We start from the raw sequence: 247,500 nt of genomic DNA, 5'->3' as shown, positions 1-247,500 counted from the left end.
AGAATGAATTTGATATGGTTGATATGAGCATGATTATTGGGTGAAAATAAATAACAGTATGCTATAGGAAGCTTATCCCAATTAGATCTTGACACAGACTCATAATGGGTTTTTTTTATTATGATTATTGTGCGATTTTCGTAATAAAAAGTAAACAATAAATAAGCAAGTTTTATTTTATTATTACACAAACTATATATATTTGTTTCTTTGTATATATCCTGTCATCTCGATCAATTTAAATGCAAAATTGTTGGATTTTCCTACGTTCAAATTAAGAATATATATATATATATATATATATATATATATATATATATATATATATATATATATATATATATATATATATATATATATATATATATATATATATATATATATATATAATATATATATATATATATATATATATATATATATAAAACAATAAGGATTACGGGCCTTTTTTTGAGAAGTTAGTGATAATCTACAATTATTATTATTATTATTATTATTATTATTATTATTATTATTATTATTATTATTATTATTATTATTATTATTATTTGTGTTTAAGATTTAATAATCATAAGTTTGACTCGATCATTTTCTCCTCTTGGCAAAACTTTAGAAAATTATTTTGAAAACAATTAAAATCATTTCACGTTTATATTAAAAAAAAAAAAGTAAATAATGGTCTTATTAACTCCCCCAGCCCATTTCAAACTATACCAAGGAAGAGAGGCTGGAATACAATAGACCGATATCATCCTGTTCAACCCATCAATCATACCCGGTGCCCACCTACCAATCCTTTGTCCTCCTTGGGTAGCTCACTTTTTTATGTGAAACAATGGGATACCCCTTTTTAGCTTTCTACACTACCTCCGTTCCATATTCCTTTCTGCCATATTAGTAGTTCAACTCCTGATTTTACCTAGAGTTACACCTTCCCGGTGTTTGTCAGTTTAATTGAATAGGTAGAATTTTTCATAACGTAGGCCTATGTCTACGAATTATAAGCATTATCCAGCAATGTGTAGAACATTATTCATAAATGAAAAAACCATATGAATTAATATCACCCTCAGTGACAAAGTGTAAAGCAGAGGCCATTCTTTTCAACTTATCTCTTAGATGAGACCAGTTTTATTTCCGCTCTTAATATCAAGCCATCTGGACTGCCGTGTTTTCTTCCTTTTCTTCTTACTTTGCATGTCATTCCGTTTGTCAAGAGGCTGTGCTCTCTCTCTCTCTCTCTCTCTCTCTCTCTCTCTCTCTCTCTCTCTCTCTCTCTCTCTCTCTCTCTCTCTCTCTGCGTCGCTTGTACTCACGCCTCATTACGCCATAATAGATTACGATAAGGCAAAAGATTTTGAGCATAGGACTAGACTTCCTGGAAGTTCAACCTGTCCACCTCTGCTGATCTGCGCCACATTTCAGACACGATTCCCTCCTGAGGCAAGATTTATTTTTTTTCGAATTTATCACTTTCTAGTTTGTTTTTATATTTCAATTATAACCGAGGGCCTCTCTCCAACCATATGGTAATTTCAGAAAATAAGTTATTTTCCAAACGGGTTTCGTGCATTATTAAGTCATGTGATGCGCAGTTCTTGTCTTAATAAAGGTTTTATTTGTTATCTGTTCTCGTTTAACATATAATTTCCACGGTTTCTTTTCTGTTCTAGTTTCTACCATACAGGCATTTTCCTTCTGTCCTTATCATTCTAGCTTGATATCCATTGTTAAGTTATTATTTTTGTCGCCTTGGGCCATACGATAGGCCTAAATCTTTTTTTTTTTTTTTTAATTCAATAGACTGTAATCCCTTGACATCCCCTTAGCAGTGCACTACCGTCAAAACACATTATGCGATGCATTGTAGTTTATATTTGAGTCATTGTAGCATTCCTCAAGCCCCTACTGGTAGGCTACCCACTTGCTGTTATTCTTTATGTTACTCCATATTGCAACTGCATGTTTTTTTCCACAACTCTACCCAGGCCAAAGACATAAAATTAATATAATTGTAATTAGAATAAACCGTATATTTTCTGCCAGGACCTTCCAGATTCATATATATATATATATATATATATATATATATATATATATATATATATATATATATATATATATATATATATGTATATATATATATATATATATATATATATATATATATATATATATATATACATATATATATATATATATATATATATATATATATATATATATATATATATATATATATATATATATATATATAATATTTCTCCCCTTACACAAAAGTTACATCAAATTATCCTGGTTTTATATATATATATATATATATATATATATATATATATATATATATATATATATATATATATATATATATATATATATATATATAAAATGTGTATGTGTGGATGTTATGATTACGTGAAAGTAAATCATATTAGCCATGCAGTAGCCTACATACAACGCATGCATACGGATGTCAATATTTATTCCCTAATAGATTCATCAACATTAACAACGAACCCTTCACTCCAGATCACGAATAATTAAACCTCAAGCTTCACTGACCAAATATTTTGATGAAGAAGAACCCTGAAAATACTGCATTCTTCCCCCCGAGCGGAGAAAGGAGAAGATACGAAACGCCTTTTAATCCTCTTCTTCGAGAGATGATCTCTGTGGGAAGGACCGATTTAATACCGAGGTAAATAACTATAAGCTCAAAGGCTCCGACGAATGTCTTAATTTGCCTTTCTCCATTGTTGTCGGTATTGACGGACGCTGACTGGAATGGGAGAGAGAGAGAGAGGGGTTTTGATCCTCTAATGAAGCTGTTCCAGGTAAATGATTGTGGGTATATGATGGAATACTAAATCCCTTCGTCTGTGTGATTACTGTTGGGAAAGTTGTGTAGAAAGTCAGGTCCGATTTTAGACGCCAGATGATGATGATGATAATGATTATTATTATTATTATTATTATTATTATTATTATTATTATTATTATTATTATTATTATTAGCTAAGCTACAATCCTAGTTGGAGAACCAGGATGCTCTAAGCCCAAGGGCTCCAACAAGGAAAAATAGCGAGGACAGGAAAAAAAGAAAGTAATGGGCAATTAAAAATAAAATATTTTAAGAACAGTAACAATATTAAAATAAATATTTCATTGATAAACTTTAAAAACTTCTAAAAAAAAAAGGGAAGAGAAATAAGATAGAATAGTGTGCCCGATTGTACCCTCAGGCAAGAGAACTCTATCTCAGGACAGTGGAAGACCATGGTAGCCTACAGCCTACAGGTTCCTATGGAAAGCCCCTGGTCGCTAAATTTATACGCAAACTTTTAAAAATAGGAAACGTATCTTTCATGATTACGGTAAAATTCAGGTTATTTTTTAAATAAAAAGAGCAAAATATATATATATATATATATATATATATATATATATATATATATATATATATATATATATATATATATATATATATATATATGTATATATATATATATATATATATATATATATATATATATATATATGTATATATATATATATATATATATATATATATATATATATATATATATATATATATATATATATGCTGTGTATATATATATATATATATATATATATATATATATATATATATATATATATATATATACATATATATCATATATATGTATGTATATATATATATATATATATATATATATATATATATATTATATATATATATATATATATATATATATATATATATATATATATATATATATATATATATATATATATATATATATATATATTTATATATTATATATATATATATATATATATATATATATATATATATATATATATATATATATATATATATATATATATAAATGCGAACAGAAACGCTTATCTTAGTGGCATTATGTGACTCCATATGTATTAGTTTATAATTTATTGATGTTACGATGCCAGATAATTACCAATCATGCATTCATTCACTTGGGAATAGCATACTTTTATGGGAAAAACATATCCCTCACAGCTTGTAGTCATTGGTATAAATTACAAAACGAAATAAAGTCTACGGTAATGCATCTCCATGTTTAACTCGACCGAGTTTATTGTATAATGCAAACAAGTGTCATTAACCACACATAGATGTAGTTTATTGAATTTCAGACACAATTACATGTGCAGTGAGAAAGGTATATTCAAGAAAGTTCATGTTTTAAAAGTTCCATTTATGTTAATCTTTATAACCAGACAGTTGAAACGGTGGAACCTCAGAATTACTGATCTTAAGCTATTTCCAATTCTTTATTCATTACTTCTCATACAGTTTACATATATCCTTCTCTCACTGGGCTATTTTTTCCTGGTAGAGCCCTTGGGCTTATACAGTAGCATCCTGCTACTCCAAATAGGGTTGTAGCTTAGCTATTCATAATAAAAATAATAATAATAATAATAATAATAATAATAATAATAATAATAATAATAATAATAATAATAATAATAATTTGAACTTAACGTACGGGTTTGAAGATGTAAAATGAAACAAAACATTACATTGCAATTTAATATAGTAAACATAAGAGAAACTGATTATTTTTATAAGTTTCAGAATTTCTTGAGATCTAGCCTATCTGAAATGATTATTTGTCTTTTCTGATCTTCCATCTAAACCTCAATATTTTCTCAAGTTTCTTGTATACTGCATGCCTGTATTTTCCCATTTCTTGAATTTTGAAATCCTTCTAAATATTTAGCTTCGCTTAAATTTTAGTCGTTTCATTTTAAAAGTTGTCCTCATCATTCTCCTCTTATTGTAAACAATAGATTTTGACAGCTTCCTCTTATACTTATGCATAGCCAAGTAGATAAATCCAGTTTATATAAAACACAGATTCCCAATCTTTATGTTTATTTACTCTAAAGAGAGAATAATAGTGGACAGTTCTTAGAAATACAGAATTTAAGAAGTTTAAATAAAAATACAAATATGTATTGAATTACTTCTTTTAATAGTATTTTGGTATGTGGGTATAAGTGCAGAAATTATCATTATTACTAACCACAACCCTAATTGGAAAAGCAGGATGCGATAAGCCTAATGGCTCCAACATAGTGAATATAGGAATGTGATATCTGGTGTTCCTCAGGGTAGTGTTCTTGGCTCATTACTTTTTATACAATACTGTATACACATTTCATGTGGTTTGGTATAGAAAACAAGCTTGTTGCATATGCAGATGATGTTACTCTCTTTGCATCAATTCCATCTCCTGCGTGTAGATCTGGGGTTGCTGAATCCTTAATAGAGATCTAGCTAAAATGAGTGCATGGTGCAAATTATGGGGTATGAAGTTGAATCCTAACAAAACTCAAACTATGACTGTAAGTAGGTCAAGGACCGCGGCTCCTCAACATCTGGATCTCAGTATTGAGAATGTTTCTTTAACTTTATATGACTTTTAAAATTTTAGGTGTGATTCTCGACAGCAAGTTTACTTTTGAGAAACACGTTAGGTCTGTGTCTTCTTCAATTACACAAAAAAATTGGCTTATTGAAAAAGTATTTCAAGATTTTGGGTGATCAATCTATTCTGAAGAAGTGTTTTAATTCTTTCATTCTGCCTTGTTTCGAGTATTGTTCTCCTGTGTGGTCTTCAGCTGCTGATTCTCATCTTAATTTGTTGGATAAGAACTTACGGTCTATTAAATTTCTTATTCCTGATCTAGATATTAATTTCTGGTACCATTGTTCAATTAGTTCACTAAGCCTGTTGCATAAGATTTTCATAATTCTGACCATCCTTTACATTCAGATCTTCCTGGACAATTCCACCCTAATAGTCAGGCCTTCTCCATCATGAGGCTGAATACTACACAGTACTCTAGAAGTTCTATTCCAGCTGTTACCAAGTTGTGGAATGATCTTCCTAATCGGGTAGTAGAATCAGTAGAACTTCAAAAGTTCAAACTTGCAGCAAATGTTTTTATGTTGAACAGGCTTGCATAAGTCCTTTTATAGCTTAAAAATCAAATATGTTTTAATATTGTTAAGGTTTCTAAAATATTTTATTTTGATTTCCGTTACTTCTTATATCGTTTATCTATTTCCTTATTTCCTTACCCCACTGGGCTATTATTCCCTGTTGGAGCCCTTGAGCTTATAGCATCTTGCTTTTCCACCTAGGGTTGTAGCTTAGCTAGTAGTAGTAATAATAATAATAATAATAATAATAACAGGAAAAAATAACCCAGTGAGCAAAGGAAATAAGGGAACATAGAATAGTGTGCCTGAGTGTACTCTCAGGCAAAAGAACTCTAACTCAAGACTGTGGAAGACCATAGTACAAAGGCTATGGCACTACCTAAGACTAGAGAACAACGGTTTGATTTTAGAGTGTCCTTCTAGAATTGCTGCTTACTATAGCTAGAGTCTTTCCTATCTTTTCCAAGTGGAGAGAAGCCACTGGACAATTACAGTACAGTAATTAACTCCTTAAGGGAAGAATTTTTTGGCTATTTTAGTGTTGTCAGACGTATGAGGAGAGGAGAATGTGTGAAGAATACGCCTGATTATTCAGTGTATGTGTAGGGGAAGTAAAAATGAGCGATAACTAGAGAGGAATCCAATGCAGCACTATCTGGCAGGTCAAAGGACCCAATAACAGTCTAGCGGTAATATGTAGGATAGTTTGCAGAGATTAGCAAGATCAGCTGACTGGAAAACAATGGAGAGTAGCTATACGGGGTGGGTTTTGTAAGCTGATTTTTAAAGTTAATCATGGTGGACATCTAGAAATTCCAATTTGAGAACAACTCACTCTGAAAACACATCTATTCTTATTTAAGAAACTTGCTTGAATTACGTTAGTTTGACTTGTAGAAAGGACTGAAAAAAGAATCATGAGAGCAGAAAGAAAGTCGCTGTAGCTAGACTCCTATTAGTAATAAGAGCAAAGACTTATGATTGATATAAGATTACCAAACAATTCTTCTTCACCCAAGAGGTTTACTACTGCACTATAATTGTTCAGTGGCCACTTTCCTCTTGGTAAGGGTAGAAGAGACTCTTTAGCTATGGTAAGCAGCTCTTCTAGGAGAAGGACACTCCAAAATCAAACCATTGTTCTCTTGTCTTGGGTAGTGCCATAGCCTCTGTACCATGGTCTTCCACTGTCTTGGGTTAGAGTTCTCTTGCTTGAGGGTACACTCGGGCTCACTCTTGTATCTTATTTCTCTTCCTCTTGTTTTGTTAAAGTTTTGATAGTTTCTATAGGAAATATTAATTCAATGTTGCTGTTCTTAGAATATTTTATTTTCCTTCCTTTCCTTTCCTCACTGGGCTATTTTCCCTGTTGGGGCCCCTGGGCTTATAGCATCCTGCTTTTCCAACTAGGGTTGTAGCTTAGCAAGTAATAATAATAATAATAATAATAATAATAAGAGGCATTTACTACCCAATGCTTTTGAAACATAGACCCTGAATGGAAACCTACTGTACGGGAGATTTTGATGTGGGTAGAAACTGGAAAAGTTTCTAGCTAAGAATACAGTGAGAGGTTTAATTAGGAAGTGGTAGAGAGAGGGAATATATACTGGCTGAAAGGATTCAGATTTATGAATTTGAGCCACGAGACCCAGCAATTGACTCTGCGAGGCCATTCAGAACCCATGTAGAAGGGTAATACCCCAAAAGGTGCACTATGTAGTAAAAGTTTAGGAGTCAGACAACGAAATGTAAGAAACTAAGTGGGAAAGGAGGTATGTTGAAGGGATAAAAGTAGTTGCATCTATAGCCTAGGTGCCAAAAGAACATTGCAGAGGCCATCATGTAGTGCTTACAGCTGGTGTAGTGACCTTTCTACGTGTTGTAAGAAGGGTTGGCGAACAGTAGATTTTAAAGTACAGCACCAAAAACGGTAATCATAATTTCAAGTAATTTGAAGTTCTCCAACTTGTACTACCAAGAGACTTGGCTCTAGAAGGTATTACCCTTCGATTTCTAAATATTAAATACTAATGGGATGCGATTACAAGATGATTTTTCATCTTCTCTCAAAGAACAGCCTGCCTAAGTCACCTTGAAGTGACAGCAATAATAATACTTAATTCTTATATTTGAAGTTAACCAATAATTATGTTATTTTCACCTACCTTCCATAGAATATTTTATTTGGGCATCGCATTTAAATGTCTCAAGATATTCGTAGTGTACTTAAGGCTGTGTAATCTCATGAATACTTATTGATAATCATAAATTATAATTCTTTATTCCCTTTTAAATTAAATTTCAAGTGGATGTAGATTTATGGAATTTTGGCCATAACACCCAGAATTGGGACTTGTAGTTGAACAATGAGGTTAAATTGTAGCAAGTCATTCATCCTAAATTTTAAAAAGTATTTTGTCGACTGGAATGGGAGGAATCTAGCTTGTTTTTCTAATTCCCCTTCTTGCTGAACTCCTGCCACTGGGAGGCCGACCACTCCCTACAATCCTCGCAAGAGGAAGGCTGACAGTCATACCCCTTGCAAGCAGGACATAAGAATGGGGGTTAACATTAGGCTTGCTCATGAAAGTCTTGCATCATTGTCTAGGGAATTCCAGGGCAAGACTACTAGCCAACACGTCGTTTTTTATAACAGGTACTACTGTACTTCTATTAACAAGCTTTTATTTCCATTTTTGTACGGGGTAAAACGGTTGCCTTCCTTTGAAGGGCTTGCTTTGGCTTTGGGGTACACCGTAGTCTGACCGGCTGCCCTGCCTGACATCACTTTACACTCCGGAAGTGTACGTTCATGTATTGTACCAGTCGCCAGCGTCCTTCCTCCCAGCAGTGAGGAGTCTTGGTGCAGTTAGGTAGATAGTTTGAGACGTATACACACGATCAAATTGTAAAGAAAGAAAAATTATTAAGAGGCCAAGTTTGTCAACCGAAAGTAAGTCTGTACTTCTCGGCAGCTGAAGTCAAAGTGGCTTCTCAGTGAGGTGGCAGGTGGTCGGAACTTCAGCTTCCACCCCTATTAACTTTTAACAGACAAGTTTCTAGCTGTGCTGATATCATACTCCTATTAAAGGATGAAGGTTTGTATCTGTATAGGGACAACTGTAAAGTAATATTTGAAAAATAATATTTCAAGTATTGAGGAATTTCCCATTATTGTAATGCCAAAATTTATGACTGATTTCTTCCAATTTCCATGTCCTTGGTTTTCTAATGGAATTCTCTCCTTTTCTGTAAGGTTAGCGGCAACTTTTTCCACCACAAAAATGTTATTTTCATCAGTAAAATAAATTTTTGAATATACTTACCCGATAATCATGTAGCTGTCAACTCCGTTGCCCGACAGAATTCTATGGAGGGATACGCCAGCTATCACAATACTAGAAGGGGGTGTATTTACCAGCGCCACCTGTGGCCAGGTACTCAAGTACTTCTTGTTGACACCTCCTCAATTATTCCTCTGTCCCACTGGTTCTCTATGGGGAGGAAGGGAGGGTCAATTAAATCATGATTATCGGGTAAGTATATTCAAAAATTTATTTTACTAATGAAAATAACATTTTTCAATATTAAACTTACCCGATAATCATGTAGCTGATTCACACCCAGGGGGGTGGGTGAAAACCAGTGTACAAGATTAAAGGATAGCCAAGTATCCCAAATTTCATATAACAGTTATCTCAAATAACAATGAAATAATAAGTACCTGGTAAGGAAGTCGAATTGAACCGTTACTCTGCCTCTTTTTTAAGTTCGTCTTCCTTACTGAGCGCAGCGTTCCTCTTGGAGGCTGAATCAACCCAAGGTGCTAAAGTATACAGGGCTGCAACCCATACTAAAGGACCTCATCACAACCTTTAACCTCGGCGCTTCTCAAGAAAGAATTGACCACCCGCCAAATCAACAAGGATGTGGAAGGCTTCTTAGCCGACCGTACAACCCATAAAAAGTATTCAAGAGAAAGGTTAAAAAGTTATGGGATTATGGGAATGTAGTGGCTGAGCCCTCGCCTACTACTGCATTCGTTGCAACGAATGGTCCCAGGGTGTAGCAGTACTTGTAAAGAGACTGGACATCTTTGAGATAGAATGATGCGAACACTGACTTGCTTCTCCAATAGGTTGCATCCATAACACTCTGCAGAGAACGGTTCTGTTTGAAGGCCACTGAAGTAGCCACAGCTCTCACTTCATGTGTCCTTACCTTCAGCAAAGCAAGGTCTTCTTCCTTCAGATGAGAATTTGCTTCTCTAATCAGAAGCCTGATGTAGTAAGAAACTGAGTTCTTAGACATTGGTAGAGAAGGCTTCTTGATAGCACACCATAAGGCTTCTGATTGTCCTCGTAATGGTTTTGACCTTCTTAGATAGTACTTAAGAGCTCTAACTGGGCAAAGTACTCTCTCCAGTTCGTTCCCCACCATGTTGGACAGGCTTGGGATCTCGAACGACTTAGGCCAAGGACGGGAAGGAAGCTCGTTTTTAGCCAAAAAACCGAGCTGCAAGGAACATGTAGCCGTTTCAGATGTGAAACCTATGTTCCTGCTGAAGGCGTGGATCTCACTTACTCTTTTACCTGTTGCTAAGCACACGAGGAAAAGAGTTTTTAATGTGAGGTCCTTAAAAGAGGCTGATTGGAGCGGTTCAAATCCTGATGACATTAGGAACCTTAGGACCACGTCTAGATTCCAGCCTGGAGTGGACAACCGACGTTCCTTTGAGGTCTCAAAAGACCTAAGGAGGTCCTGTAGATCTTTGTTGGAGGAAAGATCCAAGCCTCTGTGGCGGAAAACCGCTGCCAACATACTTCTGTAACCCTTGATCGTAGGAGCTGATAGGGATCTTACGTTCCTTAGATGTAACAGGAAGTCAGCAATCTGGGTTACAGTGGTACTGGTTGAGGAAACTGCATTGGCCTTGCACCAGCTTCGGAAGACTTCCCATTTAGACTGATAGACTCTGAGAGTGGATGTCGTCCTTGCTCTGGCAATCGCTCTGGCTGCCTCCTTCGAAAAGCCTCTAGCTCTTGAGAGTCTTTCGATAGTCTGAAGGCAGTCAGACGAAGAGCGTGGAGGTTGACGCAGAAGGTCCACTCTTAGAGGAAGAGTCCTGGGAACGTCGACCAGCCATTGTAGTACCTCGGTGAAACATTCTCTCGCGGGCCAGAGGGGAGCAACCAACGTCAGCCGTGTCCCTTTGTGAGAGGCGAACTTCTGAAGTACCCTGTTGACAATCTTGAACGGCGGGAATGCATACAGGTCGAGATGGGACCAATCCAGCAGAAAGGCATCCACGCGAACTGCTGCTGGGTCTGGAATCGGAGAACAATACAAGAGGAGCCTCTTGGTCATCGAGGTAGCGAATAGATCTATGGTTGGCTGACCCCACAGGGCCCAAAGTCTGCTGCAAACATTCTTGTGAAGGGTCCACTCTGTGGGGAAGACCTGACCCTTCCGGCCGAGGCGATCTGCCATGACATTCATATCGCCCTGAATGAGCCTCGTTACCAGCGTGAGCTTTCGATCTTTTGACCAAATGAGGAGGTCCCTTGCGATCTCGAACAACTTCCTCGAATGAGTCCCTCCCTGCTTGGAGATGTAAGCCAAGGCTGTGGTGTTGTCGGAGTTCACCTCCACCACCTTGTTTAGCTGGAGGGACTTGAAGTTTATCAAGGCCAGATGAACTGCCAACAACTCCTTGCAATAGATGTGAAGTGTCCTTTGCTCCTGATTCCATGTTCCCGAGCATTCCTGTCCGTCCAGTGTCGCATCCCAGCCCGTGTCCGATGCGTCCGAGAAGAGACGGTGGTCGGGGGTCTGAACAGCCAATGGTAGACCTTCCTTGAGAAGAATGCTGTTCTTCCACCACGTTAGAGTAGACCTCATCTCTTCGGAAACAGGAACTGAGACCGTCTCTAGCGTCATGTCCTTTATCCAGTGAGCAGCTAGATGATACTGAAGGGGGCGGAGGTGGAGTCTCCCTAACTCGATGAACAGGGCCAGCGATGAAAGTGTCCCTGTTAGACTCATCCACTGCCTGACTAAGCATCGGTTCCTTCTCAGCATGCTCTGGATGCATTCTAGGGCTTGGAAGATCCTTGGGGCCGACGGACAAGTCCGAAAAGCTCGACTCTGAAGATCCATACCCAAGGAGACAATGGTCTGGGATGGAACGAGCTGAGACTCCTCAAAATTGACCAGGAGGCCCAGTTCCTTGGTCAGATCCATAGTCCATTTGAAAATCTCCAGACAGCGACGACTTGTGGGAGCTCTTAAAAGCCAGTCGTCTGACGGAGCCGGACACAAGATCATGATACTGCTGCACAGTCTGTAAACTGTCAATCATGGGCAAGAGAGGAAGTACAGTGACAACCCGAATCTGTCTAGACTGTCTGGGTCGTACAGACAACTCCTTAACGGGTTGCTGAGGTTGCCGCACTGCGTCACAACAAGTCACTTCTGTTGGTTGTTGAACGTCTTCCCCGTGACACATTGACTCCGTAAACAAAAAATCCTCTAAAAAGGACTAAGCTTGGACTGCATGTCATGCAACACAGCTCAAGGTCTATGGGAGCAGGTGTGGTAACAGACGGGATTAGCGACTGAAGTGGAACCATCACCTTCCCTGTAAGCATGTTATGCTTAAATAAAAGTCCATAAGAGGTTATGCAGCTAAAGGCTCCCTCCAAATGACAGAGTCCTCAAGGGAATATCAGAAGGAGGGAGAAAAGAACTTTCTCATCTACAGGGACCTTATCCTAGAAAAGCTAAGTTCTCTGAGTGAGGGTTCACTGGTGCAAAAGCAGCAGACTAGAAGGCAACGTTATGAAACTGCTTGACAGTCTAGTGAGTTGGCAACAACCCAAGATGTGTTGAGAAGCATGCGGTAAGGTATGCAGAGCATGATGCATGCAGAGTATGCTGTATGCAGAGCATGCTGTATGTAGAGCATGTTGTATGCAGAGCATGCTGAATGCAGAGCATGCTGTATGCAGAGCATGTTGTATGCAGAGCATGCTGAATGCAGAGCATGCTGTATGCTGAGCATGTAGTAAGCAGAGCCTGCTGTAAGGAAAGCAGAGCGTGTGCATGGCGTTTAACATTTCTCAGAAATTCCATGACCAGTGCTAGAGTGCTTTATGCATGCTTGCATGGGGTTTAAACCATGGTATGAAAATGGAGGTAAGGTATGCTGAACAGCAGAGTCAGAACGAGCTGGAACAACAATAGTTGTGGTTTCCTCTTCAAGACTCCGTTGAGGGAACACCTGAGGCTCAGTCTGCAAAGGCTGAATAAAAGACAAGCAGAAGGAAGGCGCATGGGTGGAGGAGGCTGACTCCTAGCATGAGTGGTTGAACACAAGGGTTGCGCTTGCTGAGCGGTTGGCGGAAGCGGAGTAGCAAGTTCCAGTTCCTGTGGTGTGAGCGGAGCGCGATGAGGAAGAGGCTGCGCAGAACAAGGTAAATGTCTCGCAAGCTGAGGCTCCTGAGGCGCAAGGCTAAGGTGTTGTGGTGCTTGCCTTGTGGAGGGTTGAGCTCGCTGCAGCGAGAGCTGAGGAGACTGACTCATGGACGGGAGAGGTTGTTGTACCTCAACCGAGTGTTGCATCACTGGTGGAGCAGCAAGTGGAGGCGGAGGAAGAGAGGTATAATCCTCCTGATCCCATTGTAAAGGTTGCCTTAAGGAAGGCGGAGGCTGAACACCACAGGGAACAGCAAACTCAGCACGTGGCTCAACATCGTACGCCTGGCAGGTGGTACTGCGATCAGGCGGAGCGAGCGTAGGCGGAGGGAGTGTAGGCGGAGGCGGAGGAGTAACACTCTCAGCCCGACACTCACGCATTAAGTCCGAAAGCTATGCTTGCATGGACTGTAGTAGAGTCCACAACATCGTACGCCTGGCAGGTGGTACTGCGATCAGGCGGAGCGAGTGTAGGTGGAGGGAGTGTAGGCGGAGGCGGAGGAGCAACACTCTCAGCCCGACACTCACGCATCAAGTCCGAAAGCTGTGCTTGCATGGACTGTAGTAGAGTCCACAACATCGTACGCCTGGCAGATGGTACTGCGATCAGGCGGAGCGATCATAGGCGGGGGGGAGTGTAGGCGGAGGCGGAGGCGCAACACTCTCAGCCCGACACTCACGCATCAAGACCAAAAGTTGTGACTGTATCATGTATGGACTGCAGTAGAGTCAACTTGGGGTCGGCAGACACTAAGGTCTGCTGAGGTAAAGCCTTAACAGCAGAGATCTGTTGAGGCAGAACCTTACTCCTCTTAGGCGGAGTGTAATCAACTGATGACTGAGGAGAGTCAGAGCTAACCCAATGACTGCATTCGGGTTGTGAACTTTAACTTCGTACGTCTGGCATAGGTCTGGACTTAACGTTTAAGAGGTCTTGAGACCTGAGACCAGCGATACTCTGCCTTTATTTTCTCCCCTAATCTCTTCTGCAGACGAGCAAAATAAGGGCTCAATCGTCTGCGGGTGGGAGTGACGGTCTCGGTAAGACACGCCCACAACCACCGAGGATACTTCTGTGCGCCGATCAAGGCCTGCTGAACCCTTATGCCCTTCGACATTGCTTCTCCCCTGGGCTTGGGAGCTTGCAAGAGGTCCCGGACTGGGAGAACGACTGGCGCGCACAAAAGTACCCTCACGCACTAATCACTTATCACTTTGATTTCTGTTTGCACTTATTTCACTGAACTCGAAACTTTAAGTGGTTTGTACCTGAAATACGCAATTCTATCCTTTCTCAAAGTTAGTAATTGCGAAAACAGAATTACAATGTAACAGAAAAATCTAATGAAAGATAATTCAGTGGCTGGAAAGAGACTAAACACTAGATCACTCTAGAAACGTTTAGTTTCTTCCCCTAAAGAGACTAGGGAGAAGAGCAAAAACGATAACGACGTTACTCGTACGCCTGGCAGGCTTGAATGAAACGTTTATCCTCTTTCTCCCTCCGTCTCTATCTCTCTCTCTCTCTCTCTCTCTCTCTCTCTCTCTCTTGACTTAGAACCTGAGAGAAGAGCCCAATCATATATATCGTTAAAACATATTATTGTTAAAGGAAAAAACTGAAAAGTTCCCTTATTAGGATCAAAACCATTAAGTTAAGAAAGAATGAACAAAACGCTAGACACGGTTACTCTTACTGCAACGTGAAACCGTGAACATTCTTTCTCTATCGTAACGATAGAGTGCAAGTTGAACGTTCTGAACGTCAACAACTGCAGAGACAAAACAAAACGTTAGTTCAACTTTGAAAACAGTAGAGACTATCAAAGAAATTCTCTCAAAAACATTAAAATAGCATAATATGTTAACAGGTAAAACCGAAATGACGGGCTCAAAGTTTATTAACTTCGGTAAAAGACCGCCTACTACAGTATTAGGAAGGTCGAATATAAACAAATATAAAAAATAATTTTAATGAGTTTATAATAAAAGGAAGTTAATCGAAGAGGCCTATAAGAGGCGGAGAGATATAAAATAAATCTATAACTTTTGTTAAGCAAAATTAAGAAAGAGAGTCTATACTCTCTTAGACACCAACACTTCCGTCTAAGGGAAGGGTCGGCCATTGAAAGGTGAACGAGAGTTCATACTCTCTCGTCACCATAATTAATCAAATTAATTCCAAAAGCTAACTAAGCTAATATAGAAGTTTCCAGTAAAGCGACAGCCGAAATCAAAGAGAAATACTTCACCAAAGTCGTGAAAATACTCCAAGAACATAAGCGTATCCCAGAACGTCTTGCCGGAAGCACGACAGAGGAATAATTGAGGAGGTGTCAACAAGAAGTACTTGAGTACCTGGCCACAGGTGGCGCTGGTAAATACACCCCCTTCTAGTATTGTGATAGCTGGCGTATCCCTCCATAGAATTCTGTCGGGCAACGGAGTTGACAGCTACATGATTATCGGGTAAGTTTAATATTGAAAATTTTATATTATTTCTACAAGGCCAAACCAATAAATGGGTATATACTGTTTAAAAGATTCCTTAAACCATTAGTCATTGCATGAATAGAAAAAATAAAAATTTCTACTTCAATGTGAGAACAATTGATTTAAAAAACAAAGAAAAACAGGGAAATCCGGTAAGTACTCCAAAAGCCACCGTAAACAGGGATATAAATAAGACACACATTGACATCATACTGTATAAAATTCAATTAGTGAACATTATCAAGTGCAATAATTTTCTAGTCTCAAACGTGGCACTATATTCATAGACTGAAGTTCCTGGAACAAAAGTTTGCATGCGTATGGTATTCGGATGGAGGAAACATTCGCTGAGGACCTGCAATAGTGGCACCATCCCGAGTAGCCGAGCAAGCCGCAGGAGTTACACACATCCACGTCAAAAGCGTCGGAGGAAATCATCAGGCGTTCCAGAAGGAGCATGCTATCGGCCACGGGAAAATGAAAAAAAAAAATATGTTAAACCTCAATAATCGAGAATTTTTGCTGTAGTCTTTCTAAACACTCATACTGTTTATGGTAAAATTAATAAACTTATTACAATATCAATTGAATTCAAAACAAAATTACTATTATATTAATTTTGACACGTATAAATGATTTTAATTATAAAAAATTTTTCATGTCTCAAATAGAAAGATACTTTCAAGATTATTTTTCAAAGACTGAAAAGCATTACACAAAATTTCTGCAAATTCTCTTAGCATTTACTCTGAATCTTTTAGTTATAAATCCAAAGCTTAAAACTACATATGTATAGTAACACAGATACACAATTGCTGAAAAATTTCAACTTTATATAAAAGGAAAATATCTGAGGTTTGTCTGACAAGGATCGTCAATAAAACAATAAATTAACTCTAGAAAATTACTTCAGCTTAGAGTGATAAAGAAAAAATGATATTATCTAGCTAAAGAAAATGGATGTATTGAATTTGGGGTGGGAGGGTCGTTCAGAGCCGAGGTACAATTTGAAGGAAACCCTTGCGATTCCAATGATGTATGTGTATGAGATTGGACAGCAAAATGGAAGAACAAAAGCAGTAACAGAGGTAATGCAGAAGGCCAAACTATAGGTACAGCTAAGGGGCAAAAGAACACTTCAAAAACTTTATTAAAGCTCGCATTATTCAGATTTCACAAACTCTTTAGGTATCGATAATATTAATGTAAGGAGTGAACGAAAAGTGTGTAGTTTGTGTAGCCTACAATTTTAAAGATATCACACAAAGAAAGTAGTTGTACCTAGCACCATGTCCTATCAGACAATCTCTTTCCATCTCTCCCAGTCGAAGGCCTCCATCGCGAGCACGTCCCTCTGTGGGCTGTCTGGTCAAGACGGCCCGTGGTCCTCGCGACCGAGCGTGCATTTTATCCATGACCATATGTTTCAGTTTCTGATAATATACAGGACCAAAGAAGATGTAACCCTGGAGAGCTTCACCAGTTGTTCCACTGTAGAGGATGTCTTTCCCCTGAAATTAACAAATAGTAAATTAATCAAGAAATAGCTATCATAAACAAGAATTAATTGTCGAGGCTTCAACTTGAATACAGTACCATACTTTGATATATTTAATGCTGATCATATTTCTTGTATATTTTACACTGCAACTCTAGAAAAATGTACTACAAATGGTATATTGGTGCCAATGTTTGCTGAAAATAATGAAGTACTGTACAGTATTCATTTGGGATGATTGAGGAATCAGCTGCATACTAAAAGGTAATAACCGGGGTAATAAAGCAATGGTAACATAATTCTAGGGCTAAACGAACCACCCAGGAGAGCGGCGACGTGGCGAGAGTGGCAGGTAGGAGGGAGAAGGAGAGAGATGGATGAAAAGGAAGAGCAAAGAGATTATTGGGGGGAGATAAGACTCCCAGCTGCAACCGTGGGGAATTTAGGGCATGTAGGTCCTACCCTCAGCAAAATTGTCACTATAAGAATTTCACTTAAAAGTTGTTACCAAGTACTACAAAAAATGTCTAATTACTAAATCAGGGCAAATCCTAAAGTTGAACAGACTTCACCTTGATCTATCAATACATTATACCCAACTACAATAAGTGATGTAAAATACTATTATATAATTTCATTGATCAGAATAAAATTCATACAATTACAGTAGAAGAAAATAGCTTACCTGATAATTAAAGCCATGTCGCACAAGCTCTTCCATGATATCTTTCACTGGAGTCCCACCAAAGGCTGTTCCATACTTGAGATTTCCTCCAAGAGCAGCAGCTTTACTACCCAACAGTTCCATAAGCTTTCCAACAGTCATCCTAGATGGAAAACCATGGGGGTTCATGATCATATCAGGGTATATCCCTTGGTCTGAGAAAGGTAGGTCCTCTTGCTGCACGATCAGTCCAGTTACACCTTTCTGGCCGTGACGGGAGGAAAATTTGTCGCCGATTTCTGGACGACGGGTCTGTCTAAGAAGAATCTTGATCAAATTGAAAGCATCTGGGTCTGTTGAAAGCATGACTTTCTCTACGTAAACAGTTCCTGGTCCTTTATGCACAACGGGTGTGTCCCTAAATTCTACTTTCCTTGTAGGCTTATCATCTGTATAACTTAGTTGAGTCACCGTTGGCATCTGCTTATTAATGAGGACCTGCCTAGGCAATGCAGGGGTACCAACTGCTGCTATTCCATCACTGTCCAGAGTTTCATGCTTCCAAATTGGTTTCTGTTTCCCAGTATCCAAGACTTGCATAAGAGGCCCCTGAACTCTATCAGATGTTTGATTAGCGTACCGTTTGACAGAACACTTTGCATTCCGATATACTATGCAACGACCGTAGCCTCTATCGAGAGACGCCTTGTTTATAACGATGGCATCTTCAATATCGTAACCTGAATAGCTCATAACAGCAACCATCGCATTGTGTCCTGCAGGTAGATGTTCAAAATTGATGAGTTCAATTGTTCTAGTTTTAACTAATGGCCGATGTGGATAGACTAGATTGTACAGGAGCGTATCAATTCTATTTCTCTGGTTGTATCCTATGGTTCCCATAGCTTGCTTACCCATAGCACACTGATAAGTATTACGAGGACTTTGATTATGGTGGGGGTATGGAATGAGCCCTGCACAAACACCCAAGATTGTAAAGGGCTCTATTTCCATATGAGTTGTCTTGGCCTCAATCTCATGCTCATACATGGCAATGTTAGAATCATTTTCTTCATTTACATCCAAATATTCCACAAGTCCTTCATGAAGGAAGTCATCGAAGGACATCAACCCTCGATTCAACTTCCTGATGTGATCCTCAGTCACCGATGACCTGCGACTCTCGACAATGATGTAAGGACGGCACAAACGACCTCCATCTGAACTTATATAAACACATCGATGTTTATTGTGAGGATAAATTGACACAAAACCACTGATAACTCCATTCCTTCTCATTGCACGAAAAACTCGCACAACTTTGCGATGCTCTCTTGTAACACCGATGATATTACCATTGAGAAATACCAAAAACACATCTCTGTTTGACAGTTCTTCTCCTGACAGGAGATTAATATCCTCAACTCCGCAATTAAAAGCTAATTCAATTATAGGCTCAGGGTCCACTTCTGTTGTTATGTGGGTCATGAGAGCTAGATTCTTGACTAAACCACAAGATTCTCCTTCTGGTGTATCTGATGGACAAACCATGCCCCACTGGGAGGGCTGTAAGGATCTGGGACCACTAACCTTACGTGTCTTTTCGAATTGAGAATTCACTCGGGTCATCATGCCAAGAGCCGATATGTAGGACAGCCTCGAGAGAACTTGAGTGACCCCCTGGCGTTCCATTTTGAAGCGCTTGATGGTCCAGTTGCCTGTTGATATTGCTACTTCTAACCCATTAGTGATGGAGTCCTGTCTAGATTGCATATATGATACTGCATCAAACTGAGACACTTTTCCTTTTTTACACAGCATGCTATCAGATTTTTTCTTAATTTCTGCATTAAATTTCTTGAACAAATCTTCAAAAAGGAGGGAGATAAGTGATCCGGCTAACTCTAGCCTCTTATTACCATAATAATCTCGATCGTCCACAATCCTCGTGTCTCCCTGAGCCTCTATGACTCTTCTAGCCATAAGTGCCAAGTATATTGACTTCATTTTGAAATTGAATTTCTCAACAGGAACGTGAGCAAGAATGGTTGTGGCCAACAAATCGCGAGCCTCATCAACCGGGCTCTTCTTTATACCGCGGTCAAAGAATCTCTTTTGACGAACTTTATTGCCAATAAATTTCAGAGCCTGCGTCTGAGTGTAAACGTTCAATCTGGCGCATTCCTCCAATGATGCGGCAAAGGAGGTCATGATACGATCTTCTGTACCTATCATTTGCACAATCTCCTGATCACTTGTAACTCCCATGGCTTTAAAAACGATACAAATAGGAACATCGTCTGTCAGAGTGTTATGCTTCAAATAATACTTCCCATTTTTTATTATGACATTTGTGCGAGACTTCTTTTCATGTGTTGAAGAAGTTACCTGACAAGTTAAACCACCTTTTTTGTCTTCTTCCACAATCATTCTGTTCTTTGAGAGCTGCTCTTGGATAAGGATGACCTGAAAATACAAAAAAAAAAAAAAAAAAAAAGAATTAAATGTAATTTATATTTTTTCTAGCTATACAAACCTGAGTCCTTTAAAATAGGGAAAAGATGTCTGCACAGAGCTGGAATGACCACTGAATTCATTAACGAGGTAGTTAACGACAGGTGGCGAGAGCAGGCGAGAAATCCTGATCCTTCACCTGTCAGAATCATATCACTATTGGCCTTTGGCTCACAACTGAGAGGTGATTGGGATGGGAAGTTCAACTTTAAAGGACTTGAGTTTGTATGCATAAGAAAAATACAAATTACTTTCAAAATATGTTATTTCTTCCTATGCATAAACAAACTTTTCATCCTTTAAATTGCTTGGTGGGTTTTTTTCCCGGTAGTGTCAATCTGCCTGGTCCTCTAAGAAGCTGAATTCAGCAACCTGTCTATCATAAGGATGAATACTATACTGATAGGGCCTGACCTGTCCAAGAAAATTGGTATGTGGTCAAAAGAAAGATCCCTTTCCCTGAAGGGGATAGCAGTCCGGAATAATATACCTTGCGTATGATGATCAATGGGTTGGTATAAATACCACCATCCTTCCCCTTGTTAGAGAAGATCCTACAAACGAATGGATAACTGTAGCTTATCAAAATCAAGTCAGATTCAGCAAATAATACCTCAACTGCTTCATCCGCAATAGTGAGATATTTATCATCTCATATGGGAACTGGGCTGGCTTCGCTACTTGAGCAGCCACCACAGGAACAGGCACAAAAGGTGTAATAGAACTAGTGGGTATACTCCTTTAGGTAGAAGGCTGTGAAGATGGTTTAGCATTTCCACACCCCAACCTTCAACCCCTACTGACAGATTCCTATTAAAGGATAGGGTGGGACCTATACCCCTGACTTTTGTGAGCTCTGATCCTCGCTGGTGCCTCGACCCTTTCAGCTGTCGAGGTGTAAACTTTACAAATCATCTTAAGAAGCTAGAAAATCATGTTCCTTGACACCTCTTTCCTGGTCCTACCAGTGCTAAGGAAGAGTTACTGACATTTAGCCCTGAGGTGTCGGGTTCTCTTCAGAAAGCATCACAGAGCTCTCACGGGACACAAATTCATCTCCACTTGATCCTCACCCGACGCTTCATGTAGAGTGGGGAAGAATAAGGTCTTGAACCTGGGGTCATGTAATGACAGCTTTTGGGTTTTCGCTATAAATCCAAGCACAAAACTAAAAGATACTTCCTTCCACCCCTCAGCATGGGTGACTAAGTAAGAGATCATTCAACTCACCTACTATCTTCACTGATGCTAAGGCTACCAAAAAGACAGTCTTGAGAGTCAGATTTCTGTCTGGCAATCTTCTCAAAGGCTCAAACAGGGTACATGTCAGAGCCTTGAGAACAAGGGTCACGTCCCACTTTAAGAGCTTGAGGTCCCAGGGTGGGCAAGTCAGCTCGAAGCTACTCATGAGATTAGAAATGTTACACTCTCACCAGCACTCACCCCCTGTCATTAGCTACCTCGTTAACCAATTCAAAGGCTGTTCTAGCTCTGCTGAAGACATGTTCCATATTTTAAAGGATGTAAGGTTAATATACGAGTAGGAGCAAAGACATAAAATAAAGGGAAGCCTTTAAACAAGTATGGAAACAAAATCCCTGCCTTGAAAACGTGATACACTATCGCTATTTAATAGGTAATAAGTGGGAAAGAATAAAAGCTAAACATATTTTGGAATTGACTTATGACTATTTTTTTTCATATATGAGTTACAAGTTCTACGGTAGACAAATATAACTGGGAAATAAATTGGAGTAAATACCTAACTTCTAAGTTAAATATTACAAAAATATAGAAATAATATACACCATGTTCCATATACAACTTATGTAAACACATCATCGGAAATACATGTCTGTTTTGTCCTTGCATCACCTATATGTTTTACTTGGGAAACTTTTTGAAGGTTTTAATAAAAGTTGAGTTAATAAAGATCCTTTGTCAGTGTTCTAAAGATTAAGAGTAGTGTTGGGTATAACCCTTCAATGTATATTTAGGCTCACAATAACTACACTCCAATTGGAAGGGAATATTTAGGAGGAAGGTTTAACTTTTTTAGAGCGTTTATATCATTACAGTACTATTTGGTCATAATTTTAAAGAGGAATTGTTACACTATAACATAGAATGTTTGAAAACATTTAGCAAAATTTAAATACAAAACCCTATTACAATTTAGAGAGACTCTTTACAGTATATTATAACAATTTAACTTACGTCAAGTTGCACCTTATACTGTAATGGGTAGATCTGAACCTAATCGTTTTGGAAGTCAAACAGTCTCAACCTGTATTTACCTACTTAGTACTTACTTTTTCTTGACCTTTAATAATGAAGTATCCACCTGGATCATGAGGACATTCATTGTGCTTAGCGAGTTCAGATGGAGTTCGGCACTGGGAAAGGACACAATTTGAGGAACGAAGCATGATTGGCATTCGACCTAAGAAAGGAGATAATAAAAATCTTAAATTTAATCATCATCATCAAAATCATTTTAAGTTACATGTTATCAAAATCTCTTCCATGTTTATTGACTGTAGCACTATTTATGGTGCATAGAATAGTAAAGACCTTGCAAACATCCATTATATTAGTTTGCTTTCTACTGATAAGGCATCTTTATTTACCAATAGTACGGCAATGTCTTTCTTTTTTGTCCACATTTCAGCAATTCTCTTTCTTAACCTTCTCCGGACTCCTGCCTCACAATTAATTGTACCTACAAGGTAAAAGACCAAAATGTTCTCCCTCTTTTACGACCTGCCCATCTACTGCAGAGAGGTTCTCAAATCCTTTATCGTCTCCATTTGAATTAGCTTAGGTTTATAAATCTGGCCCTTGTGACCCAATGCTAGGGATTTGGAGGCCATGCAGTACCCATGTGTAATTGGTGAACCCAAATGTTGCACTAAGGGGTAAAAATTGAGAGATTGGACAGCCAGATGAAAGAAAGGAAGCTTTGGACAGCTAGATGGAAGAAATCACAAGTTTTAAGTAATTTGTATTTTTCCTAACAGTACTTACCTCGAACTACTTTCTTAGGAGTATCTGGGATCTCCTCCCTAACTGACCAAGAATTTTGCGCAGTTCCCACTATCTCTGTTTTCCCTTGTCGGGTCCCTCCGTGGCGGATGGATACGTGCCCTGAGGCAACCCGGGTTCAGCGCGTGGGTGCGCTACTAGGTCTTTGTCGCCAGTAAGCATCTGGTCGTGGCGTAGATAACATCTCGCCGCTCTCTCTCACATCCCGTCTGACCCACCATTGTGTTTCACGTGTTCCCTTTGTGTTTTCCAGTTCATATCCCTTCCTTGTGTTACTTGTGTTGCTTGTGAATTCCCTTATGGAATCCCAACGTCGTTGTTACGGGCCCAAGGCCGGTAAGTCATGCGGGGCATGGCTCTCTAAGTTGAATATTGATCTGCACACGTTGTGCTCCACGTGTCGGGGCAGAGTGTGCTCGCCTACTTCCACGTGTCCGGAGTGTGCGTCCTGGCCGGTACTTCAGTGGACATTATTCGGTACAAAGAAGAAGAAGGCATCGAAGCGGTAGCTGAGGAAGACTAGTCTCGGTTCGCCGTTAACGTCTCCTTCAGCTCCTTTGGAGAGCGGTTCCCCTTCCCCTTCCCCAAACCAGAGTAAGGGACTAGGTAAGTCCGTTGCGGGGAAACAGCCCATTGCTGTTCCCCATGAGTCTAATTTTAATAAATCTATTTGCATTGTGCCTACGCAGACGAGTGTGGAGTCTGCTGTTGTGACGGAAGTGCTTTCTGTAGACAAGGTTCTGGTGCCCGCAGGACCCGTCTCGAGTGAGGACCCGGTGTGGGGGAGGTCAGGAACACCAGCTCCTCTCCCCCCCCCCCATCGTGGCAGTGCTTTTCAGGTACAGCGGTTTCAGGGGGCGATCAAGACAAAGAAAGACGAGTCACGTGCTCTTCAGACCCCGACTCCATTGTGTGGACGGTGCCAAGGACGCCCTTCAGATCACCCATGCAGCAAGAAGAACAGTTTTCTGGCTGGTTTGCCTCACGTGGGTCACTACTCGCGCCTTCCGTTGTGCTACTGCATGATTTCATGCAACCCGTCACCCCGGTAGCACAATTGCAAGCCCCCATGTTGGTGGCAGAGGATTCAGAGGACTCGGATACCTCCTCCTCTTCTTCGTCTTCCTCGGACGTTACCTCGTCCTCCAGCTCTTCATCGTCGGAAGACTCCAGTGACCGGGAGATGAGGAAAAAGAAAAAGAAGTCGAAGAGGAAGAAGTCGAGCTCGAACTCAGGCCCTTCTAGGAAGAAGGCCAAAGTTGCAAAGAGGAAGAGCAAGGTAAGGTAGTTTTTCCCCCTTGCGGGTCGAACAGGGCTCTTGCCGCTCCATTGCCTGCCTCGGCGGCTGCTGGAGCCGCTTACGTGCCTTTGCCCAGTGTCTCTTCGGCTCCATCCACGCTTCGGATGCCGCTGTTGGCATACGCTAACTTTCCCTTGCCCTTGCCCAGCAAGTCACTGGCTCCATCAGTTCAGCGGAGGCAGCTGCTGGCTCAGCCCGGCAGCATTGTTCCCACACCCAAAATCACACCGGCTCCATCCAAGCATCGGATGCAGTCGCTGGCACAGCAGGGCAGTCACTCTCCCCGGATTCCTCCGGGAGGGGGTAGACCCATGATGGCTACCTCCTCCTCGAGGGCTCCATCCGTGATGGAGGCAGCTGCTCCATTGAGCCGGCTGGGATGTCAGGGATATGGATGCTCCCGTGGATCCATCCGTGATCGAGGATACAGCCGACATGGAGGATCAAGTGGTAGCGGACTTCATAGATGCGGGAGAATGTTCACCTGATGAAGTATCCTCTTATAGAAAGGTATTGGCACTGATTCGGCACCACCACAGGCTAGATGAGCCCAAACCGTCCTCAGAGCAGGCCTGGCTTTCGGGTTTGGGTAGGATGGTGGACAACCCGGTACAGCAGAAACCATCCTTGACCCTACCGGTGGCTCCTGACGTGTCCCTGGGCATGGATCACGTCGACTGGTTTGTCTCGGGGCACAAGTGGTCTTCTCTCAGGCGGAGGCCACGTCTCAGGACATCATCAATGTGGCCTCCTGGTTGGACTGGTGGGTGTGCACCTTGGCAGGTTTTCAACTCTCCTACGATCTCTCGGTGCCGGAGAACCAAGCTCTATTGCATGAGCTCATACGTTCAAGGAGGGGCAAAGCCATGAAATATGTTATTTTCATTAGTAAAATAAATTTTTGAATATACTTACCCGATAATCATGTAGCTGTCAACTCCGTTGCCCGACAGAATTCTACGGGAGGGATACGCAAGCTATCACTATACTAGAAGGGGGTGTACTCACAAGCGCCACCTGTGGCCAGGTACTACAGTACTTGTTGTTGACGCCACCTCACTTTTTCCTCGGTCCACTGGTTCTCTATGGGGAGGAAGGGTGGGTCAATTAAATCATGATTATCGGGTAAGTATATTCAAAAATTTATTTTACTAATGAAAATAACATTTTTCAATATTAAACTTACCCGATAATCATGTAGCTGATTCACACCCAGGGGGGTGGGTGAAAAACCAGTGTACAAGACTAAAGGATAGCTAAGTATCCCGTATTTCATATAATCAGTTATCCACAATAACAATGAAATAATAAGTACCTGGTAAGGAAGTCGACTTGAACCGTTACTCTGCCTTTAATAAGATCGTCTTCCTTACTGAGCGCAGCGTTCCTCTTGGAAGGCTGAATCAACTCAAAGGTGCTAAAGTATACAGGGCTGCAACCCATACTAAAGGACCTCATCACAACCTTTAACCTCGGCGCTTCTCAAGAAAGAATTGACCACCCGCCAAATCAACAAGGATGTGGAAGGCTTCTTAGCCGACCGTACAACCCATAAAAAGTATTCAAGAGAAAGGTTAAAAGGTTATGGGATTATGGGAATGTAGTGGCTGAGCCCTCGCCTACTACTGCATTCGTTGCTACGAATGGTCCCAGGGTGTAGCAGTACTCGTAAAGAGACTGGACATCTTTGAGATAGAATGATGCGAACACTGACTTGCTTCTCCAATAGGTTGCATCCATAACACTCTGCAGAGAATGGCTCTGTTTGAAGGCCACTGAAGTAGCCACAGCTCCCACTTCATGTGTCCTTACCTTCAGCAAAGCAAGGTCTTCTTCCTTCAGATGAGAATGTGTTTCTCTAATCAGAAGCCTGAATAGTAAGAAACTGAGTTCTTAGAACTTGGAAAAGAAGGTTTCTTGATAGCACACTATAAGGCTTCTGATTGTCCTTGTAAAGGTTAAGACCTTTTTAGATAGTACCTAAGAGCTCTAACTGGGCAAAGTACTCTCTTCAGTTCATTCCCCACCAAGTTGGACAGGCTTGGGATCTCGAACGACTTAGGCCAAGGACGTGAAGGAAGCTCGTTTAGCAAAAACCGAGCTGCAAGGAACATGTAGCCGTTTCAGATGTGAAAACAATGATCCTGCTGAAGGCGTGGATCTCACTTACTCTTTTAGCTGTTGTCAAGCACACGAGGAAAAGAGTTTTTAATGTGAGGTCCTAAAAAGAGGCTGATTGGAGAGGTTCAAATCTTGATGACATAAGGAACCTTAGGACCACGTCTAGATTCCAGCCTGGAGTGGACAACCGACGTTCCTTTGAGGTCTCAAAAGACCTAGGGAGGTCCTGTAGATCTTTGTTGGTGGAAAGATCCAAGCCTCTGTGGCGGAAAACCGCTGCCAACATACTTCTGTAACCCTTGATCGTAGGAGCTGAAAGGGATCTTACTTTCCTTAGATATAACAGGAAGTCAGCAATCTGGGTTACAGTGGTACTGGTTGAGGAAACTGCATTGGTCTTGTACCAGCTACGGAAGACTTCCCCTTGAGACTGATAGATTCTGAGAGTGGATGTTCTCCTTGCTTGGCAATCGCTCTAGCTGCCTCCTTCGAAAAACCCCTAGCTCTTGAGAGTCTTTCGAAAGTCTGAAGGCAGTCAGACGAAGAGCGTGGAGGATTGGGTGTACCTTCTTTACGTGAGGTAGACTTAGAAGGTTCACTCCTAGAGGAAGAGTCCTGGGAATGTCGACCAGCCATTGCAGTACCTCTAAGAACCATTCTCTCGCGGGCCAGAGCGGAGCCAACCAACGTCAGCCGTGTCCCTTTGTGAGAGGAGAACTTCTGAAGTACCCTGTTGACAATCTTGAACGGCGGGAATGCATACAGGTCGAGATGGAACCAATCCAGCAGAAAAGCATCCACGTGAACTGCTGCTGGGTCTGGAATCGGAGAACAATACAACAGGAGTCTCTAGGTTATCGAGGTAGCGAACAGATCTATGGTTGGCTGACCCCACAGGGCCCAAAGTCTGCTGCAAACATTCTTGAGAAGGGTCCACTCTGTGGGGATGACCTGACCCTTCCGGCTGAGGTGATCTGCCATGACATTCATACCGCCCTGAATGAACCTCGTTACCAGTTAGCTTTCGATCTTTAGACCAGATGAGTAGGTCCCTTGCGATCTAGAACAACTTCCACGAAAGAGTCCCTCCCTGCTTGAAGATGTAAGCCAGGGCTGTGGTGTTGTCAGAGTCCACCTCCACCACTTTGTTAAGCTGGAGGGACTTGAAGTTTATCAAGGCCAGAATAACCGCCAACAACTCCTTGCAATTGATGTGAAGTGTCCTTTGCTCCTGATTCCATGTTCCCGAGCATTCTTGTCCGTCCAAAGTCGCACCCCAGCCCGTGTCTGATGCGTCCGAGAGGAGACGGCGGTCGTGTTTCTGAACAGCCAAAGGTAGACTTCCTTGAGAAGAAAGCTGTTCTTACACCACGCGAGAGAAGACCTCCTCTCTTCGGAAACAGGAACTGAGACCGTCTCTAGCGTCATGTCCTTTATCCAGTGAGCAGCTAGATGATACTGAAGGGGGGGGAGGTGGAGTCTCCCTAACACGATGAACAGGGCCAGCGATGAAAGTGTCCCTGTTAGACTCATCCACTACCTGACTGAGCATCGGTTCCTTCTCAGCATGCTCTGGATGCATTCTAGGGCTTGGAAGATCCTTGGGGCCGACGGAAAAGCCCGAAAAGCTCGACTCTGAAGATCCATACCCAAGGAGACAATGGTCTGGGATGGGACGAGCTGAGACTCCTCAAAATTGACCAGGAGGCCCAGTTCCTTGGTCAGATCCATAGTCCATTTGAAAATCTCCAGACAGCGACGACTTGTGGGAGCTCTTAAAAGCCAGTCGTCTGACGGAGCCGGACACAAGATCATGGTACTGCTGCACAGTCTGTGAACTGTCAACCATGGGCAAGCGAGGAAGTACAGTGACAACCCGAATCTGTCTAGACTGTCTGGGTCGTACAGACAACTCCTTATCGGGTTGCTGAGGTTGCCGCACTGCGTCACAACAAGTCACTTCTGCTGGTTGTTGAACGTCTTCCCCGTGACACATTGACTCCGTACACAAAAAATCCTCTAACAAGGACTAAGCTTGGACTGCATGTCTTGCAACACAGCTCAAGGTCTATGGGAGCAGGTGTGGTAACAGCCGGGATTAGCGACTGAAGTGGAACCATTACCTTCCCTGGAAGCATGTTATGCTTAAATAAAAGTCCATAGGAGGCTACGCAGCTAAAGGCTCCCTCCAAATGACAGAGTCCTCAAGGGAATATCAGAAGGAGGGAGAAAAGAACTTTCTCATCTACAGGGACCATATCCTAGAAAAGCTAAGTTCTCTCAGTGAGGGTTTCACTGGTGCAAAAGCAGCAGACTAGAAGGCAACGTTATGAAACTGCTTGACAGTCTAGTGAGTTGGCAACAACCAAAGATGTGTGACTGAGAAGCATGCGGTAAGGTATGCAGAGCATGTTGTATGCAGAGTATGCTGTATGCAGAGCATGCTGTATGTAGAGCATGTTGTATGCAGAGCATGCTGAATGCAGAGCATGCTGTATGCAGAGCATGTTGTATGCAGAGCATGCTGAATGCAGAGCATGCTGTATGCAGAGCATGTTGTATGCAGAGCATGCTGTATGCAGAGCATGCTGTATGTAGAGCATGTTGTATGCAGAGCATGCTGAATGCAGAGCATGCTGTATGCAGAGCATGTTGTATGCAGAGCATGCTGTAAGCAGAGCATGCTGTATGTAGAGCATGCTGTAAGGTAAGCAGAGCGTGTGCATGGCGTTTAACATTTCTCAGAAATTCCATGACCAGTGCTAGAGTGCTTTATGCATGCTTGCATGGGGTTTTAATATCAACATAATATTTACCTTACATTCATAACTCATGATTCATATTTTTGCCATATTTTGCGATATTGTTAAAAATATATTGCAAGGAATACAAATATATTTTTATAAGTAATACAAATAACCTCCATTATCATAATGTTTGAAAATGGAGGTAAGGTATGCTGAACAGCAGAGTCAGAACGAGCTGGAACAACAATAGTTGTGGTTTCCTCTTCAAGACTCTGTTGAGGGAACACCTGAGGCTCAGTCTGCAAAGGCTGATCAAAGGAAGTAGCAGAAGGTAGGCGCATGGGTGGAGGAGGCTGATTCCTGGCATGAGTGGCTGAACTCAAGGGTTGCGCTTGCTGAGTGGTTGGCGGATGCGCAGTAGCAAGTTCCTGAGGAACGAGTTGAGGTTCCTGCGGTGTGAGCTGAGAGCGAAAAGGTAGTGGCTGCGCAGAACGCAGTAAAAGTCTCGCAAGTTGAGGCTCCTGAGGCGCAAGGCTAAGGTGTTGAGGTGCTTGCCTTGAGGAGGGTTGAGCTCGCTGCAGCGAGAGCTGAGGAGACTGACTCATGGATGGGAGAGGTTGTTGTACCTCAAGCGAGTGTTGCCTCACTGGTGGAACAGCAAGTGGAAGCGGAGGAAGAGAGGTATAAGCCTCCTGTTCCCATTGCTGAGGTTGCCTTAAGGAAGGCGGAGGGAGCTGCACACCACTGGGATCAGTAAACTCATAACGTGGCTCAACATCGTACGCCTGGCAGGCGGTACTGCGGTCAGGCGGAGCGAGCGCAGGCGGAGGGAGCGCAGGCGGAGCGAGCGCAGGCGGAGCGAGCGCAGGCGGAGCGAGCGCAGGCGGAGGCGCAACCTTCTCAGCCCGACACTCACGCATCAAGACCGAAAGTTGTGACTGCATGGACTGCAGTAGAGTCAACTTGGGGTCGGCAGACACTAAGGTCTGCTGAGGTAAAGCCTTAACAGCAGAGATCTGTTGCGGCAGAACCTTACTCCTCTTAGGCGGAGTGCATTCAACTGATGACTGAGGAGAGTCAGAGCTAACCCAATGACTGCATCCGGGTTGTTGAACTCTAACTTCGTACGTCTGGCATAGGTCTGGACTTTACGTTTAAGAGGTCTTGAGACCTGAGACCAGCGTTTTCTCCCCTAAATTTCTTCTGCAGACGAGCAAAATAAGGGCTCAATCGTCTGCGGGTGGGAGTGACGGTCTCGGTAAGACACGCCCGCAACCACCGAGGATACTTCTGTGCGCCGATCAAGGCCTGCTGAACCCTTTTGCCCTTCGACATTGCTTCTCCCCTGGGCTTGGGAGCTTGCAAGAGGTCCCGGACTGGGAGGACGACTGGCGCGCACAGAAGTACCCTCACGCACAACACTGACACACTTTGCGCTAATCACTTATCACTTTGATTTTCTGTTTGCACTTATTTCACTGAACTCGAAACTTTAAGTGGTTTGTACCTGAAACACGCAAATCTATCCTTTCTCAAAAGTTAGTAATTGCGAAAACAGAATTACAATGTAACAGAAAAATCTAATGAAAGATAAATAATTCAGTGGCTGGAAAGAGACTAAACACTAGATCACTCTAGAAACGTTTACCTTCTTCCCCTAAAGAGACTAGGGAGAAGAGCAAAAACGATAACAACGTTACTCGCTTGAATGAAACGTTTATCCTCCTCTTCCTCCCTCCGTCTCTATCTCTCTCTCTCTCTCTTGACTTAGAACCTGAGAGAAGAGCCCAATCATATATATCGTTAAAACATATTATTGTTAAAGGAAAAAACTGAAATATTTCCCAAAATGAAAAGTTCCTTTATTAGGATTAAAACCATTAAGTTAAGAAAGAATGAACAAAACGCTAGACACGGTTACTCTTACTGCAACGTGAAACCGTGAAAATTCTTTCTCTATCGTAACGATAGAGCGCAAGTTGAACGTTCTGAACGTCAACAACTGCAGAGACAAAACAAAACGTTAGTTCAACTTTGAAAACAGTACGAGACTATCAAAGAAATTCTTTCAAAGACATTAAAATAGCATAATATGTTAACAGGTAAAACCGAAATGACGGGCTCAATGTTAATTAACTTCGGTACCAAGAAAAGACCGCCTACTATTAGGAAGGTCGAATATAAACAAATACAGTACCTGTATAAAAATTAATTTTAATAAGTTTATAATAAAAGGAAGTTAATCGAAGAGGCCTATAAGAGGCGGAGAGATATAAAATAAATCTATAACTTTTGTTAAGCAAAATTAAGAAAGAGAGTCTATACTCTCTTAGACACCAACACTTCCGTCTAAGGGAAGGGTCGGCCATTTAAAGGTGAAAGAGAGTTCATACTCTCTTCGTCACCATAATTAATCAAATTAATTCCAAAAGCTAACTAAGCTAATATAGAAGTTTCCAGTATAGCGAATAGCTGCAAATTTTAGAGAAATACTTCACCAAACCGTGAACAATACTCCAAAATCATAAGCGTATCCAAGAACGTCTTGCCGGAAGCACGACAGAGGAAAAAGTGAGGTGGCGTCAACAACAAGTACTGTAGTACCTGGCCACAGGTGGCGCTTGTGAATACACCCCCTTCTAGTATAGTGATAGCTGGCGTATCCCTCCCGTAGAATTCTGTCGGGCAACGGAGTTGACAGCTACATGATTATCGGGTAAGTTTAATATTGAAAATCTTAACGTTCCAGTCATTGACTCAGACAGCAAACTGGATCTAAAGAAGGAGAGATACGGTGCTTAACAGGCTCCCTCGTAGACTCCCCGAACGTGAGGCCAAATTCCTGAAGAATACTCCTATTTGGGGCGAGACCCTGTTCCCCCTACAGACGGTAGCAGAAACCATGGAAAGAGGTGGGAAAACTCAAAGACTCGGCTGAGCCTAGGCAGCCAGCAGCAAGACGCCCCCCACATAGAAGACTGTCTGTGGACGGGGCATACCCGCCTATGCCACCAGCTAGACAGGAGGCCCCCTCCCCTTCCTGGCATCAGTCCTCGCGGCCCTCCCGCAGAGGTGGTGCCCCAGCCCAGGTCTCCTTTAGACAAAAATACTCGGGCTCAAGACGAGGCCGCTCAAACCATCTCCCAAGAAGGAGATAGGAAGAGAGACTTGGACAGCTAGATGGAAGAAAGGAAGCTTTAGACAGCTAGATGGAAGAAAGGAAGCTTTGGACAGCCAGATGGAAGAAAGGAAACTTTGGACAGCCAGATGGAAGAAAGGAAGCTTTGGACAGCCAGATGGAAGAAAGGAAACTTTGGACAGCCAGATGGAAGAAAGGAAACTTTGGACAGCCAGATGGAAGAAAGGAAGCTTTGGACAGCCAGATGTAAGAAAGGAAGCTTTGGACAGCCAGATGGAAGAAAGGAAGCTTTAGACAGCCAGATGGAAGAAAGGAAGCTTTGGACGGCCAGATGGAAGAAAGGAAGCTTTGGACAGCCAGATGGAAGAAAGGAAACTTTGGACAGCCAGATGGAAGAAAGGAAGCTTTGGACAGCCAGATGGAAGAAAGGAAGCTTTGGACAGCCAGATGGAAGAAAGGAAGCTTTGGACAGCCAGATGAAAGAAAAGAAGCTTTGGACAGCCAGATGGAAGAAAGGAAGCTTTGGACAGCCAGATGGAAGAAAGGAAGCTTTGGACAGCCAGATGGAAGAAAGGAAGCTTTGGACAGCCAGATGGAAGAAAGGAAGCTTTGGACAGCCAGATGGAAGAAAGGAAGCTTTGGACAGCCAGATGGAAGAAAGGAAGCTTTGGACAGCCAGATGGAAGAAAGGAAGCAGGAATGGAGGAATAGTATTGGGCAAAAATTAAGTGCAGCTAAAGATCATAGAGACACTGGAAAGACTCTTACGTAATGCCTACAGTGCAGGATATGGGGTGCACTAACGACACTACCTACCTATGGGATATCCCCAATTGCTCATGTTACATATATCAAGCATTTTAAATGTCTTTCTTCAGGTGTAGATTCTGCAATTCAGAGCACATCTGGTGATGCCATCTGATACATTTAGTTCAAAGTCCAGAATTTACCCTGTAAGAACTGTTACCCGGCATCTCGCAGTGATATTCTGGTCACTAAAACATGATGTCCCATTGATTGCATAAAAATGTTATTTTCATTAGTAAAATAAATTTTTGAATATACTTACCCGATAATCATGTAGCTGTCAACTCTGTTGCCGACAGAAATCCACGGTCGGGATACGCCAGCGATCGCTATACAGGTGGGGGTGAACACCACAGCGCCATCTGTGGTCAGGTACTCCAGTACTTCTTGTCAACACCACCTCAATTTTTTCCTCGGTCCACTGGTTCTCTATGGGGAGGAAGGGTGGGTCAATTAAATCATGATTATCGGGTAAGTATATTCAAAAATTTATTTTACTAATGAAAATAACATTTTTCAATATTAATCTTACCCGATAATCATGTAGCTGATTCACACCCAGGGTGGTGGGTGGAGACCAGCATACATGTTAACAAAGAAGCTAAGTATCCCGTATTTTATTTTATTAGTTATTCAAAAATAACATAAAATAAATAAGTACCTGGTAAGGAAGACGACTTGAACCATTACTCTGCCTTTATTAAATACGTCTTTCTTACTGAGCGCAGCGGTCCTCTTAGGATGCTGAACGACTCTTAGGTGCTGAAGTATAAAGGGCTGCAACCCATACTAAAGGACCTCATCACAACCTTTAACCTCGGCGCTTCTCAAGAAAGAATTGACCACCCGCCAAATCAACAAGGAAGTGGAAGGCTTCTTAGCCGACCGTACAACCCATAAAAAGTATTCAAGAGAAAGGTTAAAAAGGTTATGGGATTATGGGAATGTAGTGGCTGAGCCCCCGCCTACTACTGCATTCGTTGCTACGAATGGTCCCAGGGTGTAGCAGTTCTCGTAAAGAGACTGGACATCTTTGAGATAGAATGATGCGAACACTGACTTGCTTCTCCAATAGGTTGCATCCATAACACTCTGCAGAGAACGGTTCTGTTTGAGGGCCACTGAAGTAGCCACAGCTCTCACTTCATGTGTCCTTACCTTCAGCAAAGCAAGGTCTTCTTCCTTCAGATGAGAATGTGCTTCCCTAATCAGGAGCCTGAATAGGTAAGAAACTGAGTTCTTAGACCTTGGAAGAGAAGGCTTCTTGATAGCACACCATAAGGCTTCTGATTGTCCTCGTAAAGGTTATGACCTTTTTAGATAGTACCTAAGAGCTCTAACTGGGCAAAGTACTCTCTCCAGTTTGTCCCCCACCAAGTTGGACAGGCTTGGGATCTCGAACGACTTAGGCCAAGGACGTGAAGGAAGCTCGTTTTAGCAAAAAACCGAGCTGCAAGGAACATGTAGCCGTTTCAGATGTGAAAACTATGTTCCTGCTGAAGGCGTGGATCTCACTTACTCTTTTAGCTGTTGTCAAGCACACGAGGAAAAGAGTTTTTAATGTGAGGTCCTTAAAAGAGGCTGATTGGAGAGGTTCAAATCTTGATGACATAAGGAACCTTAGGACCACGTCTAGATTCCAGCCTGGAGTGGACAACCGACGTTCCTTTGAGGTCTTAAAAGACCTAAGGAGGTCCTGTAGATCTTTGTTGGTGGAAAGATCCAAGCCTCTGTGGCGGAAAACCGCTGCCAACATACTTCTGTAACCCTTAATCGTAGGAGCTGAAAGGGATCTTACGTTCCTTAGATGTAACAGGAAGTCAGCAATCTGGGTTACAGTGGTACTGGATGAGGAAACTGCATTGGCCTTGTACCAGCTTCGGAAGACTTCCCCTTTAGACTGATAGACTCTGAGAGTGGATGTCCTCCTTGCTCTGGCAATCGCTCTGGCTGCCTCCTTCGAAAAGCCCCTAGCTCTTGAGAGTCTTTCGAAAGTCTGAAGGAAGTCAGACGAAGAGCGTGGAGGTTTGGATGTACCTTCTTTACGTGAGGTAGACGTAGAAGGTCTACTCCTAGAGGAAGAGTCCTGGGAATGTCGACCAGCCATTGCAGTACCTCTATGAACCATTCTCTCGCGGGCCAGAGCGGAGCCAACCAACGTCAGCCGTGTCCCTTTGCGAGAGGCGAACTTCTGAAGTACCCTGTTGACAATCTTGAACGGCGGGAATGCATACAGGTCGAGATGGGACCAATCCAGCAGAAAAGCATCCACGTGAACTGCTGCTGGGTCTGGAATCGGAGAACAATACAACGGGAGCCTCTAGGTTATCGAGGTAGCGAACAGATCTATGGTTGGCTGACCCCACAGGGCCCAAAGTCTGCTGCAAACATTCTTGTGAAGGGTCCACTCTGTGGGGATGACCTGACCCTTCCGGCTAAGGCGATCTGCCATGACATTCATATCGCCCTGAATGAACCTCGTTACCAGCGTGAGCTTTCGATCTTTTAACCAGATGAGGAGGTCCCTTGCGATCTAGAACAACTTCCACGAATGAGTCCCTCCCTGCTTGGAGATGTAAGCCAAGGCTGTGGTGTTGTCAGAGTCCACCTCCACCACCTTGTTAAGCTGGAGGGACTTGAAGTTTATCAAGGCCAGATGAACCGCCAACAGCTCCTTGCAATAGATGTGAAGTGTCCTTAGCTCCTGATTCCATGTTCCCGAGCATTCCTGTCCGTCCAAAGTCGCACCCCAGCCCGTGTCTGATGCGTCAGAGAAGAGACGGCGGTCGGGTTTCAGAACAGCCAAAGGTAGACTTCCTTGAGAAGAAAGCTGTTCTTTCACCACGTGAGAGTAGACCTCTTCTCTTCGGAAACAGGAACTGTGATCGTCTCTAGCGTCATGTCCTTTATCCAGTGAGCCGCTAGATGATACTGAAGGGGGGGAGGTGGGGTCTCCCTAACTCGATGAACAGGGCCAGCGATGAAAGTGTCCCTGTTAGACTCATCCACTACCTGACTGAGCATCGGTTCCTTCTCAGCATGCTCTGGATGCAATCTAGGGCTTAGTATATCTTTGGGGCCGACGGAAAAGCCCGAAAAGCTCGACTCTGAAGATCCATACCCAGGTAGACAATGGTCTGGGATGGGACGAGCTGGGACTCCTCAAAATTGACCAGGAGGCCCAGTTCCTTGGTCAGATCCATAGTCCATCTGAGAATCTCCAGACAGCGACGACTTGTGGGAGCTCTTAAAAGCTAGTCGTCTGACGGAGCCGGACACAAGATCATGGTACTGCTGCACAGTCTGTGAACTGTCAACCATGGGGAAGCGAGGAAGTACAGTGACAACCCGAAGCTGTCTAGACTGTCTGGGTCGTACAGACAACTCCTTATCGGGTTGCTGAGGTTGCCGCACTGCGTCACAACAAGTCACTTCTGCTGGTTGTTGAACGTCTTCCCAGTGACACACTGACTCCGTAAACAAAAAATCCTCTAACAAGGACTAAGCTTGGACTGCATGTCTTGCAACACAGCTCAAGGTCTATGGGAGCAGGTGTGGTAACAGACGGGGTTAGCGACTGAAGTGGAACCATTACCCTCCCTGGAAGCATGCTATGCTTAAATAAAAGTCCATAGGAGGCTAAGCAGCTAAAGGCTCCTCTCCAAATGACAGAGTCCTCAAGGGAAAATCAGAAGGAGGGAGAATAGCACTTTCTCATCTACAGGAACCATATCCGAGAAAAGCTAAGTTCTCTCAGTGAGGGTTTCACTGGTGCAAAAGCAGCAGACTAGAAGGCAACGTTATGAAACTGCTTGACAGTCTAGTGAGTTGGCAACAACCAAAGATGTGTGACTGAGAAGCATGCGGTAAGGTATGCAGAGCATGCTGTATGTAGAGCATGCTGTAAGGTAAGCAGAGCATGTTGCATGGCGTGCGGCTTATGCTGCATGGGATGAGGCTCATGCTGCATGGGATGAGGCTCATGCTGCATGGTATGAGACTCATGCTGCATGGGATGAGGCTCAAGCTGCAAGGGATGAGGCTTATGCCGCATGCGTTGAGGAGGATGCCGCATAGTATGAGGCTCCTGCCTCATGGGTTGAGGCGGTTGCCGCATAGCATGAGGCTCCTGCCTCATGGTTTGAGGAGGATGCCGCATAGCATGAGGCTCCTCATAGCATGAGACTCCTGCCTCATGGGTTGAGGAGGATGCCGCATAGCATGAGGCTCCTGCCTCAAGCATGAGGCTCCTGCCTCAAGCATGAGGCTCCTGCCTCAAGCATGAGGCTCCTGCCTCATGGGTTGAGGAGGATGCCGCATAGCATGAGGCTCCTGCCTCATGGTTTGAGGAGGATGCCGCATAGCATGAGGCTCCTGAGAGGTTCCTGCCTCAAGAGTTGCGTCTGCCTCAAGGGTTGAGGAGGTAGCTGCGCAGAGAGAGGCTCATGCTGTGAAGAATGCGGTTGCTGCATGCGTTGAGGCGGCTGCCTCATAGCATGAGGTTCCTCAAGAGTTGAGGCTCTTGCCTCAAGAGTTGAGGTTCTTGCCTCAAGAGTGGAGGTGGCTGCCGCAAGAGTTGAGGTTGCTGCCTCAAGGATGGTGGAGGTTGCCGCAGCGCAAGAGGTTGCTGCCTCGAGGATGGAGGAGGTTGTCGCAACACATGAAGCTCCTGCCTCAAGGGTAGAGGAGGTTGCTGCAAAGCATAAGGCTCCTGCCTCAAGTGTTGAGGAGGTTGCCGCATAGCAAGAGGCTCCTGCCTCAAGGAAAGTGGAGGTTGCTGCACAGCGCTGGTATCTGGCAACTCCCAATGCGGCAGCTCACGCGTGGAGGTAGGTTGAGGAACCTCAACATCATACGTCTGGCAGGGTGGACTGCGCAGAGGTGGAGTTGAGGCGGCTGCCTCATGAGCGCTAGCAGGAGGAGGTGTGCTAACCTTCTCTGCCTGAAACCCCTGCATCAACACCGCAAGCTGAGACTGCATTGTCAGCAGCATAGACCACTAGAGTTTAAGAAAGACAACAACAAACGGAGCTACTGTCCGTTGAAACTGAGGGTCTAAAACAGCTGGTGCGGCAACAGACGGAGTTACTGTCTGTTGCGATACCACCTTGCCTCTCTGGGAGGTGTGCAGTTGTCGTACTGCAGCAAGTCCGAACTGACCCAGTGCTAATGGCACCACCTAGGAGTTGGACTTGCGCGGAAGGGACCGACTTGCACTTAAAAGCTGCAAGATTTGGTCCATGGTTTCTGCGAGAAACCTCTTCCGCAGACGAGGAATAAAAGGGCTCTCTCGTCTTTGTGTGGGTGGGGTGATCACGTCGGCTACGTGAGTTGGTAACACCCGAAACCACGGAGGGAAACGTCTGTTCGTCGATCAAGGCCTGCTGAACCCATAAGTCCTTCGACATTACTTCTCCCCTGGGCTTGGGAGCTTGTAAGAGGTCCCAGACTAGGCGAACAACTGGCACGAACAGACGAACCCTCGAACGCAACACTGTAACACTTTGCGCTTATCACTTTATCACTTTTGATTTTCTGTTTGCACTTATTTCACTGAACTCGAAACTTTAAGTGGTTTGTACCTGAAACACGCAATTCTATCCTTCATTAAAAGTTAGTAATTGCGAAAACAGTATTACAATGTAACAGAAAAACATAATGAAAGATAAATAATTCAGTGGCTGGAAAAGAGACTAAACACTAGATCAAATAAACTACGTTTAAAATCTCTCACCGCATAAAGCCTGAGAACAAGAATAAAACTCTAGAAACGTTTACCTTCTTCCCCTAAAGAGACTAGGGAGAAGAGCAAAAACGATAACAACGTTACCCGCTTGAACGAAACGTTTATCCTCCTCTCTCTCCCTCCGTCTCTATCTCTCTCTCTCTCTCTCTCTCTCTTGACTTAGCACCTGAGAGAAGAGCCCAATTATATATATCGTTAAAACATATTATTGTTAAAGGAAAAAAACTGAAAGATTTCCCAAATAAAAAGTTCCTTTATTAGAATTAAAACCATTTAAGCTAAGAAAGAATGAACAAAACGCTAGAATCGGTTTACTCTTACTGCAACGTGACACCGTGATAGACTCTCTCTCTATCGTAACGATAGAGCGCAAGTTGAACGTTCTGAACGTCAACAACTGCAGAGACAAAACAAAACGTTAGTTCAACTTTGAAAACAGTACAAGACTATCAAAGAAATTCGTTCAAAAACATTAAAATAGCATAATATGTTAACAGGTAAAAACGAAATGACGGGCTCAATGTTAATTAACTTCGGTTCCAAGAAAAGACCGCCTACTATTAGGAAAGGTCGAATATAAACAAATATTAAAATTAATTTTAATAAGTTTATAATAAAAGGAAGTTAATCAAAGAGGCCTATAAAAGGCGGAGAGATATAAAATAAATCTATAACTTTGTTAAGCAAAATTAAGATAGTCTATACTCTCTTCGACACCAACACTTCCGTCTAAGGGAAGGGTCGGCCATTTAAAAGTGAAAGAGAGTTCATACTCTCTTCGTACCAAAATTAAATCAAATTAATTCCAAAAACTTGCTAAGCTAATGATATAGCTTCCTGAATAGCGAAGGCTAAACTCTAGAGCAAATACATCACCAAATCGTGAGCAATAACTCCAGAATCAACAGCGTATCCATGTAGGTCTAGCCGGAGGCACGACAGAGGAAAAATTGAGGTGGTGTTGACAAGAAGTACTGGAGTACCTGACCACAGATGGCGCTGTGGTGTTCACCCCCACCTGTATAGCGATCGCTGGCGTATCCCGACCGTGGATTTCTGTCGGCAACAGAGTTGACAGCTACATGATTATCGGGTAAGATTAATATTGAAAAATGGAATTATAACAAATACAAGTTGATATCAAAGATAACTTTGTTTACTGTATTCCAGGAGTGACAGCACTTTTTCTTTAAAACAAAAACTAATATTTGATAAAGAATATTGTAAGCCTATAATTGTGATGATTCAAATGATTTAGTTCCTGAAAATAAAATATATTCCAAGAGTTTACCAGGTGTGAGAAACATATACAGTAGATTGTAATTAAGTACCTTTTTAGTTTTAAATATTCCCCTTTACATCTCTGCTCTCAAACAGAGGCTTTATGTCAGATTTCTGTATAAATAAACTACTTAATCCCAGCCAGTGTTTCACCAGTTTCTATCAAACCATGACCAGGAAAACCCACGACACCTATTAACTTCACCTTGCTTTCAATGATTTTCTGTCTACTTCCATCCATTCTATTCTTCTTGAAATTAAACATGAAAATGTAAAAGCAAATCATACGAACAATTCTTATTCCAACTAATGAAAATTTGTGCTGTAGATAATCTGCCTCAAAATCAGTATGGCGATAACTTAGTCACTCAAAGAAAAAAAGAAAAAAAAGTCATACCTATTGGGATATCCTTTCTAAATATTCGATGATCACCTCTCATGTATTCTACATCAACCATAATGGGGGCTGAGTATGTTATGTCCCGAAGCCGGCATTCATGAGGGGATGTTTTGTCCGATATGTTAATCCCCTCTTCAATATTGGGGTTTTCAACTCTAACATTTTTATACCTGTAGCAAAGAAAAATTAGTTACTTCAACATAATCCATTATCTTGATCAAAACAGTATCTCATTAAGAAGTACTATACAGTATAATACAGTATTCTACGCAAAATATCTAAACATTTAACCAATAGTAAACTCTCATGTTCTACTTACTTAACATAGAAAAGTGGCTCCACATCACTAGTTATTTTACTGTTAGCTTTCACAATGTTTTTGATGTCCACATTTACAAAGTAGTTGAAGGAGTCAATATGTTGTTTCACTAAGCCCTTAACACGTAGAAAAGCAGGAACCAACTTCCATTTGTCCTGAAATATAAAACAGGTTTTAAATAGGAAATAAGAATTTACATTACAAAAAATAACTTAGTTTTTATTTTTCTACTTTCCCCTGTTGAAGCCCTTGGGCTTATAGAATTTTGCTTTTCCAACTAGGATTGTATCTTAGCTACGACTAATAATAATAGATCCCAACCTATCAACAAGGAAAAGATATGTAAAAGTTGAAAGAGGATGAACAGAAAAAAGAAAGAAATTGGGAATAGGGGTAAAGTAGAAAGTTTAAAATATGAGGGTTCATCTATGGTGCAAAAAGAGGCCCGAACAAGACACTCTACAATCTCTTATCCAATTGATTCAATGCGAAGCTTATCTTGAATTGACGTGTGCTGACACATTTTGGGTCAAAACACTACTGCTCACCTAAACTGACCTAAAACATCCTGGACTTACTCAATGTGCTTTGAAGTATCTGAATGGTGCATAGGTAAAGTGGTAAATTATTGGTGTTATGAACTTTTTTAATAATTATTGCAAGCAGAAATCCATGGTATTAAAGTTAAAGTTATGGTTGGTCAACTAGCATAACTGAAAACCTACGGTCATCAATTATGTTCGTAACCCTTAAAAAATATACAGTGTATCAGTCTAATTGCATGGTATTTAAATTGATTCTTTTAAACTTTGTTGTTTCTGCCAGTCATCATCATAAAAAAACAGTCATCTTAATAAAAAAAAAAAACGTTGCTACATTAGTAGGCGGTCTACCTGCGTGTTTCTACTTTAGTAGGCAATCTACCTTTAATATTCTATTCTATATGACAATTTCCAGAGTGGATGGTAATGAGAGTTGACAATACCAAATGTTATTGGGCCTCGTTCTCAGCTACGGTTCTTGTTTTTGCTACGCTACGGCTCGCTGCACTTGCAAAATTAAAATTACATCACTGCTCCTATGTTCTGGCAAGCGGTACAAGTTGAGCTGCATTTGTAAACTGCGTTGGTCATCATTTCGGGGTTATTTTTTCACTTTCACATGAGCAACTGCCTACTAAAATAAACAAGGCGGTCGATCTCACATATTTTGGTAGATCAAGTATTGCACGGTAGACCTACTATAGTAGCACCAGAAAGTCACCGTAATTAAAACCCAGTAATAGTAATGAAACACAGTCAAAACACTAGAGCTTTTGTTTGCCAGGACTTCCGGGTGCATAGAAAACGTGACTTTCCATCCCTTTTTCTATGGAGTTGTTTGTAACAGTGTTTATTGCATTACAAATACCTCCTTACCTAATTGAGCTCATGATTCATTAGTTTTTACTCTGCTGTATGCTCACAATTAGTTATTATCTTATTGCAGAACATGTTTCGCTATGTGCGTTAGCCGCATGGGCTAGTATTTTGGTGGTAATTATCAATAATACAAACTTAGTATTTGATTACCTTGGTTATTATTACCCAGCGATTCATGGTTATGGGTTTAAAGAATGTACCAGTGATGATTTATTGAAATATGCTGATTAGAATAATTTTGGTAAAATTGTGTAAATGTAAAATAAAACCAGCAAAGAATGACCAACAAAATGTTTATGACAAAATAGTAAAGTCTACAGTAAGAAAAAGTTCTAAGGCATAAGGCTGCGTTGACATATCATAAGTAATACTGCAGTATTCTATCTTATGCAAGCCTACTAGTAGATCATAAAAGCAACACTAAACTACTGGTTCTTTACCAATAGTCTACCCTATATCTAAATACTCGGTTTTATTATCGTTACGGGCGGGACAAACTTTCCTACTAATAAACAAAAAAACAGGTGTTCCTTGGAAAAAAAAAAAAAAAAAAACGGACGTTTTATTTTCAGTTTGAAATGTCCTGTTCGTGAGTATAACCTTACCATAAACTCAAAAAACTATTCACTAAGCTATTTACAATACAAGGACAAAAGTTTGGAAGATTACATTCATCCTCATGAAAAAGTATTGCATTTCTCATCATGCTAGCTTAGTATAATACTAGTTAGGATTTAATTAGATCTTATCTAAAGAATACCTCACCTCGATAGCTCTCACAGGTTCGCCTATGACACTCGGATCTACATTACCCCATTCGGGGATAACATTTCCAGGAACTGTCTCCCCCATTATTCAATTATTTATCAATTCTTTTGTAGTGAAGTCGTCATTTACGATAAACTAGAGTAATTCGGTGATACAATTCTTGTTTCATCAGCCAACACATTGACAAATTTTCGGCTTCACTTAATGTACAGTAGCAGTAGTAAGAGTTCGTAATCTTTGTAACGGCTCTCTGTCTACGTTTCTTGTTCTTTGGTCAACCTATTTTAGACACAGCCTTAATAATTAGGATATCTAATGGTTATTTTGCCGTATCTTATTGATCTTTACCAATTTTATCAAAGAATATTTTATTGGAAATATCTGAAATATGTGTGTGTTTGTTTGTTGGCCAGTGCACATAAAAATATACATTGATCACAAAAAAGAATAAAATCGTTTAAGGATACACCTATCAGTAGAGGAAGAGAATAAGTTCAACCATTACTATACAAGTCTAATAACAAATCAAATTTTATTGAACATTCGATTTTATCACAAATCTGTGTCTATATTTTGTTGGATGAGTAAGGAAAGTTGTTTTGTAGCCCAAATTAATTTAAACTCAAAACATACTAAAAACGCCGATATAATTTTTTCACGATAACTGCTATTGTTAGGGTAAAGAATATACCCAAATAATCTATCTGGTTTCCTTATTAGAATTCATATAACGCCGAATAAAGCACAAAATGAAAGAATTATGACCATTGATTTTTTTTCGCATTTTCATTTCATCACATAAACATGGCATCGTTCCATGAGTTCTATGGGTAGCGTCCCAAAAAATCTATATCGATGTGTATCTGAAAATAATGCAAGACTTTTTACTTAGAGCAAATGCTATATTTAATATATAAATTGTATAAAATAAAAAATTATCCAAACGAAACTGGTGCATAATCAATCGTATGTGATATCCTGAATAGTTAGTTTATAATATAACCAATGGTTTGTTGTTAAAAGTAACGCCCCCAATAGCTGTGCAAGCGTGTTTGAATGTCAACCTAATCGGCAAAGCTGAATTTTGACGTTTTCCAGCTGTATATACGAAGTCTTGTTGCAAATGGATCTGGTATGTTTATAAATGTCGTTTTCTTATATCAGAAGACAGAAAATGGGGTTTTATGTTATAGTAGTTTAGCTTACATATATTGTAGATCAACGAGGAAGAGTAATTTACGAAGGTACCCGGTACTTGCGATAAGGTACCCTACTGTTGGGAATGACCTCTGATTGACAGATTTATGTTAGCGTTGTCAAATTGTTAAGTAGACCAGGAGTTTCTTGAAAATGGACAATATTTCACATTCAATCCATAGTAACACAAACTAACTTAACTGACCTAACCTAAGCTTCGACCTAACCCAGGATGCCACGTTCGATACGTTTGTAGATCGTCGGGTTACTAGGCCTGTTGCTAGCATAGAAAACCGGAATCCCTCCTATAGGTTTCACCAATACTTTATCGTGACTATGAGTATGTTGGTCAATGAAATGTTATTGTTCCTCGGGTCTGGCAAGCGGTACATGTTGCGTTACTTCCGATAGCTGAGTTGGCAAGTATTTTGGTGGATGAAAAAATCAATGACCCAACCACCTACACACTAACCCCATTGTTCTTATGGGGGGTCCCGCATTCCTTTCTCACGCCCAACTTTCTTGAAAGAACCATGTACACCCTGTTTTCTTACTCAGAACACCGCACAGGTAAAGTTATACCTGTATAGCTACCCAGAAAGCAACTTGTACAGCCCTATAAGAAGAGTCGGAATGTTTTACTGGAGGTAAATAATATATTTCGGTGAATAACATCTCGCCAATGGTAAATTTTCTTGAGGTTTGGATGTGATTTTTGTTGTTAGGTCATAAAATCTTGGTAACAAAAGAGAAAAATCTATTTACCCTGTTAGACAGATTATTTTTTCATCCTCATATGCTATAGGCATTATTTTATCCTTATTGTTGGTACACCTCTCTTACATGTATTTTCTAACCTCTCTATGCTATTTATAACTATTAATGAAGGGTACTGCATTGAAAATTTTTTGCATTTCACCAGACATCTGAAATTTATGGTAGCCTCTGTCCTTAGCCAAAGGTCAAAAGTGCTGCACTTTCAACTGGTGGAGAAGCAGGGCTTCTCGCCCTCACTCACTACTTATCATTAACAATCTCGTTAACAATTTCAATGACTGTTCTATCTTGCGCTGAGAACATATACATGTTTATATCGGTAGGAAAAATACAAATTACTTTTGAAATTTTTTATTTTGGAATGTTTCTTTTGGTACAATGGATTAGTAAAACATAATACAGTAACTGTAAAATGTTGCTTGGGTTTTGTTTTAGGCTTAAATCTGTACTTTTTTAATATAATTTACTTTGTTCTTATCTGTACTTACTATACTGAATATGATTAATGAAAGGTTTCTTTGATTCTTCCACAGAATTTATCATTAAATATGAATTACTGTATAGAGGAATATCTTGATGTCTCATGGAATAATTAATCTAAAGTGAGAGGAAAGTAAAGTCATCATAAATGACTATTGAAGGAACACCATTGTGATTTTCATTTCTTTTTACCAGAGCACCAGATGTTAATGGCATACGCTTGCACAGTATTGGCTGCAGATTTTATGGGACCAACATAATGCTCTGGATTTGGAACGAGGACCAAAGAGAAAAGACTAGTACAATCCTTTTTACCATCATTTCTTTTCCCTGAATTCTACTGTATTACAACAGGTAGGCAAGATTAAACTGCAGCAGATTTGTTAAAATTTTAGGTGCAACAATTTTTCAATCGCCATACTAACTTTATCTGGTGTAGGTTTTCATCAATAAGTATAGTAGTACCTTGGTTTATTGGTTCAATTTGTTCTGGGAGTGAGCACAGTTACATAAAGTGATCACAATTCAATAAAAAACACACGGGCACATCTCTACAAAAAGTTATTCAGGGAGTGGATAAGTTAAGATCTGAGCGAGGGGGGTATGTGAGCTTAAGCGAAGCAAACTGTCAGGCAGGCTGTCAAATGAAATTATTTTATGATCACACTGTGTCTCAAAGACATACTATTAGATCCCAATCCATCTTCATCGAGGAAGTAACATAAAATTCATCCTTTATGGAACAAGCACTGCATGGGTGGTATATAGGCTCCTTGAGACTGCTTTTTGCACATCACCTGCTAGTTTTGTTAGTACTTGAACACAAAAAATTCCTATACGGAGTGAAATTTTTGCTCGCAGACTGATACAGATTTGAATTTGATGCTCAAATCCCAATTTGCCATATTTAAAGTTATGCATAAGCCAAAACTACTGTACAGTACAATAATTCAGTAAAACTCAAGACATATGAAGTGTAAAAGATGTTTTTCAATATTAATCTTACCCGATAATCATGTAGCTGTCAACTCTGTTGCCGACAGAAATCTACGGTCGGGATACGCCAGCGATCGCTATACAGGTGGGGGTGTACACAACAGCGCCATCTGTGGTCAGGTACTCCAGTACTTCTTGTCAACACCACCTCAATTTTTCCTCTGTCGTGCCTCCGGCTAGACCTACATGGATACGCTGTTGATTCTGGAGTTATTGTTCACGATTTGGTGATGTATTTGCTCTAGAGTTTAGCCTTCGCTATTCAGGAAGCTTTATCATTAGCTTAGCAAGTTTTTTGGAATTAATTTGATTTAATTTTGGTGACGAAGAGAGTATGAACTCTCTTTCACTTTTAAATGGCCGACCCTTCCCTTAGACGGAAGTGTTGGTGTCGAAGAGAGTATAGACTCTCTTTCTTAATTTTGCTTAACAAAGTTATAGATTTATTTTATATCTCTCCGCCTTTTTTTAGGCCTCTTCGATGAACTTCCTTTTATTATAAACTTATTAAAATTAATTTTTATGTTTGTTTATATGCGACCTTTCCTTATAGTAGGCGGTCTTTTCTTGGAACCGAAGTTAATTAACATTGAGCCCGTCATTTCGTTTTTACCTGTTAACATTTTATGCTATTTTAATGTTTTTGAAAGAATTTCTTTGATAGTCTCGTACTGTTTTCAAAGTTGAACTAACGTTTTGTTTTGTCTCTGCAGTTGTTGACGTTCAGAACGTTCAACTTGCGCTCTATCGTTACGATAGAGAGAGAGTATTCACGGTTTCACGTTGCAGTAAGAGTAAACCGATTCTAGCGTTTTGTTCATTCTTTCTTAGCTTAAATGGTTTTAATTCTAATAAAGGAACTTTTTATTTGGGAAATCTTTCAGTTTTTTTCCTTTAACAATAATATGTTTTAACGATATATATAATTGGGCTCATCTCTCAGGTTCTAAGTCAAAGAGAGAGAGAGAGATAGAGACGGAGGGAGAGAGAGGAGGGTAAACGTTTCGTTCAAGCGGGTAACGTTGTTATCGTTTTTGCTCTTCTCCCTAGTCTCTTTAGGGGAAGAAGGTAAACGTTTCTAGAGTTTTATTCTTGTTCCCAGGCTTTATGCGGTGAGAGATTTTAAACGTAGTTTATTTGATCCAGTGTTTAGTCTCTTTTCCAGCCACTGAATTATTTATCTTTCATTATGTTTTTCTGTTACATTGTAATACTGTTTTCGCAATTACTAACTTTTAATGAAGGATAGAATTGCGTGTTTCAGGTACAACCACTTAAAGTTTCGAGTTCAGTGAAATAAGTGCAAACAGAAAATCAAAAGTGATAAAGTGATAAGCGCAAAGTGTTACAGTGTTGCGTTCAAGGGTTCGTCTGTTCGTGCCAGTTGTTCGCCTAGTCTGGGACCTCTTACAAGCTCCCAAGCCCTGGGGAGAAGTAACGTCGAAGGACTTATGGGTTCATCAGGCCTTGATCGACGAACAGACGTTTCCCTCCGTGGTTTCGGGTGTAACCAACTCACGTAGCCGACGTGATCACCCCACCCACACAAAGACGAGAGAGCCCATTTATTCCTCGTCTGCGGAAGAGGTTTCTCGCAGAAACCATGGACCAAATCTTGCAGCTTTTAAGTGCAAGTCGGTCCCTTCCGCGCAAGTCCAACTCCTAGGTGTAGCCATTAGCACTGGGTCAGTTCGGACTTGCTGCAGTACGACAACTGCACACCTCCCAGAGAGGCAAGGTGGTACCGCAACAGGCAGTAACTCCGTCTGTTGCCGCACCAGCTGTTTTAGACCCCCAGTCTCAACGGACAGTAGCTCCGTTTGTTGTTGTCTTTCATAGACCCTAGTGGTCTATGCTGCAGACAATGCAGTCTCAGCTTGCGGTTTTGATGCAGGAGTTTCAGGCAGAGAAGGTTAGCACACCTCCTCCTGCGAGCGCTCCTCCACCTCTGCGCAGTCCACCCTGCCAGACGTATGATGTTGAGGCTCCTCCTGCCTCCATGCGTGAGCTGCCGCATTGGGAGTTGCCAGGTACCAGCGCTATGCAGCAACCTCCTCTTACCTTGAGGCAGGAGCCTCTTGCTATGCGGCAACCTCCTCAACCCTTGAGGCAGGAGCATCATGCGTTGCGGCAACCTCCTCCACCCATGAGGAAGGAGCCTCATGCGTTGCGGCAACCTCCTCCACCCATGAGGCAGCAGCCTCATGCTATGCGGCAACCTCCTCTACCCATGAGGCAGGAGCCTCATACTATGAGGAGCCTCATGCTATGCGGCATCCTCCTCAACCCATGAGGCAGGAGCCTCATGCTATGCGGCAACCTCCTCTACCCATGAGGCAGGAGCCTCATGCTATGCGGCATCCTCCTCAAACCATGAGGCAGGAGCCTCATGCTATGCGGCATCCTCCTCAACCCATGAGGCAGGAGCCTCATGCTATGAGGAGCCTCATGCTATGCGGCATCCTCCTCAACCCATGAGGCAGGGACCTCATGCTATGCGGCATCCTCCTCAACCCATGAGGCAGGAGCCTCATGCTATGCGGCAACCTCCTCTACCCATGAGGCAGGAGCCTCATGCTATGCGGCATCCTCCTCAACCCATGAGGCAGGAGCCTCATGCTATGCGGCATCCTCCTCAACCCATGAGGCAGGAGCCTCATGCTATGAGGAGCCTCATGCTATGCGGCATCCTCCTCAAACCATGAGGCAGGAGCCTCATGCTATGCGGCAACCGCCTCAACCCATGAGGCAGGAGCCTCATACTATGCGGCATCCTCCTCAACGCAGGCGGCATGAGCCTCATCCCTTGCAGCATGAGCCTCATCCCATGCAGCATGAGCCTCATACCATGCAGCATGAGCCTCATCCCATGCAGCATGAGCCTCATCCCATGCAGCATAAGCCGCACGCCATGCAACATGCTCTGCTTACCTTACAGCATGCTCTACATACAGCATGCTCTGCATACAGCATGCTCTGCATACCTTACCGCATGCTCCTCAGTCACACATCATTGGTTGTTGCCAACTCATAAGACTGTCAAGCAGTTTCATAACGTTGCCTTCTGGTCTGCTGCTTTTGCACCAGTGAAACCCTCACTGAGAGAATTTAGCTTTTCTCGGATATGGTTCCTGTAGATGAGAAAGTGCTATTCTCCCTCCTTCTGATATTCCCTTGAGGACTCTGTCATTTGGAGAGGAGCCTTTAGCTGCTTAGCCTCCTATGGACTTTTATTTAAGCATAACATGCTTCCAGGGAGGGTAATGGTTCCACTTCAGTCGCTAACCCCTTCTGTTACCACACCTGCTCCCATAGACCTTGAGCTTTGTTGCAAGACATGCAGTCCAAGCTTAGTCCTTGTTAGAGGATTTTTTTGTTTACGGAGTCAGTGTGTCACTGGGAAGACGTTCAACAACCAGCAGAAGTGACTTGTTGTGACGCGTGCGGCAACCTCAGCAACCCGATAAGGAGTTGTCTGTACGACCAGACAGTCTAGACAGTTTCGGGTTGTCGCTGTACTTCCTCGCTTGCCCATGGTTGACAGTTCACAGACTGTGCAGCAGTACCATGATCTTGTGTCCGGCTCCGTCAGACGACTGGCTTTTAAGAGCTCCCACAAGTCGTCGCTGTCTGGAGATTCTCAGATGGACTATGGATCTGACCAAGGAACTGGGCCTCCTGGTCAATTTTGAGGAGTCCCAGCTCGTCCCATCCCAGACCATTGTCTACCTGGGTATGGATCTTCAGAGTCGAGCTTTTCGGGCTTTTCCGTCGGCCCCAAGGATCTACCAAGCCCTAGAATGCATCCAGAGCATGCTGAGAAGGAACCGATGCTCAGTCAGGTAGTGGATGAGTCTAACAGGGACACTTTCATCGCTGGCCCTGTTCATCGAGTTAGGGAGATGCCACCTCCGCCCCCTTCAGTATCATCTAGCTGCTCACTGGATAAAGGACATGACGCTAGAGACGATCTCAGTTCCTGTTTCCGAAGAGAGGAGGTCTACTCTCACGTGGTGAAAGAACAGCTTTCTTCTCAAGGAAGTCTACCTTTGGCTGTTCAGAAACCCGACCGCCGTCTCTTCTCTGACGCATCAGACACGGGCTGGGGTGCGACTTTGGACGGACAGGAATGCTCGGGAACATGGAATCAGGAGCAAAGGACACTTCACATCAATTGCAAGGAGCTGTTGGCGGTTCATCTGGCCTTGATAAACTTCAAGTCCCTCCAGCTTAACAAGGTGGTGGAGGTGGACTCTGACAACACCACAGCCTTGGCTTACATCTCCAAGCAGGGAGGGACGCATTCGTGGAAGTTGTTCTAGATCGCAAGGGACCTCCTCATCTGGTCAAAAGATCGAAAGCTCACGCTGGTAACGAGGTTCATTCAGGGCGATATGGATGTCATGGCAGATCGCCTCAGCCGGAAGGGTCAGGTCATCCCCACAGAGTGGACCCTTCACAAGAATGTTTGCAGCAGACTTTGGGCCCTGTGGGGTCAGCCAACCATAGATCTGTTCGCTACCTCGATAACCTAGAGGCTCCCGTTGTATTGTTCTCCGATTCCAGACCCAGCAGCAGTTCACGTGGATGCTTTTCTGCTGGATTGGTCCCATCTCGACCTGTATGCATTCCCGCCGTTCAAGATTGTCAACAGGGTACTTCAGAAGTTCGCCTCTCGCAAAGGGACACGGCTGACGTTGGTTGGCTCCGCTCTGGCCCGCGAGAGAATGGTTCATAGAGGTACTGCAATGGCTGGTCGACATTCCCAGGACTCTTCCTCTAGGAGTGGACCTTCTACGTCTACCTCACGTAAAGAAGGTACACCCAAACCTCCACGCTCTTCGTCTGACTGCCTTCAGACTTTCGAAAGACTCTCAAGAGCTAGGGGCTTTTCGAAGGAGGCAGCCAGAGCGATTGCCAGAGCAAGGAGGACATCCACTCTCAGAGTCTATCAGTCTAAAGGGGAAGTCTTCCGAAGCTGGTACAAGGCCAATGCAGTTTCCTCAACCAGTACCACTGTAACCCAGATTGCTGACTTCCTGTTACATCTAAGGAACGTAAGATCCCTTTCAGCTCCTACGATCAAGGGTTACAGAAGTATGTTGGCAGCGGTTTTCCGCCACAGAGGCTTGGATCTTTCCACCAACAAAGATCTACAGGACCTCCTTAGGTCTTTTGAGACCTCAAAGGAACGTCGGTTGTCCACTCCAGGCTGGAATCTAGACGTGGTCCTAAGGTTCCTTATGTCATCAAGATTTGAACCTCTCCAATCAGCCTCTTTTAAGGACCTCACATTAAAAACTCTTTTCCTCGTGTGCTTGACAACAGCTAAAAGAGTAAGTGAGATCCACGCCTTCAGCAGGAACATAGTTTTCACATCTGAAACGGCTACATGTTCCTTGCAGCTCGGTTTTTTGCTAAAACGAGCTTCCTTCACGTCCTTGGCCTAAGTCGTTCGAGATCCCAACCTGTCCAACTTGGTGGGGAACGAACTGAAGAGAGTACTTTGCCCAGTTAGAGCTCTTAGGTACTATCTAAAAAGGTCATAACCTTTACGAGGACAATCAGAAGCCTTATGGTGTGCTATCAAGAAGCCTTCTCTTCCAAGGTCTAAGAACTCAGTTTCTTACTAATTCAGGCTCCTGATTAGGGAAGCACATTCTCATCTGAAGGAAGAAGACCTTGCTTTGCTGAAGGTAAGGACACATGAAGTGAGAGCTGTGGCTACTTCAGTGGCCTTCAAACAGAACCGTTCTCTGCAGAGTGTTATGGATGCAACCTATTGGAGAAGCAAGTCAGTGTTCGCATCATTCTATCTCAAAGATGTCCAGTCTCTTTACGAGAACTGCTACACCCTGGGACCATTCGTAGCAACGAATGCAGTAGTAGGCGGGGGCTCAGCCACTACATTCCCATAATCCCATAACCTTTTTAACCTTTCTCTTGAATACTTTTTATGGGTTGTACGGTCGGCTAAGAAGCCTTCCACATCCTTGTTGATTTGGCGGGTGGTCAATTCTTTCTTGAGAAGCGCCGAGGTTTAAGGTTGTGATGAGGTCCTTTAGTATGGGTTGCAGCTCTTTATACTTCAGCACCTAAGAGTCGTTCAGCATCCTAAGAGGACCGCTACGCTCAGTAAGGAAGACGTACTTAATAAAGGCAGAGTAATGGTTCAAGTCGTCTTCCTTACCAGGTACTTATTTATTTTATGTTATTTTTGAATAACTAATAAAATAAAATACGGGATACTTAGCTTCTTTGTTAACATGTATGCTGGTCTCCACCCACCACCCTGGGTGTGAATCAGCTACATGATTATCGGGTAAGATTAATATTGAAAAATGTTATTTTCATTAGTAAAATAAATTTTTGAATATACTTACCCGATAATCATGATTTAATTAACCCACCCTTCCTCCCCATAGAGAACCAGTGGACCGAGGAAAAAATTGAGGTGGTGTTGACAAGAAGTACTGGAGTACCTGACCACAGATGGCGCTGTTGTGTACACCCCCACCTGTATAGCGATCGCTGGCGTATCCCGACCGTAGATTTCTGTCGGCAACAGAGTTGACAGCTACATGATTATCGGGTAAGTATATTCAAAAATTTATTTTACTAATGAAAATAACATTTTTCAATATTAATCTTACCCGGTGATCATGTAGCTGCAACTCTGTTGCCCGACAGAAAAAACCTACGGTCGGGATACGCCAGCGATCGCTATACAGGTGGGGGTGTACAACAACAGCGCCATCTGTCGAGTAGGTACTCAGGTACTTCTTGTCAATAAGAATAAATTTTTCCTCTGTCGTGCCACCGGCAAGACCTACTTGATACGCTGTTCTTTCTGGAGTTGATTTCACGCTTTTTGGTGATGTATTCTCTCTAGATATTAGCTTTCGCTGTTCAGGAGTTATTATCATTACCTTATCAAGCTTTATTGATTAGATTTTGGATTATTTGCTGATGACTTGGATAGATTTTGGATTCTCCCCTTTGACTAATTCAAGATGTCTGACCCTACTCAAGTCCCCAAGTACAGGCAGTGTAGCGCTAGGGACTGTTCTAGGCGTCTTCCGAAGGCCTCTATAGATCCTCACACCGTTTGTTCCAATTGTAGGGGTAAATCCTGTCAATTGGAAGATCGATGTGAGGAATGCGCTGGGCTTTCGGAATTCGATTTTAATGAATTCCTTAAGAATGCACGTAGGCTAGAGAAGGATAGGATCAGGAGGAGTTCGTCTCGCTCTTTTGATTTTTCCTCTCCCCATGCCCCACAACCTATTCCTTCCCCTGTAGTGGTGACACCCGACCCTTCTACTAGCTCTCATCAACCCTCGATGGCGGACATGATGCGTGCCATTCAGGCTCTTGGTGACCGAGTCGAGTCATTAGCGAATGACCGCAATCAACTCTTGGCCGACGTCAAAGAGTTGAAGGAGAAAAGTGCAGTGGGAAGTGTAGTGAGTGCAATTGCGGTGAAAAGTGTCAGTGTCAGTGTTACGCATGAGGGTGCATCTGTTCGTGCCAGTCGTCCTCCCAGTCCGGGACCTCTTGCAAGCTCCCAAGCCCAGGGGAGAAGCAATGTCGAAGGACCAAAGGGTTCGACAGGCCTTGATCAGCGTTCAGATGTACCCTCAGTGGTTGCGGACGTATCTTGCAGAGATCGTCCCACCCACAAACAGACGAGTGAGCCCATTCATTCCTCGTCCGTGGAAGAAGTTTCTCGCCAGAAACGCTGGACTAAGGTCTCACGACCTCTCAAGCGCAAGGTCCCTTCCGAGCGAGTCCAACGGCCCAGGTGTAGCCACTGGGTCAGTTCGGACTCGCCGCAGTCTTCCGAAGACAGCACACCTCCCAAGAGAGGTAGAGTGGTTCCGCAGCAGGCAATCACTCCGTCTGTTGCCGCACCAACCACTGTAGACCCTAAGTGGTCTATGCTGCAGTCTATGCAGACTCAGCTAGCTTCCTTCATGCAGGAGTATCGTGCTGAGAAGGTTGACGCTGCACCCGTTAACCTACAACCTGCCACGGTTGTGCGCTCAGCAGACACTGCGGCTGCCTGCTCCCACACTCCGGCTGTGAGAGCTCCACCACCGATGCGCAGTCGACCCTGCCAGACGCATGTTGACGTTAGCCGACATGCGGCACCCTCCGTTGACATGCGTGAGCTACCGCATCAGCAGTGGGAAGGTGCTGTCAAGCTGCCGTGTTTTGACGCAATGCGGCAGTCTCCGCAACCCACGGCAGTCCCCACCACGCACCTCCACTCCACTTTTGTTGTTGCCAGCTCTCAAACTGACCAGCAGCGGCATGATGTTGGATCCAGTGCAGCTACGCATGCACCCGTGCTGCCGGATTCAGCCGTTCAGCCTTCTTCTACTCCTTTGCCGCTTCCTCCTCAGCTTTCGGATGAAGGAATATCTGATGACGACGAAGCTGCTCATTTGGACGATCAACACTCCGACATAGACGAACCCAAGACTACGCCTCCCTTCTTAGACTTTAGGAAAGTCCTTGCTCTGTTTAGGGAGTTGTATCCGGACCAGTTTGTGTCTGCAGCCCCACGCTCACCTCCCTCTGAGTTCGCTTTAGGCATGCAGTCAGCAGCTCCTGCCTTTACGAAGCTAGTACTCGCGCGCTCTTCCAAGAGAGCTTTAAGGGTACTGGGAGAGTGGTTGCAGGCCAAGAAGCAACTTGGGAAGACGTCCTTCATCTTTCCCCCCACCAAGCTTGCTTCCAAATCTAGCGTCTGGTATGCCACGGGAGAAGATCTCGGCTTGGGAGTTCCTGCCTCTGCCCAGGGCGACTTCTCAAGCCTGGTAGACTCTCCCCGCAGACTGGCTATGAGACGCTCCAAGATTTGCTGGACCTTTTCGGACATGGACCATCTTTTGAAGGGAGTTTTTCGTGCGTTTGAGATCTTCAACTTCCTGGACTGGTGTTTGGGAGCGTTAAGCAGAAAGACCTCCCCTTCGGACAAGGACTCTGCCATGCTCATCATGTCATGCATGGACAAAGCCATTCGGGATGGGTCTGGCGAGCTTGCGGCTTCTTTCGTGTCGGGAGTTCTTAAGAAGCGAGATCACCTTTGCTCCTTCTTGTTGGCGGGGATCACACCATGTCAGAAGTCAGAGTTGATGTTTGCTCCGCTTTCCAAGTGTCTCTTTCCTGAAGAGCTGATCAAGGGGATTGCCGCCTCGTTGATCCAGAAGGATACCCATGACCTGGTGGCGTCATCCGCACGTAAAGTCACAGCTTTACCTTCCGTGCCTAGACCTAGGATGGACACACCAGCGTCTAGGTTCATTCCGCCCTTTCGTGGCAGAACCTCCAGCAGAGGAGGTACCCGTGCCGATAGTCAACGTGGCAAAAAGAAGAAGGGTTCCAAGTCCTCAAAAGGCAGAGTCTGACTGCCAACCTCTCCGGACAGCAGTGGGAGCCAGGCTCAAGAACTACTGGTAGGCCTGGGAGAACAGGGGTGCAGACGCACAGTCTGTGAAGTTGCTCAGAGAGGGGTACAGGATTCCGTTCTTGCGCAAGCCCCCTCTAGCAACTACTCCCATCGACCTCTCTCCCAGGTACAGAGAGGAGGACAAGAGGCTAGCTTTACAGCAAGAGGTGTCTCTCTTGCTACAAAAGGGAGCGGTAGTCATAGTCCGGGACCATCAATCCCCGGGCTTCTACAACCGTCTCTTCTTAGTAGCGAAGAAGACAGGAGGGTGGAGACCGGTGCTGGACGTCAGTGCTCTCAATGTCTTTGTCACCAAGCAGACGTTCACCATGGAGACGACGAAGTCGGTGCTAGCATCGGTCAGGAAGGAAGACTGGATGGTCTCGTTAGACCTAAAGGACGCGTACTTTCACGTCCCCGTCCATCCAGACTCCCAACCTTTCCTAAGGTTCGTCTTTGGGAAGGTCGTTTACCAGTTCCAAGCCCTGTGCTTTGGCCTAAGCACGGCACCTCTAGTGTTTACCAAACTGATGAGGAATATTGCCAAATTCCTACATTTGGCAGACATCAGAGCCTCCCTCTATTTGGACGACTGGCTTTTAAGAGCTCCGTCAAGTCGTCGCTGTCTGGAGAATCTCAAATGGACTATGGATCTGACCAAGGAATTGGGTCTCCTGGTCAATATAGAAAAGTCCCAACTCGTCCCATCCCAAACTATAGTCTATCTAGGTATGGAGATTCAGAGTCGAGCTTTTCGGGCTTTTCCGTCGGCCCCCAGAATCAGTCAAGCCCAAGAATGCATCCAGAGCATGCTGAAAAGGAACCGATGTTCAGTCAGACAGTGGATGAGTCTAATAGGGACGCTTTCATCGCTGGACCAGTTCATCGCGTTAGGGAGACTCCACCTCCGACCCCTTCAGTATCACCTAGCTGCTCACTGGAGAAAGGACATGACGCTAGAAGCGGTCTCAGTTCCTATATCCGAGGAGATGAAGTCTGCACTGACTTGGTGGAAGAACAGCATTCTTCTCAAGGAAGGTCTACCACTGGCTGTTCAGACCCCCGACCACCTTCTCTTCTCGGACGCATCAGACACGGGCTGGGGTGCGACACTGGACGGTCGGGAATGCTCGGGCACGTGGAATCCGGATCAAAGAGCACTTCACATCAACTGCAAGGAGCTACTGGCAGTTCATCAGGCCTTGAGAAGCTTCAAGTCCCTCCTTCTAGGCAAGGTAGTGGAGGTGAACTCCGACAACACTACAGCCTTGGCGTACATCTCCAAGCAAGGAGGGACTCATTCGAGGAAGTTGTTCGAGATCGCAAGGGACCTCCTCACCTGGTCAAGAGATCGAAAGATATCGCTTGTAACGAGGTTCATTCAAGGCGACATGAACGTCATGGCGGACCGCCTCAGCCGGAAGGGTCAGATCATCCCTACAGAATGGACCCTTCACAAGAATGTTTGCAACAGACTATGGGCCCTGTGGGGTCAGCCTACCATAGATCTGTTCGCTACCTCGATGACCAAGAGGCTCCCAATTTATTGCTCACCGATTCCGGACCCAGCAGCAGTTCACGTAGATGCCTTTCTTCTGGATTGGTCCCATCTAGACCTTTATGCGTTCCCCCCGTTCAAGATTGTCAACAAGGTACTGCAGAAGTTCGCCTCTCACGAAGGGACAAGGTTGACGTTGGTTGCTCCCCTCTGGCCCGCGAGAGAATGGTTCACCGAGGTACTGCAATGGCTAGTAGACGTTCCCAGGACTCTTCCTCTAAGAGTGGACCTTCTACGTCAGCCGCACGTAAAGAAGTTACACCCAAGCCTCCACGCTCTTCGTCTGACTGCCTTCAGACTATCGAAAGACTCTCAAGAGCTAGAGGCTTTTCGAAGGAGGCAGCCAGAGCGATTGCCAGAGCAAGGAGGACATCCACTCTCAAGGTCTACCAGTCAAAATGGGAAGTCTTCCGAAGCTGGTGCAAGGCAAATTCAGTATCCTCAACCAGTACCTCTGTAACGCAGATAGCTGACTTCCTTTTACACCTAAGGAATGTAAGATCCCTATCAGCTCCTACGATCAAAGGTTACAGAAGCATGTTGGCAGCAGTCTTCCGCCACAGAGGCTTAGATCTTTCCACCAACAAAGATCTACAGGACCTCCTTAAGTCTTTTGAGACCTCAAAGGAGCGTCGGTTAGCCACACCTGGTTGGAACTTAGACGTGGTTTTAAGGTTCCTGATGTCAGCAAGGTTCGAACCGCTTCAATCAGCCTCTTTTAAAGATCTCACTTTGAAGACTCTTTTCCTCGTTTGCTTAGCAACAGCTAAAAGAGTCAGTGAGATACACGCCTTCAGCAGGAACATAGGATTTACATCTGAAACGGCTACATGTTCCTTACAGCTTGGTTTTTTGGCTAAAAACGAGCTCCCTTCTCGTCCTTGGCCCAAATCGTTCGAGATTCCAAGTCTGTCCAGCTTGGTTGGAAACGAACAAGAGAGAGTACTTTGCCCAGTAAGAGCTCTTAAGTACTATTTAAGACGTACAAAGCCTTTACGAGGACAATCAGAAGCTTTATGGTGTTCTATTAAGAAACCTGCTTTATCGATGTCGAAGAACGCAGTCTCTTATTACATCAGACTTTTGATTAGAGAAGCCCATTCTCATCTGAATGAGGAAGACCACGCTTTGCTGAAGGTAAGGACACATGAAGTTAGAGCTGTCGCTACTTCAGTGGCCTTCAAACAGAACAGATCTCTGCAGAGTGTAATGGATGCAACCTATTGGAGAAGCAAGTCAGTGTTCGCATCATTTTACCTTAAAGATGTCCAGTCTCTTTACGAGAACTGCTACACCCTGGGACCATTCGTAGCAGCGAGTGCAGTAGTAGGTTAGGGCTCACCCACTACATTCCCATAATCCCATAACCTTTTTTAATCTTTCTCTTGAAATGCTTTTTATTGTTGTTTTTGGGTTGTACGGAAGGCTAAGAAGCCTTTCGCATCCTGGTTGATTTGGCGGGTGGTCAAATTCTTTCTTGAGAAGCGCCGAGATTAGAGGTTGTGATGAGGTCCTTTAGTATGGGTTGCAGCCCTTCATACTTCAGCACCTAGGAGTCGCTCAGCATCCTAAGAGGATCGCTAGGCTCCGTAAGGAAGACGTACTTAAAAAGGCAGAGTAATTGTTCAAGTCGACTTCCTTACCAGGTACTTATTTATTTTATGTTTGTTATTTTGAATAACTGCTAAAATGAAATACGGGATACTTAGCTTCTATTGTTAACATGTATGCTGGTCTCCATCCACCCCCCTGGGTGTGAATCAGCTACATGATCACCGGGTAAGATTAATATTGAAAAATGTTATTTTCCTTAGTAAAATAAATTTTTGAATATACTTACCCGGTGATCATGAATTAAAGGACCCTCCCTTCCTCCCCATAGAGACCCAGTGGACCGAGGAGAAAATTGGTTCTTGTTGATAAGAAGTACCTGAGTACCTACTCGACAGATGGCGCTGTTGTTGTACACCCCCACCTGTATAGCGATCGCTGGCGTATCCCGACCGTAGGTTTTTTCTGTCGGGCAACAGAGTTGCAGCTACATGATCACCAGGTAAGTATATTCAAAAATTTATTTTACTAAGGAAAATAACATGTTTGCATAAATTATTATCCTTTAGTTTTTAATTACTGTGATATTACCTTAAGTCAGTGTTGTAAATAGAGATTTGTCACACATAATAGTATCCTCTTGGGAATATTTTAATAGAGAAAACAGGAGGTTTTACACTAGGAAATATCAATGTGCAAATAAACCACTTCTTTAATCTTTGTAATTGGTAGTTTACCTCTCAGATAAATTCTTTTGACTAGGTATCATGATGTTAGTAAAGGGATAGGCATACATCTATGAGCATGAAAACAGGCTAGTTATTTTTTGTTATTTGATCTGATAATGAAGCTTTTCATGAAATACAAATGTTGCTACTTTTCAAGGTGTAAGTTTACATGTATTGAATCACATTAATATACTTTATTGAATACTGTATACAGTGGGTTATCGTGTTTATTTATTACAGAACCAGAACAAATAAAGAATGAGGTTGACAGGATTGTCCCACCTTTTGGTAGAACAAATTGCTATTATTGCAGCATTGTTAGCATACCTCACTGGCATTGTCAGTGTCCGACCACATCCAGTCCCCCCAGAAGATCCTCATCCTTTTTCTACTCAGGAGCAAGGCAGGTCAGTGTTTTTGAATTTGTTGTTTTCAATGGAAAAAATTTGAAATTAATGCAGCAGGAAATTTGTATTCCATGATTGTATTGGATGTTCTTCTGTATTGTAAATGCATTCCAGACTTTATAGATTGTAATTGAATCCCCAAGAGAACTTTGTGATTTGCATAGACAAGCTATATTTTGAAATAGAGCATTTTGCAAAAAATAGTGTTCAGGAAAAGTTTGGAAAATAGTCAAAAGAAGACATTTTCCTTTGTTTTTTAAAAAAACTGTCAATTTCTTGATTTATAAGCTGCTTATATTTTCGTAAGTTAGCTAAAAGAGATTATTTTTGCTCTTATTCAAGATTCGGTAATGTTACTCCATTAAGTAAATGTGGTGTTGATAGCTTTAGCACTACCAACCAATGGTTCGACTTTATTTCCCAAATTTGATACCTCCATCGTTCCTAACTCTCACACATGAAACTGATCAACTGTAATTGTTTCAGAAATATTTCCTTGTAGAAGGTATAGATTACTAAAAGGACGATAATGATATGCTATAAAACTTGGGTATTAATCTTCATCTAAAGAATGGTTTAGTTTTAGAAAAAGTATTTCATTGAAATCGAGGAGGTATTTTGTCTTAATAAATTTCAAAATGTGTAACAGTTAAGTGTACTTTCTTTTGTAATTGAATTGTAAATATCCACCTCAATGTAACTTATACAGAGTATGTTATACTTGTATTTTAAATTGACAATTCTTCACAAAACCCTGCTTTGTAAGAAGAGCTCATTGTTTTCTATTTATGAGAAATAGTTGAGGTACTCAAAATAGTGTTGTCCACCTTTTTGTGAATGATATCACTGCACTGTTTATGGTAAATATCCTATACAATATTTAAAGTTGGTGCCATTTAATGTTTAGATTATCAAATATTTCAACTCTTCCAGGGAACCTGAAAAGGGAGAGAAAGCTATTGAAAAAGTTGTGCTGGTTATAATAGATGCTTTGAGGACAGATCACCTGGTACTGACACCTCAGCCACTCATGCCCCATATGTATGACTTACTTAAAAATGGGAAGGCATATGGATTTGTTCTCCATACTGCCACACCTACAGTTACTCTCCCTAGAATCAAGGTAAATATTTTATCTTGTGTTTAGGGTCTTTGCTTTGCGTTTGGATACCTGGTTAAGCAGAACATGACGGGTGTTTATGTTCATTTCAAAGTCTGTAGAGTTTATTAGTTGCCATGTTGTTTTCATTTAAACTCTGAGGATTTATATAAGGAATTATACAGTAGAGAATAGTTCGAAGGTGGTACAATAAAATGCTCTTGAAAACTTTACCTAAAAAGAAAATTTGTTTTAAAACATATGGTGAATTATATTTCAGAAGTGAATACAGTATAGATTATCAACCAGAATCCTATGTATAGACATGAATTTTTGCAATGCAGCAATAGTATTGATAAGGGATATAATTGACTATTCTTTATTTTTGTTTAATGAGGTTTCTATTTTCCCAGTCACTTGTGACTGGAAGCATTCCAGGCTTCATGGATGTAATCACCAATTTTGGAGCAGGTGAACTGGTCGATGACAATCTCATTCAGCGGTGGGTTGATGCCGGCAAACGCATTCATTTTTTTGGTGATAACACTTGGTTGAGCCTCTTTCCGAAGCACTTTACAAGATATGATGGGGTCACTTCATTTTTTGTTTCAGACTACACTGAGGTAAAGGTTTGGTATTTTCTATTATTATAATCTGCATTTGTGTTATTGCAATAAAGAAATTTTTAAATATTTAACTTAGCCAGTGAATATATAATAGCTGCAACTCTGCGGCTCGACAGAAAACACACTCAAAAACTCGCGAGCGATCGCTATGAAGGTTGCGGGTGTGCCCACCAGCGCCACTATCGGCCAGATACCACTCTTGCATGTAAACAAACCCTTCAATTCTTCTCTGTCGACGTTGACGACAAGACGTATCAATACTCGCTGTAGAACCTGGAGTTTTCTCAACATATTTGGTGAAGTACTTCATTTTGGTTTGAGCTTTCGCAGTGCAGGTGTTTTATCTTCATCTTAAATCTTGAACTCGTTTTTGGATAGATTTAATTTTTGATGACAAGAGAGAGAGTATGGACTTTTTGGGCTCAAGCCATGGCGTCCTGATGGAAGGTTCCTTTTTGGTAGCTTCCTTGGGTAATCACTACTAGGATTTTCCCAGAGAATTAAACCACAGGTTATCACAGAATTCTAACTTCTGGAGCGAGTATCCTAAGGGTTTCCCCTTAAGACATCGTGTATCAACAGGGGACACGCATGTATAGACGTGCCACATAGCTATCTGCACCCCATACAGTTAACGCTTCAATATGGCGGACAGGGAGTGGCTGGGAGCTGAGCCGCAGCCAATCTAGATGTGGCGATATCGGTACTCGCGATGTAAACAGACGGACGCCATTGCTTTTGATGACGTCACGTCCATCCTCATTCCTTTGCTAGTAGCTCGCTCGATTGGACGTGTTTTTTCCCTTTGTGCGACTTTATCTGCTTGCATCCTCGCCATGTCTCAACCTTCAGCTTCACCTTCTTCTGGAAAGTTGAGTACAAAGGTTTAAGTATTGTTTAAATAAGCTCTGACCTTAAAGTAAATCTTACTTTTCGAGATATTTGCATATTTGTGGCAGAGCTTTGCCAGACCGGTCAGCGCCATTTTATGACGCTGCTGTTGCTTGCATGCCTTATTTAGTTAGCCGCAACAGCCTTACCGGTATATAAATCACTAATCAGCGCTATTAGTTATTTAGTCTTCATAGCTAGGAACTTTATATCGTGTTTTTGACGCATTAGTTAGGGTCTTCGCTGACCCCATACCAGTAGGCTTTGATTAGCCCCTAGGCCAGTGAGCCTATACCAGTGTTAATGCATGATATTTCAGTGATCCTAGTGTTAGTTATGAAGATTTTGGCATTATTTTACAATACCATTGACAGTGATGCAAGTGTTTTTCGCCTTCAGGGACCATATAGGGGGTAGGTTATCTTGAGTGCCTTGCTAACCTAACCTTATGATAGGACCCCTATATGCTCTCTTCATCCCTAGCCCTAGGGCTTCCCTCTGGTAATCTTGTACCCTATTACATGTGATAGGACAAGACTCCTCAGAGTACTGTATCGCCTCCCCACCTAAGGGAATGACCCCTCCCTTAGTGTTGCGGACCTTAAAGGTAGGATCACCTCCTTTAAGCTGAATCGGTCCTTGACCTTTTCCTTGCGATACGTCTTCTCCCTTCCTTGATTAGGGTCTAACAACCCTAATCCAGGTTAGGTTGGGAGGGCTGGTTTATGTACCTTGCTGAATATGCGCGTGCTCCGTTTTTCAGTTGGTCCACCTACTATAGGTTAGGGTGAGCATCTCCCTTCCTAGGTGGCCGCTCTGGTGCATAACCCATCCTTTCTTATAAGAAGACCCTTTCCCCCCCCCAACCTATCTCTTGCCTAGCCTAACCTACCAGTAGGTTAGGCTTCATATGTCCACTGTCCTACACTCCACCCTAGGCTGGAGTGCTGGACCCCGTGGTGCTCCCAGTGTTGTCCGCTCTGATACATAGACCCTCCATAGTGCTATGGAGTCAGTTATCATTTGGTCGACATGAAGAGTCTCCACCCCTTCTTTGGGTACACCCTGTCCTCTCTTGGACTGCCTTAGCCCCCGGCCATTGCGGCCCCTGCTTAGGATGATAGATTCACCTCTATCATGGTGGTACCTTTTCCAGAGGTGTCTTGACTAGGCTAGTACAGCCTTGCCATCCCACCTCCATCTTTGGTGCTTGTCCCTTGCCGCCTCTACCCCGGCATTACCGCCGCTACGGGTGACTTCCTTATCCTTGCCGCCTTCCCCCGAGTGCCGGGGGATCGCTGCCGGCCGCCGGCTTACCGCCGTGGCCTCTCCATTCCCTCATAGCCTCGGCACACTGCCGACCCCTCCCGGAGTGCCGGCACTAGCAGCCGGCCCCCGGCCCCGGCTATGCTCCTTTATCCTTACCCCTGTCACCCTCCGACTGCCTCCGGCTGCCGGAACCGCCGCTCCTTGCCGGCGGCCGCCGCTACCGGCTGCCGCCACCCTGGCTTCTTTGACCATAGAATGATCATTCTTGAATGCCAGAAACTCTGCTCGAGCGGCCTCCGGCGTGCCGGGGGTATGCCGGACCCGTCCGGAGGCGGCAAGATGCCTTGCACCCCTTCTCTCAGCTATCTTTACTAGCGATAGCTCCTAAAAACCGCACCTAGACGGCTTGTTAACGCAGACAAACTGGTACGGAATCGTACATTTTGTTCAGTTTTCACTCTGTCTTCTTGCGTGTTTCATCTTTCCAGCACGCTACGTGTAATTGGCACGTCTGGTTGCCGGAACCTTACTAGGATCTCATGATCCCCAGACTTTCTTGATAAGATTTCAAGCCTAGTCTATAATATGGTTATTCTAGATGGAATTCCCATTATCAAGACACCTTCCATGGAGGCCTACGGCCACCTGGGACTGTCCGATGCTACGGCAACCAGCCGGGCGGGTTACACGAGGCATGCGTCTGTCTCCTTTCACCCACCCTTCTGTGCATCACAATTAATTTAAGTTAATATTAACTTGTTAATAATTAACTTTATATATGAGCCATATTATGACTCTACAATACTCATCGTCTCTTTCCTTTACAGGAGGAGTACGTCATGTGTGACCACGACTTCTGCCAGACTCAGTGGTCCCAGTCGAACAGATCCCCGTAGTCCAGATTACAGTGGAACCTGATGTTGTCATGGCTCAGTCCATGAATGATTATCACCTGGATTCAGAACATGATGAACGCATGTCAGAGATCTCGGAGGACACCGAGAAAACCCTTATGGCCCAGGGTGAAGGGGAGGATGATGAAGAAGAGGACCGGGTAGTGTATACCGAGTCCGATAAGGAGGATGCCCCTCCCTCCATCCCCCCTCCTACCCCTACACCGACGAAAGTGTCTCTCCCGTCTACGTCCTCCACCACGACTCCTCTACCTACGGCACAGGATATGATTCGGCTCATTGAATCCGTGATGGAGCAGAAGCTCCAAGAAACTCACCAGATCATTCGGTCGTTGGGAGGTTCCAAGGAATCTCGAAAAATCTCCATCAAGGACCTCCCCGCATGCTCGAGCGACAATCCGTGGCGATTCGCCGAGCATATGGTCATCGCTGATGACAAGATCTTCGTCAGCGATAAGATCGGTTCCATATCCCTGGAAGAAGTGGAGTTCTTCCCCCGCTTTGAGGCGTACCCGGACTGTTACGTCCGTCTACGTTCAGAACCATCTTCAAAGGAAGAGACCGAACCGAAGGAGAAAATAGTGTTCGATCTCTCGAAGGCCCAGGCTATGCTTGCCAAAGCGCTTAAGAGCAGAGGCTTTACCTGCTCTGGACTTCCGGCTCTGAGCAAGAAGTACCCCACCTACGTTGCGCCCGATGAAGTGATGATACCCTTCACGGAAAAGGCCTTCGCTGCCTGCTTTAAAGCTGTAGAAGAAGGGAAATCCTGCCCTGCATTGGAGGAATGCAGGCCTTTCTCCGCAGTCACCCCGCCCGACACTAAACACTGGAAGGATGTGCAACACACCTTCGTGGTGGGCAAACTAGATCCTGACGTTGCTGGACGTCAGTTTAATGAGGACCTCCCCAAGCTAAACGATCACCTCCTTCGTAGGGAACAGGAAACGAAGGAGAGGCTGGCAGCATCTCTCACTCTCCAGGTCCAGATGGACGTAATGGCTGGCGACACCGGAGTCCCTGACCATTACATGGTCCTCGCCAAATCTCATATGGCAACCTTAGTCAAGGATCTGTACCACTTCTTGCGAGCTCGTAGAGCCAGCAGAGAACTCGTGTCCTCCAGTGCCACTGTCAGACACGAACCCCGGAAACTGATTTCCTCCAACATCTGGGGCAAGTACCTCTTCCCGTCTGATCTAGTGAAAGAGATCACAGACAAGACCGCATCTGAGAACAGGAACCTTCTCAACAAATGGGGCATGTCTAGGAAGAGAAAGCCCTCTCAGGATGACGGTCCTCAGCCTAAGAGGAAGCAGTCGAAGCATAGACCCCAGCAACGTCAGCACAGACGTCAGTTTCCGGCACCCGCTACTCCCCAAGTGGCCGCTCAGCCGCCACAGACCTTTCAGTTGGTCCCACAGCCGGTTTTGTCCTCATCACCGGCCTTCAACCCCGCCTTCGAGCAGCACTCCACTACCTTTCGTCCCAAAGGTTGAAGCTCAGGCAGGGGTTCCGGCAGAGATTCCTCTCGCCGGCCCTCCAGAGGCAGAGGAGGACAGGGAGCTAGCGGCCGAGGCAGCAAGTCCTCGGGACCCCAGAAGCAATGAAGTGCTTCCGGTGGGAGGAAGACTCCGCCACTTCCAGGATCGTTGGACCTTCGACTCCTGGGCACACAGCATCATCAAGAAAGGTCTGGGCTGGAGGTGGGCGCAACCACCCCCAACCTTCCAGCAATTCTTCCAACGTTCAACCCCCCTCCTGGAAGAATATGTGCTAGACCTCTTGAACAAGAAGGTGATAAGAAGGGTGAAGTCCACAAGGTTCCAAGGGTGACTGTTTTGTGTCCCCAAGAAAGACTCAGACAGACTCAGAGTCATTCTGGACTTATCCCCCTCAACGTATTCATATCGAACAAAGAGTTCAAGATGCTGACTCTTCAACAGATCAGAACCCTCCTGCCTCGAGGGTCTTTCATGGTCTCGATAGACCTGGCGGACACATACTGGCACATACCAATGAACCATCACGCTTCCTCCTACCTAGGATTCCGACTCCAACGGAAAAGCTATGCCTTCCGGGCCATGCCCTTCGGACTCAACGTGGCCCCTCGGATATTCACAAAGCTAGCGGACGCAGTAGTACAACAGCTCCGCATCCGAAACGTCCAGGTGATGGCCTACCTCGACGACTGGCTAGTGGGGGCGCCCTCGCCCGAGGATTGTATAGAATCCTGCAGAAAAGTTACCCAGTTTCTCGAACACCTGGGATTCCAGATAAACGCGAAAAAGTCTCGCCTATCTCCAGCTCAGAAGTTCCAATGGTTAGGCATCCACTGGAATCTTCAGTCACGCCGCCTTTCCATTCCAGCAAAGAAAAGGAAGGAAATAGCAGGGTCTGTCAAGCGACTGTTAAAATCCAAACGGATCTTAAGACGCCAGCAGAAACAAGTTCTAGGCTCTCTACAGTTCGCCTCGATCACAAACCCAGTGCTTCGTGCACAGCTAAAGGATGCAGCGGGAGTCTGGAGACGTTCCGCATCCATCGCTCGGAGAGACCTCAAGAGACGGCTCCCAAGCAGACTTCGACTTCTTCTCAAGCCGTGGTCAGAAGCGAGGGCCCTAAAAAGGTCCCTTCCTCTCCAACACCCACCTCCATCTCTTAACATCCATACGGACGCTTCGTTGGAGGTTGGGAAAGGTCACTCCCACCAAAAACAGGCTCAAGGCACTTGGTCTCCCCTATTCAAGACGTTTCGCATCAACATCTTGGAGGCCATGGCGGTTCTTCTGACGCTGAAGAAACTCTCCCTGCCCCCGTCGATACACATTCGCCTGACCCTGGACAGCTCTGTGGTAGTGCGTTGTCTCAATCGCCAGGGCTCAAGATCGCCCAAGATAAATCAGGTGCTCCTGACAATCTTCCGTCTGGCAGAAAGGAAGAAATGACACCTGTCTGCAGTTCACCTACAAGGATTCCGCAATGTGACAGCGTACGCTCTATCTCGGACAAACCCGATAGAGTCGGAATGGTCTCTAGACGCAAGATCATTCGCCTTCATTTCTCACCGAGTCCCAGAACTCCAGATCGACCTCTTCGCGACGAGCGACAACCATCAACTTCCTCGATATGCCGTACGGGGACCCCAAAGCGGAAGCGGTGGACGCCATGACCTTGGATTGGAACAGATGGGCCAAGATTTTCCTGTTCCCTCCCACCAATCTTCTGCTGAAGGTCCTCTCCAAATTGAGAACCTTCAAAGGGACAGCAGCTCTAGTGGCTCCCAAGTGGCCCCGCAGCAACTGGTACCCCTTGATCCTGGAGATGCAGCCAACGCTGATCCCCCTCCTGGACCCAGTTCTCTCCCAGCAAATACAGAAGTCGACTGTCTTCGCTTCATCATCGAAAATCAAGGACCTTCATCTCATGATTTTCTCACCCTAGCCGCTAAGAAAAGGTTTGGGATTTCGAAGAAGAGTCTAGACTTCCTCGAGGAATACAAGACCGAATCCACGAGAAGGCAATACGAATCGTCTTGGAGGAAATGGGTCTCCTTCGTCAAGGCAAAGAACCCCTCGAAAATCACCATAGATTTTTGCATGTCCTTCTTCATTCACCTTCATGGACAAGGCTTGGCAGCCAACACGATTTCTACTTGCAAATCGGCCTTGACTAGACCTTTGTCATACGGCTCCCAAATAGATCTGTCTAGCGACATCTTCAACAAACTACCGAAGGCCTGTGCCCGTTTACGACCGGCACCCCCTCCGAGACCAATCACTTGGTCTCTAGACAAAGTTCTCCACTTCGCCTCCAACTTGGACAATGATTCATGCCCTCTTAAGGACCTGACTCAGAAAGTTATATTTCTCTTCGCTCTAGCTTCGGGAGCCCGAGTCAGCGAAATAGTGGCACTATCTAGAGAAGAGGGACATATCGTTTTCAACGATTCAGGAGACCTCTCCCTCTTCCCTGATCCGACGTTTCTCGCAAAGAACGAATTACCTACCAAACGGTGGGGCCCGTGGAGGATATGCCCCTTGAAAGAAGATGCCTCTCTATGTCCAGTAGAGAGCCTTAAGGTCTATCTTCATAGAACTTCAATCTTTGGTGGAGGCCAACTCTTCAAAGGAGAAACATCGGGCAGCGACCTGTCACTGAAACAATTGAGAGCAAAAATCACCTACTTCATTCGCAGAACGGATCCAGACAGTACACCCGCTGGTCATGATCCTAGGAAAGTCGCTTCGTCTCTGAATTTCTTTCAGAGTATGGATTTCGAAAGCCTCAAGAACTATACAGGCTGGAAATCCTCGCGTGTTTTCTTTAAACATTATGCGAAACAAGTGCACGAAGTGAAACATTTTGTGGTAGCCGCAGGTAGTGTTATGAAACCTGCTCTGAACTCTGCTTAGAACAGTGAGTTATTAGAGACTCTAACTCGTCGGGTGCCTATGTTGACCCTCAAGTGATACGTAGTGAAGCAGAAACCACCTTGTGTTTTCTTTAACTGTTCTTACCTCAGGTGAAATGTCATAGTAGATTACCACATGAGTGCTACATGCCACGTGCATGACGTGTGTTACATAAAGACTAACGTTCCGTAGAACGAGTGCCTACTAATACTTGATTCTTCCCTTTCAGACTCAAGAGCACGCCTTTATGACTATGTACATTTTTATCAATGTAAATGTTTTTTACTATTTATTGCATGACATGTATTGATTTACCTGCAATTATATAATAAAATGTCTATTTTATTACTTGTGCGTCTCCCTTGCTCCTTTCTTACTATGAAATATACTAATTGTCATAGTTTTATTACCCTTTATTCTTGGTTAAGGAAAATGCCAGGAGTTACTCCGGGCATTTATTTATATAGAGCAAGTAAGTTTCCTTAGCGAATACTTACTCCATTATGAAGATGAGTCAACTCCATGCACGAAGTGTACAACCACCACTTCAAGTTTGTTTCGACGCGAATACCAAATCGCTCTGACTTATCTTATGGATCTCATTGTTCCTTCAGCCTATATGAATAGCCTTCCCATGACCACTTTGATCTCAGCATAGCCCGTGGGGACTTCCATGCCAGGGGGGCAGGAAGGCAACTGCCTCACGATAGCTCTAGTATAGACCACTATGCTTTCGGCTCAATGTTTTAGCACTCACTTATAAAGGGGAAAAAGCCTACCACGATACACTAATTCTCTGGTACTCTTCCATCAGGACGCCATGGCTTGAGCCCAAAAAACGGATTTTGAGCGAAGCGAAAAATCTATTTTTGGGTGAGATAGCCATGGCGTCCTGATGGACCCACCCTGTCTGTTATCAGGTCCCGCCCTGCGCCGCTGTATCATGGTGATGAGCGAGCTCCAGACTTTCAGAATGAGGATGGACGTGACGTCATCAAAAGCAATGGCGTCCGTCTGTTTACATCGCGAATACCGATATCGCCACATCTAGATTGGCTGCGGCTCAGCTCCCAGCCACTCCCTGTCCGCCATATTGAAGCGTTAACTGTATGGGGTGCAGATAGCTATGTGGCACGTCTATACATGCGTGTCCCCTGTTGATACACGATGTCTTAAGGGGAAACCCTTAGGATACTCGCTCCAGAAGTTAGAATTCTGTGATAACCTGTGGTTTAATTCTCTGGGAAAATCCTAGTAGTGATTACCCAAGGAAGCTACCAAAAAGGAACCTTCCATCAGGACGCCATGGCTATCTCACCCAAAAATAGATTTTTCGCTTCGCTCAAAATCCGTTTTCTTTGACTTTTAAATGGCCGACCCTTCCCTTAGACCGAAGTGTGTTTTAGGCTTTTAGCAATTATCTTATCACGTTATAAATTAATTATTGATTTTCCTCTATATATTTTATATCTCAACCGCCTTTATTAGGCCTCTTCGATTAGCTTTCCATTTATAATAAACATCAAAATAAATTTTAATGATTTGTTTATATGCGACCTTTCCTGAGAGTAGGCGGTCCTAACTTGGAAACCGAAGTTAAACAACGTTGAGCCCTTTTCAATCGTAAATAACTTTTACAGAGCTAATAATTTAAAACTTATTAAATGAAATATTTTTAGTAAATATTTTATGATAGTTTCTTTTTCTTTGAATAGTCTTCGTACTGTTTCAAAGATGAACTAACGTTTAGTTTATTTATGCTACGCAGTTTGCGCTCTATCGTTACGATAGAGAGAGAGAGTATCACGGTTTCACTTTGCAGAAAGAGTATATCGATTCTGACGTTTTGTTCTTTTTTCTTTCAAAGCTTAAATGTTTTAAAGACTATTTTAAAGGAACTTTTAATTGAAAAACCTTTCAGTTTTTTCATTTGGTCAAATAACCAGCGTCCTGGTTTTGACGAAAGGTAAGTGGGCTCTTCTCTTCGGTGCGAAATCAAGAGAGAGAGAGAGAGAGAGATAGAGACGGAGAGAGAGAGAGGAGAGAGAACGTTCCGATCTTTATCTCGTCCCAAGCGAGTAACGTTGTTCTCGAGTTACTCTCGTCCCTAGTCTCTGTACCGGGAGAAAGGATAAAACGTTTTTAGTTTTTATTCTCGTCCCAAGGCACTGTACGGTGAGAGATTGAAAAGTAGTTTTGAATGAACTAGTGTTTAGTCTCTTCCCCAGCCACTGATTTTTTTATCTTAAAATATGTTTACTGTTTTTTTTGCTGGTATTAATGTGCTTACATTATACGACTGATTTCGCAATTACAACCTTTTGATGAGGGTAGAATTGCGTGCTTCAGGTAGAAATCAGTTTTATTCATACCTAATGTGAATTGTTAAAAAATTCGATTTCAGTGAAATAAGTGCAAAACAGAAAATCGTAGTGATAAAGTGATATTGCGCAAAGTGTTATCAGTGTTGCGACCGAGGGTTCGGCTGTTCGTGCCTGTCGTTCGCCTAGTCCGGGACCTCTTGCAAGCTCCCAAGCCCAGGGGAGAAGTAATGTCGTACGACTTATGGGTTCGAGAGGCCTTGATCAGCGAACAGACGTTCCCTCTATGGTATCAGGTGTATCTTACCAAGATCACCTCTACCATAAGGCGAGAGAGACGATTTTCTCCTCGTCATCCGAAGGCTTTTCGCATAAGAAACCATGGAACAAGGTTTCGAGGCCCTTTAAGCGAAAGTCAGTCCTTTCAGGACAGGTCCAGCGTCCTGGTTTTAACTATTAGGACAGCTCTGACCCTATGCAGTCATCGGAAGACTGCTCGCCGCCTAAACAAAAGCGTAACACAGACTCCGAGAGTCTTTTTGTAGGCAAGGTTTTGCAGTCACAGACGTTACCCTCGTCTCTTACCGCAACCATTCCCGTTGATCCTAAATGGGTTGTACGGCAAGACATGCAGAATAAGCTTGTCTCCCTTATGGAAGACTATTCTGCCGATAAGTCCGTTGAGCCTAGCCGTTTATCTCATCGAGATCCTGGCCTTCAGCCACCCTAACGTTCCTTTGTGCGTCCTGTTGACGTTGGCGTAGCCAAGTCACGTCAGTCAGGTTGTTTAGAACCACACTCGATGCGGTCTCGTGTGGATTTTCAGCCACATTTGGACATTAGGCCACTTGCTGATGCTCCTGTTGACGTTCAGGACGTTCGCCAACAATCGGAGTTGACTTGTTTTGACGCTGAGCGTCAACCTCCGCATTCTAGAGTTGTTTTGACTGCTCAGTCTAGGCGGTCAAAGCAGTCTCGAGTGGACGCTGTGCGTCCTCACGCACCTGTTGTTGTTGACAGTTCACAGACTGTCAAGCTGTTACATGACGTTGCGTTCTGGTCCGCTACTAATGCACCAGTGCGTGTGGACTCTGCTTGTAAAGCATTGCCACCACGGTAGGTCTCTCCCTTGCTTGAGACTCGGCTATTGTCGGACAAGGTTCCTTTAGATGAGGAAGTTGCTGTTCCCCCTCCTACTGATATTCCCTTGATGACTCTGTCAGACGGAGAGGAGCCTAAAGCTGCTTAGCCCTCTATGGACTTTAAATAAATCATGCTGATTTTTAAGGATCTTTGTCCGGATCTTTTTGTAACTGCTGCTCCTCGTTCGCCTAAATGTCAGAGCTTACACTAGGCCTAGCTACTTCGAAGCCGTTGTTTTATAAGCTAGTGCTCTCTCGCTCTTCTAAGAGAGCTTTACGTTTGCTAGGCGACTGGTTTATCACCAGGAGGAGTTTGGGGGAGACAGCCTTTGCTTTCCCTTCTTTTAAGCTGGCTTATAGAGCGAGAGTCTGATATGACACGAGAGAAGTTCTCGGCTTGGGAGTTCCTGCCTCTGCCCAGATAGACTTCTCAAACCTCATAGACTCTCCCTGGCGCCTGGCCATGAGACGCTCCAAGATTTTACAGGTCGACTTCAGAGCTATTTTCGAGCCTTTGAAGTTTTGCTGTACAATTATGTCATGCATAAACAAGGCTTTCAGGGATGGCTCCAATGATCTGACAGCCACGTTCTCTGCAGGAACAAGTCCCTCAGGGATGGCTCCAATGATTTGGCAGCCATGTTCACTGGAGGAGTACGTAAGAGGCAAGTGCGCTCAATGTGTTCATTGTCAAGACAAACTTCACGATGAAGTCTACCAGGCTGTCTTGACAGCATTTATGGAAGGCGACTGGATGGTCTCTCTCGACCTTCAGGAGGCATACTTCCACATTCCTATACACCCGGATTCCCAACCGTTTCTGAGGTTTGTTTACAGGAATGTGGGGTACCAGTTTCGAGCCCTGTGCTTTGGCCTCAGTCCTGCTCCTCTCGTGTTTACGAGGCTCTTGAGGAATGTGGCAAAATCCCTCCATCTATCGGGGATCCAAGCCTCCCTGTACTTGGACGATTGGCTTCTCAGAGCATCGTCCAGTCTTCGCTGTCTGCAGGATCTACATTGGACATTGAGTTTGGCCAGGGAGTTGGGACTTTTGGTCAACCTAAAAGTCCCAACTGATCCCATCCCAGATTATTTTATATTTGGGGATGGAGATTCGCAGTCAAGCCCTGCTCGAAGTCCAACTAATGCTGAAACGAAACGTTTATTCAGTCAGGAGTTGGAACAGTCTCGTAGGGACTCTCTCATCCCTGGAGCAGTTTGTCTCACTAGGGAGACTACACCTTCTGCCTCTCCGGTTCCATCTAGCCTCTCACTGGAACTAGGACAAGACATTAGAGACGGTATCATTCCCAGTCTCCGAACCAGTAAAGGCATGCCTGAAATGGTGGGACAGCAAGATCAGTCTGAGAGAGGGACTATCCCTAGCAGTCAAGAACCCAAACCACGTGTTGTCCTCAGACGCGTCGGATTTGGGTTGGGGTGCGACCCTGGACGGTCGGGAATGCTCGGGTCTGTGGACCTCAAGTCAGAAGAGCATGCACATCAACGGCAAGGAGCTATTAGCAGTCCACTTGGCCTTGATGATATTAGAAAGCTTCTTCGAAACTAAGTGGTAGAGGTCAACTCAGACAACACCACAACTTTGGCGTACATCTCCAAGCAAGGAGGCACACACTCCTTCACGCTGCTCGAGATCGCAAGGGACCTTCTCTTATGGTCAAGAATTCGAGGCATCTCCCTGTTGACGAGATTCATCCAGGGGTACTTGAACGTCTTGGCAGACTGTCTCAGTCGGAGGGGTCAGGTGATACCCACGGAATGGACCCTCCACAAGGACGTGGGCAAGAGTCTTTGGGCTACTTGGGGTCAACCCACCATAGACCTCTTTGCCTCCTCGTTGACCAAAAGGTTACCAATCTATTGCTCTCCAGTCCTAGATACAGAAGCAATCTACATAGACGCGTTTCTACTGGATTGGTCTTTTCTGGACTTATATGTATTCCCACCATTCAAGATAGTCAACAAGGTACTGCAGAAGTTCGCCTCTCACGAAGGGACAAGGTTGACGTTGGTTGCTACCCTCAGGCCCGCGAGAGAGTGGTGCACCGAGGTACTTCAATGGCTGGTAGACTTTCCAAGAAGTCTTCCTCTAACGGTAGATCTGTTACGTCAGCCCCACGTAAAGAATGTCCATCAAAGCCTCCCCGCTCTTCGTCTGACTTCCTTCAGACTATCGAAAGACTCTCAAGAGCTAGAGGCTTTTCGAAGGAGGCAGCCAGTGCGATTGCAAGAGCTAGGAGAGCTTCTACCATTAGAGTATACCAGTCGAAGTGGGAAGTCTTTCGAGACTGGTGCAAGTCAGCATCTGTGTCCTCGTCCAGTACCTCTGTAGCCCAAATCGCAGATTTTCTTTTACATCTGAGAAAGGTTCGCTCCCTTTCAGCTCCCACGATTAAGGGCTACAGGAGCATGTTGGCTTCGGTCTTTCCAACAATAAAGATCTCCAAGATCTCCTTAAGTCTTTCGAGACCTCTAAGGAACGTCGTTTGGCAACTCCTGGATGGAACTTAGACGTGGTCCTAAGGTTCCTCATGTCAGACAGGTTTGAGCCATTACATTCAGCCTCCCTAAAGGATCTCACCCTCAAGACACTTTTCCTAGTGTGCTTGGCTTCGGCTAAAAGGGTCAGTAAACTTTATGCCTTCAGTAAGAACATCGGCTTTTCTACAGAAAAAAGCCACTTGTTCACTTCAACTTGGTTTCCTGGCCAAAAATGAACTGCCTTCTCGTCCTTGGCCTAAATCTTTTGATATTCCTTGCTTATCAGAGATCGTAGGCAACGAACTGGAAAGAGTATTATGTCCTGTTAGAGCTCTTAAGTTCGATTTAGCTCGTACTAAGTTATTACGAGGTAAATCTGAGGCATTATGGTGCTCAGTTAAGAAACCTTCATTGCCTATGTCAAAGAATGCTTTGTCATATTTTATCAGATTTTTTTAATACGAGAAGCTCATTCTCACTTGAATGAGAAAGACCGATGTTTGCTTAAGGTTAAGACGCACGAAGTTAGAGATATAGCAACCTACGTGGCCTTCAAGCAAAATAAATCTCTGCAAAGTATTATGGACGCGACTTTTTGGAGAAGCAAGTCAGTGTTCGCGTCATTTTACTTAAAAGATGTCCAGACTCTTTACGAGGACTGCTACACACTGGGTCCATTCGTTGGAGTGAGTGCAGTAGTGGGTGAGGGTTCTACCACTACATTACCCTAATTCCAATATCCTTTTTAATCTGTCTCTTGAAATGTTTTTAATATTGTTTTTTTGGGTTGTACGGAAGGCTAAGAAGCCTTTCGCATCCTGATTGATTTGGCGGGTGGTCAAAGTCATTTCTTGAGAGCGCCCAGATTAAGGGTTTGATGAGGTCCTGTTGTATGGGTTGCAGCCTTTAATACTTCAGCTCCTGGGAGTCTTTCAGCATCCTAAGAGGATCGCTGGGCTTCGTGAGGAAGACAGACTTATAAGGCAGAGTAATCGTCTAAGTCAACTTCCTTACCAGGTACCTATATATTTTGGTTTTGTTATATTGATAACTGTCAAAAACTCTTAGCTTATACGCTGTAAACTTAATTAACTCTGGTCTCTACCCACCGCCTTGGGTGTGAATCAGCTATTATATATTCACCGGCTAAGTTAAATATTTAAAAATGATATTTTAATTATAAAATAAATTTTTGAATATACTTACCCGGTGAATATATAAATTAAAGGCCCTCCCTTCCTCCCCAATAGAGACACAGCGGGACGAGAAGAATTGAAGGGTTTCTTTACATGCAAGAGTGGTATCTGGCCGATAGTGGCGCTGGTGGGCACACCCGCAACCTTCATAGCGATCGCTCGCGAGTTTTTGAGTGTGTTTTCTGTCGAGCCGCAGAGTTGCAGCTATTATATATTCACCGGGTAAGTATATTAAAAAATTTATTTTATAATTAAAATATCATTTTACTTGATAAAGTGAGGGATCTTTGAACTAGCTCTATAAGACAATCTATCTTGTTCAAGATGTAGTTCAAGATACTTGATTGTGTGTGAAATTATGATTGGATCTTTATTGCTATAACTCATGCATAAAATTGAATTTTCTTCTTTGTATATTGCCAGATACTTAAACTGTACTGTATTGTTTTTGTTTTGAAACAGTACTGTATATTTACTGTATACACTATAGTATTAGGTTAATACTGAAGGAAATATTTAAAAGAAACATAAATAAGTATTAAAATAATGATGAAAACTTACTTTTTATCCCTATCCTAAAGATGTGATTTCCTTTTTGACTTATACAATTAACATGAGGAGTATGGTTATAACAACTGAGATAATAATATTTGGCATTTTGAGAAAATAATATAAGCATTTAATGAATAAAAGTTAGTCACTCACAAATGTATTTCTTTTTCTGGTAATCTAATAGATTTTCCCCATAATTATGAGGTCCACTCTTATTTCAATTTGTTATTTATTCTTCAATTTTACTTCAATTTTATTTTCAGTGTTTGGGTTCAGTATATTTATTTCCACTTATAAATAAATATTTTGCTCAAAAAGTTAAGAAAAGTTATTTCATAAGTTATGTGAAAAATTCTATTGTATCATCACCATTGGCTAATACAGTATGAAGATTAAAGAATTTAGAGATGTTTTATTTTTTATTTCTAAATATAAAGCTAATAATATTCTCCTGACAGGTTGATGGAAATGTATCTCGTCACATAGTTAACGAGATGAGGTCTGACGATTGGGACGTCCTTATCATGCACTACCTGGGTCTTGATCACATAGGTCATTTAGAGGGTCCCATGAGTTCCTTAATTGGCCCTAAGTTATTGGAGATGGATCGCATACTGCATGAGATCCATCAAGGACTGCAGAGAAAGGTAAAATGTATTATTGTAAAATCATGAGCCTGGTCAATTGTAGAGCATGCGTGGTCCTGCAATGTTAAGAACCACTGTAAGGGAATGATGCAATGAAATATAGTCAGCTCAACGCTATTTAAATATAGTTGAATTGGTTAAACTTTGGAAGTCTAGAGTTCATGCAAATGATTTGTGTTTAGCAGGTGGACAAGAAGGTAATTTCAGTTTATCTGTTACAGCAATCTTTCGACTGTCACGGGTGTTATGTTCCAAGCTCCCCTTCAATAGCTGAAAATCCGTGAAGTAGATAGGAAAATTTACGGCATATATTTTGTTCATTATTTTTATAAATTTTCATATTTTTTATCCTTAGAAATTTAAGCTTTTGTAATACAAAAATGACTTTAGCAAAAAACAATTGATATATGAAAGATATAGAACTTATCTGACCTGAGAAACCTGTTAAACAGTATAAAGAGGACCTGCAATATAGATTTATATACAATATATATAATAACTTTGAAGTACATCTATCAAGAAATACAATGCAGTATTGTAATATGAAGGGAGTTGATCCCTACCTCATTATTATTGTTACTATTATTATTATTATTATTAAAGGATTTTGACAAAGGAAAAATCTATTTCTGGGCTCGACCTGTGTCGCCCTGGGAAATGCTCCTTAAAGCACCATTTCTAAGGTATAAATACTGCTAAAAATACCAGAGAAAAAGTTGCATGGAATGCCAGGAATAAACCCAGCTCGCTCACTCTAAAAGAGTGTCGGTATAGTAACTGGGGCGTGTTAGAACCACTACCAGAGGTCCCTTACCATTTAGTCCTCTCCTTCCTCAATATCCCCTGATACTACGAGGTGCCGTTCTACATCCAACTGCTGCCCTCTACTACGACTACCCCTCCCACCCCTACCACTACCCACGCTTCTACTCTCATTTCTTATCTAGCACCAGTGAGATTCGGACGTGTTGTTTTCGTAACTTTGTGTTAAAGATGTCAGACGTTTTGGGGATCCCTGCTCCCAAGTTGAGTATTATAATTGTCTGTTTTGATTAATCTGGGTAGTGACACGCGTTAATTTTTATAATCCTGTTTATTTTTAGTTTCAGCCGCTTTGCATGATGCCCTCCCTTACGGGTATATTGGCAGCCATTTATTATTAGTACTAGCTAAGTTACTATCCTTGCTGGAAAGGTAAGATTCTATAAGGCCAAGGGCTCCAACGGGGGAAATATAGCCCAGTGAAGAAAGGAAATAAATAAATAAATAAATAAGAGTATTCAAGTTGATGATAGATAAAAACAAACCTCATTTTACAAACTGTTCTTTTTTGTTTCCAGGAGAAGCCTTACTTAGTTTTGGTATGTGGAGACCATGGCATGAGCGACGCAGGTGGACACGGAGGTTCATCCCATTCAGAAGTTACTACCTCAGCAATGCTTTTTTCTGACACTTTTGGAAAGATTACGTAAGTAATGTTTAGTATTGTTTACTGTATAGTCATTCCCTCATGCAACTTGTATTTTCTACAATTTCATCTTCAAAATAATTTTCTTTGTATTTAAAGACTCAGATTCTTCACTGCTTATTTTGTCTTAATGTTTTCTTTTGTCAAAAAGATACCATTTATGTTCAACTCAATTACATTACAAGTATCCTTAAAAGTTATCTGGTTTCAGGAGAAGCAAACCACGAGAGGTGAAGCAGGTTGATGTCGCTTCTACTCTTGCTTTTCTGACAAATGTTGAGGTTCCTGAAGGTAATGTTGGCTGTCCCATAACTGAAGTTGTGTCTCATTTTGGAATAAAGAAGAGAATGATGCTTCATCATAATGCTGCAAAACAACTGCTTGGTGTTGCCCGCGGCTCTGGTGTTAGGGTTAATCATGGTAAGACATTTGACACTTATTTTATATCATCATCATCATCATCTCCCTCCTACGCCTATTGACGCAAAAGACTTGGTTAGATTTCGCCATTCGTCTCTATCATCTCCTACTTCGTGCTTCATAGTCCTCATCCATGTAGGCCTGGGTCTTCCAACTCTTCTAGTGCCTTGTGGAGCCCAGTTGAAAGTTTGGTGAACTAATCTCTTGGGGAGTGCAAAGAGCATGCCCAAACCATCTCCATCTACCCCTCATCATGATCCCATCCACATATGACACTCGAGTAATCTCTTATAGTTTCATTTCTAATCCTGTCCTGCCATTTAACTTCAAATATCCTTCTGAGGGCTTTGTTCTCAAATCTACTAAATCTACTCAAATCTGTTATTTTGTATACAGAACGTAATTTAACAAAGAATTTTCTGATGCAAGTGTTTTTTAAGTGTTACCCTATAAAGGGTTCCACTCATGTTTGTGGGCATATAGGTATATTTATTCCCTGTAATGTTTGTTGGTCAACTTTAGTTTGAGTAAAGATTTGGGATGGAACCACTCCTGGGTAAACCCTAATTATTGTATAAAGGGTTGATTACTATATGGTGATTGATTGAGTGATTTCATAGATGTAGATATAAAAAAAGAGGTAGATCTGTAAATAAAATCTAATTTTCTTTTATATTTACTTGTTTGATCACAAGCCTATTACTTTAACATAGAATTTGTTCCTATGTATATACAAGCCCTTGTACTTTACTAGTAGTGTGTTTTCAGCGTAGCTGAAATTCTGCTGTTAAAACTTTAACAAGGTGTCTGTAATTACTGGGGGTTGGCCGGGAAACATCCCCTCTCCCCAGCACACTGAATAGCCACTTTGTTTTCAGCTGCTGGATAGTACTTCCATTGCCTCCATCTGGTGGTTTTAATCAATTTATTTTGGATAAATTGATTGGCAGATCATTTCACACTGGGGATGTTAAGATAGAAATGAGGTTTTGCAGTTTTTGCTGGTAACTGTAACTGGCGACAGTTGTCTGCAAACTGCCGATAGCCAAATTCTTCTGCCTGTGAGGCAGCATTTCTACTTGGTGTTTATTCCCTCGTGAGGAAGTTGGTTCCTTGAATATCATTCTGCTCTGTTGGAGGTAGGTGTTTCTGCTACCATCAAATGGGAGGGGAAGGGGCACTTCCCTTCATCTTTCCATCAGTATCTTTCCATTCCCGGAAAGGCACTAGGGACACATCACATGGTTGAGCAGTCTCTTCATATAGTTCCTGTGATCTCTTTTCCTCTTGGAGCTCCTCTCAGTCCTGGCTGTAAAATTTTATCACTTAGCCTTGAGCCAGGGCTTTAGCTGGACAAGCTTAGATCTTTTCTCTTTGTTGGAGTTTCTCGGCTCACAAGGAGCTTCCAGAAGTTTTTCCCATTTGAAACTCAAATCACCCTCGTGGGACGTATCCTGTCCCTCAGAATCTTTAAGGCAAGCATCAGTTAGAGAGCAGACTCTCAAACCGTCTTTCTTCTTACATTAGTCTCAGAGCTGCATATATGTGAACTTCACGGTGTTTCAAGTGGATACAGCTACAAAATCTTTTTGTTAGTATGGGTAGACTTAAGAGGAAGTTCTTCAAGAATACCATATTCTTCTGGCTTCGGGAAAAGAATAAGGGACTGTTTCATCCTACAGTTGATGATCTGGAGGAACCAACTCAAGCTTGCGCTCACGAAGTCAGAGGGATTGGTTGTACACTAGCCTTCTAGAAGAACCTGTCAGTGAGTTACACATTAAAGGCTGGAGTCTGGAATGCCAGACAACTTTCTTGGCCAAGTTTGTTAGGGAGTATATCCGCAAGACCTTAATTACATCAATAATTAAAATTAGTCTTTTGGAAGGGTATTAAACATTATAGATGCATTCTGAGCAATGATCTGTCGGTAATTTTAGTCTTCTGAAAGCATTTTAAATGTTAAAGATACATAGCTGCAAGGTTGCTCCTTATATTCTAAATAAGCGTATTGCTTAAAATGGGACCTTAGGTAACAGATCGGTAGGTTGTGTAACATACCAGGCTCCTTCATAGGGCAAGAAACATTTCATGTGAGATAGCAGTCTCGACTATGTCAGGGATGGGAGGTAAGGTCTGGCTTTTTTTCTTTTGCCTTGGGATGAGCAGTTGTGTCATTATTTGCTGGATTGGATGTTTATTAAGGTAAAACCGTAGAATATAAGCTTGTTATAACTCAAAGTGAGAGCAAATAAAAGTAGAGATTATTCCAACAACTTGTGAGAAAAAGAAATGGACATGGGCAGGACATATAATGAGAATGACAGACAATAGATGGACATAAAGAATAACAGAATGAGTCCCTAGAGATTGTAAAAGAAGCAGAGGAAGGAAGAGAAGATGATGGATCAATGAACTAAGGAAATTTGCATGGATGGATTGGCACAGAAAGACCATAAACAGATGCAAGTAAAAGGACATGTCTGAGGCATTTGTTCCGCAATGGACTAGTAACGGCTGATGATGAGGATGAAGCTTCCTTACTGAGCAAGTTTTCTTTATGAATAGATATAGAATTATCTTCCCCATCCTCCTTATGAAGGAGAGGATAGACACGGATGGGGACATCCTCATTACTTATTTAACCATGCATTCAAACATCATAGAGGTTTCTCAGTGACCATCTATTGCTGAACAGAAACTTAACCCATCACCTGAGAATCTTTTCTCAGCTGATGGGTGATGGATAGGAGTCAACACAGCACCTCCTCTGGTCAAAGTGTTCAGACATCCTGGTAAATTAAACCAGCCAGCTTGGTTAAACGGACTTCCTCCCTCTTTAGGATAAATGCCTTCTTATAAGTTGAGGGTTTGTATATGCTAGGAAAACTATAATTTACTTTTAAAATTTTATTTTAGTCTTTCTATTCCTATATATTTTAGTAGCACCAGTGACATCAATTATGGTAATGAAATTTTCAATGATTAGTGAATGTCTGCTTAGTTTTTGTGCCTAGCACTTTCTGACACCACAAGGCTCATTATGATATAAGATTTTTATGTTAAATAGAGAAGTTAAGTATTAAATAAGATTTTTCTGTTTTCGTAGGAAAGTTAAATATTATTAAAGGGAAATTTATTTATTCTATAAAGTCAAAGCTGGTCGTAAACTGGCTTTACAAGAAATGTTGTTAATGAAGATTAACTTTTTACAGATAATGCAGATTTACTTTTTGAAGAAGCAACAAAACTTCACCAAGAAGTGTTGGAAAAAATGGATAAGGAATCTCCAGATGAAGCTTATATAGACTCAGTTTCAAAAAGAGTGCTGAAGTTTTATCAGGGGTGTGAACAGATGGCTTCGGACGCTTTAACGTCAAAATTGCAGAGTTATGATCTTCCTACTATATTTGCATCTACAATTATTGTTATTATGGTAAATATAGAAAAGGTTTAAGAATATTGTCATACAAACCCATCAGTTATTTGGTTACCAGATTTACATTCTTGGTTTTTCTATCTCGATCTCAGTCTTTTGTCATCTAGACAGAAGGAGAACAATCATTCATATATGTTTCACCAGGATCTGCTGCGAGAAACCAGTTACCCCTTTCAATATTTAGGAGTTTTTAGTGCTGTTAATAGCTCATTTTACTGTATTTTCCCATTTGATTTTTCTTGGAAAACTCACCACTATCCAGTCATATATTTATTGATACTATACTCATCAGTCATTTCCAAATTATTTTTTTCATTTTCATTACTAAGACACATGTCCTTTGATACTGACTTTGTCGATCTTACCCCCAAAAATAAAGCATTCCCATTTTCTTCCCCTCAAGAGATGGTAGATATTTGGTGGTTAATGGTAACCTTATTCAGTCTGTCATTGTTTATTCCTTTACAGATGTTTTTTGCCCCAGTTAGTTTCCAAACAATTTTGTAAACCATAGCTTTTCTATTTTGATAGTGTTCACATGAAGTAACTTATCCCCCTAGTCCAGTTTCTTGAGATATGTAGCTGAGAACTGAAGTAGGTTTAAAGGCCGCTCAGGAATGGCAGGCCCTAGAGACTGCCACATACATTATACATATGACCTACACTCAAGGCCCCTCTCCACCCATGCTAGGACCAAGGAGGCCCAGGCAATGGCTGCTGATGACTCGGCTGATAAACCTATAGGCTCCCACAAATCACTCATCCTTTGCTCACAAGGATGGTAAGTTTGCAGCGACCAAAGGAACTAATGAGTTTGAGCGGGATCCTAACCCCAGTTTGGTGATCACCAGTCAGGGATGTTACCGCATCGGCCTCCACAACCCTTACAAGACGCTCATTATCAACCATTTATTTGATTATGACTTTTGATAGTGGTTAATTGGAGTCTCACCTGTAATGAATTGAGTGTTTCCTTAGTGATTTTTAATATATTCAACTAGATCAGTCATATATAAACTATGAAGAGAGACTTATATCAGCCTGTTCAACATAAAAACATTCCATACAAGTTTGAACTTCTGAAATTCCACCAATTCCAAGTGCCTGATTAGGAAGATCATTCCACAATCTGGTCACAACTAGTATAAAACTTCTAATTTAGAATACAGTACTATGTAGTGTTAAGCCTTATGGTGGGGAAGGCAAGATTGTTAAAATTAACTGCATACTAGTACAGCATACAGTATGGTACAATCTGGGAAGATCTGAATGTGAAGGATGGTCAGAATTATAAAAAATCATATGCAACATTCATAAAGAACCAACTGAAAGACAATGCTAGTAATCAGAAAAAAGAAATTCAATAGACTGGAAGTTTTGTTCAATAAATTAAGATGAGAGTTAGCAGCTGAAGACCAGAAGGAGAATATTACTCAAAATAAGGTAGAATGAGAGAATTAAAACATTTCAGAATATATTGATCACCGAAAATAAATTGTCCTAGGCTGTTTTGAGTACAGTATATGAAAAAGTCTATTTACTGTATACAGTATTTGTTTTTAGTATTTTTGTTATTTGATTGTCTCTTTATATAGTATTTTATTCATTTTTTTTTTAAAAAGAAACTGTGACTGCTTTTTTTTGTGTTGTATATTATCCTAGCAAGCTGTACACTAATTTATGAGAAAGTATTAAGAAATGAAAGAGAGAAGTAGAAGAATTAGATGTCAAAGTGTATTAATTACTATGTCCTTCAGTGATATTTCTCTCTCACATTTCACAGAAAAAAAAAAATTATGGGAACTATCACTCTATTTCAGGTTTTGACTGTGTCCATATGGCGAATGTTTACTGGTGCCCTATTTACGGACAACATTAGTGGAATAAGCATACTGTGCTGTGCAGGCTGTACCTTGCTGTTATGGCTGTTGTCTTGTGCTGCAACCACTAATTCTCACATCTGCCACCTCTTCCGACCAACACCTTGGTTGTTGACTGTGGCCATTATTTATATAATGGTGATGGTTTCGCAAGTGTTTCGTGCTAGGTTACCAGAGCCAGGTCAGGTAAGGTGATTGCTGTACTGTAGTGCTAAAATTGCATGTAATCATCATGATCATTATGTTCATTTTAATATTTTGTTCCTTATTTTGAAATACTTACTATTTGGTTTTGAATTATAATTATAAGATCCATTAGATAACTACTGTCAGAACACTAAAGTTATTTTTTTCAAATTTTCATTGTTTCTATTTGATATTCTACCTTTATCAACAATTTTGAAAGGTGAGACACTGTATAACACCAAAAGGCTTAAGTTTACTGAATCTCATTCCTGATGCTGAAGCTATTAAAGATATGGCTTTTGCAATACTCTAGTTCTAAAAACAAAGTCTCTTCAGAGATGGGAATGAATGAATGATTTGAAGTTTTCTGGAATCCTGACATCGAAGGTCATTGACACCATCAAAGATAGAATCTGCTTTATATTTTAGCTCTAGAGTCTGGGGATAGTAACCTCTGTCTGGTAACATTAGCCCCAACTGTAGCATTGGTTCTTTTGTCTGTGGTGATGACGTTACCCATAGCATACGATTTTCAGCATCGTAAATTGTAATTGCTGTGTCAAGTTCATTAATCCCTGAACTCGAAGGTCTATCTTATACACACTGAGTCTGAGCTTTGCATGTACATACAGTACACTTGCTCTAGAGCATGTGACACAATATTTCTTTGGTATTTATGTCGTACTGGATTTTCTATTTTAACATTTCACAGGAAAGTTCTTGCAGACCGCACAGCACATTAACCCCAAAAACATGTTACGTAACATTGAATACATAAATGGTGTTCCCACTTGGAAGTCAGCTATGAAAGTCATCTTATTGTCATCCAGTTGCTTAATGTAGTTTTGAATCATCATGACTTTCATTGGTGGGTTTCTTTGTGGCCAAACCAAAATATTTCGTCATGCTATCTATAGAATTTAGTAAGAAATTAAAAATTAAGTTTAATATTAAAATCTACAGAATTGTTTCATATAGTAAATGAAGTTGATCGTAGAACATTTCATATTTGCTTACTTATTCTCTTTGAAAAAGTATTTTTTTCAAGATTTTGGCATTTTGTAATAAAGGAAGAAAAAGTATGTCTATCTTTTTGGGGTGACAGCTGGCTACCTACCTTTTTGAAGAAAATAAAAGTAAAACTTTTCCTCACCATAAGACCAAATCATTCTCTGTAGGTTGGTTCAGCATTTTGGGCTAACCTGTGCTTTGAAGTTTGAAGATAAAGTGGTGTGTGGAGTGGATAAAATTTGATAGAGCAAAAGTTTGGTAATTGTGGTTTTATTGTAGTAACAATTTATATGTTCTTGGGGTTTTAAGTCATAAAATAAGTTTTTCAATATTTAACTTAGCCGGTGATTATATAAGCTGCAGCTCTGCTGCTCGACAGAAAACTCTACGTAAAAGATCCGCCAGCGATCGCTATGCAGGTAGGGGGTGTACTTCAACAGCGCCATCTGTCGTGCAGGTACTCAGTACTCATTGTAAACAAAGAACTCAATTTTCTCTCTGTCGTGCTACCGGCAAGACCTACTAATTCGCTGTTGCTAACTGGATTTGTTTTCACAACTATTTGGTGAAGTACACTATTCTAGTTTTGAGCTTTCGCTGTGCAGGCTTTCTCTTCAATAAATCCTTGCATTCTTTTTTTGATATCGGATTATTTGTTGATGACTTTGGATAGTTTTTTAATTCCCCTTTGACCAATTCAAAATGGCTGACCCTTCTCAAGTCCCAAAATTCAGGAAGTGTAATGCTAGGGACTGTTCAAGGCGTCTTCCGAAGGCCTCTATTGATCCTCACACCGTTTGTTCCAATTGTCGGGATAAAACCTGTCAATTGGAAGATCGATGTGAGGAATGCGTTGGGCTTTCGGAATTCGATTTTATCGAATTCCAAAAATATACACGTAGGATAGAGAGAGATAGAGTCAGGAGAAGTTCCTCTCGTTCTGTTGATTTTTCCTCTCCTCATGCCCCACAACCTATTCCTTCCCATGTAGTGGTTGCTCCTGATCCCCCTTCTGGCACTCAGGAACCTTCGATGGCTGACATGATGCGTGCCATCCAAGCTCTGGGTGAGAGAGTTGAGTCCCTGGCTAGTGACCGTAACCAGCTCATGGCGGACGTCAAGGAGCTGAAGTGTAAAAGTGCATTGGGAAGTGGTAAAGTGAGTGATAGTGTTGTGGATAGTGTTGCGCTTGAGGGTTCGTCTGTTCGTGCCTGTCGTCCTCCTAGTCCGGGACCTCTTGCAAGCTCCCAAGTCCAGGGGAGAAGCAATGTCGTACGACCAATGGGTTCGAGAGGCTTTAATCAGCGAACAGACGTTCCCTCCGTGGTTTCGGGCGTATCTACCCAAGATCGTCCCACCCACACAAAGACGAGAGAGCCCATTTATTCCTCGTCTGCGGAAGAGGTTTCTCGTAAGAAACCATGGACCAAGGTCTCACGACCTCTTAAGCGCAAGTCGGTCCCTTCCGCGCAAGTCCAACGGCCCAGTTGTAGCCACTGGGTCAGTTCGGACTCGCTGCAGTCTTCCGATGACTGCTCACCTCCTAAGAGAGGCAAAGCGGTACCGCCTCAGGCAGTCACACCGTCTGTCGCCGCACCTGCTACTGCAGACCCTAAGTGGTCTTGGCTGCAGACCATGCAGTTCCAATTAACGTCTCTAATGCAGGACTTTCGTGCGGAGAAGGTTGCTGCTGCACCAACCTCTTGCCTACAACCAACCACACTCTCGGTTGTGCGTCCTGTGGACGCTGAGGCGACCTTCTTGCGCACTCCAGCTGAGAGAGTCCCGCCACCCATGCGTTCCAGTGTACCCTGCCAGCCGCATGTTGACGTTCAGCGACGCACGGAACCTTCCGTTGACGTTCGCGAGGTACAACAACCGTCAGAGTTGTTTTGTTTTGACGCGGAGCGTCAACCTCCGCAACCTAGTGTGGTTACCTCTGCTCGCCCACATCAGACTAGACAGTCTGGAGTAGACGCTGTGCGTCCCCGCGCTGCTATGGTTGTTGCCAGCTCACAGACTGGGCAACAGTTCCATGACGTTGCGTCCGGTTCAGTCACGCGTGCACCCGTGCGACCGGACTCAGCTAACCAGCCGATACCTACTCCATTGCCGCTTCCTCCTCAATACTCGGATGATGGACTCTCTGATGATGACGATGCGGCACACGTTGATGAACCACATTCGGACCTTGACGAGCCCAAGTCCACGCAACCCTCTTTGGACTTTAGAAAAGTTCTTGCTCTGTTCAAAGAGATGTTTCCGGACATGTTTGTGTCTGTGGCTCCGCGCTCTCCTCCGTCAGAGTTTGCTTTAGGTACGCAGTCATCCTCGCCTGCCTTTACTAGACTCGTCCTCGCACGCTCGTCCAAGAGAGCTTTACGAGTTATAGGAGAGTGGATGCAGTCCAAAAAGAGTCTAGGGAAGACAGCCTTTACGTTTCCCCCTGCTAAACTCTCTTCCAGATCGAGCGTCTGGTATGCCACGGGAGAAGTTCTCGGCTTGGGAGTTCCTGCCTCTGCCCAGGGCGACTTCTCAAGTCTTGTAGACTCTCCCCGCAGGCTAGCCATGAGACGCTCTAAGATATGCTGGTCACCTTCGGACCTAGACCATCTGTTGAAAGGGATATTTAGAGCCTTCGAGGTCTTCAACTTTTTAGACTGGTGTCTGGGAGCTTTGAGCAGGAAGATCTCCCCGACTGAGAAGGAATCTTCCTTGCTCATCATGTCCTGCATGGACAAGGCCATACGTGACGGGTCTAGTGAGCTCGCTGCATCGTTCGTATCCGGAGTCCTCAAGAAGCGTGAGAACCTTTGCTCTTTCCTGTCAGCTGGAGTGACACCTTGTCAAAGATCCGAACTTCTGTTTGCTCCTCTCTCTAAGTGCCTTTTTCCAGAGGACTTGATTAAGGAGATTGCTGCTTCTTTGATACAGAAGGACACCCATGACCTGGTTGCGTCCTCTGCCCGCAAAGCCACCCCTTTGCCTACCTTGTCAGCTAGACCAAGGATGGACACTCCAGCGTACCGATTTATTCCGCCCTTTCGTGGCAGAGCCTCCAGCAGAGGAGGTGCTCGTGCCGAAGGGAGACGTGGGAAGAAGAAAGGAACCAAGTCCTTTAAAGGCAGAGTCTGACTGCCAGCTTCTTCAGACAGCAGTGGGAGCCAGACTCAAGAACTTCTGGCAGACCTGGGAGAAGAGAGGCGCAGATGCACAATCTGTGAAGTTGCTCAGAGAGGGGTACAAGATCCCGTTTGTACCAAAACCCCCTCTAGCAACGTCTCCCATCGATCTCTCTCCCAGGTACAGAGAGGAAGACAAGAGACGAGCATTGAAACAGGAGGTGTCTCTCTTACTAGAAAAGGGAGCGGTAGTCAAAGTCCTGGACATCAAACCCCGGGCTTCTACAACCGTCTCTTCTTAGTGGCAAAGAAGACAGGAGGGTGGAGGCCGGTGCTAGACGTCAGTGCGCTGAATGTCTTTGTCACAAAGCAGACGTTCGCCATGGAGACCACAAAGTCCGTTCTAGCAGCGGTCAGAAGGGAAGACTGGATGGTCTCTTTAGACCTAAGGGACGCATACTTTCACGTCCCCATCCACCCAGACTCCCAACCTTTTCTGAGATTCGTTTACGAAAAGGTTGTCTACCAGTTTCAAGCCCTGTGCTTTGGCCTAAGCACAGCTCCTCTTGTGTTTACGAGGCTGATGAGGAATGTAGCCAAATTCCTTCATTTAGCGGACATCAGAGCCTCCCTCTATTTGGACGACTGGCTTCTAAGAGCTTCTTCCAGTCGTCGCTGTCTGAAGGATCTAAAGTGGACTCTAGATCTGACCAAGGAATTGGGTCTCCTGGTCAATATGGAAAAGTCTCAAGTGGTCCCATCCCAAACTATTGTGTATTTAGGGATGGAGATTCACAGTCTAGCTTTTCGGGCTTTTCCGTCGGCCCCCAGAACAAGTCAAGCCCAGTTATGCATCCAGAACATGCTGAAGAAGGAACGATGTTCAGTCAGGCAGTGGATGAGTCTGATAGGGTCACTATCATCCCTGGAACAGTTCGTATCGTTAGGAAGACTACATCTCCGTCCTCTTCAATATCACCTAGCTGTTTACTGGAAAAAGGACAAGACGCTAGAAGCGGTCTCGATTCCCATTTCCGAGAAGATGAAGTCTTCCCTGACTTGGTGGAAGGACAGTATCAGCCTCAGAGAGGGTCTGCCCCTGGCTGTTCAGACTCCCAACCACGTTCTCTTCTCGGACGCATCGGACACGGGCTGGGGCGCGACATTAGACGGTCGGGAATGCTCGGGAACTTGGAACTCGAGTCAAAGGACAATGCATATCAACTGCAAGGAGCTACTGGCAGTTCATCTGGCCTTGAAAAGCTTCAAGTCCCTCCTTCTAGGCAAAGTGGTGGAGGTGAACTCGGACAACACCACGGCTTTGGCGTACATCTCCAAGCAAGGAGGGACCCACTCTATACGTTGTACGAGATCGCAAGGGACCTCCTCACATGGTCAAAAGATCTAAACATTTCACTGGTAATGAGGTTCATCCAAGGCAACTTGAATGTCATGGCAGATTGCCTCAGTCGGAAGGGACAAATCATTCCAACAGAATGGACCCTACACAAGGATGTGTGCAAGAGACTTTGGGCCACATGGGGCCAGCCTACCATAGATCTCTTCGCAACCTCGATGACCAAGAGGCTCCCAATATATTGCTCACCAATCCCGGACCCAGCAGCAGTTCATATAGATGCCTTTCTTCTAGATTGGTCACATCTAGATCTATATGCATTCCCCCCGTTCAAGATTGTCAACAAGGTACTGCAGAAGTTCGCCTCTCACGAAGGGACAAGGTTGACGTTAGTTGCTCCCCTCTGGCCCGCGAGAGAATGGTTCACCGAGGTACTTCGATGGCTAGTGGACGTTCCCAGAACTCTTCCTCTAAGGGTGGACCTTCTACGTCAGCCACACGTAAAGAAGGTACACCAAGGCCTCCACGCTCTTCGTCTGACTGCCTTCAGACTATCGAAAGACTCTCGAGAGCTAGAGGCTTTTCGAAGGAGGCAGCCAGGGCGATTGCTAGAGCAAGGAGGACATCCACCCTTAGAGTCTATCAATCGAAGTGGGAAGTCTTCCGAAACTGGTGCAAGTCAGTATCTGTATCCTCGACCAGTACCTCTGTAACTCAAATAGCTGACTTCCTTTTATACTTGAGGAAAGAACGATCTCTTTCAGCTCCCACTATCAAGGGTTACAGAAGCATGTTGGCATCAGTTTTCCGTCACAGAGGCTTAGATCTTTCCAACAACAAAGATCTACAGGACCTCCTTAAGTCTTTTGAGACCACGAAGGAGCGTCGTTTGGCTACACCTGGTTGGAATTTAGACGTGGTACTAAGATTCCTCATGTCAGAAAGGTTCGAGCCGCTACAATCAGCCTCCTTTAAAGATCTCACTTTAAAGACGCTTTTCCTGGTTTGCTTAGCCACAGCTAAAAGAGTCAGTGAGATTCACGCCTTCAGCAAGAACATCGGATTTTCATCTGAAACGGCTACATGTTCTTTACAACTTGGTTTTCTAGCCAAAAACGAGCTACCCTCTCGTCCTTGGCCGAAATCGTTCGATATTCCAAGCCTATCGAATATGGTTGGAAATGAACTAGAAAGAGTCTTATGCCCTGTGAGAGCTCTTAAGTTCTATTTAAGACGAACTAAACCTTTACGAGGACAGTCAGAAGCTTTATGGTGTTCAGTTAAGAAACCATCTTTGCCTATGTCAAAGAATGCTTTATCCTATTTTATCAGACTGTTAATACGAGAAGCTCATTCCCATCTGAGTGAGGAAGACCAAGCTTTGCTGAAGGTAAGGACACATGAAGTTAGAGCTGTCGCAACTTCAGTGGCCTTTAAACAAAATAGATCTCTGCGAAGTATAATGGACGCAACCTATTGGAGAAGCAAGTCAGTGTTCGCGTCTTTTTATCTTAAAGATGTCCAGTCTCTTTACGAGAACTGCTACACCCTGGGACCATTCGTAGCAGCGAGTGCAGTAGTGGGTGAGGGCTCAACCACTACAATCCCCTAATACCATAACCTTTTTAATCTTTCTCTTGAAATGTTTTTATTGTGTTTTTGGGTTGTCCGGAAGGCTAAGAAGCCTTTCGCATCCTGGTTGATTTGGCGGGTGGTCAAATTCTTTTCTTGAGAAGCGCCTAGATTAGAGGTTTTGATGAGGTCCTGTGGTATGGGTTGCAACCCTTCATACTTCAGATCCTAGGGGTCGCTCAGCATCCTAAGAGGATCGCGAGGCTCCGTAAGGAAGACGTACTTAAAAAGGCAGAGTAATTGTTCAAGTCGACTTCCTTACCAGGTACTTATTTATTTTATTTTTGTTATTTTGATAACTTCTAAAATGAAATAAAAAATCCTTAGCTCATAATAATGTAAACATTTATTGCTGGTCTCTACCCACCCCCCTGGGTGTGAATCAGCTTATATAATCACCGGCTAAGTTAAATATTGAAAAATGTTATTTTGATAATAAAATAAATTTTTTAATATACTTACCAATAGAGACGCAGTGGACCGAGGAGAAAATTGAGTTCTTTGTTTACAATGAGTACTGAGTACCTGCACGACAGATGGCGCTGTTGAAGTACACCCCCTACCTGCATAGCGATCGCTGGCGGATTTTTTACGTAGAGTTTTCTGTCGAGCAGCAGAGCTGCAGCTTATATAATCACCGGGTAAGTATATTCAAAAATTTATTTTATTATCAAAATAACATTTTCGGTGGGTATGAGCACTTGATTAAAAGATAAACATGATGGAGATCTTGTATGCAATTTAGATTTTTAAACCTTTTTTATTTCAATTAAGTCCTTTGAGCTTTGATATTAATTTATATATTTAAAATAATTATTGCTTACAAAAAGACAAGAAAATTTTGATACATCCTTGTGCAATGTTGTTTGTTTTCTGCTTTACTTAATTGTTTTTTTTTATATTCTAAATTAATAGATATTTTAGGTGCTTTTGAATTCAATAATGATCCATTTTATTCTTATAAGCAATTGCTAGTAGAGTTATTTAATTTTATTTGATTATTTTCAGAGAGATGGTGGACTGGAAATTGTCTCATATTTCCTTTTGATTGGAACTGGACTTCACACAGTTAGCCTTTTAGGAACCAGCCTGGTAGAGGAAGAACATCAGACGCTGTACTTCCTAACAACCAGTCTTCATTTCTCCTTCATCTTGAAACTATTGATTCAAGGAATGAGACCTCTGCAAAGGTACCATAGTAAAGTACAGGGTAGAGAAAAATCACCTTTTGAAGTAGATGTGGATTCTAGTGAAGGAGAATTGCCTACAAGTTTGGGAAAGAAAGATAAACAGGAGTCATTTTTGCAGAAACTTAGAAAATCACCTTACAAAATAGTAGTGTTGTTAATCATTAGTGTTGTATTGAGTCGACTCATGAGGTCTTGGAATTCCACCGGTGACAAATGGAAGCATCTAGAGGACTTAGGAGACGACATCCGTGCCTCGGGGTCTTCCGTTCTAGCGCTTGTTGTGCTCAGTGGCTTGGTTGTGACAATCTTTTTATTTTCCCAAACTTGTTTACCATTAGTTCTCGTTTCGTGCGGATGCATATTTGGCCGTCATTTCCAGTGGAGTGGTAAAAGTTCTGAGCTTGGGACGGTAGAGGCTCAGATATCTTATTTAGTGCTTTTCGTATTATTTATATCTGGTCTGCTGAAAGCTGGACTTATAACATGCAAGGCTCAAGACAGTAAATCACAGAAGTTACTTGATGTGTATGACCCCGAAGAAGAGAAAATCAGCATAGTGTTGAAACATTCATATGCAACCATTTGCCTTTTGTGTTTGCTCCTCCAAAGAGCAGACAATGTGGGACTAATATCTTTGGTGTTTTTACAGAATCACATTGTCAGTGCAGTTTTGTGTAAACTTGTAACCCATTGCATAATCTCCAAGAAGATGGCAGCACTAGCTGTCAATTGGCTGGCTTTTGCACATTTCTTTTACCAGGTAAGCATAAAATATTATTTGTTCCGTAACCGAAATACAAACCACGCTACTGTATTTACATTGGGTTTACCTTTTAGCGTAGCTGAAATGACGAGCCAATAGTTTTTAACGAGGGTTAATTACCCACGCGCTAGTTAGCGGGGGGGTAGGGGAAGGGTAGCTTGCTACCCCTCCCCCCCACACACACCGGTGATTAGCTTCACTTCACTTTTGGCTCCGGCGATGAACAGACGTGTCTGTCCAAACTACGCTACTGTATTTACATTGGGTTTACCTGTTAGCGTAGCTGAAATGACGAGCCAATAGTTTTTAACGAGGGTTAATTACCCACACGCTAGTTAGCTGGGGGGTAGGGGAAGGGTAGCTTGCTACCCCTCCCCCCCCACACACCGGTGATTAGCTTCACTTCACTTTTGGCTCCGGCGATAAACAGACGTGTCTGTCCATCGTCCTCGTTGACAGCCTTTAATCTTTTTTCTGCTTTTTCTCTACAGCGTGTGTGTGTTAGAAGTTGACCACCTTTATTATTGCTATGCGTACGTGCCCTGGAATTGCCGGCCGCCCTTGTGGTACCTTTATGTTGGCCACGGATACGGATCCTCACACCCTTTGCCCGCAGTGTCGAGGCCGAGGGTGTGATCAGGAAAATATGTGTAGTGAGTGCAGGAAGTGGTCTGCCTCCCAGTGGGAGAGGTTTAGCCGCCGGCGTAAGAAGAAGTCAAAGAGAGACCGTTCTCCTTCTGGGGTTGCCTTGAAGGAGGAAGATTCTCGGGACTCTTCTTTCGTCGCCCAAACCTCCTCCGAAGCTCCCCCTCGTTCGGCTCCTAAGGAGAGTCGGCCGAGTGGTAGCGCAGGCCCTAGTTCTGTTTCCCGACCTTGGGTGGGGGGAGAGGGCGTCGCCTCCCATAGCGGGGCGGTTCCCCCTCCTCCTCCGGGGGAGGTTATTGATAATTCACTGTCTAATGATGATCTTTTACAGATTTGGGCTTCCCTGGGGCTTAAGGGCTTGACCTCCAGGGTTGCCCTGATTGACCTTGTCCAGTTAGGGGCCGCCGTTAAGCAGTCGCCGGTGATAGCAGAGGTAGACCCTCTGTCTATCGTCGACGTCGTGGTGGCAGAGACCTCCGACGGGGCGGGGCAATCCTCTGCAGGTGTAGTTGAGGATGTTGGTGCTGACGGCTCTCCTCCCCCTTCCATACATCCTTCGAAGGGGGAAGGGAGTCCTACGGGCTCGTCTGCTGTCCAGCTTCCCTCTAAGGGGAGTGCCTTGACTGAGACTCCCCTTCGGAGGACTGATAGTCCTGATGATCTTCCTCGTGGCCGCCTTCGCCGTAAGGCTCACCGTCCGCTGCGTCGCAAGGGCCTCCCATCCCCTTATAAGGGTGTTAAGAGGCACCTTTTTGGATCTTCTTCTTCCGAAGGGGACTCTCCTCGTCGTATTCAGCCTACAGCTCCAGCTTCTTTAGACCTCTCTGGGGATCGGTCTCCTACTCCCGCTAGAACTTCACCTTCTGGGGACCTCGTCACCCGACGGGCAACGGTCCCTTCGGGGCAAAGGGATTCTTCCCTTACACGTGCAGTGTTAGCGCACAGGCGCTCTCCTGCTCGTCAGCGCTCTCCTGCTCGTCAATGCTCTCCTGCTCGTCAGCGCTCACCTGTTCGCCGGCGTTCTCCTGATGTTCGCTTTCCTTCTCACCAGTGCTCTCCTGAGTACATCCTTCAACCTGTTGTTCCTGAAGAGCGCTCAGCGCGCCAGTGTTCCCCTGCTCGCCCTTCTGCAGTGTTAGCGCACAGGCGCTCTTCTGCTCATCAGCGCTCTTCTGATCATCAGCGCTCTTCTGAGGATCATCGCCCTCTTGCTCGCTAGCGCTCCCCTGTGGTCTCTGAATATCCTGCAGTCCCTGTTGGGCACCCTGCACGCCATCAGTCTCCTGAGCGCTCTCGCGATCCTCAGCTTGTTCCTGCACAACATCGCCCGCGTTCTCCTGCGCGTGTTTCTAAAGCACATGTTCGCCCACGCACCTAAGCTCTTCCTGTTCCTGTTCGTGAACGCACCGCGCCGACTCTTCCTTCACAGGATTTCACGCGTCGCCCTCTTGCTCGCCAGCGATCACCTGCTCGCCAGCGATCACCTGCTCGCCAGCGTTCACAGACGATTCTACAATCGCCTGCTCGTCAGCGTTTTCCTACGCGTCAGCAATCACCTGAACATCGGCGATCTCCGGATCGCCTGCGTGACTTACCGCCTGCGCGCATGCGGTCTCCAACGTGCCGTTGCCCAGAGATTCTGGAAGGACATGGTTCGCCCTCTGCTAGCTCGCCCTCGTGCGATCATTCGCCTGAGCGACCTACACGGTATCGCTCACCAACGCGTCACCATGCGCCAACGCGCCATCGCTCGCCTGCGCACCACCGATCCCCTGTTCGCAATCGCTCTCCCTCGCGCTACAGGTCTCCTGACCAACGTCGCCAGCGATCTTCGGAGTGTTCTCACTCGCCATCGCGCCAACGCATTCGTTCGCCGGCTCACCCACGCGCTCGTTCGCCTGTACGCTCTTGCGCCCACTCACCTACGCGCCCGCGCGACCACCGTTCGCGTCGAATTTCACAGCCAGTGATAGCAGCAGGAACGCGTGTTCCCAGACAGCGCTCTTGATCACCTCCATCTAAACGCAGGACTGTTGTGCAGGACAGGGAAGACACTTCAGAGAGGTCAGTGCGTCTTTCTTCCCCCCTTTTTTTCAGGCAGGTCCAGTGGTGTCCACTCCGAAGGATCGCCCGATCCCTTTCCCTCCAGCGAGGATTTCGGACTCTGTGTCCGTGGAACAACAGACTTGGTTTGGTCCTCTGATGCGGATGTTAGTGAGGGTTATGGAGCCAGCACTCGCCGATCAGGGCAACAAACCAACGGTTGCCTCACCTACGCTGAAGAGAAAGAGAGGAGTGGACTTCGTGGTGACTTCCCCCAGGGAGAAGTTGGTTCCTAAGAGGTCTGTCGGGAAGGCCCCTTCCCCTGCTCGAGCGTTTTCTCCTTCTCCCATGGACGAGGCTTTTCCGTCCTCGGGCGAGTCCAGTGAAGCGATAGTCTTCCCCTCAGCACCAAGGGGGGAGCCTTCTCTTCATGGAGGAGAATCGTCTCATGCGGAAGGGGCTCTTCGAACCTCTTTGTTGGATCCTGTATCCCTCCCAGGAGGGAATCCAAGGACTCCAAGACCATCCCGAAATCATCTTCGAGGATTCGCCAGGAACCCGCGGCTCCCCGGGGTAACGTCCACGCTTCACCCCAGGAAGATATTCCGGGGCCAGGAGACTTAGCTGCCAGCCCGCAAGGAGGAGATCAGCAGGAATCTGAACATGCATTCTGGCAGGTCCTAAGCCTGATGAGGCAACTCAACGGGCTCATGGACCCCGTGATCGCCCCCCGAGAAGGCAAGGACACTATCTTGGACGAAGTGTTCGACGTTCGGAAAGCCCCTAAGTCCAGTGCGGCTCTGCCCTGGTCTCGGGGTCTGAAGAGTGCCAGAGCCAGGGCCAACGCCCAGCTCGCGATTCTTGCCTCCTCCAGTCGTTCCTCTGCCGGGAACAAACTCATCCCTCCTCCTCGTCTCCGGCAGAGGAGGTATTTTGAGATCTTGGGTGAGTCCAGTCTCGCTCTTCCTCTCCATCACTCCGTGGAGGAGCTGGCGAAGGGAGTTCCCCTTGAGAAGCTCTCTGCCCGGCAGGTGTCGTTCTCGGCGTCGGAGATCCTGAGCCATGAGAAAGTCGCGAAGTGTGCCATGCAGGCCACTTCGTGGTTGGATTTTTGGCTAGGAACTCTGGGCATCCTATTGCGCTTCGAGGACTTGTCTAAGGAGACCAATAGGAAGGCCCTGGAGACCTTCTTACTCACGGGCACTCGCTCCACCGAGTTCTTGGCGCACCAGGTCACCACCTTGTGGGCCAACTCGGTGTTGAAGCGGCGCGATGCGTTGACCGAGAGATTCCATCCGAAGGTCTCCGCCGTGGATGTGTGTAGGCTCAGACATGCTTCCCTTCTTGGGTAGAATCTGTTCGAGCCACAGGACATGGAGCGAACGGCTGAGAGGTGGAGGAAATCTAGCACGGACTCCCTCCTCCGTAGGGCCCTTACAGCTCGGCCCTATAAGCCTCCAGCTCCGCCGCAACAGCAGCAGCAGCCTCGTAAGGCTCCGAAGCAGGCACCGGCAGTTAAGAAAGTGGTGTCTAAGCCCCTTTCCAGCCAAGGTCAAGAGGGGCGGCAAGTCCTCCAGGGGAGGCAAGACTCCTAGGGGTAGCGGCCGCGGCCGCAAACCCTAGGGGTGGCAGTCCCCCTGCGTGTCCACCTGTGGGGGGATGCCTTCAGCGTTGCGTCCGCAGGTGGCAGCAACACGGGGCCGATGCTTTGACGGTCTCAGTGATCGGCCAAGGCTATCGCGTCCCGTTCACAACATCTCAACCTCCCCTGACATCGAATCCAGTGTCTTTGAGCTCCTATACCACGGGGTTGGCAAAGGGGCTGGCCCTTCGGGCCGAAGTCGAGACCATGCTAAAGAAGGGTGCTCTTCAGGAGGTCGTCGACGGCTCCCCAGGCTTCTTCAGTCGACTCTTTCTTGTAAAGAAGGCGTCTGGAGGCTGGAGACCTGTCATCGACCTCTCGGCTCTGAACGGGTTTGTCAAGCAAACCCGGTTCAGCATGGAGACAGCGGACACGGTCAGACTTGCGGTGAGACCACAAGACTTCATGTGCACACTGGATCTAAAGGACACGTACTTCCAGATCCCAATTCATCCGTCTTCCAGGAAGTACCTAAGATTCTGCCTAGACGACAAGATCTACCAGTTCAAGGTGCTGTGTTTCGGTCTCTTCACAGCTCCTCAGGTGTTCACCAGAGTGTTCACCCTCATTTCATCTTGGGCGCACAAGAACAGCATTCGTCTCCTTCGTTATCTGGACGATTGGGTGATCCTAGCAGACTCGGAGTCGACCCTTCTTCGGCACCGAGACAGGCTTCTGAGTCTTTGCCAGGATCTGGGGATCGTGGTAAACCTCGAGAAGTCCTCTCTGCAGCCGTCCCATTGACTGGTTTATCTAGGCATGCTGATAGACACCAATCTCCACAAAGCCTTTCCATCAGACGACCGGATTGCAAGGCTGAGGAGGGTGGCGGAACCCTTCCTCAGGCGGGAAGAGCTCCCCGCCCAATCGTGGTTGCGTCTCTTAGGTCACCTGTCCTCCCTGGCTCGTCTGGTTCCAAACAGCCGCCTCAGGATGAGATCCCTACAGTGGCGACTCAAGTCCCGGTGGAATCAAGGATCCGATTCTCCGGACATTCTGATCCCGATGGGATCTTTGGAACAGACGGACTTGTGGTGGTGGCTGGTCGACGAGAACCTGTGGAAGGGAGTGAGTCTTCTCGTCCTCCCCCCAGAATTGACTCTGTTTTCGGGCGCGTCAAAAGAAGGGTGGGGGCGCACGTTCTGAACCAGAGGACCTCAGGCCTTTGGTCAGAATCAGAAAAGTGCCTGCACATCAACCTGCTAGACTTTCTGGCTCTTCAGCAGTTCCAACGGACCCTGGCGGGTCACTCCGTGGTGGTGATGAGCGACAACACCACAGTAGTGGCTTATATCAACAAGTAGGGAGGCACTTATTCGCAGCAGCTATCCCATCTTGCAGTAGAGATTCTGAGGTGGACCGAAGTCCACTCGATAACACTATCAGCTCGCTTCATTCCTGGCAAGAGGAATGTGCTCGCCGACAGTCTGAGCAGGGCCTCGCAGATAGTGAGTACCGAGTGGTCTTTGGATCCTCAGATAGCTAACAAAGTCCTGACTTTGTGGGGTTCCCCGACTGTGGACCTGTTCGCGACAGCGTTGAACTTCAAGCTGCCTCTGTACTGCTCCCCAGTCCCGGACCCCAAGGCACTCTGGCAAGATGCTTTCCAGCAACGGTGGGACAACATCGACGTGTACGCCTTCCCACCGTTCTGTCTGATGAGAAGGGTGCTCAACAGAACCAGGCTATCGGTCATCTGTTCGATGACTCTGGTAGCTCCGCTATGGCATTACGTGGAATGGTTCCCGGACCTTCTGCAGCTCCTGGCGGAGCTCCCGAGGGAACTTCCTCCATGACACGAGCTTCTCAGACAACCCCACTCCGACGTCCCTCACAAGGCCGTGGCCTCGCTTCGGCTTCACGCCTGGAGACTATCCAGCGTCTCCTCACGGAGAGAGGCTTTTCGCAACAGGTTGGGGAGAGAATGTCTCGGCACCTGCGAAGGTCCTCTGAGGGAGTCTACCAGGCGAAGTGGAGAGAGTTTTGTGGTTGGTGTCGTGGGAGGGGTATCTCTCCACTCGATGCCACTATTCCAGCAATAGCGGACTTCCTCGTGTATCTGCGGGAGGAAATGCGCCTTTCTGTCTCGGCGGTGAAAGGCTATCGCTCAGCCTTAAGCTTGGCCTTCAGGCTGAAAGGCGTGGATATTTCTTCCTCGCTAGAACTCTCTCTACTCATACGTAGCTATGAGCTTACCTTCCCCCAGTCGGAAGTGAGGCCTCCTCCTTGGAACGTGGTTCGGGTTCTCAGGGCTCTTAAGAGACCTCCCTTCGAACCATTACGCCAGGCCTCCGATCGCCACCTATCTTGGAAGACGGCTTTTCTACTCGCTTTAGCTTCGGCCAAGCGAGTTAGTGAACTTCATGGTCTCTCGTACGACATCGCCCATTCAAGGGGATGTGGGGAGGTAACGTTCAGGTTCGTCCCTGAGTTTGTAGCCAAGACTCAGAATCCTGGAGTGCCGGATCCTCGGTTCAACTCTTTCAGGATCGCAAGTCTCCGCTCTGTAACAAGCGACCCAGACCAGCTGCTACTATGTCCAGTGAGGTGTCTGAGGCACTACTTGAAGAGAACGGCTGCGGTCTGTCCTCAAGTGCGAGCTTTGTTTGTGAGCACAGGCAGGACTAAGAGGAGGGTCACCAGGAACACCATCTCAGCTTGGATTCGAAGGGTTATCCACCATGCCTTGAATCCAGACCCTCCTCCGTCATGTCGCCCTAGGGCACACGATGTCAGAGGTGTTGTTACGTCCCTGGCCTTCAAGAGAAACTTCTCTGTGACGCAGGTACTTCAAGCTGGGGTCTGGAAGCGTCATACGACCTTCACAGCTCACTACCTGCAAGACGTGACCCACAGGAGCCTCGATACGTTTTCTATCGGCCCTGTGGTGGCTGCACAACAGCTGGTCTAACCTCAGGCTCCTTTATGGACAAGTAGCATAGGTTGAGGGCGTAGTTACCCGGTTTTAGTCTGCGTGAATGAAAGAGTATGTCTGACCCTTACTTCTTTCTTCATTCTCCCCTCTCTTGGGGAAGCAGCATCCTGGTCCTCGCATAGCTGACATCGACCTCTGCAGGTAACCCATGCTTCTTTGTGCTCCTAGTATTAAGCTTAATACTGTTGCGTCCCCCATACCTTGACGAGGTGGTATTGGGAACGTCCTATCCTAGATTCCTATCTAAAGGTCTCAAGGTCAACTTCATAGGACGAGTCACACTTTCCTCCACACACTACTTATGTAGGCCACTCGTTCCTAGCGATGCAAGGAACTTGTGAGGTGCAGGGGCTCCGTTTCTCAAGTGCTGCTCACTGAGGGATTGAGCCCCGGGCAAAGCCGAAGTCAGTAAGGCTGGAGACTTTCCACCCTTCCTAAGGAGTAAGTCACCCAATGTAAATACTGTAGCGTGGTTTGTATTTTGGTTACGGAACAAATGACAAATTCGAAGATAATTTGTATTTTTCCTAACCATACAAACCTTAGCTATTTACACATATTTGCCTGCCATCCCTGACACCCGAATCAAGTCCTACCTCTAAGTGAAGTGAAGCTAATCACCGGTGTGTGGGTGGGGGAGGGGTAGCAAGCTACCCTTCCCCTACCCCCCCGCTAACTAGCGGGGGGGGGTAATTAATCCTCGTTAAAAATTATTGGCTCGTCATTTCAGCTACGCTAAAAGGTAAACCCAATGTAAATAGCTAAGGTTTGTATGGTTAGGAAAAATACAAATTATCTTCGAATTTGTCATTTTTATTTCCATGATGTTTATATTGCTTTTGTCTCTGGAATCATACAAGATTGACTCATGGAATTTTAGCAAGTACACCTCACAAAACAGTTCTTAAGTGCAGTGAGTATGACACTATTTTAACCATTCAACGTATGTGAATGTACTTTTTTAAAGTACATAAAGATTTATGTTTTGGTCAGAAAACGTCGACTGACATTTTATTGGATTCCGAGTATTCTTTTATTTTTAAGATTTTAATCCAGAATCATGTTTATCCAGTCTTCAGTACAGATTATGATTGTGAGTTCTGTTTAATCTATATAGAATTTAGATTAATAAAATAATTATACTATTAAAAATTAGATTAAGTATATCAGAAATGTCTGAATAGCAGTTACTTTTAAATGAAATGGTTTTCATTTTCTCAAGTTTTAAATTTTGTTTTTGTAGTACACTATTTCTTAGCCCATGTGAAAATATTTTATCAGTTATTCTAAGGTTGGTATCAAGCTATATATTCTTCAGCATTTCTGACCTTGTGTATTTATTATGCAAAGAAAAAATGACTCCTTTAAGCTACAAGTTCAATTACCATGCACAGTAATGAAAAAATAATCAAGAAGCTCTTGATACATAACTCTTTGACGACCTTGCAGTTAATTAGGGTTGTTCGTTCCCAGGATCAATCTCCTGAAAGTTAGCAAGAAACTGGGAATAAATATTTTCTAAAAAATCACCGTAGCATTCATAATATTTCTGCTATAACATTCACTATGTGGACAAATGCTTACATAAATATGCATAAAAAGAGTATAATACAGTACAGTAGGTATGAATTGAGAATTTTCGTATTTAGTTCCTGAATAAATATTTTATAAGAGGGTGGGGTTATAGTTTTTCCAATGTGACCCATTCATTTTTTCGTAAATTATGAAAGATAATGTTAGCAAAGTCAAGAAAAATGGCCGACTGCAGCATTGGGTGCTTGCGCAAATGATATGCAGGTTGATCCGTTATTCCAGACCCATAGTGATGAAGTTCAACAAAGGATCTCAGTTGTGCCACTCTTATCATCTCGGTAATCTTCACTACACCTGCCATTCTTCTTATTTCATAATTTTCAAATCTTTCAAACATTGATATTCCCATAATCCATACTCTACCACCAGCACAGAGCTATATTTTTCTTATAATGGAAATCAAAAAAATATTAATGGGCGTATACAGTATTGCATCCATCAGTCGTCTAGGGGGGGAAGACTTAGAAGACATATCAGGTTCATTGGTCATCAAAGAGCTAAAAATTAATTAGAACCAGTACAGGATTTATAATTACTGTATTTCTAACTAATCCATTTTTTTTTCTTGTATTACAGGGAAATAGCAACAGCTTGACTACAGTTGACATAAGCGCTGGTTTTGTTGGAGTGACTTCATACCGTCCAGTAATTCATGGTTTTCTCATTGCAACCCAGACATTTGGAGGAAGTTTCCTAACTTACCTAAGCTACTTAACTCATATCATATCAAAGGATGGTCAGAAGGAAAGGTAAAACTATATTCTGTATTGCAACTTACTTACTTATATTTTTTACATTAATGTTGATATTTCACCTTATTCAAAAGGTTTCATATGTATTACAAACTTGATACAGTATAAAGTATATGCAGTTTTGTTCAGGTTATGGTATAGAAGCAGATGAGTGAGTTGTTCCTACTTGTATACAAACCTTTCATCCTTTAAAATAAGTACTGTAACATATCTTCAGTGGAGCTGGAACAGGTGTTGAATTCATTAACGGTGTATTGTAGTCAACAACAGGTGGTGAGTGCAGGCAAGTAGCCCAGCTGCTCCACCTATTGGAAGTACTGTACTTCACTATTGTCTTTGGCCGAAACAAATACGTACGTACTGTAGCTTCCTTACCCAACTTTTTCATCTTTCTTTTTAGTTTTTTACTGGAAATGAATACTGTCTGTTTTTGATGGATGTAAAACAAGAAATTCGTACTTACCTGGGAAAGAGTGTATGCTGCAACCAGTTTATAGTTAAACCAGCTGTAGATCCACTCTCTCCTTGTGCTTCTTGTAGGGGCCATAATTGTTCGCAATCATCCCAGTGTGCCAAGTGTAGATTGTGGCCTTCTGTGCAATGGCAGGTGTATACCTGGAGGGGAGGAAGAAAGCTAAGCCTTCTCTGAGGTCAATCTTAGCAACACAGAAAAAGAAGACACCAAGGAACTCTTTCTCCTTTTCTGTTCTCTCATTGAGTGTGTCTGCTACCACTTCTTATGTGCATACACCCCTGTCTTGGTCCCCAGGGTGTATGCATCAGGAGCAAGGAGCCTCTTGGATCTACATTGGTGGGCTCTCAGCTTCTGGTGATATGTGGGGTTCCCATAGTGTTTACTGCATCCCATTATAAGTTGCAGGCTCTTCTGTGCCATGCATACTGCTGATAATAAATTTGACCTAAGGAAGGCTTGGGCTAAGACTACCTCTCCCCAGGTGCCCCCAGTGCAAGTGTTGCCACTGGTGAGGCTAATGGTGAAAGGCATGGTTAACATGTCCCCTGTGTCAGTGACCCTAGTGATATCTTAAGTGGTGCCCCCTCCAAAGCCCAAAAGGACTATAAAGGCTTGTCTTGTGACACTAGTGCGAGCAATAAAATCAACACTTGAGGGTATCATGCTTAAAGCTGGGCGTAAGTCAGATGTTAGTCTAGAATGAAAGGTAGAATGACTGGCTCTTGTCCTTATTCTGCCCCTCTCTTGGGGACGAAGTGGTCGAAGCTTTACTCTTGGATCTGACTTGATGCTGGTAAGCCACATTTCTGAGGTCCATTCTTTACAATCTAGAGAAGTATAGAATGGTGGTATTTATACCAACCCATTGATCATCATGCGCAATGTATTTTATTCCAGATTGTTATCCCCTTCTAGGGAATGGATCCTTCCTTGACCACATACCATTCTTCATAGACAGGCCAGCTATCAGCGTATTCATCCATATTATACATAGATAGGAGTTTGCTTGAGTCATCTCTTTCACTCCCGTATGTGACCAGACAGATTGACAAATCTAGAGAAGGAAAAGAACCAGTCAGTTTTGGTATAAGAGGGTTTTCCGACCCCCCAATCAGTGAGTCTCCCTATTTTAAAGTAAAAAATGTTTGTATACGCATAGTAACAAATAAATTTTAAAAGTAATCTGTATTTTTCCTAGCTATACAAACCCAAATTCTTTACAGTTAAACTTCCCACCTTAACCACCTCTCTCAGTCCTGAGGTGATGGTCAAAAGTGAAGTATTTCCAACAGGTGAAAGGGTGGGGCTATTCAGCTATGCTCACCACCTGTCATTAACTACCTTATTAACAAATTCAATAACCATTACAGTTGCGCTGAAAGCATGTTCCATAGTTTAAAGAACTCATGCTGGTATACTGTAGTTAGGAAAAAAAAATACTTTTAAAATATCTTGATAATGTGGGATGTTTACATTCAGTTAAATTTTTTTCCCAGATATTTTAAACTTTAGTAACTAATAATTGCTTTATATTTCCCTCATTGTGTAACTATTGACATTCCTCAGAAGAGAATCTGTTCAGTTATATTTGGCAGGGTATGGATTAAAGTTTCAGAGAGCCTATTGTGACTACAGTAGTAGAATGAATCTTTGTGTACTGATGGATTTTTTCTGGTTTTATTTACTGTTTAAAGTTTGCAAAATTTTTCATGTCAGACCATCTTTTGCATTCAGATCTGCCCAGATTGTATGTAGTACTGTAATAGGTATTATGTCAATTATAACATTCATGCCTTCTCTATCATAAGATTCAAAACTTCAGAATATTCTAGAAATTTATTCCATCTGTGGAATGATCTTCCTGATCTGGCTGTTCAATCAGTGGAGTTTTAACTGGTTGCAAATGCTTTTCTGTTGAATAGGTTGACATAAGTCTCATTTTGTAGTTTCTATACGACTGATCTGTTTTTATGATGCTATTGATCTTAGATTTTATTTTTTATTTCTCATATATAGTTTATTCGTCATTTCTCTATTCCCTTTCTACACTTCTGCTTTTCCTGTTGAAGCCCTAAGCATTGTAGCATCCTGTTTTTCTAACTAGAGTTGTAGCTTGGCTAGTAATAATAAAGGGATTTTGACGAAGGAAAAATCTATTTCTGGGAAGAGGCCTGTGACGGCCGGTGAGAAAGGTCCTTCCTCATACCTTTCCTAATATAAATCTTCCAAATATACTAGAGAAAGATAAAAGCATGGAATGCAGAGGTTACAACCCTCGCGCGAACACCTTGTAGGTGTCGTGTATTAAACAAAGGCGTGTGAAAACCACTATTCACAGGTTGTCTTCCATTTAGATAATCCCTTCATCAATGGGGAGGGCCGTGACAGGCCCTAGAGAACATGGTTGAACTCCCCAACGACACCTACCACGCGCGCCCTCTAGGACATCCTTCTGCAAGAACATATGGCTTGGCAAGGAAAAAAGAGGGGTGGGGTCCGTATCAAATAACCGGGAAGGGTTTCACCGGGCGTCACAGGCCTCTTCCCAGAAATAGATTTTTCCTTCGTCAAAATCCCTTTTCTGGGGCGGCCTGTGACGGCCGGTGAGAATGTACCAGAGAATGCCTTCCAAGCCCAATAAATTAATAACATAATAAGGAGAAAACAAACACCATGTAAGGCAATAATATAATACTGTAAGTAAACATAAATCATAAACTAGCCATAGGCATAGGGGATGTAATGCTAAAATAATATGAGGACCAGGGATCACCTGAGTGTCCCGTCGTAAAAGGTATCAACCTTACATGTCTAAGCATATCTAAACTTTACAGGAATGGTAATTACATAACAGTTAAATCATAACCCGTTTGATTGCTTTTTTCTTTAGTAACTCGGTGGTGTACTCTCTCAGAATGGTTGTGGGTCTCTGGAAGAAGGTCACTGGTGGAGGAGGAGAACCTTGTGACCATTTCCACCCCAAGCCTTTGGAGACTATGCTGTGAGCCCACGGACTGAAGGTCCAACGGTCTCGAAAGTGGTAAAGTCTCCCCCCTACCGGAACTATATCATTGCGAGGGAGTGAATCTAGGTTCTTTCTCTCCTCGAGAACCCCTTGTCCTAGGTCCGCCTCGTTGACGGAACTGTCCTCTAGCCCTGTAGCTACCTCTCTGGTGTCCACGAAAGGGACCTGAGGGTCCGTAGCTAGGGTTGTATGCGGGTGAGGGCATCCAAACGGGGTTGGGTTGGGTACCTGGGGGAGCAGTGAGGTAGACCACCTGTTGAGGGTGTTTCGGCTGTAGAGGAGACGAAGCAGTGGGAGACTGTGAAGACGAGTGGGCAATCGGCGATTGTTGGTAGTGACCTCGGCTCGTCTTGTAAGGGGCAAACCTCTGTTTCTTCCTGAAGAAGGTTTGTTTTTGACCTTCAACCCTCTTTTTGGCAGTGAGGCCCCACCTCACTTGCAAATTTTGATTTGCTCTCGCAGCGTCTTGTAGTACCTTTTTCACCTCCTCCTGAGGAAAAAGGTTCTTACCCCAGCAGGGGGAAGCTATCAGCCTATTCGGTTCATGCCTGATCGAGGCCTCAGAAAGAACGTGCTTCCTGCAACTAACCCGAGCCGAACAAAACTCGTGTAAGTCGATTTGGAAGGACAGAGACAGGTTCTTTGTGAATACCCGGAACAAGGTCTCGGTCGGATAAAGTGAGGTTAGAGACTCCACGGAGGTAATGGAGTGGAGCGACCTAGCCAACCTATTCCGTGCCTCAAACTCAGTCTTGAGAAGAATATCTGGTAATTTAGGAAGCTTCTCGGAGAACAGATTAGAGGCACAGTCTGGGTCTAACTTCCCTACTGTGAAAGTAGCGGGGGCATCATCCCAGATAGTAACGGTACTCGGAATGAGCATGGAGGTGGGATCGGTCTCTTGAAGAGGGCATGGCAGAACCTTCTTTGATAGCCTGAAAAGTAAGAGCTGTCACTTTATCTGTAATAGGCAAGGTAATAACTGGAGAAGCTGTAAATATGGTGTAGGCTCCTTTGTGTGGGGTGAGCTTGGAATTAGTGCACCCCCAGTCTGACAACGTCCTGGCCCAGAAAGCTTGGGCCTGCTCTTTAGGGAATATTACCTTTTCCTTCGGTACCTTGTCTAACCTAACCAAGGCATGTTCTTTCAATCGGACGAAGCCGTTGAATGGGAATTCTAGTCCCGGAGGGTAAAATTCTAAGTCCTCTAAAGGACGGGTGCCTATGCCCTCTAGAGTTATGGCACCATCAATATATGGAGCATGTAAGGCAAACCTCCAAGGGTTGTTTTTCTCGAAGGGAGGTAACTTCGATGCGTCCGGGGCTGAAGGAGGGGGCATCTGAGTTCCGGAACGGATGAGACTTGCCACCATATCTTTGAGCTCCGTCATAGCCCCTTGGTCTGCCCTAGACTGTTGAAGATACTGTTGTATCTGTTCTTTCACAATATCCCTGACCATGGCGGCGGATAAAGGGGGCTCCCGAGCCTGATCCTCTAACGAAGCCCTGGACTTAGTGGACTTTGACTTCTTAGGAGTCATGGTTTTAGGTATAGTAATATGAACATCAGGATCCTTTGAGGGTCCCGGAACCGGTGACACTGATAATGGCAAAGCTGAAGGCTTAAAGGTACGTAGTGGCTTCACCTTGGGTCGTACAGGAACGGAGGGACCTCGAGGAGAAGCCGTAGGTTTATCAAAGCCGTGAAAGGAAGTAGTAGAGAAAGGAGTGTGGGGTGAAAGGGGGTCCACCAACTCAACACCACCTACCTGCTCATCCATGGGTTCCTCGTCCAGACCTAGGTAGGGCTCGGCCTCCGTCACTTAAACCTCTTCCTCAGTTAGAATGGTTGCTCTAACCACTTCAATTAACGGGGCCGCTGTCTCCGGTGGAACTGCTGCAGTAGTAGAGCCTGGGAATAGGCGAGAAGCCATGTCTCCATCAAGGAGATAGGGTGGGCCAGCCGGCGCATTCCTCCCAAACCCTGACACCCAAGGCCGGAGAGTAGCTCTCGCCTCCCTGAGAGATTCATCATCAGCCTGAAAGAGGAGAGGGGAATTAATGATGAAGCCAAAACTGAAGTCAATATATAAAGAGCAATTAATTCTTCGCAAAGGATATTAACAGGGACACTAGAACCAAGTTAACTCCTCGCTCAGGAGTAGGGCTGACAGCTCATAGCAGAGCATGCATGACTCCGGAAACCATATCGTATAGGGGGCTTGTCCCGGTTCCCGAGAGAAGGATATGGCGCAATGGGCATGGGCCCGGCATAGATCATGGCCCATGGGATCAGTAAAGGCAGCGGAGCAGCCCCTGGCAGTGCAGCGGACTATCTGTAAAAAGAAAGAAGACATAAGTCTGGATGTTCCTTGAGATTCTTGTCATTGACTTATGAATCAGAAACACTTAAATCTTAATTATGTGTGAGTATGGTAGTAGCTAACACCTTAATAAATTAAGAAATTATAATAGAAACCAGTAACCACGTAGCATGAATCTCTAAACTTCATCGGTATCACACTGTTAACTCCGGTTCTGGACTCCTGCTTGATCTCTGTTTTTACCGGAGGTCCGGTAGCAAAGGCCCGTCATCGTGATATCGTGACTGTCTCCGGTACGATAACATTAACCTCAATGAATGAGTTATCTCCAGTGAAGCCGGAGATACGATGATAACGGGGGCCTTAACGGTGTAATTGTGATCAAACATGACAAAGGTTCGTGTGTAAAAGGCTTCAGCCGGAGTCCGAGTGCCGGATTTCACCGTTGCACTCCAAAAATCTGCTCCAGAACGATAACTAGTTCTCACCCAATGAGTATCCATTATAGCGGAGCATAACTCAAGGCGGAGCTAAGCATAACTCAAGGCGGAGCTAAGGGTGTCGGTATAAAACAACCCCAATTAATGACTCATACACTAACGAACCTAATAATAGTGTTAGCTATATTAACAGTAACCACATCAATAAATCATTTATAATATTAAACGTACTATCATCAACTCTGATACTGAGAGCAGGCCTGAATAACCCGTGATCGTATAAAAACGGAGAACGGGAAATTCACCTCTCTTACTCAAAGAAAACGAGAGAAAGGATAACTCATACCTGTAGAACAGGAAACGAGCAATCTATGCTTTCGCTCTCAAGGTTACATATTAAAAATTAACATCACACAATAAAATAAGAAAATTAATAAAATTGATTGCTTTTTCTTAGTAATAGTAATAACGAAGAATAACGACAACGTAACAAATAAACAAGGATATAGTCTAAAACGAACCCTCCAGGGTACAAATTAACAGACTAAATCGCTAAGCTTTAAATCGCTACTATGCTTTAAAACGCTATCTTTAAATCGCTATTCTTCGTAGGTCCAAATTGGACTTGCTAGCAAATAAATACCATAGTAAAAACTAATAATAATTAATGATAACATAAAAGGCCATAAAATGTAAGTGATATAACCTAGCTGACAGAGTACCAGATGGGCAAAAATAACTAGAAAATTTACCGAAGCGAACATACCCAAAATGGCTGCCGATACCTCGGCAGGACAATCGCTTCCAAAACTAAAAACCACCATATTGGAAACAGAACAAATGCCCGGTACTGCCAAAAGCTGCCAAAACAAACTATGGTACTTACATTGGTAAGGGTGAAATAACAACGTCAGTCATGTTGAAATAACGAGAAACTCTTCGAAAAAACACTGTGCCCAAAAAAACTCGGCTTGATGCAAGTCCAATTACAGAAGGATGTCCTAGAGGGCGCGCGTGGTAGGTGTCGTTGGGGAGTTCAACCATGTTCTCTAGGGCCTGTCACGGCCCTCCCCATTGATGAAGGGATTATCTAAATGGAAGACAACCTGTGAATAGTGGTTTTCACACGCCTTTGTTTAATACACGACACCTACAAGGTGTTCGCGCGAGGGTTGTAACCTCTGCATTCCATGCTTTTATCTTTCTCTAGTATATTTGGAAGATTTATATTAGGAAAGGTATAAGGAAGGACCTTTCTCACCGGCCGTCACAGGCCGCCCCAGAAATAGTGATATTACCATAAGGCCTGCTTTCCAAAATTATTTATCTACTTCCTCATTAATTCTTGTAATGCATTTGTAATACGTGCTGTTATGGATTTGTATGAAAAATTTATTAAGAATACAGTATTACATTGTGTTAATGCATTTTCCTTCAATAGTAATTGACAAGTATGGGAGTCTAACTCCTTGTTTTGTACCATTGTGCCCAATCGTATATTTTGTTTTTTGAAACTGTAATAGATTGAATACTATTGAATCATATTAATCTTCTCCCTTTTATAAGGGAATATTTTTCAAACAAAGCTTATTTGAATAAGACTTCTCAGTGTCCGGGTTAAATTTGTTTATATAACTACTGTAAAATATTTACTAAGAAGCATAAAAATCTATAAATTTCTGTAATAAGCCAGTTGAGGTGGTGTTATTTTTAATTATGTCTTTGCTGATCAAAACTACTGCTGTATTAATATGTCTTTTTACATAATTTATGTTGTCCACAGATGGCAGCAGCCGTTGTATGTTTGGTGGGCCGTACGACTAGCTACCATCAGCTTGTATTTGGTTAACGTGACCTTTCAACGTCATCACTTGTTTATCTGGTCTGTATTCACACCAAAGCTTCTTTATGAAGGCGCTCATTTGTTGGTACTTTGCGTCCTCACGCTTTTTATGTGGTCGGTCGAAAAAATATGTACAATCTTGGAAGTTAGTTACAGATTCGAGTAAACCGTGTACATATGGTATTATTTTTTTATTTTGTATTATATGTAAAAAGTTCATAGCCTTTAATGTCTCAACATTATTGTTACTCCACAAATTCCAAGGTTACAGTATTCATCTTCAATGTGACTAAGTGACAGTTAATTCAGTATTACTACTTTCCTCATTACTTAGTATTTTTTATATAAAAATATTTCTATATCACACACCGTATTGGGGTTAGTAGTGCTTGCTATGTGACTTGCGTGGCACGCTGCAAACTGTAAGAAAGAAGTTTTGCACCAGCTTGTCAATCCCCAGGTGTCTTATACTCTTCATTTTTCAGAACTTCTCATCCATTCTCTTTAGTGTCAACAACTATACTTTGATACAAATTTCAATCTTATTGAAGAAAAAATCTCTTTAAATTACTTGGCAGTCTTTGAAATCTTAATGGTTAAAATAATGTATCCTTTCTCTTAACTTTTATCATTGCTGGTACACATGTATATAAATTTTATATTGTTGTACTACACCTTTAATAGAAATTTTAACCTTAAGTACAGTATAAACTTACTTAGACATTATACTGTATGATAGCATACCTATATTTCTCGCTTTTAAAAAAGCATTGCCAGATATTGATTTGTCTTTGTTAAAGTTTTTATGCTAGTTTAACTTTTTAGGTCACAAATTTTTAGTGTCACATCCCCGTTAGCATGTTGCTGTTTATTTCCATAAAATCTAAGTGTATTTGTTATGGTTGAAAAAATTATTATCTTTATTACTGTATCTTTAAAAGTTATTGGGGAGACATGGAATTTGGGTATGAGTTTATTTGCAATGGATTTAAAATTGTAACTTGTGAAGGAAATCTGAGCTTGATTACAGCTTAGAAAAAGATTGAAACGTTATTTGTTCTGATGCATAAGCAAACCTTCCGACCTTTAAATTGAGAAATACTTTGGTGCAAGCTACGATGAATGTTGAATCTTTAACAAGACAGTAATGTTGGGTAACAATAGGTGGGAAAGTGGCAGCTACCCATGTCTAAGTTATGACCCTTTTGACTTCAGCTTCTGAGTGAAAGAATGTGGTGGTGGTGCTACTCCTTTTTCCCTTTTGCTGTTGGATCTTTTTCCTAATTTTGGCTTGTTTTGAGTACTTGCTGTTTTTAAACCATCACTTGCAACATGCAGGAGTATCCTTAAAGATAAAAATATGTGGTAAATTGTTTATTCTGTGAATCCTAAGGGCCACATTCATGCTCTTTCAAACTGGAAGATTTGGGAGTGCTACTGGAAGAATTGCTCCGGTTCCATGGTTTGTCTTCTCACCCTGATAGGGATTTTCCCAGTTCAGTTGTGTGTCACCCTTTACTATCTATGCCTGATAATGACTACCTAACCGTAAAGAGTACCAACTCAATTAGGTATTACAGGAACTCCATCTGTCACTGTTTTGCAGGCACATCTGGTTTTTGCCAGTGTGTCGCACTTGTAGTGACCCCTGTGCAGTGTAGTTTGTTCCCCCAGTGATGGTAACTCCTATGTAGGGGATTTTGTTGCTGCTTAGGAGCTCCTGTAGCTTCCTTTTCTGTGGGACTCTGAGGGAGTAGCATCATTATCGGCCTCTCCTTCTTATATGGGACTACGAGGCAGTACTGTCACTGTCATTTGCTCAGATCGTATTTTCTCTTTTGGTAGAAAGGATTGATAGTTAGCAAGGGGAAGAAGCAAGCTTGTTTCCTCCTGTACCTACTCTGTGTCTCAATCTTCTCTTTTCTCATTTTGGTGGCTTCTTTTCAGAAGGAATCTCACAAGAAGTTCCATTGGACTTTTATCAACTATCCTCCTCCTCCAGATGGATGTTACAAAGCTCACATGCTGACAGGTACCTTCTGTGTCAGTTGAGTAGAGTATGAGTCCGGTGTTTTAGTTATTACATCGGCTGATTTTCCATGTACCCACACAATATGCTAGATGAAGGTGGGGCATAGATGTAAGTGGTTATCGTCCACATTCCTGTTGGGACTTGGGGTTTTTCCTTGCCCTTGGTTATGTACCAGGATAGTAAGCCAGGTGTGGGTGGCATATATGAAGTGCCTTTAGAAGCTGTTCTCATCCTCTGGAAGGACGCGACAAAGTATCCCTAGATTTTGTTGTCTGGAGAGTGAGCCTGGTAGGACAATTATTGTTGACATACCATCAACAGGTAAGCAGTCATGCTTAGGACTGAGCATCATAAACCAGGTTAGAGTGGTACCTGAGCACTGTCTTCACGATTCCTTTCTGAATACTCGAGGAATGTTTCTGTCTAATGCTGACATTGGAGGGAGCATAGTCCTAGGCCTGTATGTGACCGCTCCACCTGCACTGTCGTGCCTTAGAGCACTGATAGGAAGGACACTCATTTACAGGAAGGGTATGCTGTATCACTTAGAGCTTTTGGTCAGCCATAGTTCCAGGGATTTTTCCTTTGCTGATATGAACCAAAATTGTTTGCATCAGGGTCCATCGTCTGCCTCCTCAGGACAGTATACTTTCCCAGAGAGATCTGAGCATTCTTATTTTAGGGAGAAGAAAGTCTCCAGAAGGGGTTAGCAGACTTGTCACAAGAGGTTTGGGGATCTCCAAATATGAAAGGTCCTGACCTCAGTGCAGTTCCCATGGAGTCAGAGAACCCCAAGTCTGTGCACTTCTTTATTCATGTCCTTGCACTTATTCATAAGTAAAATGCAAGTACCTTAACCACAATGCCTACATTCAAGAGGATTGTAGCTGTTGTGAAGCACTTTTGCACCCATAGTGGTTCAAAATCTAACTTTGAAATCCCATGGTAAGAAATTGCTCAAATCATTGGGTCTAAGAATTTACTAAGATTTCTCCCCTGCTAGCTCTGTAACGAAGGTTGGATATGACATTAGACAAAGCACCGTTGCCTCTACCAGTTGATCCAGTGGTATTCTTCTTTTGGATAGATTCAAGACAGATGGTATATATCTCTCTGGTAATTACTCAATAGCCATAGGTCATACAGTCCTCAGCCATGATTTACCCAGGTGGTACGATGGATCGACCAGTTGTCTGTTGTGGTAGTGAAATTTGGCATTTACTCACTGCCATTGTGTCACCATCTCAACTGTGGAGGACCAGGCAAAGTTCAGCTGGCTTGTGTTGTCTTGAGGAATGGCATAGGCTTCCTTTCTAACCTGACTTGTGGGCCATGTTGGTGCTTTAAAGAAGGGATGCAGTTGTGTCCTGGTTTTCTCAGCAAGTTGGCACAGAGATGATGGTGTCATCGAAGAACAAATTGGTGCTTGGTTTCTTTCTCTTTCCAGTTAGCTCCCTGCGCACTTAAGCTTGAGAGCCATAGTATCCTTGTTAGGCCACCAGGAACATTGAGGCAGTGTACAAAACACTGTATCCTTCTAGTTTTGTGAGACTTATGCATGCATGTGCAGCATTGATCAAGTAGACGTCTGCCATCCTGAGCAAGAGCTCACAGCATTAGCCTTGTTGGAAGCCTTCAAGAAATACTTTCAAGTGTATTAGAGGCTGAAGAGATACGTCAGAAGGCATCGAACTACCTTCATCACTGTGTACAGCAAGGACATTGCTCACAAGCTCCTGAACCCATTTTCCTTTTGGTTCTGTGGTGACTGCTTATATAGTTATCTATCTATGCCAACTCCTTCATAGGACAACTATGCATCTTGTTTAAGGTAACTGTAAGTCCCAAGGAAAGGAAGAATAACTGACTCTTCTGCATCTTTTTCCAATTCCCAATAGGGCGCAACAGCCGGAATTGTTACGTTCAGAACTTGGACAACTGGGGCTTGCGAGTATGCGGAAAAGAACCTTCCAAGTAGGGACTGCCTACAATAAAGTGAAGCTCCTATTTTCAAGGATAAGAAATTTTATATTTTCTTGAACAAACTGGAGTCCTTCAAGGTTAAGTTTACATCTCGACCACCTTCTCAGTCCATAGGTCATAGCTTAAAAGTGGCTTGACCAAAGTCATAAAGGGGGTAGCTCCAACTCATCCTAACCAACCTGCAAATACTAAAACTAACTTGTTAATGATTCAACATCCATTTATTCTTGCATCAAAGTATCTCCTATTTTAAAGGACACTGATTTTTATTGCCAGGAAAAATACAATCCTCTACCTCTTCATAATTACACAAGTACCAAAACATGCAGTACTAATCTTTTACATTTGAAACATTAGTGATGGGTTATAAAAGTCGTCAACATAATTGAAAGATATTTCATTAATTTTAATATACATACAAATATATCTAAGAAAAACATAACTTCAGGCAATGTCTATTATAAAACTACACGACAAAGTCACTGTAACAAACAAAATTTACATACCGACTTTCTCCACAATTTCACGATAATGGAAGTGTATTTAGAAGTCCTGAAGAAAATCCTAAGACTCACAGTTTATGAGATATTACTCGCTACATTATGCTCTGGAACAAACATCAATTCAGCACCTGTACACCATTTTACCAAAATTTTGATATCTGCAACAAACATTAAGTCTTACAGCGGGTTTACACGATCGAACAGTTTGTCTAACGCGGTTCGACAAACAAGCATTTGAAGTGATGTTCAAACGTCTGAATTGGGTATTTGGTTGTCGAATGGTTCAAAGAATGTCCGTTCTCGCCTGACTTTTGTGGGCGGGGCTTTATTGTCCACAAACCTTATGCACTTGAGACTGACTCCACCTCTTCGAACTGTTTGGCAAGCAGGTTTGACAACCGGGTTCGACCGTGTAAACCCCACTTTACAAACAATACTGCCTGTAAAACTCAAATTTGTGTTAAAAGGTTAAATTTAGACAGTGACACAATCACATACGTATTATAAACTACAACAATTACCTTTGTTTCACCCACACACTTTCTTGAAACCCACATTTATCAGAACTGACAAAATACATCACAAATGCTAACTTCAAAAAGGAAGTGCAGACAATGCTTACAATGTGTAGCAACCATATATTTAATTTTTTTTTTAGTGTGTATATGTATACCATAATGCAATACTATGCAATGAATAGTATTTTACCCTTGAAAGTTAGAAATATTACAAGAATTATTTTATAGATCTAAAGAAATTATCACTATGAGCAAATCTTGCAATTAAGCAGTAGGCTAGTTTAAAATTCATCAATGTCTTTATACAATACAATGTAACTGCCAAAATTTCAAATGATATCTGAAGACTTCCTATATTGTCACACATTATCTAGTGCTTTTGCACCGTAAGTTTTTAACGTTAACTCTAATACCATTACAGTACTGTACTTAGAATTTTCTTTTATTGCCCAGTTATATTAACCATAAAAGCCTTCACTTTATCAAACTAAAATACTTTTCAACTTATATTTTATTCTTAAACTCAACTGAGTTAATTTCCTGAACTCTTAAAACTTGAATTGCAATATGAAAACACAAAAACTGATTAGCAAGTAAACTTTATACTAAATATTTATATAATGATCACATTAAAATGACAAACAACACATTGCAACAAAATAATAAATGTAAGTAAGAATGTTGTATTAGAATATATACTTGTTGCCAAACTAGATAAAATAAATAGTTTATTCCATTGTTACTTTCCTCAAATTTCAAAATAATTATTTTTAATTTTTAGGGCAAAATTTTTTAAGAAAATATAATGTGCAATAACGATTTTAATATGAAGATGAATTATTAAACTCTTCCATTTTAATGATTAATTGTCTATATTTTTATAGATATTTTCAGGGGGTATTTATTGTGAAATCTCTGAGGTATTATTTTTCAACATTTTTAAGATGTACCAAATATTAATTGTAACATTCTTGGACCCTTTTTTATGTACTTCTTGTACTGTAATCCTAAAACCTTTCATATGGTAACTGAACTCCATTACAATGTTATTTTCATCATGTAATGCACTACAATCACATGTAGATTAATCTCAATTTCTTGAATAATAACTAATATCTACTTAATTTAACAAGAAATTTTCCACCTATTTCTAAGAATATTGTAGCAAGAAAATAAAAATCACCATGATTTATTCCTCTGTCTTTTAAGTTTTCCTATGTTGGATTTATGCATTTGGGCCAAGGGCCAAAAAAACCAGGAGTAACGAGACCTGGGAAGCCCTCCGGAAGCATTAGTTCTGACTAGCTTCCTTAATCTCATTTTCTGTTCTTCTAATGTGACTTAACTTCAAATAATCCCTTTTGAAGTACGAGTACGATCCCTTACAATTTGGACTAGCTTCCCCCTGCACTACGATCCTCAGCACTCTCTCATACATATTCCTCATCTTTCCTTCTAAGCTGTGTTCCTTTAACACCCTTTTTTTAAATGTTCTCACATAAGGATCTCTACAATATAATCTGAGCCATATAAATTTTTCAATAATGATCTACATATTGGTTTCACAATTTTAACATTGTTCTATATACGCAATGTATAATCATTAAAGAGCCATTATTTTTATAAGTAATTTAAATTTTTCTTCCAATAGATACTGTCTACATATGGTAATAAGTCAGACCTGCTTACTAATTACTTGTACTGCTTGTCAAGTGATGTATGGGAAATTATAAGCAACAAGTTATGATCATAATTTGCTACTGGTCAAAACACTACTAACGATACTTTCTATATTACCTTCTCAAGAAGAAATATCTATTGTAATTACAGGATACTGAGAGAGTGATTTACTTATCAAAATATTTGACTGAATCTTAGGATGAAGCATATTCTGATAGTTCAAGTCTTCAAGAGTAACTTTAATTTTCAGTAAAAGCTAAGCATCATTTGGTTTAACCAAAAAACCTTATTTAAAGGTGACAATCCTGGTTTAGATACTAAGTATTATTTAATGGTAGCAGTCCTAGTTTAAATATGATGTATTATTTAAATGTGAATATTCTGGTTTAAATAAGAATGATTTAATAATGATTTCTGGTTTACATACTGCCTCCTAATCACATTAAAAAACAACATTTTCAATTTGCAAGACTTATACATGAGAAGAATCCTGTACAAGATGATTTTCTTACAAAGAAAGTTCTGATATTCAAGTAAAAAGCCTTTTATATAAAGACAACCTAATTTTGTTACCATATTCAAATCCCCTTCAGACAAGTTTTCTTTTTACCTAATTTTAAAAATTATTATTTTACTCCATTCTCTCATTTCAATATAGGTAATTATTTCTCTAAGCTACAACAAATTCTTACCAAAATTCTTTCAGGTAACCCTAATGTCTAAAGTGTAGTAAAAACTCCTGTGTCTGCAATATACAAATACAGTAATACTTCGGAATACAAAAGTTTCTGTATAAAAAAAACTCATCATACGAAATGACAAAAAGATTTTTTCACCTCGTATTACAAAAAAATACTCAGGATACAAAACGAAATTCGCATTGTTTTAGATATATTGAATGATTCAAATGTATTTGATACTATTTCATTATACAAAAAAATCATGTTACGGAAGCCACTCTGGAACTAATTAATTTCGTAACCTGAGGTATTACTGTAGGTGACGTGTCTCTCACTAATGTCTAGGAAAAAAAGGGCATCCTCAGATAATTTGCAAATGAAACAAAAATGGTTGCTGAACACTGAAGGGCCATAACTGCAGTTAATGATCACCATGAACGATGTCTTTAGCATATAAGGTCCCTAAAATCTTTAGATACCGCATAGTGCACTTGATTACTGTTTACTTAGAACTACCAAATTTACAGATAGTGACTTTTAAAGAAATCTATATAAATTGTTCTTACACCACTAATAACAGACTTTATATAATATATAAACACTTTTAACTGGTAAAATGAACCTCTTTACAAAAGAAAAGCTTTTACAAATGTACTACTATTGGACCTACTTACTGCAATACTTCAAACTCTTCATCATCTTCCGATTCAAAATGGTGATCTTCAAGTTCCATACCTGTTAAAAATTGAAAAGATCTTCATAAAATTTATCTTCGTTTTAATTAAGAGTACAACAGTCATGCCATTAATAAAACATTCTGGAGTGTGCTTCTTTATAAAATCACACAAACCTTTGCCGTACTGCAGCCTATTATGTAATTTGAAGGGCAAACTATTTCAGATATCAACAGAATGCATTTATGGTTCCAAAAAATTGAGGGCTGTCACCTTGTCTCAAAATAGTCTTTGCTCAAGTTTCTGGTGTTTTGTTTCCTATTCACTGGTTTCTTTTGGGTCTTTATTCTCTTATTTATTTATATTTCATAAAGCTCATTCCTCTATAAAAATGTTATTTTTATAATAAAATAAATTTTTGAATATACTTACCCAGTGATTATATAAGCTGCAACTCTGTTGCTCGACAGAAAACTCTACGTTAAAAATCCGCCAGCGATCGCAATGCAGGTAGGGGGTGTACTTCAACAGCGCCAACTGTCGTGCAGGTACTCGGTACTCAATGTAAACACAGAACTCAATTTTCTCCTCGGTCCACTGGGTCTCTATTGGGGAGGAAGGGAGGGTCCTTTAATATATAATCACCGAGTAAGTATATTCAAAAATTTATTTTATTATAAAAATAACATTTTTCAATATTAAACTTAGCTGGTGATTATATAAGCTGATTCACACCCAGGGGGGTGGGTAGAGACCAGCAATAATTGTTTACATTATTATGAGCTAAGAATTTTTATTTCATTTTAGCAGTTATTCAAAATAACAAACATAAAATAAATAAGTACCTGGTAAGGAAGTCGACTTGAACAATTACTCTGCCTTTTTAAGTACGTCTTCCTTACGGAGCCTCGCGATCCTCTTAGGATGCTGAGCGACCCCTAGGATCTGAAGTATCAAGGGTTGCAACCCATACAACAGGACCTCATCAAAACCTCTAATCTAGGCGCTTCTCAAGAAATGACTTTGACCACCCGCCAAATCAAGTAGGATGCGAAAGGCTTCTTAGCCTTCCGGACAACCCAAAAACAATAATAAAACATTTCAAGAGAAAGATTAAAAAGGTTATGGAATTGGGAATTGTAGTGGTTGAGCCCTCCCCCACTACTGCACTCGTTGCTACGAATGGTCCCAGAGTGTAGCAGTTCTCGTAAAGAGACTGGACATTCTTAAGATAAAAAGACGCGAACACTGACTTGCTTTTCCAATAGGTTGCGTCGATTATACTTTGCAGAGATCTATTTTGTTTAAAGGCCACGGAAGTTGCGACAGCTCTAACTTCGTGTGTCCTTACCTTCAGCAAAGCTTGGTCTTCCTCATTCAGATGGGAATGAGCTTCTCGTATTAACAGTCTGATAAAATAGGATAAAGCATTCTTTGACATAGGCAAAGATGGTTTCTTAACTGAACACCATAAAGCTTCAGACTGGCCTCGTAAAGGTTAAGTTCGTTTTAAATAGAACTTAAGAGCTCTTACAGGACATAAGACTCTTTCTAGTTCATTTCCAATCATACGATAAGTTTGGAATATCTAACGATATTGGCCAAGGCCGAGAAGGCAGCTCGTTTTTGGCTAGAAAACCAAGTTGTAGAACATGTAGCCGTTTCGGATGAGAATCCGATGTTCTTGCTGAAGGCATGAATCTCACTGACTCTTTTAGCTGTGGCTAAGCATACCAGGAAAAGAGTCTTTAAGGTGAGATCTTTCAGGGAGGCTGATTGTAGCGGTTCGAACCTGTCTGACATAAGGAATCTTAGTACCACGTCTAAATTCCAACCAGGTGTAACCAAACGACGCTCCTTCGTGGTCTCAAAAGACTTAAGGAGGTCCTGTAGATCTTTATTGTTGGAAAGATCTAAGCCTCTGTGACGGAAGACTGATGCCAACATGCTTCTGTAACCCTTGATAGTGGGAGCTGAAAGAGATCGTTCTTTCCTCAGATATAAGAGGAAGTCAGCTATTTGAGTTACAGAGGTACTGGTCGAGGATACGGATACTGACTTGCACCAGTTTCGGAAGATTTCCCACTTCGATTGGTAGACTCTAAGGGTGGATGTTCTCCTTGCTCTAGCAATTGCTCTGGCTGCCTCCTTCGAAAAGCCTCTAGCTCTCGAGAGTCTTTCGATAGTCTGAAGGCAGTCAGACGAAGAGCGTGGAGGCCTTGGTGTACCTTCTTTACGCGTGGCTGACGTAGAAGGTCCACCCTTAGGGGAAGTGTTCTGGGAACGTCTACTAGCCATCGAAGTACCTCGGTGAACCATTCTCTCGCGGGCCAGAGGGAAGCAACTAGCGTCAACCTTGTCCCTTCGTGAGAGGCGAACTTCTGCAGTACCTTGTTGACAATCTTGAACGGAGGGAATGCATATAGATCTAGATGTGACCCATCTAGTAGAAAGGCATCTATATGAACTGCTGCTGAGTCTGATATTGGTGAGCAAAATATTGGGAGCCTCTTGGTCATCGAGGTTGCGAAGAGATCTATGGTTGGCTGGCCCCAGGTGGCCCAAAGTCTCTTGCATACATCCTTGTGGAGGGTCCATTCTGTTGGAATTATTTGTCCCTTCCGACTGAGACAATCTGCCATGACATTCAAGTTGCCTTGGATGAACCTCGTTACTAGTGATATGTCTAGACCTTTTGACCAGGTGAGGAGGTCCCTTGCGATCTCGTACAACGTCAGAGAGTAGGTCCATCCTTGCTTGGAGATGTACGCCAAAGCCGTGGTGTTGTCCGAGTTCACCTCCACCACTTTGCCTTGAAGGAGAGACCTGAAGCTTTTCCAGGTCAGACGTACTGCCAGTAGCTCCTTGCAGTTGAAATGCATTGTCCTTTGACTCGAGTTCCATAATCCCGAGCATTCCTGACCGTCTAATGTCGCACCCCAGCCTACGTCCGATGCGTCCGAGAAGAGAACGTGGTTGGGAGTCTGAACAGTCAGGGGAAGACCCTCTCTAAGGTTGATATAGTCCTTTCACCAAGTCAGACAAGACTTTATCTTTCCGGAAACCGGGATCGAGACCGCTTCTAGCGTCTTGTCCTTTTTCCAGTGAAAAGCTAGATGGTATAGAAGAGGACGGAGGTGTAGTCTTCCTAGCGACACAAATTGATCCACGGATGACAGTGTCCCTACCAGACTCATCCACAGCCTGACTGAGCAGCGTTCCTTCTTCAGCATCTTCTGGATGGATAGCAGGGCTGGGGGCTGATCGTCTTGTTCAGCAACGTCCTCATCAGAGGGTTCCTCATCCGAAACTGATGAGGAAACGGCAACGGAGTGGGTAACGTCTGACTCGCTGAATCCGGTCGCACTGGTGGATGCGTGACGGAGCCGGACGCAATATCATGGAACTGCTGCACAGTCTGTGAACTGTCAACAACCATGGGTGCGCGAGGAAGTACAGCGTCAACCCGAAACTGTCTAGACCGTCTGGGTTGTGCAGTCAACACCCTACCGGGTTGCTGAGGTTGACGCACTGCGTCACAACAAGTCACCTCTGCTGGTTGTTGAACGTCCTGAACGTCAACAACCACCTCCGAGCGTCGCTTAACGTCAACGTGCGACTGGCAACCCACACTGGGTCGCATCGGTGGAGGAACCACCTCAACTGGCAGACGTGAGTAGGTTACCTCAGCGTCAACAGGGCGCACAACTGACCGGTTGGAAGGTTGTTGGCCAGAAGGAGGAACCACCTCAACTGGCAGACGCGAGTAGGTTACCTCAGCGTCAACAGGGCGCACAACCGACCGGTTGGAAGGTTGTTGGCCAGAAGGAGGAACCACCTCAACTGGCAGACGCGAGTAGGTTACCTCAGCGTCAACAGGGTGCACAACCGACCGGTTGGAAGGTTGTTGGCCAGAAGGTTCTTCTCCGCATTTAAGTCCTCTATCAAGGACGCAAGCTTGGACTGCATGGCTTGCAGCAAAGCCCATTTAGGGTCTACGGGAGCAGGTGTGGCAACAGACGGGGTTAGCGACTGAGGCGGAACCGTTTACCATCCCTGAAAGCCTTGTTATATGTGACATAATAGTACAGCAAAACTTCAAAGGCTTGACAAAAGCTGTGAAGTTGACCTGTAAACAACTTGGAGCGTCTCCTGGCTAGGCGCCAGGGCGAGTCTACCAGAATTGAGAAGTCTATCTGGGCAGAGGCATGAACTCCCAAGCCGAGAACTTCTCTCGTGTCATATCAGACTATCGCTCTATAAGCCAGTTTAAAAGAAGGGAAATCAAAGGCTGTATCCCTAAAAACTCCTCCTGGTGCAAAAACCAGTCGCCTAGCCAACGTAACGCTCTCTAGGAGAGCGAGAGAGCACTAGCTTAAAAACAACGGCTTCGAAGTAGCTAGGTCTAGTGTAAGTTCTGACGTTTAGGCGAACGAGGAGCAGCAGTTATAAGATCCGGACGAAGATCCTTAAAAAAAAATCATCATGATTTAATTAAAGTCCATAGGAGGCTAAGCAGCTTAAGGCTCCTCTCCATCTGACAGAGTCCTCAAGGGAATATCAGTAGGAGGGAGAACAGCAACTTCCTCATCTACAGGAACCTTGTCCGATAAAAGCTAGGTTACCTCAGTGAGTCTCTCACTGGAGCATTAGTAGCAGACCAGAAGGCAACGTCATGTAACTGCTTGACAGTCTGTGAACTGTCAACAACTGAACTGTCAACCACAACAGGTGCGTGAGGACGTACAGTGTCCCTCGAGACTGCTTTGACTGTCTAGACTGAACAGTCAAAACAACTCTAGAATGCGGAGGTTGACGCACTGCGTCAAAACAAAACAACTTAGACTGTTGTTGTACCTCGCGAACGTCAACGGAAGGTTCCGTGCGTCGCTGAACGTCAACATGCGGCTGGCAGGGTACACTGGAACACATGGGTGGCGGGGACTCTCTCAGCTGGAGTGCGGCAGAAGGTCGCCTCAGCGTCCACAGGACGCACAACCGTGGTTGGTTGTAGGCTAGAGGTTGGTGTCAACCTTCTCCGCACGAAAGTCCTGCATCAATGACGTTAACTGAGACTGCATGGTCTGCAGCAAAGACCACTTAGGGTCTACAAGAGCAGGTGCGGCAACAGACGGTGTGACTGCCTGATGCGGTACTGCTTTGCCTCTCTTAGGAGGTGAGCAGTCGTCGGAAGACTGCAGCGAGTCCGAACTGACCCTGTGGCTACAACTGGGCCGTTGGACTTGCGCGGAAGGGACCGACTTGCGCTTAATAAGCCGCGAGACCTTGGTCCATGGTTTCTTACGAGAAACCTCTTCCGCAGACGAGAAATAAATGGGCTCTCTCGTCTTTGTGTGGGTGGGGCGATCTTGGGTAGATACGCCCGAAACCACGGAGGGAAAAAACGTCTGTTCGTTGATCAAGGCCTCTCGAACCCATAAGTCGTTTGACATTACTTCTCCCCTGGGCTTGGGAGCTTGCAAGAGGTCCCGGACTAGGTGAACGACAGGCACGAACAGACGAACCCTCGGACGCAACACTGTAACACTTTGCGCATATCACTTTATCGATTTTCTGTTTTGCACTTATTTCACTGAAATCGAAACTTTTACTGATTTCTACCTGAAACACGCAATTCTACCCTTCATTAAAAGGTAGTAATTGCGAAATCAGTCGTATAATGCAGCTCATTAATACTAGCAAAAAACAGAAACATATATAAAGATAAAAAATTCAGTGGCTGGGAAAGAGACTAAACACTAGTTCAAATAAACTACGTTTACAATCTCTCACCGCACATAGCCTGGGGACGAGAATAAAACCCTAGAAACGTTTTACCTTCCTCCCCGTACAGAGACTAGGGAGGAGAGTAACACGAGAACAACGTTACCCGCTTGAACGGAACGTTTTCTCTCCTCTCTCTCCCTCCGTCTCTATCTCTCTCTCTCTTTCTCTCTTGATTACGCACCTAAGAGAAGAGCCCAATTATATATCGTCAAAAAAACATGTTATTTGACTAAAGGAAAAAACTGAAAGGTTTTCCAAATAAAAAGTTCCTTTAATTTAGAATTTAAAACATTTAAGCTAAGAAAGAATGAACAAAACGTCAGAATCGATTTACTCTTACTGCAAAGTGAAACCGTGATACACTCTCTCTCTATCGTAACGATAGAGCGCATGTTGAACGTCCTGAACGTCAACAACTGCGTAGTCTAAAAAACTAAACGTTAGTTCATCTTTGAAAACAGTACGAAGACTATCAAAGAAATTCTTAAATAAAACATTAAATTTAAAAAGTTTTAAATTCTTTAAAGGCTAAATACGATATAACGGGCTCAACGTTGATTAACTTCGGTTCCAAGTTAGGACCGCCTACTATCAGGAAAGGTCGCATATAAACAAAACATAAAAATTTATTATTATATGTTTATAATAAATGGAAAGTTAATCGAAGAGGCCTAATAAAGGCGGAGAGATATAAAATATATAGATCTATAACGTGTTAAGCAAAATTACTAAAAACCTAAACACACTTCCGTCTAAGGGAAGGGTCGGCCATTTAAAAGTGAAAGAGAGTCCATACTCTCTTTGTCACCATAATTAAATCTATCCAAAACGAGTTCAAGTTTTGAGATGAAGATAAAACACCTGCATAGCGAAAGCTCAAAACTAGAATAGTGTACTTCACCAAATATTTGTGAAAACAAATCCAGTTAGTAACAGCGAATTAGTAGGTCTTGCCGGTAGCCCGACAGAGAGAAAATTGAGTTCTGTGTTTACATTGAGTACTGAGTACCTGCACGACAGATGGCGCTGTTGAAGTACACCCCCTACCTGCATTGCGATCGCTGGCGGATTTTTAACGTAGAGTTTTCTGTCGAGCAACAGAATTGCAGCTTATATAATCACCGGCTAAGTTTAATATTGAAAAACTAGTTTTATTAGGGATTTCTGTTTACTTCATGTTCTCATCTCTGTTCATATATGCCAAAGCATTTACATGGCAGCAAAGTGAGTAGCTCTCAACTATGGCATAGTTAGTTATTTCTCTGACTGCATGAACTTCTTAAGTAGGCATGGTTAAAATAAATGATTATTAAGAAAGTTTTCATGGTGATTGTCTCAGCCAAGCGCATTAGTGAATAGCTTAAATCATCTGTAAAAATCATTGTTTCAAGGTAACAATTAGCATTCATTCCACATTTCTCAACCTTCAATATAAAGATCTTGCTTTTTTTCATCAATTTCTCCAAAGTGGCACTGCTTTAAAACAATGCATTTATGTCTTCAATTGAGCAAATAAAATACCAATACCTGTACCTTTTTACTAGATTTTCAGCTCCTCATCAATAGTTTCTTTAAGCATTTTACAAATCAAAAACAATTTATGAAAATCAGGAACCTTAACCAGAAATGGATACAGTATAGGCTTAATTCATCTCAAAGTATAGTGATCTCCCTCACAAGCTTTTATTTCTCTATAGAAATACCAGCAATGCATAATTCATATATTAAAAGATTAGATTGAAAAAAGCCAGTAATATACCACAAACTACAATATTTTTATAGTCTACAGGCTGCAAGTGTGCAAGAGCCCGTGCCTGACCGTAAGGTACAGACAATCTTAAAAAGAAACAAAAAAAAAAAAGTGATTCTACTCAAACTACATTAACACATACAAAAATTAAAATATCAAATACTTGAAAAAATGGAGAGAGAATCCAAAAGATGCACTCGGGAATAACACATGATATTCTAATGCTAAGTGTACGTAAATTTCGGTTACATTCATGAATAAATTCTGAAAACCAAAATGAACAATACTTACACATACCAGTTGCTCCTTCTGTGGAATTATCGTCCTTCATATAATCAGGTCTTGTGGAAACCAGTTCAAACAAAGGAGTCTTTTCACTGTCAATGAGTTCTTGACGCATGCGATTGCATAGGTCATCGTATTCTTTTTCTGTGCCACAGTAAAAGCACTGAAAAAGACATGATAATCGTAAGAATAAATGGAATTCAATACTGTATTATAACAAAAAAAATTTTCAAGATTTTTATGCACTGCATAAAACACTCTACGCCATTCAAATACGGTAATTTCCTGTCATCCAAATGCCAAAGGACTTACTAGGTTGTGAATACTTATAAAATCTTAATAACCAAGATTATTTTTAGTAGATAATTAGATAATTAGAAGAGATAAATTTCAGACTTTATCATGTTAAATTCAATTGTTACTTTTATTCAATAATGACAACAATTTTCATTTTCAAATATAATCTTAATACCTTTAAATATACAACTAAATTTCAGTGAGTCGCCTAGAATATATGATCAGACAGGCGGTAATTCTGATCGTACCTGCCACTTCGCTACTCTAACCTAACTTCTCAAGTTGAGTCTAGTGATAACTGTTTCATTCAGTGAGGGTTCTGAAATTTTACTATACTATACAGATTTGAGATACTCGCAGTGCCGAATTCCTTAATCATTATAGACCATTCTAATTCTACTGCTAAACCCTTGCATTCCCGCAATCCCAGTCGCTCTTTTAAACAACTGCCCTGTAGATTGCGAGGAAGAAAACATAGTTGGTAGCCTGAATCCTAATATCCATCCTTAGCTAAAGTGAGCGCTTTTAAACAACCTCATAGTACCGTACATACAAGGATGGCTTGGCATATCGTATAATTCTGTTGGACAAATTTTCAACTAAAGTACATCATTTGCATCATGTTTTGGATAGCAGTTCGCTTCATTCACTTATTAACGTGGCCACTAGCCCACCACGTTTACTCTAGCATGTACAGCAGCTTCCGTATCCAGTTGTAAAAGAACAGGGAAGTCGGTAAGTAATTCCTCAGTTTATTCTGCTATACTGTACAGTATTAGACAAGGAGGGAAAAAAACAACGAAGATAACCTTGAAGGAGGTGAAATATCTCCATTTCAAGCCTTATGTATCCTTATTGCTGAAAAATACCCAATTAGTAGTTTTAGGTACGTTCCAATGCTGCTTATTCTTCCAAGTCAAGAGAAAGCTACTTTCAAGACTATCTATACCACTCAGTTCTCTGACTTTGTTTTAGATAGAATTGATAAACTGCTGTCTCAAATTCAAAGTATGGCTAGTAATTCAGGTTCTGATTTATTATCCAAGCATCTTATTCATTCTAGGCTTTTTAACTTCTAAAATGGCCTATCTCTCTCTCACTGGTCGCACTGGGTAAGGAGAGAGCGTCGAGATGTTATCACGACGCGACCAGAGAACTTACTGGATATCGAGACCTGAGCAAGCATGCTCTCTGACCTGGGGATAGCCTCAGGGCGCGTAGCACTCCACCTGAGGTTACCCCTCATAGAAAACGGGACTAGGGTAAACTACACAAAACTCTGGTCGGTTGGGAGGAGATCCCAGATACTCCTAAGAAAGTAGTTCGGGGTAAGTACTGTTAGGAAAAATGATATTTTGATCATAAAATAAAATTTTGAATATACTTACCCGGTGAATATATAATAGCTGACGTCTCCGACGGCTCGACAGATTCCAAAAACTCGCGAGCGATCGCCATGAAGGTTGCGGGTGTGCCCACCAGCGCCGACTATCGGCCAGATACCGCATATACATGTAAACAGCTCCAGTTCTTCTCATTCCGCTGGGTCTCTATCGGGGAGGAAGGGAGGGCCTTTAATTTATATATTCACCGGGTAAGTATATTCAAAAATTTATTTTATAATCAAAATATCATTTTTAAATATTAAACTTAGCCGGTGAATATATAATAGCTGATTCACACCCATGGTGGTGGGTAGAGACCAGTATTAATACAATAAAGGCGTATATGCTTAGAGTTTTTGACAGTTATATCATAACAAAACCCAAATAAATATAGGTACCTGGTAAGGAAGCTGACTCTGACGATTACTCTGCCTTGTTAGTCCGCTTTCCTCACGAAGCCCAGCCATCCTCTCAGGATGCTGAAAGACTCCCAGGAGCTGTTGTATCCAGGGCGACAACCCATACAACAGGACCTCATCAAAACCCTTAATCTGGGCGCTCTCAAGAAATGACATTTGACCACCCGCCAAATCAAAAAGGATGCGAAAGGCTTCTTAGCCTTCCGTACAACCCAAAACAAGATTAAAAACATTTCAAGAGAAGATTAAAAGGATATTGGAATCAAGGGAATGTAGTGGTAGAACCCTCACCCACTACTGCACTCGCTGCAACGAATGGACCCAGTGTGTAGCAGTCCTCATAAAGAGTCTGGACGTCTTTTAAGTAAAATTAAGCGAACACCGACTTGCTCCTCCAAAAGGTCGCGTCCATAATACTTCATAGAGATCTGTTTTGCTTAAAGGCCACGGAAGTTGCTATAGCTCTTACTTCGTGCGTCTTGACCTTAAGCAAGCAACGATCTTTTTCACTCAAGTGAGAATGAGCCTCTCGGATTAAAAATCTAATAAAATACGATAAAGCACTTTTAGACATAGGCAATGAGGGCTTCTTAACTGAGCACCACAAGGCCTCAGATCCACCTCGTAATGATTTGGTACGAGCTAAATAAAACTTAAGAGCTCTAACTGGACACAGTACTCTTTCAAGCTCGTTGCCTACGATCTCTGACAGGCAAAGTATATCAAATGACTTAGGCCAAGGACGAGAAGGCAGTTCATTTTTGGCCAAGAAACCAAGCTGAAGTGAACATGTGGCTTTATCTGTAGAAAAGCCGATGTTTCTACTGAAGGCATGGATCTCACTGACCCTTTTAGCCGAAGCCAAGCACACTAAGAAAAGCGTCTTGAGGGCGAGATCCTTCAGGGAGGCTGAATGTAATGGCTCAAACCTGTCGGACATTAGGAACCTTAGGACCACGTCTAAGTTCCATCCAGGAGTTGCCATACGACTCTCCTTAGAGGTCTCGAAGGACTTAAGGAGATCTTGGAGATCTTTATTATTCGACAGATCTAAGCCTCTATGTCTGAACACAGAAGCCAACATGCTCCTGTAGCCCTTAATAGTGGGAGCCGAGAGGGAGCGAACATTTCTCAGATGTAGGAGAAAATCTGCAATTTGGGCTACAGAGGTACTGGAAGAGGAAATGGATGATGACTTGCACCAGTCTCTAAAGACTTCCCACTTCGACTGGTATACCTTGATGGTAGAAGCTCTCCTAGCTCTCGCAATCGCCCTGGCTGCCTCCTTCGAAAATCCTCGAGCTCTTGAGAGTCTTTCGATAGTCTGAAGGCAGTCAGACGAAGCGCAGGGAGGCTTTGATGAAGACTCCTTACGTGGGGCTGCCGTAAGAGATCCATCCTTAAAGGTAGACTCCTTGGAACGTCTACCAGCCATTGAAGTACCTCTGTGAACCACTCTCTCGCGGGCCAGAGTGGAGCAACCAATGTCAACCTGGTCCCTTCGTGAGAGGTGAACTTCTGCAGCACCTTGTTTAGGATCTTGAAAGGTGGAAAGGCATAAACGTCCAGGTGAGACCAGTCCAGCAGGAAAGCGTCTATGTGGGCTGCCTCTGGATCTGGAACTGGAAAGCAGTAAGTCGAGAGCCTCTTTGTCAGAGAAGTCGCAAAAAGATCTATGGTGGGTTGACCCCATGTCATCCATAGCTTCTCGCACACAGTCTTATGCAACGTTCACTCCATGGAGATGACTTGTCCTCTTCTGCTGAGGCCGTCCGCCAAGACATTCATTTTCCTTGCACAAATCTTGCCAAAGGAGAGATGTTACTTGCCTTAAATGGAGTTCCTTCTGATCCGTGGATCAAAGACCCGAGCATTCCAGACTGTCCAGTGGAGCTCCCTAACCCAAATCCGATGCATCTGAAAACAACACATGGTTTGGGTTCTTGACTGCAAGAGAAAGACCTTCTCGAAGTCTGATGTTGCTGTCCCACCAAGTCAGACATGTCTAGACTGAGTTGGAGATTGGGAAAGAGATACTCTCTAAGCCCTTCTCCTTGTTCCAATGGTTTAGGTGAAATTGGAGAGGGCATAGGTTGAGTCTCCCCAGAGAGATAAACTACTCCAGCAATGAAAGAGTTCCCACGAGGCTCGTTCAAACTCTTACAGAGCAACTGTTTTTCTCTTGCAGGTGAAGGACTTTTAACAGAGCTTGTTCCATTCTTGCGGGAGACGAGAAGGCCCGAAAAATCAGACACTGTATCTCTATTCCCAAATAAAGAATAGTCTGGGATGGGGTACTGTAAGTTACGACTTCTCTACGTTCACTATGAGACCTAGCTCCTTGGTTAGGTCTAATGTCCATTAGAGGCTCTTCAGACAGCGATATAATGACGACGCCCTGATTAGCTAGTCGTCAAAATAAAGGGAGGCTCTGAATCCTCAAAAAATGTAGAAAGCTTGCTACATTTTGCAAGGGCCTTGTAAAAACAAGAGGAGCAGGAATGAGGTCGAAGTACAGTGCTCGACATTGGTACATTACTTTCCCGTCCACAAACCTCAGATGTTGTTGAAAGTTTGGATGAATCGGGGATGTGGAAGTATGCATCCTGAAGGTCGAGAGAGACCATCCAGTCGCCTTCCCTTAATGCTGCCAAGACAGATTTGGTAGTCTTCATTGTGAAGTTTGTCTTGACAATGAACAAATTGAGCGTACTTACATCTTAAGTACTCCTGCATTGAACGTGGCTGCCAGATCATTGGAGCCATCCCTGATAGCCTTGTTCCTGCAGAGAACGTGGCTGTCAGATCATTGGAGCCATCCCTGATAGCCTTGTTCATGCATGACATAATTGTACAGCAAAACTTCAAACGCTCGAAAAACTCCTAATAGGAGATGGTCTAGCTCTGAAGCCGACCATAAAATCTTGGAGCGTCTCAAGGCCAGGCGACGGGGAGAGTCTATGAGGCTTGAGAAGTCTCCCTGGGCAGAGGTAGGAACTCCCAAGCCGAGAACTTCTCCCGTGTCATACCAGACGCTCGTTCTATAAGCCAGTTTAAGAGGAGGGAAAGCAAAGGCTGTCTCCCCCAAACTCCTCCTGGTGATCAACCAGTCGCCTAGCAAACGTAAAGCTCTCTTAGAAGAGCGAAAGAGCACTAGCTTAGAAAACAACGGCTTCGAAGTAGCTAGGCCTAGTGTAAACTCTGACGAAGGCGAACGAGGAGCAGCAGTTACAAAATGGTCCGGACAAAGATCCTTAAAAATCAGCATGATTTTTTTAAAGTCCATAGAGGGCTGAGCAGCTTTAGGCTCCTCTCCGTCTGACAAAGTCCCCAAAGGAATATCAGTAGGAGGGGGATCAGCAACTTCCTCATCTGAAGGAACCTCGTTCGACAATTGCCGAGTCTCATGAAAAGGAGAGACCTGCCGCGGTGGCAATGCTTGACAGGCAAAGTCCACACGCAAAGGAGCAGCAGTAGCAGTCAAGGAAGCGATGTCAAGTCGCTGCTGAAAGGACTGACCAGCAACAACAACAGGAGTTGATGGACGCTCGACGTCAAGTCGAGACTGCCTTGACTGCCTAGACTGAGCAGTCAAAACAACCCTTGACTGCGGTGCTTGACGCTCAACGTCAAAACAAGGCAACTGAGCTGGTTGGTGAACGTCCTGAACGTCAACACTAGACTGCGGCAGCGGCTGAACGTCAACACGAGGCTGCGGCAGCGGCTGAAAGTCAACACGGGACTGCAGCGAGTGAGGATCCAAGTCACGTGACTGACGTGACAAACTACCGACATCACGTTTCATAACGTCAAAAGGACGAGTAAATGCTCGTTTAGGCGGCTGACGGCCAGAGTCTCGTTTAGCGTAACGGCGACTCGAAAGCGAAGGTTCATCGTGAACCTGCTCAACGTCATACTTCTCCATAAGGGAGGCAAGCTTAGTCTGCATGTCCTGCAGGACAACCCATTTAGGATCAACGGGAGTCGGAACGGGCCGAGACGACGGTAATGTCTGTGTTGGCAAAACATTGCCTTTACCGCGACCGTCGGACCCCGTGTTACGCTTGCGTTTAATAGGCGAACAATCTTCCGACGACTGCAAAGGGTCAGAGCTGTCCCCATGGCTACAGCCAGGACGCTGGACCTGTCCTGAAGGGACTGACTTTCGCTTAAAGGGTCTAGAAACCTTGCGCCAAGGTTTCTTTTGCGAAAAGTCTTCGGATGACGAGGAGAAACTTCGTCTCTCCTGTCTTATGGCAAGGACGTGCTTGTCGAGCAACGTCTGATACCTTTGAGGGAACGTCTGTTCGTTGGTTTACACTCCTCACTCCCTTAGGTCCTACGACATTCCTTCTCCCTGGTGCATGGGAGCCTGAAAGAGGTCTCGGACTAGGCAAGTGACAAGCACGAACAAACGAACCCTCCGCAACACAGCACATGTTTTCTAGCACTCACTTCACTGATATCGTATTTTTCAATAATTTCACATTAGGCATGAATAAAACTGATATCTACCTGAAGTACGCAATTCTCCCTTACATCAAAACGTTATAATTGCGAAATGAGTCGTATAATGTAAGCACATTAGTACAAAATAAAACACACATGCAAAAATAAAAAAAACATATACATATATATCGAATAAAACGGAAATATATAAAGTTAAAAAGATCAGTGACTGGGGAGGAGACTAAACTCTAGTTCACTAAAGACTACGTTTTCAATCTCTCACCGTACAGTGCCTTGGGACGAGAATAAAAACTAAAAACATTTTATCCTTTCTCCCCGTACAGAGACTTGGGACGAGAGTAAAAAACTGAATCGAGAACAACGTTACTCGCTCCCAAACTCCTTACTTGGGACGAGAATAAAGATCGGATCGTTCTCTCTTTCTCTCTCTCTCTCCGTCTCTCTCTTGTCACACACAAGAGAAAAGCCCACTCACCCTTCGTCAATAAACAGGTTATTTGACCAAAGGAAAAAACTGAAAGGACTAAGAAATTGAAAATTAACAAGTTCCTTAAAATTAGTATTTAAAACACTTCAGTTTGAAAGAAGAATGAACAAAACGTCAAAATCGATTTACTCTTTCTGCAAAGTGAAACCGTGATTCTCTCTTTCTCTATCGTAACGATAGGGCGCAAAATGCATAGCATAAATAAACCAAACGTTAGTTCATCTTTGAAAAAACAGCACGAAGACTATTCAAAGAATATCTTTCTTAAAATATTCATTTCATAACTCTTACAGAGCAAATGATTTAAAAAACGAAAATAAAAGTTGAATGGGCTCAACGTTGTTTAACTTCGGTTTCCAAGTTAGGACCGCCTACATCTCGGACTAGGGGAGGAAAAGGTAAAGGCCGCATATAAACAAAACATAAAATTTATCTTGATGTTTAGTATAAATGGAAAGCTAATCGAAGAGGCCTAATAAAGGCGGGTGAGATATAAAATATATAGAGGAAAATCTATAATTATCAACAATAATCTATAACGTGATAAAATAATTACTAAAAGCCTAAAACAAACTTCCGTACACTGAGGGAAGGGTCGGCCATCTTTACTCTATGGAAAAACCAGAGATAAAAAAACAAGGGCAAAACACTTTTCCTCTCCTTTCAAAAGCATTTCTTTTGAAGATAGTATTGAATAATCCAACACGGCGAAAGCAATAAAACCAAAACCAAGTACTTCACCAATTCGGTAGAAAACTCGAGGTCATAAAGCGAGTGGAATCGACTTGTCGATGAAACCGACAGAGAAGAACTGGAGCTGTTTACATGTATATGCGGTATCTGGCCGATAGTCGGCGCTGGTGGGCACACCCGCAACCTTCATGGCGATCGCTCGCGAGTTTTTGGAATCTGTCGAGCCGTCGGAGACGTCAGCTATTATATATTCACCGGCTAAGTTTAATATTTAAAAATACAAATTACTTATAATGTGATTTTTTATTTATAACTTTAATAATTTTTATTTCTATATTTACCAGATGTTCATATACAAAACTCATCCTCCTACTCATTGACTCATGGTGTCAAAAAGATAGGGAATAATTTTGTTTTTGTAACAGAAATAATGGATATTCTGGCACACCACAACTTTTCTCCTTACCTTTAACTGCTAAAATGTTTCATTACTTTACTAGAGCCACGTGTCTATTGTAAGGAAAGAGAATGAAAAAAAAAATTTAAAAATCTAAAGGTAATGTCAATCAAACTGAGCTTCTAGAGATGAAGTAACATGAATGACGGGTCAATACAGTTTAAAAGAATTTAAAATCTTATTTGCAAATTTCAAATTTGTCAAAACTAATAAAACATTAAAATTTTTCTTTTGTAAAAAATGTTATTTTTATTAATAAAATAAATTTTTGAATATACTTACCCGATAATCATGTAGCTGTCAACTCCGTTGCCCGACAGAATTCTATGGAGGGATACGCCAGCTATCACAATACTAGAAGGGGGTGTACTTACCAGCGCCACCTGTGGCCAGGTACTCAAGTACTTCTTGTTGACACCTCCTCAATTATTCCTCGGTCCACTGGTTCTCTCTGGGGAGGAAGGGAGGGTCGATTAAATCATGATTATCGGGTAAGTATATTCAAAAATTTATTTTATTAATAAAAATAACATTTTTCAATATTAAACTTACCCGATAATCATGTAGCTGATTCACACCCAGGGAGGTGGGTGAAAACCAGTGTACAAGATTAAAGGATAGCTAAGTATCCCATATTTCATATAACAGTTATCTCAAATAACAATGAAATAATAAGTACCTGGTAAGGAAGTCGAATAGAACGGTTACTCTGCCTCTTTATTTAAAGTTCGTCTTCCTTACTGAGCGCAGCGTTCCTCTTGGAGGCTGAATCAACCCAAAGGTGCCAAAGTACACGGGGTTGCAACCCCTACTAAAGGACCTCTACCAAACCTTTAACCCAGGCGCTTCTCAAGAATGAATAGACCACCCGCCAAATCCAAGGATGCGGAAGGCTTCTTAGCCTACCGTAACAACCATAAAAACAACAATAAAAGTATTCAAGAGAAAGGTTAAAAAAGGTTATGGGATTAAGGGAATGTAGTGGCTGAGCCCTCACCTACTACTGCACTCGCTGCTACGAATGGTCCCAGGGTGTAGCAGTTCTCGTAAAGAGACTGGACATCTTTCAGATAAAATGATGCAAACACTGACTTGCTCCTCCAATAGGTTGCATCCATTATGCTCTGCAGAGAACGGTTTTTATTAAAGGCCATCGAAGTAGCTACGGCTCTTACTTCGTGGGTCCTTACCTTCAGCAATGCAAGGTCTTCCTCCTTTAAGTGAGAATGTGCTTCTCTGATCAGAAGCCTTATATAATACGAAAGCCCATTCTTGGACATGGGTCTCGAGGGTTTCTTGATGGCACACCATAAGGCTTCTGACTGTCCTCGAATAGGTTTAGACCTCTTAAGATAATATTTGAGAGCTCTGACAGGGCAAAGAACTCTCTCTAGTTCGTTACCTACCATGTTGGAGAGGCTAGGTATTTCGAACGATCTAGGCCAAGGACGTGAAGGAAGCTCGTTCTTTGCTAGGAATCCAAGCTGAAAAGAACATGTTGCAGATTCGGTTGTGAAACCAATGTTCTTGCTGAAGGCATGAACCTCACTGACTCTCTTAGCTGTTGCAAGGCAAACGAGAAAAAGAGTCTTGAGGGTAAGGTCCTTGAAGGAAGCTGACTGGAGAGGTTCGAACCTAGATGTCATAAGGAACCTTAAGACTACGTCTAGATTCCAGCCTGGAGTGGAAAGACGACGTTCTTTAGACGTCTCAAAAGACTTAAGAATGTCTTGAAGGTCCTTGTTGGAAGACAGGTCCAAACCTCTGTGGCGGAGAACTGAAGCCAACATACTCCTATATCCTTTAATCGTAGGTGCTGAAAGGGATCTCTCATTCCTAAGATGTAGAAGGAAGTCAGCTATTTGGATCACAGAGGTATTGGTAGAGGATATTGAATTGGCTCTACACCAGCTTCGGAAGACCTCCCACTTAGACTGGTAGACTCTACGAGTGGAAACCCTTCTTGCTCTGGCAATCGCACTGGCTGCCTCCTTCGAAAAGCCTCTAGCTCTAGCGAATCTTTCGACAGTCTGAAGGCAGTCAGCCGAAGAGCGTGGAGGTTTGGGTGCAACCTGTCTACGTGAGGTTGACGTAGAAGGTCCACTCTTAGAGGTAGAGTCCTGGGGAAGTCGACTAGCCATTGAAGTACCTCTGTGAACCATTCTCTTGCAGGCCAAAGGGGAGCAACCAGCGTCAGCCGTGTCCCTTCGTGCGAGACGAATTTCTGCAGAACTTTGTTTATTATCTTGAACGGAGGGAATGCGTACAGGTCGAGATGGGACCAGTTCAGTAGAAAAGCATCCACATGAACTGCTGCAGGGTCTGGAACAGGGGAACAATACAGCGGAAGTCTCTTGGTTATGGAGGTGGCAAACAGATCTATGGTAGGTTGACCCCACAAGGTCCAAAGTCTGTTGCACACACTCTTGTGGAGGGTCCATTCCGTGGGAATGACCTGATTCCTTCTGCTTAGGCGATCTGCTGAAACGTTCATATCGCCCTGAATGAACCTCGTGACCAGAGTGAGGTTTAGACCTCTTGACCAAATGAGGAGGTCCCTTGCGATCTCGTAAAGGCTCCTCGAATGGGTCCCTCCTTGCTTGGAGATGTAAGCCAAGGCTGTGGTATTGTCTGAGTTCACCTCCACCACTTTGCCTAGCAGGAGGGACTTGAAGTTCAACAGGGCTAGATGAACTGCTAGCAGCTCCTTGCAGTTGATGTGGAGTAATCCTTGTTCCTCGTTCCACATTCCCGAGCATTCCCGTCCGTCCAAGGTTGCACCCCAGCCCGAGTCCGATGCATCTGAGAAGAGATGAAGATTGGGGGTCTGAATGGCCAATGATAGACCCTCCTTGAGAAGGAGGTTGTGCTTCCACCACAGGAGAGTGGTCTTCATCTCTTGGTTGATAGGGATAGAGACTGCTTCTAGAGTCGAACCCTTGTCCCAATGAGCTGCAAGATGGAATTGAAGAGGGCGGAGGTGGAGTCTTCCTAGCTCGACAAACAGGGCCAGTGATGAGAGGGTCCCTGTGAGACTCATCCACTGTCTCACTGAGCAACTGCTCCTCTTCAGCATGCTATTGATGCACTCTAGGGCTTGGCTTATCCTGGGGGCCGATGGAAAAGCCCGAAAATCCTGACTCCGAATCTCCATTCCCAGGTACACAATGGATTGGGAGGGAATGAGTTGAGACTTCTCTATATTGACTAATAGACCTAGGTCTCTGATTAAGTCTAAAGTCCAATTGAGATTCTCCAGACAACGACGACTCGTGGAGGCTCTCAACAGCCAGTCGTCTAGGTAGAGGGAGGCTCTGATGTTCGACAAGTGTAGGAATTTTGCTACATTCCTCATCAGATGAGTAAAGACCATAGGAGCTGTGCTTAGGCCAAAACACAGGGCTTGGAATTGATAGACAACCTTTCCGAAAACGAATCTCAGGAAAGGTTGGGAGTCTGGATGAATAGGAACGTGAAAGTATGCATCTTTCAAGTCCAACAAGACCATCCAGTCCTCCTGTCTGACCGCTGCTAAGACCGACTTGGTCGTCTCCATCGTGAACGTCTGCTTGGTGACATACTCGTTGAGAGCGCTGACGTCCAGCACCGGTCTCCAACCTCCTGTCTTCTTGGCCACAAGAAAGAGACGGTTGTAGAAGCCCGGGGATTGATGGTCCCGGACTATAACCACTGCCTTCTTCTGCACAAGTAGCGACACTTCCTGTTGCAATGCTAGCCTCTTGTCCTCTTCTTTGTAGTTGGGAGAGAGGTTGATGGGCGATGTGGTCAGAGGTGGCTTGAGGCAGAATGGAATCCTGTAACCGTTCCTCAGCCAACTGACAGACTGTGCGTCTGCACCTCTCTTCTCCCAGGCTCGCCAGAAGAACTTGAGTCTGGCTCCTACTGTTGTCTGGAGAAACGGAGAGTCAGTTTTTTCCTTTAGATGTCCTGGATCCTTTTCTAGACTTGCTCCTGTGAGAGTCTGGGCGGGAGCTTCCTCGGCTGGGGGCTCTACCACGAAAGGGCGGTATGAACCTCGTAGCAGGGGTATCAGCCACTGGGGAGCGATAAGTCTTGGGGACTGAGGTAGCAACCTTAGACTTACGAGCCGATGAGGCTACAAGATCGTGCGTATCCTTTTGTATCAGGGCAGCAGACAAGTCCTTAACTAGCTCCTCGGGAAAGAGGAACTTCGAGAGCGGAGCAAAAAGGAGTTGTGACCGTTGGCAAGGTGTAATGCTGGCGGAAAGGAAGGTACACAGTTGTTCCCTTTTCTTCAACACCCCTGATACAAACATCGACGCTAGCTCGCCCGATCCATCTCTGATGGCCTTATCCATGCAGGACATTAATAGCATGGCAGAATCTTTGTCCGCAGGAGAGGTTTTCTTGCTGAGGGCCCCCAGGCACCAGTCGAGAAAGTTGAACATTTCAAATGCTCTGAACATCCCTTTCAGTAAGTGATCCAGGTCTGAGAAGGTCCAACAAACCTTCGAGCGCCTCATAGCAGTTCTCCGAGGCGAGTCTACCAGACTTGAGAAGTCAGCCTGGGCAGAGGCAGGTACTCCCAAGCCTGGTGCTTCCCCTGTGGCATACCAAACGCTCGCTTTCGAAGTGAGCTTCGTTGGAGGGAACATGAAGGAAGTCTTGCCAAGGTGTTGTTTAGACTGCAGCCACTCCCCTAAGATCCTTAAAGCCCTCTTAGAGGATCTAGCTAGGACAAGCTTAGTATAGGTGGACTTAGCTTGTTGTACGCCCAGCGAAAACTCAGATGGCGGAGAGCGGGGAATAGCAGAGACAAAGTGGTCTGGGTAAATCTCCCTGAGTAGAGCCAAGACCTTACGAAAATCAATAGACTGTGGAGAAAGCTTGGATTCGTCCACGTCTGATGAGGGATCAAGGTGTGCCTCCTCATCATCCGACACCTCATCACCAGAGTGTAGCGAAGAGATCGGACAAGAATGCTGAACCGCAGAGTCAGAACGGGTAGGAACAATAACAGTGGTTTCCTCTTCCAGTAACTGTTGAGGGAAAACCTGAGGCTCAGACTGCAAAGGCTGAACAACAGACGAAGCAGAAGGAAGGCGTATGGGTGGAGGAGGTTGACTCCTAGCAAGAGAGGTTGAACCCAAGGATTGCGCTTGCTGAGCGGAGGAAGGAGGCGGAGTAGCAAGTTCCTGTTCCTGTGATATGAGCGGAGCATGATGAGGTTGAGGCTGCGCAGAACAAGGTAAAGTTCTCGCAAGCTGAGGCTCCTGAGGCGCAAGTCCAGGGTGTAGAGGAGCTTGCCTTGAGGAGGGTTGAGCTCACTGCAGCGAGGGCTGAGGAGACTGACTCATGGACGGGAGAGGTTGTTGTACCTCAACCGAGAGTTGCACCACTGGTGGAGCAGCAAGGGGAGGCGGAGGAAGAGTGGAATAATCCTCCTGATCCCAAAGTAAAGGTTGCCTTAAAGAAGGCTGAGGCTGAACACCACTGGGAACAGCGAACTCAGAATGTGGCTCAACATCGTACGCCTGGCAGATGGTGCTGCGACCAGGCGGAGCGAGCGCAGGCGGGGCGAGCGCAGGCGGAGCGAGAACAGGCGGAGGGAGTGTAGGCGGAGGCGGAGGTGCAACACTCTCAGCCCGACACTCACGCATCAAGTCCGAAAGCTGTGCTTGCATGGACTGAAGCAGAGTCCACTTGGGATCGGCAGAAACGAAAGTAGACTGAGGTAAAGCCTTAACAGTCGAGCTCTGTTGTGGCAGAACCTTACTCCTCTTGGGCGGAGTACAGTCGACAGATGACTGAGGCGAGTCAGAGCTGAGCCAATGACTGCAACCTGGCTGAGCACTCGCGGACTGGACTCTACGTTTAAGCGGTCTCGAGACCTGAGACCAACGTTTCTTCCCTGACAGTTGATCAGCGGACGAGATAAAGACGGGCTCAATCGTCTGCAGGTGGGAGTGACGGTCTTTGGAAGACACGCCCGCAACCACCGAGGATAGTTCTGTGCGCCTAACAAGGCCTGCCGAACCCTTATGCCCTTCGACATTGCTTCTCCCCTGGGCTTGGGAGCTTGCAAGAGGTCCCGGACTGGGAGGACGACTGGCTCGCACAGAAAAATCCTCACGCACCACACTGGCACTAACACTAGCACTTGGCACTGCACTGACACTAGCACTCGTCACAGCACTGGCACTAACTCCACCCACTGCACTCTTGACCTTCAGTTCTTTAACTTCGGCCATCAGAGACTTATGGTCACTTACCACTGATTCTACTTTATCGCCTAAAGCCTGAATAGCACGCAAAACAACTGACATATCAGGCGGAGGGCACACAGTAGGTTCGGGGGTAGCCACTACAGGGGTAGGAAAAGGTAGGGGATCATGAGGTGAGGAAAACAATGAAGAGTGAGAAGAACTCCTCCTAACTCTACCTCTCTCTAACTTAGTTGAATATTTCAAAAGACGGACAAATTCCAATTCCGAAAGTCCGGCGCATTCCTCACATCGATTTTCTAACTGACAGGGCCTGTCCCTACAGTCAGAACAAGCGGTGTGAGGATCTACCGAGGCCTTCGGAATACGCCTATTGCAAGACCTACATCGTCTATGGGAGGGGGCTTGCGAAATGTCAGACATCTTGAATCCAAAGAGTTAGCCAAAGGGGGTTCCAAAAACAAGCAAAAATCGTTAATCGTTAATCAGGACTATATAAAAGCTATCTAGCTAATATAAGAAGGTTTCCAGTAAAGCGACAGCCGTTAATCTGAGAGAATACTTCACCAATTAGCCGTGAATAAACTCGAAGACCATAAGCGTATCCCAGAACGTCTTGCCGGAAGCACGACAGAGGAATAATTGAGGAGGTGTCAACAAGAAGTACTTGAGTACCTGGCCACAGGTGGCGCTGGTAAGTACACCCCCTTCTAGTATTGTGATAGCTGGCGTATCCCTCCATAGAATTCTGTCGGGCAACGGAGTTGACAGCTACATGATTATCGGGTAAGTTTAATATTGAAAAAGGTACTTTTCTTTGAACAAAAGTATTACCAGTCTTCATCTGATAAAGTTGTTGATTGCAATGATATGTTCTCTCCAACTACATCTATCTAAAGCAATTTCTTTCATAATGTTTTTTTGACATATATTCTTTTACTTATCTCTAATCCAAACAAGATGCTCCCAACCCTTTTTACTCCCCTTTCATCACCCATCCATACCACACTTTTACCATTTTACTCTTCATTTCAGTAATCTTTACTCTTGGTTGGCACATAAAATACAGAATTAAATGAATGTTATGTTCATAATTCCTACTAATCAAATTGCTATTTCACGGACAATTCTACATTTTGTGGTGTTACATACCAGTGCCAATGAGGGATCCAAGTGTTCAAGGGGCATTCGTTGTGCAAACGAACAATGATAAGACTTGTCTAATTCCACTTCTGCCTCTGTCGTTTTCTTGTCTACACTCCCGGAGTCTTGTGTTGTATGTGGATCTACATACACGATTTCATCCCCTAAAAAACATTTGATTCCAATTAAAACGTCATGTTCTATAAATGATAAGATAATTTTATACAAACCAAACACCCTATCTTTAACATAGTCTACTGAGTGTCTGCCACTCCAATCCTAATGCAAAGAAGAGGGAAGATTTGGAAACCAATGGAATCTTACATACATGCATACATATACCAAGGCACTTCCCCCATTTTTTGGGGGTAGCCGACATCAACAAATGAAACAAAAACAAAAAGGGGACCTGTACTCTCTACGTTCCTCCAGCCTAACAAGGGACTCAATCGAGTTCAATTGGTACTGCTAGGGTGCCACAGCCCACCCTACGACATTATCCACCACAGATGAAGCTTCATAATGCTGAATCCCCTACTGCTGCTACTTCCGCGGTCATCTAAGGCATCGAAGGCAGCAGCAGGGCTTACCGGAACTGCGTCACAATCGCTTGCCATTTATTCCTATTTCTAGCACGCTCTCTTGCCTCTCTCGCATCTATCCTCCTATCACCCAGAGCTTCCTTCACTCCATCCATCCACCCAAACCTTGGCCTTCCTCTTGTACTTCTCCCATCAACTCTTGCATTCATCACCTTCTTTAGCAGACAGCCATTTTCCATTCTCTTAACATGGCCAAACCACCTCAACACATTCATATCCACTCTAGCTGCCAATGGAATCTTACTTAAAATAAAATTGAATGCCAAGACTTCACTCGTATTTGAATAGTAGAAATTATGCCGCATGGACTAGCGCAAAAGTCTAGTTACCCTAAACCTTATTGAGACAAACACAGCTACCTTGCTAGAACACTTAAGTTATCTACAACTCGTTAAACATCTAACACTATCAAGAGTCAATTGTACGGCTCAAAATATAAAAGGATTGTAAAAACTAAGTTTAAAAATAGAAGTACAATAAGATTACCTGTTTCTGAATTAGTATAACAATGACCATACTTCTTTAATAGTCCACAAATTACAACTGTATATGGCAGTCAATGGTCATAGCAAAGCCTTTCCAATTCAAAGGTTCTTATGCACTTTACAAAAGAAATATTTGATACAAGGAAAACTGGGATCTGAATTATGGAGAAACAAATAAGTTTTAAAGTAAACAAAAACCAAATGATGGAAATCTACTTCAGATTTCTTATCAAATACAAAAAGAAATTGTAATCAATGATGTTTAAATAAATCTGAAAATAAAGAAATTTTTTATTTAGCTTAGCAAGATGCATCTATAGAACTTCAGCACTATCACCAGAGACTACAGCCACCTTCTTGGATGAGACTCTGGGACCGTGTCACACATTTATCGCATAACCACTTCCAGAAGGACTTTAAGTTGATTGATTATAAATATACAAATAATGAATTTGATGTGAAACTAAAACATAAAGTTCATGAAAAATACCTCATTAAGAAATATTAATGCTGGTAAGATGAACCTTAATCCTTAATGAAGTAAGATCTATAACCAGAAAACATAGCTCAAGCAATATAAAGGTAAAAATTCACAAAGGCAGTTATCAAAAGGTACAGTACACTTTTAATATAGGAAACTAACAGAGGCACACTTACCCATAAAACCAATGAAATATGAAGCATGGTTAGGCTTTCCACCTATAAGGCCTAAAGACTGAGGCATCTTGAAACATTTCTGAAAAGAAAAATTTTATTATCTACTGTATTTATCATAGGTTTTATCATTTAATTTTAATACTTATCATGTTCTGTCTCTCTAGAATATATTTGGGCCAGCTATGTTGGAGTCAAGTTTGACTTATTGGGTGAAGGAAACTCAAAATCAAACCATTGTTCTCTAGTCTTAAGGTAGTGCCATAGCCTCTGTATCATGGTCTTCCACTGTCTTGGGTTAGAGTTCTCTTGCTTGAGGGTAAACTCGGGCACACTATTCTACCCTATTTCGCTTCCTCTTGTTTTGTTAAAGTTTTCATAGTTTATATAGGAGATATCTATTTTAATGTTACTGTTCTTAAAGTACATTATTTTTCATTGTTTCCTTTCCTAACTGGGCTATTTTCCCTGTTGGAGCCCCTGGGCTTATAGCCTTCTGCTTTTCCGACTAGGGTTGTAGCTTAGGAATTTATAATAATAATAATAATAATAGTAATAATAAAAACAATAATAATAATAAATGAGGGTTAAATTTTGAATTGAGATCTAAAAATTAACATCCTAAGGATTTCAAGTGTCCATATGCTGTACACTATAAATAAGCAAAATTACAAACCTTAATACCAGAATAATAGATGGGGTTCATCTCTGAAAGACCTAATCTTAGTGGTATGAACAGGAGAAGGGGCCGCCAAGATCGTTCACCTTCCGTTTGACAAGAACATTCTGTAAATGATAATCATAAACATTGTTAATCATTAATTACATAGTTCAGCTATTCTTTCTTTCTCCTCTGGCATCAAGTGTTAATATTTTCTCCCTGCTTATAACTGCCCCCATCCTTAATGAAGTTAGTCAATTATGTACTTCAGAACTATGTTGAAATTTTTCTTTTCTCCTTATTTATTTATTTATTGTTTGGTTTGGCCAAGATATTAAGGACATCATGAACCCTGTCTGACTAGTATCTGCATTAAATATTGAAATGAAGAAAAAGGGGTACAGTATTTGCAGGTTGACAATACTGTACCACTTACATTAAAACTTCATATACAGTACTTAGAATAAGGATAATTTTATGCAATCATGGGTTAAAATTTTCCAAAAATTGTACATACATACATACATATACCAAGGCACTTCCCCCAATTTTGGGGGGGTAGCCGACATCAACAAAGAAACAAACACAAAAAGGGGACCTCTACTCTCTACATTCCTCCCAGCCTAACAAGGGACTCAACCGAGTTCAGCTGGTACTGCTAAAATTGTAAAACAGGTAAAAATAAGCCATTTTTCTATAAGTACTGTAATTCCTTTGAGTAGATTTTTTATAGGAAGGATACATGGAACAGACCTAAATACTGTATATTACAGTTATGGGGAGATACTTGGATAAAATACAGTAATACCTGGCACTACGTCCTTAATTGGTTTAAGTCAATTTTTGTCATACGTCGGAAAAGCCCCCTATTAAGTGGCATACAGCACAGTATAATTCCATATAAATATTGCAATATATGACAAAGTGCATTAAAAACTACTATCATTTTAATGCATAGTAAACTATCTGTTCGTTTTATTAAAATCAAAGAGAATACTATATTAAAAACTGCAGTAATGTACTGAATATTGATTATTATTTATCCTCCAATTTCATGAAAAGCCTTTTTTTTAGTTTTTGCCCTTTTTTATTATTACTGTGCAATGAAAAGACCAGTGTAACGTCATGTAATATGGCATAATATCAGTTTAATTTTTGTATTTAACATTTAAGAACGATCGATGTAACATTGGAAATAACGTATGTTGAAACAATGTAAAGATATGTATTACAGTACTTTCAATAAAGCTTGTAAATTTCATACAAATTCAAATAAATGGAATGATCCTACAATGATTAGGGGAAATTTCACCCTTATGGGGACAAGCATGAATACTAGATATAGCCTGATTACTATAATGTAACAATATGAAAATAGAATTTATCATTACCTTTATAAATTAGTAAAAACCCACCAAAATTATTAGTCTCATGTGATAGCAAAAAGAATATAATTCTCAATAGGAAGTAAAATAAAAGTAAAATAAAGATATCAAAAGAGCTCAATAGTCAAGTAAAAAACTAAAAGGGAAAAAAGTACAAATTGGATGGAAAACAAATTAGTGAGGAAACAAAATGACACTAAAAGAACCTTATATAAACTAATGCTAGGAGTACTATTGGCAAAAATATTTTTATACAGTACTATATTCTGTCAATGATAATATAAAAAAAAAAGAAAAGAAAAAAAAGACATGGATTCCTTACTGATTTCATCCATAATTAAAATGTTGTCTAAGGATACATTGACGCTGAAGTTGTTCCACTCGTCAAATGGAGTAAGTTTCCTGTAAAATAAAATGTTGTTCAGTTTTGTGTTTCTAAAAAATTAATCTTGGATATAGGATTAAATTACAAATGTGAAAGTCAGAAATTTTCAGAAAATTCAACCAGACTGTGGAATTAATTCTCTATTCAGGGCAAATGGTTTGCTCTTCATTTGCAAAATGAACTCAATTTAAAAAAAGATGAAATTCTACAAACTAAACGATTGGATAAACAGACGCCTTTAAATATTCTAAGAAATATTCAATATTCTCTGAAACCTGGACTATGACACACAAAAATAATCTTTAAAAAAAAAATCTCCTTGAAAAGAAAATGTTTATTTCTTGCCCAATATCTTGACTCTTAATGTACACTATATACTTTTTTAGTACAAAGCCATTGATGGATACATACCAATGTACAGGGCTAAAGCTAAATTAACACTTAATGTTAACAGCAAAAGACAATCATAGCAAAGATAGAAAAAAACACTTTTTGTTGTCCAAACCCTACAAGGAACACTAACTAAACACAAGGCAAAACTTGCAGTTACCAGAAAACTGAATGAAATCTTAATTCCCTTGTAAATTATTAGTTTAACCGACACCCAAAATCTGCAAATCTTAGTAAACACATGCAATAAATGAATTATCATGGGCTAATCTTAGCAGCTCTTTCTCAAATGACAACTGAAGGTTGGTACTTATGCTGTTACCATCCTATTAATATAATCCTATGGTGAGGTACTTGTAAAACTCACTTATCTTATCTACAAGCATTTATAAAGTCAAAATAGTGAGTGCATAATGAAATGGAAAAATAAAAATATCAAGGCAATTCTTTAAATAAAAAATCTAGGGATCTCATGAGTGTTGTAAACTTAAAAAGAATGATAGTTATTACTGCGAAAGACCTTTCAATCTATCTGCGCATTAGAAATTGACTGGCTAGCTGCCATTTTTATTCGAGACAAGACTGGCTAGCTGCAATTTTCATTTGAGACAAGACTGAAGTAGTTGGGATGATTTTGTTATATATTAGTGATAAATGTGAAATTAACCCACAAGAGAATCTTTAAATAGTAAAGGAACTTTCCGTATTATAACACTTATAGCCATTACAGGTAAACAATCTGGATATATTCTCAGGCTTTTTGAGATTTCAGGAATGTCAATACACTGAGGAAAAGTGAAATCCAAATTTTCCACTGAAATTTTTTCTTACTTACTAGATTACATGTAAGCAGTTAAATCTCTCTTTCTTATGTAAGCAGTTAAATCTCTCTTTCTTATTCTAAAAAGAATCAAAGTCTATGTCTGTAGTAATTTATCAATGAGTTATCAATCGTGATATGGCAAAACTACAGTAGTATGAGAAACATTGGCCAACAAGGTTTGCTCAAACAATGGTTACAAACTCTGCTTCATCTATCTCTTTGATGAAATTTCCATCTCTCAGCTTCATCCCTTCTGCCCTCATTACTTTTCCTTTGTCTGTGCTAACTAGAGCAAACTTTTTCATTCTAAACTCCATCTTGATGTCTCCTGATACAATTCTTTTTGTCTGGATTGATTATATGTGCTTGATAACTATGGTACGAAGCTAGAAATCTGAAGACGTTGTGATAGGAGGAACGAAAGAAATAATTAGTCAGGAGTTACCACTTAATAATCAAGAAAACATTCCACTTACCTGATCACTTGAGCAACTGTGTTTGGTCCGTACCACTCTCCAATAGGTTTACCCTCATCCACTCCTAATTGAGCCATGATGTGAAGGGAAAATGTGGCAGATCTATGATCTTCAAACATACTGAGAATCCTCAAATAGGTTTTATCTGCTGTGGAAGCTGTCCATACCCAGTCCCTTCCTAAAATGGAATATTTTGAGATAGAAATTAATACCAATTAGCGTAAAGTGGATCATTACATCTGAGGCTGTCAGTTATTAAAATAAATAACATTTTAATAAATTATCTGTATATTCCTAACCATACAGACACAAGGCTTTTAATAGGAGTCTGATCTCAGCTGGGATGGAATTTGGCTGTCAAAATTTTAGCGAGTTGTTGGTAGTTACTTGTAGGTGGCGGGGAAACTTTCAACTCCTCACCAGCACACCGAGATTCTACTTTGAACTTCCCCTAGGGCATGCGGGATGGTTAGGGCAAGAAGTGAAACTTACGGGACTCAGGTTCATATAGTAAGGAAAAATACAAATTATTTTTTAAATTTTTGATTTGTTCCAACATGAAAACAAACCCTCATCCTTCAATGGGAGACATATCCTTAGGTGGGAGGAAGCTCCTATAACCATACTGGCTGGTTTAAAATCCTTTGATGTCAAGTCCCTCGGACCTAATGGTACTTTAATTAAAATAAAAAGACTCGACAATATTTGATATAGCCCAATAGACATTACTGAAAATTAATTCTTAAAAATCGAAAGTAAAAAGTATGAACAAAAGAGGATCTAACAGTATACAGTATACTGTAATATTCTAAAGACCATCCTATGGAGTAACATTGAATTGACATCATCAGCTACCTTATAAGGTGAATTATAACAATATGTAAAGTATATATTATACCAAAGCATCCTCTGTAAGTTACTTCAGATTGAGCAACATATAAGACAACCAGAAATAAGCATCATTGCATTACTAGTGACATTATCACAAATTTCAAAGTAATTTATATTTTTCCAAACCATACAAACCAGAGCCCTTTAATATAAGTATGCTTCATTAAGCTGGATACAACTACTAAAACTTATAAAGAGGTAATGGTACTTAGCTAGAGGGTGACGGGCAACAGTTCACTGAGCTCCAACTTTGACCTTAAATTTATCATATTGACGGGATGGTTGAGGCGGCAAGTGTTACTTAAAAGTTTGGAAGAATACAAATTACTTTAAAAATTTGTGATCTGTTCCTACACGAATACAAACTTTTGTCCCTTAGGAGGGAGGAAGTTCCTCGAACCAAACTGGCCGGTTTATTTTACAGCACTTGAGTCCTGTAAAGAAGTGAAAGGTATATGCCAACCTCCTAACAATCTGGCCATAAGGATGAAGGAGGAGTTTGGCAAGATCACTACCATGGATTAGAAGACAGTCAAGAAAGAAGCAGTCCAAAAGTACGGTCATTTATGTGAAATAGTTTTGCATACATTTGCCATTCCTCACATTGTCTGGAAGGATGAGGGAGATACTTCTAAACAAAACTTGTCTTAAGAAAATTTGCTCAATTTAGCATCCAATCCAGCAAATAAATGAATGACTTGTTCAATGTAGAGAAATTGATGACCCATCTTCAGTTCCTAGATCTCTTCATCAGGGAAGTAACTGTAGAAGTCCAGAGAACCACCTCGGACAACTTTGAGGGTGTTCTGTCAACTCTGCTTCTGCAGCTAAGAAATAAGTTCAGGCATATGTCGAGCGACATCGAAAGTTATATCTCTGGGACATCATCAGTTTGTGATTGAGGGGAGGTAGCAGTAATCGTCGCGTAGGACTTCCGCTCACCAGACCTGCTCTATGTCAATGTCGCCTGCTCAAAGTCTTGACAGGTAAAGTCGACTTCAACGTTCCCCTCTTCCCTTCTTTCCTCTCTTCCTTTCCCCTTGAGATTGAGGGCAAAAGGGTGCAGCACTGTCTGCACCTCTCTAGGGGAGGGGGAGACTTGAGGTCTTCAACTAGACTTGTAGGCCACAGGAGTCTTCTACAGAACCAACTTAAATCTACGATGGGTTCTCGGAATAGTTGCCTTTGAAGGGCCTGGACCTTTGAAGGTAATTAGTTGATAGAAAATAGAGTCCTATTTCACCTTCTGCTCAAAGTCTTGACAGGTAAAGTCGACTTCAACGTTCCCCTCTTCCCTTCTTCCCTCTCTTCCTTTCCCCTTAAGATTGAGGGCAAAAGGGTGCAGCACTGTCTGCACCTCTCTAGGGGAGGGGGAGACTTGAGGTCATCAACTAGACTTGTAGGCCACAGGAGTCTTCTACAGAACCAACTTAAATCTACGATGGGTTCTCGGAATAGTTGCCTTTGAAGGGCCTGGACCTTTGAAGGTAATTAGTTGATAGAAAATACAGTCCTGTTTCACCTTCTTCCACTTTCCACGCGTGATATCTGTGTCCTTCAGCGGGAATAGGACTGCAGTCTCCGATACAGGTATGTTCTGTAAAGAATGTGCCTCTTCCTGTCTCCCCTGACTGGCGAAGAGGAAGGCCATAGTATTCCATCTCTTCAGGGTTCAGTTAGCTTACTGGTACCTGATGGATAATCTAAGAAGGTCCTAGTCTTAGTACCAGATAGGATCAAGTCTGTGCGCTTCTTCATCGTCTCAAGGATTGTCGAGTCCTTTGTTGTGGTGCGACAAGTGACTGCAACTGCCCATGTTTAAACCATGATGTTGTTTTGAGCCTAGCAATGGAAGCAGCTTCCATTTTCCTGGGATGTCATCGTTCTACTTCTGGAACACTCTGAAGAAGGGGTCTTGTAAGGGATTGAGAACTAGAGGTTGTGTGGACACCTGTATCATGTACTAAAACAACTAAGTACAGTACTGGGTATATTCCTGGTAGCAGGAGCAGCATATACTGATGTTTCTTCCCACTATGGGACAATAACTGACAAGCACTGCTTCCTTCCCACTTTTGAAAAAGAGAAGAGATATCATCCAAGAAGGGGAAAGAAGGGCAGTGCCTTGCATCCAGATTGGCAATGAGTGTGCTTAGCCCTGTAAGAGACTTGTGTGTCCAATGTTTCCTCCTGTTATGGGGCCACACTCAGTACAGTACTTACTTCTCTTGGTACGAAAACAAGGACCAGTACATACCAAGTCTCCATACACCTCCCTAAAGATGTTGGTTTTATTTTACGTTACAGTATCACACAAATTTCCCAAAATTATTTTAATCAACATATTTCAATAAATCATTACTCAATGCTAGTAAAGTACATTTGTTTGAACACACAACCATAAATCGCTGGGTAATAATAACTGAAGTAATCAAATCTAAAGTTATAATTGATAATTAATGCCAAAAAACTAGCCCACGGAGCTAACACATGTAGAAAAACATGTCTGCTTGCCAGAACATAGGAGCAATGAGATAATGTTTTATCACGACCGAAGCGAGCTTATGGAAAAGCAAAAACCAAATAGCTCAAATAAGTAAGGAGTTACTTGTAATATGATGAACACTGCTACGAACTACTCCATAGTAAATGAGATGGAAAGTCACGTTTTCCACGTGTCCAGAAATCCTGACAAGCAAAAGCTTCTGTTTTGACTGTGTTTCATACTATTACTTGGGTTTGATTATGGTGACTTTTATTAAGATGGCTGGTTCTTTATGACAACTGGCAAAAAAAAAAAACAAAGTTTAAAAGACTTGATTTAAATATCTTAAACTTAGACTGATACACGGTATATTTCAAGGTGTTTTAAATATAATTGATGATAGTACCTAGAGCAAAAATGGAGTTTTTATGATAAAACAAAGTTTTATGAATACTTACCTGGCAGTTATATATACATAGCTAATAATCTCTATTTCGGCAGAATTTTTCTAAACGAGGCAACCGCCTTGTGGTGGTTGGGTGGTAACACCCGTTAAAGGGTGGTAGGAGGAATCATTCCCGTTTTCTGTTCTTCAGTTCATCTATGCCCGACCTGTCTCCTGAGGGGAGGTGGGTGGGCCTTCGAATGTATATATAACTGCCAGGTAAGTATTCATAAAACTTTGTTTTATCATAAAAACTCCATTTTTATGAATAGAACTTAACTGGCAGTTAAATATACATAGCTGATTAACACACTTGGAGGAGGGTGATAGACAGTAAACATCGTTGGGGAAACAATCAAAAAAAAAGCTGTAGGATAAATAAACACCTTGATTCCTTACCTGCTAAGGTAGCTGACTTCAAAGGTTCCTGCCTCTTGAGTCGCTTTCCCTTAGGATGTCAGCCAGGATGTGACCTGCAGTGCTGAAAACACTCAATCGAGTCTGTCAACGGGGTAAGACCAACAATCTGACTCGACTTCAGGACTACCTATTGCCCAAAATAAAAACTGCAACCTTACTAAACCAACCACCTAACATTTGCAAAGTAGATAAAAATTATCTAACTAGACTGAGGTGACTGTACACAAGTCGAAGTCCTCAACCAATAAAAATACACCAACCTATGCACAAGTAAACAAAACTAAGGTTGAGGGGAGGTAGTAACTCCTTTGCCTAATACAGAAGCCGTAGCTACGTATGGGCCCAAGGTATAACATTTCTCATAATCCACCCTCACCTCTCTGAGGTAATGAGAGGCGAACACAGAGTTGCTCCTCCAGAATGTCGCATCCATAATTTGACAGAGCGACATGTTCTTGCGGTAAGCAAGCGAGATCGCAATGGCCCTCACTTCGTGAGCTTGCACTTTTAAAAGTCCGAAGTGTTCCTCCTCACACAAGAGATGAGCTTCTCTTATCACTTCCCTCAGGAAAAAGGACAAAGCGTTCTTGGAAAGGGGCTTCTGAGGATCTTTCACAGAACACCACAGGGAGCTAGAAGAGCCTCTCACACTTTTCGTGCGAGACAAGTAGGTCTTGAGGGCTCGTACTGAACAGAGAAGCCTCTCTTGCTCTTGACCCACTAGGTTGGTCAAGTTAGGAACCTCAAAGGTCCTCGGCCAGGGCTTAGAAGGGTTCTCGTTCTTAGCGAGAAAGTCTAATCTCAAGGCACAAACTGCCCCATTCAGATTGAAGCCTACCTGTTTTTCAATTGCATGGACTTCACTAACTCTTTTAGCTGTTGCTAAGGCCAAAAGAAAGAGGGTCTTCTTGGTAACCTCCCTAAGGGGAGCCTGTGAGATGGGCTCAAATCTCTTGGTGCACAGAAATTTAAGAACCACATCAAGGTTCCAAGAAGGGGGCTTTAACTGGGTCTGCTTGGTCGTCTCAAAAGACTTCAAGAGGTCATGTAAGTCCTTATCGTGAGACAAGTCCAAGCCTCTATGCCGACAGACGAAAGAGAGCATACTTTTGTACCCCTTGATAGTGGACACAGCTACCTTAGCGTCCTGCCTGAGGTACAACAAGAAATCCACAATCTGGCTCGCAGAGGTAGTGGATGAGGGAATCTTGTGCTTCCTACACCAAGCTCTAAAAGTATCCCACTTGGACTGGTAGACCCTCTGCGAAGAGACCCTCCTCGCTCTGGCGATAGCTTTTGCAGCTTGCGCTGAAAAGCCTCTCGATCTGACGAGCTTCTCGATAGTCTGAAGGCAGTCAGATTGAGAGCGAGGGGGTTTTGATGATATCTCTCGAAGTGGGGTTGTCTGAGCAGATTTGGACTAGCAAGGAGGCTTCTTGGAAAGTCCATCAACAAGTCCACCACCTCCGTGAACCATTTCCTCATCGGCCAGAACGGAGCTATCAGGATCATCCGTCCCGAATCGAGGAGGGCCAATTTCCTGACTACCAGATTGATGATCTTGAACGGGGGAAAAGCATAAGTGTCCGTCCCCGTCCAATCCATCAAAAAGGCGTCTACTGCTATTGCCTCCTTGTCCGGAACTAGGGAGCAATAGATGGGGATCCTCTTGGATAAGTTGGAAGCGAAAAGATCGATGAGGGGTCTCCCCCACAGCCTCCAGAGACTGACAGACCTGTTGGTTGATGGTCCATTCTGTGGGAAGGACCTGCCCTTTCCTGCTGAGCATGTCCGCCCTCACATTCTTCTGTCCCTGAACAAACCTCGTCAGCAGGTTTATCCTGTTCTTCTTCGCCCAAAGAAGGATCTCTCTTGCTGTCTCGAACAGAGACAGAGAGTGAGTCCCTCCTTGCTTCCTGATGTAAGCAAGAGCTGTGGTGTTGTCTGAGTTGACCTCCACAATCTTCCCAGACACCAAGTCCTTGAAGGCCTTTAGCCCCAGAAAAATGGCCATCAGCTCGTTGTTGATGTGGCATCTCAGCTGAATTCCTTCCCAATAGACTGAGACCTGCTTGCTTCCTAGTGTTGCCCTCCCAGCCTGACTCTGATGCGTCTGAAAACAACACTAGGTCTGGGTTCTTCTTGTGTAAAGAGATCCCTTCCCCTAACAAGGTTGGGTCCAGCCACCACTTCAGAAGGTTCTTGACTTCTGTTGGAATGGGGAAGGAAAAGGAGTCTTCCTGCATCTTTCTGTTCCACGTCTTCGAAAGAAAGTGCTGAAGAGGCCTTAGGTGGAGTCTCCCCAGAGAGACAAACTGTTCGAGGGAGGATAGTCCCCCCAGCAAACTCATCCACTCCTTCGCTGTGCACCTCTTCTTGTCCAGGAAAGTTTTGACTTTTACGAGACACTTGGTCTTTCTTTCCTGAGAGGGAGAAGCCCGAAAAAGAACTGAATTCAGAACTATCCCCAAATAGAAAATAGTCTGATTTGGTCTGATCTGAGACTTCTCCCTGTTGATGACCAGGCCTAGATCTTGAGCCAGCATAAAAGTCTTCCGTAAATCCTCCAGACATTTCTTCCTCGATCGTGAACGAATCAGCCAATCGTCCAGATAGAAGGATATCCTTATCCCCTCCTGATGCAGCCAACCTGACACATTCGCCATTATCCTGGTGAAGACTTGAGGAGCCGTGTTGAGACCGAAGCAAAGAGCTCTGAATTGGAAGCACTTGCCCTGTATTACAAATCTCAGGTACTTCCTTGAAGTCGGATGGATGGGGACATGGAAATATGCGTCCTGCAAGTCGAGGGACACCATCCAGTCCCCTGGACGTACTGACGCCAGCACCGACTGAGTCGTCTCCATGGAGAACTTTGTCTTCTCCACAAATACGTTGAGAGAGCTGACATCCAGGACGGGTCTCCATCCGCCCGAGTTCTTGGGGACCAGAAACAGGCGATTGTAAAAGCCTGGGGAGGATAGATCCCGAACCGGTTCTATCGCCCCCTTGTCTAGCATTTGGTCGACAAGGTCTATTAGGGCCTTCTGTTTCCCCGGATCTGAGTACCGGGCTACTAAGGCCAGCGGAGCATCTGCGAGAGGAGGTTTTTTCAGAAAGGGGATCTTGTATCCTTCCTTGATGACTGAGAAGGACCAGGTGTCCGCCCCTCTCCTCTTCCAAGACTGCCAAAAACCTGACAGTCTTGCGCCTACTGTCTGGAGGAGACGAACTTCATTTTCTGGAGCGAGGTCTGAAAGAACCCCTGGTAGATCTTGGTCCTGATTCTTGCCTTCTCCCTCTAAAATCTGGTCTTGAAGTAGTCCTGCCCCGAAAGGGCTGCTGGAATCTCCTTTCCTCCCGTTTCGAAGAAAGAGGAGGGGCTGCCAAGGGCTTACGAGCAGAACGAGACAAAAGGTCTTGGGTGACTTTTTGGGCCAGAGAAAGCGTAATGTCATTAACCAGGGACTCGGGAAAAAGATGTTGAGAGAGGGGGGCGTAAAGAAGCTCAGACTTTTGTGCAGTGGTAACAGACCTAGAAGCAAAAGAGCAAAGCAGAGCTCTCTTCTTTAGGACCCCAGCTGAGAACAGCGCCGCCAACTCATTCGCCCCATCTCTGAGGGCCTTATCCATACAGGACATAATACTGGTAAGGTCCCTAGATCCTTCCATCTGGTCAGTTTTCCTTGCGAGAGTCCCAAGCGACCAGTCTAGAAAACTAAAAACCTCAAAGGCTCTAAAAATACCTTTGACGAGATGATCCAGCTCCGACATCGACCACATGACCTTGGCTGAGTTGAGAGAATGCCTTCTAGCAGAGTCCACTAAACCAGAGAAGTCACCCTTGGAGGAGGAAGGCACTCCCAGACCCAAAGGTTCCCCAGTTGCATACCACATACCCGCTTTTGAAGCAAGACGAGCTGGTGGAAACGAGAAGGAAGTCTTAACTGCTTGTCTCCACTCCTTCATCCAGTCATCAATTTTCGTGAGATAGACAGTTTCATCTTGATGAAGGCCGACTGTTTCTTGGCCTTCTTTCTGTTAAATTGGGACTGAGGAGATTGAGGGGCAGCAGGTTGGAATTCCTCTCCAAAAAGTTCAAGAAGGGAGTGAGAGAGAACTTTGTAATCTCCCGCAGCGTCGGCAGGATTATCATCGTCATCAGAAACATCCTCGAGGTCCTGATCCACATCTGCAATATCCTTCGAACGAGAAGAAGGATCCTTAGAACGCGACAAGGGCAAATCAAAGGCATCATCCTGCAAAAGACGGGTTGCATCCTGGAGTCCAGCGCTAGAAGAATCCTTGGAACGAGAGGCAGAATCGTCCCGAAGAGGCAGGGTGGTATCGCCCTAGGACCGAGAACGAGAGGCAGAGTCGTTCTGATGTCGAGAGCAAGAGGCGGTATCGTCGTGGCGGCGAGAACGAGAGGCGGTATCGTCGTGGCGTCGTGAACGAGAGGCGGTATCGTCGTGGCGTCGAGAACTAGGGTCGGTATCGTCGTGGCGTCGTGAACGAGAGGAGGTATCGTCGTGGCGAAGCGAACGAGAGGAGGTATTGTCGTGGCGAAGCGAACGAGAGGAGGTATCGTCGTGGCGAAGCAAACGAGAGGAGGTATCGTGCTGGTATCGAGAACGGGAGGCGGTATCGTCTTGGTATAGAGAACGAGAAGCAGCATCGTTCGATAAGGTATCGTCTCGGTATCGAGAACGAGAAACCGTATCGTCCTGGTATCAAGAAGAAGTATCACCTGGCGAAAACACACATTCCTCATCCTGGCATAGAGAGGGAGAAGTTTTCTTTAAAGAAGAACTCCGTTCTCTCTTAGAAGCAGACTTCTTAATTGGTAACGAGTCGTCTTTACGTCTGTCAGACTGGGCGTGAGGGCGGCTAAAGGCTTGCACTAAAGTCAAAAGTTGTTCCTGCATGACAGACATAAAGGATTTAGACACATCAGCTGGGTCTTGCGGCCCTGAAGGGGAGGGCTGACGAATAACACTCGTAGAAGGGGGAGGATCTTCGGCAGTAGGCTTCACCCTTTTCACAGGCACGGAGTCGAAATCATCCTCCGACGGACAAGGTTCATAACTGCTAGAATCGGGAGAGAAAGAACGAGACCGTTCGTCGCGGTTCCATCTCCTCTTAGTAGGTCTTGAAGCTTCAAACTTCCATTTACGTCTGGACGAATTCGGAGAAGAAAACAACACATCCGACACGTCTTTCCCGTGACGGTCAAGAGCAGCCTGGGAATCGACAACAGGACTGTCTGAGGCGACGGCTGACCGAGGGTACGTACCTCTCACCCCCTTTCGGTCATCGACGTACCTTCTCCCTTGGTCCTGGGAGCTTGGTAGAGGTCTAGGCCTAGGGAAATGACAGGTTCGGTCAGTCCCCACCTCCACTGCACTAACACAAGCACTTTCACTTTCCTTACCTTTAAAGGCCTCCAGTTGTTCTTTAATGGCCTTCAACTCGGCCGCCAGGCTAGCGTACCGAGGGTCATCCGTAGATACGGAACCTGTAGGAGGTGCAGGAGTTACTAACTCAAGGGAAGGATCAACTACCAAAGAGGAATCAATTATAGGTTCAATAGATAAATCTACACTAAGTTCGTCTTCCTTACCACTAACAGACTTAGACTTAGACCTAGAAGCTCTCCTAACTCTATCGAGCTCTAGTTTACGCACATAACGCTTCATAATCAACCAATCTTTCTCATCCAAAACTTTACATTCTCCGCACCTATTATCAAGGGCACAAACAAAACCCCTACAATTAGAACACACGGTGTGAGGGTCTACCGCCATTTTCGGTAGTCTCACCTTACATTCCTCATTCGCACAGATACGGTAATGACTCTTTTCACTCATAATGAAAACAGCAAATAAGCTAAGAGACACAGAAGAGAAGCTTGACCGACTAGTGACAGAATTTGGAAGGGTGTGTGAGAGAAGGAAGTTGAGAGTTAATGTGGGTAAGAGTAAGGTTATGAGATGTACGAGAAGGGAAGGTGGTGCAAGGTTGAATGTCATGTTGAATGGAGAGTTACTTGAGGAGGTGGATCAGTTTAAGTACTTGGGGTCTGTTGTTGCAGCAAATGGTGGAGTGGAAGCAGATGTACGTCAGAGAGTCAATGAAGGTTGCAAAGTGTTGGGGGCAGTTAAGGGAGTAGTAAAAAATAGAGGATTGGGCATGAATGTAAAGAGAGTTCTATATGAGAAAGTGATTGTACCAACTGTGATGTATGGATCGGAGTTGTGGGGAATGAAAGTGATGGAGAGACAGAAATTGAATGTGTTTGAGATGAAGTGTCTGAGGAGTATGGCTGGTGTATCTCGAGTAGATAGGGTTAGGAACGAAGTGGTGAGGGAGAGAACGGGTGTAAGAAATGAGTTAGCGGCTAGAGTGGATATGAATGTGTTGAGGTGGTTTGGCCATGTTGAGAGAATGGAAAATGGCTGTCTGCTAAAGAAGGTGATGAATGCAAGAGTTGATGGGAGAAGTACAAGAGGAAGGCCAAGGTTTGGGTGGATGGATGGTGTGAAGAAAGCTCTGGGTGATAGGAGGATAGATGTGAGAGAGGCAAGAGAGCGTGCTAGAAATAGGAATGAATGGCAAGCGATTGTGACGCAGTTCCGGTAGGCCCTGCTGCTTCCTCCGGTGCCTTAGATGACCGCGGAGGTAGCAGCAGTAGGGGACTCAGCAGTATGAAGCTTCATCTGTGGTGGAAATGTGGGAGGTTGGGCTGTGGCACCCTAGCAGTACCAGCTGAACTCGGCTGAGTCCCTGGTTAGGCTGGAGGAACGTAGAGAGTAGAGGTCCCCTTTTTTGTTTTGTTTCTTGTTGATGTCGGCTACCCCCCAAAATTGGGGGAAGTGCCTTTGGTATATGTATGTACGTACGATCGCCAAAACCCCAAATCAGAGTACTTCACCAAAAAAGCAGACTGGTACACCGAGCAGGGAAAGCGAAGAAAAACTCTTAACGTCGGACCAACGTGTTGTGATTCCGGCCGGCAGAGATGAACTGAAGAACAGAAAATGGGAATGATTCCTCCTACCACCCTTTAACGGGTGTTACCACCCAACCACCACAAGGCGGCTGCCTCGTTTAGAAAAATTCTGCCGAAATAGAGATTATTAGCTATGTATATATAACTGCCAGGTAAGTTCTATTCATAAAACAATAGGTTTTCAGTTATGGTAGTTGACCAATCATAACTCATAAACTAAGGATTTTTGCCAGATAGCCTTATATAAAATTTTCAAAATATCTATAATTACACCAGATTTCTGGATTTTGAAGCCGTGAAAGACAGTTCTTATATGAAAATTTACTAAGATGTTTGTGCTGATACTTCTACCTGATATGGGCCAACTCTTGACATTAATTTCAAAAGGGGAAGTTTCTGGTAACACGAGGAAAGAAATGGTAGCAGTCATGCATATGCGACTCCTATCGATTGGGTCTCCCGGACTCCTTCTATGACATCTACTTGTTCTTCTTTTAGAAGTTGTAGTGGAGACTAACAAAAGAGAAGGAAATTGATGCTTACTTTCACAGATTGTGCAGGTCAAGATGATGTATCATGGAGAGGAGGACCATAGAGGACTTTTCCAAGAGACAAAACAACTGTACTATGTGAAACACCCTTAGTGCCTGTCCGGGATTGGGAAGACACAGACGAGGAGAAGGGCAACATCCGGCGGCAGCAAAACCTTCTTCACCCAACAAAGCACACTGATGTCTATGGAATGATAATTTTAATAGGATTATGTTGCTATCATTGTTACAAAGCCACACTAGCAAGGGAATAAACAGCAAACAGGAATGCTATCCAACAGGAATAAGAATACAGTTACCGGTAGGTTTGCACAGAAAATTGTCGCACAGCTATAGTTATGAAGTAAGGACTGTCTTCTACCTTTACATCACTTGCACACAATGACCTATCAGCACATTTACCTAGAAGAAAATGTAAGATTAAAACAGCCTCATGAGGCTATTGGAAGTGCTTCAGTACTATGCGGAAGCTAAAAACAAAGTGGGAGCTTAGTGACCTCTCGGGTGGGTGGGGCTTACCTACAACCTTCAAGCTAACTACCGTCACCTTGTGATGAGTTTTAATAGTATTGTCCAACTTTGCTGAAATCACACTCCTATTAAAGGACAAAGGTTTGTATTTGCGTAGAAATAAATATTTTATCTTTGATACAGTTTGTTAAGAATAAGAATTAAACAGTAGTTTCTAGCCATGAAATTACCATTCAACATTTAATATTCATCATTAATCTAGTCTCCAATTACAGCATCTGATATTTCTTAGAGACACATTTCTCATGGTAGAATTAACAAACATATTGTACTTAGAAATTACATACAGTACCAGTAATAATAAAATCATGCGTTCCACATGTATATACGTATATAACTCACCTAAATGTCTCCGTACTAGAGCTTCTGCAAGCACCATCTGCCCGCACCTCAACATACAACCCCATCCCTTGTCTGAGGTAAAATTTGAATCTCCAATCTGAGCAAAATTCCGACGATAAGTGAGCCATAATCGAGACTGAACGTCAGCTCTTAACTGTGCGAGATCTGGTGAAGATGTTGAAAAAATAATTCATCAATTCAATATTCTGTATTTTGCATTTCCTGAATTAAATATATTTTAAGATTAAAATGTTAGGGGGATAAAATATTTGACTGAATAAGTGTCACGACAGCACACTCAACATTGACAAAAAGTTTTACCAAATGCTGTTTGGTTAAGAGGAATAATGCCAAGTATTGGTGACAAACTATGATGGCACTTCAACTTATCGAAAAGTTGGGGAGTCTGGCCAAACAAATTGGTAACGAAATCTGATAAATACCGAACATTCTACAACATGAGCTACTACTGTATAGGAAACTACATCCAAAGTGCAAATCTTAAACAATAATTTCTTGAAATTAATACATCTTAAATAACCTGTATGTTTTACTTATCACTAAATTTCAAAGATTTATTTGCAAAATACATAGATTTCAAGAGGACATCCTTGTAAAATCAACATAATGGCCTAGTTAATCAGTGCTACTCTCTACTACTTATTAAATATGAAATACCATGACATTTTGAAATTTTTTTATCAAAATAAAAGTAAAATAAATACTAACAGTATTATACTGTATCAGTGTACAGTATTAACATATAAAACCTATTTTCAGTAACACGTGGTCGCAGTAACTCGCGATAACCTATTCCCAGCTAGAATTGACAAATTCACAATAATGAGCGCACACACAGAGTAATTACAGGTTTTAACAATTTTGAATGCAAGATCTCATAACAAACAAAAGATGATGCCTTCACACTTGTGATAATAAGGATGCAAATGTAAGCACAATTTCCTTCATTTAACCAATCCTATAAATCCAAGATAAAATAAATACATACATACATATACCAAGGCACTTCCCCCAATTTTGGGGGGTAGCCGACATCAACAAATGAAACAAAAACAAGAAAGGGGACCTCTACTCTCTACATTCCTCCCAGCCTGACAAGGGACTCAACCGAGTTCAGCTGGTACTGCTAGGGTGCCACAGCCCACCCTCCCCCGTTATCCACCACAGATGAAGCTTCATAAGGCTGAATCCCCTACTGCTGCTACCTCCGTGGTCATCTAAGGCATCGGAGGAAGCAGCAGGGCCTACCAGAACTGCGTCACAATCGCTCGCCATTCATTCCTATTTCTAGCACGCTCCCTTGCCTCTCTCACATCTATCCTCCTATCACCCAGAGCTTCCTTCACTCCATCCATCCACCCAAACCTTGGCCTTCCTCTTGTACTTCTCCTATCAACTCTTGCATTCATCACCTTCTTTAGCAGACAGCCATTTTCCATTCTCTCAACATGGCCAAACCACCTCAACACATTCATATCCACTCTAGCTGCTAACTCATTTCTTACACCTGTTCTCACCACTTCGTTCCTAACCCTATCTACTCGAGATACACCAGCCATACTCCTTAGACACTTCATCTCAAATACATTCAATTTCTGTCTCTCCATCACTTTCATTCCCCAAAACTCTGATCCATACATCACAGTTGGTACAATCACTTTCTCATATAGAACTCTCTTTACATTCATGCCCAACCCTCTATTTTTTACTACTCCCTTAACTGCCCCCAATAATTTGCAACCTTCATTCACTCTCTGACGTACATCTGCTTCCACTCCACCATTTGCTGCCACAACAGACCTCAAGTACTTAAACTGATCCACCTCCTCAAGTAACTCTCCATTCAACATGACATTCAACCTTGCACCACCTTCCCTTCTCGTACATCTCATAACCTTACTCTTACCCACATTAACTCTCAACTTCCTTCTCTCACACTCTCTTCCAAATTCTGTCACTAATCGGTCAAGCTTCTCTTCTGTGTCTGCAACCAGTACAGTATCATCCGCAAACAACAACTGATTTACCTCCCATTCATGGTCATTCTCGCCTACCAGTTTTAATCCTCGTCTAAGCACTCGAGCATTCACCTCTCTCACCACTCCAACATACAAGTTAAACAACCACGGCGACATCACACATCCCTGTCTCAGCCCCACTCTCACCGGAAACCAATCGCTCACTTCATTTCCTATTCTAACACATGCTTTACTACCTTTGTAGAAACTTTTCACTGCTTGCAACAACCTTCCACCAACTCCATATAACCTCATCACATTCCACATTGCTTCCCTATCAACTCTATCATATGCTTTCTCCAGATCCATAAACGCAACATACACCTCCTTACCTTTTGCTAAATATTTCTCGCATATCTGCCTAACTGTAAAACTCTGATTCATACAGCCCCTACCTCTTCTAAAACCACCCTGTATTTCCAAGATTGCATTCTCTGTTTTATCCTTAATCCTATTAATCATTACTCTACCATACACTTTTCCAACTACACTCAACAAACTAATACCTCTTGAATTACAACACTCATGCACATCTCCCTTACCCTTATATAGTGGTACAATACATGCACAAACCCAATCTACTGGTACCATTGACAACACAAAACACATATTAAACAATCTCACCAACCATTCAAGTACAGTCACACCCCCTTCCTTCAACATCTCAGCTCTCACACCATCCATACCAGATGCTTTTCCTACTCTCGTTTCATCTAGTGCTCTCCTCACTTCATCTATTGTAATCTCTCTCTCATTCTCATCTCCCATCACTGGCACCTCAACACCTGCAACAGCAATTATATCTGCCTCCCTATTATCCTCAACATTCAATAAATAAAATACAAAAACCAAAGTTGCTGAGTATCCTTAAACCACATCCTATACCAAACTACCTACAAATAAAAGCTGCTGATCATCCTTAACCCACATCCTATCCTGAACCACCTATAATTAAAAGTTACTGATATTCCCACAACCTAAATCACCTACAACCAAAAACCCAAATAAACACCTACGGGCTGCAAGTGTGCAAGAGCCCGTGCCTGGTCGTCAGGGCCAGGTAATCTGAAACAGCAACAACAGATGTTGACACATTCTCTTCTTGATGAACGTAATTTCAACAAGCACCGTCAATACATTACAGCATAAAACATTCCTGTACTGTAGTGTAAAATTAGTTAAAAGAAAATATCACCCCTGTCACCCCTACATGTACTAGGAAGTCACTGACAAACGATTACATTATGATAAACGCAAAAAAAAAATGAGGTAGATGAAGTAGAATAAATTATAGAGCTCAAGTACATTGGGTCAATCTTCCAGAAAATCCACGAACTCACTCTCATAGATTGGAAAAGGCAGCAACGGTGGAGCTCACCTCAGCAGTTCGTACAACTTGTTTTCTTATCAGAATATTCCCGTAAGGAGAAAATATAATTTTACTTTTTATGGCACTCTGACAAGTATAATTATTATCAAGATCCTATTACAGCTTGTGTTCTTATTAGAATATGCCAGTAAGGAGAAAATATAATTTTCCTTTTTATGGCTTCTGACAAGTCCAATTATTATCAAGATCCTATTGGTTGAAGTGCCACTGCGCAAAAAAATAACTACTCATGGGCGATAAACACACTGTACAGAAAGCCATGATACTATGATTCCTTAATAATTACCAATATGATTTCATTCAGTTAGCAAGTTAATTTACCTGTTTGGGTCGAATAACGCCTTCCTAGAATCCAAACTGGTTCTTCGGACTTTGGGAAATCCTCTGGTTCACTGAGAGCACCCTCGTATGTCATGCACGCTGTAAAAGTAGTAAACAGACTGAAAATAACTAGTAAAGAAGGGTTTATAAAAGAGACCGTTGGTAAACAAACTTAAAGAATAACATGAAAAGCTGTAAATACAATTCAACACGGAGCATGAATAACGTACTTCTTAATGCTCGATGTTGTTCCAATTAAAAATAAAATATAGCTAACAAAATCAACCTTGAAAAGGGAAATAGGAAAAACTGCATCTGGAATACTTATTCTAAATATTCTGTTCCAAAAATAGTGAACAGTGCTGTAAACAAAAATACAATAGCAGTTTAACTTTGCCTAAGATGAACCTAAATCTATTAAAAAATAAAACTTGAAAAATACTACATCAAAAATTGAAGTACGGCACACTAGAAAATAACTAAAAAGTTCCACTTGAAAAAATGTACAAATATCACGAGGATCGACATTATCTATAAGCACATTCATTTTACAAGTTTTAAAATATATTTATCACAAGACGAAGTTCACTTCAGAAAAAAATGGTAGGTAATCCATTATTTCACCTGAAAAAATGTTCTAACTTTACAATAAAGTACAGTCTACAGTACTATGTAATGACAAATAAAGCTCCCCCCAAAAGTACTTCATATCCACTTTTGTTTGGGGTCTAATGAATTACCAAGGTCTATACGTCGCTGCACTGCACAAAGAAAAAATAGGCCGAATAAAGCTGCAAGTTGATTAAAATCTCCCATATAACTACGTGATTTTAAAGTAGCAATAACATCTACCTGATATTTACATGCACAACTGAAGAGATGACAGTTTTATAAATAAAATCAACAGCACTTGAAAGCTTTCTACACCCTTATTACACAATTTACAAAAATGATTACACCACAAGATATATTAAAAGAATATTTTTTTTAATGTTTAAACAGGGAGTAAGGAGTTCTCACCTTCTGAATGCATCTGCTAAGGGGTTAAACAATTATCCAAGTCAGCACAAGGAATTTAAAGCAGAGAATAACTTTAAACGTGTCATTTTTATAACCTCAAAGGTAGTATCTCATAATTTTTCTCTTCTATGCTATGCTAAAAATAAAGCCTCAATCAATTAGGTTTCAAAAAGTTCAATCGCTGGAGAATTGCCAATTTTGGAGTTACCACAGCAACAGAATAACCAACTGATTAAATAACCAAGAATATTTTTTATCAGCAGACTTTTCCTCACTTAGCAACAAATACTAAAGGTAATGTTAATAAAGATAGCTGGACACTTGAGAGACGTACAAGGGATCCTTGATAAGCTTCAGCAAATATTCCCTTTCAATTTGATTTCACTTATAACTGTCGCCCCCAAGTGTCCGCTCTCCCCGTGTGTCTATTATTTAGAAATTAATTACCATTATGATTGTTCCAGTAATCTGAAAGTCAGCGAGAAACTTTTATTTCCTCTTTGGTGTAATTCCTAAGATTTAAAGTTCTATTTCACTTGCTTTGAGGATCGCAGTAATTTTCAGTGGGTTTTGTTTTGTAGATTTTTCATGAAAGTTAATGGCCATAGTTGAAGTGCTCACAAACCAGAAACCGTTGAGTCACTGCTACCAACTAAGTAGGACAAGGGTTGGAAACTGAGGAAGCTTTAGGTTTATTGGTAGCTAGAGCCAACATAATCTTTCCCACTGATGGGATACCCTTCAACCCTAAGGATGACAACGATGTCCTATGGCGTCGTCTCTCACCAAGTCAATAATTGAAAAATCATCAGACTCACTCCGAACTACCAGGGGACTACTTGCCGCTCTAGGGGAAGCAGGAAGGACCAACTCCTTCAGACCTTGCATTAAGGTCAATTGAAGGTTGCCATCCTTCTCCATCATCCCACAGGGGAGGGATAAAGGAGAGGGTTCGGAAGCCTGAATACCAGAAGGAGAGAGAGGCTTAGCAGAACTCTTAGACTTAAAGGAAGACCTCAGAGGAAATGTATCTTGCTTAAGCCTTCTTTTTCTTCTCTTACCATACTGAAGCCAATTCAAAGGCCATGATTTACATTCCTTACAGAGCAATTAGTCTTTATAGTCATGACCTGTGCAAGAAGGGCACAATGAATGGGGAGCCACTCAGCTCCTGCTTATAAACATTCCACACCTACAGCCAATAATGCCAGCCCAGGAACAGATGCCCACACGTGGTTTCTCCATTATCAAAAGCAACCAACCACACTGAAAAGAAGACATTATTAGCCAAGTTTAGTCGCACCAAGAGATGTATGTATGCCTCAGCGGCTGAAATCAAGGTGGCTATTCAGTGAAATGGGGTAATGGAAGGGTTCCCTGCTACCCATCAAGCCAAGTTTTCAATTACTGTACTGTACTGCAGTGTACTCCTATTAGAGGATGAGGGTTTGTACCTGTGGGAGAAGGAAAAAAATGATCACTGCAAACTTGTTATTTTAATATAACCACAACAGTAATTTTGAGGAATTGCCACATTAAGCTGGCGACTGTCTGAGGGTGACAAAGAGCCAAAGGTATGGGGGGGGGGGGGTGTCCAAGGTAATGTTGCTTAAAAAACTCAGGGCTCTCAGAAAAGAAAAGGTTGAGCATCAAAATTGGATCCTTGTTTGAAAATGGAGAAACATAAAAAAAAATCCTTTTTTTTTATGAATATTACTTACAAATTATTTAGCCTAATATCCTTGAGCATGATGAGTTTGTAAGCTATAAAGAAAGCAATCTATTGCTTTTAGTACCAGTCCAAAGGCAAATTAATTTTGAAAGGGGATAAATAAGGGATTTTGACGAAGGAAAAATCTTTTTTCTGGGGAGAGACCTGTGACGCCCGGTGAAAAGGGTCCTTCTGTACACTTTTCTAATATAAATCTTCCAAATATACTAGAGAAAGATAAAAGCATGGAATGCAGAGGTCACTACCCTCGCGCGATCACCTTGTTGGTGTCGTGTATTTAACAAGGGCGTGTGGTACTTAACATTGGTAAAGGTGAAGTAGCAACGTCAGTCATGTTGAATTAACAACAAACACTTGCGAAAACACTGAGCAAAACACTTATAGACTTTGCGGGCAAGTCCAAAACAGAAGGATGACCTGGAGAGCGCGAGTAGTAGGTGTCGGTGGGGTAGCCCAACTGTATTCTCTAGGGCCTGCCACGGCCCTCCCCTTTGATGAAGGGATTATCTAAATGGAAGACAGCCTGTGAATAGTGGTTTCCACACGCCCTTGTTAAATACACGACACCAACAAGGTGATCGCGCGAGGGTAGTAACCTCTGCATTCCATGCTTTTATCTTTCTCTAGTATATTTGGAAGATTTATATCAGAAAAGTGTAAAGAAGGACCCTTTTCACCGGCCGTCACAGATCAACCCAGAAAAGCTGGATATGCTTTTCTGAAGAGAATGTCGAGAAATCTAGACTGGCTGACTTGTATCTGAGAAGGACTGTATCATGCAACAAGAAAGGGAAGGATAATTGACTGGGCAGAGAAATAACCCAAATGTGTGAAGCAAAAAGATAAAACTTAAAATAATATGTACTAGACCTTATAAAGAACTCTAAAAGGATTGCATCTTGATAAAAACTTCTTTCACTCGATATAAAACTCTGGATTTCCTCTTCTAGCATGTTTCTAATATATTGTGGAATATACTGAATCTTAGTAACGTCCTGTTTTACATTTTATGCAAAGTTCAGAATTCAATTGTTGTCACAAATTTCTAAAGGTCTCAGTATTCATTGTTGTTGACTAAAAAATAAAAACTCATTAACAAGGAACTAACAATAGAAAATATCAACCAGCTAAAAAAGCTTCCACAGAACAAAAGACATTCATAATTCCTGTATGATGAAACAGTTGAAAGAAAAGAAGAAAATCAAAAGATCCTTTGCAACAGCAAACATTAGGAGGTATAAAGGGACAAGACCAATACTGTACCCATATTATTGAATTCATACTATCACCTCCATAGACAAAAGAATCCAATAATCAATTTTATGGTATATTCAAGACCTCAAGTTCCACTATTCAGAGGCGTTCTGGGGATAGTTCAAGCTCAAGACTTGTCATACAAGGGATGATGTTAGTTTTGATTCTGTAGTGATAAAAAACTTCCTAGATCTGTTGTAAAAAATAGAAAAAGACATCTCCCAGGGTTGTATACTATACAATTCTCTAATCTTTAAAACTCACTAGCATCCACAAAGACATCAAGAATAAGTAGGTAATATTTGTGGGTCCTATCTACATTCTCATGAAATCCAGTGAAGAAACACCTCTCATCATATGACCTCTCTGGGACTTATTCAAAGTGGACTAATAGGAAGGAAAACAAAATACAATGATGAAACCCAATGGCTTGTCTTCAAGCTGTGTCTTCAGCGTATTGCCAAAATAATGGCAATAAGCCTAATATTTCCCCGTCTTGGTCTGGTTTGAATAACGGCAGGTAGCACAGAAAACTGCAAGAGAATCAATAGTTATCAAGAAACACTTCATGTAATTGGCTTCTCAAACACAACTGTCTGTAAGAACATTTATTCAATCTTAAATAAAAAGCAAAAGATTAAAACAGCCAGATGCTGATCGGTGAGAAGTATGTCTGTACTATCCAGCAGCCAATGTAAAAAGTGTGGGCGGGGCCTACTCGCCACTCAGCTTCATCTAATTAAAAGTTTAAGTAACCATTCTACCTTCTCTGAAGTATACTTTTTTAATGGTCTTCATTTGTATAGGAACAAATCTAATTTTAGTAAGTCGCTAAGAACAGCAAATAGAATCCATAATTTAACTGCACCAGTCATAAGTAAAGTGACATCTGAAAAGTAATGTTTGCCTTCCTGTGAACTCAGAAATGAAAACATAAGAAAACTAAATTAATGAAATACAGCATCAGAATGATAATTAATGCTTGCTTCACTGAACAAAATACTCATGCACACAAATACAAAGTAAACAAGAAGATAGCACCGCATAATAATTGCACTTATACTAACATGCATCCAAAATCAATGCAGGGAAGGAGAATGCAGGAGATCACTTGTCCAATTAAATCATTCAACACACAATGGAAAATACCAAACATCATTCATTCTAAGTATTCTGTACATATAACAAAGGAGGCAATGCAAAGCAAACTAAAGTACTTGGAAAAGCAAACACATTTGTTCTCAAATTGTCTGCGAAAAGAACTCATTGTAGGTTTTCCATTACTAACCAAACAGAAAAAAACTATTTTTTTGTTTCCCAAACTCACAAGAGGCCTCCCCTTTAAAACCATCTGCAACATCCTCAAAAATATTATAAGTGCTTTGATAAAACACGGTTTGTATTCTTGTAAGAACAAACTGAAATAGACATCCTATAACAGGGTAAAATTGTGCCACAATTCAATTCCAAGTACAGTAACTGCACCAATAAATATTCACCCTGTTTAACCTTTACCTAGAAGATAAATATAAAACAGATATCCATGACTGTTCACTAACATATAAGTGTTTTAGCAGTAAACAGTAAGCATGACTACTTGTTACATGAATTACGTTTATAATGTACATAAAACAGAAAGAACATCAGAAAAGCACACATTGTAACTACAGTGCTGACCAATTGCCTTTTACATTTATCATTAAGATACTAACATCCAAGTAAAACACTACATGTGCCTTGATACACAAAAAATTGTTTTCATTTTACATAAAACATGTAAAAGAATTAGCTACTACAAATTTTACAGTCAATAAAAATAAATCTATAAGAAAATTGCCCGTCACGTTGCTTCCGTCCTTTAAGCTGAAACTCAGATCTACCATACTCTTATGTACAAGATTCTAAAACAACAAATATCACACACTCATGCCCATCAAGTTCCATACAAGTAAATGCAGTGGCTGTGTATCATACGATACGTGACATGGAAAGAGAACCATACTATTTACAGTACAGTACATCATTTTTATATTTTAAGGTGACATATAAAAGCCATTTTCCAAAAAATCACTCACTTGACATACCTATCATCCTAAAGATTCTACGATGCCACCAAATAACAAGAGAAAAATAACGATCAAAGAGATGTACAATCCAAAGTAGGGTTCTGCGCCAGTAGAATGGAAGTCTAAGGCCCCATCTTCCACTCATGTTCTACAAAAACAGAAACATGTATCACTCCACTCTGTATCTAAGAGCCTTGATAGCATGTAATAATAGCAATACTTTTTTTTTTTTTGGAGTTCTAAATCACAGAAAATGTATCAAATTAAATAGTTCTTATATCTTTCAATAAAACATATCTTTCTTTAAAATAAAACATTCCCCATTAATGTCTTTACAATATGCTTCAGACTTCAGTCGTATAAAAATGGCACCATCTACTCAGAAATGTTGCAAATCTTATACTATATAACATACGGATAGTTTACCTGGAGCCAAACAGCCTATATGATCGACAGTTAAAGTCCTTCACCAGTACAAACAAAAAATACCAATATATTGTATAAGTACTAACGAATACCACCAATATGACTCGGATATTAGCATTACATAATTTATACAGCATATGTCAGGTAACTCATAAAACTGAATGATTATTAAATACATAAATGGCATAGTAAGTTAAAATATCCACACAACAAGCAATAGCTCAACACAAATCAGTAATAAATGAAAATACTCTATCAAGCTGTTAGATAAAAACAAACGAGAATATGCAAGAATAGATTACCGTTGAATAAGTTAGATACTGTATGTATCCACAAAATATGTCTCAGCAATAGCAAATAATTCACTTCAATAGGTAAAGAGTAAGAAAAAGTATAAACCCAGTAAATATTTTTAAACTCCCTACTAACTTATATCTTGAGATCAAATGTGAAATATACCAGAATCATTCACAAATAAAATATAAGGCGAATAGTTTATAAATAAAAATAAAAATCTAAAAACATATAAAGAAATAAAATGTAAGACAATAAGTCAAAAAAACGGATTTTGAGCGAAGCGAAAAATCTATTTTTGGGTGAGATGGCCATGTCGTCCTGATGGAAGTTCCTATACGGTAGCTTCCTTGGGTATATTACAACTACAGCGATATTCCCAGAGAATTTACCTTAAGGTACTCAGAATTCTAACTCCTGGAGCGAATATCCCTAATAAAAGAATCAGGGATATCGCGAAATATCAGAGGACGTATTCTTGACACGCCACATGGCAATCTGCACCCCGAACAGAGATAACACTTCGAAGGGGTCAATTGGCAAGAAAACGAAAGCGAGAAAGAAAAAGAAGAGCCGCTCGCAAGGCTCTCTCTTCTCCCGTTTCGTAAGCATGCATTGCGCCGCTTACGGCGCCATCTGTATTCCTTGTAGCGATACACGAGGTGCTACAGATACTGTATGTAGGGAGGGGACCTACAGCCCTTTCATAGAAAGGGAAGGGCGGGTCCATCAGGACGACATGGCCATCTCACCCAAAAATAGATTTTTCGCTTCGCTCAAAATCCGTTCTTTGGGCTCAAGCCATGTCGTCCTAATGGAAGTATACCAGAGCATTACTGTATCTGTGGATTCTCAGAATGTGCCGTACTCCCCGGAGGTATTTCCCCGGTCGACTAGACCTAGAGACCTAAGATGTTACCGTTATACATCTTTTCAACTAACCATAAACCATGTTAGAGCTTCCTGCCCCCTACAGGGAAGAGTCCTACTAGACTCTGGAAAAGTCTCGAAGAGTACATATACCTATGTATGAATAACAGGCAAGCCAATATAGTGGTCTCACCCTATATTATGTAAAGCATAGTTTGTAAAGAACCACTGCGTCAATATGAAATATCGACCAGTTCTCCGTTCAATACTGTATTGGACAAAGGTTTATATCCGAGTAGGAGGAAACTTGCATATCCGCCACCGTCCCCTTAGGGGATGGAGTCCTCCCGCTAAGAGAAAGCATAAACCAATGCAAAATTAGCTTGCATAAAGGAACAATCTATTAGAATTATCCCAGATAAATATACATAGAAAGAATGCTCAATTATTATCAATAAATTGACACAGGTGAAGGAGACGCAAGGTTCGCCAGAACAAATTTAATGACAGACAATAAATAAACAGGTTAACAACAATTATATATATATAAGAGGAGGATAACCAAAAATTTAAGCATAAGCATGATAGTAAACAGAAACTTGTTTATCTGAAAGAAAAACATTAGCGCCACTTTTAACATACCGAGGTATCAAAGTTGTAAAAGTCTGTATTACTAATCAGTCACATTAGCATTAGAAACGCTCGGCACACATGTCTGCACTTATGCTAGGTTCACCTTTGAAAGTGGAACAGTCAACGTGGGCAACCTGGTGCCCTCACACTTAGTTTGTAGTACAGTATGTAACTACACACTCACCCTGGAATTAATCGTCCCAATTAAATCCACTGTTCCTCGCAGAGTTAAACAGCAGGGTTAACGACGCAACCCACTGCTACCACAGACCTCTTTAGTTGCTCCACTTGCTTCGCATAGTGACGAAAGAACACTCTGGAAGACTTCCAGCCAGTGTATGAACGAAGATGTTCAAAATCCATACAATTAAAGAAATTTAAGGATGAGGCAACTTTCCTCGGATCGTGACCTGCGGGTGTACTGTCAGGATCCGCTCTGCGAATAAAATATGTGATTTTCGCCCTGAGTTGTTTCAGTGATAAATTTGAGCCTGATGTTTCTCCCCTAAATAGTTGACCACCCTTGAAGTCTGAAGTTCTACGAAGATAGACCTTTAGGCATTCTACTGGACATAGAGATGCATCTTCTTTCAGAGGGCAGATTCTCCAGGGACCCCACCTGTTGGTGGGTAACTCGTTCTTGGCGAGAAACGTAGGATCCGGAAACAGGTTCAGCTCTCCCCCATCCAAGAACTGAACACGACCTTCTTCTCTCGAGAGGGCTACAATCTCACTAACCCTGGCCCCGGACGCGAGTGCAAATAGGAAAATAACTTTTTGGGTCAAATCCTTTAGCGCACACTCCTCATTGTTCAACAGTGAAGCGAAATGAAGAACTTTATCTAAAGACCATGAAATGGGCTTTGGAGGTGCTGAAGGTCTGAGCCTAGCGCAGGCTTTCGGAACTTTATTAAAGATCTCGTTAGCGAGGTCGACCTGGAAGGCATATAGAATGGGTCTTGTCAAAGCAGACTTACACGTTGAAATCGTGTTAGCTGCCAACCCTTGACCATGGAGGTGGATGAAGAAAGATAAGCAGAAGTCCGTCGAGATCCTGCGGATTCTTCGCCTTGACAAAAGCCACCCACTTTCTCCAAGATGACTCATATTGCCTTCTAGTAGATTTGCACTTATATTCCTCTAGGAAGTCTATGCTGTCTTTCGAAATCCCGAAACGCTTTCTCACCGCTAGGGAGAGAAAATCATGAGCTGCAGGGTCCGGGTTTTCTGTAATGAAGCGCAGACAGTCGACTTCTGGACTCGCTGGGTCAGAACTGGATCTGGTAGCGGTAGAAACTTCAGCCGTAGTTCCAATGCCAGAGGGAACCACACGCTGTTCGGCCACTTGTGGGCCACTATTGCCGCTACTCCCTTGAAGGATCTCAAGTTTGTTGAGGACCCTCAACAGAAGGTTGTGAGGAGGGAACAGATAGATCCTGGACCATCTGTTCCAGTCGAGGAAAATCGCGTCCACTGCTTCCGCCAAGGGGTCCTCGTACGGGGACACGTACAGGGGCAACTTCTTGTTGTCTTTCGTCGCAAAGAGGTCTATCTGCAGTTCTGGGACTTGACTCAAGATGAAGGAGAACGATCCTGCGTCTAGGGACCATTCCGACTCTATCGGTGTGAACCTGGATAGAGCGTCTGCTGTCACATTGCGGACTCCTTGAAGGTGAACTGCCGACAGGAACCACTTCTTCTTTTCCGCCAGTCGAAAGATGGCCAACATCACCTGGTTGAGAGGTGGTGACCTTGATCCTTGTCGATTCAAGCATCTCACAATCACCTCGCTGTCCAGCATCAACCATATGTGGATCGAGCGACGCGGGGAGACTTTCTTCAAGGTAAGGAGCACTGCCATAGCTTCCAGAAAGTTTATGTGAAATGTCTTGAATAGATTGGACCAAGTCCCTTGGGCCTTCTTCCGATGAGAATGACCTCCCCACCCCTCCTTCGAGGCGTCTGTGTGAATAGTCAACGAGGGGGGAGGTGGCTGAAGAAGTACCGACTTCTTTAGTTGTCTGGCATGGGACCAAGGCCTGAGAAGAGTACGTAGACGAAGCGGAACTGGTCTTCTCAGATCTCTTCGCGCGTTTGATGCATAACTTCTCCAAACTCTGGTTGCATCCTTTAGCTGTGCTCTTAGCACCGGGTCTGTTACCGAAGCAAACTGGAGAGAACCCAGCACTCTCCTGTTCACGTCTTGATATCCTTTCGGAATCCAGAAGTCTCTTGACAGAACCAGCTATCTCCTTCCTCTTTTTCGCCGGGATGGAGAATTGGTGTGACACTAGGTCCCAGTGGATTCCCAGCCACTGGAACTTTTGAGATGGAGAAAGTCGAGACTTTTTTTCTGTTGATCTTGAAGCCTAGATACTCTAGGAACTGGATCACCTGCAGGGAAGCTTGCAAACATTCTGTCTTGGATGCTGCCCACACCAGCCAGTCGTCCAGGTAGGCTACCACCTGAATTCCCTTTAGGCGTAATTGTTTGAGAGCTACGCTCGCAAGCTTCGTGAAGATCCTTGGGGCTATATTTAGCCCGAATGGCATGGCTCTGAAGGCGTATAGTCTTTGTTGTAGCTTGAACCCTAGGTGGGGGAGAGTCGGCGATTGATTGGAACGTGCCAATAGGCGTCTGACAAATCTATGGAGACGGTAAATGCCCTCTTGGGCAGTAAGGTCCTTATGTGGTGCAGTGTTAGCATCTTGAACTTGCAGTTCACTATGAACTTGTTGAGTGGCGACAAGTCCAGAATGACTCTGAGTTTCTCCGAGTCCTTCTTGGGAACACAAAACAGCCTCCCTTGGAATTTGATGGACTTTACCCTTCGGATCACTTTTTTCTCCAACAGTTCTTGAATGTACTCCTCCAGAACGGGGGTGGAGTGTTGGAAAAAACGAGGGCACGGGGGTGGAGTGCTGTACCAGCTCCAGCCCAGTCCATTCTTGAGTAGGCTGTGGGCCCAGGGATCGAAGGTCTACCGATCCCGAAAATTCTGAAGTCTCCCTCCTACCGGTATCATCTCACTTCGACTGCTGTCCTGAGGTCTTGCCTCCCTGACCGCGACCACCCCTGAATCCTCTTCCCCTTGCAGGGCGCCTAGACGAGCCTCTGACTGCTCCTCTAGGCTTTGCTCGAAAGGAAGTTGACTGCCCTTCGAACGTTGGGTTAAATGCCGGAGACTGTGTCGACACGGCTTGGGGTACCCACTGGAATGTGGTCGGGGTTTGTGCCACCATCTGGGGCACTGAAGGCATAGGCAATTGCTGTTGCTGTCTAAATGGCTTGGCTGGCCGAGAGGGTAGCCTAGTCCTCTTAAGTCTTCCTCTTTGGTTGGGGACCCTCATCCGGGGAAGACTTTCTCTTGATAGACAGGCCCCACTTCTGGAGAAGGTTTCTATTCTCCGTGGCGGCCTTATCAACAACCTCCTTGACCGATTCGCTAGGGATAAGGTCTTTGCCCCAAATGTTGGAGGAGATTAGTTTCCTTGGCTCGTGCCTCACCGCAGCCGAGGCGAACACAAACTCCCTACAAGCTCTCCTCGCCCTGACGAAGCTGTAAAGATCCTTCGTCACTGTGGCCAGATGAGTCTTGGCCACTACCATGAACATCTCATGGACCTTGGGTTCACTTGCCATCGTCTCAAGAGTGGTCTGAAGAGACATTGAGGCAGCCAGTCTTTCTTTCGTCTCGAGCTCCCTCCGCAAAAGAAAGTCAGACAGCTTAGGGAGGTTCTCACCGAACTGACGTCCGGCAATGTCAGCCTCCAACTTCCCGACTGAGAAGGTAAGATGGACGTCCTTCCAGTCCTTGTGGTCCATAGGTAGGGCCAGCGACAAGGGTTTACACTCCTCCAAGGAGGGGCATGGCTTGCCAGCCTTGACTGCTTTTAGCACAGCCGCAAACCCTTTCTGCAAAAAGGGGAAGGCTCTAGCAGGGGAGGACACAAAGGAAGGGTGCTTCTTACTCAAAGCAGCCACCTTTGAGTTCGTGAAGCCCCTCTCTTTCATCGAGGATGAAAGCAAAGCTTGAGCCTTAGCATGGTCCATCATTATGACCTCCTTCGGCTCTGTCTCCTCCTTTGAAGCTGGTTCCTTCCTCAAACGGACATAACAGTCCGGATACGACCCTTTGCTGGGCCAGAATTCCACCTCCTCTAGGGAACTGAGCCCAACTTTTCCGACATGACGATCTTTCCGACCGTCATCGGCATGTGCTCAGCATATTTCCACGGGTTAACATCTGAGCACAAGGGAAGGTCTTTCACGTTGAGCCTCTTCTGGGGCCCACGTGAAGCTGCAAGCTTCTGCATCTGCAGTTCCATTGCAGCTGCCTTCTCATTATTCTCCTTCTGCATCTGTTGGATCATTCCAACGATGGAGGAGAGGGCCTGTCCCAGCTCTACTGGGAGAGCGGACGAAGTTGAGGGAATAGGTTCAGGGACCTGAACCGCAGCAGCCGACACCTCGTCGACCTCTTCCTCTTCCATGTCTGGAGCCTGATCTTCATCCTGGCCTTCTGCCAGGAGGTCCTCCTCCAGACGCTCGGACACGTCGGACATCCTGTCGTCCAACTGGATGTCCTGCAAGGCGACCGCGACTTCAGCATCCACCGGGATCTGAACTAGGGGGATCTCCTCTTGAGGCTGGGGAATCACTGCATCAGCTGATGCCCTGGGGAAAAGGTAAGTCCTCATCTTCTCACTTGGAAGATAAGGTCCAGAGGTGTTCTTCTGGAAACCCCTTACCCAGGTACGAAGCTTCTCCCTTGCTATATCCCTTGACTCCGCCGTCCTAGGGGAATCAAAAGCCTCAGCAACCAGGTTAGTGCACACGGTACATACCTGAGGGTCCCAATACCGGAGATCACCCTTGGAGACAGCGCATGCTGCGTGCCTCCTACATAACTCATGTCCGCAGAAGTTCTTGCTGCGGACGTTGCAGAAAACACTTCCGCACTTCGGATGGTCCTCCTGTAAAGAGAAGAAATTTCCATGAGTATCAAGTGAACTACGTATCACTGGATATGCACAGTTTAGCATAACAAAACAGAAAGGAAACACACACACTTGTGTTTCCCGCACAGTCAATTGTTGCAACCTTCCAGATAATAAAATCGTATGGTTAATCTATCCTAGTGCATCCAATGAAAAATTTCCAGAGGAAACAGGTGTAGCTCACACCTAAGGGATGATTTTAAAATGGAGTTTTTATGATAAAACAAAGTTTTATGAATACTTACCTGGCAGTTATATATATATAGCTGAGTCTCCGACTGCGGCAGAATTTAATCGAAAATCGCGGCAACCGCCTTGTGGTGGTTGTGTGGTTAGATGGTTAACAACCCTTACAGGGTGGTACTTGGAATCATTCCCGTTTTCTGTTCCTCAGATTATCTTTGCCCGACCTGTCTCCTGAGGGGAGGTGGGTGGGCTTTAAAATATATATATAACTGCCAGGTAAGTATTCATAAAACTTTGTTTTATCATAAAAACTCCATTTTTATGAATAGAACTTACCTGGCAGTTATATATATATAGCTGATTCACACATTTGGAGGAGGGAAACAGACAGAAAAACATAGTTGGGGAAACAACAAAAGAGTTGTAGGAGAACAAACACCTTGATTCCTTACCTGCTAAGGTAGCTGACTTCAAAGGTAACTGCCTCTAGAGTCGCTTTTCCTTAGGAGTGTTCAGCCAGGAGTAGACCTGCTACGCTGCAAACAACTCAATCGAGTCTGTCAAAGGGGTAGGACCAACAACTTGACTAGACTTCAGAAAACTACCTTCCCATATAAAAAACCTGCAACCTTACTAAAGCTAACCACCTAACCTTGCAGAAATAGATATAAACTATCTATCTGGACTGAGGGAACCGTACCACAGGACGAGGACCTCAGACAATCATAAAAAACACAAACCCAAATACAAGTACATAAACTAAGGTTGAGTGGGGGTAGTAACTCCTTTGCCTAATACAGAAGCCGCAGCTACGTATGGGACCAAGGTATAACACTTGTCATAGTCCACTCTTACCTCTCTGAGGTAATGAGAAGCGAAGACAGAGTTGCTCCTCCAGAACATTGCGTCCATGATCTGCTTAACTGACATATTTTTCCGGTATGCCAGTGAAGCAGCAATGGCCCTTACTTCGTGAGCCCGTACTTTTAACAGGGCGAAGTTTTCTTCCTCACAAAAGAGGTGGGCTTCCCTAATAGTTTCCCTCAGGAAAAAGGACAAAGCGTTCTTTGATAGGGGTTTTTGAGGATCCTTCACCGAACACCATAAGGAGTTGGAAGCACCCCTCACGCTCTTAGTGTGGGCCAAATAAGCCTTGAGAGCCCTAACCGGGCAGAGGAGGCTTTCCTGTTCCTGACCTACTAGATTCGTGAGGTTAGGGACTTCAAAAGTCCTAGGCCAGGGTTTCGAAGGGTTCTCATTCTTGGCGAGAAAGTCGAACCTCAAGGAACAAACCACTCCATTTAGGGTGAAGCCTACACGCTTCTCGATTGCCTGGACCTCGCTGATCCTCCTGGCAGTTGCTAGAGACAAAAGGAAGAGGGTTTTCTTAGTCACATCTCGCAGAGAAGCTTGCGAGATAGGCTCAAACTTCCTGGAGCACAAAAACTTAAGCACCACATCCACGTTCCAAGAAGGGGGTCTTAAGTGCACCTGCTTCGTTGTCTCAAAAGACCTAATGAGGTCCTGCAAGTCCTTAGTTTGAGATAACTCTAAGCCTCTATGCCTAAAGACGGTTGAGAGCATGCTCTTGTATCCTTTAATGGTAGATACAGCCAGCTTAGCATCCTGCCTGAGGTACAAAAGAAAGTCTGCAATCTGGCTTAGAGAGGTAGAGGACGAGGAAACCTTGCGCCTCCTGCACCAAGCTCTAAAGGTCTCCCACTTTGACTGGTAGACTCTTTGTGAAGAGATCCTCCTTGCCCTGGCAATAGCTTTCGCCGCTTGTGCCGAAAAGCCTCGAGATCTAACGAGCTTCTCGACAGTCTGAAGGCAGTCAGATTGAGAGCGAGGGGGTTTTGGTGAAATCTCTCGTAGTGGGGTTGTCTGAGAAGATCTGGACTTGCCGGGAGTCTTCTTGGAAAGTCCATCAGCAACCCTACCACTTCGGTGAACCATTCTCTCGCAGGCCAGAATGGAGCCACTAGGATCATTCGTCCCGAATTGAGGAGAGCGAACTTCCTGACAACCAGATTGATGATCTTGAACGGGGGAAAGGCATACATGTCCAGCCCCGTCCAATCCATCAAGAAGGCGTCCACTGCAACAGCTTCCTCGTTCGGGACTAGGGAGCAGTAGTTGGGGATCCTCTTGTTTAGACCGGAGGCGAAAAGGTCTATTACTGGTCTGCCCCACAACTTCCAGAGGCTCCGACAGACATGCGGGTTGAGAGTCCACTCTGTAGGAAGGACCTGTCCCCTCCTGCTGAGCATGTCTGCCCTGATGTTTCTCTGCCCTTGAACAAACCTTGTCAACAGCTGGGTCTCGTTCTCGTTCGCCCAGAGGAGAAGCTCTCTCGCAGTTGAGAACAGAGAGAGGGAGTGAGTTCCCCCTTGCTTCCTTATGTACGCGAGAGCTGTGGTGTTGTCGGAATTGATCTCCACAGTCTTTCCCGACACCGAGGTTTTGAAGGCCTTGAGCCCTAACAAAATGGCCATCAATTCCTTCCTGTTGATATGCCAACTGACCTGACTCCCTTCCCAAATTCCTGAGACCTCTTTGTTCCCTAGTGTTGCTCCCCAGCCTGACTCGGACGCATCTGAGAATAACACTAGGTCAGGGTTCTTCTTGAACAAGGAGATCCCTTTTCCCAACAGAGCTGGGTCCAGCCACCACATTAAAAGATCCTTGATCTCTGTCGGAATGGGAAAAGAAAAAGTGTCCTCCTGGATCTTTCTGTTCCAAACCTTTGCGAGGAAGTGTTGCAGAGGCCTTAGGTGCAGTCTCCCCAAAGGGACAAACTGCTCCAGGGAGGATAGAGTTCCCAGCAGACTCATCCACTCCTTCGCTGAGCATTCCTGCTTCCTCAAAAAGTCTTTGACTTTGTCCAGGCACCTGGTCTGCCTCTCCTGGGAGGGAGAAGCCTGAAAAAGAACTGAATTCAGAACTATCCCCAAATAGAGAATAGTCTGATTCGGCTCAGTCTGAGACTTCCCCCAGTTGACGATGAGTCCCAGGTCCTGAGTGATCGTATAAGTTTTCATTAGGTCCTCCAGACATTTCTCTTTCGACTGTGACCGGATCAGCCAGTCGTCTAGATATAAGGAGACCCTTATCCCCTCCTGGTGTAACCAGCCTGCCACATTCGCCATTAGTCTGGTGAAAACTTGGGGAGCTGTGCTGAGACCGAAGCAAAGTGCCCTGAACTGGAAGCACTTGCCCTGGAACACAAACCTCAGATATCTCCTCGAAGACGGATGAATGGGGACGTGAAAATAAGCGTCCTGCAGGTCGAGAGAAACCATCCACTCTCCTGGACAAACTGCAGCCAGCACTGACTGAGTCGTCTCCATGGAGAACTTTGTTTTCTCCACGAAGGCGTTCAGAGAGCATACATCTAGGACTGGTCTCCATCCATCCGAGTTCTTGGGAACCAGAAACAGGCGATTGTAAAAGCCTGGGGAGGCGAGGTCTTGAACTGGCTCTATTGCTCCCTTGACCAACATCTGGTCGACTAGCTCCAGAAGAGCCTCTCGTTTCCCCGCGTCGGTGTACTGAGCCACTAAGGCTAGGGGAGAGTCTGAGAGAGGTGGTTTCTTTAAAAAGGGGATCTTGTAACCTTCCTTGACGACTGAGAGGGACCAGGTGTCCGCCCCTCTCCTTTTCCAAGACTGCCAAAAACGAGACAGTCTTGCCCCTACTGGTGTCTGGATGACTTCCATCTCATTTTTTGGACAGGGGCCTAAACGCACCCCTGCTGGTCCTTGGCCCTGACTCTTGTCTTCTCCCCCTAAAATCCGCTCTCGAGGAGATCCTGCCCCGAAAGGGCTGTTGAAACTTCTTCTCCTCCTTCTTCAGAGGAGCAGGAGCAACAGGTAAGGTCTTTCTAGCCGACCGAGACAAAAGGTCCTGAGTAGCCTTCTGAGCCAGAGAAAGGGACATATCTCTGACCAGAGCTTCAGGAAAAAGACGACGTGAAAAAGGGGCGTAAAGTAGCTCCGACTTCTGGGCAACAGTCACAGATCTAGAGGTGAAGGAGCACAAAAGGGCCCTCTTCTTTAAGACCCCTGCTGAGAAAAGGGAAGCCAATTCATTAGCTCCATCCCTTAGAGCTTTGTCCATGCAGGACATGATACTCGTCAGATCCTTCGCGTCCTCCAGGAGTTCAGACTTCCTGGCCAGAGTCCCGAGAGACCAGTCCAGGAAACTGAAAACCTCGAAAACACTGAAAATTCACTTGACGAGGTGATCAAGCTCCGACATGGACCACATCACCTTGGCAGAGTTTAAAGCATGCCTTCTTGCCGAGTCCACAAGAGCCGAGAAGTCACCTTGGGAGGAGGAAGGCACTCCTAACCCCAAAGGTTCCCCTGTCTCATACCACATACCGGCCTTGGAAGCGAGCCGAGACGGTGGAAAAGAAAAGGTGGTCTTGACAGCTTGTCTCCGTTCCTTCATCCAATCATCCACTTTAGCGAGAGCTTTCCTGGCCGAAATTGAAAGTTTCATTTTGATGAAGGCCGAAGACTTAGTAGCTTTCTTCCTGGTAAATTGAGACTGAGGAGAACGAGGGGCCGAAGGTTGAAATTCCTCCTCATAAAGTTCCAAAAGAGAGCGAGAAAGAACCTTGTAATCGCTAGAAGAGTCGGCAGGTTTTTCTTCCTCTTCCGAAATATCTTCGAGGTCCTGCTCAAGGATAACATCCCGAAGAGTTGGGCTGCCAGCAGTCTGGCAGCGAGAGCTGTTTGAATCCTGGCGCCGAGCGCCGCTAACATCCAGTCGGCGAGAAGCGGTATCGTCACGATGACGAGAAGCGGTATCGTCACGATGACGAGAAGCGGTATCGTCACGATGACGAGGGGCAGTATCGTCACGATGATGAGAAACGGAAGCGTCCTGAAGATGCAGGCTGCCGTCGCCTTGAAAATGCAGACTGCATTCATCCTGTTTCCTAAGAAACGAGGCAGTAACGTCCAGGCGTTTCGAAAGGGAAACGGAATCGTCACGGCGCCGAGAACGAGAGGCAGTATCGTCCTGGCGCCGGGAGAGGGGGGAAGGCAATTCCTGGCAGCGTGCCGATGAAGAGGGTGTGCGTTGTCGTACGGCCGACGAAGTGCGCAGAGGTTTCTTGGGAGAGATACTAAAATCTCTCTTAGAAGAAGATCTCTTAACAGGCAAAGAGACGTCCTTACGTCTGACGGACTGAGAAGGGTGGCTGAAAGCTTTAACTAACGATGAAAGTTGTTCTTGCATAACAACCATGAAAGCTTTAGCAACCTCCACTGGCTCTCGCGGTGCCGAAGGCGGCAGTTGTCGTACGGCTTGACTGGGAGCGCTGGCAGAAGAAGTAGGGAGTCTAGTCGGATTAACTGGGCTAAGGACTCTCTGTTTCGCCCTTTTAACAGGAACATCGAAATCGTCTTCCGAAGGATCAAGGTCTCCGCTACTCGAACCGGGAGAGGGAGAGCGAGACTGCACGTCCCGGTTCCACCCTCTCTTCATTGGTCTTGATTCATAACGCCAATTACGTCTGGGAGAATGATCAGGCGAAGACACAAACGAATCCGACACGCCTTTCCTACGGCGGTCAAGAGCAGCCTGGGAGATCGCAACAGGACTGTCTGAGGCGACGACTGACCGAGGATAAGCACCTCTCACCCCCTTTCGGCTTTCGACGTACCTTCTCCCTTGGTCCTGGGAGCTTGGTAGAGGTCTAGACCTAGGGGTATGACAGATTCGATCAGTCGCCACCTCCACTGCACTTTCACAAGCACTAATTTCACCTACACCCTTACCTTTAAAGGCCTCCAACTGCGCTTTAATGGCCTCCAATTCGGCAGCTAATTTAGCATACCCAGGGTCATCCGTAGGCACAGATCCTGTAGAAGGGGCAGGAGTCACTACATTTGGGGAAGGAATACCTTCCAAAGGGGTTACAAGCAAAGGGTCAATAGATAAATCTAAGCTAGGCTCACTAGCAGACTTTGACTTTGATTTAGCTCTTCTAACTCTATCAATCTCAAGTTTGCGCACATAGCGCTTCATAGCTAACCAATCATCATCACTTAAAACCTCGCATTCCTTGCACTTATTATCTAAAGCACATTCAAACCCCCTGCAACCCATACAGATAGTGTGAGGGTCAACCGAAATTTTCGGCAACCTCACCTTGCAAATATCATTCGCACAAACACGATACTGAATTTTCTCACTCATGATAATAAAGGAAAAAAGACAAAAAAACAAAACAACACGATTGCCAAATCCCAACACAGTGTACTTCACCAAAAACGAAGTCCAAAAAGGCGATGAAGGGAAAGCGATCCGAAAAACTCTGAAAGGCGGACCAACAATGTTGTCGATCCGGCCGGCAGAGATAATCTGAGGAACAGAAAACGGGAATGATTCCAAGTACCACCCTGTAAGGGTTGTTAACCATCTAACCAAACAACCACCACAAGGAGGTTGCCGCGATTTTCGATTAAATTCTGCCGCAGTCGGACACTCAGCTATATATATATAACTGCCAGGTAAGTTCTATTCATAAAAATACCGGATAGTAGACAAGAAAGAACTCACTTTCTTTATCTGTAAGGCAACACCAAAGGGCTGTGCAAGACAACACAAAAATGTTAGAAAACACAGTGTTGTAACAATACTATACTATAGTTTTCTCCCTACAGTATATACTATACTGAAGAATACTGGTACAGTATAGAAGGTAATGTGCCGGCCGGCAACTCACCATAACTAGCTCTAAAGTATACTACATAAGAGCTATAAGGCGGCAGAACGCTGGTTCAAATGCATGTGCCGGCCGGCAGTTACAGTGCCGGCCGGCAACTACACAAGGTACAACACTAGAAGAAAACAGAATGGATGCCGGGATAAGAGACTGTACTACCTCAAAGCCCGGCAATCCGAAAGAGTGCTCATAAGGAAGGGGAGAATCTAATTCAGGCTTCCTGACCAATGCCATCTGGCTCTACAGACAAACATGGATGAGGGACCAAGGGAGGTCCGGGCAGCACTCAAAGCAGAAGACTTTTGCCGGCCGGCAAGGGACTGAGTCAACTCCACATCCTAACCTATGCTAGGTACAGATGTAGAACGACGGACAGTAATGTAACGGCTAGGCCATTACAGAGAAAAGAGGGGGAAGGGACGAAGAGGGTCCTACCAACCTTACTTTAGTAATGAATCACCCGCAGCCAAGAAAACTCATCTTAGCCTAAGGGAGATCCGAGGAGGGAGGCCAGCAATACTTGCCAACCCCCACGGAACCAAAGCAAGGAAGGTGTTGCTATTCCCAGGGAAAGGATCTTATCCTCGCCACCGAGAACAGCAACAAAGGACTAGTCTGCTAGATCACAAGAAGAAGGAATCATCTCGTACAGAAACCTTCGAAAGTGACCTAAGGAGGCTAAGCCTCCTATGTCTGTGTCAGACTAGCGAGGGAGTCTCCACCCCAAGCCAGACAAAAACAGACTCAGACTAAGAACTCTGATGTTCTGCCCCCTCTCAGAAGCCAGACTTACTGGAACAGGAAGGAACAGTAACACCCTAATATAGTTGTATCGAAAGTTAATTCAGATAAACCACTAGGGTTAAGCCCATGGCTTAAACAGAGGGAAAGGGATTGCACACCTTCTCCGAAGAAAAGAGAGCAACCGGGGGGGTATGAGAAAGTATACTAAGGCCCCATAGGCAACTTAGCCTAGGCGCCAAGAGAATCGATTACCTAAATCACCGAAACTCACTCGTATACTATCTTGGAAAAATCAATATAATCTTAAATGTATAAAACTGCCTAAAGCTTCAATAAAATTTTTAAAAACACTCGGAAATCCAAATATCATGCAGGAAAGTACTAGGGCCAAACGACTAGGCTACACGGTCTAGCGTAGGCCAGAATCGGCGAATACTTCGCCAAGACAAATAATACTAAAAGCATCGTATAAGGAAATCCTATGTAACGATAAACAGCTAAAATTATTAAAGCAAACAGCCAGGAACGTCGCTCTGGCGAGCGACAGCGTCCAGGACGCCTCCGGTAGGCAACAGCTCTTTTAACAAAGATTATTACTATTAATCACTTTAAAAATTACCAAGAGCCTACATTTATACATAAAAGAAATAATACTCAACTTATCAGAGGCAGACGAAGTTGGAGAAAGCATAATAAATTGATTAATAAATAAAAGATTTTGCGAGAAACACAGGAAAAAACACCGAGTTGTTAAGCTACGCAAAAAGGAATGCAGATGGCGCCGTGAGTGGCGCAATGCACGCTTACGAAACGGGAGAAGAGAGAGCCTTGCGAGCGGCTCTCCTTTTTCTTTCTCGTTTTCGTTTTCTTGCCAATTGACCCCTTCGAAGTGTTATCTCTGTTCGGGGTGCAGATTGCCATGTGGCGTGTCAAGAATACGTCCTCTGATATTTTGCGATATCCCTGGTTCTTTTATTAGGGATATTCGCTCCAGGAGTTAGAATTCTGGGTACCTTAAGGTAAATTCTCTGGGAATATCGCCGTAGTTGTAATATACCCAAGGAAGCTACCCTATAGGAACTTCCATCAGGACGACATGGCTTGAGCCCAAAAATAAATATATAAAACATAAAAACAAATAAAATGTAAGACAATCAGTTTACAAATGAAAATAAAAATCTAAAACATAAAAATATAACCAATACTAAACATTGACTTCATTTATCAATTGTGGCCGTATGGCTTAGAACTGGGGCCTAGGAAGCCATTCAGTTGTGGTAGCCTACTGGAAATGTCCCTGCCTAGCAACCTTCTGGACGGGAGTTCGAGACTCGCTCAAGCTTGACAGTTTCTTGTAGTGTCTGTAACCTCACCATCCTTCTGAGCTAAGGATGCGGGGATTTTGGATAGGTCTCCCGGCCGAGTCAACTGCAGCCATTACCTAGTCATCCCTGACCATAGATTGATGGGAGGGAGCAAGGTAGAAGAAAGGAAGCACGAACGGAAGTATAGTCGAAGGCTATAAAGCAGGTGCAGCTAGGTACAGAAACAAAAGCTGCAAAGACCCTAGCACTGCCTACAGGACACCGTACGAAGTACACTGACAGCATTAACCCCTAAAGCTAATACATTAATAAATTTTGTGCTCAACCAATTTTGTTTTCAATGACTAATAATACAGTTATATCTTAGATTTTTTCATTATAACATACGAAACTTTCAATTAATTTCCTAATGGAGTTATCATTAATAAATTTTGAGTCATGCCATTCAGTCCGGCAATAATTTTAATTTCTCGCTTATCTTCAAAATACATTTTTTAAATATGAAAGTTGAGTACCAAGAGGCAAGAGCATAAGGACATCACCTGGCAATAAAAGTGGGCTGGCATTCTTTTTAAAATAAATATTAACGGAGAAAAAATATTTTTATGAAAATCAGCCAGATTTATACGCTTACCTTTCAAAATAATTTTTTTTTAAAAAGTACGTACACTAATTTGTATTTTTCCTAGCTATACAAACCCGAGTCCTTTAAAATAGGGATATGTCTTCAGCAGAGCGAGGTATTTAATGACTGGTGGTGAGCGCGGGCAAGTAGCCCTCTCCACTTGTCTGAAGCTCTTCTCTTTTGACTTTTGGCTCAAGGACAGAGATGGGTGGTTGAGGTAGGAAGTTTTAACTTTAAAAAATTACTTTTAATGTTTGTTATTTGTTCTTACACTTATACAAACTTTTCATCCTTTAAAATTGAGACACTCACTGATTGGTGGGTTGTTAGTTCCCATGGAACCAAATACATTGTTTTTTTTCTTCCTGGGATATGTCAGTCTGCCTAGTCCTGTATGGGAGCAAAAGAGTCGACTCCTGCAACCTCCTATCTGTCTACCATGGGGATGAATAAACTGATAGGGCCCAGAAGATTGGTATGTAGAGGAGCAGGGCTTCTCGCCAGCAATCACCACCTACCATTAACTGCCTCATTAACGATTTCAACAGTCATACCAGCTCACACAGAAAATACATTCCCTATTTATTTACAGTACATAAAGAAGTAACTCTTTGGTTTCTTCACATCCATAATTACCAGCAAGAAGAAAAAAAAAAAAAAAAAAAAAAAAAAAGCCTTTGATAAGGACGCAACATTACATCCGTACTTGTTGCGGCCAAGGACGAAAGTGAAAAGCTTCAGACAGGTGAGGGGGTGATATTCACCCCCATTCAACACCTGCCATTAATTACCTTATTAATGATTCAATGGCTGTTTCAGCTCTGCTAAAAGCATTTCCTTATTATAAAAGATGAAAGGTTTCTATACGAGCAGGAACAAATAGCCATACAGTATTTGCTAACCTCTCACACATTTACTATAATCTATATCTCTTTTTACACAATACACTTATACCTGTAATAGACACCTGCCTAATAAAGGGTAAAAACATCAAAACTCATCATTTCAATAGAAATAGATTTCAAAATATTTGGACGAGTAAAACACTTGCTTCACTTATGATTATCACTCATTGCATAACCCATATCACTAAGTTTATACATCTTCTCTCAAATGAGAATTCTGTCAAAGGAAAGGAGAGTTAGCCTCGATTAACCTCTAAATCTAACCTTACCTAGGGTCTCATAATTGAACTTTGAAGGGCTTTGTTCTACCCGACTCAGGCCAAACCCTACCTAACCTGACACTGATCCTTCACTTACGAAATAATAATGAAAGGAATACAAACTAAGCTGAAACTGTATGCAGTAGTTCTATGGCCTCCATGGAGGACTGTCCCTCCCAGTCCAGTAGGATATGACACCCTGGGTTAGAATGTGATGTAATCTTGTTTTCTCCACTAATATTAACATTGTCCTTGGTCAGGTTAGAGTTACCCAGAGATTATCAATAAGAAAGGATATGAGCACAACGTTAGGTCAGGTGACACCAATGAACTCTGAATATTGGGAATAAAAAAAAACCTGTTTCTAACTACAGTATAAGCCCAATTAATGATAAACGTGGGGGGGGGGGGGGGTGTTTAAAGGTTAACTTATAAGCCTAATCAGCCATCTCAAACTGAATTGAATAAAGGGAAAAAAAAGTTTCACTGGAAGATTGACTAGACTTCATTCATCAGTCTTTCTCTACTCTTATTTCTCGAATCTTGCCTTTACTTTTTAACTGCATTAATTTAACATGTTCAAAGGTAATTTTAAATATAGAATTACAGTACCTCTTCAACATCTGTAAGGTGATTTTACCCTCAAAGTAGATATGGTATTATGGAGTGCCATGAACTAGGTATATCCAACAACTGTATATAGCTTACAGTACTATGAAATATGACCAATATATGTAATTTTTGGTTAAAACATAAAAATATTTCATTAAAATGGTTACAGCCATACAATCCTAATATAAAAACACTGAACTAAGGCAAAATTAATACATAATGCAGTATAACTAAGCTATCCTACACCATTGTTACCAATTAGACTTAGCTTAAATGTCATTAAGGGCTACACCTTACACGAAGAGTAAGTACTGTAATAGTATGATGTACAAAAAAAAAAAAAATTCACAATCAGTAATGTAAATTTACCTACCCAGTAGGTTTGTAAATTGTTGGGTCACCAGGCCTACCACCCTTACAGAAAATGAGAATCATCCTTAACCGTCCATCACCACCAAAACTTGATTAAGTGTATTTATGTATATGTTGGTCAGCCAAACTAACACTAATCGTTTACTTGCTGTTCTTTGCACCACTACGACTCGCTTCACTCACAATTCAATATCATCTCATTGCTTCTATGCTTTGGCAAGTGGTACATGTTGCAGTGGGCAAGTATTTTGGCAGACAAAAATTTGGCGACAACTACCAACATACTAATCACCCATCCACCCAAGCCCAGGATAAAATATGGCTAAATCTCTATTTGTGCATTAGCAATATTATACACAGAAATCTAACTTTCTCCTCAACACAACCCAGGATGCAGTATCCTTAATCATTTATAGTAATGACTTTCTAAACTGACTTAGTACGTCATATTTTTAATTTATATCATATCGAAATACCTTTAACAAATGGTAGAATTACTGTATAGAACAGTCCAATAAATAGTTTGTAGAAAAAAACTTATTTAATGCATTTTGAACGATTTGCATAAAGTAATGATTTCTGATGGAAATCCATAATTTTTGAGATATGGTAGGTCGACTACCATAACTAAAAAGTTATGGGTTTGCGCTAGAAATCGTCTTCAATTACGTTCAAAAGACCTTAAAATATACCATGTACAAGTCTAATGACCTTCATAACCAACCCGTCATCGTAATTGAAAAAAGTTACCGTAATCAAAACCCAGTAATGAAACATGATCAAAACACTGGAGCTTTTATTTTCTAGGATTTTCGGATGCATAAAAATCATTTTTCTATCCCATTCTAAGGAGTCGTCATAGCCATTTTCTTTGCACTACAAATACCTCCCTACTTAATCGAACGTATTCACCAATAATTAATTAAAGTTTTTTTTTTTTTTTTTTTTTGACGTAGCTCACTTTGCTCGCAAATAAACATTATCTCGTTATTCTTACGTCCTGGCAAGCAGAATACGTGTCGCTAGGCGAGTTAGTTGCGTGGCCTAGTATTTTGGAGTTATTTAATTTATCAAATTTCTCTTTTAGTTCAATTATACATAACTTACAAAGGGGCGACTTGTAGCTTCGCACTCCAGCCTCTGTTCGGACACAGACTTGGCTTCCATTTCCCATTATCAGACTAAACGTATCAATCAAATTTTTACCCTAAATTTCCATTATTAAGATGATAAATAAAATATAAGCTGTAATTATATTGCACATTCCAATATTGAAAACAAATAATGAATGGGTTTGAAATATAAAACGGGTCTTTTATTCTGTTCAAACGAGTAAATTAAGTCAGAAGCACCACATAATTTTTTACTGGGAGCCTTTGCGGTTCGTTGGGACAGACCATGTGTAAAATTTCAAAAGTTATGACTGAATGACAACACTTTGAATGGGAAACAAAGGAGTGTATGTATGATAGCGGCCACCTGTAGGTATTATTATGGCTAACTTAGAATACGGCAGTGTAAGAGGGGTCGCAGTGGGGCGTTAGCCACCCCCGTTAGGTAAGTAGGTAAGGACACGGCTTGCAGGTTAGGTTAAGGGGGAAAGTTTATGTTAGTTGATGTCCATTTTTAACCCACGCGAATGGAACTGGCCGCTGGTATACAAAGGCTCCGAAACAAATACAAGAACACCACCAAAGTTTTGCTTCCCTACCTAGGAGCTGTATCCTTGCGTATTTACCTGTCGGGATGGTTACGCCCCTCTGGGACTGCTCTTAGATTTGGCAATTTTTTGTCTGTCCAAACGAACTACAATCACCCATTTTTCTGGATTACTGAGCAGCAGGCAGCCCCAATGGCATGTGCTAAGATGACAAGGGAACAATACATTTTTTTTTTTTATATATTAAAACCTGTATCTTCCTGAATAAAGGTTTTCACCTATAGTATATGGTATTCAAAATAGTTTATTTTCAAAGACTTACTTATTTATGCTAGTTCCAATGTCCTAACTAATATTGCACTGTTCTATAATGAAACCAAATGAATGATACCAATACAACATAATACAGTAGACTTTTAACTTCGTTTCAATCACTGCATAATAACAGGTTAATCATCTACACACTAAGCTTAAATGTAACTTGAATATCAAATTAACAAAACATTTAAAAAAAAAATATCCTCAAACTAAGACATCTTTCTTCGAAGATTTAATTTCTGCCTTCTACGCCTATTAGCTTAAACAGGGCAAGAAGGGCTACTCCTCTTTTTGGGAGCTCAAGCTCTACCGCAGGATCCTGCACACAATCCAACCCACTTACCATGACACCTTAACAGTTAAAAATGTTGGTAAACAATGTTATACCTGCTATGATTTCGTCCATTGTCAATAACCAGTCACTGACAAATTGTTTTGTTTTCACAGTGACGTCATCTTTGACTTTGACATTTGGGCAAAGTCGAATGTCCATGGAACGAAGGGTCTTGGATACTAGGCGACAGGGTTGCCAGGTTTTCTAAATGAGAAAAGGTCAATTTCTAATCAACAGAGGCTTTAAAAGGTCAACCCATTAATAGAAAAAGGTCAAAAATATAGTATTTAAGGGCCGGCTTTTTTCATATTACTAAAGGCCAACCTATTTAAATACAAAAGGTCAAATTTGAGTTTTTTTTTTGGCCGGAAAAAAGGCCAAACTGGCAACCCTGTCTAAGGCGAGGCTCGGGAATTTGATGATTTCGTATTCAAAGAAAACTTTAAATTCTGATATAAAAAAAAGGCGGATATTAATGTAAAAAATATGATTGAAATAACGAAATCCATAACATTAAAAAAGGGTGTCATTAGGGTAGACAAATATCTTAAATTTCATCTATCTATAGCGGCTCCTACACGATTAAAATCTAGCAGAAATTAATGTAAGAAATATTAATGTAAAAAATATGATTGAAATAAAGAAATCCATAATATAAAAAAAGGGTGTCATTAGGGTAGAGATAAATATCTTAAATTTCATCTATCTATAGCGGCTCCTACACGATTAAAATCTAGCAGAAATTTTGATAGTCTCGAGTGCACGTAGAATGCTTCCTTTTAATTACTTTACTGTGATGGCTGCTTTTTCGGTCCCATGCTGTAGGGGAACCCCACTCTATTAAAAAATAAAAATGAAATTAAAACATATGCATTATAGTTCTGCTGTGTGGGCTAACTGTACAAAAACAACAAAATAAATCATATATGACAAGCTCAGCTTGTTGCCATTGCATTTCCTGCTTTCTAAAAACGTACAGATAGACATACAATATATATACAGTATATACTGTATATATATATATATATATATATATATATATATATATATATATATATATATATATATATATATATATATATATATATATATATATATATATATATATATATATATATATATATATTTATAAATATACATATATATATATATATATATATATATATATATATATATATATATATATATATATATATATATATATACACACACACACACATATATATATATATATATATATATATATATATATATATATATATATATATATATATATGTATATATATACATATATATATATATATATATATATATATATATATATATATATATATATATATATATATATATATATATATATATATATATATATATATATATATATATATAAACACACACACACACACACACACACACACACACACACACACACATATATATATATATATATATATATATATATATATATATATATATATATATATATATATATATATATATATAATATCCCAATTCTTAGCCTTTGCGAATACAGTATACAAAAGTGACTTAACATGTAGATTTTTATGCACCCAAGTTTCAAAGTAACCATAAATGACATTTCTTTTAATTTATTGCCATCATTATCTATATCTTTATCCGCCCCATTACGTGATGTTCTCACTTTTAGAGTTATCTTTGTATTTCCATTTTTTTCCCCTCGTTATTTCATCATTATTGTACTTTTACTGTACTTTAAGCTTAAGGGATATTTTCCTTGGAGTGTCAGTCACACTGAGAAGTTAAGGAATAACTTGAAAATATCCGTAACTATATCGAAACGATTGGTTGGCTACACGACATGTAGCAATAATTCTCTTAAATATTTTGGACGTCTGCTTCTGATATTTTGATGAGTCATTGCGCATATCATAAACTTTATTCTTTGTTTCAATAGGCATCCATCATAGTTTAATATGGAGATGAATATACTAAATGGGTAATTCAACTTCAGGCTTGCGTTGTAATACCTTTTAGCAATCTTACTTCCCCGATTATTATAATTTGTAACTTCTGAAGCTATCACAATTTACCAATAATTCACTCTTAAGCAGATCGAAACAATAGAAAGATTGGAAATAGCATATTATTGATTATAGGCCTACAGAGTCCGTATTGCACATTAATATACAAAGAGTGACGTCTTAAGAAGCAGACTCTCTGAGGATACTTTGGGTAGATTGTCATAGAGTTGCAATAATCAATTCTGTTTATAACATAGTTAATCGTACTCTCTTTACAGAACACTCATCCACATATTTCTTTATAGAAATCAGTGTCTCTAAGATGAGATCCTGTGATTCCTATTACATACATACATATACCAAAGGCACTTCCCCCAATTTTGGGGGGGTAGCCGACATCAACAAGAAACAAAACAAAAAAAGGGGACCTCTACTCTCTACATTCCTCCAGCCTAACCAGGGACTCAGCCGAGTTCACCTGGTACTGCTAGGGTGCCACAGCCCAACCTCCCACATTTCCACCACATATGAAGCTTCATACTGCTGAGTCCCCTACTGCTGCTACCTCCGCGGTCATCTAAGGCACTGGAGGAAGCAGCAGGGCCTACCGGAACTGCGTCACAATCGCTCGCCATTCATTCCTATTTCTAGCACGCTCTCTTGCCTCTCTTACATCTATCCTCCTATCACCCAGAGCTTTCTTCACACCATCCATCCACCCAAACCTTGGCCTTCCTCTTGTACTTCTCCCATCAACTCTTGCATTCATCACCTTCTTTAGCAGACAACCATTTTCCATTCTCTCAACATGGCCAAACCACCTCAACACATTCATATCCACTCTAGCCGCTAACTCATTTCTTACACCCGTTCTCTCCCTCACCACTTCGTTCCTAACCCTATCTACTCGAGATACACCAGCCATACTCCTCAGACACTTCATCTCAAACACATTCAATTTCTGTCTCTCCATCACTTTCATTCCCCACAACTCCGATCCATACATCACAGTTGGTACAATCACTTTCTCATATAGAACTCTCTTTACATTCATGCCCAAGCCTCTATTTTTTACTACTCCCTTAACTGCCCCCAACATTTTGCAACCTTCATTGACTCTCTGACGTACATCTGCTTCCACTCTACCATTTGCTGCAACAACAGACCCCAAGTACTTAAACCGATCCACCTCCTCAAGTAACTCTCCATTCAACATGACATTCAACCTTGCACCACGTTCCCTTCTCGTACATCTCATAACCTTACTCTTACCCACATTAACTCTCAACTTCCTTCTCTCACACACCCTTCCAAATTCTGTCACTAGTCGGTCAAGCTTCTCTTCTGTGTCTGCTACCAGTACAGTATCATCCGCAAACAACAACTGATTTACCTCCCATTCATGATCATTCTCGCCTACCAGTTTTAATCCTCGTCCAAGCACTCGAGCATTCACCTCTCTCACCACTCCATCAACATACAAGTTAAACAACCACGGCGACATCACACATCCCTGTCTCAGCCCCACTCTCACCGGAAACCAATCGCTCACTTCATTTCCTATTCTAACACATGCTTTACTACCTTTGTAGAAACTTTTCACTGCTTACAACAACCTTCCACCAACTCCATATAACCTCATCACATTCCACATTGCTTCCCTATCAACTCTATCATATGCTTTCTCCAGATCCATAAACGCAACATACACCTCCTTACCTTTTGCTAAATATTTCTCGCATATCTTCCTTACTGTAAAAATCTGATTCATACAACCCCTACCTCTTCTAAAACCACCCTGTACTTCCAAGATTGCATTCTCTGTTTTATCCTTAATCCTATTAATCAGTACTCTACCATACACTTTTCCAACTACACTCAACAAACTAATACCTCTTGAATTACAACACTCATGCACATCTCCCTTACCCTTATATAGTGGTACAATACATGCACAGACCCAATCTACTGGTACCATTGACAACACAAAACACACATTAAACAATCTCACCAACCATTCAAGTACAGTCACACCCCCTTCCTTCAACATCTCAGCTTTCACACCATCCATACCAGATGCTTTTCCTACTCTCGTTTCATCTAGTGCTCTCCTCACTTCCTCTATTGTAATCTCTCTCTCATTCTCATCTCCCATCACTGGCACCTCAACACCTGGAACAGCAATTATATCATCCTCAACATTCAGCAAACTTTCAAAATATTCCGCCCATCTTTTCCTTGCCTCCTCTCCTATTAAATTATTCATTAGAGTACTGAGAGACAGTTTCAGTCCAGTAACAAATCTAGACCATAAACTCTACTAGATATAAGGACCAAATTGCCATTAACATTTATTTATATATCAAAGGATTCTTTCATTGCCTTTTTTTTTTTACCATAAACTCAGTTTTATTTTGTTTAGTTTTAATTTATTAACTGTCATTATTTCATACTAGTAAGAATGTGGTTTATATTCTCAGTAGCCCATTCGAATATAAAAGGATTCTTACATTGCCTTTTTTATCATAAACTCGGTTTTATTTTGATTTAGTTTTAATTGCCCTACTGTCATTATTTCATACCAGTAAGAAAGTACTTTATATTATCAACCGCATCACCATTGTCATCTATGGAAGAGTGAAATTGTGTATCATTCCGTAAATAGCTTTAACTTCACTCCGTGTCTTTGTAATACTTTTGAGAAATCAAGGTTATAGATAAGGAATAGGCTTGGGTCGAGTATAGGCCTACGTACCTTTGTGGCGTCCTTAATCTTAATAGTTCGTATATTGAATAAGAATTTTCAATTCGCACACAGTAGTTTCTGTTTATCAAGTAATCTTTTTTTATATTTAAAAGCTTAATCTTCAATACCAATGGACCGTGAAGCATTAAGTAGCAGTTCATGAATGACTGTGTTAAAAGCAGCGCTGAGATCGAGCAAAATCAAAATGCTACGTTGGATCTCAACCGTCATTTCCAACAGATCATTTATAACATAATCTACAGTTGCCATAATAGAATATAATTGTCTTTATGCTGATTGCCTATCAGGTAATTCTTTGATTTGTTACAAATGAATAAATAATTGTCCAAGAACAAATTCTATATGTTTTTAAACTTGAATGCTACATATGAAATAAGTCTATTGTTCTGGGAATAAAAGTAAAACAGATTGAAAGAGTATAATCGGAATAAAGGAAGTGGGAACTCTGTACAAAATATACAAAACTAAAAAATTTTGTGCAGCTAAAGGCTATAGTCTTTAGTAGGTGCTGCAAACTTTTGTAATGCCTACAGTGAGCCCTGTGCGGTGCAGTGACAGTTATATTCTCCTGGCGAATCTCTATGCAGATCATCGGTTATTTCATCCTTGCCTTTTGGTTACAAGTGGCGATTTACTGACAGAATTCTGAACGCATTTGTTTATTGAAATTCCTATTAGATTATAATAAGAAAAAATAAAAAGATTTCTTGAAGGAAAAAAAAAACACACCCAAAGAGATTTTAGAATTTATTTATAATTTTAAGAATAGGCCTATATCTTGTTTTACGTTTGTCTTTGTCTTATACTATCTGGGCTGGAAGTTTGGCACAGGTTTGTAAATTACCATCCTGGTCAAGCAACTTGAAAGTAACCATCGTTGTGAGCTGTAAAAAAAAGGAAAATATTATTTTTTTACACGAGAGAGAGAGAGAGAGAGAGAGAGAGAGAGAGAGAGAGAGAGAGAGAGAGAGAGAGAGAGAGAGAGAGAGTGTGTGTGTGTGTGTGTGTGTGTGTGTGTGTTTGGGAATTTTATTTCCTAACAGACTGATATTTTAGACGTCTATGAGCCTAAACCCAAATTTGATATTTACAATCTTTTAGCCATTTTGTATATGTCTCATTATTTATTTTGAAATAAGGAGATGAACACTACTTATACTCATCAGTTCTATCTAGTTTCTCTTCCTCTTGTTTTGTTAAAGTTTTTATAGTTTATATAGGAAATATTTATTTCAATGTTTTTACATACATAGGCTACATACGTATACCAAGGCACTTCCCCCAATTTTGGGGGGTAGCCGACATCAACAAATGAAAAAAAAAAAAAAAGGGGGGGGGACCTCTACTCTCTCAATGTTTTTACTGTTCTTAGAATATTTCATTTTCCTTGTTTCCTTTCCTCACTGGGCTATTTTCCCTGTTGGGGCCCCTGGGCTTATAGCATCCTGCTTTTCCAACTATGGTTGTAGCTTAGCATTTAATAATAATAATAATAATAATAATAATAATAATAATAATAATAATAATAATAATAATAATAATAATAATCAACCAAATGGTCACAAACTTGTTGAAAATAGTTTTTTGGTTAAAATTTTAAATTGTAGATATTCTATACAAAATATTTCTTATCTATAACCTTATTCTTATAGTACTGATATAAATATTGAATAATTTGTGCAACTGTGTATATAAGAACAACAAAATCACGAATTCGAAAGTTAAAGATGAAAGTAGGCCTATACTTTGGAAAAGGAAATATTGAACAACTCTGGACATTTTAAAACCTAGAAAAGCGAAGCCCGATTTAGCAATTTTAAGATATTTTATATTCCTTATTAATTACCTCCCATATACATTATTTATGTCCTTTCCACACTGGGCTATTATTCCTTGTTGGAGCCCTTGGGATAATAGCATCCTGTTTTTCCAACTAGGGTCGTAGCTTGGAAATAATAATAATAATAATAATAATAATAATAATAATAATAATAATAATAATAATAATAATAATAATAATAATAATAATAATAATAATAATAATAATAAAGCTCTAGAAGAGTTGGAAGACCCAGGCCTACATGGCTGAGGACTATGAAGCGTGGAGTAGGAGATGGTGAGTGGTGAAGTATTGAATTAAAAGCTCAAGATACAGATGACTGGCGAAATCTAACCGAGGCCCTTTGCGTCAATAGGTATAAGAGGAGATAATAATAATAATAATAATAATAATAATAATAATAATAATAATAATAATAATAATAATAATAATAAAACTGAACATGTTAAGATAGATCAATCCTACCTTTGGATATTCCGAAAGAACAAACGCTTCCATGTTCCACTCAACATGGCTTCCATCTTCAATGGGGCAGGGATTAGCGGTTGCTTCGACGCCCTTGCAAGCGTCTGGATCAAGACCTGGCCATGGGACCTCAAGGCCGCCTATGTTTGCCGAGGCAGCGACCGTTAGGGTATCGGTGGCGCCACCTGATGGTAAGAGTGGCCAGTGAATTGGAGCGAGTAGAGATTATGTTTTTTCCTTTGGTGGATTACACTGAAAATTATTGGAGTTTAGCTATACTTTCAGTTTTGGGCGATTTAATGTGAAGTGGCAGTGTTGTTTCACTTGATATTGATCTATTTGATTTATTTTTGTATTGATTTATATGCTTATTTATTCAGTCATCTTTCGGTGTTCTGTATTGTTTTGCTAACTGCTAACTAATCTATACTTCCGATTTTTTACATAAAAAAAAAAAAAAACGCAACCTCACCGTCCTTGTAAATCAGGGAGGGAGATTTTAGGTTTGCCTATAGGTCTGTGTCTACCTGCTGAGTCATCAAAATCCATAACCTGCCTCTACCTGGTCCTGTCCTGAGTAGAGAGGGGCTTGTGCTGATGTTTTGTATAAATGGTCGGTTTTAAGACATTGTCCGGTCACTTGTCTCTGCCAGTCATAGGTGAAGACCTCATCCCTTATCAGCTTTGCTGACTGGACTAAAGGCTATCCACTCAGACAATAACTCAAGTCAACATCTTTTTTATTATTATTTACTGGATTAATCCGATTCCCCTTTAAATCTTTGTAATTCACTACCACCTCACTATTCCCAATACTGTAATAAAGAGGTTTATAAGCGAAGGAAATCCAATTTCAGTAATACATTATTCATGGCAATTGTAAAACAAGAAAGGTACTCAAAATAACAAATGCTTTATATAATGCGTGCAATCTAAAGCACGCTCTCTTTGAACATACAGTTTATTGTAGGCCTATAGCTGTATTCGGGATTATATTCCAAACTCATATTCCATATAACATAAGAATATACTCACTGGCAGTAAATTTGAAGTCGATCTGATAACTTTTTCCTCGCATAAGGAGGCAAGGAGGTACTTCACAACCCTCGACAGAGAAAAATACATCTTTTCCCTTGGATCCTGCGAAGAAGCAAATCTTATCGGGGGTTTATTTTTTTGTTTTATCTTATCAACCCGCTTACTTTACTTATATGAGATAAACTTAAAGACTATTTAACTTTTAGGAAAGTAAATGTTTTGAAAGCAGAAGAAGTATAGGCTACTTGAAGAAAAGCTTGTTATTGTAACTTTATCCTCAAACATGAGAGAGAGAGAGAGAGAGAGAGAGAGAAGGAGAGAGAGAGAGAGAGAGAGAGAGAGAGAGAGAGAGAGAGAGAGTTGGTAAATACGTGGTTGGTCTAGAAATTACAAAATCAATTACTTTCCCTTTTTCTAAACAATGTGAAATATAATATACCAAATTAAACATTAACAGTATACAGGAAAGAAATATATAAATATTTGTCTGAAAACAATATGAACTTCAACCATTTCATAAATATAGAAAGATTTTATATGAAATATCCAGTAAAACCACAAATTCATATACAGTGTCTTACCACAATCTTGGAAGGCCGTGCCAGCTACTAGGCCTAAAAGCCCGGAGAGAAGTAATAGACGCATTGTACTGGAAATGGGAAATGAAATTAATATAATGCAACGGTAATTGTGGTTTTAGTTTTATAATATTATTTGGAATGTTTTGTTTTGTCAGTTTTTACTAATCCTGGTTCAATGTTGTTTGTTAAGTGCACGACTGTTTTGGAGTTTTTCATATTATTATTATTATTATTATTATTATTATTATTATTATTATTATTATTATTATTATTATTATTATTACTTGCTAAACGACAACCCTACTTAGAAAAATAGGAAGCTAGAAGCCAAAGGGCTCCAACAAGGAAAATAGCCCAAAGAGGGAAAAATTACAAGAGAAGTTTAAGAACAATAATAACATTAAAATAAATATCTTGTATATAAACTATAAAAACTTTAAAATAACAAGAGGATAAAAAACTCCAAAAATAACAAGAGGAAGAGAAACAAGATAGTATAGTGTGCCCAAATGTACCCTCAAGCAAGAGATCTCTAAACCAAGACAGTGAAAGATCGTGGTACAGAAGCTATGGCACTACCCAAGACTAGAGAACAATGGTTTGATTTTGGAGTGTCCTTCTCCGAGAAGAGCTGCTTACCATAGCTAAAGAATCTTTTCTACCCTTACCAAGAGGAAAGTAGCCCCTGAGCAATTACAGTGCAGTAGTTCACTTTTTGAGAGAAGAAGAATTGTTTGGAAATTTCCTTGTTGTCAAGTGTATGCGGAAAGAGGAGAATGTAAAAAGAATAGGCCACATAATTCTGTGTATGTGTCGGCAAAGAGGAAATGAGCAGTAACCAGAAAGAGAGATCCAATGTAGTACTGTCTGGCCAAAGGAACCAATAACTCTCTAGCGGTAGTGTCTCAATGGGTGGCTGGTGCCTTGACCAACCTTATCTGAGAAACTTTAGAATTTAATTGCCGCAAAAAGAATACACAACAAATAAATGAATGAAACTAAATAAGAAGTTTTATGCTTACGAGACAAACTATTTACTCAAGGCAAAATGATGGTAGACTTAATTCCAGACACTCCAAAATCAAACCCTTGTTCTCTAGTCTAGGGTAGTGTCATAGCCTCTGTACTATGGTCTTCCAGTGCCTTGAGTCGAGTTCTCTTGCTTCAGGGTACACTGGGGCACAATATTCTGTCTTATTTCTCTTCTTGTTTTTTATAGTTTATATATGAAAGATTTATTTTAACGTTACTCTTCTCAAAATATTTTATTTTGATTGTCAATTACTTCACTTGTAGTTTATTTATTTCCTTTTGTCACTGGGCTATTTTTCACTGTTGGAGCCCTCGGACTTTACCAACTAGGATTATAGGTTAGCAAATAATAATAATAATAATAATAATAATAATAATAATAATAATAATAATAATAATAATAATAATAATAATAATAATACTCTATACTCTACCTGTAAAAGTAGCACGCTGTAGAGAAACAAGATTCCTCCTTTGTCTTGCCGTTTATAAAGCCTTGGTAAGAAGCCACGCCCTCCAAGCGAGATAGAGAAAGAAAAAGAAGAGAATGAAGCCCACGGCTATGGATGGGAACCAGTTATGTCATTCTGATAAAAGCTGTTCTCTGTAAACGCGACATCTGGGGCATGTATGAGAAAATGTGAAGGTGTTTTGAACAACTTTAGATTTAAGATATCATGATCTACATTTTTTGTTTCGTTGTTACTGTAGGAAAATTACATTCCTGGGATTTTTTTTTTTTTATTGATTAGAAAAGAAAGATTGATTGTTTATGACTTTGGTGGGCTGGGAGGAGAAAAAAAAAGGTATTTCCGATTGCTGGACTATTTGTTATAGAACAGGAAATGTTTAAATCAAGTATCTGTGGAGATAATAATGATAAAATAAGAAATTTAAAAGGAAATGAGACTACATTCTCTAGTAGTAGCTCAGAATGCGTTGGTTCAGTTTTGAATGTTTTTATTTTCATAATAAGATTTTGTCCGTCCTTAAATGCATATTCAAAATGTTACGCTCTCTTTAATTATTTATATCTGTTTTTATGTAGGCCTAAAGACAGACAGTCTTGAGTTAGACCTACATATTTCTTACCAAAAGAACAATAAAACTGTAATACAAAGTAGTAAAAAAAGATGAAAACGGTGATGAATAAGTAAAATAGATAACGGATATATAGATAATAACGATAAAGCCGTAATACAAAGGGCTAGAATAATTCAAGCGGTGGCAAATAAGTAAAATAAATACGCTACACGAAGTAGCTAAGATATTTTGCCTTAGCGATAACCTCTTTCTCACATTCCTCTTACAACAGCTGCTACCAGGATAATTCATGATGGGCTGCTCATGGACACTTCGTCTCTTGTGAGAAAATCTAGAACAGATTGCAGGTGGGTGACAGAGAGAGAGAGAGAGAGAGAGGAGAGAGAGAGAGAGAGAGAGAGAGAGAGAGAGAGAGAGAGAGAGAGATCTTGTATCTCAAATGAAATTATAACTTTATTTGTTGATTATGATAATGAATATGTGTAAACTGTTCATGGTATGACAATGAAACAATCTCCAATAGATTTAGTAGATTTGAGAACAAAACCCTCAGAAGAATATTGGGACTTGAATGGCAGGACAGGATTAGAAATGAAACTATAAGAGAGATTACTCGAGTCCCATATGTGGATGAGATCATGATGAGGAGTAGATGGAGATGGTTTGGGCATGATCTTCTCACTCCCCAAAGAGAGATTGGTTCACCAAACATTTAACTGGGCTCCACAAGGTACTAGAAGAGTTGGAAGACCCAAATCTACATGGCTGAGGACTATGAAGTATGCAGTGGGAGATGATGAATAGAGAAGTATTGATTTAAAAGCTCAAGATGGAGATGACTGGCGAAATCTAACCGAGGCCCTTTACGTCAATAGGCGTACGAGGAGATGATGATGATGATGATAAATTGTTCTAATGACGGATAATAGCTCCGGGAGTTACTTGGCTCAGAAAACAGGGTTAAACGTTCAAACTAAAAGCAAATTTCAGGAGAAAATACAGTCGACGCTTATGACATGTGCAAAGAAAAATAAGATAACAGAGAATGTTATTTCCTTGCTCAAAATAAGGAATGTTCAGAGAAGATATGAGTGGATATATTGCAAAATCCTAGAAGAGATTGCCAAAACTTATTATTATTATTATTATTATTATTATTATTATTATTATTATTATTATTATTATTATTATTATTATTATTATTATTATTATTATTATTATTATTACTTGCTAATCTACAACTCCAGTTGGAAAAGCATGATGATATAAGCCCAAGGGCTCCAATAGGGGAAATAGCTCGGTAAGAAAAGGAAATAAGGAAATAATCTACAAGAGAAGTAATTCACAATATAGAATATTTTAAGAACCGTAACCACATTAAAATACGTCTTTCATATATAGACTATAAAACTTAAAAAAAAGCAAGAGGGAGAGAAACAAGCTAGAAAAGTGTGCCCGAGTGTTTTCTAATATATTACAATCTAAGCTAAAACCCTAATTAGGAGAGCTAGATGCTATAAGCACAAGAGCTACAGCAGGGAAAAATAGCCCAGTGAGGAAAGGAAACAAGGAAATTAGTAAACTGAAAGAGAGGTAATGAACAATTAAGATAAAACATTTACAGTAACAACATTAAAATACATCTTTCATATATAAACTATAAAATCTAAAAAGACAAGAGGAAGAGAAATAAGATAGAATGGTGAGCCCGAGTGTACCTTCAAGCAAGAGAACTCTAACCCGAGACAGTGGAAGACCATGGTACAGAGGCTATGGCACTATCCAAGATTAGAGAACAACGGTTTGATTTTAGTGTCCTTCTCCTAGAAGAGCTGCTTACCATAGCTAAAGAGGCTCTTCTACCCTCACCAAGAGTAAAGTAGCCACTGAACAATTACAGTGCAGTAGTTAACCCCTTGAGAGAAGAAGAACTGTTTTGTGAGCTCAGTGTCGTCAGGTGTATGAGGAAAGAGGAGAATGTGGATAGAATAGGCCAGACTATTCGGTGTATGTCTAGAACAGGAAAATGAGCCGTAACTAGAGAGAGGGATCCAATGTAGTACTGAGTGACCAGTCAAAGGGACCAAATAACTCTCTGGCGGTAGTATCTCAAGGGGTGGTTTATTGCCTTAGCCAACCTACAACCTTCAACAAGGTATTATCCCAACTTATCTTAAGGTGAAAAGTTATAAATTAAGTCTTAAGATTTTAATCAAGACTTGTCTGTGGTTACAGGAAAAAGTTCAATTACTTGGTTCAAGCAAAGATGCTTTCCTACTATCTATTAGTTGATAGAGTGCCCGTAAACGTGTTCTGCGGAGTGAACGGTTCGGAACCAGGAGCTAGGATCAGAAATCAGAGGTGTTTTAGTAATGACACACACAAAAAAGAGAAGTTAGAAAGATTAAAAGGGTGGTTAAAAAAATAAGGATTGATACAGTATAGGAATATAAATAATTAGGAAGAAAAATGTTAGGTGTAAGAAGTTGAGATGTATGGAGACAATGACAGAGCAAGAGAACTGGCATTGCAGATGGGAAGGAAGGTATATGAGAAAGAAGTGGGACTTACATTATTTGCATATATTGAGATGTTGAGTGTTACAAAGGGAAAAGAAACGACAAGTTGCAACTACACCTTATTGGAGGCTAATGGCTGAAAAAGGCATATGACCAGTTGAGAAGAGAAGTGAGTTTAAAAATGTATTGCTTCATCGTAACATCAGATGATAAACGATTAGTTAAAGAAATGGTGGAAGACCAAATAAGGGAACCATATGGGGAATGTTGGGGAAAAAAGTCTTTGTAGAATAATGAAAAAGTATGATATTAAAATTTAAAGGGTGAATTCGTATAGAGAGCAAGATCTCAAGAAAGAAATCAAAAGTAAAGAAAAGAACACAGAGATGACAAAGTTGAGGTTTACCTATGAAAATGGCAGAAGAGATTTCATTGGTAAACTCAACACCAAGGAAGCTGACATATTACTGAAAACAAAGCTGAATATGGTAGACTTAAAATTCCCATAAAGATAAAGTGAGCTTAAATATCTTTCGGAGTCAATACATATTTCCCTTAAGAAGGATAAGTTAAACTACTAATTAATTCAATTATTAGGACGTAGAGTAAATGACCAAGAAACAAATGATGAATGTGAATCAGTTAATCCAATTATCTATCTATACTTTTTCCACCTTCCCAATGACCTTCACAAGAAGTTCTACCGTTGTATAAGTTTACTATAGAAACATAATCATGTTATTCCATAGTTTCCCACGAACACTTCCTGGCGCCACAAATAGTTTTATTCCATAACCCCCCCCCCCCCACTCGCCCTACTCTTTTCTGGGGTGTATATAAACATCAGCCGTCTAACCACTAGGCCAGTACTCATCTTGAGCCATACATCAGCAGAAAGCTAAATTCCTCTTGTTCTCGACCAGCAACTTGTCAGGTAGTAGAACAGTCAAAACTTAGCATTAATTCTATTTTTATTATTATCATTTAAAAAAAATAGAATTCACAGTTTTATATGAAAAGATAAGAACTGAGATTTGGGTGAATTAGAAGACGCAATTGATGATAAATTAGGCAAATTATGGACGGCTGAATCGACAACACTAAATATACTTGAAAACCTTCAGGATATTAAAGAGTTTTACCAATTGTCGTCTATGAATTGCCTTATCGATTTTGGCTTAGAGTGAATAATTTCCTTATTAGTTTTGCAAGTGATTATTTATTTTACACATTTATTCAATTATTTCAGAGACGACCAAAAATGCAAGGGGTCTACATCATCCTTTCGGCCGTTTTAGCATCGGCTGTAGCTACTCAATTCCAAGACTGCGGTAAGAGAATGCTTCCTCTCTCTCTCTCTCTCTCTCTCTCTCTCTCTCTCTCTCTCTCTCTCTCTCTCTCTCTCTCTCTCTCTCTCTCTCTCTCTCTCTCTCTCTCTCTCTCTCTCATCAGTTTTCCTCGAGTTAAAGACATTTTCAGGAATGTAAGGAAAATAGGCAAATTATTATGTGCTCAATTTCAAGTATTAGCCTACTCCATTGTTTTGGCACAAGAAAATTATTTCATCTCAAAACTAGTTAATTCTCTCTCTCTCTCTCTCTCTCTCTCTCTCTCTCTCTCTCTCTCTCTCTCTCTCTCTCTCTCTCTCTCTCTCTCTCTCTCTCTCTCTCTATATATATATATATATATATATATATATATATATATATATATATATATATATGTATGTATATATATATATAATATATATATGTATATATATAAATATATATATATATATATATATATATATATATATATATATATATATATATATATATATATATATATATATATATAAACTACTCACACACACATGGTAGGCTATTTCTAACACAAACATAAAACTTGACTGGGTTTTTGCATAACTCACAGATATCAGTGGTGAACCATATTGAGAGCATTAGGCCTACTTACTTTTTTAAGGGCTATTTTTCTGACTCTACCACGTGCAATCCCTGTGCACTGTTGTTGTTGTTATTGTAGAATGCCTAGCCCTTTCGGTCAGACACGTGCACTTGTAATTTTAACCTACAGCCAGTAACCCATGTACCAAACAGAACTTGCAAGACCTGTTTACTGTATAATTCGTATGTATTAAGAATATTATACAGCGTATTCCTCGTTAATTGTAAAATCCGCATTATCAAAGCACTTAGAAGACAAGAAAGTCTTCAACTTCTTGAAAGCCTTGATATATTCAGTCTTTCGATTGTCTAGTCAGGATTGTCTCCCTTGCTTCATCATCATCTCCTCCTACGCCCATTGACGCAAAGGGCCTCGGTTAGATTTCGCCAGTCGTCTCTATCTTGAGCTTTTAATTCAACACTTCTCCATTCATCATCTCCCACTTCACGTTCCATAGTCCTCTGTCATTTAAGTCTGGGTCTTCCTACTCTTCTAATGCCTTGTGGAGCACAGTTAAATGTTTGGTGAACTAATCTCTCTTATGGAGTGCGAAGAGCATGCCCAAACCATTTCAATTTACCCCTCACAATGATCTCCTTTACATATGGCACACGAGTAAAACTATGAAGCTCTTTTGCTTCCTTTGGTCGAACTATCATAGCCTCAGTACACATCACGTGGTGTACCATAGGCACAGAATCTACCTATAACTTAGAATCATTACCCGAGATCCTTTGGCCCCTAGCTGTGCTTGCTTTTCATCCTTCTACTTTACCTCCATTCTTGGTTACTTTCGTCCATCTTGCTATCCAAACTCCTCTAACCTCTATTGCATAACTGCAGGATTTTCCTCTATTTACACTTGGGCACTGGGTGGTCTCACAGGACCTGGTGTCGGGCTATATAGCCAAGAATTACAAATTCAAATCTTTGTAAGAAGTAATTCTAATCAAATTTATTGAGCACTCTCTTGTTTCGAAATAATTGCACCGAAGAAGATCTTACGCAACACATCCCTCTCTTGTTTCAGGATCCATTGGAATAGACGTCGTGTTGGACCTTGCCGATTGTCCCACGCCTCCTTGTGTGCTGCAAAGGGGCCACACTTACTTGATCAACTTCAAGTTCATCTCAAGTAAGAAACTTATTTAGTACTTTTTAAAATAAATTTTAAACTTTTAGCACGCGTAAACATCAAGTATGACTCTATGATCTAAACTGATTTTTAGACTTCTAGCAGCAGTAGACTAGGCCTACATCCCAAGTAAGAGTAATTTTTCAGCACTTGGCACTAGCTTTGAAAATTACTTTTAGGCTTGTAGAATAAGTATAACATTTTACATATGATATGTTGATACTTTTAGATTATAGCCCCCTAATAAATATTCCAAATCTATCTTCACAAAACAAAATAAGGCGTTGATACCGACACCTTGACGATTGGCGCATCAGCAAACCTTGGCGGATTAGAGGTCCCATGGCCTGGCATCGACACTGACGCCTGCAAGGGGCTCGAAGGAACCGACTCTCCTTGTCCCATCAAGGCTGGGGATTTTGTCGACTGGAAGTTTGAGGCGGTGGTTCTTCCTGAGTACCCAAAGGTAAATTTTTTCCACTATTTGCTTAGTGCTTATGTAGATTGGGAGAAAGGAAGGGAGGGATAGACCAATATTTTGATATATTCTTAAATTTGCATCTAATGATATTCTGGATACTAACATTTTCATTCTCCTTTCTTCTCTTCAGATCCAAACGATGATAACCTTCAAGCTGATCGATTCTAACAAAGGTTACCAAACTTGTGCCAAATTGCCGGCTGTCATTGTATAAGTTTAGGAGGAGGAAGAAGAAGAAGAAGAAGAAGAAGAAGAAGAAGAAGAAGAAGAAGAAGAAGAAGAAGAAGAAGAAGAGTGGCATTTGTTAAGCTGTTATGTTATCTACGAGTCTAATTTTATTACATTTATGTTGTGTTTACTTCCTGGGAGCTTTAATTCCACATATTTGTCATCCCTCTTGATAGATAAAGAGAAACAACTTTCATGATCCAGCAGTAGCTTTTCAAAACATACTGTGATCTCTGTGACGTCACACGTCAGAGGAACCTCTATTACTATGGCCGTGAAAGCAAATGACCTATTTATTAAATAAAGTTAAAATTACTGTTGGTTTTTTCTTTTGCCTCCCATAACAACTGCCTTTTAGCTTCCATCAACGATATATATATATATATATATATATATATATATATATATATATATATATATATATATATATATATATATATATATATATATATATATATATATATATATATATATCTTATCTTAATCCTCTGGGACTCACAGGATGCATAAGACCTCGATGAACTCATGCCTTATATCTCTTTCACATTTCTCTGAGCTCAACACAATCCTCAGAACCTACCTCCCTTCGCATTGTCATCAGCCACGTTTCTCTTGGTCTACCACGTTCACCTCCTTCCCAGTGGCTTCCACTCAAGTACATCATGGACTAACATATCCTCCCTTAAGATATGCCCCATCCATCTCCACCTTGATAATCTAACTATATCGTTCACATTGGACAGCCCTGCCACCTCACGAATTGCAGTATTTGTTGTAATATTGCTCTTGCTATTTTATTCCCAAAATCCTTCTTAATGATTTATTCTAGAAGGCAAGAAATTTTGCATCACTTGTTACAGTGCTGTACCACGACTAGTACCCCTAAGTTAATATCAATCTTACAAGTTAAATGTATATTTTGTTTGTGCTTTGAACTGATATTTGATTTGACCTCCAAACTGTTTTTAGCATTCCCATTGCTTGGTCTAGCCTCCCTATTCTCTCCTTGAATTATGTAACTAGTGATCCATTGCTGGTAATGATGATTCCTAGGTATTTGAAAGAGTTTAAGTTGGATAATATCAGTCATGTTATAAACCAGTTCATCTGATCACCCCTGAATCTGCATGATCTCAATCTTTCTCTGGGTGATCAACAATCTAACCTTTTTCCCCTCCAGTACTAACCTAACAATCATTTCCTGTATTTCAGTCATTATAGAGGCAATTAGAAATATATCATTTATGTATTCAAGATCACACAATCTCTGGTCCCCTTTCCATTGAATGTTATTATTCATTTCTTGCATTGCCTTGTTTATAATATGATTAATCACCATAATAAACAATAGAGGGGACAGTATTCCACCTTGTAGTACTCCAGTCTTGACTTCAAATACATCTGTAACACTACCATTAACCATTACACTACAACAAGTTCCTCTATGCATATCCAATATGGTGTTTACAATATTGTTTGGAATCACATAGTGCATCAGAGTCTTCCTTAACATAATACGTGAAATACTATCAAATGCTTTCTCACAATCAACAAAGCATAAACCAAGGTGATTTTAGATCGTTACACTGTCGAGCTATATGTCATAGAATAAAATAATGATCGTCACACCCTCTCATCATCATCTCCTCGGCACATCCCCTACACTTTCTGAAACCTGCTTGCTCTTTTTAAAGTATTCTAGCTATTACAAGTTCTATTCAATTCAATATTACCTTGAAAAAGACTTTCAGACATACTCGTGACTATGTGATCCGTCGACACTTCCCACAGTCTCTCAAATCTCCCTTCTTGGGTACTCTAACAATAATCCATTTCTTTTCCATTTAAATGATTGAATAATTCATTGAACACAATGGGATTTTGAATCTCATCAACCTTCGTCTTTATCCTGAGCTTTTAAATCAATACTTCTCCATTTATCATTTCCTACTTTAGTTCACCAAACTTTCAGCTGGTCTTCACAAAGCACTAGAAGAGTTGGAAGACCCTGGTAAGTTTTAGTTTTTTAGTTGTTTGATTGCCAGAACAACCTCTGCCAATCTAATGTCATTTACATCTATAGGAAGATCGTGTTCGGTCTCAAGGATGTCTTCCTCGTCTGTTCAGTGTCTCTTCCAAATGTTCTTTCTATCTAGCTTTAATTTCACATTCCTTAATTAGATTTCCATTTTTATTTCTGGCAGGTTTCTCATTTCTCTTCCTCTTCTTTCCAGTGATTTCTCGAATACCCTCATGTCCACATCTTATATTTCTCCAATTTCCTCCAATTATATTATGCTCTGTGTTATCTGCAGTAGAATCTATGAACCTTTGTTTGTCTCTTCTACAACATTTCTTTAGTCTACTATCAAGGCTCATATATTCAGTTCGTAATAAGGTCAGTTGTGGGATGTTTTCCTTTAATGATTCAAAGTCAAGTTTTGCTGTTCTTCTATTCTCTGTCAGTTTCCATGTTTCCCAAGTCATCCATTTCTTTCTTCTTACCCCCCCCTTCCCTGTCCGATTGTAATGTTGGTAGATTCCTGAAAGATTTCTTCAACTCCAACGTTTTACTGTCATCTATCTCTACTTCTTCATCAGGTAACATCTCTAAGATTGTAAATCTATTCATGCACTCTATAATGTAATCATTCTTTACACTACTTTGTTGTCTTGGCTTTTCAATGTCATATCTGGGAGGTAGGTTTATATTAGCTTTCCTAGTCATCAACTTGTGTCTAAGTATTGAGAAAAGTTTCTGGCCGCTTCTTTATCAGCTCCCCGTCGAAATCTGACATCGAGTAGTGAGTTTTTACCTTTTTTTATCTATTACGAAACTCTCAATTTGGTTGCAATATTTTCCACAGGCAGATGTCCAAGTATACTTGTGTAGCCTATATCTCTGTGTTCAAACTGTGTTCTGTCTATTATCAATTCCTTGGCTAAACAAAATCTGGTAAATCAAACACCATTATCATCACTTTACCCTACACCATAGACACCCATGTATTCACTAAAACTATCATCATCATTAGCCTACGTAGTTTTGCATTTATGTCCCCCATACAAAACGGATTTTGAGCAAAGTGAAAAATCTATTTTTGGTTGAGATAGCCATGTCGTCCTGATGGAAGGTTCCTTTTGGTAGCTTTCTAAGGGATATTTGCTACAGTGATACTCCCAGAGAATTAACCGAAGGTCTCCAGAATTCTAACACCTTGCGCGAGTATCCATAGTATAACTTTAAAGGTATCGCATAATGTCAGGGGACGTATCTTTAGATACGACACATAGCAATCTTCACCCCGAATAGATTTAACTCTTTGAAGGGGAAGAGTGGCGAATGAAAGGGGAGCCGTTATCTAGGTACCCGGTGGAACTCCTATCCGCACTACTACCGGCTGCCATTCCTTTTTCTGTAGCATCTAATCTAAGTGCGCTCCCAAATTATCACATTTTGGCACCTTGTTAACCACTTCTTGTAATTTACCATAAAAGCGGTCCTTTCAATTAGTATCTGTTTCATCAGTAGAACATACTATAATAGTCATACTTCATGACTAGATTTCAGCCTTGCATTCATAATTCTTCCATCCACTGGTTCATTGCCCTAATGCTTGGCCAGCTTGTTTGCTCAAAACCAATCCTGCTCCTTGATAGTGAGTCCCATCTTCTCCCCAATGTAGCAACTACTTTCCTCCGTCTAATGCTCTCTTCTCGAACCCAGTCAGTCTTGTTCCAATGCGACCGCATATATCTAGGCCATACTTTACAAAATCTGCCAAAAGCTGCTCTATTTTCCCACCCCGGTTCATTGATCAGACATTCCAATATCCAATGTTAAGCTTACTCTTCGGATTTATAAACTTATTCATATTTACTAACCGTGAAATTCTTCGCATCCTTCTCCCACTTAAGACTGCACGGAACTAAGGGTCATTTCTGTGAATTCCTTGAAGTTTCATAAGCAGATTTCTTGAACTTTTAACACTGGATTCGGTGCTATTTATTTGCACTAACCTTCTTGTTAATCTACTCCCAAGATGGTGGAGTTTCATCAGTGAAGGGAATAAAAGTATGCTATCGCGCTCACTTGTTTAGCACATCAGCAAAGATGGTAGCTGCTGTTGCTCAAGTACCTTTTTGGAGCCACAAGTGAGAATTGAGTGTATATTGATGATCAAAAGTAGAAAGCCATCCAAAAGGATGTAGCTGCTTCATACTTAAGAAAGTACGCATAATACACCACATATGTATCATCATCATCATCATCATCATCTCCTCCTACGCCTATTGACACAAAGGGGCTCGGTGATGCTTCACCAATCATCTCTATCCTGAGCTTTCAAATCAATACTTCTCCATTCATCGTCTCCTACTTTAGTTCACCAAACTTTCAGCTGGGCTCCACAAGGTGCTAATAGAGTTGGAAGACCCAGGCCTATATAGCTGAGGACTCTCTCTCTCTCTCTCTCTCTCTCTCTCTCTCTCTCTCTCTATATATATATATATATACATATATATATATATATATATATATACACATATATATAAGCGGTCACCATGCTAAGCGTGGCTATAGACCCGACGTTGTTTATCTTCATCGATCGAAGCTAAAAGGCAGGTAATTTTGGCAAACAGAATAAAAAAGCCACAGTAATTTTAACTTTATTTAATAAATGGATCATTTGCCTTCACGGCCATAATAATAAAGGTTCCTCTTACGTGTGACGTCACAGAGATCACAGTATGTTTTGAAAAGCTACTGCTGGATCATGAAAGTTGTTTCTCTTTCAAACTTGTTTCGAAACCTCTTTATCTATCAAGAGGAATGACAAAAGGCATATATGTAGAATTAAAGCTCCCAGGAAGTAAACACAACATAAATGTAATGATATTAGACTCATACATAACATAACAGCTTAGTAAATCCATTCATCTTCCTAGTCTTATGCAATGACAGCCGGCAATTTGGCACAAGTTTGGTAACCTTTGTTTGAATCGATCAGCTTGAAGGTTATCATCGTTTGGATCTGATGAGAAGAAAGGAGAATGAAAATGTTAGTATCCAGAATTATCATGAGATGCAAATTTAAGATTATATCAAACTATTTGTCTATCCCTCCCTTCCTTTCTCCCAATCTCAGTAAACAACAAGCAAATAGTGGAAAAAAATTTACCTTTGGGTACTCAGGAAGAACCACCGCCTCAAACTTCCAGTCGACAAAATCCCCAGCCTTGATGGGACAAGGAGAGTCGGTTCCTTCGAGCCCCTTGCAGGCGTCAGTGTCGATGCCAGGCCATGGGACCTCTAATCCGCCAAGGTTTGCTGATGCGCCAATCGTCAAGGTGTCGGTATCAACGCCTGATTTAGTTTTGTGAAGATAGATTTGAAATATTTACTAGGGGGCTATAATTTAAAAGTAGCAACCTATCAAATGCAACCTTTTTTCATTTATTCTACAAGCCTAAATATGATTTTTAAAAGCTAGTGCCAAGTGCTAAAAAAGGGAGTTTTACTTGTTTAAAAGATCAGAGAGACATACTTGAGGTTTACTCATGCTAAAAGTTTAAAATTCACTTTAGAAAGTACTAAATAAGTTTCTTACTTGAGGTGAACTTGAAGTTGATCAAGTAAGAATGGCCCCTTTGCAGCACACAAGGAGGCGTGGGACAATCGGCAACGTCCAACACGACGTCTATTCCAATGGATCCTGAAACAAGAGAGGGGTGTGTTACGTGAAATCTGCTTCGGTGCAAATACTTCGTAGCATGAGAGTTGCTCAATTGATTTGATTAGAGTTATTTCTTATAAAGATTTGAATTTATTATTCAGTGCCCAAGTGTAAATAGAGTAAAACAATACAGTTATTATATAAATGTTAGAGTTTGGACAGCACGATGAAAAATAGAACCAAGAACAGGATATAAAGCAAGGACAATTATGAACCGAAGGATCATGGCAAAGATCCTAGGTTCTAAACGGATCCTGTGCCTATGGTACACTGTGTGATGTGTACTGACGCACTGAAATGGAGCTTTGATACACCAAAGCAGGCACGAGACACCCCAAGACAATCCTCACTAGTTTCTTTCATCTTTGTTGACACATTGAAGAAGCTCCCAATAGACATTCGAAAGTTTGAGAGGTTTTCAAGACGAAGCTGAAGACATTTGTCTTATTGCTTCGATAATGTGGATATTACAATCAACTCAGAATACGCTGTATAGTACTCTTAATTCATAAGAATATATACGACAATCAGGGTCTTATAAATTTTGTTGGGTACAAGGCTTACCGCCTGTAAGATTACAAGAGCCTGTGTCTGACCGCAAGTCGAGCCAGGCAATCTATAAGAACAACAACAGTGTGTGTGTGTGTGTGTGGTGTGTGTGTGTGTTTCCATGAATGATATAACAAAAAACGGCCCTGAAAGTAAGTAATTAATGCTCTTGATACGAACCAACACGGATTTTTAGTGATTTATGCAGTAAACTAGTTATTTCATATTTCTTGTTAAAAGTAACTTAATCCCCAAGTGTTTAATTTTCTTAATGAAAATAACTAATTTTCAGATTGGATTATCTTTCCATGGCAAAAAAATTAGAGTAATTCTTTAAAGTAATTAAGCATATAATAGTTTTATTTTCATTATAATCCTAAATTTATCTTAGAGAGAGAGAGAGAGAGAGGAGAGAGAGAGAGAGAGAGAGAGAGAGGGGGGGGGGGGAAGCATTCTCTTACCGCAGTCTTGGAATTGAGTAGCTACAGCCAATGCTAAAACGGCCGAAAGGATGATGTAGACCCCTTGCATTTTTGGTCGTCTCTGAAATAATTGAATAAATGTGTAAAATAAATAATCACTTGCATAACTAATAAGGAAATTATTCACTCTGAGCCAAAATCGATATAGTCAATTCATAGACCTGAATCAAGGCGAGAATTGGTAAAACTCTTTAATATCCTGAAGGTTTTCAAGTATATTCAGATTTGTCGAATCAGCCGTCCATAATTTGCCTAAATTGTCATCAATTACGTCTTCTAATTCACCCAAATCTCAGTTCTTATCTTTTCTTATAAAATTGTGAATTCTATTTTAAAATGATAATAATAACAATAATATTAATACTAAGTTTCGACTGTTCTACTACCTGACAAGTTGCTGGTAGAGATCAAGAGGAATTTAGCTTTCTGCTGATGTATGGCTCAAGATGAGTTACTGGCCTAGTGGTTAAATTGCTGATGTTTATATATACCCAGAAAAGAGTAGGGTGGGGGCGGGGGAGAACTGCATTTCTGGCGCCAGGAAGTGTTCGTGAGAAATCATGGAAGAAGAACATGATTGTGTCTCGAAGGTAAACTTATACAACGGAAGAACTTCTTGTGAAGGTCATTGGGAGGTGGGAAAGTTAAGATAGATAATTGGCTTAACTGATTCATATTCGATATTTGTTTCTTGTGCAAATTAAGGAGACCGTCTGCTATGCCATGATTTTTTTTTTTTCTAATTATTCAAAATGCGCAATTTCTATGTATGTTTTAGACATATAATACCTTCATCATATAAGAATTACAAGTAATTTTGATCAAAAATATTTTGATGTATGAGCAAATATTATGATAAAAAAAAAACTTTAGGTATATTTTTTCTCCACTAATATGACACCAATTACATTGAAAATTATACCAAAAACTTTTTTTATAAATCGAATATTTGTGTGACAGATTTTTCATTTTCCTTGTTTTAAAGGATTTTTTTCTTTAATTTTCTTCGTCTAGACGTAAATTATTCATGAAAAAGAGAAAAGGGAAAATCAAAATTCTGGTATACAAAATTGTGGGATTTTTATTCATCTTTTCAATGATATCTTTCTCTCTAAAATCGAACAATAATTTTGAGTTATGAGCTCCCAAAGATTGCGATAAATTTTCGCTTCTTTTCTTTAAAAAATCAAGATAGCATTATTATGATAACTTCATTTTTTACTTTCATTGTTTATTCCTACATAAACGCACTCGAGGTCTTTAAAACCCTAACTTTACTAATACACTATGCGTAAGGGAGTCATGAGTTTGCCATGGCCTCTCATTGTTGCCAGAGTTTTTAGTTAGAATGTTCCAGCTTTCTACTCCTATTCATGTTTCCCTCTTTTTTGTTGCTCTTTTCTTACTTTTTATTCTTTCTATGACCTTAGGTAACATTGACCTTGCTATAAAGTTCACGAGGACGTTGCGAAAACACAATATACATACGAATTGCAAGTAAAAACACACAAAACTTATTTGAAAACTCTGGCGGCTATTCTCGTAGCTTGTACTTTCGAGTTTCGTTCACCAATCACCTACCCTCTAATGCCTTCCCTCTCTACCAGACGTACGAGATTTCGAAACATAAGTGAAAAAAAAAAATCGCTATATATATGCAGAAAATAAACATACAAAGACGATTCTGTCAAATTCAGTCATGCAGATGACGCAGTAAGGATGACGTCATCATTTAAAGACCACTATCTTCCTTATTTGTAAAAATAATTGGCCGAAACTTGTAGAGAGCATGTACGATATGTTTCTGCATATATGAAAGAAATTAGATAAATTTTCGACTTCAGAAAGTTTAAATGTCAAAACATCATAGCGGACGGTCCTCATTAAACTACGTCCTAATAATTGAATAATTTAGAAGTAGTTTAATTTATAGTTCTAAAGAAAAAAAATTGAATCCGAGAGATATTCAAGCTCATTTTATCTTTATGGGCGTTTTTACATCTACCGTTCGTTCGTTTTAGATTGTTTTGCCGTTTGCAAGACACGAGCTCTTGCGTTGGTAGCCCTGTAAATGTCTATCATGTTCAGCAATCAGCTTTGTTTTCATTAATATGTCAGTTTCCTTGGTGCTAAGTTCACCAATAAAATCTCTTCTGTCATTTTCGTATGCACACCTCAGCTTCGGCATTCCGGATCTTTTCGGTTTGAGTGCCTATCGAATTTAAATGTTTTTTTTTATTCCAAAGTATGTATTTTTGATGTGGGAAAACCCTAAAATGATAACCATTTTGTGGAGAAATTGTTTATTAACACTTAAATTGGCTTATATCAATCAATATCTTACTGAAATGCTGCGATTTCTCTGTGCGCTCTTCTTGATTTTCAGGGCACTACTGAACCTAAGAAAACCCACCTAACCTAGCATAGGGGCCCTGTATCCCTACCTAGGCCTACCGGGGGGGGGGGGGGGGGGGGCCTCCGCCCCCCCCCCCCCCTGCGACCCCCCCCTTTAGGCCACAGTGATTTTCGGGACACTACCGAACCAAATACAACCACCTAACCTAGGGCCCTGTACCCCTACCTAGCCTAACCCCTGCGACCCCCCCCCCCCTTACAGCCACTACCTATCACATCCATCAATAAATAATTTCTCCACAAAATGGTTATCATTTTTGGGTTTTCCACATCAAAATACATACATTGGAATAAAAAAAAAAAAACATTAAAATTCGATAGGCACTCAAACCGAAAAGATCCGGCATGGATGATTTCCTTTCTTTACATTTTATTTGTTTCTTGAGATTTTGTTCTCCATAATATCTCACCCCCTTTCATATTTCTAAGACTTTTATTCCGCAATCTTACTGGATTAGGGTGATCATTCCACAACCTGTCACTGGTGGAATAAAATAATGTTTTAGTGTTGAGTCTTATGATGGAGACGGCAACGTATCAGAATTCCGTAAACAAGATAAATTATGTTTCTCAATTCTTCTTTTAAATACGAATTAACATATGCTACTTTACGTAATAATTACCGTTAATGGAGTAGTGCCTGTTATACATACAATATATGTATATTTTATTACTAAGAAGATGTTATAATTCTATTGTTGAGAAACAATACTACTATTTAAGATCAAAATGGCGGAAGTTGTTTTGAACTTGTGCCTTGTGGTTGCGGTGTGTTTGCAATTGCAAGAGATGACTGGACTATCCACCACTTCCATGGTCCTTCTCAACTCAGAGTCAGTGCAATGTCTCGTTACTAAAGCGTTGCTTCAAGACACAGGTAACGTGTGAGATATTGCTCTAATAGTATTTATATTGTATGAATTATGTGCTGGTTTCTAAGCTGTTAGCCTATGCTAGAGAGTACAAAGTTGTTGTCATTGTTATTAGCAGAGGCCAATGTGTAGCCCAGCCTTGTTTACTGTTTGTCATGAATGTTTAAGCCACCACAATTGCAATTGAAAATTTGCTGTTCCTATTAGTAAGTTCTGACAGCAACATTAAAAATCTTGAGTATTTCAGTGCGCGAAGAAAGCAAAACTAACTTCTACGTAATTTTTACATCTATAGGCCTATCTACTTCTGTCAGTATCGTGAAACTGGATCAGATTTGACAATAATTCAAGTCTAATATCTCGGTGCTGGGGTAAGGGAGGCCATTCAGATAGGCGATGTGAAAGAGTAGCTGACGAGACTTTACCTACATTCTCAAGTAATACATCGGTGCACTTCAAGGTTGGTTAGAAGTTAGGTGAAATTGTTTTTACCGTTATTATTATTAACTGACATATTTTTTCATGAACTAGGATAGTGAGATAATTTTCAAGACCTTGTTAACATTCACAGTATATATTTTTTTCTTATTTTTCTATCAAAAACTTTCCAAAATCCCGTTGTCACATAAAATCACCTCCCTAGTCCTCACTTCATATCTCTGTGACAGTTGGGAGCCTGGCACTTTGGAAATTTAAATCCTAGACCTAGTAGGGTTTAATCCCATAGAATATCAGTAATTAATCCTTTCTAAGGATTATGATGGGATTCCCGGTCACCCTATTATCAGCTCTCCGTGCCTAACCCCATTCTATTCATACGTTTGTGTGTTATCTTGTTCTCATCGAATCACAATTGAGGGTTATGAAAGAATAATTTGGGCCGCAGATGACAGGATCTCATACCTTATTTAGATCTTTATCAGGCACTTCATAGATTGTTATCAATACTATCTTTTGAGAAATAACGCCATCTGTGCATTGCTACATGTTCGTTGGACGTTATCGTGCCGAATAATATTTTCAACATCGGTCTAGGTCTACTTATCTTACATTATTCTTTTTGTTTTTCAATTCTCATGATATCAAGTTTCCTCTATTATTCACTATATTTTTTTTTCAATATCCAATCTCTTACGAAAATTATAATAATCTTCCTATACAGTTTCAACATTAAAATACTGTTTGGATATGCTGTATGCCTAAATCATTATATACCCTGCAGGTTGCAACTATATACTGATCTTGCCTTTCCAATGCTCCTTTTTTTTATAGATTTAACGAAGATAATTCTTTGTTCATTCATAGTCTGAAAGGGGTAGGTTGGATGGTTCCTCTTGAGATTACCGGATGTCAGTGGCCTTGACCCTAGTTCAAATGTGGCCCTAGTTGAAACATAGCCTTGGTTCAAATGTGGCCCTGGTTGAAATGTGGCCTTGGTCCAAATGTGGCCCTAGTTGAAACGTGGCCTTGGTTAAAATTTGACATTGATTCAAATGTGGCACTAGTTGAAACATGGCCTTGGTTCAAATGTGGCCCTGGTTCAATTATGTACCTGGTTCAAATGTGACCCTAGTTGAAACATGACCTTGGTTCAAATTTGGCTCTGGTTCAAATGTTGTCCTCGTTGAAACGTAGCCTTGGTTCAAATGTTGCCCTGTTCAAATGTGACCTTGCTCCAAATGTGGCCCTAGTTGAAACGTGACCTTGATTCAAATTTGACATTGGTTCAAATGTGGCACTAGTTGAAACATGGCCTTGGTTCAAATGTGGCCCTGGTTCAAATGTGACCCTAGTTGAAACATGATCTTGGTTCAAATGATGTCGTAGTTGAAACGTGGCCTTGGTTCAAATGTGGCCTTGGTTCAAATTTGGCACTGGTTCAAATGTGACCTTGGTCCAAATGTGACCACAGTTGAAACGTGGCCTTGGTTCACATGTGGCCTACGTTCAAATGTGGCTCTGGTTCAAGTATGGCCCTAGTTGAAATGTGACTTTGGTTCAAATGTGGCCCTAGTTGAAATGTGGCCTTGGTTCAAATGTGGCCCTAGTTGAAAAGTGGGATGTGTTCAAATGTGGTCCTGCTTCAAATGTGACCCTAGTTGAAACATGAACTTGATTCAAATGTGGCTCTGGTTCAAATGTTGTCCTAGTTGAAACGTGGCCTTTCCCCTACACCTTAGACACCCATTCATTCACTAAAACTATCATCATCATTAGCCTACGTAGTTTTGCATTCATGTCCCCCATACAAAGAAGACTATCACATTTTGGCACCTTGCTAACCATCTCCTGTAACTTACCATAAAAGCGGTCCTTTCAATTGGTATCTGTTTCATCATTAGAGCCTACTATAATTGTCATACTTCATGACAAGATTCCAGCCTTGCATCCATGATTCTTCCATCAACTTGTTCATTGCCCTAATGTTTGGCCAGTTTGTTTGCTCAAAACCAATCCTACTCCTTGATAGTGAGTCCCATCCTCTCCCCAGTGTAGCAACTACTTTTCTCCATCTAATGCTCTCTTCTCGAATCCAGTCAATCTTGTTCCAATGAGACCGCATATATCGAGGCCATACTTTACAAAAACTGCCAAAAGCTGCTCTATTTTCCCACCCCGGTTCATTGATCAGACATTCCGATATCCAATGTTAAGCTTACTCTTCGGATTTATAAACTTATTCATATTTACTAACCATGAAATTCTTCGCATCCTTCTCCAACTTAAGACTACATGGAACTAAGGGTCATTTCTACCATCTGTGAATTCACTGAAGTTTCATAAGCAGATTTCTTGAACTTTTTAACACTGGATTCGTTGTTATCTATTCGCATCAACCTTCTTGTTGATCTACTCCCTGGATGGTGGAGTTTCGTCAGTGAAGGGAATAAAAGTATGCTATCCGCACACTTGTTTAGCAGATCAGCAAAGATGGTTCCCGGAGTGTAGCTGCTGTTGCCCAAGTACCTTTTTGGAGCCACAAGTGAGAATTGAGTGTATATTGATGATCAAAAGTAGAAAGCCATCCAAAAGGATGTGGCTGCTTCATACTTAAGAAAGTACGCATAATACACGACATATGTATCATCATCATCATCTCCTCCTACGCCTATTGACGCAAAGGGCCTCGGTTACGCTTCACCAATCGTCTCTATCTGAGCTTTCAAATCAATACTTCTCCATTTATCATCTCCTACTTTAGTTCACCAAACTTTCAGCGGGGCTCCACAAGGCACTAATAGAGTTGGAAGACCCAGGCCTACATAGCTGAGGACTCTCTCTCTCTCTCTCTCTCTCTCTCTCTCTCTCTATATATATATATATATATATATGTATATATATATACACATATATATATGCATATATATTTATATATATATATATATATATACATATATATATATATATATAAGCGGTCACCATGCCAAGCGTGGCTATAGACCCGACGTTGTTTATCTTCATCGATCGAAGCTAAAAGGCAGTAATTTTGGCAAACAGAATAAAAAAGCCACAGTAATTTTAACTTTATTTAATAAATAGATCATTTGCCTTTACGGCCATAATAATAAAGGTTCCTCTGACGTGTGACGTCACAGAGATCACAGTATGTTTTGAAAAGCTACTGCTGGATCATGAAAGTTGTTTCTCTTTCAAACTTGTTTCGAAACCTCTTTGTCTATCAAGAGGAAATACGAAAGGCATATATGTAGAATTAAAGCTCCCAGGAAGTAAACACAACATAAATGTAATAGTATTAGACTCGTAGATAACATAACAGCTTAGCAAATCCCATTCTTCTTACTAGTCTTATGCAATGACAGCCGGCAATTTGGCACAAGTTTGGTAACCTTTGTTTGAATCGATCAGCTTGAAAGTTATCATCGTTTGGATCTGAAGCGAAGAAAGGAGAACGAAAATGTTAGTATCCAGAATATCATAACATGCAAATTTCAGAATATATCAAAATGTTGGTCTATCCCTCCGTTCCTTTCTCCCAATCTCAGTAAACAGCAAGCAAATAGTGGAAAAAAATTTACCTTTGGGTACTCAGGAAGAACCACCGCCTCAAACTTCCAGTCGACAATATCCCCAGCCTTGATGGGACAAGGAGTGTCGGTTCCTTCGAGCCCCTTGCAGGCGTCAGTGTCGATGCCAGGCCATGGGACCTCTAATCCGCCAAGGTTTGCTGATGCGCCAATCGTCAAGGTGTCGGTATCAACGCCTTATTTTGTTTTGTGAAGATAAATTTGAAATATTTACTAGGGGGCTATAATTTAAAAGTAGCAACCTATCAAATGCAATTTTTTTTAATTTATTCTACAAGCCTAAAAGTAATTTTTAAAGCTAGTGCCAAGTGCTAAAAAGGGAGTTTTACTTGTTTAAAAGATCAGAGAGACATACTTGAGGTTTACTCATGCTAAAAGTTTAAAATTCACTTTAGAAAGTACTAAATAAGTTTCTTACTTGAGGTGAACTTGAAGTTGATCAAGTAAGAATGGCCCCTTTGCAGCACACAAGGAGGCGTGGGACAATCGGCAACGTCCAGCACGACGTCTATTCCAATGGATCCTGAAACAAGAGAGGGGTGTGTTGCGTGAGGTCTGTTTCGGTGCAAATACTTCGTAGCATGAGAGTGCTCAATTGATTTGATTAGAGTTATTTCTTATAAAGATTTGAATTTATTATTCAGTGCCCAAGTGTAAATAGAGTAAAACAATACAGTTATTATGTAAATGTTAGAGTTTGGACAGCACGATGGAAGAAATGAACCAAGAACAGGAGATAAAGCAAGGACAATTATGGACCGAAGGATCGTGGCAAAGATCCTAGGTTCTAAATGGATCCTATGCCTATGGTACACTGTGTGATGTGTACTGACGCACTGAAATGGAGCTTTGATACACCAAAGCAGGCACGAGACACCCCAAGACAATCCTCACTAATTTCTTTCATCTTTGTTGACACATGGAAGAATCTCCCATTAGACATCGAGAGACTGAAAATATTAAGGCTTCCAAGACGAAACTGAAGACTCTCTTGTTGTCTAATTGCTCCGATAATGTGGATTTTACAATTAACACAGAATACGCTGCATAGTACTCTTAATACACAAGAGTACGACAAACAGGTCTTATAAATTTTGTTGGGTACAAGGCTTACTGCCTGTAAGATTACAAGAGCCTGTGTCTGACCGCAAGTCGAGCCAGGCAATCTATAAGAACAACAACAGTGTGTGTGTGTGTGTGTGTGTGTTTCCATGTATGATATAACAAAAAACGGCCCTGAAAGTAAGTAATTAAGTAATTAATGCTCTCGATATGAATCAACCCTGATTTTTGGTGATTTATGAAGTAAACTAGTTGAGTTATTTCATATTTCTTGTTAAAAGTAACTTAATCCCCAAGTGTTTAATTTTCTTAATGAAAATAACTAATTTTCAGATTGGATTATCTTTCCATGGCAAAAAATTAGAGTAATTCTTTAAAGTAATTAAGCATATAATAGTTTTATTTTCATTATAATCCTAAATTTATCTTAGAGAGAGAGAGAGAGAGAGAGAGAGAGAGAGAGAGAGAGAGAGGGGGGGGGAAGCATTCTCTTACCGCAGTCTTGGAATTGAGTAGCTACAGCCGATGCTAAAACGGCCGAAAGGATGATGTAGACCCCTTGCATTTTTGGTCGTCTCTGAAATAATTGAATAAATGTGTAAAATAAATAATCACTTGCATAACTAATAAGGAAATTATTCACTCTGAGCCAAAATCGATATAGTCAATTCATAGACCTGAATCAAGGCGAGAATTGGTAAAACTCTTTAATATCCTGAAGGTTTTCAAGTATATTCAGATTTGTTGATTCAGCCGTCCATAATTTGCCTAAATTATCATCAATTACGTCTTCTAATTCACCCAAATCTCAGTTCTAATCTTTTCTTATAAAATTGTGAATTCTATTTTAAAATGATAATAATAACAATAATATTAATACTAAGTTTCGACTGTTCTACTACCTGACAAGTTGCTGGTAGAGACCAAGAGGAATTTAGCTTTCTGCTGATGTATGGCTCAAGATGAGTACTGGCCTAGTGGTTAGACGGCTGATGTTTATATATACCCCAGAAAAGAGTAGGGTGGGGCGGGGGAGAACTGCATTTCTGGCACCAGGAGAAATCATGGAAGAAGAACATAATTGTGTCTCTAAGGTAAACTTATACAACGGAAGAACTTCTTGTGAAGGTCATTGGGAGGTGGGAAAGTTAAGATAGATAATTGGATTAACTGATTCACGTTCGTCATTTGTTTCTTGTGCAATTAAGGAGACCATCTGCTATGCCATGATTTTTTTTTTTTTATTATTCAAAATACGCAATTTCTATGTATGTTTTAGACATATAATACCTTCATCATATAAGAATTACAAGTAATTTGATCAAAAATATTTTGATATATGAGCAAATATTATGATAAAAAAAAAAACTTTAGGTATATTTTTCACCACTAATATGACACCATTTACATTGAAAATCATACCAAAACTTTTTTATAAATCGAATATTTGTGTGTGACAGATTTTTCATTTTCCTTGTTTTAAAGGATTTTTTCTTTAATTTTCTTCGTCTAGACGTAAATTATTCATGAAAAAGAGAAAAGGGAAAATCAAAATTCTGGTATACAAAATTGTGGGATTTTTATTCATCTTTTCAATGATATCTTTCTCTCTAAAATCGAACAATAATTTTAAGTTATGAGCTCCAAAAGATTTGCGATAAATTTTCGCTTCTTTTCTTTAAAAAATCAAGATAGCATTATTATGATAACTTCACTTTTTACTTTCATTGTTTATTCCTACATAAACTCACTCGAGGTCTTTAAACCCTAAGTTCACTAATACACTATGCGTAAGGGTGTCATGAGTAACGAGTTTGCCATTGGCCTCTCATTGTCTTTTAGTTAGAATGTTCCAGCTTTCTACTCCTATTCATGTTTCCCTCTTTTTTGTTGCTCTTTTCTTACTTTTTATTCTTTCTATGACCTTAGGTAACATTGACCTTGCTATAAGTTCACGAGGACGTTGCGAAAACACAATATACATACGAATTGCAAGTAAAAACACACAAAACTTATTTGAAAACTCTGGCGGCTATTCTCGTAGCTTGTACTTTCGAGTTTCGTTCACCTACCCTCTAATGCCTTCCATCTCTACCAGACGTACGAGATTTCGAAACATAAGTGAAAAAAAAAAACGCTATATATATGCAGAAAATAAACATACAAAGACGATTCTGTCAAATTCAGTCATGCAGATGACGCAGTAAGGATGACGTCATCATTTAAAGACCACTATCTTCCTTATTTGTAAAAATAATTGGCCGAAACTTCTAGAGAGCATGTACGATATGTTTCTGTATATATGAAAAAAATAGATAAATTTTCGACTTCAGAAAGTTTAAATGTCAAAACATCATAGCGGACGGTCTCATTAAACTACGTCCTATTAATTGAATAATTTAGAAGTAGTTTAATTTATAGTTCTAAAAAAAAAAAAAATTGAACTCGAGAGATATTCAAGCTCATTTTATCTTTATGGGCTTTTTACATCTACCGTTCGTTCGTTTTAGATTGTTTTGCCGTATGCAAGACACGAGCTCTTGCGTTGGTAGCCCTGAAAATGTCTATCATGTTCAGCAATCAGCTTTGTTTTCATTAATATGTCAGCTTCCTTGGTGCTAAGTTCACCAATAAAATCTCTTCTGTCATTTTCGTATGCACACCTCAGCTTCGGCATTCCGGATCTTTTCGGTTTGAGTGCCTATCGAATTTAAATGTTTTTTTTTATTCCAAAGTATGTATTTTGATGTGGAAAACCCTAAAATGATAACCATTTTGTGGAGAAATTGTTTATTAACACTTAAATTGGCTTATATCAATCAATATCTTACTGAAATGCTGCGATTTCTCTGTGCGCTTTCTTGATTTTCAGGGCACTACTGAACCTAAGAAAACCCACCTAACCTAGCATAGGGGCCCTGTATCCCTACCTAGGCCTACCGGGGGGGGGGGGGGGGGGGGGGGGCTCCGGCCCCCCCCCCCCCCTGCGACCCCCCCTTTAGGCCACAGTGATTTTCGGGACACTACCGAACCTAATACAACCACCTAACCTAGGGCCCTGTACCCCTACCTAGGCCTAACCCCTGCGACCCCCCCCCCCCCTTACAGCCACTACCTATCACATCCATCAATAAATAATTTCTCCACAAAATGGTTATCATTTTTGGGTTTTCCACATCAAAATACATACATTGGAATAAAAAAAAAAAAAACATTAAAATTCGATAGGCACTCAAACCGAAAAGATCCGGCATGGATGATTTCCTTTCTTTACATTTTATTTGTTTCTTGAGATTTTGTTCTCCATAATATCTCACCCCCTTTCATATTTCCAAGACTTTTTTCCCCAACCCTTACTGGATTTGGGTGATCATTCCACAACCTGTCACTGGTGGAATAAAATAATGTTTTAGTGTTGAGTCTTATGATGGAGACGGCAACGGGTATCAGAATTCCGTAAACAAGATAAATTATGTTTCTCAATTCTTCTTTTAAATACGAATTAACATATGCTACTTTACGTAATAATTACCGTAATGGAGTAGTGTCAGTTATATATACAATATATGTATATTTTATTACTAAGAAGATGTTATAATTCTATAGTTGAGAAACAATACTACTATTTAAGATCAAAATGGCGGAAGTTGTTTTGAACTTGTGGCAGGGTTGCCAGTTTGGCCTTTTTTCCGGCCAAAAAAAACTCAAATTTGACCTTTTGTATTTAAATAGGTTGCCCTTTAGTAATATGAAAAAAGCCGAGCCTTAAATACTATATTTTTGACCTTTTTCTATTAATGGGTTGGCCTTTTAAAGATGCTGTTGATTAAAAATTGACCTATTCTCATTTAGAAAACCTGGCAACCCTGACTTGTGGTTGCAGTGTGTTGCAATTGCAAGAGATGACTGACTATCCACCACTTCCATGGTCCTTCTCAACTCAGAGTCAGTGCTATGTCTCGTTACTAAAGCGTTGCTTCAAGATACAGGTAATGTGTGAGATATTGCTCTAATATTATTTAAATTGTATGAATTATGTGCTGGTTTCTAAGCTGTTAGCCTATGCTAGAGAGTACAAAGTTGTTGTTATTGTTATTAGCAGAGGCCAATGTGCAGCCCAGCCTTGTTTACTATTTGTCATGAATGTTTAAGCCACCACAATTGCAATTGAAAATTGGCTGTTCCTTTTAGTAAGTTCTGACAGCAACATTAAAAATCTTGAGTATTTCATTGCGCGAAGAAAGTATAACTAACTTCTACGTAATTTTCTACGTAACGTTTTACTTATATAGGTCTATCTACTTCTGTCAGTATCGTGAAACTGGATCAGATTTGACAATAATTCAAGTCTAATATCTCGGTGCTGGGGTAAGGGAGGCCATTCAGATAGGCGATGTGAAAGAGTAGCTGACGAGACTTTACGTACATTCTCAAGTAATTTAGTACATCGGTGCACTTCAAGTTGGTTAGAAGTTATGTGAAATTGTTTTTACCCTTATTATTATTAACTGACATATTTTTTCATGAACTAGGATAGTGAGATAATTTTCAAGACCTTGTTAACATTCACAGTATATATTTTTTTCTTATTTTTCTATCAAAAACTTACCAAAATCCGTTGTCACATAAAATCCCCCTTCATATCTCTGTGACAGTTGGGAGCCTGGCACTTTGGAAATTTAAATCCTAGACCTAGTAGGGTTAATCCCATAGAATATCAATAATTAATCCTTTCTAAGGATTATGATGGGATTCCCGGTCACCCTATTATCAGCTCTCCGTGCCTAACCCATTCTATTCATGCGTTTGTGTGTTATCTTGTTCTCATCGAATCACAATTGAGGGTTATGAAAGAATAATTTGGGCCGCAGATGACAGGATCTCATACCTTATTTAGATCTTTATCAGTCACTTCATAGATTGTTATCAACATTATCTTTTGAGAAATAACGCCATCTGTGCATTGCTACATGTTCGTTGGACGTTATCGTGCCGAATAATATTTTCAACATCGGTCTAGGTCTACTTATCTTACATTATTCTTTTTGTTTTTCAATTCTCATGATATCAAGTTTCCTCTATTATTCACTATTTTTTTTTCAATATCCAATCTCTTACGAAAATTATAATAATCTTCCTATACAGTTTCAACATTAAAATACTGTTTGGATATGCTGTATGCCTAAATCATTATATACCCTGCAGGTTGCAACTGTATACTGAATTTGCCTTTCCAATGCTCCTTTTTTTATAGATTTAACGAAGATAATTCTTTGTTCATTCATAGTCTGAAAGGGGTAGGTTGGATGGTTCCTCTTGAGATTACCGGATGTCAGTGGCCTTGACCCTAGTTCAAATGTGGCCCTAGTTGAAACATAGCCTTGGTTCAAATGTGGCCCTGGTTCAAATGTGGCCTTGGTCCAAATGTGGCCCTAGTTGAAACGTGGCCTTGGTTAAAATTTGACATTGATTCAAATGTGGCACTAGTTGAAACATGGCCTTGGTTCAAATGTGGCCCTGGTTCAAATATGTACCTGGTTCAAATGTGACCCTAGTTGAAACATGACCTTGGTTCAAATTTGGCTCTGGTTCAAATGTTGTCCTCGTTGAAACGTAGCTTTGGTTCAAATGTTGCCCTGTTCAAATGTGACCTTGCTCCAAATGTGGCCCTAGTTGAAACGTGACCTTGATTCAAATTTGACATTGGTTCAAATGTGGCACTAGTTGAAACATGGCCTTGGTTCAAATGTGGCCCTGGTTCAAATGTGACCCTAGTTGAAACATGATCTTGGTTCAAATGATGTCCTAGTTGAAACGTGGCCTTGGTTCAAATGTGGCCTTGGTTCAAATTTGGCACTGGTTCAAATGTGACCTTGGTCCAAATGTGACCACAGTTGAAACGTGGCCTTGGTTCACATGTGGCCTACGTTCAAATGTGGCTCTGGTTCAAGTATGGCCCTAGTTGAAATGTGACTTTGGTTCAAATGTGGCCCTAGTTGAAATGTGGCCTTGGTTCAAATGTGGCCCTAGTTGAAAAGTGGGATGTGTTCAAATGTGGTCCTGCTTCAAATGTGACCCTAGTTGAAACATGAACTTGATTCAAATGTGGCTCTGGTTCAAATGTTGTCCTAGTTGAAACGTGGCCTTTCCCCTACACCTTAGACACCCATTCATTCACTAAAACTATCATCATCATTAGCCTACGTAGTTTTGCATTCATGTCCCCCATACAAAGAAGACTATCACATTTTGGCACCTTGCTAACCATCTCCTGTAACTTACCATAAAAGCGGTCCTTTCAATTGGTATCTGTTTCATCATTAGAGCCTACTATAATTGTCATACTTCATGACAAGATTCCAGCCTTGCATCCATGATTCTTCCATCAACTTGTTCATTGCCCTAATGTTTGGCCAGTTTGTTTGCTCAAAACCAATCCTACTCCTTGATAGTGAGTCCCATCCTCTCCCCAGTGTAGCAACTACTTTTCTCCATCTAATGCTCTCTTCTCGAATCCAGTCAATCTTGTTCCAATGAGACCGCATATATCGAGGCCATACTTTACAAAAACTGCCAAAAGCTGCTCTATTTTCCCACCCCGGTTCATTGATCAGACATTCCGATATCCAATGATAAGCTTACTCTTCGGATTTATAAACTTATTCATATTTACTAACCGTGAAATTCTTCGCATCCTTCTCCCACTTAAGACTGCACGGAACTAAGGGTCATTTCTACCATCTGTGAATTCACTGAAGTTTCATAAGCAGATTTCTTGAACTTTTTAACACTGGATTCGTTGTTATCTATTCGCATCAACCTTCTTGTTGATCTACTCCCTGGATGGTGGAGTTTCGTCAGTGAAGGGAATAAAAGTATGCTATCCGCACACTTGTTTAGCAGATCAGCAAAGATGGTTCCCGGAGTGTAGCTGCTGTTGCCCAAGTACCTTTTTGGAGCCACAAGTGAGAATTGAGTGTATATTGATGATCAAAAGTAGAAAGCCATCCAAAAGGATGTAGCTGCTTCATACTTAAGAAAGTACGCATAATACACGACATATGTATCATCATCATCATCTCCTGCTACGCCTATTGACGCAAAGGGCCTCGGTTATGCTTCACCAATCGTCTCTATCTGAGCTTTCAAATCAATACTTCTCCATTTATCATCTCCTACTTTAGTTCACCAAACTTTCAGCGGGGCTCCACAAGGCACTAATAGAGTTGGAAGACCCAGGCCTACATAGCTGAGGACTCTCTCTCTCTCTCTCTCTCTCTCTCTCTCTCTCTCTCTCTCTCTATATATATATATATATATATATAAGCGGTCACCATGCCAAGCGTGGCTATAGACCCGACGTTGTTTATCTTCATCGATCGAAGCTAAAAGGCAGTAATTTTGGCAAACAGAATAAAAAAGCCACAGTAATTTTAACTTTATTTAATAAATAGATCATTTGCCTTCACGGCCATAATAATAAAGGTTCCTCTGACGTGTGACGTCACAGAGATCACAGTATGTTTTGAAAAGCTACTGCTGGATCATGAAAGTTGTTTCTCTTTCAAACTTGTTTCGAAACCTCTTTGTCTATCAAGAGGAAATACGAAAGGCATATATGTAGAATTAAAGCTCCCAGGAAGTAAACACAACATAAATGTAATAGTATTAGACTCGTAGATAACATAACAGCTTAGCAAATCCCATTCTTCTTACTAGTCTTATGCAATGACAGCCGGCAATTTGGCACAAGTTTGGTAACCTTTGTTTGAATCGATCAGCTTGAAGGTTATCATCGTTTGGATCTGAAGCGAAGAAAGGAGAATGAAAATGTTAGTATCCAGAATATCATGAGATGCAAATTTAAGAATATATCAAACTATTTGTCTATCCCTCCCCTCCTTTCTCCCAATCTCAGTAAACACTAAGCAAATGGTGGAAAAAAATTTACCTTGGGGTACTCAGGAAGAACCACCGCCTCAAACTTCCAGTCGACAAAATCCCCAGCCTTGATGGGACAAGGAGAGTCGGTTCCTTCGAGCCCTTTGCAGGCGTCAGTGTCGATGCCAGGCCATGGGACCTCTAATCCGCCAAGGTTTGCTGATGCGCCAATCGTCAAGGTGTCGGTATCAACGCCTTATTTTGTTTTGTGAAGATAGATTTGAAATATTTACTAGGGGGCTATAATTTAAAAGTAGCAACCTATCAAATGCATTTTTTAAAATTTATTCTACAAGCCTAAAAGTAATTTTTAAAGCTAGTGCCAAGTGCTAAAAAGGGAGTTTTACTTGAGATGTAGGCCTAGTCTACTGCTGCTATAAGTCTAAAAATCTGTTTAAAAGATCAGGGAGACATACTTGAGGTTTACTCATGCTAAAAGTTTAAAATTCACTTTAGAAAGTACTAAATAAGTTTCTTACTTGAGGTGAACTTGAAGTTGATCAAGTAAGAATGGCCCCTTTGCAGCACACAAGGAGGCGTGGGACAATCGGCAACGTCCAACACGACGTCTATTCCAATGGATCCTGAAACAAGAGAGGGATGTGTTGCGTGAGGTCTGTTTCGGTGCAAATACCTCGTAGCATGAGAGTGCTCAATTAATTTGATTAGAGTTATTTCTTATAAAGATTTGAATTTATTATTCAGTGCCCAAGTGTAAATAGAGTAAAACAATACAGTTATTATATAAATGTTAGAGTTTGGACAGCACGATGAAAAATAGAACCAAGAACAGGATATAAAGCAAGGACAATTATGAACCGAAGGATCATGGCAAAGATCCTAAGTTCTAAATGGATCCTATGCCTATGGTACATTGTGTCATGTGTACTGACGCACTGAAATGGAGCTTTGATACACCAAAGCAGGCACGAGACACCACAAGACAATCCTCACTAGTTTCTTTCATCTTTGTTGACACATGGAAGAATCTCCCATTAGACATCCGAGAGACTGAAAATATTAAGGTTTTCAAGACGAAGCTGAAGACTCTCTTGTTGTCTAATTGCTTTGATAATGTGGATTTTACAATTAACACAGAATACGCTGTATAGTACTCTTAATACACAAGAGTACGACAAACAGGTCTTATAAATTTTGTTGGGTACAAGGCTTACTGCCTGTAAGATTACAAGAGCCTGTGTCTGACCGCAAGTCGAGCCAGGCAATCTATAAGAACAACAGCAACAGTCTGTGTGTGTGTGTGTGTGTGTGTGTGTGTGTGTGTGTGTGTGTTTCCATGTATGATATAACAAAAAACGGCCCTGAAAGTAAGTAATTAATGCTCTTGATATGAACCAACCCGGATTTTTAGTGATTTATGCAGTAAACTAGTTATTTCATATTTCTTGTTAAAAGTAACTTAATCCCCAAGTGTTTAATTTTCTTAATGAAAATAACTAATTTTCAGATTGGATTATCTTTCCATGGCAAAAAATTAGAGTAATTCTTTAAAGTAATTAAGCATATAATAGTTTTATTTTCATTATAATCCTAAATTTATCTTAGAGAGAGAGAGAGAGAGAGAGAGAGAGAGAGAGAGAGAGAGAGAGAGGGGGGGGGGAAGCATTCTCTTACCGCAGTCTTGGAATTGAGTAGCTACAGCCGATGCTAAAACGGCCGAAAGGATGATGTAGACCCCTTGCATTTTTGGTCGTCTCTGAAATAATTGAATAAATGTGTAAAATAAATAATCACTTGCATAACTAATAAGGAAATTATTCACTCTGAGCCAAAATCGATATAGTCAATTCATAGACCTGAATCAAGGCGAGAATTGGTAAAACTCTTTAATATCCTGAAGGTTTTCAAGTATATTCAGATTTGTCGAATCAGCCGTCCATAATTTGCCTAAATTGTCATCAATTACGTCTTCTAATTCACCCAAATCTCAGTTCTAATCTTTTCTTATAAAATTGTGAATTCTATTTTAAAATGATAATAATAACAATAATATTAATACTAAGTTTCGACTGTTCTACTACCTGACAAGTTGCTGGTAGAGACCAAGAGGAATTTAGCTTTCTGCTGATGTATGGCTCAAGATGAGTACTGGCCTAGTGGTTAGACGGCTGATGTTTATATATACCCCAGAAAAGAGTAGGGTGGGGCGGGGGAGAACTGCATTTCTGGCACCAGGAAGTGTTCGTGAGAAATCATGGAAGAAGAACATGATTGTGTCTCTAAGGTAAACTTATACAACGGAAGAACTTCTTGTGAAGGTCATTGGGAGGTGGGAAAGTTAAGATAGATAATTGGCTTAACTGATTCATATTCGATATTTGTTTCTTGTGCATTTAAGGAGACCGTCTGCTATGACATGTTTTTTTTTTTATTATTCAAAATACGCAATTTCTATAAATGTTTTAGACATAATACCTTCATCATATAAGAATTACAAGTAATTTGATCAAAAATATTTTGATATATGAGCAAATATTATGATAAAAAAAAAAACTTTAGGTATATTTTTCTCCACTAATATGACACCAATTACATTGAAAATTATACCAAAACTTTTTTATAAATCGAATATTTGTGTGACAGATTTTTCATTTTCCTTGTTTTTAAAGGATTTTTTCTTTAATTTTCTTCGTCTAGACGTAAATTATTCATGAAAAAGAGAAAAGGGAAAATAAAAATTCTGGTATACAAAATTGTGAGATTTTTATTCATCTTTTCAATGATATCTTTCTCTCTAAAATCGAACAATAATTTTAAGTTATGAGCTCCAAAAGATTTGCGATAAATTTTCGCTTCTTTTCTTTAAAAAATCAAGATAGCATTATTATGATAACTTCACTTTTTACTTTCATTGTTTATTCCTACATAAACTCACTCGAGGTCTTTAAACCCTAAGTTCACTAATACACTATGCGTAAGGGTGTCATGAGTAACGAGTTTGCCATTGGCCTCTCATTGTCTTTTAGTTAGAATGTTCCAGCTTTCTACTCCTATTCATGTTTCCCTCTTCTTTGTTGCTCTTTTCTTACTTTTTATTCTTTCTATGACCTTAGGTAACATTGACCTTGCTATAAAGTTCACGAGGACGTTGCGAAAACACAATATACATACGAATTGCAAGTAAAAACACACAAAACTTATTTGAAAACTCTGGCGGCTATTCTCGTTGCTTGTACTTTCGAGTTTCGTTCACCTACCCTCAACCAATGCCTTCCATCTCTACCAGACGTACGAGATTTCGAAACATAAGTGAAAAAAAAATCGCTATATTTATGCAGAAAATAAACATACAAAGACGATTCTGTCAAATTCAGTCATGCAGATGACGCAGTAAGGATGACGTCATCATTTAAAGACCACTATCTTCCTTATTTGTAAAAATAATTGGCCGAAACTTCTAGAGAGCATGTACGATATGTTTCTGCATATAAGAAAACAATAAATAAATTTTCGACTTCAGAAAGTTTTTATGTCAAAACAGCATAGCGGACGGTTTCATTAAACTACGTCCTAATAATTGAATAATTTAGAAGTAGGCCTAGTTTAATTTATAGTTCTAAAGAAAAAAAATTGAACCCGAGAGATATTCAAGCTCATTTTATCTTTATGGGCGTTTTACATCTACCGTTCGTTCGTTTTAGATTGTTTTGCCGTATGCACGACACGAGCTCTTGCGTTTGTAGCCCTGAAAATGTCTATTATATTCAGCAATCAGCTTTGTTTTCATTAATATGTCAGTTTCCTTAGTGCTAAGTTCACCAATAAAATCTCTTCTGTCATTTTCGTATGCACACCTCAGCTTCGGCATTCCTAATTTCCTTTCTTTACATTTTATTTGTTTCTTGAGATTTTGTTCTCTAAAATATCTCACCCACTTCAATTTCTATATCATACTTTTTCATATTTCTAAGACTTTTTTCCCCAACCCTTACTGGATTAGGGTGATCATTCCAGAACCTGTCACTGGTGGAATAAAATAATGTTTTAGTGTTGAGTCTTATGATGGCGACGGCAACGGGTATCAGAATTCCGTAAACAAGATAAATTATGTTTCTTAATTTTTCTTTTAAATACGAATTAATATATGCTACTTTACGTAATAATTACCGTTAATGGAGTAGTGCCTGTTATACATACAATATATGTATATTTTATTACTAAGAAGATGTTATAATTCTATTGTTGAGAAACAATACTACTATTTAAGATCAAAATGGCGGAAGTTGTTTTGAACTTGTGGCAGGGTTGCCAGTTTGGCCTTTTTTCCGGCCAAAAAAAAAACTCAAATTTGACCTTTTGTATTTAAATAGGTTGCCCTTTAGTAATATGAAAAAAGCCGAGCCTTAAATACTATATTTTTGACCTTTTTCTATTAATGGGTTGGCCTTTTAAAGATGCTGTTGATTAAAAATTGACCTATTCTCATTTAGAAAACCTGGCAACCCTGACTTGTGGTTGCGGTGTGTTGCAATTGCAAGAGATGACTGACTATCCACCACTTCCATGGTCCTTCTCAACTCAGAGTCAGTGCTATGTCTCGTTACTAAAGCGTTGCTTCAAGATACAGGTAATGTGTGAGATATTGCTCTAATATTATTTAAATTGTATGAATTATGTGCTGGTTTCTAAGCTGTTAGCCTATGCTAGAGAGTACAAAGTTGTTGTTATTGTTATTATCAGAGGCCAATGTGCAGCCCAGCCTTGTTTACTGTTTGTCATGAATGTTTAAGCCACCACAATTGCAATTGAAAATTTGCTGTTCCTATTAGTAAGTTCTGACAGCAACATTAAAAATCATGAGTATTTCAGTGCGCGAAGAAAGCAAAACTAACTTCTACGTAACTTTCTACGCAACGTTTTACTTATATAGGTCTATCTACTTCTGTTAGTATAGGGAAATTGGATCAGATTTGCGAATAATTTTTAGGTCATATATCTCGGTACTGGGGTCAGGGAGGCCATTCAGATAGGCGGTGTGAAAGAGTAGCTGACGAGACTTTACCTACATTCTCAAGTAATTTAGTACATCGGTGCACTTCAAGGTTGGTTAGAAGTTAGGTGAAATTGTTTTTACCCTTATTATTGTTAACTGACATATTTTTTCATGAACTAGGATAGTGAGATGATTTTCAAGATCTTGTCAACATTCACAGTATATATTTGTTTTTCTTATTTTTCTATCAAAAACTTACCAAAATCCGTTGTCACATAAAATCCCCTTTCATATCTCTGTGACAGTTGGGAGCCTGGGACTTTGGAAATTTAAATCCTAGACCTAGTAGGGTTAATCCCATAGAATATCAATAATTAATCCTTTCTAAGGATTATGATGGGATTCCCAGTCACTCTATTATCAGCTCTCCGTGCCTAACCCATTCTATTCATACGTTTGTGTGTTATCTTGTTCTCATCGAATCACAATTGAGGGTTATGAAAGAATAATTTGGGCCGCAGATGACAGGATCTCATACCTTATTTAGATCTTTATCAGTCACTTCTTAGATTGTTATCAACACTATCTTTTGAGAAATAACGCCATCTGTGCATTGCTACATGTTCGTTGGACGTTATCGTGCCGAATAATATTTTCAACATCGGTCTAGGTCTACTTATCTTACATTATTCTTTTTGTTTTTCAATTCTCATGATATCAAGTTTCCTCTATTATTCACTATTTTTTTTTCAATATCCAATCTCTTACGAAAATTATAATAATCTTCCTATACAGTTTCAACATTAAAATACTGTTTGGATATGCTGTATGCCTAAATCATTATATACCCTGCAGGTTGCAACTGTATACTGATCTTGCCTTTCCAATGCTCCTTTTTATAGATTTAACGAAGATAATTCTTTGTTCATTCATAGTCTGAAAGGGGTAGGTTGGATGGTTCCTCTTGAGATTACCGGATGTAAGTGGCCTTGACCATAGTTCAAATGTGGCCCTAGTTGAAACATAGCCTTGGTTCAAATGTGGCCCTGGTTCAAATGTGGCCTTGGTCCAAATGTGGCCCTAGTTGAAACGTGGCCTTGGTTCAAATTTGGCACTGGTTCAAATGTGACCTTGGTTCAAATTTGGCACTGGTTCAAATGTGACCTTGGTTCAAATTTGGCACTGGTTCAAATGTGACCTTGGTCTAAATGTGGCCATAGTTGAAACGTGGCCTTGGTTCAAATTTTACATTGGTTCTAATGTGTCACTAGTTGAAACATGGCCTTGGTTCAAATGTGACCCTAGTTGAAACATGACCTTGGTTCAAATGTTGTCCTAGTTGAAACGTGGCCTTGGTTCAAATTTGGCACTGGTTCAAATGTGACCTTGGTCTAAATGTGGCCATAGTTGAAACGTGGCCTTGGTTCAAATTTTACATTGGTTCTAATGTGTCACTAGTTGAAACATGGCCTTGATTCAAATGTGACCCTAGTTGAAACATGACCTTGGTTCAAATGTTGTCCTAGTTGAAACGTGGCCTTGGTTCAAATTTGGCACTGGTTCAAATGTGACCTTGGTCCAAATGTGGCCATACTTGAAACGTGGCCTTGGTTCAAATGTGGCCTACGTTCAAATGTGGCTCTGGTTCAAGTATGGCACTTGTTGAAACGTGACCTTGGTTCAAATGTGGCCCCAGTTGAAACGTGGCCATGGTTCAACTGTCACCCTGGTTCAAATGCTGCCCTAGTTAAAAAGTAGGATGTGTTCAAATGTGGTCCTGCTTCAAATGTGACCCTAGTTGAAACGACCTTGATTCAAATGTGGCTCTGGTTCAAATATTGTCCTAGTTGAAACGTGGCCTTGGTTCAAATGTGGCACTATACTCTATTTTTTTTTAGCGGTGCATATTTGCACTGACTCACAGTGGGTGCCCTTTTAGCTCGGAAAGGTTCCTGATACCTGATTGGTCGGAAGTATTTTTGTCCGAACACCTTCATTGTTCTCGAATGATTACCAAGTAATGTGAAACAAAACTTATTTATTAACCTATATTTCTCCATCAGATATATGTTTTGTCAATAAACAATGTGAAAGAATAAATATATTATAAAGAATCGTCTTGGTAAGTCTAAATTTAATAACACAATCCGCTGTAGTCAACGACAGCAGCTTGTTTTCGGATGCACGCTTTGTAATTTTGATATTTTTTCACATATTTTAACACAAATTGGGATAAATTACACTCAGCATAAGTTAAACATGTTATTATAAACTTTCTTTGAATACCAGAATTTACCAAAAACATGGAATTAATAAAACCCAATGTTTGTGAAAACTTATGGGGAGGTAAAAGAACAGCCTGTAACGGCCTGGCGGGAAAACGATCCCTTCTGACTCGTAGACGCAGTTTGTTTTTTCTTTCGTAATATAGTTCGGCCTATTCCTTTCAATTTAAATAGTCTTACATTGTTTCTCTTCGTATTATTTTGCTTAGTATTTTCCCACATTCCTGTTCCTCACCTAATATCTATCTATTTTCCTCGATATCCCTTCTTTCATATAGGCCCATGTGATATCCGCACTACGATTCCTTATGTTTTGTACCTTACGTCAGTAAGTATGTAAATAATAATAACAACATAAATTTTTGTGCTGTGTAGTAAGTATAACCTATTCTGTAAACCTAAAATTAAGCATAGTATTTTTTTTATTCCCGCCTCTACACTTTTAATGAGACTTGCACGCGCTTCCCTTCAAGCCATCACTTTCGACAGAGGATAAGAAATTTAACCCTGGGGTATACAAGGTTTTCCGTTAATTTGATAACTCGCCGAAGTTCTACCATTTGTTTTATATATATGTATGTTTATATGTATATGTACATGTATATATATATATATATATATATACTTATATATATATATATATATATGTGTGTGTGTGTGTGTGTATGTGTATATATATATATATATATATACATATATATATACTTATATATCTATATATATATATATATATATGTGTGTGTGTGTGTGTGTATATGTATATATATACATATATATATATACAATATATAAATATATATATATATATATATATATACATATATATATGTATATATATATATATATATATAAATCAGCCGTTACTAGTCCACTGCAGAACAAAGGCCTCGGACTTTTTTTATCCACTTGCGTCTGTTTATGGTCTTTTTATATCAGTTTATCCCTGAAAATTTCCTTAGTTCGTCATTCCATCGTCTTCTCTTCCTTCCCCTGCTTCTTTTGTAATTATCAGGGACCCATTCTGTTATACTTTATGAGAGAGAAAGAGAAAGAGAGAGAGAGAGAGAGAGAGAGAGAGAGAGAGAGAGAGAGTCTAGTTGCTGACTGTATCATTTGAAGGTAAATAATTCCCTAAGACAAATTGAATACTGACATAACATGACTTGTCATTGCTTAAATTGATCAATTGTAGCAGAAGCGATAATGAATAATGAGGGAATGAGGACACAAGACGAATTTAAATAATCATCACTGACACACACATGCACACACACACATTATCATCTTAGAAATATCCAGACAAAGGGGTCTTCAATTGGACGCAAATGGCGAAACTACAAAGATCATTTTAATATCTTTTTAAATTGACCAATCTGACTTTTTATCAATCAGCTTTTTTCATCTGCAAAAATTCAAGTTTCCTTACCGACAAAGAGATGTACGTAAAGGCAATCAATTCTTATTACTTTCCTCTCTCTTTGACCAATATTTATCATTGTTTCTTCTTATACCCCCTTCTTTCGATCCCTATCTTTTCCTGTGTCCCAATTCTTTTGCTTGAACTCGGTCGTAAAAACATTGGCTCGCTTTTTCCCACGGTCTGAGAGGGGGGGGGGAGGAGAAGGCCTCCTGTCAATCAGCTGGTTTGGGCGTTAATGAAAGAAAGGGCATAAGAGGAAATAATGATATATATTGAACGAAGGGAGAGGAAAGAAGTAAGAATTGAATGCCTTTACGTTCAACTCTATCTCGGTAAGCAAACCTCAATTTTCGCGGATTAAAAAGTTGACTGAAAATGTCGGATTGGCCAATTTAAAAAGATATTAAAATAATCTTGGTAGTTTTGCAATTTACGTCCTATTGTAGACCATCTTATCTGGATATTTCTGTGATAATAATGTGTGTGTGTTTGTCTGTGGTGGTTATTTAAATTTTTCTTGTGTCCTCATTCCCTCATTATTCATTATCGCTTCTGCTACAATTGATCAATTTAAGCAATGACAAGTTATGTTATGTCAGTATTCAATTTGTCTTAAGGAATTATTTACCTTTAGATAATACAGTCACCAACATCTCTCTCTCTCTCTCTCTCTCTCATGAAATATAACGGATGGGTCCCTAATTATCTCAAAACCAGCAGGGAAAGGAAGAGAAGACAATGGATTGACGAACTAAAGAAATTTATAGGCATAAACTGATATAGAAAGACAAGGAACAGACTCGAAGTTAAAAAAAAGTCCGAGGCTTTTGTTCTGCAGTGGACTAGTAACGGCTGATATATATATATATATATATATATACTTGAAGACATGTGAACTCCAGTTGAAGACAAAAGAATTTGTTCTCTCTCTCTCTCTCTCTCTCTCTCTCTCTCTCTCAGTCCTCAACTTGCTTTTTTTTCCTAAAAAATAATGCTAAATTCAGGAAAGGTTTCGGTAATCATAAATATGGGTTTTCAAGTTTTAAAAGCATTTGGCGTGACTTTCGAAATGGAGGCAATGAAGAAAGCGGTAGGAATTCTCCTTAACGGAGGATGGCAATGGCGATCAGCTCTGGAGGAAGAGCTAGACTTGTGCGACGCGGCGCGTCGGAACCTGCAGGATTACAGGACCCAAAACAGGATTGTGGCGGCGTCTGCATTCTGCCCCTTGGGTACATTGGTTTATCGAACCTGGTTAGGTACGAGGAACCAAACCTGTCACCCTGCGACAGAACTCTGGTGGGCCTGGCGAGGGACATTGTCGGCGGCGAAGCAGTGGAGAAGGATGAAATTCTCCGTTTGGTAGCCCAACATGTCCTTTGGCCGAAGATGGCCTTCCTCTTGGGCACAGCTGCCTTTGGCACTGCTGCCGTCGGAGCATTTTTCTTTTTCAGGTACCTGTGTGGAAGAAACCGAAAAGGAGGAGAGACTGTGAGAGATGAAGAGCTTTTGCAGAATCTTCTCGAGCAAATCGGAGAAACTACCCAGGAAGAGGGTGAGTTTCTTCCAGCTGAAGGAATGTTCCAGGAAGAGCTGGAAGAGGGTGAGTTTCTTCCAGCTGAAGGAATGTTCCAGGAAGAGCTGGAAGAGGGTGAGTTTCTTCCAGCTGAAGGAATGTTCCAGGAAGAGCTGGAAGAGGGTGAGTTTCTTCCAGCTGAAGGAATGTTCCAGGAAGAGCTGGAAGAGGGTGAATTTCTTCCAGCTGAAGGAGCTTTCCAGAATGAACTGGAAGATGAAATCTATCTTATTGCTGAAGGAGTATTCCATGATGCACTGGAAGATGAAATTGATCTTCGTGCTGGAGTGCTCCAGGATGAACTTGAAGAGGAAATCAATCTTCCAGCTGAAGGAGTGTTCCAAGATGATGATGATGAGGAGGAGGAGGAATTAGATGATGATGATGAGGAGGAGGAGGAGGAGGAATTAGATGATGAGGAAGAGGAAGAGGAAGAGGAAGAGGAGGAGGAAGAGGAAGAGGAAGAGGAAGAGGAAGAGGAGGAGGAAAAATTAGATGATGATGATGATGAGGAGGAGGAGGAGGAGGAGGAATTAGATGATGATGATGATGATGATGATGATGATGATGATGAGGAGGAGGAGGAGGAGGAGGAGAAGGAGGAGGAGGAGGAGGAATTCAATGAATTCGAAAATCTGAATAATCGAGAATCCAACGATTTATCAAAAAAACTGGAAGAACGAATGGAAGAAGCAGAAGAGGAAAGACCAGTAACTCGTCGAAACGTCCTGGAATCTGAGATGCAGACAGAGAAGAAGAAGATAAATGAAGGAACATTAACACCTATACTTCTAAAGGAGGCTTCTTATGAAAAGGAGAACTTAAATATGAATGAAGAGAAGTTTGTCATAGAAGAAAAATCTATTTGTAAATTGGATAAGAAGAGTAGTGCTGAACACTTCAAATCATCTCCGGTACAAGAACTTTCTGCATCTCAAAAGAAAACAACTATTACGAAGAGAGAAAACCATCATGAAGCAATATTGCGAAGAGATATGGAAAAGAGGGATGCAATGACTGATATCCAAGTTAATAATTGCCAGTGGCAGGTTTACTTAGAAGGAGAGAACTGGCATCGTACAAACAGACCTTATTTGGATTTTTTCCCTGTTACCAAACTTGAGACAGAACCAGAGTTCAAGAAAAAGCAAGTGATAAGGGTAACCAGTGACAACACCTTTAATGCGACAATAAATGAGAAGACCGTAGAAATCGGCCTTGGAACAGAAGTTTTTAGCACTCATTCTGTCATGACTCTGGAACAGGCTAAGACTTTGAGATGGGATTTCCCGGAGATTCAAAAACCGTCAAGGCCGTTGCCAAGTTTTAGTCGTACAAGAGATCTTTTAGATAACATGGACTGCAATAATCGTAACAAACCGCCGGAATGCACATTAGGCAGAGGTGGAAAACAAGAGCAAACGGGATTAGAAAACTGTAACCACAAAGACCCCAAGCCGACGAACAAACCTCAAGATGATGATTGGTGGGAATTCGCAGAAGGAATACTTCGCGAAAACACCAAATATGAAAGCATAATTCAAGAAATGAAAAGGAAAGGCAATGAACAACAACAAATAATTGAAGAAATGGATTCAAAGATAAGAAGATTGGAGAAACAACTAATTGAAGGGATTGGAGATGAGAGGCAACAAGCTACATGTCCAAATGAGTCCTATATAAACCGACTGGAGGAGCGCCTGCGAAGATGTGCATTAGAAAAAAAATCGATCGAAGAAAAGAAACAAAAGGAAATAGATATTTTAAGAAAAAAAATAGCAGAAAACGACCAAATAGAGGGAAAAAACGAAGAGAGAGAGCAGGAGAGTGAAAAGAATGAGTTGCAAAAACTACAAAACAGTTATGAGAGAGATGCAATTGAGGCGCAGAAAAATCGACTGGAAAGGCAACTAGAAAAATGTCACCAAGAAAGAAAAAAACAAGAAATGGAAATAGACAGGCTAAAAAATAAAATATATGAACAGGATTTTAATAACTTAAACAAGGAAAAACAAATGCAACAACTGAAAATTCGTATCAGAGAGTTAGAAGACGACATCAATATCAAAGATTCCATTATACGTCTACAGCACAATAAACTTGAAGGAAAAGAAACTAAGACAAGAAAGCTCAAAGATGAATTAGATGCATTACAAGATGATTTAATTTACTGCAATCAAATTTTGAAAAACCAGTTCAACGATTTCTTCATCCTATTAGAAGCTGCTGTAGATAATAACCCACTAAGCAGAAGCCAACTCTTAGACATCATAAATGCTCATGAACTTGAAAAATATTTTGCCCCTTTCATTGACGACAGTTCATGGGCATATTCAACATATGATTACCAATCTCAAATTAGCCCAAGAGAAAATTCCTTTCTTGAGAGCAGTGAAAAAGAGAGTCCATTTACATCGGAAAAACATATTGCCTCTTTCATTGACGACAGTTCATGGTCATATTCAACATATGATTACCAATCTCAAGTTAGCCCAAAAGAAAATTCCTTTCTTGAGAGCAGTGAAAAAGAGAGTCCATTTACATCGGAAAAACATATTGCCTCTTTCATTGACGACAGTTCATGGTCATATTCAACATATGATTACCAATCTCAAGTTAGCCCAAAAGAAAATTCCTTTCTTGAGAGCAGTGAAAAAGAGAGTCCATTTACATCGGAAAAACATATTGCCTCTTTCATTGACGACAGTTCATGGTCATATTCAACATATGATTACCAATCTCAAGTTAGCCCAAAAGAAAATTCCTTTCTTGAGAGCAGTGAAAAAGAGAGTCCATTTACATCGGAAAAACATATTGCCTCTTTCATTGACGACAGTTCATGGTCATATTCAACATATGATTACCAATCTCAAGTTAGCCCAAAAGAAAATTCCTTTCTTGAGAGCAGTGAAAAAGAGAGTCCATTTACATCGGAAAAACATATTGCCTCTTTCATTGACGACAGTTCATGGTCATATTCAACATATGATTACCAATCTCAAGTTAGCCCAAAAGAAAATTCCTTTCTTGAGAGCAGTGAAAAAGAGAGTCCATTTACATCGGAAAAACATATTGCCTCTTTCATTGACGACAGTTCATGGTCATATTCAACATATGATTACCAATCTCAAGTTAGCCCAAAAGAAAATTCCTTTCTTGAGAGCAGTGAAAAAGAGAGTCCATTTACATCGGAAAAACATATTGCCTCTTTCATTGACGACAGTTCATGGTCATATTCAACATATGATTACCAATCTCAAGTTAGCCCAAAAGAAAATTCCTTTCTTGAGAGCAGTGAAAAAGAGAGTCCATTTACA

At 41.5% G+C, this 247,500-nt stretch overlaps 9 protein-coding genes across 11 annotated transcripts in view; 3 read left to right on the top strand and 6 right to left on the bottom strand.

Annotated features, from left to right (window-relative positions):
• Nucleotides 1-16,174: 16,174 nt before the first annotated feature.
• On the bottom strand, nt 16,175-43,968 carry Polr3B (RNA polymerase III subunit RpIII128). The gene is made up of 7 exons (XM_068376694.1): nt 43,741-43,968; nt 41,555-41,709; nt 41,233-41,405; nt 22,962-23,092; nt 18,157-20,601; nt 17,255-17,484; nt 16,175-16,433 (listed from the first exon to the last, which is right to left on the bottom strand). The coding sequence occupies exons 1-7, from the start codon at nt 43,825-43,827 to the stop codon at nt 16,214-16,216; spliced, it is 3,441 nt and encodes a 1,146-aa protein (XP_068232795.1). The 5' UTR covers nt 43,828-43,968; the 3' UTR covers nt 16,175-16,213.
• Nucleotides 43,969-44,744: 776 nt separating this feature from the next.
• On the top strand, nt 44,745-117,821 carry PIG-G (phosphatidylinositol glycan anchor biosynthesis class G). Its single transcript, XM_068376695.1, has 13 exons — nt 44,745-44,875; nt 46,393-46,551; nt 60,728-60,894; nt 61,828-62,017; nt 62,407-62,616; nt 78,277-78,465; nt 79,806-79,933; nt 80,145-80,353; nt 83,569-83,789; nt 85,613-85,858; nt 93,989-94,930; nt 104,368-104,540; nt 112,591-117,821. The coding sequence occupies exons 3-13, from the start codon at nt 60,746-60,748 to the stop codon at nt 112,814-112,816; spliced, it is 2,883 nt and encodes a 960-aa protein (XP_068232796.1). The 5' UTR covers nt 44,745-44,875; nt 46,393-46,551; nt 60,728-60,745; the 3' UTR covers nt 112,817-117,821.
• Nucleotides 117,822-119,821: 2,000 nt separating this feature from the next.
• On the bottom strand, nt 119,822-193,947 carry Atg4a (Autophagy-related 4a). Of its 3 annotated transcripts, none has more exons than XM_068376696.1 (11): nt 193,820-193,933; nt 172,478-172,607; nt 166,388-166,486; nt 162,638-162,802; nt 149,961-150,138; nt 148,209-148,288; nt 146,517-146,626; nt 145,844-145,922; nt 144,109-144,263; nt 128,549-128,705; nt 119,822-120,781 (listed from the first exon to the last, which is right to left on the bottom strand). In XM_068376696.1, exons 2-11 carry the CDS (start codon nt 172,602-172,604, stop codon nt 120,717-120,719), a joined length of 1,215 nt encoding a protein of 404 aa, XP_068232797.1. In that variant the 5' UTR covers nt 172,605-172,607; nt 193,820-193,933; the 3' UTR covers nt 119,822-120,716. The 3 variants fall into 3 exon arrangements, with proteins under 3 accessions (XP_068232797.1, XP_068232798.1, XP_068232799.1); XM_068376697.1 differs by having other exon boundaries at nt 128,555-128,705; XM_068376698.1 differs by lacking the exon at nt 172,478-172,607 and having other exon boundaries at nt 193,820-193,947.
• Nucleotides 193,948-199,270: 5,323 nt separating this feature from the next.
• Nucleotides 199,271-204,006, bottom strand: LOC137643928 (NPC intracellular cholesterol transporter 2 homolog a-like). The gene is made up of 5 exons (XM_068376693.1): nt 203,927-204,006; nt 202,461-202,528; nt 201,877-201,981; nt 200,842-201,026; nt 199,271-199,420 (listed from the first exon to the last, which is right to left on the bottom strand). Exons 2-5 carry the CDS (start codon nt 202,522-202,524, stop codon nt 199,337-199,339), a joined length of 438 nt encoding a protein of 145 aa, XP_068232794.1. The 5' UTR covers nt 202,525-202,528; nt 203,927-204,006; the 3' UTR covers nt 199,271-199,336.
• Nucleotides 204,007-207,873: 3,867 nt separating this feature from the next.
• Nucleotides 207,874-211,162, top strand: LOC137643586 (mite group 2 allergen Gly d 2.02-like). The gene is made up of 6 exons (XM_068376311.1): nt 207,874-207,989; nt 208,305-208,386; nt 210,033-210,137; nt 210,419-210,603; nt 210,749-210,843; nt 210,883-211,162. The coding sequence occupies exons 2-5, from the start codon at nt 208,317-208,319 to the stop codon at nt 210,830-210,832; spliced, it is 444 nt and encodes a 147-aa protein (XP_068232412.1). The 5' UTR covers nt 207,874-207,989; nt 208,305-208,316; the 3' UTR covers nt 210,833-210,843; nt 210,883-211,162.
• A 4,340-nt stretch (nt 211,163-215,502) lies between these two features.
• Nucleotides 215,503-218,064, bottom strand: LOC137643584 (mite group 2 allergen Gly d 2.02-like). Its single transcript, XM_068376310.1, has 5 exons — nt 217,999-218,064; nt 217,592-217,673; nt 216,456-216,560; nt 216,027-216,211; nt 215,503-215,879 (listed from the first exon to the last, which is right to left on the bottom strand). Exons 2-5 carry the CDS (start codon nt 217,659-217,661, stop codon nt 215,796-215,798), a joined length of 444 nt encoding a protein of 147 aa, XP_068232411.1. The 5' UTR covers nt 217,662-217,673; nt 217,999-218,064; the 3' UTR covers nt 215,503-215,795.
• A 6,379-nt stretch (nt 218,065-224,443) lies between these two features.
• On the bottom strand, nt 224,444-226,977 carry LOC137643583 (mite group 2 allergen Gly d 2.02-like). The gene is made up of 5 exons (XM_068376309.1): nt 226,910-226,977; nt 226,503-226,584; nt 225,364-225,468; nt 224,937-225,121; nt 224,444-224,790 (listed from the first exon to the last, which is right to left on the bottom strand). Exons 2-5 carry the CDS (start codon nt 226,570-226,572, stop codon nt 224,707-224,709), a joined length of 444 nt encoding a protein of 147 aa, XP_068232410.1. The 5' UTR covers nt 226,573-226,584; nt 226,910-226,977; the 3' UTR covers nt 224,444-224,706.
• A 6,457-nt stretch (nt 226,978-233,434) lies between these two features.
• Nucleotides 233,435-236,124, bottom strand: LOC137643582 (mite group 2 allergen Gly d 2.02-like). Its single transcript, XM_068376308.1, has 5 exons — nt 235,991-236,124; nt 235,584-235,665; nt 234,428-234,532; nt 233,959-234,143; nt 233,435-233,812 (listed from the first exon to the last, which is right to left on the bottom strand). Exons 2-5 carry the CDS (start codon nt 235,651-235,653, stop codon nt 233,729-233,731), a joined length of 444 nt encoding a protein of 147 aa, XP_068232409.1. The 5' UTR covers nt 235,654-235,665; nt 235,991-236,124; the 3' UTR covers nt 233,435-233,728.
• An 8,742-nt stretch (nt 236,125-244,866) lies between these two features.
• LOC137644317 (uncharacterized) overlaps nt 244,867-247,500 on the top strand; it is a 3,171-nt gene continuing 537 nt past the window's right edge. Inside the window, exon 1 of the mRNA XM_068377306.1 lies at nt 244,867-247,500. This exon is cut by the window's right edge and continues 537 nt beyond it. Within this exon, the coding sequence (XP_068233407.1) occupies nt 244,867-247,500 (2,634 nt within the window).

Source organism: Palaemon carinicauda, chromosome 7, assembly GCF_036898095.1.
Source record: "Palaemon carinicauda isolate YSFRI2023 chromosome 7, ASM3689809v2, whole genome shotgun sequence".
NCBI classification, from domain to species: Eukaryota; Metazoa; Arthropoda; class Malacostraca; order Decapoda; family Palaemonidae; genus Palaemon; species Palaemon carinicauda.
The sequence above is the reverse complement of the archived record's forward strand: the minus strand, read 5'-3'. Positions and strand labels throughout refer to the sequence as shown.

Bases quoted from the DNA above. Each gene is read 5' to 3' on its own strand.
- Polr3B (XM_068376694.1), bottom strand. From the start codon at position 43,827: ATGGGGGAGACAGTTCCTGGAAATGTTATCCCCGAATGGGGTAATGTA. The intron at 41,710-43,740 runs GTGAGGTATTCT...TTTATATTTCAG, and splicing joins AACCTGTGAGAGCTATCGAG to GACAAATGGAAGTTGGTTCC. The intron at 17,485-18,156 runs GTAAGCTATTTT...TGTTAATTTCAG, and splicing joins GACATGGCTTTAATTATCAG to GGGAAAGACATCCTCTACAG.
- LOC137643586 (XM_068376311.1), top strand. From the start codon at position 208,317: ATGCAAGGGGTCTACATCATCCTTTCGGCCGTTTTAGCATCGGCTGTA. The intron at 208,387-210,032 runs GTAAGAGAATGC...CTCTTGTTTCAG, and splicing joins TACTCAATTCCAAGACTGCG to GATCCATTGGAATAGACGTC. The intron at 210,604-210,748 runs GTAAATTTTTTC...TCTTCTCTTCAG, and splicing joins TTCTTCCTGAGTACCCAAAG to ATCCAAACGATGATAACCTT.
- LOC137643928 (XM_068376693.1), bottom strand. From the start codon at position 202,524: ATGCGTCTATTACTTCTCTCCGGGCTTTTAGGCCTAGTAGCTGGCACG. The intron at 201,027-201,876 runs GTGAGTATATTC...TCTTACCATCAG, and splicing joins CGACTTCAAATTTACTGCCA to GTGGCGCCACCGATACCCTA. The intron at 199,421-200,841 runs GTAGGATTGATC...TTTTTTTTACAG, and splicing joins TTCTTTCGGAATATCCAAAG to CTCACAACGATGGTTACTTT.
- LOC137643584 (XM_068376310.1), bottom strand. From the start codon at position 217,661: ATGCAAGGGGTCTACATCATCCTTTCGGCCGTTTTAGCATTGGCTGTA. The intron at 216,212-216,455 runs GTAAGAAACTTA...AAACTAAATCAG, and splicing joins CAACTTCAAGTTCACCTCAA to GCGTTGATACCGACACCTTG. The intron at 215,880-216,026 runs GTAAATTTTTTT...TCTTCTCATCAG, and splicing joins TTCTTCCTGAGTACCCAAAG to ATCCAAACGATGATAACCTT.
- Atg4a (XM_068376696.1), bottom strand. From the start codon at position 172,604: ATGAGTGGAAGATGGGGCCTTAGACTTCCATTCTACTGGCGCAGAACC. The intron at 166,487-172,477 runs GTATGTCAAGTG...CTACTTTTACAG, and splicing joins TAGAATCTTTAGGATGATAG to CGTGCATGACATACGAGGGT. The intron at 146,627-148,208 runs GTAAGGAATCCA...TATCATTTACAG, and splicing joins TTTAATTATGGATGAAATCA to AATGTTCTTGTCAAACGGAA.
- LOC137643583 (XM_068376309.1), bottom strand. From the start codon at position 226,572: ATGCAAGGGGTCTACATCATCCTTTCGGCCGTTTTAGCATCGGCTGTA. The intron at 225,469-226,502 runs GTAAGAGAATGC...CTCTTGTTTCAG, and splicing joins TACTCAATTCCAAGACTGCG to GATCCATTGGAATAGACGTC. The intron at 224,791-224,936 runs GTAAATTTTTTT...TCTTCGCTTCAG, and splicing joins TTCTTCCTGAGTACCCAAAG to ATCCAAACGATGATAACTTT.
- PIG-G (XM_068376695.1), top strand. From the start codon at position 60,746: ATGAGGTTGACAGGATTGTCCCACCTTTTGGTAGAACAAATTGCTATT. The intron at 60,895-61,827 runs GTCAGTGTTTTT...CAACTCTTCCAG, and splicing joins TCTACTCAGGAGCAAGGCAG to GGAACCTGAAAAGGGAGAGA. The intron at 62,617-78,276 runs GTAAAGGTTTGG...TTCTCCTGACAG, and splicing joins TTGTTTCAGACTACACTGAG to GTTGATGGAAATGTATCTCG.
- LOC137643582 (XM_068376308.1), bottom strand. From the start codon at position 235,653: ATGCAAGGGGTCTACATCATCCTTTCGGCCGTTTTAGCATCGGCTGTA. The intron at 234,144-234,427 runs GTAAGAAACTTA...AAACAAAATAAG, and splicing joins CAACTTCAAGTTCACCTCAA to GCGTTGATACCGACACCTTG. The intron at 233,813-233,958 runs GTAAATTTTTTT...TCTTCGCTTCAG, and splicing joins TTCTTCCTGAGTACCCCAAG to ATCCAAACGATGATAACCTT.